The following is a 253,931-nucleotide window of genomic DNA, read 5'->3' as shown; positions in this document are numbered from 1 at the left end:
AGCACAGAAAGCTTACATTGTGTGATTCTTTTGCATCTCTTGTGCTTTCTGATACAGAGAGTGATACAACTATGTCTGATTCTGACTAGATAACCAACTGTGCCAACCATGTGTTAATGAAATCATATCTCATATTATATTTTCATACCATTTTTGCCACTGCTTAAGTTTATACATGTCAAGTCTCAATAAAGTTTCATAGCATGATTACAATAGATCCTGTCAAGTTTTCTATTCGATACAGGGGAGACGATTTGGCAAACAATTTACTATGCAAAGAGAGCGTTGCGTACACAGCTAAACTGCTCAGAGACTGAGAAGCATTGATTTATATTAGTACTTGATATCACTTCTAGCTTGAAGTGATCTGTGTTTATTATACTTTTGCCAAGGCTAAGACAAAATGTCAGATTGTCTGTAAAAAAATAAGGAAGCCAGAACTATGATTTAGGTATTGTTGCAAAAAAGTCTACAAAATATAAAACACTCAGTTTTTGTTCAACTGATTGACTTGGCTAACGAGGCAGAGCACTGAAGCATAGGAGTTTAAAACAATGGAATATAAAACTATGATTTAGGTGTTGTGGTAAATCACCTGTACAAAATATATATCGCTCAGTTATTGTAAAACTGATTGACTATTTGAAACAATGGCATATATAACTACGATTTAGGTATTGTGGTAAAAAAGTCTACAAAATATATATATTACTCAGTTTCTGTTAAGATGATTGTCTTGGCTGGGCACTGAAGCATGAGTATTTTAAACAGTAGAATACAAAAATATATAACTATGAGTACCTGGTTCTACTTAAGGAAAACATCCTTGCACATAAAGCTATAACTGGCTGTTAACCACTGCTTGAAGTTGTACATGTCTAACCTCAATAGAAGATCATGGCTTGATTTGAGCAGTTTAGAACTAAAAAGTGTTCTACCAGGAGTCTGGATAAAAAGTTGATGATTTGCTAATTGCCTGCACAATTTGACTACATCTTCATGATAAAGTTCACTGTTCATTCTATGGGCTGACCTAGCAGACCTGATAGCAAATTGGTTATAAAAGTTGTCTAGTATTAGTTGAAGTTTATCTTGTGAGAATGACAGGTGGTCTAGTACTTTGCTCTCTGGCTCATTTGAAGTTAGAGTGAAATGCTCTTTGAAAAGCCGATTTCTATGTTCGAAATCCAGGTCCATCCCCATATTGTTGCTTATCCCCCCTGATTGTTAACAAATGCACCATATATGACCATCTCTTTCATTCGCTGAGATAAAAATATTTGTACTTGGGCTACATGCTCAAAGCAGGCTTTGGCATAATGTACCTTTCCTGATACCCATAAGGAAAGGTAGTATATCATCATCCTCATCATCAGTAGTGTGACCATGTCGCCATTTGCTGTCTTTATACTCCAGTCCAAGGCTCGCTTGATGAGGAGGAACTTGAGCAAGGCCATGGCGGAATTATATACAGCATCTGGATTCTCGTCTTGCTCCAAGGTGAAATGCTATGAAACAGATAAAAAATTGTCAAAGTTGGTGGGAATATAATCCTTCATTCGTATCATGACCAGTCTTTCTCGTTTACAATGGTGTTATAAAATTTAACCTTAATAACTAAGTAGCTAAAAGTTAGAGTTTAAAGTTAAACTTTTTGATAACCCTTTTAGGATGGACAGAAGAAAATTTTATTGCATGCGTTAATTAAGGCAACGTCTAAATCAGACATACCTCAGGGTGTTTATCCTGTATATGAGTTCTTAGTATGTTATGGTTTTTGTAACCTCTACCTTGGCAAACAGGGCATCGATTTGAGAGTAGCTCAGGCAGTTCTTTACTGTTGAAGATCAAGTCACACACCTCTATACCAGCTTTGTCCACTGAAATAAAAAAACACAGTAAAATGCTTGCTTTGCCAGTGAGAGACAAATGCATTATTTTAATATTATTTTACAAAAGCCTATAATATACACGTAATTACATCAACAGTCCTACTATATCGCAACAATAGAACTACCAAAAGATTACAGCAGATATATATGTAAAAAAACCGAATAGGCGGCCACCAGCTTTTTTCATGGTTCAATCAGAGCTATTGGTTCACAATTAACCAATGGGTCGCCAACACTTACCATCTTTCTGACTACAACCATTTCTGAGGTCTTTCAATTTGAACAGCTCCACTAGGAAGCTATCTAGCACTTTGTCGAGGAAAAGGTTTGTAGCGTAATAGTTCTTCCTTATCTCTGCGGGTTGAGGTACCTGCTTAGCATTCAGAATCACTCTCAAGGCATAAAGGGCTCCGGTATCTCTTCCACTGGTCTCATCATAAAAAAGATCAAATATCAGCTACAAAGTAGATTCAAATTCTACAATCATACCAATGTCTATATTTTATAAGGTTCCATAAACCAACTTGAGCAGCATACACAATACGAAAGCATGAAGAAAAGTCATTCAATTTTGAAAATACGAAGGTGTGAATAAAATAAGTTATGTCGCAGGAGTAAGTGAATTATTATACGCCTGACACCATTCCATCTAGAAATGGAATGAACCGATACATGGTACAAAAGGTAAGTCCTAGTCAGAAACATTCAGAGCCTTTTTCGTTACCTTGTAGGTTCCAACGTCACCTTGATATGGTATCTACAATATGAGTGTTTCTAGGCATAAAACATTGAATATTGCAACACATAGATACACCCAGATGGTGGTTCAAAATCAGCAGCCTCACCTAAATGACAAAAAATTCAGAGTTCAACAAACACACATACCTTTGTTTCTTCCGGAGCTACGTATTGGGTACAGTATGTTAGGATATCATGCATATCTCCAGTCTTCGATTCATTTTTCAGGATGACTCCGGCATGTAGCTTAGAAAAGAAATAATGAGAATTACAGATAAGTGTCAAACATAATGAGAAATCATAGGCTATGTATGAGGCTGAGATTCAAGCTCTTCAACTTGAACGCAACTTCAAGTTAGAAAGCTTAGACTGTAAAAGTCAGTAATTGATTGAAAGCATTAAATGGATCAAAAAGAAAATTTGGTCTAGTACAGGGGTAGCCTAAACAAAAAGATTGATAAAATAGATACCTTCTGTGATTTAGATGACATTTCACTAGAATACTTGTTTGGGTAAGATGGAGTTGCCGTTGTCAAGTCATTCTGGCGCCACGAGGCAAGAATCTGTGATGTCATCAAGTTCTTGAACTGTTCTTTCTCAGAATCGCTCAGAAGAAACTGGCTGTAATCTAAATCATCTTTATGGGGAACATTAGGAAGAGCCGGGCCAAGATGCATGACTAAAAATCTTAGTTTATATATCATATTGTTATACATGTGGCAATCGAAGCCGCTAATGCCACCAGCTTCATGGCGAACCTTGGCCCTCACATCTAAGTTGTCATCGCAATGAGAGACCGGTATCCCTTTCCACGCCTCAATGAGACTTTTTGATTCACTAGCACAACATCCAAGATTTTAGTCATTCTGGTGTAACTCACACAGTCGTATAGTTTACTCATTCTGTTAATTTGACTTTTTGTTGTGCCAGAGGTTGGAAGGCTCAAGCCTACCATCTTGGCATACGCTGACAGATGAAGGCAGCTCATATGGGATATTTTACTAATCACATATATTATTGATGTAGCTTTCTCTTGACTCAGCTTGCCTTTCTTTGTTAATGCTGTTGTCAGAATGAAATGGAGTGCTGGTGTTCTGAAATAAAAATCAAAATAACAATGACATTTGCATCTCAACTTATGTATGGCTTGCATCAGATATACATATCAGGCCTTGCATGTTGTTGGTTGTAGGAAGCAATGGTTGATGCTGATTGACCTCTCGTTATGCTCACTTATACCTTTATATCTATACAGCAAGCGACACATGACTCCCAAGCAACGAATGGACTGATATTGTATATAAAGTCTTACCTTAACTTAAAATCGTCTTCCATATCTGCTATACCTATAGTGTCCAGTTTGGTGTTCGATGTACGAAGTATAGAGGGGTTCTTTGTACTGGCAAGCAACTCCAACTCTTCTTTGATTTGTCTATAACAATGAAGATTCAAACCTTCAACATGAATTCACATAGATACATATAAATATGAATGTGATTTTCCCTTGGTTGACCTTAAAGTTTGCTTTAACATAATAGCTATAGCAGGAAAATACAGCCAAATCTTTTGAAGTACAATTGCAATAGCTTTTACCAAAATATAGGCCCACCTCATATCATATTCCACAAATTATCAGAACAGGTCACTCAAATGTCCTTCTGTATTATAAAGGCATCAGGCAAGGAAACCTTGATTTGTGCAACAGAAACTTACTTAGCTGTGTTGGTCAGACAATCACAGCAACTTGTCTCATCATCATTCTGCTTCTGATCAAGCACCAACTCTGGTTCTATCAACACAATCCCATCATGATTCTCAGAAGTTATGACTAGGCAAGAGAGCGGTTCATTATCAGAATATTCAAGTCTTCTTTGAGTAGTAAGCTTGGCTTGATTTAGCTGTATGCCCAAAAATATCTATAAAACAACCATATCAATGAACATTGAATGTGTAAATGAAGACCTTAATCAATAAAAATGAATTGAATGAATACAGTTGAACCAAGGATGTTCAACTAACTAGTAGACATTCTTGGTTGAACAAAAGAGTTAACTCTATGGTTAAGCTATCAAACATTGGTTAATCGTTACATTGTAAAACATAAGCAAAGACAGTTGCTGGTTTGAATCATCCAAGCATTTATTTTATAAACATAACAATAATATGGTCATATTCTTTCTCCAACATTGTATGTACAAAGTAACACCTGAAACTATACTTGCAGATAAAGATTGATTTGAATTATTTTAAATGGTTGGCGAGGTTTAAATTAACAAACCCTCTGCTGTATATAGTGTCTGGAAAAACAGCCTTAACGCCATAGATCAAACTGCCATCAGTAAAGCGGTTCATAAGTGCCTTTTTAATTACGTGCAACCACAGCTTGTACTTCCTGTTCTTTGCAACCTCGACATTCTCGTAAACCCATGCCTGCAATGAGTGTGACATGTTAACAAAATAATTTCTGAGTAAAACAACAAACTCTTCAGAGAAGTTTTTTCTACACCATACAAAAAGTAATGCTATCTGTTAGAATATTATAGCGCCGGATTAATCTGTGTCATAAAAGAGACACCACCATCTTAAAACTTACAATTAAAAAAGCTCCATTATGCACCAACAATGAAAAGTCCCAGCTTGCTGTGTTGTGTCATCCACTGAATAAGAAAGTAAGGAGATAGTGAGAGTGGGACAAAATACAAAGCATGCAAGGGTAGGAACATATGTCAACTGTTGATTTAAGACAAGTTATTTTAACGTGTACATGGTTTATTGAGGAAGTATGCCTAATCAATCGTAGGTAGATAGCAAGATGGAATACAAACTAGCCTGGGCATGGCAATGCCATTCTCAGGCTAACAAAACCACACATATGGCTAGGTAGCATCATCTTGATAGAAGAAAAAAGGAGAATTGTTAATTGGAGATAGAAGACATAAAAAGAAATCCAGATATGTCTTTACCTGTATATCATTCTGGACAACCTTGCTATGAGCACCGTTTGGTTTAACACATCTTACTGTTTTTTTAGTGGGAGTGTAACCTGTGGGTGACTGACAGATATCTAGTAATTGCTTACTAATCTCATACACAAAGAAAGACAAGACCTAGAAACAAATAAGAGGACAATGTTGTTGTATTACTACTTAATACAGTTACCGATCACATACAAGTGATTGCTGTTATACGGATTTTATTTGCCAAGAAATAAATAATGGGAACTAATGACAAGTATTCATTGCTGTTCAAATTTGTGATAACATGTTTTGTTTACACATCCGCTGGTTGTGTTGATTAAAGAACTCATAATTATAATGTGACTTCCATTCCATTATTATTATTATAATTAGTTATTATAACTATATCAAATTTATGTTTGATCTTAGCTTCATCTTTGTCACTGAAACCTGCCACTGGATACTTTGATGTTATAGTAATTAATACTATGATCATATAAACATTAATATTTAATTATATTATGTAAAAACTCATGTTCATGATGTGAATGATTGATTATCATCATATTTAATTTAATTAACATCTTGATCGAGTGAAAACATGAAAAATTATATCAATAATTAAATAAATTCATGTCGTTTGCTATGTTTGTATTGTTATTGGGAAAAGATTTCATTAAATTGATTTAATTTTTTATTATAATTTAATCAGAACATAATTTTTAAAAACACTATAGTTCCGAGATTGATTTATTATCCAAACAACATTTCATAATTAACTACCAGCATTTGCTTGCTGCCAATCCAGATTAAAATATTACACAGCAGTAATTATTTTTTTATAATAAATATCAATCATAATACTCGTGCGTACCACGAGTAAAATAAAACAGAGATTACTTTTACTAGATAACCTTTCTTTTACTAGCAACATGAGATCCATTTTTGTTGTTCTATTGCTATTCGTTTGCTATGTTTGTATTGTTATTGTGAACCAATTTTATTTGATAGATTTAATTTTTTATTATAATTAAATCAAAACAATTAATTAAGCATATGAAATAATATAACTCCCATGATTGATTTATTATGCAACCAACATTTCATACTTAATAACCAGCGTTTGTTTGCTGCCAATTCAGATTAAAAATAATACATAGTACTCGCATAGATCATAAATAAAACAAAACTTCGATTATTAGATCAGCTGTTCTTTATGAGAATTGTGCGTTCTATGTTGTTCTCTTGCCACTTTCTGCCATTTCCGAGAATGCCTCTTAGAGATAGACCATCACATGATACTCCTTGGGAAATAACGATTGTGGTATTAGCGACTTCAGAAGTCGACTTTTAGAGTTGTATTCCCGCGTGTTGCTATGTGTCCCAGGCTCTCTCTCAATTCTACGAGAGCCATGCACAGGCTACTGTTCAACTAGCTAATAGCATAGCCGATCAAGTAGCCAATTACATTCAAGTACCAGAGCTATCCCGGCACCACATGACGTGAAGTGATTGTTGTCCGTTACTGCTTAAATCAGCGAGGTCGGAGTAATGCCTAGACTTCTACGAGTGTTAAAGGTTGACTTGCAACAAAATTCACATTACAGTTATTTGGTATCATAAGATTCACCATGTCTTACTCTGTTGTGTTGTAGGTGCAAAATATATGGAAATGTGATTACAAGCTCTTAAAAGCTCAAAAACGAACAGTTAATCGCAGCTGCAAGAGACCGCCGTAGTTTGGATTCGCTTTCCAAAACGGCTCAAATGGTACGTAGTTGTTACAGGATGGTTTCTGTCTACACTTTCATGCAACCTCATTCGTCGAAATATTTTCACAAATATACTTCACGTATTCAATAAATCCATGTCTATTGTTTTTACGCGTCTGTTTTATCGTCATTGTAATGCTGTCACTTTTAGCATTGATATCTTGTAACTTACCATAAAAATCATTAAACTTTTTAACCTTACCTCGAAGGAGTATATATCATTGTCTGATAATCATGACGAGCCTGTTGGTTACCTGTGATAATCGAAAAGAGCTGCGAAAATTATTTGCGAAATATTGGGTCACGTGATCAGATTACGACTTGACGATTGAATAATGCCGAAAGAAAACTGTAAACTAGCGATCATCTATATTTGCTACGGGGTCTTCGGTAAAACCCGAAGTGTTTGTCATAAACTAGTGCTACGATAAGTTTTACATTAAGCTTTTTATTGACCTTTCAATTCACGTGAGAACATATGTGGCAAGACGATAACCAAACTGGAATGACTACGTCAGATAAAGAAACAGATTCCAATCTACGGCGGCTTTTCGTTTTTGAGCTTTCAAGTGCTGGTAATTATATTTCTACGTATTTGACACCTACAACACAACAGAGTAAGACATGGTGAATCTTTTGATACCAAATAACTGTAATGTGAATTTTGTTGCAAGTCAACCTTTAAACATAACATGGAGTCTGTTTGTCACTGATTTTCTTACGAAGCAGACATGGCAAAATGTAAGTCAGCTTTTCAGATATTCCTTAGTAATTTATTGATAGTATTTACTTTTATTTAACAACCTCGCTCTATCTAGGTTTCAATCAGTTATGAAAAGTCTGTGCTAGATCAAGTCATTATCGTGGAAAGGTCTGGGGCAGATCGAATCATTGAACAACTCACTAAATACTTGGGTTCATTAGTTGTTGCAATACTCTACAGGCATCTACCTTTCATTGTGGTCTAACTTCAAGCCCACTTCAAGAAGGCCTACTATGTTGGAGTGACTCAGTTTGAAAACAACAGCTATGTTGTTCTGCTATCAACCACTTAAAGGCAGTATCTAGAACGTGAAATGTTATTCATCATTTTATTTCATCATTTTATTTCATTTATTTTATCATTTATTCATCATATTTATCTTAAACATTTTATGTTTTCATTCTATGGTTATAGATATTATATGTAAATAAAGTGTTTTAGTGACTTAATGCGTGTATATGGTCTTGTTGCTGATGTGGCTTGCTACCTGTATGTCCCGTTGTGTGTATCATATTGTAAAGGCCTGGCTCCGGTAGCTGAGCCAGCTTTACCACATTAACAGGTGGACGTAGCCCAAACTCTGGGTGCCCCTTATCTGGGCCTGCCTGACACGCCCGACGGGTCAGGCCAGTCCGCGACAAGTACCCAGCAGTCAGGCCTACTCCGAAACCAACACAGCTGCCTTCTGTGTCTCTATAGTTGACTAGTTTAGGTCTACTAGCAGCTCGCTCTAGGGACTGATCTCTTCAGGTCTAGCTAAAGCGTAGACCAATCCCTAGCTCTCTAGATCCACCCTGGCCGTTCTGTCTGATGTTAGATCGAAGCCTGCTTTCTGCAACCTTTAAGCCACCCAGGCAGGCATCAAAACAATCAGTCCTTTTGAGTAGAGTTTATTCTGTTTATTACTATAGTCTTGAATATATGCGTACAACAACATACAATTATATCAAGCCGCCAGTGCAACTCGTGCACTGGCTTATATAGTGGCATTGGCATATTGGCTGTTCTACTTATGCTCATAAAAGGAATGTATAACTGTATTACATAAGGGTACACGGATTACATAAGTGTACGCATGCATATTTGATAAAAGGGTATATAAAGATTACATAATGCAGGCAAGCTTATGCAGGCTAGCCGGCTATTCTAGGAGAGTCTATCATCCCACGACCAAACAAGAGTGAAACGATTGATTGGGAGAATTATGATAAATGCACATGTGCACACAACTCCCGAAAAATTATCCGTTAACGGCCGTCACCAAACCCTTGCAACGAAATCCTATCAACAAATTTAACTACTTTTCAGTAAAGTCGTTTAAGTATAATAATGATACAAAACGCATATAAACCTATTTCAATATGTTACCAAGCCTTTGAAAGGTTGACGCAAATTCCTGAAACTAACCCATCTGATCGGATTATACATAATTAAACAGATTTATTATGACGAAAATCGTCACAAAACGCTTGAAAAGCTTCGTTTAATAAAAGTTAAGACCGGAAATTGAAACGCCGAGCGACAGAGAATAGAACGATAAAGTCTTGCCACAAAACGCTGGAACACCTTGGTTTATTAATAGTTTCGACCGACTTACGAAACGCCAATAAAGCCGTGCGACAGATAGTAGAAGTGTTTACTGTGTACTGTTTGAGGCGTAGACCGATTTACAGGTACGAAAATGTGGTACACAGTTTATCAGCCTACGTTTTTGTCCAATTACCGAAGGTTTTTCAAATTATCTAGAACATCAGCCAGATTTCTTTACATCTTATCTACAAGGTAGGGCGTTACTACAACGCCCTTTCATGACAAGAATATTTCTTTATTTCACTCCAGTTTGCATAAAACTTCCAGACGCTTAAATGCCAACGCTTGCTCTCTCTTACATATCGCTGTCAAAACCATTCTACATTCATCACAACACAACCAACTTTCAAACTGTATATTACACATCAGTTTGCCGTTTAACGTTTAATATTGCATTTCAGAGATATAATAAACATATTTCTTTATTGTTGGCATTGTTGTTGTTAGTTAAATTACGTACAGTAGGTTAGGTCTACGGCTTGAATTAATGTTTATTTTATTATTGTAAAACATAAGTTTGCGATCGTTAAATATTTATTTTATTAATATTTATTTCTGTTACATATCGCTGTCAAAACCGTTCTACATTCAACACAACCAACTTTCAAACTGTATATTACAATATATTTTACTTTTAACATTGCATTTCAGATATATAATAAACATATTTGATTATTGCTGTTGTTAGTTTAATTACTTACAGTAATTTAGGTCTACAGCTTGAATTAATATTTATTTTAACCAACAAACAACTTTCAAATTGTATATTACACGGCAGCTTGCCATTTACTTTTAATATTGCATTTCAATATAATAAGAGATATAATAAACATATATCATTGCTGTTGTTATTTAAATTACGTACAGTAGTTTAGGTCTACAGCTTGAATTAATATTTATTTTATTATTATAAAACATAAGTTTTAGATAGTTAATTATTTATTTTATTAATATTTATTTCTGTTACATTTCTGTTATTTCTGTTGCGCCTTTTTAGAGTCATGCTCCCTCAAATTTATTTTATATCATCTCAAACAAGTCTCATTTACATTATACTCTGTCAATTCCTGCTGAGAACTACTTTTTCGACAACTAACAGTACCCTTTCTTTTTTCCATTTCTACTTTGGTCGTGGGCTGTATGACAGTGGAATTTCTAGTTGATAAATATATGCGTGTACAATATCTCAGTCCTCCACAATATGTATATATTCTGGTCTTACTCCATTCTTTGTCAGTGTCTTGATATCTCCAAGCAACGGCATATTGTATGTATATCCATTGGTCTGACTCCATTCCCTGTCGGTATCTTGTTTTAGTGAAATTTCCATGTAACATCGTCTAGCTTGAACTACTGTTCAGGAATGGCTTAGTTTGAAAACAGCAGCTCTGTTGTTCTGCAATCAACTACCTGAAGGCAGTGTCTAAAGTTTGGTATGTAATTTATCCTTTTGTATGGGCAACAATGATAATTTTTGCTACATGACTCTGAGTTTGCTATGAAATGACTATCATGTCAACATATCATTTTCAGCAACATGTATGCTTATATTAAGTGTTTTAATGACTTAGAAGCCATCAGTTATGTTACATAATAATAGTTTGTAGACTTTGACATCCTTTGTGTAAGGGTATCATCGGTCTATGCAGTGCAAATCATTAGCATATCTGGAACAACACGTTCGCATAAAGTTTGTTGCAAAACCAAGTTGAGTCAGTGAAGCCATCAATAATTTTATCAGTATGCCAGTATTGTGCTACTGATCAGTAGCAAGTCTGGGTGATGGTATTTGGCACTGACAAGTTTAAATTGTAAGGCTAAGAATACTCCGAAGATAGAGACTTGTATATCAAACATCCACTTTTCAAAGTATCTATGACTATATTTATTAGAAGGGAGTAAAAGCTGACAATTTTTGATATAATTTTTATTAGCTAAAGCAAATATGACAATATCCTTTGTGTACTTACAGTAGCTCTATAGGGTTGTGGCTTCTAGTTAACGGTTCATTTCTGTAGGCAGTTTTCTTCTGAAACTGTACTGGCCATAGTCACAGGCCTCGCAATGAATCTAAAGCCTGGTTTCCATATGACAGCGCAAGGCACGCAACAAGGCGCACGACGTCGTGCGTAGGCCAGCTGTGATATGGAAACGTAAACACACGACGATCGGGCGACGGGCGTACGCTGATCGCAAGAATCTAACAGAGTGGATCCTTGCGATGGGTGCACGCAATAATGTATCCCACAATGCCCCGATAGACCTTTTCAACCTATCCCACAATTCAAATGGAGGGCTGTGTTCCGAAGAATTTGGTCTTTCGTACGAAAGAGTAAGCCTGGTTTTCATTTGACAGCGCAGTTTCGTGATGGAGGCCTGTTTTTCCGAAGAAATATGTCTCTATTATGAAAAAGTAAGGAAATTACCTACCCTGTCCAATGCAAGCATGGCGCCTACTCGCGATAGGGAAACATTGCATCGCGGCCCAAGAAATGCATTGCGCACGATCACTGGGCTGCGCACGATCATTGCGCTGTCATATGGAAACCAGGCTTAAGAGTTGTTTACGTTCTCTCAACTTTCAACCGTCTTCACTGCTTACTTACTACCTCTTTGAGTGAAGTGAATGGGCTCTAGACTCCTTGCTGAAAGTTCTGCTGTTTTAACTGTTTGAGGGTTGTGTGTGTCACTGGTGGCTTGAGTACTGTACTTTTCGAACTATAAAACGCACCCCTATATAAGCCGCATCTGCTTTATTTTCCAAAAAACGATAATAAAACAATACATAGGCCGCACATTTGTATAGGCCGCAGAACTCAGGATGGTGCTTTTTAAATGGCAGCGACTTTGCTGTTTAAAACGGAACAGTGCCTAGCGGCACTGTTTCGTATTAACCGACGCTTTTTAATTTAGTGCCTAACGGAACAGTACCGTTAGGCATTGTTTCGTTTTTTTTACCGCACTAACCGGAGAATCTGGTTAATGCGCCCTAGCGGTGAAAGAAAAAGCCACAGAATAGTCGAACCCTTATATAAGCCGCATGGCTCAAATCATCAGAAAAAAATAGCGGCTAATAGTCCGAAAAGTACGATATCTTTCTTTTTGCTGTTTTACTTTACACCTGTTAATCTGATGCATGCGTTATTTTCCATGTTTTCAATTTGTCTTGCTCATATAGCTGTCATTTTTAAATACAAACTAGCATTGACTAGATTTTGACTCTTTACAGCAAAACTTATTAAAAAGTTTGTTTTAAAAGTCTTGATGCCTGCTGATGAAACTGCTTGCAGTCTGTTGTCGGGCTCTAATGCTTTTGCTTGCATAATAGGTAAAGTCTTGCAATAAAATCTACTAAAAGGCAGTAACTTAATCCTTTGAAGCTTGATGGCTGGTATTCCAGCATTGCTTAGGTCATGTCAGAAACTCTAACGGCCATGACACGGACATTTACATGGCTCTGTTTACAAATGCGGTTTTTAAGTAACAACTTAGACCGATCAAATATATTCTTCCTCAGAGCTTTAAACCCAAAATTTACACTTCAGGTTGGATTTTTTTCATATATCTTTATCTACTTCTTTCGTTATAGTAACAATTTTTACTAGAATAATGTCATGGAAAAAAAATGATACAACTCATTTGTTAAAGGTTATGGACGACTGTGATTCAGATGAGTAATTATATGACACTGACTATAACTTTCTGGATTATTTTGAGCTTTGAAACAATGATGTGTGCTCAATGGAAATGATGCTGTTGTAAACATTTTTACAAGTTTTTAAATCGCACCACTTTCTATGATTTTGGACAAAAAACTATGAAACACTTTTCCTATTTTGTGACATTAACTAATGTTTCACCAAATATCACTGTATTCTGAGCCCATTGAAATATTTTTAATAAAAGTTTTAAAACTTCCAATCATTGAACTAATTGTCCAGAGATACTCACACACATTGACAAAGACAGCCAGGGTTCAAAGGGTTAAATTACTATTAGCACTACCATTATAAACACAGTTTTACAATACTCATTGACCTATGGCCCTACCAATTACGTACACAACTTGCTAGAAATGGTTTTGTGCATTTTGTTCTCAAGCTATTGCCTAGGTATGTTCCTTTTACTTACCGATATTCGGGTTTACAAAAATTACATATAATTTTATTAGAATTATATCAAGCAAAAATGTGATTTGTACAATACAATATCCTTAATCAAACAATGTTCTGAATGTAACTGACATATATTATAACTAACGTTATAAACATTGTTCTCGCTTGCGGTTGATTGATGATTTCGCATAGATTGAATGCAGCAGCAATTCAGTAAGTTGTAAATCTTGCCCGCTCCTGCAATGTTGATGATAATGGTCTTAATTATTCTTCTTTCGTATTTACTGTACTTTAGTTTTTTGTTCTGATAACTGCAGGCATATACTGTTCTATTCATGTGCTGTACTGATGATTGCTAGTGATGCTCATTTAGTTATCTTACAAGCTGTTTGCCATACATAAGTTTTCATCTTTTATTGGTGATGTTATATATTGTGGAGGACCGGGACATGCCTGCGTACTAATTACTGCACTCACATATATATCCACACTGTCGTTTGATCGAACCTTTCGAACTTCCCTTATTGCATGTTTGAACTGCCTTTTTATTATTATATAACTGTATCACTGAACTGCCCTTGTATTACTGAACTGCCTTTTCATTATATAACTGAACTGCCCTTGTATTACTGAACTGCCTTTTATTATATAACTGAACTGCCCTTGTATTACTGAACTGCCTTTTTGTTACATAACCATCATGTTGTATCTGGCAATTCCTTTGTGCTATAAATAGATTAGTAGGCGGAGTTAAACGATAGGCGCTGGCTATATAAGCCAGCGCGGTAGGCAGGCAGAGGTGTGCTTGATTTCACTCATACTTGTGCATACTTGTATTAAAGATATCGATAATAAACTGCTATATACTCATACGAACTGCTTCTATTGACGCCTGCCTGGTTGGCTCACCGATTGTATAAGCAGACTCAGTGCAACCAACAGACGGAACTGCCAGGGTGACTCTAAGAAGGCTAGGAGGCGATCCACGGCCTTGTCTAGACTCGATCAGGTGTGCCATGGCACTAGAGATCCAGTCTTAAGACCAGCCATTAGTGGATCCAGACTAGCCTGGGATAGAGATCTAGAGGCAGGCCGGGGGTTTGGTTTCAGAGCAAGCCTGACTACTAGATTCTTGTCTTGGACTGACTTGACCGCCACCGGCAGGTCAATCAGGCCTCGGACAAGGTCAGCCAGTAGCCCAGGTTGCGACTCCCTTGTTAGGACGTAAAGCTGACTCAGCTACCGGAGTCAGATCCTTTACACTGGTGGCAGCGGTGGGATTTGCTTAACCCACAACAGGACGACTAACAAGGACTAAAAAGACGACGCAGGTATGACCAGACGGACTCGCAGCGCAGAAAGACCGGAAGCTCTCCGAACGGAGGGACTAGGAGGTCTAGAGCGACTGACAGGTGTCTTGGAAAGACTGCTCGTCAACCAGAGAACACAGGGACCCCCTGCACCAAGAGAAACATTCAGAGCCCCAGAATATGACGGGAATAGCGATGTAGAGGCCTTCATCAGACAGTTCAACGATGTAGCCGTTGCAAATGACTGGGGGCCAGGGTCCGCGCTGTTACACATCCGAGAGAGACTGCGAGGGCAGGCTAAGGACTGTGGACACGGGCAGACCATACACGGCGTATTTAACAACCTCCGGGCCAGGTTTGGACTGACACCCAAGGAAGCCAGAGCCAAACTGCAGGGCCTAAAAAAGGACCAGCAAGCAACGCTATTTGAGCACGCCACCCAGATAGAGAAGCTGACCGACATTGCGTTTGGGGAAATGTCAGATCGCCTAAAAGAGGAGATGGCCGTAGACACGTTCTGTAGTACGCTGGGCAATGTGTATTTGCAGCGACATCTGCTAGCGGTGCCTACTCCTACGTTGGAGGCAGCCGTAAGAGCAGGGAACGAGTACTTACAGGTTCGACCTAGTATGGCGTCTCACCAAGCCCAACCCTTCAGGTCGGACGTCAGGGCAGTCCAGCCAGACGAGACAGGACAGGGCGAGGGAGAACAGGGCCCCGAAGAGCCGATTGTGGTGGCTAGGACTACCCCGAATACCCTCGAGCTGCTGTTGACCTCGGTGACGGACCTAGCCAAAGAAGTGGCCAAGTTAAAATTGTATATCCATCGACCGCAGTCTATTACAGAAAGCGGGACGAAGAAAAAGGAAATGGCGAGATGCTGGGGGTGCAACCAGGAAGGCCACCCGAGGAGAAGTTGTCCGCGGAGGCAGGCAAATCAGAGGACATCCTATAGGCAGGACCAGGGAAACGCCTACGGCCCGCAGCAGTAGGTCTACCTGCTGGCTGCACAAGGGCACCCGGACACGAAAAACACAGACAACGTAACAATACAAGTCAAAGGGAATCTGGAGTTGGTCCGGAGGGTTGGCAGCATCCGACTAAAACGGCGGCACCAGTCAAGAGACCCCCGGTAGAAACGATTCCCGTCTACAACCCGTACCAAAGTCTATGGGAACTGGACGAGGAGGAAGAGGGACGCGAGGTGAGCCCCCGGGACTCACCGCGGGCGGCCAAACAGGCGCAGCGGCAGTACCTCCACCAGATCCAGAGACTGGACGAAAAACGAAGAGTTTATGAACGTACCAGAGAACCAGAAAGGCCAGGGCGGAAGGGAGGTCCCACTAGGGCCGAGCACCCTGAGCGATCTGGACAGCAAGGGTCGGGACAGAGAGCAGATTCAGGGGTAACTGAAGCTCTCGAGAGACCAACGCTGTACAGTTCAGGAAGAAGGGAGCTTGCGACCCAGATGGAACCCCGCCGTAAGCCTAGACAGGTTAGGTCAGAGAGAGATGGCCCCACCGGCGCTGATCCGTTCAGGAGATCCGTATCAACCGGATCGGGATGGAATGAGGACACAGCAATGGCGGAGCATCTCCAGAGACCGGAGTACCATAGACCCAGAGACGAAAAGGGCTGGGATGAAGCCGAACCCCCGAGACGGGGGCCGACCCGAGGCGGCCATCTCCAAGGAGGGAATCTAGGCCAACCCACGAGTCCGGTGTCGGGTCCGACAGGCCGGTACGGGGAGAGCACAAGGCCAGCTACTCCCGAGGAAAGCCTGGAGGACCAGCTCGAAAAGAGTCCACCACCGGATAGGCCTAGGGGACGTCCGAGGGGGAAAAAATCGGAAGAGATGCTCGATACCGCCACAACGGGGGAAGGGTTGCCAAGAGTTGGAGCTCTGGAAAAACCCCATAGGTCGAGCTACTTCCTACCGGGGAAGGTAGAGAGGCAAGACCTCCTGTTCCTCATAGACACCGGCTGCAACACTAACCTACTCTCCAAAAAGGTGTTCGACAGAATGCCGGAGCGAGTGAGGGTGCAGTTAGAAGAGAATGACCGGTATGGACTCATGGCAGATGGTAGCAAGCTCCGGTTTTATGGACTGATAAGGCTAACCGGAAGGATCAGGGACGTGGCTATAGAGGAGAACTTTCTCGTAAGCCAGATCAGCGAAGACGCTATTCTGGGTATGCCTTTCCTGATCTCCCACAAGTGTCAGATTGAATTCGGCCGACCCGTCATTTCCCTAGGGAATAGGCAACTTACTTGCACCGACAAATACGGGAGGATAATGGTGTCCAACGTTCACGCCTGGAAGAAAGTTACTATCCCTCCCTTGTCAGAGGTAAGAGTAACGGGGAAGATCTCCGCCAGAAATTACGTGCCGATGGGCTTGATAGAGGGCTCTGATCCACATCTACCCGTGGCATGCAGCCTGAACAGGCCTGGAGAGGGTGGTGATGTCACCATACGATGCCTGAACCCCGGACGTCAACCGATAGAGTTGGGCGCCGGACACGTCATTGGCTCATACACGGCTGTAGAAGAAGAGGACATACAGACGGATCTCTGGTCTGGGCCGGAACACGGGAGCCTCGACGAATCAGGAGTGGGGTGTGCCACTGTAAGGACGGGGGAAGCCGTTCCGGGTCACCTGGTTGAGCTATATCAGCAGGCCCTCCCAGGATGCCGGCACGAAGGAGAAAAGCAGAGCCTGGCCCATCTTCTGACCAGGTACCAGGACGTGTTTAGCAAGTATGATGGCGACGTAGGAAGGACCGACCGAATCGCCCACAGCATACCCCTGATGGAGGGTGCCAGGCCGGTCAGACAACCCCCCCACCGGTTGGGACCTCTCAAGGAGGCAGAAGCGGACAGACAAGTACAGGAACTACTGGAAAAGGGTTTGATCGAGCCTGCCAATGGGGCGTGGAGTTCCCCAGTCGTCATGGTAAAGAAGAAGGATGGCGGATGGAGATTTTGTATTGATTATCGACAGCTGAATGCGGTCACCCAACAGGATGCGTACCCCATCCCTAGGATTGATGAAAGCCTGGACGCCCTGGCAGGAAGCCGATTTTTTAGTACGTTGGATCTGACCAGTGGATACTGGCAAGTACCGCTAGATCCGGACGCTCAAGAGAAATCCGCCTTTGCCACGAGAAGCGGGTTGTGGAAGTGGAGGGTGCTGCCCTTCGGATTGACGTCAGCACCCGCCACCTTCCAAAGACTGATGGAGTCTGTACTTCACGGGCTCCATTGGAAAACCCTCTTGCTATACTTGGATGATATCATCGTAATTGCTCCAGACTTCGAGACCCATTTGGCCCGTTTGGGAGAGGTCTTCCAGAGACTCGCCGCCGCGCAGCTGAAACTGAAGCCCTCTAAATGTGAGCTCCTCCAAAGGAAAGTGAGGTACCTTGGCCATGTGGTGAGCCCGGAGGGAGTGTCCACGGACCCGGAAAAGGTAAAGGCAGTGGCCGAATGGCAGACCCCTTGAAATATAAAGGAACTGCAGGCCTTCCTGGGGACCACGGGGTACTACCGACAGTACCTGCGAGATTACGCCACTATTGCCAAGCCACTCACGATCTTGACTAGCAAAGGGAAGCCTTGGAGGTGGGGAGCGGAAGAGCAGCAGGCATTCGAGACCCTCCGACAAGGCCTGATCTCGGCACCGGTGCTGGGGTACCCCAACCCAAAGAGTCAATATACTCTGGACACCGATGCCAGTAATGTGGGAGTGGGGGCCGTCCTGTCCCAGAACCAGGGGGGCAGGGAGACCGTAGTGGCATACTACAGCAAGACCCTCAGCCCAGCCGAACAAAATTACTGTGTGACGCGCCGAGAGCTCCTGGCAGTAGTAAAAGCCGTTAAGCACTTCCGGCCCTACCTGTATGGTCAACAGTTTGTGCTCCGCACGGATCATGCCTCCCTGAGATGGCTGTGTAGGAGGAGGGAGCCGTCGGCTCAAGTAGCTCGGTGGCTGGAGATTTTATCAGAATTCTCGTACCTACTGGAACACCGAGCAGGGGTCAAGCACGGGAATGCCGACGGCCTGAGTCGACAGGTCTGCCCAAACGACTGTCGACAGTGTATCCGAATAGAAGAGCGAGACGGGGGCCCTAGCAAACAGGCATTGCTGGAAGGAGAGTCCGACACCGTGGCCGCAATTAAACTACCAGGAGACCGAAATTTTCGACAGCTGGTACAGAGCCAAATGGAAGGGACACAAGCTGTGGCCAGGATGTACTGGGCAGTAAAAAATGATCAGGAGCTACCAGAGGAGGAGCTGACTCTAGGGAGTAACGAGCTCCGGGTCTTACACAAGAGACGGGAGGCTCTGAGGTTATCCCCAAACGGCGTCCTGGAGGTCAGACTAACGACGGACGGCCACCCCAGATGGTGTACCCTATGTCCTCGGGCGGACCGGAGCCGGGTAATGTGGGACACGCACAGGCTTGCCCACGCGGGGGTTCACAAGACGGTAAAAAGGTTACTACTCAATTGGTATTGGCCGGGACTGAATGCCGACGTGAGACGACTCGTCAAGACGTGTGAGATCTGTCAAGTGGCAAAAACCGGCGGGAATCACGCAACTAGGAGCAGACACCGATTGTACGCCGGGCGACCATGGCAGAAGCTAGCGGTCGACCTGGTGGGACCAATGCCAGTGACTAACCGAGGGAACAAGTGGATCCTAGTGATTAGCGACCATTTCTCCAGATGGCAGGATGCAATAGCGATCCCGGAGGCAACTGCCCCGGTGGTAGCCACAACCCTGGACGAAAGGGTGTTCTGTTATTTTGGCCTACCCGAGGAATTACACTCCGACCAAGGGGCTCAATTTGAGTCTAAACTCATGGGAGAATTATGTAGTCTATGGAACGTAGACAAAACACGGACTACGCCATACCACAACCAGGGGAATGGCATTGTAGAAAGAAACAATCGGAGCTTGGGAGATTCCTTGAGAGCCTTGCTCCTGCGCCGTGGGCCTACAGAATGGGACTTGTTGCTGCCACAGATAATGAGGGCTTTCCGGGGCACTCCCCACTCCGCCACGGGAGAAACCGCGAATTACATGATGATGGGCAGGGAACTGCGATTGCCAGACCAGCTCTCAGACCCCGTTACAGTCACTGGCCAGGCGGTACAGCCCTACGTACTGGAACTGGCCAGCCGGCTGGAGGAAACGTATGAAATTCTCCGAGACCGCCAAATGAAGATCCGGGTGGAGGATGACGAAGAGCCCCCATCGTTTGGGACCGGTGACTTGGTGCTGCTGGTCAACAAGAGACGTAGACGTGGAGAAAACCCCAAGTTACAGCCCAAATATGTAGGACCCTATACAGTCACTAGGTGTAATCCCAACCATACGTACCAAGTAGAGAGACAAGGACAAATCTCAGTACAGAACGAAGAGAGATTAAAACCATACTACGCGTGTCCAGAGGCCGATGGGCGGGCCCCGGCCACTAAGGAACCCTCCAGGAGGCCAAACATGAGGGGTGCCACTGGACGAAGAGAGAGGAGGCTGGAAGAGTTAGGGGAGATACTGCCCGCAGTAGAGTACACTGGAAGGGAGCCTCCCCCGTTAACACGGCAGGAGAGGATGGAACCTCCCCCGGATATGGACAGTGACACGTTCAGGAGACGACTTCTGGAGGTCCTGGCCAGAGAAAGAGAGTCTGCCTCGGGCAGTCACGATCCCAACGGAGGGGTTAGGGAGGCAACAGAGCAAACCGGTATAACCAACGCGGAACCAGAGGAACCAAGTCTCGGGCCTTGTTCCGAAACCCCGGTGGAGCCCCCCGGACAAGAGTTGACGGAAGGAGAGACAGATAATACCACAGTCGATGAGGCCTCCGACTCCGGGGTCACCGAACAAAGGGATCCGCCCCAACCCGAAGTTCCTACACCAGCACCAGCTGAAGAAGAGGTGCGAATAAACACAGAACCCAGGAGAACAGAAAATGGTATGGGAGAAAGACGAGACGGGAGACCACGGCGAATGGCGGGCCCTCCTATCAGATACGGCGAGACTGTGTGCCACCAAATCGACCCTGAAGAAGAAGGACCGGAAGCCAGAGAAAGACAGGCCGAACTCAGGGAACGGTATCAGTCTACCAAAGCTATGGTGGAACAACTGGAGACCTTGATAGAGAGGGAAGGTCTGAGGACGAACTTAGAACTGATGTCTCAATATACAATTCTAAAAGAGTCGGTTGCCGAACTAGAAGAAATGATGGCCGCAAGCCGCCACGGAGGAGGGCAACCAGATACAGTCATACCTGGCCGAAATATCCCGGGAAAGGGGACAGAGACGGAGGCAGACGAAGAAAACCAAACAGGAGAAGAACCATCCGGCAATGAAGGCCTTCGACAGCCGACTCCGAACGATAGAACAATTCAGGAACGAGAGCACGGTAGGACCGGAAAGCGGCCATCTTATGAAACTGAGACAGCCTCCAGTCACTTCAACCGTTGCGCACTAACGAAGAACCAGCTCTCTCCACAAACCTATATCACGAATATGAGACCAACTCCAGATGAAACCAACGCCATCGGGGATCCAGAACTGCAGGTATTATTAACAGAATTGGACGAGATCTTGGAAGGAACTGAGATAACGGCAGGGAACCAAGACGTCGATCAGGTAAAACTACCTGGGAATAATATAACCAAGGAAAATATCGCACCCATTGCCTATAAGGGAGCGAGGCCAGTAGAACCGGCGATAACCACTACCAGGATGGTGCAAATGATAGGGTACAGGGCGCCCCAGGACAAAGCCAAGCCAAAACAGGCCAGGCAAACTTCTGAGGGCCAGAGTTCCCAAGTCAGGAGCAGAGGTAAACCACTCCAGGGTGGCCCTCCGCTAGAGACTAGCCAGAGGCACCGACTGAATACTCAACCGCGACCAGGACCAATACCGACGTTATATCCGGATGGCCGAGGAATGCCGGGTAGAAGCTCAGAGGTTGAGAACACAAGCGCGGCGTTTCCACTGAGTTCACTTAATTGTTCACCCCTGGCCGAACAATTGGGGGGGAGAGTGTGGAGGACCGGGACATGCCTGTGTACTAATTACTGCACTCACATATATATCCACACTGTCGTTTGATCGAACCTTTCGAACTTCCCTTATTGCATGTTTGAACTGCCTTTTTATTATTATATAACTGTATCACTGAACTGCCCTTGTATTACTGAACTGCCTTTTCATTATATAACTGAACTGCCCTTGTATTACTGAACTGCCTTTTATTATATAACTGAACTGCCCTTGTATTACTGAACTGCCTTTTTGTTACATAACCATCATGTTGTATCTGGCAATTCCTTTGTGCTATAAATAGATTAGTAGGCGGAGTTAAACGATAGGCGCTGGCTATATAAGCCAGCGCGGTAGGCAGGCAGAGGTGTGCTTGATTTCACTCATACTTGTGCATACTTGTATTAAAGATATCGATAATAAACTGCTATATACTCATACGAACTGCTTCTATTGACGCCTGCCTGGTTGGCTCACCGATTGTATAAGCAGACTCAGTGCAACCAACAGACGGAACTGCCAGGGTGACTCTAAGAAGGCTAGGAGGCGATCCACGGCCTTGTCTAGACTCGATCAGGTGTGCCATGGCACTAGAGATCCAGTCTTAAGACCAGCCATTAGTGGATCCAGACTAGCCTGGGATAGAGATCTAGAGGCAGGCCGGGGGTTTGGTTTCAGAGCAAGCCTGACTACTAGATTCTTGTCTTGGACTGACTTGACCGCCGCCGGCAGGTCAATCAGGCCTCGGACAAGGTCAGCCAGTAGCCCAGGTTGCGACTCCCTTGTTAGGACGTAAAGCTGACTCAGCTACCGGAGTCAGATCCTTTACAATATTATACTGATAGCTTGTGTTTGACCACGATATGCTATCTGATATATTATACTGTTAGCTTGCGTTTGACCATGATATGCTATCTTATATATTATACTGTTAGCTTGTGTTTGGCCACGTATGGTATGTTATATATTATACTGTTAGCTTGAGTTGGACAACGATATGCTATCTGATATATTAGGACCTATACTGTTAGTGTGTGTTTGACCACAGTATGCTATCTTATATATATTATACTGTTAGCTTGTGTTTGACTACCGTATGCTATCTTATATATTATACTGTTAGCTTGTGTTTGACCACGGTATTCTATCTTATATATTATACTGTTAGCTTGTGTTTGACCACGTATGCTATCTTATACATTAAACTGTTAGCTTGTGTTTGACCATGTATGGTAATCGTGTTTTTAACTTAGTAGTCGATGAGATATTTTTCAGTCATCGAGAGTTTAAAATCTGTCTAACATAATCTGTAACAGCTTTATATGTGTGTAAAAGTCTTTCAGGTTTTTCACGTCTATTTATCTACATTCCAGCACTAATAATTCTTAGAATTAATTGAGCTTTGACATTGCTTGTGGTATGTAGACATCTAAAAGGTGAAACAGTAAATACCATTGGCATTCTTATAAAGCAACATTGAGGGGCGGTTTCCAAACTGAGCAAATGGTGTTCCATCAAGTTTTTTATCTTTTGCAGTAGCATTGACCAAACGTCTGATGTAGCATCTAAGGAGGAGAACGGTGTATTCCCAGCCATGTTATAATTGATTCCTTCATTCAAAGGTGCGCCATTAGGTGTACTTCTCGAACTTTATTTAGAGCTCTGTATTCCGCAACCAGTCTGCTTTCTTTGCCATTCTTCTTTTGTACAAACAAGGGAAGTGGTCACCAAATCGAATTATCTTTTAACAATTTTTCCTGGAGATTTTAAATGTTGACTTGCAACAAAATTCACATTACAGTTATTTGGTATCAAAACATTCACCATGTCTTACTTTGTTATGTTGTAGGTGCCAAATATGTGGAAATGTGATTACAAGCTCTTAAAAGCTCACAAACAAAAAGCCGCAGTAGATTGGAATCTCTTTATTTCTCTGACGTAGTCATGACGGTTTGGTTATTCTCTTGTCATGTGATGTTCTCACGTGAATTGAAAGGCCAATGAAAAGCTCAATATAAACTTATCGTAGCACTAGTTTATGACAAACACTTCGGGTTTTACCGAAGACCCCGTATCAAATATAGATGCTCGTTACTTTACAGTCTTGTTTTGGCTTGGTCTAATCGTCAAGTCGTAATCTGATCATGTGACCCAATACTTCGCAAATAATTTTTGCAGCACTTTTCGATTATCACAGGCGACCAACATGCTCATCATGATTATCAGACAATGATATGTACTCCTTCGAGCTAAGGTTAAAAAGTTTAATGAATTTTCATGGTAAGTTATAAGATATCAATGCTAAAAGTGACAGCATTACAATGACGATAAAATAGACGCGTAAGAACAATAGACCTGGTTTTATTGAATGCGTGAAGTATATTTGTGAAAATATTTTGACGAATGAGGTTGCATGAAAGTGTAAGCAGAAACCATATGATATACCTTTTGATATCAAATAACTGTAATGTGAATTTTGTTGCAAGTCAACCTTTAAGTATATGTGAAACCAGCTTCAACCTGTTCTGCCTACAGTACAACCTTTAACCTTTGCAACATTTTTGAAAAATGTACTAAATTTTATTCAAGATTTTGATTAAAAAAACTTCACATATGCTCTAAAAACGCCTAACATTTATTGAATAAAATGTTAAGAAGATTGTTCTTGTTTTTGGCCGATTGATAATTTTATTTGGATTGACTGCTGCGAACGTTCAGTAAGTTGTAAATGTTGTTTGCTCCTGCAGGGTTGATAATGATCATAATTATTTTTGCTTGGTAGCCTACTTTTTGGTTCTTAATATGTTTGTTCTGATAACTGATTGAGTATGCTGTTCTATCCATGCACGGAATTGATTGAAATAGATTGTTCCAAGTAATAATCATATAATTAGCTTTAGTGCTGTTTACGATTCAAAACCTTTTTTTTAGATTGGTCAGACAACTCCTGTGTTTTGCGTATGTCTGTGGATCACTACTTGACTTGTAAAAAAATGTGCATTTGCATTGTCATTTTTGTCATGGGTTTTTTAGCTTTGTTTGTTTTACGTTATGCTGGATAGTATTTGCTTCATTGTCATTATGGTTTCATGTGACGTTGATAAGACAACTCTTAAGCTTGATTTATGTGCTAAATGTTTTCCTTGGTTTTCAAAATAGATTTTTTGCACATTCATTGTCAATTTTATTTGTTTTTTTCTTCTAGTTATATGACATACTGGTAGCGGCTGCTGCGCTAATGTTCTGCCGTTTTCTCTTTAATGTTAGTGTATAACCAGAGTTTGCTAATCGTGTTACTAGCTTCTCGGTAAATGAGTTATTTGTCAATCATTGAGGATATCGGAAATTTTATCGGCATTCTTCTAAAAAGATATTGTGAGTTGTTTAAGTGAGTGAGTTAGTAGAGTAGATGCCGTTTTATTCAGTTTCTTCAATTTGTAGTGCATAAAAGTCAGATGCAGCATCTAAGGAGGAAAACATAACATTCCCAGCCGTACGATAACTGATCTCTCCAATCAATGGTAAGTCTTTAGGTAATTTTTGAGCTGCATTCAGAGCTGTGTAATCTCAAACCTGTCTGACATTCTTTCTATTTTTCTATTTATATTTTTCTATCTATTCCATTTTTTTCATTTCTTCGATTTGGTACAAAAAGGGAAGGTGAATGCAATTAAGTAAAATTACTCAACTTCTCCTGCTTCTAATGGCTCTCGTATTGATTTTTAGCTTTTTTGTATAGAATTAGTTTGCTAAAATATGGTTGCATAAACAATTGGTTCTTAATGCCGTTGAATATAGCTTCATTGCTTTTAATCTTTTCATGGACTCCAATCCTCAACTCCAAAAGAAAAACATTTCTGTTTGGCATTATTAGTGATTAATTCACTGCGTTTCCATGACGCGCATAATTCGCAAATTTGAGCCAATCCGTAAGTTATCCGCGTCATGGAAACGGCATAAATCCGCAAGCTAAGCGAGTTTTGCGCTCAGCAAAACTTTATCGAATCGATCGCGCATGCGAATCATGGAAACGTCACTTGCGATTAATGCACATTAGATTATCGTTGGCTATTACATTAAAAACATTTTCACCCTTCAGTCGTTTTTTTTACATTTCAGCAGTCTCAATGCGCCAATGTTCCGAACGATCGCTGCTAAGCTAAGCGTGACAAGACTGCTTAGCTATTTATAGAGTCATTAATTAGGCTAATACTTGACCTATGGGGTCAGGTATTAGTGTTAAATCCGCATCGCCAGGTGTTCATTGAAACGCTAGATTGCTAAGTAACTCAACTTGCGGATCGTTCGAATTATTTGAAACATGCGATTTATGGGAGTCATGGAAACATAGTGAATGTTGGTCTACTATGTATGGATATATATAGTTCATGGTGTATTCAATGACATTGTTAACTCTTCAGTTCTACCATTTTTCTCATAGGCTCTAAGCACATATACAAATAGAATATAAAATCATATATAGTATATATATTATTTTATATACTGTATTATGTGTATAATAAATTATACATACAGTTCATCTTCATCTCCATTATCTTTCATAACCAGTATTAGCTTGTTATGCTGAGTGACCTTTCCTTGTGTTTTTGTGTCAACTTCACCATCTTTTTCATGGCTTCATGAATCATTTTTGCTACTACTCTGCTACTACCTCTGCTACTATGACTTCATGATGGAAGATCTCTGCTACTATTCTAATAAATAGTTGAGCATTTAGCTTAAACTCTTGCGCATTCATGTTCATCACGTCAACTTCTATACCAAGAATCATTCTTCCCATCAAGCAGAAAGTTGAAAATCTGAATGGAAGGTTACTGTTGGTTGTCTTAGCTATTGTAATGTTAAAATTCTTGCTTCCAATGGTTGAAGGTTGACTTGCAACAAAATTCACATTACAGTTATTTGGTATCAAAAGATTCAGCATGTCTTACTCTGTTGTTTTGTTAGTGCCAAATATGTGGAAATGTGATTACAAGCTGTTAAAAGCTCAAAAACAAAAAGGCCGTAGATTAGAATCTGTTTATTTTTCTGACGTAGTCATGACAGTTTGGTTATTGTCTTGTCACGTGATGTTCTCACGTAAATAGAAAGGTCAATAAAAAGCTTAATATAGGCTTACCGTAGCAGTAGTTTACGACAAACACTTCGGGTTTTACCGAAGACCCTGTATCAAGTATAGATGCTCGCTACATTACAGTTCCCTTTTGGCATTATTCAATCGTCTAGTCGTAATCTGATCACGTGACCCAATACTTCACACATAATTTTGCAGCACTTTTCGATTATCACAGGTAACCAACAGGCTCGTCATGATTATCAGACAATTATATGTACTCCTTCGAGGTAAGGTTAAAAAATTAACTGATATTTTATGGTAAGTTATAAAATATCACTGCTAAAAGTGACAGCATTACAATGATGATAAAACAAACGCGTAAGAACAATAGACATGGTTTTATTGAATGCATGAAGTATATTGGTGAAAATATTTCGAAGAATAAGGTTGCATGAAAGTGTAAACAGAAATCATCTACCACAACTGCGTCACATTTGAGCCGTTTTGAAAAGAGAATCCAAACTACGGCGGTCTCGTGTGGCTGCGATTAACTGTTCGTTTTTTGAGCTTTTAAAAGCTTGTAATCACATTTCCATATATTTTGCACCTACAACATAACAGAGTAAGACATGGTGAATCTTATGATACCAAATAACTGTAATGTGAATTTTTTTGCAAGTCAACCTTTAACTTTATTTACACTGCTTGCTCCCTCAAGTAGCACTAGACTTCATCATATAACTATACCCATTGCATACTTTTATTGGATATTCAATCATCTTTGCCATTTGATTAATGTTGCGCATAGTACTTCCTGTATCTAGAAAAATGGTTATGCAGATTTCATTCAATTTTGTTTTCGATCAATGGCACATGATATCTCCAAGTTGATTCCAGCAAATCTTTGAAGACGTGTGCTGTCATGATGGTTTGCCATTTGTACAATGCATAGCAAGTGTCACTTGAAACAAGTTGGTAGTTGTCAGTTTGCATCTGTCATTTGCCAAATAATCTTGAATGAGTCACAATCTTTGTTTGGGTAACCTTACAGTGGTGCACAGTGCTTTTGTATTGGACAAGGTTGGGTTTGCCGAGGTGCAAAGTCAAGTCATATGGTTCATGGGTGGCCGTAGCATCAGGTAGTATGCGTGTTAATATGATAGGCAATCTAAAATTAGCAACCGTGCGCACAGAATGGCCTACCATTGGAGCTTGAGCAACACCATGGTTAATAGTCAACAGACAGCTAAGGTCAGAACCTTTGACCTTGTTGCAGTAGTTTTACCGCTGGAATGCTTATGTTGACCTCTGGTGTACGTGACTAAGATGAGGTGTCATGTCACTCATGCCTATTGATGCGCCTACATTGCTAGTGCTTCCTTCATATACACTCCTACTTGCCTGCTGTTTGGGGTGAGCTACAGCTACTCTATCTTATCTTAATGTATCTAGTTAACCAAATGATATTATGTCATACGATTTTTCGATTTCACCTCAGCGTTTATAACTGGATTATTCTGCACAACCTCTCTACTAAAACTGTCTAAAACGCAGTACTCAATGGCAACTGCTTCCTGAGTCACCGTCTCTATACTTTCTATAGCCACAGAAGTCTCACTTACCTATGCAACTGTCTCAGAAACCAGAGACGCAGCTAGCTCTTCAACCATTGCTACCTTTGAATTACTGAACGATAGAGGTAATATTCTTACTTATAGTGCCTGTTGCACGTTGCATACTTAAATATGGGTGACTGCTTTTAGCTATGGTATTTTCCACCCAATATATTGTTATGTTGTCATATATAACTGTGCAGTTTTCACATACCTTATGTAATGTTAGAATTTGGTTAATAGGGCGTGTACCTGGGGTGTTGGTACAACTATCAAGGCATGTTGAAGGCATATGTAACCTGAGGTTTGAAGCTAGCTAGCTGAGGCTCAGGAGCCGGAGGTTGTGTGACATCTGTTGCATGCCTTTATTCACTATGTTTCCATGACTCCATGTGTGTTGTTTTAGGTGATTTGACTGCCAGAACTTTTTCAGATTAAAATTGGCAAAACCTAATCGCGGTTAAAACGCTCAGAAGACATTTTTTCTTCTGAGTGTTTTACTCGATCAATTTTGCCAATTTTAATCTTAAAACATCTTGTCAGTCACATCACCTAAAACTGCAAACAAATCTCAGCCCAATAGAAAAATATCTATTCTTTCTGATAATTTTTAAAACTGGACGTAAGTAAACATTTATGACCAATGCAATAAAGCATGCTTTACATCTGATCAGTTGTTTCATTTAAAAAACTTATCGAGTGTAGTCTGTGACAAGGTATTTTTATGACAAAGATCAACAGTGTGACTTATTGTAGAAATAGATTTTAAACAGTTATTATAGTCCTTAAAAACTTGTTAGCCTTTTCTAACAAAATTGGCCCATCAATAGGTACGCCTTCACTACGCACTTGTCTAAACCAAGTCAATAATTCACCATCCAAATCATCGTGCGACGTTGAACGATCTCTTAGCCTTGATGAATTTTGGTCATATAACGATCTTATTCTTTCTTTTTGTTTAATCCTTGTTGACACTGTACGTTTTGGAAGATTTTCTCTTTTTGATAATGCTAATAGCTTTTGTACTGCTTCGATTTCCTCGAGTACTTTAAGTTTGTCAGAAGGTTTCCACGCTTTTCTTTGCTTGCGTGATGCCATCGTAAAGCGGATGTCTGTTGTAGCGGACGCCAAGCCACGAGCCTATTTGTGACATTTTATCTTTATGTATCCGCATATAATCACTGTTACAGTATGTATTTTGCATGCTGTGTCTATCTTTAATAAATTTTTACCGCTAATACCTTCTAACGTTTATAGCTTGGCCGTAACTAAGCGAACGTCTTAGCGACCCTATTAATCATTTTTATACGATTTCTTTTTCGGTTCCATTATACGGTACGGGGGAAATTATACGTACACTATATGCGTATAAAAAGCGCTTTCGTTAAGAAAGCAGGGTAGTCTCAGCTGCGCGACTAATGGAAACTCCTTCGAAATAAATTTAACGAAAACCACGTTTATAAATTCGGCAAAAAACGGTTCGAGTTAACGATGCCGAGGTCGAGTTATATAAAGCCATTTATCATTGCGTGGTAACGGACCAAGCAAATCCATTCGAGTTAACCATGTGTTCGATATATCCGAGGGCGAGTTATCCATGTTTCACTGTATATAATAAAAGTCTAAAAACTTCGGATCGCTGGACAGATTGCCCAGGGTTACTAACACTCAAACGTCCAGGGTTCAAAGGGTTAACAGGCGGGGTTATTAAACAGTGTTTAGAACGCGGGCGCAATAGACCGAGTTTTTGTCCACTTTACTCGGCGGGTCCATGTAACAAAACCTGAACTCGCTAGTCAAAACCCAGCACTAATTTATGCCATTTCCATGATGCACTTAACTTGCGGATTGGCTCAAATGTGTGCATTAATAGCTTCACTGAAACATTCGCTATGTTTCCATGATGCGCAGTACTGCGATGCAGCCCCCTCCGAAGTCGAGGGGATTGTACGTTTACATGCTGCGCAGTGGTTTTCAGCAAATTAGCCAGAGAAGAAAAATTGTATAAATCAAATCGCCTGATGGAGAAATAGAATCAATCATGGATACCGAACGTCAGAAACAGTCTTTTTATGCTTGTCGTCATTATACTTTCATTTGTAATACACAATCACAAAGTTTTACAAACCATAACACAATTTTTACAAAGTAATATATTTTTAATAAGTATTTTTAAGTAATATATTATTTAAACGTTACTTTAGGACTTGCCACCTATTTTTCAAAAAGTGTTGGCATCGATAACAAAGTCTAGGAAAGTTCTCACCTCATCCTCGTGGGTGCCTCATGCCAGTGCATCATCCTCGTAAATAATTAAATTTAAGTGAAAGAAGATCGTAAAAATAGAAACAAAAACAAGATTAGCGGGATAACCTTTGTACTAGTTTATGGCCCTCGATGAATCTGTCTCCACAGCAAGAGAGCTGTGCGCAGCCACTGAGCAGTTGCTGTTTCCTTGCTGTGAATTTGCACTGGTTCCGCAGTGATTCCAGTGCGAAGACGCCGATTCCATGATTCGGAGAGAGCGCAACTCCGAAGTACTGTGCCTCATGGAAACGTAGTGATAGTGAATATAGATAGTATGATAGTTTTGACATCTATCCGACAGCTTGACACTATAACGTCATGGCTGGATGATAGATTTGAAGGAGTTTGGTTTGACATTGGTATGTTGCAATATTCGTTCTGCTCGTATAGCTTCATGACCAGTCAATGCGTAGATACACTTATCTCACAATCTCTATCTCTCTCTGCCATGTTCTGTGAAAACGTAGATAGATGATCATAGTTCTCACACTCTTCTTACAGCAATGGATTTTTTTGACAAGTTTTAATAGTGGAATGCCATTGCCTTCTGTTGGGTGTTCTTATTGAAACCCATCTTTTGCTAGCTGGCCATTGACTTGCATAAAGGTGCGTTTACACTGGCCGACACCGACACCGATTAGGTGCCAATACCCCCCTTGCTAGCTGATAATAAACAAGTTAGCCCAAGTTGACTAAATTTTACAATTATTATTAAAGAACATTACAGCCCTAATGATCATGATCCAGTGTTCCAGCCACAAAACCTCTTCTGCTCCAATATAGTTAATCACTGAAACAAAATGACTTTGGTTATCCTCTTATCAACATTATCTCATCCTGCTCGAATAGGTTGTTTTTCTCTTTGTCTTTTAACTTTTGAAAAATACCTCGTAGACATTTAATTTATTTCTCTCATATCCTAACAGTGACGACAGTTCTTTCAGGATGATTACACTCCCTGCCGCTAAACAAATATTTAAATGATTGGTACACGGCAAATGATGTTGAGCTGTTGAGCAACGAGACTGGCCAGCTCAGAGCCCTGACCTCAACCCGATTAAGATCATTTGGTAACAAATTAGTGATCATTTAGTCAAGGAAAGGACAAGCACAAAAATTCAACTCATTGAGGGAGTCATCAAAGCCTGGAACTACACAGTGACCACGAAACAAATGGAAAAGCATGCCAAAACGATTTGACCTAGTTATCAAAGCAAACAGAGGCTCTATCAAATACTAACACTTTAAACACTCCAAATAGCTTTTTTCAAGGCCACTAAACCATACCAAGATTCATAACGTCCACATTTTTACAAACTCTAAGATTAGCAAACTTTGGCGTAACCTATTATTCAGTTTCCGCTTTTATCCACCCCATGCAGATATTCTAGCCTAAAGGTTTTTGCCTAAACTTTCCTTTGTGATAGAAAAAAACAATTAATAGCCTACTTATCAGTGAAAAGTTCATAAAATTCTGGTTCTGATGATATATAGTTTTGACAACTTTAAGGCAATAATGGAGCCACAACTCAAACTTAGAAGTCAAAATCACTCAATTTTTTGTGTTTCAGACTTTTGTCAAGCACTGCAGGAGTGTCTACTGTAGTAGTGCCATATTAACCTATATTTAGTAATTGCTTACAGTTACCAGTATGCTCAATCTGGAAAACTAAGCACGAAGTTCAGTCATGCCTGCAAACATTTGATTGGTCAAACTGGTATCCTCCAATGAAATAACTTTTGGAAGCCATTTTGTTCCGTAAGGTCAGCACCTCCACTAGTTGATATTGAAGTTTGTGAACTTACAAAGCTAATCAGCTCATTTGTGTGATTCTCTTAAAATCTAAGAGGAGCTCAAGAAACAAAAATTTTGCTTAAAAGTAGCTGCTTATGAAGATCCATGCGTGAGGTCAGCCATTGTTTTTCATCGAACTGCATATCACTGGCAACCTAAGTTACTAAGCTATCTACCTATCTGTAAATATACAATTTTTTAAAAATGAAGCTGATTTACTTGTTTGGGTTGTGTCATGTGTGCTTTAATCTTTAGTGGTTTTCAGAAGAACTTGGTTCTATTATTTAAGGTGAACTCGGATGCTGTGTTATGTCACCCTTTCTATTCCTTCACACGGCTTGAGAGCTAATTCTTGGTTTGTGCTGATAGCAGGACTTGTTTATAGTCTGGTTAACACTGGCTGGTTGCTTATAGACAATATCACTGCAATCTCATCTACCCTAGTGGTAGTGAGAAATGGCTATTTGTGGGCTGACAAAAATTACCTTAAACTCTCCTGTATAACTAACCAACACCTGTGAACCTAATTCTTTTTTAATAGTTTGAGATGAAGCTTATACATTCAGTCTTAAAATGATACCTGTAAACTTCTCACTACGTCCAAAGTTAAGGTGCTGTCATTTTTGCATAAATTAGTTTTGTGTTAAGGTACTAAGTTTTGTGTTTCGTGCAATAAAAAGGTATAAATATAACTATAAAAAAATTATGTAAATCGTTAATGAATAAATAAAAATAAATGATACAATTTGATTTAACTATAGAAATGTGCAAATGCTACAATGATTTATTCTACAAAAAGACGCTAAGACATATCCAGTACTCGTAATGATGTAATGACATCATTAGTGATGGCCACTGTCAGGCGACATTGCCAGCAATGGATACTATTTGTTGGATTGCTTTTCGTTACTAAAAAAACTGGTTAAACCCGTTAAACAAAAACTTCATTTGGTAGTTTCCAAAACTAAGTTTATAACTATAAATTTAATTGCGGTGTCTTTTTTTGCCCTTCTCAATGACATAGATTACACAATGCGCTTGCTTATTTGGTACTTGTTTATAGGGAAATAATTTGCTGAAGATGTAACTCATTCCCCTCAAAAAACAACTTTTCAACTTTGGGGTGCAGCTGAAAATGGTGACGGCTTATACATAGTGACTTAAAGTAAATAACTATTGACTGCCTCGTTGTACCTGATAAATGCTCTAAGCCTCTTCCTGGTTGAATAAATGGGCACACCTAAGCCAAGTTGTGGCTTATCTTATATATAAGACCATAATGGCAGTCTCATATCTGTCTCATTCTCAATGCTCAAACCACAAGCTTGTGACTGATTGATAGGTGATCAATCAGTCACAAGAATCACAATCAATCAATCAATCTGATCTTAAGAGGAGATCTCCTCTCATGTCACAATTGACAGAAGTTTTAATTCCTGCCAAACACGTTAATACTCTAATTGTGATATGTTAGCTCTTTAGCTAAATTTTGACATAATTTTTCACCTTACTGTAATTTGTTCTCCAATCAGAGTAACATAGGAATATTTATTCTATGATTTATTTAGGTAAATGTAAATTTAGCAACTCTATCAATATTGTAAACCTACAATTGACACACATTGACAAACCACTCATAATCATCTGCTTTGCAAATTTTTATCATTCCCTTGGAGTCTTGGAGTTGAAGCATGGTATGGTATATTGTTGTTCTCATGTCTAATTGGTGTGCCTAAATACCTGTATCAAAACAGTGCACTCATGTTTTCATGCTAGCACGATTAGAGTCTGTTTCTAACATTCCTTAAAAAAATCCAACTACTGTAACTACTGAAGCAATCGAACTACTGTAACAGTATATACTAAATTTAATAAACTATGTATTTTCAGATCACGCCATCTACCCAACAGAAGTCCTTCATCAAGTTTACTTTAATTGACTAAATCCATCTGTAGAGGTAAGTTTAGTCACATGTATAGTAAGAACAACTTGGTTTGACATACTGACGCTTTGTAGATTCCGTAAACAAAACTGGTGTGCAATGATATAGAAAGGTCAGGCTTTCTTTGTCCATCTAGTCAATGTACATGTAGCTGGATTATCGCAGTTGTTTTCTCAAGTCTTCATCTAATTATAATACCTTACCTGGTTTATGTGCTGATCAATCACCTGCACCATCCTATCAAGAAATGTGACTAGCCAAGATTCAAAGGTACATTTGATGTATTAGTGATGGCAGAAGTTTTTGTTACATAAATATAGAAGTAACCTAGATTGCAACAATAATTAGGTTCATTTGATATCTAGACTCGTCACGGTTATCTAGTCTTTGATAGTAAAAAGCGGCTGTTTGAAAGTTATGTAGACTTTTCCAATATTCTCTGCTTCATTGTATTTAATAAATATGTGCTAACCAAGCCTTGCACCATTTTGTTAAGGAATGTGACTAGCAAATATTCAAAGTTATACTTGACTGGTTAGTGATGCTATCGTGTTTGGCACATAAATACATAAATTACCTAGGATACCAAATTATTCATGCTCATTTTTCATCTAGACTCGTCATGGTTATGTAGACTCGTCATGGTTCCCTGAACTCCTCATATTTATATAGACTCTTGATAGTGTTTTCAGATTAATCTATAATGAAACTTACAATCTTTTCTAAATACTTTAACGTGTTTTGATGAACAATAAGAATATCCTATAGGAGCACCATATGACGTAATTGCTATGGCATTGCTATGGCATTGCTATGGCAGCAGCCATTGCTATGGCATACTGTAACACTTTTGTAATTTCAAAGCTTTACAGACTTTTCTTCAGAACTTTGAAAGCGATATCATCAAAATAATAAATAATGGCATCCAACTAAGACATTTGTGCTCAAAATAGTTTCTTGCTTAATTCGGTCTGAAACTATGATGTATAAAAACTGGCTTAGCAAAAATTCGGAGGCTGAAGGCAGTAATGCCGCGTCACCGAGAAGAGACTGCCAAATAAAGGCAAAATTAGCATCGCTTCATCCGTAAAAAAGGTAAATTCATCTTTTCATAATTCTGACCGGTCCATAAAAATGCAGCATATTTGAATATTCAAATGTTGCCTTTAATCACTATAAAATAAAGCTCAGAAAATACAGCACTACGACGTTCAAATAGGAATCTTCCAGTATATATCAGGTTGCTAAAAGTTCTACGAATTTAGAATTTCGAAGTTTGTAACATAGCCCAATTATTGAATCATCTAGATTATATCATTTCTGTATTATATATGTATATAACAATGTGTAATGTGATTTTATAGTCACCCAATCTGTTGTGTGACTCAATTTCATCGTAAAGTTTTTGTCGAGTGATTGTTAAGAGGGGTATGTTTGGATTGAGCGCCTGCATACTCATTTGTTGATGACAATAACAGTAACCTGGCAGAAGAGTTGCCAGCAAAAAGCGTTAATACCTATACTTAACCGTGAATCTCAACAACAGAGAAATATTTTGTATGTGTAATCTTGGCATTTTGGAAAAAAATTAGTTTTTTACATGTAGTTGTTATAATTTATGATATAACTCTACTTTGAGGTTGTTTTTATCGGTGAAAGCCAAACTTGTTCCAACGCAACACACTAGGCTTGAGTAGTACAATATCATGCCATATGATGCCATTTATGCCAATTTGCGCAGATCAACGTGATGCCAAGTGATAAAGATAGACTTGCTCAATCAGCGTTTTATCTCACACAATATGCAGTTTGATTGGTTGTTTTACCCCAGAATGCACTGTTTTAGCTGCAGACTTTCCCGTGACGATGTTTCCCAATTTCTAAGAGCAACATTTCACTACAGTGCACCCTCGAGATACGATTACCCTGATATACGATTTTTTCACCTTACGAAGTCAAACATGGTGATATCTTTACCTCGCTATACGATTTTTATTTCACCATACGAATTTGAGAAAAGTTTCACCCGAGTTAAAATTTGGCCGTCGGTGTGCTCATAACACACGTCGAAATAAAAAGGACACCGAAATATAGTTTGCCGAAAACATTCTTAGAACGTTTAGAAGAGACACGATGATCGACTTCTCTCATGTCCGCGTGGAAAATTTTGTGTAAAATACACAAGCGAGAGCAAATATTCATTTGTAGCATTATTATAGCTTTTACTATAAACTTTTAAGTCAGCATACGTATATAACTACAAGCATCTACATTTACTTAGTTATCTATGGAGTCTGAGACCGATACAAACGTTACAAAACGAAGGAAAAAGGATTTCTATGTCAACAAAATTGGATGTCGTAAATAAGAAGAAGGGACACGTATTATTAACATTGTCAAGGAATATGATCGCAACCAATCAGCATTTGCAATTATTATTAAAACAAGAACTTCATTAAAGCAAGCACAAAAACGAGCTTCCGACTGAAGATTTGAATGAGCTAGATCATGCACGCGATCAGCATTCAAAAGGAGCAACCATTTAGTAAGGGCGAGGATGTAGAAGATACAGAAAACCCCACATTTGCAGAAATATTTCAAGTGTTTAATTTGCTGATGTGGACTGGTACATTAAAACAATGCATGTATAATATATATTATTTTTCTCTTGTGTGGCATGTTTTTCATATTTTATTTGTTTCATTTTGATTTTATGTTTTATTTTCTTGTTTAACTATGTTTTTGCATATGGGCTTGTTATCTTCTACGTGAATACAATTCATCGTATGTATGTATGTATGTAACTCATATAACTAGCTACTCAAGATAGTTGACGCATCCACATTACTTTCTGAAACTTGCTAAAGCCCTGTCCCCTCCTAAGGTATAAATATGTACAAACTTTGTATGTATGGTTGCATTGATTCTTGTGCACATTTCATACAAGACAAACTACTGTACTACATTCTCTGGATCCTTTTAACAAGCGCCAGCTAGCAATTTCCTGCATTGCACCATCAATTTTTTCATAGAAAAAGTAGAAAAATTGGACAGGAATGGACAACTTCTTTTAGCCTGCTAAAAAATTCCAATTCATTACGTTTTAAATTTATTTTCAAGTGTACAGCACCATAATTAGCATTGATACGTTTTTGCCTCCTCTCTGCTTTACTCACTACGTGTACCAGCTAAAGCCACGTTACTCCAAAGGTATGTACGTCCTGTATAGAAAATAAAATTTTATTTTTCTTTTCGGCAGCCATTAAATAGTCAAGTGTGCGAGAGGCCGCTTTCTATAACTGCATCGCTCGGCCTTATTAATTTAGGTTGAAAAAGGTTTCAACCAGATAGGCTAAAGTTTATAGTGAAAGTGAAGATAGGAACTGCTGAAGGATAAAATTTCGTGATAAAAAGTTGATACATACTAAAACTTAGTTTTAAGTGTAGGTTTAGCAAGCTAAACTTACTTGAAGTGAATTCAAAGTTTATGTTACGCGTACCTTTTGAAGGCAAGAACTCCTTACCGTACGTACTGCATTTGGTACACACATTTTAATTTTGCGTTTTATTGCAGATCATAACCATTAAAATACACTAAATACAATACAGTTACTGTAGGTAACTATAATTACTAAAGTTAACATACTATTTTGTTACTAATTGTCAATATGTACACATTTTTATAAAAAAAATTGATGATTTTTACCAGAGGTGTTTGCATTGTATAATTACAATGGTCTCTATACCCCTACATACGATTTTTTCACCATACGATGCCAACCCTGGAACGAATTAACATCGTATCTCGAGGGTGCACTGTATTTCATTACGATTAAAACATCAAATGAACAATGAACAGCTCATAGGTTTATTAAGAGCACAATCAGCCCAGTATGACACAGCACACAATAATTAAAATATATTCAGTCGAACAACGTTGTAGCCACCTTGCATCAATTTAAAAAGGTTTAAGGCTTGCAACCAGCATTGTTTTTTTTGTAGAAGGAAATTTTTGAAAGAGATCGCAACCTAACAAAACCAGAAGTTGTTTACATCGTTGTCTAGAAAGCACTATAGTTACTTCTATTTATTAAAAACTCTGAAGAAAGTGGTTATACATAATTTTATTGGCTGTTTGCGAGCATGCTTGCTTCACATTTTGGTGGTAAATTGACTAAGTGTGTTTGGGCACACTTAGTCAATTCATTTTATATATATCGCTGAACATCAAAAAGTTCAGCGATATATATCTGCGCTATAAATTGCCTGCAATAATATCACTCGCTGGAGTTTGCCATGCATTGTCTGACTCTATTAATGGAGTTCTAGGCTTTGCAACAGAAAGTTTTTTTGTTCACTATCCATTCTAGCTCTTAAGCATAAGTTCATAGATATCACCAAGATATCACACTTACTCATCAAATGAGTAACCAAACCTTTTAACAGCAAAACTGCTTAAATTATAAATTTAAAGCCCAAAATATCAAGCAGGTAATTCAAGAAAAGTAGACAATTAGAATGTAGACAATTAGAAAGAATGCCAATTAAAATGAGTAAAGCTTGTGGAAAAATACAGTTATTTTTTTCAATGATCACGCGAGATGCTCATATCTTTCTTTGACTGCAATAACATTTTTGTTATCATACTTGCATTAAACTTGTCCAACACTTTTGGCATTGGTAGAAAGCTACCTGTGCATTCACAACACAGACTTGCGATCTCTAAACTGTTTATTGCGTTATTATAAAATAACACACTTGTGATAGTGAACAATTCATTGGTATGTCATGGAATTATAATGTTCCTGCAACACAATGAAATATTCCAATATCTGCGCGTTAGAGTACCAGCCCTTTAAGAACATACGCTAATGTGACATTTGAGCAATTCCTTCTCATAACCAGACTTATTTGACCCCAATTTTTACAATGAAGCTTTTTTTACATTTGAAAGGTCTTTACACACCCAAAACCTTTTGCTATGAGTGGTTTACATTGCGCAGTCATTTAAAAAAAATTTGATCCAGATTTTAGGTTTAACCATTGTTTGTGTCTGACATGACTAATATTTTTACAAGTTTTTAAAATCACACAAAACTTTAAAATTTAATCTTAATAACTGTGAATAAAATTTTTTTTTTATACTGACATTTTCTGTGTGTTGTCAGACTTCTTTTTACTAGTGTTCTACCAAACATCATTGTGTTATGAACACACTTCGTTATATTTAACAACATTTTATAAACTTCTGATCATTGGACTGATTGCCCAGGATTACTGACACACGTTGACAAAGATGGCCAGTTTTCAAAGGTTAATAATTATTAGTGGTCAGTAAATGCTATGACACATATCGGGAATCCCTAATACCTGCTGCACCAGCTATATCAGCCAGCATCTGCCATTGCTAGAATACATACGCGAGTTGCAACTTTAGAGGACATAATTATTTGTTTGTTTCATTTTACATTAAATCACAACACTACAAAACAAAAAAAAGTAAGGTGCAATGGGCCCCCATATGCGCAGTAGCATGGCTATTTGAGATGTTGAGCCCGAGTTATTTAGATAATAATTCATTTAGGTAATTGTAAATTTAGCAACTCCATAAGTAATGTAAACCTTCAATTGGCAAGCATTAACAAACCTATCATACACATCTGATTTTTAAGTTTTTATCACTCCCTTGGAGTCTTGGAATTAAAGCATTGTATATTATTTTTCTCATGTCAGATTGTTGTGCTTATAGGCCTGCATCAACATAGTCACTCATGTTTTTTCATGTAAGCACGATAAGTGTTTGTTTATAACATTTACTAAAGCAATTCAAACACTGTAACTATGTATGCTAAATTTGATAAACTATGTATTTTCAGATCACTCCATCTAAACAACAAAAGTCTTACATCAAGTTTACTTTGATTGACTAAATCACATGTGTCAAACTCATGACTGCGGGCCACATCCGGCCCACCGTGTAATCAGATAATTTTACCCGCAAAATCATTTTACATTATTGTTATCCGTGGCCCGTCGATATGAAGCGCTGATGACATAATTCTGCACAGAACTACAGTTCCCATAATGCAACGCTTCAGCTGTCTTGCTGCGTACTTCTCTGGTCAATTTAACTCGAAACAAAAACTGCCACGAAGAGCTTTCATCGTTATTTCATGGGTAAATCAGACATGCTGATTCCGACTTTGTACTCAAATGAAAGATTGGTTCACTAACTTTCATAGTCATTTTTGTCTTTGAAGGCTTTTTACAGCGTTTCAATACCAGTGTCCCAAATGACACAACATTTCCCATCCATAAATATGTGACGTCGCCTAGTTTTTTAGGAACGAAAGTCGGGGATGTTTAGTCTGATCTAGAATTATAGAGATGGGTGTCTTAAAACCCATTGTTCTCGAAATTCAGCCTTCAAAATGATCGCAGTCTTTTCTGAAAAGTAGATAAGCTATTAAACATTGCTTGCAGGGTTGACTTGGTTTAAACTAATGGTTGAAACTGAGCGGTTTAAACCAGACGAAAAAACCGGTTTCATGGTGTTTTCATTGTTTTTTTGGTAAAAAATGTAACATTTTAAGCTCTTAGTGGTTCCTGTGTGGTAGAAATGCAATTCTATGTAATTATCAGCTGTGAAAGTTTATTTAGGACACAGTAGTAAAGTGATGGCAGAACTCAAGTTGAAACTACATAAATTCCTAGCACAACCATGAATTAGTGAATTTAATTTTCAATTGCTTTTATCAAGTGATATGATGATGTTAATGATGAACTATAAAAAAAACATGTGGAATGTAATAATCCCATCATCATTTCTAACAATGAATGAAAAATTTTTTAAGTCTGTGAGAAAGGATTGCTTACAATTAGAAATTAAAAGAATAAAATCCTTTTGAGCAAAAGCTTTAAGTTTGCAAACTAATATTTCATTTATTGGGCACAAGCCAAAGTAGTTGGATTGTTAGAATTCAGTTTATTAAGTTTTTTGTTTTTTGAAAAGTTAAATTTGTGCCTCAAACTTCCAACATGCCTCGCAAACAGGATCCTGTTTGGCAGTTTTGCGCACAAACTACAAAAGGCAAAGGTTTTACGGCAAAATTTAATAGGTGTGCTGTCGTAACGCAAGTTCACGCAGATAGGCTTAAAACTCACGTAGCAAAATGTCAAGCTGACAACACCAATTTAGACAGTGATGCTAGTATTCAGGTGATAGAAGTTGCGTCATCTGCCACTGCTCCAAACACTGACAAAACTCTGCATTATGCCCTGATTTCCTCTACTACACAACTAATCACTGGGATTAGAAATCCTACTTATACATTAAGCTGTATGTAATATATTCACTTTATGTGATAATATTTCTGCTCTGTATTTTTTCAATCTTGTTTGACTCAAGATTCATTCTGAAATTTTCATGTTTTCTCTTTTTCCCATAATAACTCCCTCCCTAAGTACTATCTTTAACAGATGATTCCACATATGTATGTTCAATACTCAATCATGCAGCTATAATAAGTGATGTCAATTAGAGTTAAAATGGCAAAGCCTTATTCAAATTATAAAAAACGGTTTAAACCATAAAAACCGGCTCAACCCAAAAAACATGTTTTCTCGCTTTTTCATAAAAACCATGGTTTTTCCAACCCTGATTGCTTTTAGCTTGTTACAGGATGTTTAATAGGCTGAACGCCGATAAAATGAGCTCAAAAAAGCGCACATTTATCACAAGCTAGCATTGCTATTGAGGTCAGCTGTAAGCTAGGTTACGCCACAAAATTAACGATATACGCTATATAGCCAAGGCCTTCAAAATGACATCATTTTAGAGGAAAAATGCATAATAATCTCAAAACTGTTTGCAATTTTTTATTGAGGCAATAAATATGAAAAAATAGTGTAACCATAGTGATCAGCGTGGTTGATTTGCTATTTGAAATTTCTACTTAGGAGATTGTGGCAGTTACCGTTGAAGTTTGTTTTAGAATGATATTTCTGTTTGTTTTGATTCTGTGGTCTGTTCCTGTACTTAACCAAAATATAAAATATATTATGTTATAAGACCTTTTTAAACATATGTAAATACAACGAAGGCTAAATGGTGAATTTAACCAACTGAATCAAATACTACTCTGCAAAAGCCTCAAAGTTTCATCATCTGTGTTCAAATTAACTAGCCACACTATTTCAGGTCTCATCATTCTTGAATCTTTTTCATAATTATCTGAGTTAGGTGCACCAGCTGGCTGCAGCTCACTATTTTTGACCACTTTTTGGAAAACTTTAACAATTAATCTTGGTTATACCTTTGCCCACACATTCACAATCCTCTAGACTATGGTGCCATAACTTTTACTTGCACTCGGCTGGATATAGTTTAAACTGAGCTTCATAAGCATGTCACTTCATAAGCATGTCACTTCATAAGCATGTCACTTTATAAGCATGTCACTTCATAAGCATGTCACTTCATAAGCATGTCACTTCATAAGCATGTCACTTCATAAGCATGTCACTTCATAAGCATGTCACTTCATAAGCATGTCACTTCATAAGCATGTCACTTCATAAGCATGTCACTTCATAAGCATGTCACTTCATAAGCATGTCACTTCATAAGCATGTCACTTCATAAGCATGTCACTTCATAAGCATGTCACTTCATAAGCATGTCACTTCATAAGCATGTCACTTCATAAGCATGTCACTTCATAAGCATGTCACTTCATAAGCATGTCTCTTCATAAGCATGTCACTTCATAAGCATGTCACTTTACCAATGCTTAAGTGGCTTCTGAGAGCCATAACTAACAATTATCATCGTGCCATTATTATCCATAATTATATTATATTACACTATATTATCCGTAATTAACAAGATGTGCAACTGTTTCACTTATTAAATTGAGGTAAATCAGTGCTGTGGTGTATCAACCATTGCTACTGCTTTGTAAATATTTACTCAGATTAAAAAAATTCAACATGAACAGTTTGAGATAGCCATTCAGAGTAGATCTCCTGCCTTATAGCAGTTGACAAAACTTTTAATTCCTGCCAAACACATTAATATTCTAATTGTGATATGTTAGCCTTTTAGTTAAATTTTGACATAACCATTCCCCTTACTATAAATAATTGTTCTCCAACAGAGTAATATAGGAGCAATTTTTATGATTTATTTAGGTAATTGTAAATTTAGCAACTCAACCAGTATTGTAAACTTAAAATTGGCACGCAATGACAGACCAGTCATACTCACACCCTCTTTTCAAGTTTTTATCATTCTTTTGGAGTTAGAGCTTTGTATATTGTTGTTCTCATGTCAAATTGGTGTGCTTCAAGACCTGCACCAACACAGCGCACTCATGTTTTTATGTAAGCATGATAAGTGTTTGTTTATAACACTCATTGAATCAATCCAAATACTGTAATTATGTATGCTAAATTCGATGAACTACATGTATGTTTTTCAGGTCACTCCATCTAGCCAACAAAAGTCCTATGTCAAGTTTACTTTGATTGACTAACTCCATCTGTAAAGGTAAGTGTAGTCACATGCACATTAGAAATAAACATGGTTTGACATACTGAAGCTTTGTAGATTCCGTGAACAAAGACTCATGGGCAATGATACACTGTAGGTGCTCCTACAAGACAAATTTTCCATTGTAAGAATGTTTACGTCATAGGGAATTTACGTTAAAAAAACAAATAAGTACATGTAAATTGCCTAATCCATTCCAAGACTTTTCCAAACACACCGCTTTGGCCATGCAAAAAGAAAAATCTTTAATTAACTATTTAAATTTTTGGCTGTACCGTATTTTTGGCAGTTGTGTTGGTTTGCATCGACAACTTTCATTTTATGATCAATCTCCCTGGTTTTAAAGACCATGATTGCAGTAATTTTACAACAAGTTGATGGGAACTGCACATTTTCGACGTTCATGTACAATGATTTACCTTTTTTTCTAAACAGCAAAATATATTGTGCAAAGTTAGACTGATAACAAATATTTTTTTACATTTAAAATAAGGCAAAACAACAAAATATTTTCACTATAATGTGCAGTTTGACCTGTTCCATCACCTCTCTGTAACCAAGGGTCAAGGTTAGAATAAAATCTAACCTTTGATGATATTCAAACTCGTGTTCAGATTGTTAGCTGACGCTGTGACACCAATTGATCGCTTTTGTATTTATGAACAATTGCGCAGCTGTATGTAGAACTAGAATGTAGCGAAAGTCATATATGAAAGATATAATGCGACACGCCTAGCGTTTTTTCTTCTGCAAAGGCGGCGAGATAAACTAACATTCAAATCAAATTGGAAAACTCACCCGGCTTTTTTGGTGAAACTGAATTCTAAGAACTCTAGCTAAGCAGCTAAATTACTGAGTTACCTATATGTGAATATGCAATTTTTGGAAATCAACTGCCTTCGTTCATCATTCTGGTAGTTGCCTATATGCTGCAATCGTAAGTAGTTGTTAGAAGAAACTGCTATGATGTAAGGTAGAGTAAGATGCTGTGTTATGTCATCCTTTCTATTATTTCATGCCTCTCTAACATCAGGCCATTGTTTAGGCTGTTGTGGAACTACTGATATAGTTGGTTATAAATAATTTCACTGCATTCTTATCTAGAAACTTGGTAGTATTAACGTACGGCCACACGTACTAGTTTTTTTGATGGTTCTGACCGACATCATTAAATAAACAAAAAACACAGAATTATTCGGCAAAAATTGACAGAATTATCTTAGCTCTGCATGCCTACCAAAATTATGGGTGAAACACTTTTAATTGGCTAAACAAATTATTAGCGAGCGCGATTTTAGCAGTTTTTGTAATTGGTATAGTCCAAGACACGTGTTATGCCATACAATAGAAGTAGAAGTGCAATTCAACATAGTACACACGATGCAACCGCTTACATTGCGTTATTGTTGGTTAGCGAGCGCGATTCTAGCAGCTTCTGCAATTTATATAGTTTGAGGCACACAACACGACACACAAGAAAAAAATGACGGCAATTTGCCATAGCAAATACGATGCAACTGACTTGAATGCGCTAAAGATGACAACTATTTCTTTGACGAAACTTTTGCTGCTAAATAGGAAATTGTTATTATTAAAAAAGAAATGACTTGTAGCCATGGTGTCCGAACGATCAAAACAACAATAGCGCAATCTAAGCAGTTGCATTGTATGTATTATGTTGAATTGCACTGGTACTTTTATTATGTGTCGTGATACGTGTCTTGGAGTATAGCAATTGCAAAAGCTGCTGAAATCGCGCTCGCTAACAATTTGTTTAGCCAAATAAAAGCCTTTTGTCAATGATTTCAGTGGAGATGCACAGCTCAGGTAAATCTGTAAGTTTTGGCTGAATAATTCTCTGTTTTTCGTTCATTTCGTGATTTTGGTCAAAGCCAACGAAAAAATAGTTACGTTTGGTTGTATCTATAAAGGGCTGCTTGAGAGTTAAGTAAAATCAATAAGGAATTCAAACTGATTAATGGTCTAAGTTTTTCTATAGCTGAAACTATTGGTTTGCTCAAACTGAATTGAGGACGGTCTCATTTGTAGTAATGTGAAGGCAGTCTTATGACTGTGCAATTTTATTCTCAATGCTCGAATAAAAGGCCATTATTTTATTTATTGGTATCAATGCTTGATTTCTTTTTGCTTAGTTAACATAGACGTTTGCTTGTACATTTCTATCTTGTTTGTGCTAATGGTATAACACAATGATAGTCTATGACCCTATAGAGCATGTTACCAGTAATGCAGTTTAAAACTGAATAACTAGTAGAAATGTCAAACAATTTTTCTAGTAAGTCTATGAGCTTTAACGTTGTGAATGCTGTCAGTTGTTCAACATTTGTAATTGCTATTTATCATAACCATATAAGTTAGTATTAGGACTAGTAGGTATTCACTCTTGTGCTTTTGTTCTGGTTGGCTAGATGATTGTTAGCAAACAAGTATTGTAACTAACTAACAAGTTACCAAAGCAATGCAATTTGATTTACAATAAATATGTGGTCGGCCACAAACTACATGTAGGTAACACCAAAATTCAAAATTCTATTCAAGCTAGCTGTGTTTCTCCAATAATGAGAGTTGCCTGCCACTTGCTATCAGCCTTGCACATTGCCCATGGATAATTTGAGTAAGCCTATTAATAAGAGCTAGTTTCTCTGTGATGTTATGCCATCACCTTGCGTAGTAACGGAAAGAAAGACGTAGCCTATTTGCTCCCATATAGGACATACATCGCTTAGCAAATCTATTGATCTCTGTGGTCAAAGTGGTACGGTGTTGTACTGGCAAATGGGAAGGTCTGAGATCATATCATCTTTGGTACGGATTCTTTATTCCAATATTTCAATAGCTACTGCTTACCACTCAAGTATATTAAGCAATAATGATAATGCATCCACACAATAATCTTACTAATTACACTTTCAATAATTTTCCAACCAGCAAGTATGATTGGAAAATTTTATTAAATGAACTTTAATGAAATTTCAAGAAAAAATAAGCCCCTTCATTTTGGTCGGGTAGAAAAATGGCATCTCTAAACCTAGCTTTCTATACCGCTATAATTTCTTTATAAGTCAAACATAGATAATTGTTTACAAAACTATTTACTCCTATTATTTTGTTGTCAGCTTCTAAGCATTGAAGGAGGCATAAACTAAAATTGTTACACATACTTTTTATATTGTGCAAAGGAACTCACATGTAATGGCTTTTTTACTCAAAAATTGACTACAAATTGAAAAATAAAATTCAATACTACAGAATTCATAATAATTAGGGAGTTGATAACGATTTACATGATGAATGTCTTTGTGCTTGCAGTAAACAAAAACTAACACTATTCAGGGCTATGGCCAGCAAAGTGCCTGACTCAAGTTCCTCTGATGACTCAGATGGCACAGAAAATGAATTTCTAGGTAATGTGCTTTGGAAGACATCATATTGACCTTGATTAATGCTCAGTTGTCGATGGGAAATCATCCGTTATTAATTAACAACTTTAGAAAGAAGTGCTTACCTCTACCGACTGAGAATGGACAGCAACTATCTCCATTTAGCTAGAGCTCTAGAAGTTTAAAAGAATCGATATCTTCAATAGATTAAGTGTTGTTCATAAATCATAAGCTAGCCAAATCATTTAACTATTAAAGAAGCAATTATTGATACCCAAAATGATGCATCTATGATAAAGCATGAAAATAGCTCAAGTATGAAGTGACGGTTGAACTTGAGAGAACTTTTCATTGAGTTGATTACTGCAAAATTAATAAAGTGAGGTCCTGAGAGAAAAAAACTCGGTCTTTCCATTGTTCAAGGTCTGTTGGAAGATTTTGGTAACTTTTTAAGTTTAATTTTCTCCCTCAGACTATAGTGAGATTTGACTAATACCAAGCGCACAAACATATACTACTTAAAAAATTTCATCCAGTCATTTAGCATAGATTCAATAGAACATTTCCAGCTTTTGTTTCATTTGTATTTTGAGTCAGTCAACATTTTTAACCAAAAGCTAAACTGTTGTTTTTTGCATTATATGTGAATATTTCACTGCTAAATGCGATGTGAACAACATGCCAAAAGTAGTTTTGATTTGCTTAAAATAGAGCGTGACAATTTATGAGCATATTACCTATATTTGGTTATTTTTAGATAAACTTGCAACTGGAATATTTTGTTTCTTAAAATTAAAATATCGTATAACGATTCAATTGTTCTATCAATCTGATATTGTTTAAGCACAAGGCAGACGCAGCCCAAATTTCGAGCTAGGTCTAGCCCAAAGTATTAATACTTTACTTTGGGCATAGCCAGGCTAGACCAATGTCAGTTTTGTGTCATGATCCTTTTTAAAACTAACTATGTATCTTTTACTATGTATTGCATAACCATTCTGAAGGAATACTGGCTATGAAGCAAATAACAAAAAGTAATTTGTTTTATGGTAGTTGTTATTGAACTCTTTTACGGCAGAACTTTTTTCTTGTTTATGAGGAAATCATTTATGTCGGCATTCATGCTGTATAAAAAAGTTGCTATAAATTGTATATGGTGACGTGACTTATTTTTTATAATCTTCTAGAATCTCTTTGCTCAAGCGTAGTTCGAACTTCTACTACCATACTTTTTGGACTATAAACCGCACCCCTATATAAGCCGCATCTGCTTTATTTTCCAAAAAACGATGATAAAACAACACATAGGCCGCACCTTTGTATAGGCCGCAGAACTCAGGAAGGTGCTTTTTAACGCGGCAGCAACTTTTCTGTTTAAAACGGAGCAGTGCCTAACGACACTGTTTCGTATTAACCGACGCTTTTTAACCTGTCTAACGGAACAGTACCGTTAGGAATGATTTCGTATCTTCTTTCACTGCTAAAGGCGCACTAACCAGAGATTCTGGTTAATGCGCCCTAGCGGTAAAAGAAAAAGCCACAGAATAGCCGCACTCTTCTATAAAGCCGCATGGCTCAAATCGTCAGAAAAAAGTAGCGGCTAATAGTCTGAAAAGTACTGTAATTACACCAACGCAAAAATTTGATTGTTTTTAAAAATTGACTTCTTAGCTCAACTTTAACTTTTAATCGATATTAGAAACCACTGCTGCCTTCAATCTCTGTTTAGTTCTAGAGGACACAAAAATACTCTATTCATGAAACTTGAATTGACAATTATTTTATCTTTTCTACAGTACAAGTACTTGAGACACTCTCAATCGATGATGACCAGAGTGGGGTTGCTCCTTTTGAAGAACTCTTGCATGACTGTATGATTGAAAGTAAGTAGCAATGTTTAATAGCTTGATTTAGTTTGAGGCAAATTATATGTTTTACATCATTTTGCTATCTCTATGGTAACAATGGAGGTATTAGTGGCTTTGATTATCAAAGTATTGCTAAGCTGCCTTTATATGTACAAGGAACAGCATCAATCGATAGTTTATATTGAAGACAATAAGAAATTCTGTAAGGTTTAGAAATAGTAGACAACCTATTAAAGCTTTAGGCCTAAACACCATTTGAGAGTAGTGTTCTTAGTTTGAATGTTTTGAATACTCGGTAGCCATAAGTAACCAAACAATACTGCCAAACAACTAACTTGAGTGATGTTTGTAGTTAATGGTTATGATAAAATTGACCAAGTGTTTTTATATAAACTTCTGAGAAAGAATGATAGTTTGAATCATAAAGTTGATAGTTTGAGTTTGAATCAATTTTTTGAATAGAAGAATGTTTAATGATTTACAGAGCAATCTGTCTAATTGAAAACAAAAAATCATCTATCAAGAAGCCTCTGCTTATATGTAATTAATTTTGTAAACCAATATGTAGGTAGAATATTTGGTAAGCAGAGACTGATTTTATCATATAATTGCTTCAACTGTTCCGATCCTCTACAAAACTAGGATAAAACATTTATATAAATTATAAATTATAAAAACTGTTTGTAAAGATTAAAACGCGAAATATATACATGTTAAAATTATAGTTTCACAGAATATTTGGGAAAATTCTTCTTGAAAAGAACTGAAATAGCTAAAAGACTTTGAATGGTTTGCTTGTTTGCTCACCGTGGTCATTGACCAACTATATGAAACCAAGAAACTTACAGAACATTGGAGAATTGCAATTACCAGAAAAAAGTGTTGAATTATTGTCTTGGATTTGTTTTGGTCTAAAAGAAATAGATTTGAGCACGTTTTCAGAAAAAACATTTTTACATTAACACATGCTAAATATACATCAGTTCGCTAAAACATAGTTTTCCTACAGTATGTGATACAGGGTAGCTCTATACTAAAAATGATCACAGATAAACCACTTGCAGTTTACTGACCTTTGTACGCAAAAGGTCAAAAAGCAACTAAGTGAGGCTCGTTCGAAGTTGTACTCGAGGGTAACAAGCAAGCCAAAGAACAATACAAAGTGGTCAAAGTATGAAAGGCTTTCTCCCTTTTGTATCAATAAATATCTTAAACAAGTTAAAGCAAAGTTTCTTCCAAAATACATTTTCCCACAACTAAACACGAGCAAAGCGATTGTTTGGGAGCTTTATGATAAATGTATATGTGCACACAACTCACGAAAATTATTCATGAACGGCCTTCCCAAACCCTTGTGCCCAAATCTCATCAACAAATTTAGCCATTTTTCTATGAAGTCGTTTAAGTATAATAACGATACAAAACACATATAAACCTATTTAAATATGTTACCAAGTCTATGAAATTTGTAGACAATATCCTAAAACTAACCCATCTGATTGGATTATACATAAATAGACAGATTAATTTGGCCTAAAATCGCCATTAAAACTTGAAAAATCTTTTTTAATCAAAATTAAGACCGGCCAACAAAACGTTGATAAGGCCGTGCGACAGAGACTAGAACCATCAAGTCGTGCGCATTTCACAAGAGAAAAACATGCACATTTCACCCGTCTATGGCATTGTCCAATTGCTGAAGGTTTCTGTAATTAACGTAGAAGTACTGAAAAGTAATCATTTCTTTTTTGCCGATTTCAAAGTAACTGACATTTTGGACACTTATAATGAGTACTTTGGTATTCCAAATGATGTCCAAAGCACTAAAAGTGAAGGAAATGACGATGATATTTTTCTAATGATTCTTATAAGATTATTACAATATTTAACTATAAGAATAATTGTTCGATTTTATAAGATTATTATAAGATTTAATTATAAGAATAATCATTCGAGTTTACAAGATCGAAGTATATAGTGATCGATGTTGCGCAATATGTTACTGTTATTATTTTTCTAAAGATTTCGTTGATGATGCTACGGCTGTGCCCAATTTCGCGGTACTGCCAAACCATTTTTAATATCTGCCAAATAAAGTTATAGGCCTACACTTTCTTCTAGATATACAGCTATTTCAATGACAACCAACTAAAATCTGTTTAGATTTTTAAATTCACCATAACTTTTTGAACGAAAATTCAAAAATTTAGATAAATATCACAACTTCTTGATATTGGTTGCTATGACGTTTTGAAATGTGAACAAAGTTGTCCATTGGTTTTCGTTTCTCAAACTTTAACACTAGTTTTTTTCGAACTATGTTTTCGCACTAATGGTAAACATACATTCAGTTTATTGACCGTAAAATGTGCTGTAATTAAGCTGGAATCAAATTTTTTTTGCAAAATAACTGAGAATTTGCTCCTTCTGCTAGTGTAGATAACTCTAAATCTCACACACCCAACTTAACCATGGTTTCTGTGATCATAACACGTTTCTTCACTTTGGTTACCGATCGCTGTCAAAACCATTCTGCATTCAACACAACCAACTTTCAAACTGTATATATTACACAGCAGCTTGCCAATTTACTTCTAATATTGCATTTCTCCTATTGCAGAGGAAAGATACAAACATATAATATTTTCCTTTCATTATTGCTGTTTGTTGTTCATAATGACGCTGACACCCAGTACCTTACAGCTACCATTGCAGCTACTATTGCAGTTATCCTATTGCACTGCAGTGCCATTTGACTGCTAATATTGCATTTCTCAGCCAGCAGTACCCTTTCTTTTTTTCAATATCACTTTGGTCATGGGCTGTATGACAGGTGGATTTTTAGTGTAATTTCAAAACTTCTTATGGAAAGTCTTTTGTAAGTAGAGATACTATAATATGACAACAATTATATCATTAGCTAGGTTCATTTTTCATACAATTCTGTTTATTGATTTAGTTGGTTTATCACAAAAAGAGGTATAAACATGACAGAGCCTATGCTTTCTGCTACCATAGATACAGGAGTGACTAGTTATTGTTCATCAGAGTAATTTACTATTGAAATGAGTTATAAGGTTTGTGTTTATTTGCTCGAGCTGTAGTCTATGTATGTCTACGATAGGCAAGTATGATTGCTGTTTTATGGTAGTATGTCATCACCTACATGCCGTAAACGGTTTATTTAAACACCATGGGGCGCTATTTATTTTATTCTTTGGCATTATCAATGATTTGAATTGTTTGATTTTTCAGTACAAACTCTTCAATGGTTTTTGGGTTTACCTAAATACTGAATTGATATTTCTCCATGTTTTTATTAAAGTTCCGTCCTTCAATTTAGTGAGTTTTTTTCTGTTGCAGCATAAGCTTTCTAGCATATGTGAATTGGGATCATCTACCGCATGGCATAGCCTTGGATACTACAAAAACTTTATTTCATTGCCATGGTGCTCTATTTTTTGACTCTTTCTTTTATGCGTCACTTTATTAGAGGTGACGATAAAATAAAAGGTAGAATTCTATTTTTCAAACATTTTACCAGAATTTTGAGAAGATAAATTTAACCCTTTCATGGGCAAATCGAAGGTTGCTTATATTTTGCGCTCACTTTCAAGCATTGCGACATCAGCTCTGTTAGACTAAAAACAGTTACTACTTTACCTCAAACTTGTCAACGATTCCTAAATAAATATTCATTGAGAAGCCATTACCTCTCTCTACTAGTTGAAATTTATTGCTTGCAAATATATGGAGCTTACATAATTTTTATTTTCGCCTAAATTTAATCAGTCAACGATATGTTTCCTACAGTATGCAGCCAAAACTGTTTTTTATGTACAATAGAATGACTAATTTTAAATTGAGTTTAGGTTACTGCAAATATGTTATCAAATAATATTCTATAAAGCTGCTAATTTATAAGTTTTACATTAGTAATCTGTCCAATGCTGCAAATATATATCCAAAAAGTGCATGAGCATGCCATAATTAAAATACATGTAGAAACAGACGTTAAAATCTTTGAAACTAACGTTATTGCATCATTTGCATAATTCAATTTTTTATTGAAGAAAGGTAATAAAACTTTTCATGCTTAGCCTTTATTACATGCGTTTACATGCCTTTTTTACATAAGTTCTGTGTTACGACCATCTTCAGCTTCAAATAATCCTAAATGAATTTAAATAAAGATAGGTTTGTTTGCTTCATTGAATTATTGCTGTTAAAAATTGCATTCTATAAAGCTAAATCAATAGTGTGTTCGCAATTAACATTTTAACCATAGCAGTTAATCTGTGATTAGCTGCTATTATTTTACTTTTAATAATCTCATAACAATATCAATTTACTTTTTCATTTAATTCAGCCTTTCTACAGAGAAGTAATGCTTATGAAAATGACATTCATTTAATAAACAAATCTGTAATACCTCAATAAATATTTCAGAGGACAATTCTTAAAATCATGAAATGAAATATGTAAGTTGTTTCAGCTGTTGGTTTAGATTGTTTTTCATGGTAACTAAAACTGAGAGATATTCAGTTTAATTTAATTTGATGGCTAAAATGAGGTAACTGAAGCCTTGTTAAACATCTGCAAAAACACATAACTAGACCATGTCTATCAGATGTATTATAAACCAGTTGTTATGGTACAAAACATTGAAGGGCTACTCTTTATGCCAGCTCCAAACGTTTAAAATGCTATATCAGGTTTTTTTAAAGCTAAAGCATATTTATTTGATTCAATTGTAGCTGGCAATAACATATGACTTAAAGGTTGACTTGCAATAAAATTCACATTACAGTTATTTGGTATCAAAAGATTCGCCATGTCTTACTCTGTTGTGGTGTAGGTGCCAAATATGTGGGAATGTGATTACAAGCTCTTAAAAGCTCAAAAACGAAGAGAACATCGCAGCCACACGAGACCGCCGTAGTTTGAATTCGTTTTCCAAAACGGCTAAAATGTGACGTATGTGTGCGAGATAGTTTATGTTTACACTTTCATGCATCTTTATTCGTCGAAATATTTTCACAAATATACTTAACGCTTGCAATAAAAACCATGTCTACTGTTCTTACGCGTCTATTTTATTGGCATCGTAATGCTGCAACTTTGAGCACTGATATCTCAAAACCTAGCATAAAAATATATTTAATTTTTTAAGCTTAGCTTGAACGATTGCATATCATCCTCTGATAAACATGATGAGCCTTTTGGTCCGCTATGATGGTCGAAAAATGTTGTAGAAATTGTTCGCGCCATATGGCGGGAATTGTAAGTCACATGATCAGATAATGTTAGTTTCAGTTCAAAGTTTGATCTATCGCAAATAGCGGACACGCTTTCTCGTATTAATTTTGTTAATTTCAATTCATCATAATGTCTAACATGCCACATTGTGTTTGTGCAGCTGCCAAGCTGAGAAGCACCTTTTTTCTTGGCCAAGAGCAAAGAAAAGACCAGACCTTCACCCGGCGTGGAGCAACAGGGTGAAGCTGGATGTGACAAACTTTATTTATTCGCCTGCTTACTCTTACCTTTGTTTTCACCATTTCAAAGACGACATGTTTTCTAACTTGTTTGCATACTCCACATGTCACCAAAGCACGTGAGTAATTTATTTTATGAACTACTTGTATTAGTAGTAGTAACTCGGGTTATTTTTTAGTATTCTCCTAATACTACTGTATTAATCTACATGTATATTTAATATTACAATATTAATGTCATTTAATTGTAATATGATATTATTAGTATTTTATCTTTTTATACACGTGTATTATTCTTATTATAGTAACACAACTAATTCATACTGCATATCTATCTGTAAAACGTAATATATTAATTTATAATTGATAAAATTATGTTATAAGTTTCACGATTAAATTCGCCAAATTTCTTTACCCCACTCACTTATAGATATGTTATATAAAATAGTTATTGCCATTTTCTGGTATCATCGTTAATAGCATATTAATATTATTAGATGATTATTATTAGTATTAGATGATGAAAAGTTTATGCCAACCACTGAAGACTGGGAAGAGTTTTAGCGCTATGTTGGCCAGCGTCAAACGCTCTCCAATTACATGTAAGATAGAGCTCAACTTAACCAAACTTGACAAAATATAAAGAATATCCATAGAGTTATTACTCACATTTTTATGTTTACAATATCATGGATTCTGATAAGGTTTTGTAAAATCTGTGTCATGATTGCATGGCTATATATTTATTCATTTTCTGATCAAGCAAATATGATATAATAACAGGAAATGATGTTGTACAAATCTTATTGCAAGTCAACTATTGTGTTGTGATTTCAGACGCGAATCCTGCTTCAAAGAGGAGAAAATAACAATAAGTGTGACAGCACTCCAGCGACTATTTTACTGTCCCGCCTGCGCCCTCCCCTGCTCATTCACGATGGTGCGAGAAAGTGGATGGGTAGAGTTCAAGGTTTCATGTGCCTCCTGTCACCAATCGTACACTTGGGAAACAACTGCCAGGGTGAACAGAGCTCACGTCATCAACCCCCTGCTGGCAGCTACATCACTCTTTTCTGGCGGATGCCTTACGCAGAACCCCTGTTTTCTGTCGCTCCTGAACATCGCGATACCAAGCCACAGCATTTGCCTCTACCAACAAAGAGAATACTTACATGGTGTGAGTGTTAATATTTACCCATAAACTTGGAAAATGTGAGTAAAAGCTTGGCACACTAATTGAATCATGACATTTAGAAACAATTTTTTTCTTAAAATGAAAATATGTCATCCTTCAAGCGAAATATATTATAATTTAAAATGCTGATTCTTCATCATAATATAGCACAAAAAGGGGAAGAGGATTCTACATTCTTATACTAATGATAATGATACAAATTAATCTTGTATAATGAAGTTTTACAATATTTTACAGTGTATTGCTGAGTAGTATACCCTGCATAACGAGGGATTGATGGCAGCAATCGATTGGGAGCTTGATTTAGCAGGTGATGGTAGATGCGATAGTCCGGGGCATTGCGCACTATACGGGGCCTACACTATGATGGATCAGAGCTGCGGTTTAATAGTCAGCAGCCATCTTGTCGAGGTAAAACTTTGACAGTTTTTACTTCACAGCCTGACAAAAACCCAAATTTTTTAGTAGTTATCAATACATAAACATGAAGTTGCTGATCTAGCTAAATAATTCATTCAAATAATGTGAACGTGATTGTTGGTTGTAACTTTCTTTACTTTGCAGTCAACGGAGACCACCAGCTTTAACGCCATGGCGCTGGAAGGCTTCAAGCGATGCCAGTCCGATCTAATTTTCCACAGCCTGAGAGTGAGGTCCATTACAACGGATGTTGTTACAAAGGTTGTGTGCATACCGCAAGCTTGTGTTTTGGCTTATGCCGCAAATTGGTCGCAGTGAGCGACGGCCTCTATCTGCCTGCTTGGTGTCTAAGATTCGGGCTCTTTTCCCACCAACAAATGATGAAGAAGAGTTTGCAGACTTGCAAACAAGATTTGCGGCATAAGCCAAAACAGAAGATTGCGGTATGCACACAACCTTTTCCGAGCATTTGGCGATGGCTCTCCAAATGGGAATAGATTATCTACCAAAACAATTATTGTAAAACAATAATTGCTGATCATCAAAATAATCTCGATCTTTATATAATAAAATCATAAAACTAATACACTCTCTACTATAGTAAGTGTACAAGCCAAATATAACAGTTCTCCTTGTGGTCCACGAGTTCAGAATATGTGTGTTCAACCAATGCATTAAATGTGTAACACAAGAATTGTAGATCATGCTTGACACATTAGCATAGCTTTGGTGTTGTTGGCATTAAATGAAAATCCAACTCACTATGATATCACAAGTAATTATTCCACCGCAACTCAAGGGGTGCAGGCGCCACAAGTTCGTCCACACCAGGATGCATACACAGGCATTCATGCTCCCGCGGTCATGGAGACGATGCGCAAACTCAGCATCATGGCAGCACAAAAATTCAGGAAGAGATGGCATGTCTTGACAGTGCTTGCAGACACACCACTCTGTAGCCGGTGGTATTAGCTCCTAAAGAAATGAACAGATATGTCTATGCAACCATAGCTAATACATCAAGTCGATGTTATCCAACAGTATATTGGTGCAGCACTAGATTTAAATATTAAAATTGTTAATGTTGTCATTCGAGAAAAATCTGTAATTATTTTTTCGCAATATGAAGCGATAATTATCATCATTAAAATCATATATATAATAATATTCGTTCTATTACTCTCTAGCTAAAACTATTAGGTACTACTAGCTAGCTTGGCACATAAGAGTTGGTTAGTGGCAGTGCTTACTTGCTGGGAGGTTTGATTCTGTTGAGGGTCTTCTTCAGATAGAGCATCAGACTCGAAACGCCAGTGTCTTAACTCTTCAGAATTTGATTTATGATCGCAACTCGGACATGTACACGTACGTTGAATTGTAGGACGGAATGGCCAAGCTGAAACTGTAAAGTAGCGAGCATCTATATTTGATACGGGTCTTAGGTAAAACCCGAAGTGTGTGTCATGAACTATTGCTACGATAAGTTTTATATTGAGCTTTTTATTGGCCTTTCAATTCACGCAAGAACATCACGTGACAAGACAATAACCAAACTCCGCGGATACGTCATCGAAATCAAGAGATTCCAATCTACGGCGGCTTTTCGTTTTTGAGCTTTTAAGAGCTTGTAATCACATTTCCACATATTTGGCACTTACCACACAACAGAGTAAGACATGGCGAATCTTTTCATACCAAATAGCTGTAATGTGAATTTTGTTGCAAGTCAACTTTTAAACAAGATCTTCCTTAAAAAATTTGCCCATAAGCTTTTGGTAGGTAAGCTGCTTGCAGTTGAGCCATGAATTGCGAATTTAAATTTTTCCAGATACTGCAATCATATCTCCAATAATTTGCCTAATTAAAATTAATTTATTGTGTATCAATCACTCTAGCACTTTGAAACAACACTAAAACACAGCAAAGCTGTACTATAACAAGGGTCTTAAGCATCTGTTCATCCGCTAGCAGTCACACTGCAAGTGTTCGAGAAAATATAGGATGGCATAAGAATCAAACCAAGATACAATGTACTTTGATTACCATTTAAGTGGCTATCCGCACTACACACCATTTTTCAAAACTTAAGATTACTTGTACACATAGTTGTTACGTATGATAATCTGTTGGAACGCACAACATTTCAAAATCTCTTGTCAAAGGCTTTTTAGACTGGTCTCTTGAGTTTGTCTGAAGTCAAAGAGGAAGGAAAGGCAATTGACGTGCAACAGAAATCATTTTACAAAATTGTGCTTGAGATATGTAGTTATTTGATAATAAAAAACAATAATATAAATATTATTTGATAATAACAACCACACATAAAATACTGCATAATTAGGTTTAATTGTTGCGAGAAACCTGTTCAAGCTGCCAACTGTATTGAACCACTTATTATTGCAAATTGCACCATGGAGATTGATTCAAGAAAGCTGCTATAACTCACCTCCAACTTGGTGTAGATTCATCAATAAATATCAACTGGGAAAATGAAAAAATTTCTAGAAGTAAACTGTTCTATTGTTTGCAATCAACTAAAAATATTTGGCTGTCTGTGCTCCCAATGCTTTACACTTCCAGCTTGTGTTTCATCATTTTAAGTTTTAAAGCAAACTTATATTTTGAAACTATAAATAACAATGTTGAACAAAGGTTCATTGCACCCATTGACATTTCTGCAGCAGTTTGAAACCATAACTAGCTTTTTATATGCTACAAATTGTACATCATGTGCCTCAATCTCTCAAAAGCTTTTTTTAAATAACCGCAATGATGCCATGAAGATGTGCGTTATAAATCTGCCAATTCGTAGGTTGTGCAATGCATAAATTAAAAATAACATTTTTACATATGCAAATACCAGAATTAGGACTTGCAAACAGTATTTTCCTTGTTTGCTTGACAAGTTGCAAGCTGAATGTCGTTTTCATTTTGACTTACATCTTATACTCTTCTGACTGTTCACTACCTTCTACAGTGTTTTTAAGCCCAACTATTTTCCGCACTGCTGAACTAATCCATATTAGTTCTAAACACCTTGTACCACGCATAACAGCAGAAGGATTACTTTTGCTTGAAGATAAAAATTTAAGCAGTATGTGCATCTCACACTGGCACTTTTTGCACAATATTTATCTTCAATAAATAGTACAGACTCAATCATAATTACTCAAACAAATAATAAGTTGTTATCACACAAATTTACAAAAAATGAAATGATTTTATATAAAGTCTATGCAGTTTATATATTATAAAGGATACAAAGTTTTGACAGTAGGTAGATTGTGCTCAACCTTATAAACCGGTGCCCCATTTTACCCTTTAACCTTGTAAAAAAACATACTTTTTCATAAAAAAGGAGGTAATCAAATTTTTCGTCTTTTCTAAACCTTATTAATTTTTTATTATTTAAATCATTTCTGCTCGTAACATTTTGGATTTAATCATTGACTTCAGATAAACATGTAGATGCTAGAGTCTTCTAGGGGCTAGTTTAACTTAGCTCAATTAAGCTAACAAAAAATATAAAAATAACAATGATAATCCAGTTTAAACATAGCTATGTTGTATTATATATACAATATTTTGGTAAATTTCATTATTGTATTAGCTCACTGACGTAGGAGCTATCATAATTAATGTTAGGTAAACATAACAAATTTAGTTAGCTAGTTACTTGAGACACTGCATGAGCTTGTATTACAAAGTAATAGGGTCAATTATCTTCTGCAATCAGTACTAGCAAATTTCACATTTATTTCAAATGACAGCGTGTTCATTATTTATCTTAGATGTTGTAATATCTTAGAAAAGGTTTGTACTAAGATTTTCAACAACAAAATAGAATTAAAAATTTTCAAGTTTTTAATTTGGTTACTAACCGTTCCTTTTTGTTTTGTAGAACACGATTCGATTAATCTTGTGAGCAATATACAAACAGATGAAGAGAATCCAGCTCCTTGCATTAACAACTCTTTTAAAGAGCTGCGTTCGGTAGAAGGTAAGGATAGGTACTTTTAATTGTATTTTTTCGTCAGTTTTTTGTAACAATATTGCTTACCTCATCCTTTATATGCCTCCGCATATAAAAATTGTCAATTGCTGCCAGTGTTAGAGTGTCAGCCTACCAATCTGAATGCGGTATCAGGGAGTTTTTCTGAAAAATCACATTTTATTGAAATCTGTAACCCTGACAACAGATAAACAGATGAACAGACAAGCACTGCTCTTATCATACAGTTGATTGTTTTCTTCTTTCTTTCAGATATACGTTGTATTGGTATTTTCCTTTGTAGCCTAGATTTTCTAGATTGAAAAAATGTATAAAATTAGAGTTGCACTTACATTAAAGATGTCCCCTCTCCTTAACTTGTCATAAAATTACCATAGTCTTGAAGCCATAAATGAGTTAAACTAATAGGAAAAAAATTGTTGACACCAACTTTTTATACCATTGATTACCACACTCAATTTTTAAATTTAATAAGTTGACTGTACAATTACACGTAGCAAACATGAATAGTACCAACAAATGGTTTTACAACATTTTAAAATATATTGAGAAATTATCAAAAAGCATCAACTGTTTGTTTGACTGTAAGTTAACTGTAAACACGTTACCAGTTACCTGTATCTTGTCTGCATTAATCCAAAGAACTGCGAAAACGCTTTCTTTTTCTTTTTGGGGAAATTTTCTGTGTGTTGCTTGGTTGTTTTCTAGTGTCTTAATAAATATTATGGTATTATGAGCATATTTAGATATAATTAATAGGAGTTCAAAAACTCACCACCAGTGAAAAAATTGCCTGGGGACACTGTCACACATTGACATGGGCGACCAGTGTTTAAAGGGTTAAGCACTCTGTCATGAAAATGCTAATCGATGTATGAATATAAATACAGGCATCGTAAGCAACATGGTAATAGTGATCTGTACAAACATGAGTTATTATACACAAAATATTAGTGTTAGTCATAAATGAGTAAAATAGATTAATTTAATATAACTGAAAAAGATGAAAAATCGGGAAAAAAAAGTTACTGTCCATCCCCAAGCTAAAAATACCCTTTGATGTTTGTAGATAACAACATACAAGCAACATATGAAATCCTCCCTGACGATGAGCCCTGCTTTGCACTCCAAGAGCCACCTTCAGAGTGTGTTGAATCTTTGAAACTGTATGTTATCATCACTGATGTTAGCTAAAGGTTTTCTGCCTCTTTATAAACATGAATTTCTAAAAGGGAATTTTTAGCACTTTTTAGTGCTGTTCCTTGATGTTTTATTCAATCAGCTGTGAGAACTAAATCACCGAAGTATTATGAATCATGTTATTTGGATATACCAAAAATATGTAAACATTGGTTAAAATAAAGTCCTATGAAAACTAAATTATCGGAAAAATTTTTTAAAGAAAAATGTGAAGAATACACAAAAACGGAGAACAACACTTAAATAAAAATTGAAGCTTTAAATATATTGTATTTATAAGTAGTGAAACAGTATCTATTTTAACCCTTCTACTGCCAACCATGTACAAATTTAGCTATCGGCCTAGTGCCAGCCAATTTACCGAAAATTGCCGATATTGTTTCATGATATGTATACAACATTTTTTCAATTTCAAACGCTATCTAGAAAATTTTTGTTATATATTTTATTTCGCCAACATTTTAACCGACACTGCTAAGCAAAATAATCAATGTATCTATACATTACGCAATGATAAAGCTATGTGAGACTATGATCGATACAAAGCTAAAAGATCCTTCACACTGCTCCTTACTCTTACAAAACTATTACTTTTACAAATATCAGAGTCAGTGCTGCTATTTTAATTATCTGTTTAATCACTAAAATTTGAAAATAAATCAGCTATCATGTTATTACCATAAGTAAGTCTCTAGTTTCTAACTGGCGAGGTACTTACCAAAATTTACACAAAAACTGTTCAGTTTTAGGTTAGAAATTCGCAAACAAAAATTTAAAATTGTTTCGTTGTTTTATGCTAATTTCATAGATAAATCTCTGGACAACACTATCAATATCATAAAAGTCTTGATGATAGTGAGTTATGTTTTCAACTATTAATGAAATTAAGTTACTACGCAGTTGCTGGGAAAGTTGCAAAAATGCGCCTACGGCGTTAGACCTCAAAAAACGCATAAATGTGTTTATGGCATCGAAAGGTTTACATTCTAATCATCACTAAAGTGTCAATCCTGAGCATTGAATTTTTTTATGATATACTATAAAGCACCAACACTAAAAAGTCTGTTTTAGAATTATTGCCAAACACGAGGTCAAGGATCTGTTAGTAATATATGCGCCTAACAGAATTGTCTATATCTGCGGAGAAATTACTGCAAGAGTCATTGAGGAGATTAAAGAACTTTTTTCAAGATACGAGTTTGAAATCAAAACAAAAAACGTAGTATGTGCTGGCGGAATCCAACACATATCATTGCTAGCTCGCTTCCAGAAGATTTTTGCAGACTTTCAAAAACGGGTCGTTCAAAAAGAAACTGAATCTGAACTAATAGTAACAGCTAAAGAGAAACAACATGATGGGAGTCAGCTTGAAGCAATGTACGCTATTGTACCAGCACACCTTCTACACAGTAGCACTAATGAAAGCAATCAACCCCTAGCTTCGATAAACCTCGTTGAACCAACCTCTCAGCAGTTCATCTACACCTTTGTTGAAGATGAGACTCAACCTTGCAACCTACAGGCTACTCCCATCTTCAAGTACAGAATCACAACAGAAGTCCAAAGTGATGAACAAGGCCGCTCGCATATGAATGATATCGCAGCTCTGAAGTTCGAGCAGAACCCAAAACAACCCCTTAATTTTGCTGTGAAGCCACTGCCTATTCCAAAGCAATCCTACATCAACTTTCTTGCTCGTAGGCAATCTGTAGTGATGATTGGAGGTCATTTGGGACGAATCGTTCCTTTGCCCATAAATATCGGAAACGATTGCTGGGCTCTTGGGCTTCACATTGCCTTTGTCATCCCTTCTACAGAGTCCAGCCAAGTGCAGAGGTTTGTGACTAGAATTGAAATAATTAAATAAAAATTGTTGTTTTACTTACAGCATCTTTGAAACATTCTGACTTGCCTACAGTTAAAACTCTTGCTACAAACTGGTCATACTCCTAATTAAACTACAGAATGAAGTATTGCTATATCAGAGCAGGGCGTAGCAATTTTTGTAGCTAGTAGTATTTTTGTGAGTACTAGCTGCTTTTATTGGATGCACAAAACTTTACCCAAAACTTACGAGATGCATTTTCAAACCTAACAAAGTATATTGCCATTTCTATTGAAAATAGTATATGGCAGAACTGCCACTCTGATTTAATGTCCACAGTGCTTTTCATTGTGCTTTTTTTTCTGAAAAGTTAATTTAATGCCTACCATGAGAGATTAAACAACTGACATTATAATATTGAGCACTAATTGAAAATCATCAGATTCATTTAGAATATAGATGGTGAAATTTAAGATATTTGCGCCTGACTGAAAACAGAATTCTTGGCTGTCGCTCAAAATGGGAATAAAACTATTGATGGGGTGTTAGTTAATGCATCACGTATATTTCTTATACATATATTTATAACATCCACCCAGATAAAGACTATGATCCCTTACAGCAACAATAATAACTGAATACAGTTGAAACCGCTGTCGAGCTGCTCTGTACTTGCTTGATGCCTTTTTTCAGGTGCTCTCAGAAGCACATTATAAAACTGCAATTTTTTATGTCTGTTTCATCTGCTAAGAATGGCAAGTCAGTTTTTGTGCGAAAGCTCATTTTTTCTGCATTTGAAAGTATTTATTAGAATTTTTATTGCAACAGTATTGCCTGTTTGTTTTCTTAGTTAGTACTCTAGATAGTCATAAATTCTTCTGATAGCTGGTTTACAAATGCAAGCTCATGACTAAAGATCTACTTGTTGTTAGATTATTAGGTACGTACAAACCTGAATTGCTTGCATCGAGATAACTTATAACTATAACTTTAATTAAATATACTAATGCATTGATCTGAGTTCTAGACAGTAACCTTATGTCTTTTTAAAAACTAGTTTCAAGCTCACTTAATTTATTTATTTGAGAGTCAATAAGTCAATTTGTAAAAACTACTAATTTAAATTAATTTTCTAGTAAAAACTTGGTAAACGTTATAACCCTACCATCGGATGATAATTTTATTTTTTGGTCAAAGATATACCAGCACTCATCAATACATTGTTTTACAGAGTAATACCCAGATCAATTAGGCAATGTGTTTTAGGCAGTTTTTATAATTTGAAAGTTAGGATTTCTGACTAGTTAAAAGTATAATGAGCCTCCTTAGATAACAACAGAGGTGATTCAAAAAAATTCATGACCTTTTCAAAAGGGCAGGCTATACCAAAGCGATCATATAGACTGGGTCAACATACAAACACACAGCCTCATACTCATGCATAAACACACACATGCAACTGAGATGCCACCTCTCATCTACTGATACTCGTGATCGCACTCTTCTTGTGGTCGTACAACCATGGTCATATTTGTACTTCTACTTGTGGTTTTTCCTACATTTGTTGACGCATTCAAATATAAGCGCTGATTAGTGTATCAAGTATCATTTCTATTTTAAGGTTTGAAAAAGGTGACTGTGGAAAAATTTTACACATTCAAGACAAAGAAGGTCATTGGATGCCAATCGCTATGTTGGTAGGGAAATATACAGTAGAAATACCAGAATATGGATCAAGCATTTACGTTGCTATCATTTTGAGTGAAGCGCTGAATGAAATCGAGAAAGACTTTGAAGACATCATCTCTGATATCCAGCTTCATCCAACATCATCTCTCTATTCTGGTATAGAGAAAGTTCTTATCAACTTTTTTGCACCGTGTCACATGGCAAATAGAGCCATAAATGTTATAGTGGTAAATGTTATAGTTATGTTAGTTAATCTAAAAATAGTACTTCACGTGTCAAATATTGCTTTTAGTGTTAGTTCGCTGCAATGTAATAAACAGGGCTCTGCGTGTCAAGTAATGCTTTCAATGTCACAACCTACCGTAGGTGTTTATTAATGTACCCAATGGCAGGTGCAGTCCTGCATAATAATATGATATTATATAGTATGAAATAATATAATATGATGTAATATAATAATGTTGTCACATTTTATAGCAGTTTTTGATGACTAGATAAGTAACTATTGCGACTTTGCAGGCATAGGTGGTAAATTTGAACAATTAAGAATTTGTTCTTCCAATGTAATACCATGTTTTTATGTAATTTATAAAAGGAAAGAATAAATTAATTTGTATTTAGTTATTTTAAGTGGGATAATTTGATTTGATATGCGAGAGAATTGACATAAACGCTTATATATGGTGGTGTATACGACTATAAATACTGCCCTGTTATAAAATTTTGACAGTTTTTACCAGATGTTGGCATTGTATAATTACTGTGGTTTTCATTCACCTACATACGATTTTTCCACCCTACATTTCCAACCCTTGAATGGATCAAAATCGTATTTTGAGGGTGCACTGTATATACATACAAACATACATACGTACATACGTACATACGTACATACGTACATACGTACATACGCACATACATACATACGTACATACGTACATACGTACATACGTACATACATACATACATACATACATACATACATACATACATACATACATAGATACATAGATATGTATGTACATATGTATATACATACATATGTATATACATATGTACATATGTATGTAAATAGGTATAAATGTATGCACATATATACGAATACGTATGTACAGATGTATATGCATGCATATGTCTAAACGTGGGTACATATGTATGTATATATGCACATAAGTATATGCGAATGTATGTATAGACATATGTACGTATATGCACATATGTATGTACAATTGTATATACATACATATGTGTGTAAATATGTACATACATAAGTATATGTACGTACATATACAATTGGTCATATTTACAAGTATGTATGTACATACTTACATACATTATGTATGTACATACTTACATACATAAGTCTGTATGTATGAAAGGACGCATGCACATATTTACGTATGTACGTACATATACATTCGTACATACAAACAAATATTACATACATGTGTATATGCACGTACATAAGCATGCGAAAGCACATAGGTATACCTACAAACGGACATATGCTTAGGTTAGGACGTATGTATACCTATGTACCTACATATGTATACATTTGTACATTGATATGTATACATACATATGTACATACATATAAATACATACACAGATGTACATAAATTATACATACATATCTATGTAAATACATACGTACATCCAAAAAAGCATGTATTTGCATAAGTATTTGTGCATATGTACATAAGTATACATACGCATAAACACATACATATGTATACATACATACATGTGTATGCATTTATACATACATGTGCATACATAAATAGCAATATACACAAACAAATGTACCTAAAACATATTTATACATCCATACATAAACACGTATACATCCTACATATACATATGCATATGCATATACATATGTGAGTAAGTACAGTGAAACTCGGATAACTCGCCCTCGGATAGCTCGAACACATGGTTAAGTCAAAGTTTTGTTTGATCCGTTCCCACGCAATGATAAATTGCTTAAGATAACTCAACCTTAACTTCGTTAACTCGAACAGTTTTTTGCCCAATGGCTACCGAGACGGTTTTTATCGCTTTAGAATATCACTTTATTCCAAGCCTTAGAGATAAACATTAACTTTTAGTAGTTCTTAGGCATCATTATTACCACTATCGGCAAAATATTTTCATTAACGACTTTTCTAAAGGTTTGCAAAAAAATCAAATTTTACCAAACATCCGCTTGGGAAAAGCCCTCCGCAAGCAAGGAGAAGCGAGGTAACCTTCAGATAAACTTAAAGAAAAATCGGCAAAACTGGCTTTTTTTAAAACGCTCAAAAGAAATATATGTCTTTTTTTCTGAGCGTTTCCACCGCGATCAGGTTTAGTCTATTTTAATCTGAAAACGTCCTGGCAGTCACATCACCTAAAACCAACATTATCAAGTAATAGGAAAATATTTATACTTTCTGATAAAAATTGTTAAAACATTAAATGAGAGACCCCTTAACCTGCAACAAGCAAACAATGATTTTGATTTATATATAGTTTGTAAATGTACTGATGATTACATGCACTTGTGACAGTGTTCTCATAACTTGAACGCTCTGATAACTCAAACACTTTCTCTCGGACCCGTGAAGTTCGAGTTAGCCAAGTTTCACTGCATATGTATGTACGACTACTTACACATATATACATACACCACATACATACACCTATGTATGTTTTTATACATACATATGTATATAAATGCCTATATACATAGACATACTTACATATGAACATGCATACAGATGTATACAGTTGTACATTCATATACATATGTACAAGCGGATGCATATGTGTTAATATACATGTATACGTATGTGCACATTTATGCATACAAGTACATACACAAGTTTACATATGTACATATGTATAGTTATGTACATATGTATAAATGCGTACATATGTTCACATATGTATGTATGTATACATAAGTATGTGCGTATACAAATGCACATGGATACATGGGTCTACATACATAATGCGTGTGTACATACATATTCGTAAGTACATACATATACATACATATGCATGCTTACATATGTATGCATACAAAAATATGTAGATGAGCGTACATATGTATATGTAGGTGCATATGTATATCTACATACAAACATATTCGAAAATGCATACGTATAGGTACGTACATACGTATACATAAGTACATACGTATATGTACATACATATGTGTATATATATACATGTATGTAGATATACATGTATATGTATACTTTTGTATACATACACATACATTTGTATACAAATATATATATAAGTATACATACGTACCCATACGTACCCATACATATACATGCGTACCCATACATATACATTTGTACACATAAGTATACATAAATAAACATATGTATACAGACATATACATACATCTACATGTGTGTAAAAATGTGTACATATGATGCAAAATATATATAATTACCTACATTCAAGCATATATATACATGCATACACAAGTGTACATGTGTACATACATACAGTCATACTGTTCATAAACTTACATGCACACAAACACACTTACATATAAACATGCATTAATACATACATATATGTATGTGTATGTACATATATATGTATAGTTGCACACATGCATTCATCTGTATATATGCATGCACCAAACATACATATGTGTACATGCATGCAAATATGATCATACATGCATACATACTTACATGCATACCTACGTGTACATACATACATACATACATGTATGTATATGTATGTATACATGTACATGTATATATATATATATATATTTATAAATATATATATAAATACATAAATATATATATATAAATATATATATATATAAAAAAATTGTTTCCTCACCCCGGATACCCCGTATGGGTGGTAAATTCTGCTCTAACTCGGGTCTCCTACCAGAGACCTGGGAGTTTGAGCACTCGTCTCAAGATCTTAGCTGTTCCCAATAGCGCACGTTTCTGCAACTCACCTGAGTTGATTGTTGTTGGTATTTGGGCAAGCCACATTTTATGCGCCGGTGTTATTGCGCCCGGTGTTATTGTTATATATATATTTATATATATATATATATATATATATAAATATATATATATATTTATATATATATATATATATATATATATATATATATATATATATGTATATATATATATATGTGGGCATCCAAGCCTACATCCATATCTATACATGCATGCATACATAAATGGGTCGCGGTCACAGAAACCATGATTAAGTCGCAAATCACGAAGTTGAGTTATCCGACTTTGAAGTTGCACCAACTGAATTAATAATATTTGTAATGATTTTTGTAAAACATGCATCTGGGTCAATCAAAGAGTGATGTTTGTGAATCTGAAGTCAGTTTAACCAATAGAAGTCTTTAACCATTGGAAAAACCCCATTAAAACTGTTGCTATGTTAAACAGGATGTACTGAAAAATGGCATCCTATAAATATAATCGTTTCTTTTTTGCCGATTTTAAAGATAACTCTGAAATTATGGACACTTATAATGAGTACTTTGGTATTTCAACTGATGTCAAAAGCAGTGAAAGCAAAGGGAATTACGATGATATTTTCCTAACGATTCTTACAAGATTATTACAATATTTAATTATAACAATAGTTATTCGATTTTATAAGATTATTATCAGATTTAATTATAAGAATAATTATTCGAATTTACAAGATCGAAGTATATTGTGACCAATGGTGTGCAATATGTTACTGTTGTTATTTTTCTAATGATTTTGTTGATGATTTGGCTGTGCCCGATATCGCGGAACTGCCAAGCCGTTTTTAATATCTGCAAAATTAAGTAATTTATATTTATTATCTAATATAGATAACTCAAAATCTTACAATCCCGATTTAACCATGGTTTCTGTGATTATGACCCAAATATGCATACTTGCATGCATACATACATATATATTTCCCCAAATTTTTGTTTGTGCATGTGTGGGTATTTCTTTATGTACATCTATAGCTAGGAAAATATTGAATTACCTGCTCACTGTTTGCTGTATTTTAATCCCTCGCGATTACAACTTGATGGAATTTTTCAGCTAGAAGTAGATGGTCTAAGTGCTTTCAAATGCTTCATTTTTCAAACATTCTGCCGAGGTTTTTGCAAAGTGCAACATTACCATATTTTATTTTCACCTCTAATAAAGCGCTTCTCTAGGTGAAGTGATGAAAAATAAATATTTTACTGTGTTTATGCATATGTATAAGTGTGTGTAAGTTTGTGCAAGTGTGTGTGCCTGTGTGCTTGTGTGTGCCTACATATGTGCATGCATGGGTGTGTGTGCACGTGTATGCATATGTGTTTATGTTTAAGAAGTGTATGCATATCTATATGTGTGTGTGTGTGTTTATGTGTGTACGCATACGCATGTGTGCATGCAAACGTATACGTGAGTATGTATATGTGTAAAAACATGTGTATACATACATGTATACATATATGTATACATTCATGTATACATATGTTACACGATCTATACAATAAAACTAAATATATTTGGTGCACAGCGTCACTATACATATGGTTTATTAGGTTTGGCATCGATAATTTCTTTTTGTATAGATGATGAAACTGAGCAGAGTTCTGAGAAATACCTTTGCATATCAAGTGAGGAAGAGTTCAAACATAACAAGAAAAGGTACATAATTGTCTAAAATATTTACAATGGATTCATTAAAAATACAATCATAAGAATATTTGCTAAACACAGTTTGCATGAGCTAATTCACAAAAAGGCTTTTCTGAATATGCAGGTGCATGTTTAGTAGTAAAAGGGTCTATTATACATACCCTTGCTTACAAGAACTAATCGTGTGGTTCTTTTGAATGAAAGATCCTTATGAGTTACTCTAGGAACGTTATTTAAATGAGTCAATATTAATATTGCACGACATTAAGATTGATGAACCTGCAATCATTAGTCAGACCATCTGTTACAGGTTTACTTCACTGATCAACCTAAAGGAGTTGGAGGTCAAGGACACCAACTTGGCTAGCGGTGATGTTAAAGCTCTAGAAAGACTTACATCATTGAAGAAGCTTACGCTACACAGATGTAAATTTCCCAAAATCAGGTCGGTTTGCAACCAACGAAACAATGGACAGTCAGTTGATTGATTGGCAGTAAGTTGGATGGTTTAAGCAAGTGATTTAGAAATACGCTATTAAAATTACAACCTCGTTATTACTGTGGTATAAAGAATTAATTTTCTACGAATTTAAAGCTATTTGTTTGTTCAAACTGTTGAAGTTAGAATGTGAAAATGAAACAATAGGCAGTCGATCAGTTTAAGCAAATAAGTTTAGGAAGTATTGTTAAAACAACTAGTCACAGATTGTCGGTGTCTACTCAGATGGGCGCCATTTTTTAAAGTAATTTTTAACTTTTTCGCTACGAAAATATTTTTAATGGCTCTCATCTAATGTTAATTCTGTCACTAGACCGTTATAACAACCTTATTACCTTTACAAAACTATTAATTGCTAATCAATAGGTAATGGATTTTCCAAACACGTTGCCACAATAACTCTGGTTAATATACTGTATGTCGAAACAAAACAGAACAGTCTGTCAGTTTTCTTTGTTAACTTTAATGCAAAAATAAACAGTTCTAGCTTTTTGAATATCTGTAAGCTGATCTACAAATGTAAAAACCAAGGATATAGCTATATCAGTTATCGTAAAGGTCATTTTATCAGTTATTTTCAATCAGATGAAAGTTTTTCTACATGAATTACTTTGGACTGATTGTGTAATGTTCTGCCAGAAATAATGTGCTAACCTAAGACTGTTTCTTATAGATTTGGTTTACTAACAAATCTGGAAAAGTTGGTTGTCATTCAAAAACTGGATTCTGATGCTCTTGTTGACATTGGCAAATCGAAGTCATTGGAAAAGCTCACCTTGAGTTTTGGTACCCTTACAAAATTTCAATTCGGGTCAGTATGTGTATAAACTTGATGAAGTTTTTGTATAAGCTACTTGATACAGCTACAAAAACGTTGCAATCCAATTTTGTGTTGTTCAACTTTAAAGCTCAAACTCACCACATATAATTTTGTTTCTTCCGCTACTTGATTATACGTTTGGTGAATAGTGCTGATTACACAATATCCCATAGCCAAATCCGCTGAAGAAAAATTGGAGAAAACATACAAAAATGTATGAAGTGCCAAAATAGTTTGTTTACAAAACACTTTACTGGGTTTTCATTAATTTTTGTAAAAATTAAATTCATGAGCATCATGAACCCTAATGGCTGGCATTCAGACACTGCATAAAGTGTGTCAGAAACCCTAACGGCTGGATTAGCGTCATTCACACGGCATTAATTACAAAAGCTGCTTCTAAGTAATAGCTTGAGCCAAACAAATAAATTCTTGCATAGGGCATTAGACCAGAAATTTCACTGTCAGTTTTAACCATTTTCAAATATCTCTATCTGCTTCCTTTGTTATGATAACCATTTTTGTTGCAACGAAACCATGAAAAATTGATACACCTCATTTGTTGGTAGGTCATGAAGGATTGTGGTCTAAATGAAGAATTATATAATACTAATGAAAAGTTTTCAGCTTCTTTTAGTCATAACATTATGCGCTCTATATATTTGATACTACTGTAAATGTTTATACTAGTTTTTAAAATCGTGAAAATTTTTACGGTTTTAGCCAAAATAACTGTGAAAAATGTTTCATTATGTTTGGTGACATTTGCTGTCAAACCTCTTTATTAGTGTTTTATCAAGTATCTTTGTATTATGAGCACTCTTTAGCTATAATTATTGAGATTTTAAAGAAATTTTGAATTGTTAGACGAATTGCCCATGGTTGCTGACACACTTTTTTAAGGACAGCCAAGGTTCAAAGGGTTCAACACAAAGATATTTGCAGCTTTCACATTATTCACCTTTTATCAATATTTTGCTTTTATAGGTCCGACTGATTTTTCACGAAATTATGGTTCTGCTATGTAATTTGCTTCTTTTATCAGGTGCCATTCAGTTTTCATGATGTACAGTAGGGCCTCCCACAGCGTAAATAATCTGTTTTAGGAGCGTTAAGTTATAGTGACTTTATGTTATAAAACTGGTGAAATATATGTAAAATGCCCATTCCAATCCAAGATTTGTCTAAACTCACCATTTTGGCCTTAAAAAAAACATGACTCAAATTTTTCAATTTATGATTGCACCATTTCGGCAAATTTATTGGTTTGCAATCATCTTTTTCTGACCAATCTCACTGATTTATAGACAGTAGGTGCGTAAATTCAGAATAAATTGACAGTTAGCACAATTTTTTAATGCTCACTTACAAAGATTTTTTTTTTTAAACAGCTGTCTTTTCTACTAAGTAAAACTAATAAAACATATTTTATATATCTACAGAAAAGCATCAAACTAAATAATTTAAACATAAGAAGTGGAACTACCCGTGCTGGGGTTCTCCTTTGTATCTGTAAAGACGGCTCACAATTTAAAGAAATGGAACCTGTTGACTATACTCTAACTCGGGAGATTTACATTGACGGATTGACGCCGCAACGCCTGCACCAATCAATCTTCTTTAAATATTTAGAAGCAAATGCGCAACTATTAAATCTATGTTTTATCAACATGTCTGACCTTATCTAATAATGAACTAGAATGCCATGAAATTTGTGTATATCATAGAGATAACGCTATATGCACGTCACTTTTTTTCTTGCAAAACCGGTAAAATACATTGTAAATTAATATTCAAATCCAATTTTAAATCTCGCTTGACTTCACATGTGATGTTATTTTAGATATATTACATAGTACAAAGCAAAAACTTCACATAAATTATTTGTTATTTGGAGTTTACATTATATGAGGTGTAGGTTAGAGGAGCGTCTACTAGATCTGAATTTACCCTTTTTTATTGAGTTTGCACTCTACATGACTCTCATTGAACATACAATTGTTAAGTGCATAATATAAAAAAACAAGAAAACTGAACTGTCTGGTCTCACATTCTAGCAATTTTGACAACAATCAAGTAATTTATCGCATTAGATGAACATTACCACATTGTGATACATTTATGATAGTTCAGATTGAGCAAAAGGTTAACAGGTTTCAAAATATTAATGAAATATTTATTTTTAAAACCTGTTTGTAGAACTCAAATCGACAGCTTTTTCTTTAAAGCATAATGATTCATGCGCCTCTCAGATATTTTTTGTCCTGAAAAAGCTTTAATAACAAACCTGGCTACTACCAGGTTTTCAGCCAAATTCTTGTACTAGCGTTCGATAGTGAGGTTTGAACTACTGACCTAACCATTTTGTGTTTGAGTATACTAACTACTTTACCATGTTCCCTAATAATTTTATTCTTTTATAACATCCGTAAACTTTTAAAACTGTCCTATATCTTTATATTTATAACTAATTTTATATCGATTTAATGCAACAAACTTATATTTGAGAACAGATTACAATTCATTCTTATAGTACATGCAGAAACATACTTTAAACATTTTGAAACAAAAATATTTGGATCGGCCGCGTTCTATTTGCTGCATATGTGATGGATTAAACATTTTCAGGCTATTCAATACCTTTCGCAACAACTTTTGAGTTCTACTCTTTTACTCCTTAGCCAAACTAGTTGATAAAAGCATTTAAAGAGTTTTTTAGCAGGGCAAAAATTATAGGTTTGCGTTTTGCACAAATAATGATAAACTCCTAAAAGTAGTCATTCATTGTAAATATAAACTTTTTTTCACCTTCGTTGGAGTATTAAAACTGTGTTGAACCAGAAACTATTATTAGTCTGATACAATTGTCAATTGTTTTTATGATGATTCATTCAAGATTTTAACAAGACAAAAAACAAACAACTTTTACGTTGGAAATTAGAATTCGATACAAACATGAAGCAATATGCAATGAAAGAGTTACATAATTGTTATTGATGTGACATAATTATTATCGCAATGATTTTGCGGAGACTTTTCTACTGATCATTTGATATCGTGGGCTCGTAACCATCCGAAAATGTCAAATTTGCGGTCAAATGGAGGTTACGTTCAAATAAAGGGGGCATTCAGTTAGAAGGGTTAGGTAACTAAATTCTAATTGTACCTAGTTATACTTAGACTATTTCTCACTACCTCTGCTATAATTGCTGCATCTTGCAGAATCTTCATTTGCAGAATAATAAATAACAGAATACATTGCAATATTCTTTTTGGAATATATGCCACAAGATGTAAAAATTGACTCTAGATGCGACGGTCTGACTCATTTTGATTATTCTTACCCGTCTCTTACAGACTTGCTTCACTGCCAAATTTGAAAGAACTGAGCATATACGACAGCAACATTGATTCAATTAGTCCTTTTGCCATTGAAAGTCTTGACTCACTAGAACAACTTTTCTTGCGTAATTGCAATTTCACCAAATCGCCACTCAGGTAGGTTTGAGATAGTATTACATTTCTTTCTCAACTTTTGCTAGCTCAGCTTTGAGTTTTTAAAATTTGAAACTTCAGAATATGAAATTAGTTTGCTGGATTAATAATTAAATGTTTTGCTTAAGTTTCTAGTATTAAAGTATTGTGGTTGATGCTAGACCATGACTTTTTATTCTTAGAAGCACTCAAATATATCTTGCATGTTGGGTCTGCTCTTTCTATTGAATATTGTATCGTTAAAAAATTCTTTGTTTATATTCTATTGCTATTATGTTTTGCCTTCATATATATTGTATTGCTAATGTATCATTAAAACCATGCCAATGCAGTAGCGACTTCATTTAAATTTATTGCTAGTCGGTTTTTCTTACTCGATTCCATTATCCGGAACGGGTAAAAATAATGTATATAAAGGAAGCGTGGTCGATAATGACTATTGGGTTTTCCTTCATAAATAAAACAAATAAAAAGTCATAGTTATTCTCTCTTTTTAAGCAAAATTCTAGATTATGTCAAAGTAAAGGCCGGCAATATCCTTTACAGTATTGTGGTGGATTTTACCGTGCCACTTTCACTGTTTCCCACAAGCCGAGTAATCACAGAGATCGAGTTGTTATCTGAGAATACAATGTATATTTACATGATAAATATAGTAGTATTAATATAACAACGTCATGCATACATAAATATTACACAGTATAAGGATAAAGTGTCTCTCGTATGAAGGCAGCTGCTCTACTTGGCCTGCTTCTCCATCGCGTCTGTTCTTTTATCTGCTTCGTTCTTGTTGACTCCGCCAATTTGTAGTCTTGCTTCCCGTCGCATGTTTGGTGGCTACGTGACCCGCGTTACTCCTGCCTTATTTTCGGCCCAGCCTCCGGGCAAAGGGGGGAGGCCCAACCCGGCCTGTCACTGGTCATCACGCTGGCACCAGCTCTGCTCGCGATGCGTTTCCCTCACACTCTCCCCCCAGGACTGGCCATGGGGGCCATCCGACCGACGCCGGAGGGAGAGAGCATTTTAGTCCAGAGCCGGTGCTGTCTAGCCTTTTCTTCTCACTGGAAAATCATATCCTCCAGGAACAGGGCATCCTGGCCTCAATGTCGGGCACCCCTAACGAGTCCTTGAGCCCAGATGGCCATCAGATGCCGACGGCTACCATTCTCTTGTAACTGGTCGCAGTGGCCTTCTTCCAGTCGCCGGAGCTTCTCCTCAAACCACTCTCTCAACAGGTTTCAAAGTCGGAGCAGTACGTGCTTCCAGTAGCCCGTTCTGCAGCCGAAGGAATGAGCAAATGCGGTGTAGCTGCCGCAGTTCGAATCCCCCCAATTCCAATTGCTCGGGAGTAATATCCGTCGCCTGCTGCATAGAGAGGTACATGGAGGCCACTGGTCCATGTCCAGCAGCCTGCATGCGGGCGAACTTTCCTTTGGCGGTTTTTCTGGTGCTTATCCGAGCCGCCCACATAGTCCCGGGGTGGCCTCGGTTTTGCCTCTAGCTGGACCTCGATGCCTCTAGGGGCAGCAGCGGGCTCAAACAACCGGCCATTTCACGCGCGGTCCCGCCGACTCCCGAGTCAAGACTCGGGTTCTTTCCTGGTTGGTTTTTTCAGGGCCAACTCCCTGTGGGTCGGTCCTCCACCCCGTAACGCAATCAGCTCGCACTGTCGACAATTTTTTGCAGGTCTGTCAGCTGAGCCCTTCTGCGTTGCCGTGTTGGAGGCCGGCCCTGTGTTTCAGGGTAAACTGGAATTTGGCAAAGATCTCCAACTATCTGGCCACCTGGTTGGAAGGCTCTTGGATGGATGCGTGATCTGTATAGAGGAGGAACTGGTGCCCATAGAGGTAAGGCGAGTAGTGCTTTACGGCCCGCATCACCGTGAGCAGTTTCCTTCAAGTCACACAGAAATTCCGCTCCGCCAGGTTCAGTGTCTTTTGAAATATGCGATGACTCGCTCAACTCCCTGTTGTACCTGAGTCAACACTGCACCGACTCCGCATTTACTAGCGTCCGTGTCCAGTATATACGGCTACGTTGGGTCTGGGTAACTCAGTACGGGAGCTGAGGACAGCCCCTCCTTCAGCTTGTTGAAGGCCTCGTGCTCCTTTTTGCCCCAAGACAGGCCTCTCCCTTGCTGGTGAGTCGGTTCAACGAGCGGGCTGTATAAGCCAAGTCGGGCATGTACTACTGGTAGTACCCCACGGTACCCAAGAAGCCTAGTAGCTTGCGGAGACCCCTGTGATTCGGCCATTGCCAGGCTGCGGGGTTTTTTCTTGGTCGGTGGCTACCCCTTATTTGCTGACTGCATGTTCCAAGTAACAAACTCGTGGCTGCAGGAGCTCACACTTGGAAGGCTTGAGCTTTAGTCCACCTCCTTTCAAGCGATGCAATACCTCTTCCAGCCATTGCAAGTGGGTAGCAAATTCCGGGGCGACGACGATGATGTCATCCAGCTATAGCAAGAGTGTCTTTCAATGCAGCCCAAGCCGGACTCACTCCAAAAGACGCTGGAATGTGGCCGGCGCCGAGATCAGACCAAATGGCAGCACCTTTTGTTTTCAGAGCCCAGATCGGGTTGTGAAGACGGACTTTTCCTGCGCGTCTGCGTCCAGGAGTACCTGCCAATACCCGCTCACCAGGCCGAGTGTGCTAAAATAACGGCTACCGGAAAGGGCATCGAGGCTTTCATCGATCTGGGGAAGGGGGTAGGCATCCTGTGTAGCCACAGCGTTAAGTAGCCGGTAGTCGACACAGAACCGCCATTTCCCGTCTTTTTTCAGACTAATACTACTAGTCTAGGAGCAGAGTAACTCAATCGTGAGTTGTTATTACTTCACTCAACTTATGCAATATGATGCGTGCAAAAGATTTTTCAATATTCATATTTGGCCTGTTTGCACGTTGCATTACGTAATGTCATTACTTATATACTTTCATGTTTAAATTACATACTAATCAAATGGCGGAGGCGTAATAAGCAAGTCGATCACTGTTGCCATTGTGACAAGGAATTTCACAGACTATGATTGGATAATTGGAACAAAACGTCATAATCCGCCAGAATGCTTAGTAATAGCGGCCCAAACTAGCCGCATGAGCTGCGTGCACTGCGTGCCTGAGCTACTAACCTCAAGTGATTTAGCAGTCCTATCACCTCAACAGATAAAATCAGTAACTGAACGTGTTGACCATTATAAGTTCAACCATTTGGAACCATTTATAGCTATTGCTAGGGAAGAAAAACTAATTATTTTCATGATCAAGCTGAAGACCTCGTTCATTCACCACGATAGCCATTAATTCATTGTCAATGAATATCAATAACGATGTTCATATTAATAAAATTATTCAATCACTATTGACTGATAATAAACTCTAAGCAACTAACAGATGTCATCACGGACCAGATTTTAGATGTGATGTGGTTAAATATTCCATTGTATCTTATTGTTTTGTTCATTTGAATTTGATGATCCGGTCTCCTACTAATCACGCCGCCCTGATCCCAGAAATCATGGCTGGAGTAAAGACAGTGATGAGAATTTTGTGCATTAATTTAGTGATGGACACAGAGCTATTCCCAGGCAGTTTGTCCATTAGACTAGTTGCTGATGCAAAAAGAGTAGATGTAAAAGCTGATGATGATGCAAAACTGCATTTTTAGTTTGCTTAAGTCTATGTGGCTGTGTAAACTGCAGCAAGAAATGAATGAAGAGGTTGAAGATGGTAATCCTATAGACAGTGATGATGATCTTTAAGATTATATTTAATACTTTTATTAAATACTTTGTGATATGCTTTCTAGAATAGATTGAGAGTTTTCGATGTATCATAATAAACAGACGGTTTACCTCAGTAAACATGCTATATAATAAACATACAATGTTTCAAAATACACATACAAAGTCCTATGATATTAATTAACTGTCCATAAAGTTAGTTGTCATCGAACATACTGCACCAACATTGTTTCAGCACGCTACCCGTACAACATTACTAAAGTTGAAGCAAGAAATTTTACATAAAAATGTCAGTTAAATAAAATAACATGTAGATATACCAACGAAAAGTACTAAGAGAAGAATAATAAATACTTTATGCTTGTCACGTGTCGCCCAGCAATATAATAATTTCATTTAAAATATTAAACATTAAATTTGTTAATTAGTCTGCGTCACAACCAGTGTACCCAATGAGGAATCCAGTATAGCCTGTCAATCAGTAGTTGTACAAGTCCCATTGTAAAGAGTATGAAGAGGGCTCCTGACAGACCAGTGGATAAGATGATGACAAGAAAAGTCTGTCATATTGAGTCTCTGGGGGCTGACTACAAAGTAAAGAATCACATCCATTACAGACAATGAGTTTAAAATACAAAATTTATGTATGTTTATGGTGCAATATTTATCCATCATAACCTAGCAGAAAAAGCGATCTATCAAATCATGTAGGTATAAATTTAAAACCTAAAAAATGAGAAGAGGTACAGGACTGATTTTGATGGGTAGGCAATGTGCATAGCTCTACGTGAAAGGAATAAATGTACACCTTTCAGCTCTTGCCACAACAATATTTAGTTAACTCAAACATCGCATACTTCTGAAAGGTAATAATTTATATGTGAGCACTATAATTATACAATATAACTCAATAGATTAAAATACAATAAAATATGTAGTGATATATTATATTGCCCAACATAATGCAAAACATAAATCCTATGAAACAATTTAATGCAACACAGTTCAATACAACATAATACAGTTATTATAATACAATACACCAGAATATAATGTAAGAACACAGTAATACAGTATAAGTTCTGCATCACATTAAAACATGACGACTTTAATAGGTTTGCTACGGACCTATCTGACCGTTTGTAGATGGGGCTGTACATCTCATAAAAACTTTAGGGTTTATAGTCCGAACCCCGACTTGTTTGAAACTCGACGAATTTGTATATCGACAACGGTTGGTCCAATCTCGACAGCAGTTTTACTATTTTACCATCTACTATTTTCATAGTAAATGAGCGGTTTATTGTTTTATACGTGATTATAAGGGATTTATAGTTGAGTCCTTTTATTATGCAGCCATCATTATCAGGATACAATCAAGCAAAAAAAGAAGAAGAAATAGAATTGTGGGTAAAATATAAGTTGAATAATAATAAAGACGAGCAGACAACTCTAAAACATAATCCAACATTATCTAAACTACCATGATATAATAATATTTGAACACGGTTTAAATGTAAAAGATTTCTTTGCACAAAAATATCTTGTGATCCATTTGATGCAGGACTCCCCAGCTTATGTAGGCCTAAGAATATTTTGCCCAACCTAAATATAGAACGAAAGCTAAAACAAGTAACAATCATAAATTTGGTTGACTTAGGCGAGCAAATTGTTTTATTTGACCTCTAAACTTCAGTGAGTAGCTTTGATTTTTATTTTTTGAAGTGAAGACTCAACTGCAAAAAAACATTTTTTATTTGTTGAAGATTAAATTATTGTAAAACTGCATCAGCCTTTGTCGATGTTCGGACCAACCTTTGTCTAGATTCGGACCAACCTCTGTCAAGATTGAAACTTGTCTAGGTTTGGACTTGTCGATGTTGGGACTGTTTCCCATTTAATATTCAATGAATTAATGGCTATTGGTGAATGAATGAGGTCTTCAGTTTGATCATGAAAATAACTAGAAGTTCCACTGTCATACAGCTAACGACCAAAGTGATATTGGAAAAAAGAAAGAGTACTGATGATTGAAAAATGCAATATTAGCAGTAAAATGGCACTGCAGTGCAATAGGATAACTGCAATGGTAGCTGTAATGTACTTGGTGTGGGTGTTATTATATACAACAAACAGCAATAATGAAAGGAAAATATTATATGTTCATATTTCTCCCCCAGCAGTAGGAGAAATGCAATATTGGCCAATATTAGAAGTAAAATGCACTGATATTATTAGAAGAACCAATATTCTTAATATAGTAATAGTATAAAACCAATGCACAATTTTGTTTACATTTCAAAACACCATAGCTAACAATATCAAGAAGTGATATTAATATAGATTTTTAGAAAACCTATTTAAAAAAGTATTTGGTCATGACAAACAGCAATAATGAAAGGAAAAGATTATATGTCTATATCTCTCCCGCTGCAATAGGAGAAATGCAATTATAGAAGTGAAATGCACTGATATTATTAGAATAATCAATATTATTAATATAGTAATACAGTAATAATAAAAAACAAATGAACAATTTTGTTTACATTTAAAAATGTCATAGCTAACAATAACAATAAGTATCAAAAAGAATATCCAAACTTAGTAATAGTAATACAGTAATAATAGAAAACCAATGCACAATTTTGCAGCGATCTTTAACAGAAAGCAAGTATGAGCATTCACGTGTCTGAAAGTTTTCTGCTAACTGAAGCAAAATAAAAAAGGTTCTCGTCATAAAAGGGCGTTGTAGTTCAGCCCTAGCTTGTACATAGGTTGTAAAGAACTTTGGCTAACGTTTTAAATAATGAAGCCTTTGGTGATTAGACAAAAAACATAAGCTGATAAACTGTGTACCACAATTTTGTACCTATAAATCGGCCAACGCCTCAAACGGTCTACGTTTATTACAGAAACCTTCGAATAAATTTGATTACAAGTAAACAATGCCATAGACTGGTGAAATGTGCACGTTATTTTTTTGTGAAATGCGCACAACTTGATCGTTATATTCTCTGTCGACCGCCATTTCAATCCGGTCTTAACTTTTATTAAACTAAACGGGCCGTCACACTGGCACCGGCTCTGCTCGCGATGCGTTTCCCTCACAGTATTGCCTTAAAGCCTAAAAAGGAAATTTTGGTCAGTCTCATTTAGTTTCAGTTGTTGTAGTGTTTTAAAATGATATATTGTTTCCAATCAGTTTCACACTCTGTTAGTAGAATCAAGCAGTGTTTTCTTAACCACCTATGCTACTACTAATGTTACTAATAATTGTTTTGAAAAAAGATTCAGCTGGAAGATATTTATGAAGTTTTTTTCAACATTAGTTATTTTGTCATCTGCCTTGTTAAAATGAGCAATTTTCCAAAAAAATCTAACTATTTTGTAAAATTATGTTTTGGTTGACTAACTTAACAACTCCTGTAAAAAAGCCTATCACTATTGTGGCAAACTAGATTTGCAAATGTTCACCAGTAAAACTGTTGCTTGGTAATTATAATGATTGCGGATTATATTTATTCTGTAACAAAGGTTGATTTACTGTAACTTGAGAACATTTCGGAATTTATATTTGATCTTCATCTGGAGATCAACAACACTTAAACCTAATTATAGTTTCAAATGTATTCCCATGACAACATCAACGACCCACATGAAGTTTATCTTAATTTCATCTTTAACTTAATATTCCTTATATTAAACAAAGTGTCTCTCTTTTGCTCACAAAAAACTTTCTTTTTTATCTGACCTGTAAAACCTAGCTAGCCAAAGTTCATGATAGCAAGCTTTTCTACTGCCACATGTTACTACTGATGAAACTTGGAATTGAGTAAAAAATCTAATATTGCATAGGATGTTGGATCAGAAATTTTGCTTTCTATTTTAACTGTTTTCAAATAGCTTTATTCACTTATTTTGTATAGTAGCAATTTTTCTTTGAACAGTATTGTGGACCATTCGAAAAAACTCGTTTTTATGCAGATTATGGATGATTGTGATGCAAATGAAACATTATATAATACTAACTACAGTTTTCCAGTTTATTTAGAGTTATGAAATGACGATGAACAAGGGCTCAAAAAATGTGATGCTACTGTAAACAATTTTACGAGTGTTCAAAGTCATACAACTTTTTTATTGTTTCAGTTTAAATACCTGTAAAACACTTTTACTGTTTTTTGTGCGCTGTTAGATTTTTATGATGGTAAAAAATGGTATGAATTTTATTTAAATTTTAGTAGGCATCATAATAAGTTTAATTAGTTTTAAATGATAGCCGCTTTAATAATCAGTGAATAATAAAAATAATTCTGGATGCTGAAGATGACATATTTAATATGACACTATGCAGAAGCTGGGGCCAACTAATTCTGTGATACAAGTATTAGGATGTGTATTATTTACCTTTCCATAAAGTTTTAAGACAATGTAAGAATTATGTCAGTGTTTGCAAATTAGAAAAAAAAAAAAAATGATTGCATCATCCGCCACTTGAATTCAGAAAATATTATGTTCCTACAGTAACAAACTGTAAGAAATTTTAACATTTTTATAAAAAGTGAAAGAATGACATCAAAATCATTTTTAGCATTGTTATCAAGTATCATTTGATTTAAAGTCTTTAGGCTAATAAAACACAAATAGCTTTCCTCGCAGGTTCTTCAATTCAAACGTAGCCATAGGAGTTCAAAACACAATGCGAATGGTTTGAACAACCAAAAATATGTTGATGAGTTTTCATTACACATTCAATAGTCAATAAAGGTGTGGAAGGCCTCGATATATATTGTACACAATTTTTCATGTATGTTTGTATTCTGTTCACCTATCAGTTTATAGTGATAATGCTTTAAGATTTGAAAACTCGCTGCACACCAGTTTTGAACTCATTACCTAAAGTTATGCAGATTGTAATTTATGTAATACACCATATCGTCCTTTTGAACGTATAATAAGATAAATGGGACACATATTTATTACACAAGCCAATCTTAATGGCTTAGTGCACAAAATGCTGCTGGCGTTGTGCATGAAATAATGCAAGAAGAAAAATATGGGCCAATATATGAAAAAATGTAAAGATATATGCTTCATATTATACAGCTAACAAAACTATTGATATTAGTATATATCTGTAACAAACACTGCAGCTGATACAGTGTGAATTTTACAAAAATAAATGCAGTACACAGGAATAAACAAAACACAATCCTTTAAAAGTTATACTGATTAATCTTGCATACACTGTTTAAAATTATATTTCCTGCGCATAAAAACCTTTTTTTTACCCATGCGATGCTAAATGTAGGTATCCGCATGGTGTTAAATAAAACAAAAATCTTAAAACATTTGTTAAGCAGATGGTGGTTGTACTATTTCACTTGGAAAATAGTAAACTAGTGTTTAATATAACTTATAAAAAATGAAGAAATGCTAAAACATGTAGTGGAAATATTTTGGAGTAATTCACTAATATTTTATAACTATACAATTACATGCAATTACCATATATTTATGCAATTGTGAGAAGTCTTTACTCATGGCCAGCTCGACATTTTCCAACTGATGATAGCAAAGTTGAGCAAACATCTCATTCCTTCTCAAAAGAGGTTTTTCACATCCAACTTTTGTAGTTTAACAGTATGTTAAAGCTTTGCAATGAGAGTGTTTAGAAGATAACCAATAAAGAAACGTTACAGCATAAAAACTAACTTAGCTCTGATTTTACATCAACTAATTTGCATTTAGTTTATCGGTTAACATTTTGTTAGCTGCAGAATCTACCTTTGTGTCTCAACTTGCTGACACATTAGCAATAAAGTATATGTTCATCAATTAGATTTTTTTTATTGATATACTTTATATTGCTGTATATTTTCAATGCTTGCTATAATATAAATATTGGCTTCCGCTGTATAAGTAGCTGAAGTAGGTATGGTTAGACTTTTTAACTGCTGAAAAAAAACATATATCATTGTAGCCTTGTAAATGTATTGGTTTTGCTATGCTACATTCAACTTAAAATGCTGAGTTCAACTCAGTTTAATTTGAATTTTAGTCGAAGAACAATAATCATCTTCAAATATCTGTTACAGAATTGCTTCGTTACCCAAGCTGAAAAAGCTAGATCTCTACGCTAGTAAAATGGATTTAGACAGTTCTGTTGTGTTTGAAAATCTGGTTTCATTAGAAAAACTCGACATGCATTGTTGCGACCTAACCAAATTGCCACTCAGGTAAGTGTGAAATATTATCACAAAACACTTTTTCAAGGCATTTTCTTTTTATATAAAACTGCATATACATTTTTGTTTGTATCTCCTTTGCTTAAATGCATGCCTCCAAGTGTTGAAATGTAAGACTGATGGATATAAACTTAATCAAAGTTAATTTTAATCACATATCTCTGTCACGGCTTTACTTCTTGAAAGTTTACCCTGTTACCGCAGAGATACTAGCTAAAGTCCCGGTTTTGAATGGGTATATTAGCAATTTTTTTGCATATATAATTTATTTTTAATCAACATAACCAATATTTACCACTCTAACTTTAAAATGAAGCTATTTGTAGACTACTGTCTGCCTGGTAAATACATGATTTAAGTATTTGAAAAATTGAGGCTTAGCTAAAACAGATTACTGAAAATATTTTTTTACCTACATGGAATATCTTACAGATTCTCTGAATATTAAAAATAGCTGATAAACTGTGACGAATAATGCAGCTGCCTTAGACTAAGTTTCTTTACTCAATAAACTTGAACATATGTGAGTAACCTAGCTAGTAACTAGGTAGCTAATTAAAACTGTGTCGGTTTAATGCCAGCTAAATCTAGCTAAAATCTAAGCTAAAATGCAGCTAAAATCCTAAGCAAAAATATTGCACCTCGCAGGAGTCAAACCTGTACATTCTGTTTCATAGTTGTAAAGCCAATAAACCATGCAGCCACCTTGTCACACTTTAGACTACTTGTGCATTATTATGATTACACATCATGATTTTGCACTGCATACTAATGCTGCAAACGCTGTGCAAGCACCAGTGGACTGCAAGTTAAAATCTTGTGTATTTGGACCAATCAATATTCACTGGACATGTGACAAACACAAACACCTTAAAACACATAAATTACATAATTTTTTAATTATATATTTGAATACTTCAGAGTCTTGGCTTTCGAATGAGCCTATATTCAATACAAAAAGAATAATAGAACTATGAAAAACGGGGTGTCAAAAGTACGCCCTGCAAAAAAAAACACTTGGTTCAGGTACTCAAAATGTTGCATCATAATTCTCATTTAGCCTTAGGTCGTCAATCACTTTCGCTGCCATTGAGGCTGCGTTTTTCTGTGACAATCGATGCTGTTAAACCCGGAGAGCGCTAATAATAAACTAAGATTTTAGATAATCAACAATGCCCGCGATCGTGCTAACACCCGACCAATACAAACACATGTTCTAGGTTAATTAATTATGCTTCAATAAATGTACTGTCGTTGACAAAGGTAATGAAATAACATCGATTAAATTATGACCTGCGGTTGCGTGGCCCTAGGACTAAATGTCAATTGCACTTTTGCGAGATCACGCAATGCTTGAAATTAATCAGTCTCAGTCGTCACCCTTAACATCGCATTTAAAATTAAGAGGTAGTGCATAATATCTTTGGGAAAATATAGTATAGTTCTTGGAGTCTGAGGTACTTATCATAGAAATAATATGTACATAGAGAACTAATGCACTGATTCCTTTGTCGTCTTAATTTGTTCTCTGGAGTTGTCCTACCTTCGCCTGCCACTAGCGTCATTACCCTAGGACACTTATATTTCGCTAGTATTTAGTTTCGTGAGTAGCATACAGAGTAAAATTTCGCTGGAACTTAATTTCGCAGCTCTGATGAATGCGAAAATATAGTGATGTGAAAATAAATGCAGTGGAACAAACATTAGATTCCTCAGGTCCAGTTCGCTGGTACGAAATATTTTTCAATTTGGGACTACCGTACTGTTTGGACTATAAACCGCACCTCTATATAAGCTACATGTGCTTTATTTTCCAAAAACGATAATAAAACAATACATAAGCCGCACCTTACTATAGGCCGCAGAACTAAGGACTGTGCTTTTTAATGCCATTTAAAACGGAACAGTGCAGAACGGCACAGTTTCGTATTATTCGACGCTTTTTAACTTAGTGCCTAATGGGACAGTACCGTGAGGCATTGTTTCGTATTTTCTTTCACAGCTAAAAGTGCACTAATTGGAGATTCCCGTTAGTGCGCCCTAACGGTGAAAGAAAAAGCCACAAAATAAGCCACAGTGATTAGCCGCACCCTTGTAGGCCTACCTATAAGCCTGATATGAAAGAATTCGGTATAAATTAGTTATCCGTAACTGAAATTGTACGTTATTTAAATTCTTTTCATACCACAATATTTAACAGCTCGCTGAGCATGCGAGAGAAAGATAGCCGTTGGCTGTTATTATTATTACATAATATTATTAAGCAGAGCTTAATAATATTACGGTGTGAACCTTATAGCTATTACATTGTTAATAGAAATACGACTAATTAATTATGAAAATATGTTATAATAGTAATTTACCGTTTTATCAGTGATCGCCCACTGCAGACTGGTCACTCCTTCTTGGATGTCCACAGCCTGCCGTGACCAGGCACGGATTTTGATAGTAAGATATAAGACGATCACCGTCTCGTGGAAGCGGCCTTCACCGGTCGAGAGTCCATCCCAAAAAGAAAGAAGGATAGTTCGAATCTTCCGGTTAGATGTTGTATCTGAAGACCAACGAGTGCAAGGACTGTGACAGGGGGAGGTTATCAGCACTGCCCCTATTAAGAGAAATAACTCACGCTATACCAATGTGACGTATGCCAGCTACGCAATATTATTGGTCGTACTAATCGTGCCAAATACACTATAGCGAATGCCAACGTGGATTACAAGATGGCGGATCCAAACCATAATGCAATTTCCTACGCAGTTCCGACTTAGATAATGCAAAGGTCGAATTTCCCAGCAATGAGGAGACAACTCTTTTTCGGTAAGCAGAAACTGACAAAACGAGATATAACATTCTCCCTGATTTTAAGAATTCACAGTCCTCTGTGAAGATACACAGAACAGTGGGAGGAAAAATAGCATCTCCCTTTATTCAAGTGGTGACCCATGATGGAAATATGGTTAGGTGTTAATAGACCACACAAGTTATTTTAAGACACAATGGATAATGTTTAGATGAAAACTTACCAATGGGTGGTTAAAGAAAAATTATACCACCTATTGTCTTTAGGTTTAAAAGGGGCAACTCCAGTCGTGAGATAGAAGTATATACACCAATGACTAGAGTTCTCTATCTTCGACTTCTCTCTTTGGCCTAACTATACCTGCTGATAGGAAGTAGCAGATGATTAAGTATGCTCTTAGGTTCGTATGTGATATACGGGACACACACATTGATTATTATGTCATACAGTAGTATACATGTAAATACTTGTGAACACCGCAAATGTTACGTATAGGAGACATCACAATGCGAGTACACTCGCAGCGTAACAAGGAGATTATAGCAGTGTCTCATTCAGTTTGTAGGTATACAGTTAATACCCATGGATTAGATAATAGGAACATGCAGATCAGCACGTAAGCCATAAAGAGAATATTTGAACGTAATAGTTCAATGTTAATAAGTTTACAACGTAAGCACGTAAGCCATAAAGAGAATATTTGAACGTAATAGTTCAATGTTAATAAAAAGTTTACAACGCTAAATAAGATTTTTTTTTTTTTTTGCATTCTGGTTATATATGAACGAATGTAAGCATCTCTATGATATACATAGACGTATGAGTAAACTACTGACATCGACCGGACAATATAATCGACTGTCCGCAGTCGACAGGAAGAACATATAACAAGACTAGGAAGTATATACAAAGTTTGGGTCCCTCTTCTTGTTAGGGCGGCGACGTAGGGTATACCTATTATCGTCTCTCGACGCTGTAGAAGAGGAACTATGTGGACTGTTCGCTTTATTTGATTTTGCGACAGTAGCAAAGTGATCCGAAGCATTGTGGTCACTCCGTTTTGTATGGTCACTTGATTGTGCCTGTAAAGTACTGTGACATGAAGGTTGGTCGTCCGATGAGCTATCATCGAGATTGGAGTGATTTGTGTCATAACGACCACTTACAGATGGGGATTTATGAAAAGAAACCTCACTCTCATCTTCAGAAGTATCTTGTACATCAAATTCAACGTTTATATCACTGCTATCACCACGCACAAGAGGTCCACGATAAAGTTTGAGATTATTTATGTGTACCCGCATGGGAGAGTGATCTGGATCGTCGAATAGTTGGATGTCTGCATTTGTATCTGAAACCCATTTGATGATATAGACGCCGGTCCATCTCTGGATTAGCTTAGACGTTCGGTTTTTGTATCCGCGTCTATTGTAGTATAGGACGGCATCGCCTACTTTTAGGTTAGATGGGTGGGTATTTCGGTCATAGTACTTTTTCTGTTTATGTTTTCCCTGGCTGATGTGTTCTCTAGCCAGATCCCATACTTGGTTCATTCGATTGTGTAGCTCTTCAGCATATGAACCTTCAGTTTGTTCCTTTTGTATGCGAGGTTTAGTGAGGTCAAAAGGTAAACGCAGTTCTCTGCACATCAGGAGAAGGCTTGGAGATGCGTTGATAACAGTGTGTCGGGAGCTATTGTGAGCTAGCTGACAAAAAGGAACAAACTTATCCCAATCACGATGGTTATCGGCTACAACATGGGATAACATATTGGCTATACTGCGGTTGTAAACCTCGACTTGCCCATTAGTTTGAGGGTGGTAAGGTGATGTAAATCGGTGATCAACGTTCAACAAATCGTTGATTTGTTTAACTACATCACTAAGAAAGTTCTTAGCACGATCACTGATGAGGGTTTCACTACACCCGTAACGACAAAAGATTTTGTCTATATAACATTGTGCAACCGTAGCAGCCGTTTGATCTTTAGTGGGGATCATCTCGCACCACTTTGTGAAATGATCCGTGAACATCAGGATATGTTTCATACCCGATTCAGACTCGACGTATGGGCCTTGAAAATCCAAAGAGAGAACTTGGAAAGGATAGGAAGCCATTTGGTTTTTCAAGGGAACTCTCATCGGAGTTTTAGGGTTCTTACGACGCTGGCAAGACCCACATTGTGCAATATGTTCGGTGACTTCTTTAGTCATATGAGGAAACCAGTATTGATCTTTTAGTTTCAACAAGGTTTTCGTAACACCAGGGTGTAATGACATGAGAGATTCATGGGCAGAGTATAGCAGAGCTTTTCTCTGGCTACTTGGGATGGCAAGAAGTAACTTTGAGTTTTGATCTCTATAGAGAACACCGTTAACAATTCGAAAGTTTTCACTGTCTTTTCTTACTTGACTTTGGTTGCGTTTAGACATGTCCGCTGGAAACTTTCCTTTCTCTAGGAATAACTTTATCGGGCCTAGGTAGTAATCTCGACTTTGAGCTACACTCATCTCGCTCTCAACAGGGTCTGGAGAATCAGAGTGAATAGTAGCAACCAGTTCAGCTCTGGAAAGAGCGTCAGCAACATGATTATGTCTTCCAGGGGTGTGTATAATCTCGTAGTCATAGTCTGCAAGTTGTACGGCCCAACGAGCTAGCCGTGGAGACAGCTCTGATTTTCTTAGAACATACGTACACGCTTTGTTGTCAGTTCTAATTAGGAACTTTGTGTTTAGCAAATAATGTCTGAAATGCCTTACACAAGAGAGGATAGCAAATAATTCCTGTTCACAAGAGTCCCATTTCCTTTCGGCTTTGTTTAAAGCTTTTGAGAAGAAAGCGATTGGATGGTCTTTGCCATCTTCTCGTATTTGAGATAGAACACCACCGACGGCCATAGCTGACGCATCAGTAGTAAGGATGAACTGACGAGAGAAATCAGGAAAGACTAGGACAGGAGCAGAGGTTATGTGGGACTTTAATTCAGCAGTGGCGCGTTGGCACTCCTCGTCCCAATGGAAAACAATGTCTTTATTAGTAAGTTTGATCAAAGGGGCAGCAATTTTGCTAAATCCCTTGATGAAACTCCTATAAAATCCGAACAGACCCAAGAGTCTGCGAACACCAGTCTTGTCCTTAGGAGCAGGGAAGTCCACAATTTTTTTGACATTATGTGGAGCCACTGCCATACCGTCTTGGGAGATTACATGTCCAAGATACAAAACCTCTTTCTGACAAAAGAAGCTCTTGGATAGACGATATTTCAATCCCGCAAACCTCAGACGAGTAAAGACCGTTCTCAATAATTGAAGGTGTGACGGAAAGTCCTTCGACGTCATCAACCAGTCGTCAAGATATACACAGCTACTACCATTACTGATGAGGTCGGCCATAATGGCAAGAGACAGGCGGGCAAATGTGGAAGGAGAACCCGAAGCACCTTGCGGCATGACTTTCCATTTGTAAGGACCCCAAGGGGTTATAAAACCAGATTTTTCCTGGGAAGACTCATGTAGAGCTACCTGAAAGAAACCGGAGCAAAGATCGATAGTACTGAAATATTTCTTACCATGCATTATTTCAGCAGCATTATCGATAGAAGAAAGAGCCATAGAGTGTTTTACAGTTACAGCGTTCAATTTGCGATAATCAACGCAGAAACGCCAGGTGTTATCTTTCTTTTTCACTAGAACAATGGGAGAAGACCACTCCCCAGTACCAACAGTGATTAACCCTTGCCTTTGAATTTCGTCAAGCTGAGCTTTGACCTCAGCACGAAGACCAACAGGGATGTTGTAAGGTCTACTCCTTACTGGGACAGTTCCAGGTACGGTCTCAATGACATGTTGTACAATTTTAGTTCTGCCCAATTCAGATATATTTTCACCGACAATATCTTTGAATTCATCAAGTAGATCAGATAGTTTAGCTTTTTGGTTGTCAGTCAGCATCGTATTACGTAGATCCACACGCTCACTAGGTTTAATACTCTTCACATTTACTGTATTCCCCTTTGTAGGAATCTTGATCTTAGTGGTCATAAGATTATCATCCTCATCTAGAGGTTCGATAGTGCCAACAATCGAATTCACACTAATTTCTTGTATTTCTTTACTCACATTTATAATGGGTATACGAACTTTAGTGCCAGAAACACGATCTACACATTTCCCAACCAACAAATGCTTAGAAACATGACGATTGTCACCTTCGAAAAGGCATTGATGACCGTCAAGACATGGAGTTGAAACATTAGCCACAACTGCGACTTCAGATAGAGGAGGGATCTGAACCGCGTTAAGGACTGAAACAGAATCAAATTGATTACGAGTGCCCATAGGTAGGACGGTACTATTGAATTTGAAAGTGCAATTGTTGAAGTTATAGGTCACATCACCTAACCTTTTTAAGAAATCGGTACCCAATATCACTTCTTGGGTGATATTAGAAGTCACGAACAATCTTTGATTGAAAGATTGTGAACCAACAGAGACCTTCACAGTGGTTTCACCGAGAATTTTCAAGGATTCACTGGTGACGCTAGTGGCATTCAATTTTGAAGCAGTAAGTTTCAAACGAAGCGCCTTAGCGATATCACTATGAAGTAAAGATACAGAAGCACCAGCATCAGCAAGGGAGATGCATTCTCGACCATTGAGGATAACTGGTATGAGGGCTTGACATTGGGTAGATTTCCGATGATTACCAATCATATTGATCTTTGGTAAGGGATTAGGTGACTGACCGAATTGTCATTCGGTACTCTTCCTGTAGAAAGAAGGCCAATTGAATGGGCGCCAAGAAGCATCATTGGTCTGCTCATCACATTGTTCCAATTCAGCTTCGGCAAGGTTGGGGTAGATAGGTTGGTACGCAGGAGGACGGATGTACGTAGCCGTTGAAGTAGTTGGAAGAGTCCTGAGATGACATGTCTCAGATGTTGATGTTAAAGGGGGAAGGTATGATTGACCAGTAGTGGCTGGACAATTGGGTTCTATTGGCACTATTTGCTGAGGAGTTAAAGGAGAGACAGCCGTCTCTGCGACTTCATCCTCAGAATCAGTGGAAAAATCTGCATCATTACGCTCAACGTCTACATTAGCTACAAGCTGTCCATTAACAAGACGAGGTATATTGACTCGAAAGTTCGGACAACAATGCTTTCTCAATGTGTACAATATGAAACCTATGGCCACTATCGAAACAATGATATTACAGAAGAAAGACCATAATTCATAACCGGAAGCAACGTGTCCACCAAACAGGAAGGCAAATAAGGAATTACCAAGCAGGGATTCCTTTGACTCGATAACATTATGTTCTAAAGTATGATGTGGTGAACTTTGTACGCCCATAGCTTCCAGAACTTGTCTTTGGCGATCTAAAGTTGCTAACAAGGTATTTAGACTCTGGTGGTTACTTAATTCATGCCAATTTAAACGATGAGCAGTGCTATAAACAGTTTCATGGATTTTAATAGGCTGTATACCTAATTGAATGTCAGGGAGACGAAGTCTAGAAACATTAGTCAAAGCAGAAAGATCACCAGTTCGTGAATAGCGTAACGTACTACCATTTAGTCTAAGGATCACTCTATCTATGTAGGAACAGTCAACAGTATAGGTATCTTTGTGGACAACGTTTTCTATAGGATCTAGATATCCAATTCTCTTTGAACCGCCCATGCTTACTTCGATGGGAATGAACTGCGTACAGTTGTTTTCCGACATTGGAAGAATGCGGTAAAGATCAGGAGGTAATTCGGTACAAGGATAAATTTCTAGAATACCAGGTCCACTTGAAGCTATTATGTATGGGTTTTGTAGCATGTACCCGGCACCTCCACCAAAATGATATGAAAGAATTCGGTATAAATTAGTTATCCGTAACTGAAATTGTACGTTATTTAAATTCTTTTCATACCACAATATTTAACAGCTCGCTGAGCATGCGAGAGAAAGATAGCCGTTGGCTGTTATTATTATTACATAATATTATTAAGCAGAGCTTAATAATATTACGGTGTGAACCTTATAGCTATTACATTGTTAATAGAAATACGACTAATTAATTATGAAAATATGTTATAATAGTAATTTACCGTTTTATCAGTGATCGCCCACTGCAGACTGGTCACTCCTTCTTGGATGTCCACAGCCTGCCGTGACCAGGCACGGATTTTGATAGTAAGATATAAGACGATCACCGTCTCGTGGAAGCGGCCTTCACCGGTCGAGAGTCCATCCCAAAAAGAAAGAAGGATAGTTCGAATCTTCCGGTTAGATGTTGTATCTGAAGACCAACGAGTGCAAGGACTGTGACAGGGGGAGGTTATCAGCACTGCCCCTATTAAGAGAAATAACTCACGCTATACCAATGTGACGTATGCCAGCTACGCAATATTATTGGTCGTACTAATCGTGCCAAATACACTATAGCGAATGCCAACGTGGATTACAAGATGGCGGATCCAAACCATAATGCAATTTCCTACGCAGTTCCGACTTAGATAATGCAAAGGTCGAATTTCCCAGCAATGAGGAGACAACTCTTTTTCGGTAAGCAGAAACTGACAAAACGAGATATAACAAGCCGCATAGCTCAAATCATCAGAAAAAAGTAGCTGCTAGTTGTCCGAAAAGTACGGTAGTTTGTATTTGTGAACAGCAGGTAGAAATGTGTAGGCTAGATCAATAATGTAATTTGATCGCTTGCTGCCATTTGTTTCCTAGACTATCAATGACGTCAAAGCCGCAGTGACTGATTGGTACCAATATTAGAATTCATTTATAGCACGCGGTGCCGCGGTGGCCATGGCACCGGGTTGTTATTGCTTTTGGTTGGAAATAAAATTTAACACAACAATAATTATTATTTAATTTTATGACTTTTCCTACCAGACTGTCATCCTCATCAGTTACAAATTCAATGACTAAACTAATATCATCATCTTCTTCATTGGTCTAGGCTTTTCAAAAAAAATTTATTATCTTAATTTGTTTTGCCAAGCTGCTCAGTCGGTGTATTAGCTATAATGAGTTTAGCAAAACTTGCCCAATGAGCCAACCACACACGAAAATTGCCTGCATTTCTAATATGACAATTTTATTGTGAATATCAATGAAGAAAGCCATTTATTTTCGCTCGTTCGTTATGATAGTTTAGTTTCGCTCATGAAATTTTCGCGAGAGGCTGTTGCCGCGAAAACGCGAAAGTTAGATGCCGCGAATACATAAGTGTCCTAGGGTATCGTCACTTTCGTAGTTGATAAATAAACGGTAAGAGCACACAACAACGAATATGAGAATTTTGACGTCACAATTTTCGAGACTATGCCAGTAAACTTTTTCGCGGTAGAGCTCTGGGGAAATCCTATAAACACCAACCAATATCTGTCTCACCATGGCAAACAATAGCTCATTCGAAAGCCAAGACTCTGATGTATTGAAATATACAATCAAAATATTATGTAATTTATGTGCTTTAGTTTATCTATGTATGTAAATCTCACTGTTTGTCATTTGTCTGTTGGTCTGGCGTTTGTACGTCGAATAATAGTGATAAAGTTCCTGGAAGAAAAATTTGCTGAATTTCTGCTGAATTTGAACTCAGAACCTCTGGTCAGCAAAGAAGCATGATAAATCCCTAGTCCATGAGACTACATTGCTACATTATGTCATACTTATTAGATTGGTTACAATATGAATACTAAAAATGCTTGGGGAAACACTATTGGTTATTGCTGGCACTTTTGAAAATCATGATGGTGTGACAGATCATTACGCGTAACCTAACAAATATCAATCCTGTCAACCCTGACCACCGTTACTTTGGCATCTACATTGCTATGTTTACAAATGATTATTTCTGTAAACCAATGGATTTAACTCTTGCATAGGGTGATAGACCGGAAATTTTATTCCATGTATACCTGTTTTCAAATATCTTTATGTACTTATTTCGTTACATTAGCAATTTTAATTGAACACTGTTTCAAAAAAATTTGATACAAATCATTATTTTTATTGGTGTCTGATCGATGATTGTCATGAAGATGAAAAATTATGTGATACTAACTATAATTTTTCTGATGATTTTGAATCAAAAACGATTGGTGCATTAATGCATTAGTACCCATAAATATAATGCGAATACAAAGACTTAGAATTTTCTAAAATTGAACAAATTCGATCATTTTAGCACGAAGAACTGTGAACATGTTTTTTTGTTTGACACATTTCCTGATTTGGAACTTTTGTTTACTTGTGTTTTACCACACACCTTTGACTTATGAACATAGAACTGATTTGATGAACGTTAAAAACTCCTAACATTTGACAAATTGCCCAGGGATGCTCAGACAAATTGACAAAGTCCGCTAAGGTTCAAAGGATGAAGCTGGTTGGAGGCCAGGTGGTTATTATAATAAATATTTAGAATATAATGAGTTACAAGCTTAAATTAACCAAATTCATTGGGCAAGTATTTTGTTATTCGGAAAACACTGGGCATTTGCCTGGTATGCCCGATGACTGATATATAGGTATATACATAAGTTATATTAGAAAGTGGTTACTTTAAAAATTGTTTACTCTCTAAAGTTTCATGATTTTTACCCTTCATAAGGTAAAACTAAATAATGTTATACTAGCTACATATATGTATAGGAAATATATATACATACTAGCTAGATATATGTAGATATATATAGAACAAACAAAAATTTTTAGTAGCTGTATGTATATATATTTACTAGTAATACTAGTAAATATACATACTAGCGGGATACATATATATATATAGATACATATACAGTGAAACTTGGATAACTCAAACTTCAAGGGACCGAGCAAAAGTGTACGAATTATCAGAGTGTTCAAGTTATCAGAGCACTGTCACAAGTCCATGTATTTACTTATTTATTAGTAGATACATGAACATATACAAACTATAATATAAATCAAAAGCACAAATGGCTTGTTTCAAATTAAATGCTTCTAATGTAAAGTTTAAAACGTTTTTATCAAAAAGTATAGATATTTTTCTATCACTTGAGATTGGTTTGTTGTTTGAGGTGATGTTATAGCCAGGACGTTTTTTATATTGACATTGGCAAAACTTGATCGTTGCTGAAATGCTCCAAAGAAAAGACATCTTTTTCTTTTGAGCGTTTAACCCACGATCAATTTTGCTGATTTTTCTTGAAGTTTATGCAGAGATTACCTTACTTTACCTGGCATTCGGTAAGAGCAACACTCCGAGGCAGTTAAATTAAAAGTTTTACGAGGTTTTACGGTACATTGTATATCACTAACGTTTTTTGAATGGATACTTATTGAATGTACACATGTATTCTGTGTTTAGTTCAAACGATGAATAGTTTTTTTACCTAAGACAACGTATACGTTTAATTACAATAACTTTTAAGACGTTTTAAACATTCAACATTCCGACGTTGATTCAACACGGAATCAACGTCGGAAAACTATTCATCACGGGCTAGCCGGGTCACGCACTCAAGGATTTTTGCCACGCAAATACAAAACAAAAACAACATGTTGTTTTTGTTTTGTATGTGCGTGGCGAAAATCCTTGCACCCATGACCTGGCTAGCCCGTGCTATTCATCGTATAGCAGTATAAATCAAATTTCACCAAACCTTTAGAAAAGTCGTTGACAAAAATATTTTGCCGGTGGAGGTAGTAACGATGCTTATGAATTACGAAAAGTTGAGGTTTACCTCTATGGCTTGGAATAAAGTGATTTTCTAAAGCGATAGCAACCGTTTCGGTAGCTATGGGCAAAAAACAGTTCGAATTAGCAGTGTCGAGTTCGAGTTATATAGAGCCATCTATCATTGCGTGGGAACGGACCAAGCAAATCCAGTCGAGTTAACCATGTGTTCGCTATATCCGAGGGCGAGTTATCCATGTTTCACTGTATATATATATATATATATATATAAACAAAAATTAATAGTAGCTGTATGTATATATATATATATATATATATATATTTACTAGTAATACTAGTATATATACATAATAGCGGGATACATATACCTGTATATAAAAATATATAAATACATATATATATGTAAATATATATGTATATATATATATACATATATATATGTATAAATAAATACATATATAAATGCTTATATTGGTATATTTATATATATATGAATATATATATATATAAATATATATATACCTACATACATATCTACATATCTACATACCTACATACATACCTACATACTTACCTACCTACATATATACCTACATAGATACCTACATACCTACATACCATACATACATACCTACATACAAACCTAAATACATACCTATATACATACCTACATAGCTATATGCCTACATACCTACATACCTACATACCTACATACCTACTTACATACCTACCTACATATCTACCAACATACATACATACATACATACATACATACATACATACATACATACATACATACATACATACATACATACATACATACATACATACATACATACCTACATACCAACATACATACCTACCTAGATACCTACATACATACATAAATACATACATACATACATACACACATACATACATACCTACATACAAACTTGCATACATACATACCTACATACATACCTACATGCATACATACATACGTACACACATACGTACATACGTACATACGTATGTACATACGTACGTACATACGTATGTACATACGTACATACATATGTACGTACATACGTACCTACATACGTAAGTACATACGTATGTACATACGTACGTACATACGTACGTACATATGTACGTACATGCGTACATACATACGTACGTGCATATGTACGTACATACATACGTACATACGTACGTACATATGTACGTACGTACATACATATGTACATATGTACGTACATACATACGTACATATGTACGTACATACGTACATACATACATACATACATATGTACGTACATACATATGTACATACGTATGTACATACGTACATATGTACATACATACATACGTACATATGTACGTATGTACGTACGTACATCTGTTCGTACGTACCTACTTACGTACATATGTACATACGTACATACATACATACGTACATACGTGCGCACATACGTACATACATATGTACGTATGTACATACATACATACATACATACGTACGTACATACATACATACATATATACATACGTACATACATACATACGTATGTACTTATATATAGCAAATATATATTTACAGACTTGCTCTAATATGCAAAAGATAACGTTGATTCCAGAGTCTGACCAGATTGTGAACTAATGTGTAGTAGGTTGTAATAATATTGGTCAACCTTACATTAAACATTTTAATGTGATAAACAAAAGTTTTAATTGTCCCTTGGTTTGTCTGACAAAAAATGTATAACACCACAATACACTTTGTTTTATGATTCGATAGATGTCTTCGTTTGGCATGTGATATATTTTTTACTCTGTTTTCTTGATACTAAAAAGACTGGTATTTGCGATGAAAACCTTTTTGTGATGCTACATCATATCATTTTGGTGAATATACACCTCTTCAAATTTTTTCCAAAACCTTACAAATTTGCGATGTGTACATATATTTGAATGTGGTTAAACAGCCTTGCCTAAGCCAAAATACAATAATGGAAATATGGCATCAATTGCATCGAGTGGATACGCAGTGAATTAATTAAACGCAAATTGCGGTAAATACATACAAACATCAATGATTTTGCATTTATAATGGCAAATAATTTGTAGAGACACTTCCTATCAAACTCTGAAAGTGATCTTTGGCCGAAAGTACACCCTAGCCTTGTGGTTTTTTGTAAAAAATGCACAAAATTTATGTACAAAACTTTCTACACCATTTTTTAGCTTTAACTTTAATGTCATGCCGTTATACTTTTTCCCCGCAACTGCCTTGAAGGATGTGTTTAGAGTTTTTACTTCAATAAGTGATAACAAATTATACAAGTGACCAACTATTAATGAAAATGGTGACAAGACAATTGATAATGTAACACTCAAACAAAATTGGTTGTGATGTACCGTTACCGCACCAATATAAACCATTTTGTTCTTTAAACCGGTTTTGCTACTATATTATTTTGGCTGTTGCCATATTATTCTCTCTGAGATACATGTATTTAGAGTTGATGATCAGTTGGTTTCTCTTTATTATGATATTTAACCAACACATATGTTTTTTCTCTAAAGCATTGTGCCTGTTAAAGTGTTGTCTTCCCCCAATAATACAGTTCCTTAACTGCTGACACTCCTTTCACTATTTAATAGATTTCTTTAATTAAGTATGTACAATGTATCATGATCTCAGAAACCATCGTCAAGTCGGATGTGTATGATTTACAGTTATCCACACGAGCAGAAGGAAAAAATTCTCAGTTATTTTGCAGAAAGATTTTGATTTTAACTTAAAGACAGCAGATTTTATGGTCAATAAATTGAATGCATGTTCACCATATGTGCTAAAACAAAGTTCCGAGCAAACTGATGTAAAAGTTTGAAAAACGAAAACCAATGCACAACTTTCTTTACATTTCAAAACGTCATTGCAACCCATATTAGGGAATTATGATATTTATCTAGATTTCTGTATTTACATACAAAAAGCTATGCTGAATTCAAATATCTATACATATTTTAGCTGACTGTCATGACAATAGCTCTATATCTATCATAAAATGTCCTACTTATTCCTAATTTTGGCATATTTTAAAAACGGCTTGGCAGTATTGTCGATTTTGAACAGCCATGATAGTATCACTTTCAGAATCTTTAGAAAAATAATAACAGTAAAATATTACACACCATCAAAAACTATAAGCTCAATCTTATAAAATCAAAAAAATAATCTTATAATTGAGTTTTATAGTAATATTTAAAAATTTAAAAAAATTGAACTATCAGCTTGTAATTAAGTCTTACAAAAATCTTGAAAAACATAACAGTAATAGTAACATATCACACATAATCAAAAAATGTAAACTTCAATCTTGTGAGATCGAATAATTAATTTTATTATTAAATCTTATAATGACTTTGTAAAAGCGAATAATTATTCTATTAGTTAAATCTTATAATAATTTTAAAACAGTCTTTAGAAAAATATCAGCATTCTCTTTACTGTCACTGTTTTTTAATTCAATTAGAATACTAGAGTATTCATCAAAAGTTTCTAAAATGTCCGAGTTATCTTAAAAATCGTTAAAAATAATTGATTGCTTGCACCACACACCATTTTTCAGAACTTTCTGTTTAGCGTAGCAATGGTTCTAAAGGGTCTTTTTAAAGGATTGAGACTTATTACTTAGGCTTTACTGACTTCAGATTTAAAAAATATCACTCTTTTGTTGGTGTAGATGTGTGTGTTGCAAAAACGTTACTAATTTTATAAATTCAGATAGCGCAGCTCTAAAGACGGATAACTCAATTTCGTGATTTGTGACTTAACCATGGTTTTTGAGATTGCAACCTACATATCTTAAAGAAGCTTACAGTTTTTTGATAACCGAATGTAATGTTATCTCTCCTCTTTAATGTTTTCGAGATGATTAACTCAGTTTTAAACCTTGACTTTAAACAAATTCATGAATTCTACTTGATTATTAAAGAATCAGTATTTATTATATTTCTAACATCAAAAACCGAGTGAGAAATTTCCTGTGACATGTTGGCATTGATTATCTGTGCATAGGTAAGTGGTTTTATATCTCAACTCTACAAATTGTTAAGCAGCTGTATTCACTAAAGTGTGCACAGAGAACTTTATGCTAGATGTCCTAAATATAAAATAACCTCTACAGGTTTTTCTTTTGTTATGACCACTGGCCGATATCAACCTATTTAGGAATAATAATATCTGTATGTTAGCCAGTTTTTAAACATGTACATGCCATTGTATGCAAACATAAAAGGGAGTTGTAATTTTTGTATATCTTTTATATAGTACTCAACATCTTGGCTATTAGTTTGTTTTGGTCTTTAAAAATGTGATTAGATCAAAAAGGTCAATTTGATAAAATTAAGACCAATAAAAGGTGAAAACTTTAGTTACAATTTAATGTCATTTTTGTCTTTGTAGACTAACCCTGTTCAGAGATATATGCCTTTGAATAAGGCCATTTTTTAAAAAGACCAGATTAAAGCAGGTGGTTCATTAGTGATGCAACAAGTGATACATCTGAAAAAAGTCCACGAGCAAAAAATATAAGATTTCTTTATTAGCCAATCATCAGCACAAAATTTAAATATAGGTCATATTCAAAATTATCGCTCGTAAAATAGGTTGTCTGTGATTTTAAAGATCCTGGTTATTAGAGATCCTACTCCATTACTAGTTAATCATTGGCATTGGCTAGTAGTAGATTCTACTAGCTACATGCATCAATATTGATATTTAAAATACATCGTTAATTTACTTAATTACTTCACCGACATGTTTTATTGACGAACAACAGAATTTTAAAAATTGTGAATGTTACTCAAAGTTGTCTGAGCGTCAGGTGATTGAAGATTGGGTCAGACTGGTTAGGGTTAGAGCTGCCAGGTGTCAACAGGGTTATGCTGCAGGAAAAAATAGGAGAATGGAGGTAAATTTATCTTTAACTATGAGTATTCTTCGCATATATTCTAAGCTAACAGTAATAATTTTATTACTCATGAATACATATACTAATAAGTAAAATTATAACTTTTTCGTTCAATCATAGTTTCACAACTTTATCGTTTCATCTAGCAATAATATTTGCTTAAAATTTTCTTAGGTATCTCTTGCTAGAAATTTAGATTTATAATTAGAATTTTGCTTCATCTCTCACTTGTAGAAATTGAGAAACATCGATTGATCGATGCCCATCTTAAACTCTCAGAAACAAAGCTTCGAAGTGCGGGTGTTGCGTATTTATGCTTTTGTTAAACATTTATTCGTTTTGAAAATTACACTTGCAATCTATCTAACTCTCAAAATGAAAGCTTTCAGTAGATACGCATTAGAACGACATATATATTAATGACATTTGTTTTATTGTTACAGGATGTTCATGTGGCTCACGAGGGGAGCAGTCGTGTCGGTCTTGAAACTGCCATAAATGGGAAAGAAAGACACGAGTGTGTGCTGCATACACCATAAAATGTTTTGCTTGAGTTTGCTACAGTAGATTAATTGGTCCTATTACCCTACAGGATGAATTTATTCGAGGAGTTATATTTCGCGAAAATTGCCATTTGATGCAAATTCGCGGACTAATTTATTTGCGACTGAAAACTGTCACTCTCTATGAAGATTTAACTCTATTACGTCTAGCAATACAGCTAACCCTACGCATGCGCACATTGCGCGTTTCGTTTTCTATTTAGCTTACCACTACCCGTACGGGTCGACCGTGCAAAGCTATAATTTTTTTGCTGCGTTCAGAAGTTTTCACGAATATTAATAGATTTGGAGGCCTTTGATGAACCAACAATTTGTGGTAAGTAATGAGTTTTTCACATTTACTAAAATAGTTGAATTTTACTTTAGTTCTTCGGTAAAACGCAATATTTATTTTTTTCATCCCTACCGCTTCATTATTTGTTTTAGTGTGCGAGAGAGATTTTTCATCGTACACAGAAGCACAATGATTGCAAGGGTGGTAGATGTCATTCTTAGAAGATCACCAATCATTCAGGGAGCTCTTGAACTTGCGGTAGAAATGACCGCAGCTGCTAATAAGGAGAATATATCTGTTTTAAAAAAGAAACAAAAACGCCTTTACAAGCACAAATCTTTGTCCAGCCGGCAGAACTTTGCAATAGTAAGCCACGAAAAGAGTTCTGGTGATAACTTCCTTACCAGTCATGTAGTAGTGAAAGAATCGCTGTTAACATCTACCCAAGACAGTGACAGCGACAGAGCTGCTATGACCAAAATAACTAGTCAGACAGCACCATTACACGCTAGTATTCCCTAATCAGGAGTATCAGCTTAATTTTATTGCTAGACAACCGCCATATGGACTAAACTGTTTATATTTACTCCATTCATCGTTTGTAAAATTTTATTTGTATTTGAAATATTTTAAATGTACACTCAAGTTTGTAATAAATTATAATATATCTATACATGAAATAAAATACTGTGTATAATTTAATCATGTTTGCCCCAGCGATATCAAAGAGTTGTTGTCGATGAAGGCGGTCTAGGTTGACTGGTTGCCTCTCTGCCAATATTCCTACCTTGATGAATATTACTACTTGTCTCTAGTTTTCGTAATCAGAGTAGGTTGTTTCATTCTCAATCTGCAGTGAACACAAAAAAAGTAAAATATTAATAAGCGTTGCGGAAGTACAAAAACAATAGCTGAAGTATTTAATGAAAGCGATCAGTTTTCAAACAAAAGAATCAACTAATGCAGTTAATTATAGAAAAACTTATCTGCACTGCAAATCAATTACATACCATAATTTCCAGATCAGAATCATGATAGTCCTCAACTTTGGTATTAGAGATTGATGGAGTTGACTTCAATGTAAAAAGACTGGGAGAGAATGTTTTGCGATGAAGAAGCCATGCCGAATAACTTGTAAAAATCGTGAAAAATTTTGTAAAGTTTGATGCAATGGCAATAAAACTCGAAGCTCGGTGATGATTTTAAATAAGTTTTGGAACTCGGCTACGCTTAGTACTTCTGCCTAGCGGCTATTTTTGCAATGACGCCGTTCTGCATATCTTGTGACAACCTTAAATAATTTTTTAAATAATTGTGATGTATTGGCAATGGTGTTAGCTCAAAGCCCAGGCAATGATTTTAAAAATGTTTGGAACTCAACTACGTTTAGTATTTATATTAAAAACTAGCCTAGTGACTAGTTTTTAAATTAATCCAGTAGTTATTCTCCCTTGTGATTAAAAATAGACCTAATTATTCACGGAATTTAATAATTCGTGGAAATGACTGTTCATGAAATCGCGAATTTTTTCAACCAACGAATATTTTCATCCTGTAGGGTATACAAAAAGAAACTATGCAAATCGACACGACTTGGATGGATGGTTTAAGAAAAAAATTATGCTGCAACAAAAGGTTTTTAGTTTTGGGAAAATTATACAATAAAATAATATTGTTGAAGACAATACAAAACATGATTTGCAGAACATATTAAATACATCATAACCCTGTTGCCATCTGTGGTGAAATCTTCTCTGATGGATGGATTTATGAAGTGCCATCCGATTTGTATTGCCAGGTAGTTTTGCATAGCTCGACTCAATTCCAACGAACCAAATATTAGGTTCAAAAAAGTTTATGCTCCACCCTACTAAGTGGAAACAGCTGAGTCCACAAACCGCCAACCAGGTGCGATATAATGCCTTTGGTAATAATTTGGCAAAATAATTTGGTTAATATATTTCAAAAAAATTGACTGCGTTCACTATTTTGGTCAACTCATAAAACCATTTTTTTTGTACTTACATTAACTAATCAAATGTGACCAGCAGTTTTTTTCTACAAATTGATAATTATACTGGATGATAATGACTAGATAACATTGACTATACATGACTTTATGGGATGCAGTTGGTTTTGATATATATGGAAACATATTATTTTCAAATATGGCGGCCTGCTATATTTTGTTTAAGAGCTAGTCTCTGGTGTAGGTAGTAACTGAGAACTTAGCTGATACAAAGGCCGCGATGCAATAAGTTAACTAGAAAACCTAATTGCCGTATACGGGCAATATCGTAGTCGGTACTCAGATATTTACACAGCAATTAGGGAAAGCTAATATGACACGTTTTTAATTTCCCTTATTTGACGCATTTGAGACATTAATAACAATGTATATGTAGCTGAATTTAAAACTTTTTTCTAGCCAACATGAGCAAATGCAAGACCAAATTTATGCCAACAGATCCGTGTAGGACTAAACTTATATCGCAATAGCTGAGGTGAATACGAAAGATAGAAACCAGTTGTATCACTCGTTGCATCATTTTGGTCAAGTCTGGGCATGTTTTTTTGGCGTGAGCATTTTTATTGCAATCAATTTTTTTGGATTTTATTCTTCAAATATCTTGACAATGAGATTGCCTAACACAACAAACAACATATCAACTGATAGACAAAGAAAAAAATACCTTCTTTTAAAATCAACTCAAATTTGACGCAACAATAATTATCTTTAATCATAAGCCCAAATATTCAGACATCGTACTAAAGTGTAAGTCCATTATCTGATTTGAAATACTGAGATTGACAAATAAACTAAAAAACAATTAAGACAACTTCAATTTATCTACATATTGTAAGCTTAGAAAGTAGTTCCGACTCAAGTTTAACGCAACCACATCTTTAAGACCAAACACTCATGCTATCAACCATCAATACTTCAGATTTTAATCTCCAAACCTTTGCGCTCATCTTACAATCTTTGACAGTTTACTGTTTACTTTTCACCTAATTAATATGCTGCATGAAACCATAAATTGTTTTGCTATACTACAACTAGCACAGCTAGTTTACTTTAAATGTTTGTTACAGAATTATTGCATTGCCCAAGTTGAATGAACTGGACTTCTCTTACAGTAAAATGGATACTACGAGGCCTATTGTCATGAAAAATCTGGTTTCATTAGAAAAACTTGAATTACATGATTGCGATTTAACTAAATCGGTGCTCAGGTGAGTGTAAAATGTTCAGGAAAAACGTTTTTTTAAGTATTGTGTTATTCATGAAAGTTTTTCAAATAAATTATATACCTTTCTTTTCAGCTCTGATTTTTGAAATTTTTGTGAACTAGTTTTTGTGCTGTAAAAATTGTATTGTAGTTGATTTGAATTTATTTTTATAAATTAACCACCTGTTTCACAACTGATTAACTTTTTTACCAGATAAAATAGAGGTTGAAAAACAATTTGCTGTGCAATATTTTATTCAAATTTGAAAAATATTTGTAGTTGGAACTAATAAGTACAATTTGCATCAATTTACCAAGCATTATGCTGTTAGTGTATGTTGGTGCTCATAGCTTTAAAAAGATGGTTTGTTTGTGTTTCACTAGTAACTACAGTATTTGTTTAACTTGACTGCAAACTCTAATTTTTTTGCTAAGCCAGTGTCATGATTTAACATAGTTTTTGTACTTTGCAAAGAATGTGCCAGAAATTGTGATACTTTTTTGTTTGCTAGTTATATGTAAACTGTTTTTTATTTGGTTAAGTATTTGTCAAATTATTTTTAAATATTATCATGTACATGTAGTTCTAATAAAAAATAAGCGCAATGAATTCTTGAAGTAAATATTTTGTATTTTAATTACCAATTTGATTTCATTGTCTCAAAAAGCTATAGTGATTGTAAAGTGGTGAAACAGCTCACATCTGCTGAAAATATATTAGGGTATACTAACAAAATAGTTGACGGTTTGATACTTCCTTGAGGCATGCAATGATAATAGATCAATTAAAAATGGGTCGGAAGTTGTAGAACTTGTTTTAGTCATTAACCTTTTTATATTTCTCAAACTGGTGTTATTGTCGAATTATCTAACTCTTTGCTTCAATAAAAATTATTATTTTATGTCAAGTTTTATCAACTAAAATAAACTGCATTTCATACTATGAAACATACTTGCTACTTTATGATGAAGCATGATAGAGCAAAATTGTAGTAAATTTTCATGCCAAATTTTTCAGCAAGAATTTTATAGGCACAAAACACTTAATGGTATGCCAAATTAATTAGCTAATATTTAAATTAAATTTTATATGTTAATACAACCAAAATTAGAAGAGGAAAGAAAACGTTGCCTAATATTTTAAACCAACATTTTGGTTATCAATGGCACATGATAGAATGATCTACTTATACTTAGCTGTCTACTTAATAATATCAACTAACACTTTTTGCGAATAATAAGCTATTTCTTACTCTGCCAGCTTAATTGGACTTACAAATTTCTATAAGAAAAAAATAACATTTTAATCATCTGTTGATGAAGAATAGCATCGACTAATCTCTCCTGTTTCTCAGTTCTAGGCAAAGCATCAAAAAATTGAACTTCTTTGTAATAGAAACTACATTTTTAGTTATGAGCTTTAAACTCTTAGCTTATAAACTCAAACCTTTTTGTAAAGATCTGGAGATGCTAATATAATTCATGTGCTTGTACTGGTTGTTCTACGTGTTGCTTATTCGTCGGGTATGTTATATACCTACATTACTAAACTCCATACAGGACAAATAATAATGTGACAAAGGTTAAGAATAGCTTGACTATGTCAGCAAAGCACTAGGCGTGACTAGTCAAGCTAGTCACACCTAGCTTCATTTTTCACTTCAGACAGGAAGTGAAACTGGTTGCTGTCCGTATCAAAGTTTGTTTTCTAACTCAAAAGCTTAGTTTTTTCTTTAAAATTCTGAAAGCAACACCATATAAATAATTAGTAGCTGTATCAGACTAATAGTAGTTCCCAGTTTAACGCCGTCTTGATACTTTGACATGTATGAAAAACAGTTTACAATTACAATGGAATTCGTACGACTATTTTCAGACAACATGTATAACATGTGCTTATCCCGCATGCAGCTCAAAGTTTATCCTAATTTTTACCAAAAGTTTTGCTCAGCTAAAAATATTGTTTGATTAGCGTCAAACTAGGCTTGACTGAGGCGAAGAATCAAAAAGAAAACTTAATGCTAAATATTTTTGCTAATAAATGGAAAACTGTTATAATTAAAAGTTCCATGCGGATAAAAATCAAATTCCTTGTTAAAAACAGTATTCAGCTTTTTTAGTAGAAAATCTATTTAATTGCCGGCCTCAGTCAGCTCATTGCTAGCACTTTCCTATTTAGCGGTTGCCACTTTACATTAATACTTTAGGTCGGTAGTAACAGAACATTTTGCTATACATCTCCAAATGAAAGCCGCTTCAAGTAGACATAATGCAATAAAGCACCATTGAGACAAAAAATACAATAAACAATGCAGTACAATGCATTAAACTGTACCAACTATTTCATTTTTTCATTTTAAAACAATAAAATAAATTTTAAACATAGGTTGCCATTATTGTGTGAAACTAAAAAAACGTGGGAAGCAGACCAACTCTTGATATAGCACAGATGTTGTAATTTAAGCAACCAAGTGGCATAGATTACTGTGCTTCCAATTACATTACTGTGTATCAAACTGGTGATATAATAGCTGCGTTGAATGTTCAATCAGCGTAATATACTCTTGCAAAGTTGATTTTTTGCTGCATCGAAGAAATTACTTATGACCATGTGTTACAGATTTGATTCACTTCCCAGTTTGAAATATTTGAATGCCAGTCATAGTGAGCTGGATCCCAATTTTCTTGATGACATAGGCAAGCTTGCTTCACTAGCGAATCTCAACATGAGTTTTTGCAAACTGCCGAAACATCTAAATAGGTAAGTCTGTATAGGCTCATTTTATTAAAGGGAAAATTTTTATTAGCCCGGTTTTACATTGATAAAACTTTGTTTATATAGAGATACATTGCGTGACAAAATCAATTCAGTGGCACCTTTACTTAAAGTATCATAGTTTTTGAACTATTAGCCGCAACTTTTTTCTGATGTTTTGAGCCATGCGGCTTATTTAGAGACTGCGACTAATCTGTGGATTTTTTTCACTGCTAGGCACATTAACTGGAACCTCTGGTTAGTGCACCTGTAGCGCTGAAAAAAATTAAAACAATGCCTAACGGTACTGTTCCATTAGGTATTTGGTTAAAAAGCGTCAGTTAATACGAAACAGTGCTCAACGACATTGTTTTGTTTTGACCAGCTAAGTTGTTGCTGTGTTAAAAAGCACTGCCATGAGTTCTGTAACCTATACAAAAGGTGAGGCTGAAAAACCGTTTTATCATCGTTTTTTTTAATAAATCAGATGCGGCTTATGTAGGGGTGCGGCTAATACTCCGAACACTACGACACACTTGCAACTAATATGTCTAGGAAAATTGTATATAATGCAGTTGTTCCAATAGTAGAAATACTCATACTTTACACATTCCTTGATTAATCCGAAACAACTGAAAATTTCGGCAGCAAACAACATAAAAAGACGCATCAAAACCTGGCCAAATGAATATCAAATTAAGGTTGCTGCATTTTTACTTAAAATGATATCTTTACCTGTCACATATACTATTAGCTTATAATAGCTTTCAGTTTGTTGGTTTGTTTGTTTTATATTGTGATGATCATTGCTTGATCATAGCAACAATGCCGACACTTACTCGCCTTGAAGTGAGTAAACAAATTATATTTATGTAAAAATATATATTTTAGTATATTTATAGATATTGATAGATATATGGTATATATAAATGTATGTAAACATATATTATATATATTATGTATACTAAAAATTATTAACATTTTTCATATATATACATGTATATATATATATTTGAAAAAATATTGCGAAAAAAGTAAACTTTTAGTATTTGCGCTACAAATTTGTTTCGTGCGAAGCTCTCATCAGACGCAATTGTACTGATAAGTACAATTGCGTCTGATGAGTGCTTCGCACAAAACAAATTTGTAGCGCAAATACTAAAAGTTTACTTTTTTCGAAATAATTTTTCAAATATTTCATACTCCACTATTATCTTTTAGGTTTCTAGTGTAGAGTTCTCTTTTTATATGCTTTTGCACTTGCTTTTAGTTTATATATATATATATATATATATATATATATATATATATATATATATATATATACACACTATATATTATCCATCAATTATCTTTTAGGTTTTTAGGGTAAAGTTCTCTTTTTATACGTTTTGCACCTGGTTTTAGTTACTATATATATTTCTATTTATATATATAAAAAACTGTTTCCTCACCCCGGTGAACCCGTATGGGTGTTAACTTCTGCTCTAACTCAGGTCTCCTACCAGAAACCTGGAAGTTGGAGCACTCGCCTCAAGATCTTAGCTGTTCCCAATTGCGCGCTTTTTTCAACTCACCTGACTTGATTGCTGTCGGTATCAAGATACATTATATGCGTCAATGCTATTACACCCAGTGCCCAAATGACTACTGGAAATACAGTTGGTCTTGCATTCCAGCATTTTTCAATCTCTTCTCTAAGGAGGAGCTATTTCTCTACCTTTTCTTTTTCTTTGCTGGATATATTGTAGTCATTGGGTACTGGTATGTCTATTATAGTAGCCCACTTGTTCTCATTGTCCACCACCAATATATCTGGTTGGGTTGCTAGGACATGCTTGTCAGTCCGGATGTAGAAGTCCCAGAGGAGCTTCCCACCAGTTTTACGGTTTATTAAGGTCATACTCATCACACAGAAATATTATATATATATGAATATATGAATATATATATAAATATATATACATGTATATAAAAAAAAAATTGTTTCCTCACCCCGGATACCCCGTATGGGTGGTAAATTCTGCTCTAACTCGGGTCTCCTACCAGAGACCTGGGAGTTTGAGCACTCCCTCAAACTACCAGGTCACTCAAATATATATATATATACATGTATATATATATAAATATATGTATATATGTATATATATATATATATATATATATATATATATATATATATATATATATATATGAATATATGTATATATGTATAGATTAGCTTGAATAATTATTTGGCAATATAACATAGACTAGATATTACATGATATTACCAAACTTCTATATTTAAGCCTTTTTGTCTAAATTTCATCTTTTATAGTTATATATAAACTAGCTGTACTAACTGGTGTTGTCTGAGTAATAAAATAAATCTTTGGACAAAAAACTGATTTGTATTCAACATATAAATGTATTTGCCGTTCTAACTTTCTAAGTACATATGATGAGAAAGGTTTTTGTGTAGTTGAAATAAATTAAGGGAGAAAATGAAAAAAACTGCAATGGTTATCAAACTTTGTCAGACTACTGTAACTTTCAAATCTCATAACTTGAAAGAAGTGTTTTGTTGAATTAGTCCAACATGAAAAATAAAATCGTAAAGGTGTTTAAATGTAAATGTGAAATCATTAGCAAGCAATGGCTAAATATAGTTGGTTATTGCTGACTAAAATAAAAAATGATTTGCTATACAATTACATGATTTTAGTTTTTTTCAGTGTTGACATTCAAAAATTGGCAAGAAAAAATATCGAGGGCTATAAACGTACATAGGGTGGTATAGCAACCCGTGGTAATTACCTATTTTCATCACCTTCTGGAAAAAATCATAAAAGTCCTCTTCATTAAAAATTGTAGTAAAACACTATGCTAACTTTAGTAGCCATAGGTGTCTACAATGACTTTAGTTCATTTTGTTGCTATGACCTGCAAAATAATATAACATTACAATGTACTATCTAGAAAGGTTTTTTTCTTTAAGACCGTTGTGTAACAAAAATGTCAAATTTAATATAAATGAATTTAGTTTACTAATCACATACTTTTAAGAAGCTTTAGTAATTATTTTTAAAAACTTTGAACTTTCAACTAAATTTTCATCATTTGTCTGAGTTATCGGTTTTCACCATAATGGATAACTCGTCTGGGCAAAAGTCTCTTAATAGCACACAATTCATACAAAAACGCCAAAGTTTAAGTTTGAGATCAAATACTGTTGATATCACGGGCCGTAACAGACTAGCCCTAATGAAAATAAGACATAGAGATATTGTGTTGCATAGACTTAAATCCCAAAATAGTTTTTATACATGATCAATATTTCTTAACAAGAGCATAGTAACCCGTTGGGAAAGGCTCAACTAATAACTATGGCTTAAAAATTACATCAACGAACACACGAATACACACACAAACTTTAAGAAACATAAATTTATGTAAAATATATATGTTAAATGACTCTTGAACTAATTTAAAACACTTAATATATATTATATCAAATAAAATTTGAATGTTGCTCTTACCTTCTGGATTCATTGCTTAAGGAGGTGTTTTATTTAATTCTGTAGCAAAAGAGATTTTAACGCAGGAAATAAAAATAATTCTTAATTAATTTCAATTACCTTTTGAATGGCTTTTAATGATCCACCACTTTGGCAATGAATTTTCACTCCTAAATTTTTCCCCTATTCCTAGGTGTAACGATTTTAAAATATCGACGACTCCAATAATAATAGTAATAATAATAATATATTGCTAGTAAAGTATCCACCTCCTCACGGTACTGCCATGCTGTCAAATGACCATCTGGAGATACATGTAATGTTGTTTTATCTAAGCACTTAATTCTATATAGTTGCACAGTTTCAGCAAAGTCTGTTCATGTTTTCATATTATTTTTACAAGTGTAGGTTTGTGATTACCCCTCCTGTAGTGATTTTGCGTGATGGTAGCCTTGTTTGCATAAAGTATCTTATTGAAATAATCACACAGATAGGAAAATATGTAGTTTTGTGTCTCTACAAAGTAATAGGTATAATAGTATCACATTTCAAACTACTTATAGTTGATAAAACAAACCTGAATTATCTAATCTAAGTACGGTATTGCTATTAAAAATAAACTTTCTAACATTGTCCCATTGCATCTCAATTTAGCACTGGATAACTTATTTTCAATGCTTTTACATAAGTTTGGGAAAATTCCTGCCACTCCTCAGTGGGAAAGAAAAACCTTTTGTCTAGTGGCTATAAGCAATAAAAATTGAATGAATGATATTTAACCCTGTTGCAACTTGCTACATGCGGCTGCAGAGCGTCCAAATTAGCGGCCTGATTATTGGCAAAATTTTGATTTCAGATTTCTGTCAGAAAACAGCTATAACTTATCTCCAACATGTCATAGAGCTATAAATAAATATGCTTTAGAAAGTCAAAAACCGGCTTTTTTTGCTAGCTGACATATATTGTTTGCAGATAGCATACCAATATCGTATCATCTGTTACAGTTTGTTTGACAGTGAATTTTATTTTTAAATATGCTAAATTTAAATTTTCATTATCAGATTTTATAAATATGTAAGAGAGTTCGAATAATCTCATTGCAGTGACTACCATGTTTGGTAGTTTGCAGCAAAATTGCTTTTTGTTTAACATATAAGTTGAATTATGAAATTCAATTCATTGAAAGCACAGGATAACTATTTTTGTTATCAATTGATTTTTCGCAAGTTTGAGTAGGATGCATAAAGTCAGTAATCTGCCAAATGTTACAAATAAACACACGGAAACTTGTGAAGCACACAGCCGGTAGTTATAATGCTGGTGAAAACTAAAAGTGAAAAACTGAACCTGAAAAACTGAAGCTGAAAAACTGAAGCTGAAATATTTGTTTAAATAAATTTATTTAGTATCTTTACATTCTTGGGTTCCGGTACCAGCTACAATATCAATGTTGTTTTTACTCTCACTACAGACTTGTTTTGCTGAAAAATCTGAAAGAATTGGATGTCAATTGCTGTAAACTGGATTCTGAGTTTTTTGTTGGCCTTGAAATGCTGGTGTCACTAGAGGAGTTGAACATGAGGTGCTGTGATGTGACAAAACCTCCATTCAGGTTAGTCAAAAGATGAACTCTGTGCAATAGTTGGAACAGTTTCAGAATGTTAGAAACATTTTTACATTTGGATTCATTGCAGGACTATATTAATATTTTGCTTTATAGTTGCAAACAAGTTTCTTAACATCCAAGGTTGTTGAAAAGTAGATTGTATAAGAATTCATAATAATTTATTACCCGCTTTAACACTTTTTGCAGCATAATTGTCTATATTGTAGTGAGAGTCTTATCCAAGAAAACCAAACCTGTGCTTGCAGTTTGGGTTTACTTAGTGATACACTATTTTAAAATTTGTTGGTTTTTTTTTTGAGATCTGTACTTTAGCCACTAAATGTTGGTTTGAATTATTAGAATTGAGTCTGTAGTAATTTTTCAAGCCTAGAATTTGTGCTTAGCGCATAGGCATACATCTGGCCAACAGTTTCTCTTTTTATTCTTTAATAAGTATGTATTCTAAATGGCTGCATGTAAAAGTTTTTATCTAATTAAAAATTGTTTAGATGCTAATTAATTAGATGCTATCAACTAATTGAGAAGTGGTGACCATAAATAAAAGCCCGAAGAGATTGTGAAAAAATTTAAACGGACAGGAGATGAAATGAAGTTATACGAAAACAATAGACAGAATGCAACTGGCTAACCGACTTAAGCAAACAATTTTTGAACGCAATGATTTTAGTGTACACATGTATAATTAGTATGGTTGGTTTGCCTCACCCTTTACTAATATATCCTCGTTGCATTAAATATACTGCTATCATATAACTTATAAATTTGCAGATTTGTAGCACGCCATGTTTTATCATCATTGCCATTATCTAAACTCAGATTTTGTTAGATCAAGACTCATACATGTAATGTCTCTACTATTAATAAAAAATGCATATTTTGGCTGCAAACCTTAACAGACATTAATTAGCGAGTGCAATGTGTTTTTGTGCAGCATTGTTAAATATAGTAAAAAAAATGAAATATATAAAAATGAAAACACTTTCAAATATATAATAATGAATTAGAAGATTGACATCACTATAAATTGCAGCACAAGCTATAAATTGTTTGCGGGGTAACTGCAAGCAATAAGTATCAACTGATATAGAAGTTTTTTGCGTTTTGACATGTTTTTATTTAAAAATCTAAAAAAAAGAAAAATAAAGGTATGGCAGCTTTTTTGCATCAATGTCAAAAGTTAAACTTGAGCTACCAATTAGGTCGGTACAATAGGCAGATTCATGCTGGATGTAATCAGTAGTAAACCGGCTAAGGACAGCTAAATACATGTAGCTTTACCACTCCACAAATTTATATTGACACATTTGGTGAGCATTCATTTTATTAATTTTCATTTAATATTAGTTATATAATTATTTGGGTAATGTATTTTATATTGGCTCATTATTAGAACAGTGGTCATTAGATGTCGTCTAGCTGAGTCAACTGCTGTAAATCAGGCAACAGTGCAATATGCATGTATTTACTTGGTGTAATCGTTACAAAATAGTTTTTATTGAAACTCTTTGCAAGTATTCAGCATAACGTTTTTGAGCCAAGACGACAATTTTATTTTTCCAGCAAACTTATGAAATATTGTTAGCAGTTGTCTTAAAGCCATCATCAACATTAGACCATTAGAACATTACATCAACATGATGTACTTAGACCTGATTAAATAATGTTAGTAATCATCTGGCTACCTATGACCATGTTATCAAAATATAATCACTGATCAATCTGAGAGAGTTAGGTATCAGCTTAAATAAATTGTATTCTGATGATCTTATTGGCATGGAAAAACTGATGTCATTAAAAAAGCTCAACTTGTGGTCTTGTAAACTGACGAAACCTCTCTTCAGGTCAGTCTAGATCTAAATTCAGAGCAATGTTTTTATATGAATTCACACTGAAAGATATATATATATATTTATATATACATATGTATATATAAATATGTATATATATACATATTTATATATAAACACATATTTATATATAAATTTCTGAGCATGTAGTTCATTTGTTTCAATTATAGCTATTAAAAATTGTAGTCAAAATTCCATACCCAAGAATATTTGATCTCGAAACCCCCCATTTGCCAAACATTTTGCAAATTTGCAATGAAAATACAATACAGTAGCTAAACGAGATTGATAAATTAATTGGGTGATATATTGCTATGTGGCTGAAAATGTGCTACCACTCGCTGTGACTGCGCAATATAAATTTATACTAGCTCTCCTGTGAGGGCAAGTAGCTAGTTTTTATTAGTAAGCTTACTTGAATTAGTCGTTTGCAATAATTATAAGCTGTCGTAGTATCCATGCAGGGCCAGGCATTCCACTAGTATATATATTACACATGCAAACTAATATATGCAATACAACAATATATATATAGTATTTTATATATAATACATACATGTAGATATATAAGAAAACAATTACATATAAATATATATAAATACATATATAAAAACATATATGAAAAAAAATGTATATACATATATAAATACATATATATATATATATATATAAATACATATAGATATATATAAATACATATATATATGTATATGTAAATATATATATATATATATATATATATATATATAAATACATATAGATATATATAAATACATATATATATGTATATGTAAATATATATATATATATAAATACATATAGATATATATAAATACATATATATAAGTATATGTAAATATATATATATATATATATAAAAAAAATTGTTTCCTCACCCCGGATACCCCGTATGGGTGGTAAATTCTGCTCTAACTCGGGTCTCCTACCAGAGACCTGGGAGTTTGAGCACTCGTCTCAAGATCTTAGCTGTTCCCAATAGCGCACTTTTCTGCAACTCACCTGAGTTGATTGTTGTTGGTATTTGGGCAAGCCACATTTTATGCGCCGGTGTTATTGCGCCCAGTGCCCCAATGACTACTGGGATTACGGTTGTTCTTACATTCCAGCATTTTTCAATTTCTTCTCCAAGAGGGAGATATTTTTCTACCTTTTCTTTTTCTTTGCTGGCTATATTGTAGTCATTGGGTACTGCTATATCTAATATAGTAGCCCTCTTGTTCTCCTTGTCTACCACCACTATATCTGGTTGGTTTGCTAGGACATGCTTGTCAGTTTGGATGTAGAAGTCCCAGAGGATCTTAGCGCGGTCATTTTCATTGACCTTACCAGGAGCTTCCCACCAGTGTTGTGGTTTATTAAGGCCATACTCATCACATAGACTTCTATACACAATACCTGCGACATGATTATGCCGCTCAGTGTATGCGTTCCCTGCTAGCTGTCTGCATCCACTGATGATGTGTTGGATGGTCTCAGGGGCATCTTTGCACAGTCTGCATCTAGGATCGTCTCTAGTGTGATAGATTTTCGTTTGGAGTTGCCTTGTTGGGAGCACTTGCTCTTGGGCTGCCATGATTAGCGACTCTGTATTGGCCGTTAGGTTTCCTTTGTTCAGCCACATATATGTCTGGTGAAGATCGCCAACCTTAGATATTTGTTGGTGGTAAGCACCATGAAGAGGTTTCGTATGCCAGTCAATTTCCTCATCATCAGGGCATAGGTCCGTTGTGAGAGCAGCCGATTGAAATTCAGCTAGCAAATTATCTGAGATGGCCATGGAGGCTGCATATGCTTTGATGCTTCGCTCCTCCTCTTTCACTGTCTGCTGTACACTTTTGAGTCCCCTACCGCCATCTTTCCTATCAAGATACAATCTAATAGTATCAGATTTTGGGTGGAGTGCTCCATGCATGGTCAGCAGTTTACGAGTTGCTATATCTGTTTCTTTGATGGCTTCCTCAGTCCACTTAATTATGCCTGCTGGATATCTTATTACTGGCAGTGCGTAGGTATTTATTGCCATGATTTGGTTCTTGGCATTGAGCTGGCTCCGTAAGACCTGCCGAAGGCGTTTCTTGTATTCGGTAATGGCTTTGTGACGTACCTCGGCTTCGTGGTTGATGTTGCTTTGCATAATCCCCAAGTATTTGTACCCTTCTTCTATATCTTTGATGGTACCATTTGGCATTCTTAGGCCATCTGTGAGCATAGAATGGCCTTTCTTAAGAATTAGCCTTCCACATTTCTCAATACCGAAGGTCATTCCGATGTCCTTGCTGTATACCTGAGTGAGGTGTATTAGCGAATCAATGTCCCTTTCTTTGTTAGCGTACAGCTTGATGTCATCCATGTAGAAGAGGTGGTTTATCTTGGTGCCACTCTTAAACTGGTACCCATATTGAGTCTCCTCCAGCATATTGCTTAGAGGGTTTAGGCATATGCAGAAGAGCAGCGGTGATAAGGAGTCACCTTGATAGATGCCTCGCTTAATTTGTACACTCGCCAGCTTTTTGCCATTAGCCTCCAGTTCCGTCTTCCATTTGGTCATTGACATCTTGATGAATGCCACAAGAGCAGGGTGAACATTGTACATACTGAGGCACTCAAGTATCCAACTATGGGGAATTGAGTCATAGGCCTTTCTGTAGTCAATCCAAGCCATGGCAAGATTGGTTTGCCTTCTTCTGCTGTCTTGACAGACCGTCCGATCCACCAGTAACTGATGTTTAGCTCCTCGGGTGTTGCGCCCAATTCCTTTCTGAGCACTGGTCATATAGTGACTCATGTGCTTTTCCAGTTTGTCTGCAACTATTCCTGAGAGCAGTTTCCAAGTGGTGGGCAAGCACGTTATATATATATATATATATATATATATATATATATATATATATATATATATATATATATATATATATATATATATATATATATATATATATATATATATATATATATATATATATATATATATATATATATATATATATATATATATATACATATTTATATAGTATATGTATATATATATATATATATATATACATATTTATATATGTATATGTATATATATAGATATATATGTATATGTATAACTATATATATATAGATATAGTAACTAAAATCTTGTGCAAAAGCATATAAAATGAGAAACCCGAACTAACAATCTAAAAGATAATTAGTGGAGTATAGAATAATAGAAAAATTTTGAGAGTAAAGTAAATTTTTAGTAAAAGTGCTACAAATCTGTTTCGGACAATTCACTTTTTAGGCGCGGTTTGACTCAAATGAAAAACGGTACCGAAATGATAGAAATGGGCTCAATGTTTAAATCACGTGATTTAGTGTTAAGTGTAACTAAGAAAATAACTCCTAGCATTATTTTCTTAAGATCGTTGATAGAATTTTTTTTATTATATATATATTTATGTATTCAAATATATAAATGCATAAATATATATAGACACATATATAGGTATTACTATATTAATATATATATATATATATATATATATATATATATATATATATATGTATTTATATTTATGTTTTATATATAAACTGTATATGTATATATATATATTTGCGTATCTACATTTGTATATATACCAATATATATCTATCAGTATGAAAAATGTTCATATAGACATATATGTATATATACTTGAGTACAAATATTTATATACACAAATATATGTGTATATATACATATATATATGTGTATATACCGAGAAACCTGTAATTTATGCCACCTCATTCTGAAATCCAACACTATTTGTGTCATGATCACAGAAACCATGGTTAAGTCGAGATTATAGTACATGTATTTAAAGTTAATTAGACTAGCAGAAGGATAAAATTCTCACAGTTATTTTGCAAAAAGAACTTTGATTCTAGCTTAATTACAACAGATTTTATGGTCAAAAAACTGAATGCATGTTTATCATTAGTGCAAAAACATAGTTCCGAGAAAACTGGTGTTAAAGTTTGAGAAATGAAGAGCAATGCACAATTTTTTTTACATTTCAAAACGTCATGGCAACCAATATCAAGAAGTTGTGACTTTTATCTAGATTTCTGTATTTTTACCAAAAAAATACGCTGAATTTAAAAATCTAAACAGATTTTAGCTGGTTGTCAAAGAAATAGCTGTATATTTATTAGAAAATGTATTACTTAATTTTGCAGATATTCAAAACGGCTTGGCAATATCGCGATAATGGGAACAGCCAAATCATCCCCGAAGTTTAGAAAAATAACAACAGTAACATATTGCACACCATAGTTCACTATATGCTTCGATCTTGTAAATTGGAATAGTTATTCTTTTAATTAAATTTGATAATATTCTTATAATATTGAATAATTATTCTTACAATTAACTATTGTAATAATTTTGCAAGAATGGTTAGGAAAATAGCATCACAATTCCCTTTACTTTCACTGCTTTTGACATCAGTAGGAATTCTAACGTACTCATATAAGTGTCCAACATGTCAAAGTTATCTTTAAAATCTTTAAAAAATAAACGGCTATATTTATCGGACGCCATTTTTCAGTACTTCCTGTTTCGCATAGCAACATTTCTAAGGTTTTTTTTCCGAGGGTTAAAGACTTGTATTGGTTAAACTGACTTCAGATTCAGAAAGATCACTATTTGATGGGTCCAGATGCCCGTGTTACAAAAACGCTACCAATATTATAAATTCAGTTAGTGCAACTTTAAAGTCAGATAACTCAACTTCGTGATTCGCGACTTGACCTTGGTTTCTGTGACTGCGACCCATTAGACCACCACTTAGAGATAAAAAATAAAAAAAATAAAGTGCCACTTTCTAAGTGAACCATTTGTCCGCTATTTTGTTAATCTTTCATTTTTATCAACCTATAATATCTAGTGATCAGTAAAAAAGTGTTCACAAAATTGTATTAAAAATGAATCATTTACAACAACAACTATTTCTCTCATTGTTCAACTCTGAGGTTGTTTCCCATTAAAGCTCTGAAAGAAACACTATGGAAATCATTGATAACTGTCTTTGGCTGATAGTAGCTCCCTGCTGAACGCAGTCTTGATACTTTTAGTACATTTGTATAAAAGACGGTTTACATTTGCGATGGTAGATGAATGACTAGTTTTTTTGCCAGTGGTTACATTTAGTGAGCAAAAAGTTTATTCATTGCCTCTGTGCTAAATACAACTTGTCAAAGTATTGATCTGCTAAAAATTCATTTATATGCCAATATTCACCAGTTAACTAGTTCTGAAAAAATATTTGTGATCAGAAGACATTGCGGAAGGTATTTGACAACCAGAAGATGTTCGTTCGATCAAAAGCAACAAACAGAACGCAGTATTCGAGCAAATGATGCAGCTATTTTAATTATGATAATTTTTGGTTTCTGCATGTTTTATAAGTATGGTTTATTTATGCATCATGGTCATAACTATATTTTTGTAGCATTTGACACTTTATCAATATGTAACTTGAAAATTTGCAGATTTATAGCTTATTTTTATAGCATCGTTGCGGTAATCTGGTCTTACAATTCATCGGCGCTGGTAATTCATTTTCTATTGCACATAAAAAGCTAGTTTTAGCTGCGAACTGTAACAAACATATCAATAAGTGCGTTTAGTTTTAATGTAACATTGTTAAGTAAAAATATAAAATTAAAATGTGTTCTCGAATTAAGATTGAAATAAAAATTTTAAAATTCAACAAACATTAAAGCTTGACACGGGCTGTAATACCATCACAGGTTAATTGTAAGCCATAAATGTAAGCTGTCAAAAATATCTTTTGGTTTCTTTAGGCATATTGATTGAAAGATTTTTGAAAAATTGTTGGTAAGTTAGCAGATGTATTTAATTCAAAAATGTTAAGATCGCCCAACTGAAAAAAGAAGGCAAAATACGTAGGTAAAATTCGCTTTGCCCTTGAAGGGCTGAAGGTAATTTTTTCAAAATTCAGACAAGTTCATTGAAAAATACAACGCCAGCTTCTACTTGAACACCATGTCCAATTGACGGCCAGCTAAAGGAAGAGTTGAAAAATGAAGCGCCATTACGTTCCATTAGAGGTTTTACAGTATGTGTAAGACATGTTGCTATTTACCGGAAACCAATTGAATGAAGCTTTTTTGACCCTGCAATTTTATGTAGCGTATTTATTACAATCTACCATCACATACAAACAAAGAGATAATTCGCAGTGATTTTCACAAGAATATGTGTATTTGCATTAAGCTGATTTTAATTGCCACGCGGGATTTTTGTTGTAATAGAGATTTGTCCACTCATATACAGACGTTGCTGTAACAAGGTAAAATTGCCTAACTATTTAGAGTCAGTACTACTCAAATTGTGTTCTACAGCTTTATAATGTTTAAATAGTAATAAGGTGAGACTTTCAGTTAAATTTTACAATGCATACAACCATGTTTACTGAAGATTATTCTTTATATTTTTCTGCCAATTCAGTGCCTATTAACCTTGTGGCTGCAAACTTCAGCAAACATATCAATAAGTGCAATGAGCTTTAATGTGAAACTGTTAAATAAAAATATAAAATAAAAATATGTTCTTAAATTTAGATTGAAATAAAAATTTTAAAATTCAACAAGTTGCAAAGCTTGACTCAGGCTATAATATAATCGCAGGTTAATTGCAAGCCAAAGATATAAGCTCTCAAAATATCTTTTGGTTTCTCTAGGCGTATTGATTAAAGTATTTTAAAAAAATTATTGGTAAGTGAGCCGAGGTATTTCATTTAAAAGTTTTAAGATTGCCCAACCGGAAAAAGAGGGCAAAATATGTAGGCAAAATTTGATTTACCCTTGAAAGGCTGAAATTAATTTTTCAAAATTCTGACAAATCCTTTGAAAAATAAAACTTCAGCTTCTACTCGAACACCACGTCTAATTGATGGCCACTATAAAGGAAGAGTTGAAAAAATGGAACGCCATTACGTTCAATCAGAGGTTTTACAGTATATATAAAACATGTTACTATTTACTGGAGACCAATTGAATGAAGCTGTTCCTTTTTTAACCTCAAATTTTATGTAGTGTATATATTACAATCTACCATCATATACTAACAAATAGATATTTTGCAGTGTTTTTCACAGAAAATATGTGTGCTTGTGTCAAGATGTTTTAACTGCCACGTAGAATTGTGGTTGCACTGGAGATTTGTTCACTCATATTCAGACGTTGCTGTAACAAGGTAAAATTGGCTAACTATTTAGAGTCAGTACTACTCAAATTATGTTCTACAGTTTCATATTGTTTAAATAGTAATAACCTGAAACTTTCAGTTAAATTTCACAATGTAAACAAGTGTACTGCAAAATTTTCTTTATATTTTTCTGCAAATTCAGTGCCTATTAACCTTGTGACAGTTTCATTTTGCATTAACAAACCCACAGACCATTAATAAAGGAGAATCGTAAAGTTTGAGACTAGTTTTCTCATGTATAACCTAGGGTTTTCGGTCACTTAATATTTTTGTTAGTCGTTGATTGCTGCTAATCAACAACTAATCACAATTGATGCTTTTTTCATATGTTAATCATTCGGTGACAGCTAAACTTGTTTTTTTGAAGAGTCAATATTTGGTAATATAATGTAACTGTGTTGGGAAATTGTTTTATAAATTGTTTGAGTGATTTTTGCTGTTTTATGTAATCCGATAAAGCATGGAAACAATCTTATGTGATTTACTATTTTGGTCCACAATGATTGCTATTAAGGCTTGTTACCTTTTATTGGAAACCAATCATATCAAGCGGTTTAATGATAAAATACATGTATATGATGAGCATCTGCATTGCATTCTTTTTATCAATAATTAGTCAAAAAGTGGCTTTGGTTGAATGCTTTTTCAATCAAATTCGAAATAAAAACAAGAATGTTTGATTTCTATGATAATCTTTGGTGAGATTTGTTTGTAATCTATGACACACTCTTTTATTTAAATACAGCAATAACTTACCTTCATTTAAAATCAATTCATATATTTGTTTTTCCACTTTTATAGTTCGTTTGAGTTTGCTAATATTTTTGTTTTCATTGACGATGCATGATCTTTTGACGATGCATACAATTTACATAAATAAAATAACTTTTTTCTCAAGTTTTTCACAAATTTTCTGAGAACGTGTTCAGAAACGACAATGTATTTCTGGATATTTTGAGGAAGGGTAGATTTGGGATTTTTTTTCCGAAATTTGTATTTTTTTCAGAGTAGCCCCAATCATAATACAGTTATGGAAAAATAAGCAAAAATGGTTCACACTAACTTTTAATTCTGAACTTCCACTGTTTGAAAACATTATAATTTTGTTTTTCACAGTGAAAGTGTGAGATAATATTAGAAAAATTAAACCATCTGTCACTTTTTATTAATTCTTTTATTGATATAAAAAAGTAAACTTTAATGACTTGTAAATAACATAAGAAGCTAACTAAACATATTATGATAAGAAAATAATAGTTTTAGGTTGTCACTATGAAGAAAATTAAGTGTATGCTCTGAATTTTTAGATCTACCACTAAAGGAGGTGTTTTACTTGTTTTTTAAATAGAATTACTAGCAACTTGATGAAGATAATTTTTTTTGGATTTTAATATTGTTTTGCTTCCCTTCTACATGTCAAAAGAGTTTGCATTGACACCGTTTTTTCACATAAGTTCCATATAAAGTTCCACAACAACATGTCGCAACTGTGTGCAACTATAAATTAAATTAACTTCAAATATACATGTAAGTCCAAATTCGACCATAATATCCTTATCAAAGTATGAATATCATTCGATTGTAACTAAAAATCAGCAAATGCCCTATTGATGAATTTTCATAGATCTCTCAAACGTTTTTTTGCAACATACGTACTCAACTAAAAATTCAGCTTGAAAATCCACAATCATGCACAAAAAATCAGTGTTTAGCTTTTTTATAAAATTGTTTGTATTAACAAGCTATTTTTAACTGCCACGCATGACTGTGGTCATAATAAAAAAAATTTGTCGCATGGCTGTAGCTAAGTGAAAAATCTTTTTGTGTGAATTATTTGATGTACTAATATGCTTTGCAAGCTAACAATTGGTATGCCGTTTGACCTTAAAGATAGTAAAGAAACGCTTCCACAAAGGGGCTGGAATATAAATTAGAATTACTATAAATCAGTAATTAACTTGCAGTTTATTAAAATATTTCAGTTTCTTCATTGGATATTAAAGGAAAATTGTTATAGTATTAATGAAAATTAGAAACACAATGAAACACAACTAATAAGTTCTGGTTATTTTTAGTCTTAAACTAAGTTTGGCTGCAAAATATTCTACTCCTACAAAATATTAATGTATATGCAAATGGCTTCAATGCTTTCCTTTTTTCATGGCGTTTTAAGATATATACAAGGTATTTTGGTATACAGTGGGCGCTTTTACATTGTAAGTGATTCACTCCAAGAACTTTTACGTTAAAGGCATTTCACGTTATAAGAGCCGTAAAATTTATGTAAATACTTTAAACGGTTCCAAAATCTTTTCAAACTCACCACTACGGGCATATGCAAAATAAATTTTTATTTAAATTTTAATGTGTATATATAAATATTTGATCTATTTTTCTATTTGTGGCCTTTACCGAAACTGCAGCATTATTAGCTAGTATCAAGGACTTTTTTTCTTGTTATGATCAATCTCACTGGTTTAATGGACCACGATTACATAAAATTTACAACAAGTGGATGAGAACACACATCTTCGAAGTCTATTTGCAATTATTTGCTGATTTTTTCTAAACAGCTAAGTAAAACCAATAACAAACATTTCACGTCTAAAAAAAGTAAAACGACAAACTATTTTGCAGACAGATGATACTACCTGTTCATATGTATCCTGGAGATTATTTTAGGATAAAAAAAAACTTTACATGATGATCCAACTTGTGACATACAGACTGGTGGATTGATGCTGTAACCCCTGCAACAATCAGTCGCTTTTGTTTTTATTAACAATAGCGCAGCTACCCTTCTCTCTGTTTTGTCGACACATTTAAACTTCTAACAATGAACTAGGTTGTTGCCAAAGTTGTATATATAATAAATGTAACGCTGTATGCACGTCAATTTCTGTTTTGCAGATGCAGTAAGACAGATTCACGTTGAAATCGAGTTCGAGAACTTGCCCAATTTTTCACTTCATGCTTCATGGAACTTTTTACCTAGTAGGAAGCAAAAACTTTACATGAATTCTCGACTTTATCTAGAATTTATATTACATTAAGATCACAGTAAATCATAGGAGCCTCCGCTATAATTTAATTATTTTCTTTCAATGTATAAATGTATGCAGTAAGGATGGTTGGTTAGGCATATTAAAAGGAACATGCCTAACCATTTTTCATGTAAAACTAAATCACCTAATTTGTATTCTATCATTGTAATTTTATGATGCATGATACAAAGTGATTACTGCCTTCGAAAGGGTTATTACCCATAGTATGTATGGTTTATCTTTTGACCTGCTGAATTAACTTGCAGAATATTTTGTGTTCCCATAGAAATATATTTTTTTAACATGTAATTATTAACTTTGAAAACAACTTTAGATGTCGCTGATTTGTTTGAGACTTTCTGTTACAGAATTGCTTCACTGCCCAAACTTAAGAGGTTGGACTTTTCTCACAGCAAAATGGATTCTACTGGTCCTGTTGTAATTGAAAATTTAGATTTACTAGAGGAACTAGACATCCGTGGTTGGAAACTTGCCAACTCAACACTCAGGTACGACTAAAATAATATACAAACACTTTTTTCAGGGCATTGCTTTTTGTTGATGAACATTTTCATAAAAAAAAACTTTTTCTTTGCATTCTTTACCAGAAATAACCTGGAAATGTGTAAAAATAAAAATGTGTAGGTAAGCGGAAGCTAATTACATAAAGCTGTTTTTTTGGATCTTCAAATTTTTATGGATTTTAAAATATAACTGTGTTATATTTTAATTATTGAAAAGAAAAAAAATTAATTTGTATTATCTTTATTGTATTTTTAAAAATTGTGAATGTTAGAATGTACGTTTGCATTGCAATTATTTTGAAATTAATAAAAGGTGATGGTAGTAATTGCTAGTATTCCTTAATTTGATGTGTCTAGTTTAACGCATAACATTCTTTAAGTTTACTGTCCTGTCAACTTTGACTGTTAAATTTGATTTCAATCAAGTTGTACAAAAGTCAGCCACTCATCTTTAAGAAATGTCCAAAAAAATTAGTCACACTGGTCTTTGATGGCTACTAAAATTGGTTTTTAAAGTTCCGTCACACTCAGTCTCAGTTAAACTTGCTGCATTTCATGAAACCTAAAATAGTAAGCAAATAGTTTTCAAAAAATTTTGGATTTTTTTATTTTATATTTATTCTCCTCTTGCATAATGTACCCTAATAATTCTGTGTCTCATCGACAAATTGATAATTAATATATTATTTTTACTTTATTGTTTCAGTTTTTGGCATAGCATTTTTATATTACTCGATATAAAGTAATATTTGCCTTCCAATATGTGATTACCTAAATTATGTATGGTTAGACTGTTAACATCTAGAACGGAAACGTAAAACTCAGATTATTATAGAAATATGTGTCATCTTGCAACAGTAATCATAAACGTTAGGATTTAAATCCGTTGGATTGTACAGGACCTTCTGTTTCTGAATTGCTTCACTGTCCAACCTTAAAGAGCTAGACTATGCTGAATGTACCATAGATTCTGCTAGTTCTGTTGTCATTGAAAGTTTGGATTCACTCGAGAAACTTGACATGCGTTCTTGCAAGGTGACCAAATCATTGCTCAGGTAGGAGGAAACAAGAACCGAACACGTCATAACTTACTATAGTTAACATTCATATGACTCAACTTATGCATATTTTATTATTTCTGTATCTAACATTTCTATAAAATTGTTATAGGATTTTATTTTGAATGTCTACAATGCCCAATATTGAACGTACACATAAGTTAATGTTTAACGGTCGTAAAGTTTGATGTCCTATTAACATTGTTGGTTAGATTTGAATCCAATGAAGCTGGCTAAGAGTCAGCAACTCATAGCTAAAAAGTGTTCAAAAAGATTTCACGTATTTTTTTGATGGCTAATGAAAATTATAGCGAAAGCTCCTTGATGGATACAGCACATCATAGGAGCCTTCGCTATAATGTAATTATTTTATTTCAATGTTTGAATGTATGCAGTGAATATGGTTGGTTAGGCATATCAAACAGAACATGCCTGACCATTTTTTATGTAAAACCAAATCACCAAAAAATTTGTATTGTAATTAAAATATCTGCTTTCACATGTAAGAATTAGCATTGAAGTTGGCTTTCTTTTTACTGGAACTTTGTAAACCATATTTTGCAAAAGTATTTCACTACCCAAATTGGGAGAGTCAGACTTATCCTCCAATCAAATGGTTTCGACATTATAGTTGATAATCTGTATTCACTAGAAAAACTTGACATCCGTGGCTGCAACCTTACTAACTCACCACTCAGGTACTACAGTACTAAAATAAAGTTTGATGAGATTTATCTATATGTCAGGACAATGTACCACAAGTTTAAGTTAGTTTGGAGAAAAATTGTTTATTATTCGGTCTAACAAATTTAAATTTTGCGTAGCCATAAGTAGCAATTTTTCATTGATACTGTGCAGCAACTGGGCCAACTAATTCTATAGTACATAATTACGATGTTTCTTTATTGTGCAGTCAGGCTTAAAGACTGCGTAAACGTTATATTACTTGTTGGAAACTTGAATAAAAACCATCAGTTACATGGTGATAGACTGTGACTCTGCTGAATTTATTTTCATGCAGAAATGTCAATTGGGATAACGAAATGAACAAGTGATGTCTCGGTAATATGCTTTGAACATTTTTGATGACTTTCATACACATCAAAATAATAAAGCAGAGCAGCAAAATGTTTGTGTTAACAAAGAAATATAAATTACGTTTTTTTTAAAGTAAATTTTAAATAAACTCTTTTTATCATTTTCACAGTCAGCAAAACTAATAATTTTAATAAAAATTTGAATGCTCGTAGAATGGTAAATAATTTATTTATATCTTTAATGAGGCTGAATTGAGTAATTAGCTATACAATTTATAATTTTCGGTTGAAATTATCATATAACTCTGTGAATTAATAGTTTTGTACTTTTAGAAAGTTGTAATCAACTTGTGCTTGACAACCTTTTACATTCACATCAAGTATTGCTGGGCAGCTACACTTTACTTTAAAACAAATTCAGGTTTTTGTTTTACACAGATTACAGTTTTCTTAATTTGTTAAAGTTATTAGAAGAGAAAAACTTTATGTGTAATTAATCAGTTATAGTTACAGCTTTAGTTATATTTTTAGTATTTATAGTATAAATATGTAGTTATAATTACTAAATTTTGATTGGTCAAAACTTAGTTTTCAATTAAATTAAACTTCTTTCCAATTATTTGTCCCAGTGTCTGCTTTCTGTAAAATCTGCATTTATGCTACCGTTTATCTGTAAAATCTGCATTTATGCTACCGTTTATCTGTAAAATCTGCATTTATGCTACTGTTTATCTGTAAAATCTGGATTTATGCTACTCTGTCTCTGGTACTTCACAACTATACAATAATGTTTTTGTTACTTCCTTCATTCAGTTTTTATCATTGTAATTTTATGATGCATGATACAAAGTAATTATTGCCTTCTAAAGGTTTATTACCCATAGTATGTATGGTTAAACTTTTGACCTGCCGAACTAACTTGCAGAATATATGTTGTGTTCTCATAGAAATATATTTTTCAACATATAATTATAACTTTGAAAACAAATTTAGACGCCGTTGATTTGTTTGAGACTTTCTGTTACAGAATTGTTTCACTGCCCAAGCTTAAGAGGTTGGACCTTTCTTGCAGCAAAATGGATTTTGCTGGTCCTGTTGTCATTGAAAATTTAGTTTCACTAGAGAAACTAGACATCCGTGGTTGCAAATTTGCCAACTTAACACTCAGGTACAACTTAAATAATATGCAAACACATTTTTCAGGGCATTGTTTTTTCTTGATGAACATTTTCATAAAAAAAACACTTTTTTTTTGCATTCTTTACCAGAAATAACCTGGAAATGTGTAAAAATGAAAATGTATAGGTAAGTGGAAGCTAATTACATGAAGCGGTTTTTTGGATCTTCAAATTTTTATCGATTTTGAAAATATAACTGTGTTATTTTTGAGTTATTGAAAAAAAAAAATTTAATTTGTATTAACTTTATTGTAATTTTAAAAATTGTGAATGATAGACTGTACGTTTGCATTGCAATCATTTTGAAATTAATAAAAGGTGATGGTAGTAATTGCTAGTGTTCCTTAATTTTATGTGTCTAGTTTAACACATAACATTCTTCAAGTTTACTGTCCTGTCAACTTTGATTGTTAAATTTGATTTTATTCAATTTGTATAAAAGTCAGCAACTCATCTCTGAGAAATGGTTAAAAAATTAGTCACACTGGTCTTTGATGGCTACTAAAAATTGGTTTTCAAAGGTTCCCCACACTCACTCTCAGTTAAACTTGCTGCATTTCATGAAACCTAAAACAGTTAGCAAATAGTTTTCAGAAAATTTGGGAAATTTTTATTTTTTATTTTTTCTCCTCTTGCATAATCTAGCCTTCTGATACTGTGTCTCATTGACAAATTGATAATTAATATATTATTTTTACTTTATTGTTTAAGTTTTTGGCATAACATTTTCATATTACTCAATTTAAAGTAATATTTGCCTTCCAATATGTGATTACCTCAAGTATGTATAGTTAGACTGTTAACATCTTGAACAGAAACATAAAACTCAGATTATTATAGAAATATATGTGTCATCTTGCAACAATAATATTAAACGGTAGGATTTGAATCCGTTGGATTGTACAGGACCTTCTGTTTTAGAATTGCTTCACTGTCTAACCTTGAAGAGCTGGACTTTGCTGACTGTACCATAGATTCTGCTAGTTCTGTTGTCATTGAAAGTTTGGATTCACTCGAGAAACTTGACATGCGTTTTTGCAAGCTGACCAAATCATCGCTCAGGTAAGAGGCAACAAGAACCCAAAGTGTCATAACTTACTATAGTTAACATTCATATGACTCAACTTATGCATATTTTATTATTTCTGTATCTCACATTTCTATTAGATTGTTATAGGATTTTATTTTGAATGTCTACAATGCCCAATATTGAACATACACATAAGGTAATGTTTAACGGGCGTAAAGTTTGATGTCCTATCAACATTGTTGGTTAGATTTGAATCCAATGAAGCTGGCTAAGAGTCAGCAACGCATAGCTGAAAAATGTCCAAAAAGATTTCACGTATTTTTTTGATGGTTAATGAAAATTATAGCGAAAGCTCCTTGATGGATACAGCACATCATGGGAGCCTTCGCTATAATGTAATTATTTTCTTTCAATGTTTGAATGTATGCAGTGAGTATGGTTGGTTAGACATATTGAACAGAACATGCCTGACCATTTTTCATGTAAAACTAAATCACCAAAAAATTTGTATTGTAATTAAAATATTTGCTTTCACATGTAAGAATTAGCATTGAAGTTGGCTTTATTTTTACTGTAATTTTGTAAACCATATTCTGCAAAAGTATTTCACTACCCAAATTGGGAGAGTCAAACTTATCCTCCAATCATATGATTTCAACAAGCCTTATTATGGTTGATAATCTGTATTCACTAGAAAAACTTGACATCTGTGGCTGCAACCTTACCAACCCATCACTCAGGTACTACAATACTAAGATAAATTTTGATGAGATTTATCTATATTTCAGGACAATGTACCACAAGTTTAAGTTAGTTTGAAAAAAAATTGTTTAGTATTTGGTCTAACAAATTTAAATTTTGCGGAGCCATAAGAAGCAATTTTTCATTGATACTGTGCAGCAACTAGGCCAACTACAGTAGTTCTATAGTAAATAATTACAATGTTGCTTTATTGTGCAGACTTTATTGTGCAGTGCTTTATTGGCTTAAAGACTGTGTAAACATTCTATTACTTGTTGGAAACTTGAATAAAAACCATCAGTTACGTGGTGAACGACTTTGACTTTGCTGAATTTCTTTTCATGTAGAAATGTGAATTAGGACAACAAAATGAACAAGCGATGTCTCGGTAATATGCTTAAACATTTTTGTTGTCTTTCATACACATCAAAATAATAAAACAGAGCAGCAAAATGTTTGTGGTAATGAAAAAATATGAATTTTTTTTTTAAAGTAAATTTTAAATCGACGGAACTCTTTTTATCATTTTTACAGTCAGCAAAACTAAAATTTTTAATAAAAACTCTGAATGCTTGTACAACGGTAAATAATTTATTTATATCTTTAATGAGGCTGAATTGAGTAATTTGATATAAAATTCATAATTTTTGGTTTTATAATAGTTTTGTACTTTTAGAAAGTTGCAATCAACTTGTGTTTGCCAACCTTTACTTTCACATATCAAGTATTGATGGGCAGCTACACTTTAATTTAAAACAAATTCAGGTTTTTGTTTTACACAGTTTACAGTTTGTCTTCATTTGTTAGTTATTAGAGGAAAATTTTTTTAAGCATAGTTAATTAATTATAGTTACAGCTTTAGTTATATTTTTAGTATTTATAGTATAAATATGTAGTTATAATTACTAAATTTTGATTGGTTAAAACTTAGTTTTCAATTAAATTAAACTTCTTTCCATCTATTTGTCCCCGCGTCTGCTTTCTGCAAAATCTGCATTTATGCTACTGTTTATCTGCAAAATCTGCATTTATGCTACCGTGTCTCTAGTACTTTACAACTGTAAAAAAATGTTTTTGTTACGTCATTCATTCAGTTTTTATCAGTGTAATTTTATGATGCTTGATACAAAGTGATTATTGCCTTCCAAAGGTTTATCACCCATCGAATGTACGGTTAAACTTTTGACCTGCCGAACTAACTTGCAGGATATGTTCCCATAGAATTATCTTTTTTCAACATGTAATTATTAACTTTAAAAACAACCTTAGACACCGCTGATTTGTTTGAGACTTTCTGTTACAGAATTGCTTCACTGCCCAAGCTTAAGAGGTTGGACTTTTTTTGCAGCGAAATGGATTTTACTGGTCCTGTTGTCATTGAAAATTTAGCTTTTGAAAATTAATAAAAGGTGATGGTAGTAATCGCTAGTATTCCTTAATTTTATGTGTCTAGTTTAACGCATAAGGCCCTTTAAGTTTACTGCCCTCTCAACTTTGATTGTTAAATTTGATTTTAATCAAGTTGTGTAAAACTCAGCAAATCATCTCTGAGATATGGCCAAAAAACTAGTCACATTTGTGACTAGTTTGTATTGATGGCTTGATGTATGATAGCTACTAAAAGATTTATTTTCAAAATTTTTACTACAGTCAGTCTTTGTTAAAATTGAAACAATATTATTTCATAAAACCCATGAAAGTTGGCAAATGGTTGTTATAAAGTTTAAAATCTGTCACTTTAATATAAACCAGAATTTCGGGCTATCTAACTTTTATATCGGTTTAAAAATGTGGTAGCGTCAAATTTGAGTTGATTTTGAAAAAAAGTAATTTTATTGTCGGTCAAATGATATGTGGTTTGTTGTGTTAGGTGATCTCATTGTCAATATATTTGACAAATAAATTCGATAAAAATTGACCACGGTAAAATTGCTCATGCCAAAAACATGCCCAAACTTGCCCAAAATGATGTACCGCATGATAAAACCGGTCTCTATCTCTCATATTTACATCGGCTATTGCGATAAAAGTCTCGTCCTACGCGGTTCTATTGGCATATATTTTATCTTGTATTTGCTCAAGTTGGCTAGAATAACATTTTTAATCCAGCTACAGATACATTATTATGAATGTCTCAAATGCCTCAAGTAAGAGAAAATATAAACTTGTCATATTAGCTTCATCTAAATGCTGTGTAAACATTTTATTACCGACTACCAATTCTACTAGTCTACAGTAGTTATGTAAATCAAGTTAAGTGGAACAAGGTTAATTATCGGCACAGTTCCGTCGCTACCACAGCAAAAACTAGTTACTAGGTAAAATATATGGCGGATTAGAGTGCACAGAGTTTGCAAGTTGATGAACCGAGTCATATTTACAAACTTGAGTTTGTAAAAATAAGGTGCAATATACTGGTATTACAGTAGCATAACCGCAGATCTAGGTATATTAACATTGGTACACTTACATGCACTTGCTAGCTAATAAAAATTAAACTATTTATTTACTGTAAATCTCGAACTTATTGCTTTTACCAGGAACTCGAGTTTACCACGCACGGGTTATAAACTGATTTGAAAAACTTGGCTTCTGCTAACCGGGTAACATCTTTTTTCCCTGTTTGTAAATATAAGGTGCAATATACTGGTATTACGGTAACATAACCATAGATCTAGTTATATTAACAATGACACACTGACCGGCACTCATTACCTAACGGAAATTAAACTATGTATGTACTGTGAAACTTGAACATGTTCAACAACTCGAGTTGAGAACCTGGAACAGGGGGCACCAAGGCTCCATAAAAGTAAGCAAGCTGCGTCTTTAAAAAGAATGTGGCAAAACCAGCTCCATCTCTAAAAGTCATGTACATTTTATAGTCAACGTTATCGAGTCATTATTGGTATCAATATGTAGAAAAAAATTCACTGGTCACATTTGGTTAGTTAATTCAAGTACTAAACAAATGGTCGAGCTGTGCAAAAGTACCTGGGATACAACTCTGATTACACTTCATAAATCCATCTATCAGACAAAATTTTAGCACAGGTGTCAACGGGGCTATGATGTCTTTGTTGTTCTACAAAACATGTTTTGCATCATCTTCAACAATATTAATTTATGATTCGATTTTTACCAGCAAACAATTTTCATCTTGGCATAAAGATATTCTTAAAAATTTCCATCCAAGCCGTGGCCACTTGCATAGTTTCTGCTCTTATAATAGGACAAATTCATCTACTGCAGAAAACTCAAACAAAAAATCATTGTTTATGCAGCACACATTCAAGTCTCTCTTTCTCATTTATGGCAGTTTCTATACTGACAAAGCATCTTTGCTGGTGAGATCACATAGACATCTTGTAACAAATAAAACAAGTGCAATAAACATATGTTATTCATAGATACGTCATTCTAACGTGTATCTACTGAAAGCTTTTAAATTGGGAGCTAGATATATTGCGAGTTCAATTTTAAAAATAAATGTTTAACAAAAGCATGAATACGCCAAACCAATAATTCAAAGCTTTGGTTCTGGAAGTTAAAGATGTGCATTGATCAATCGCTTTTCCTCACTTTCTACAAGTGAGAAGTAAACATCTAAAGTCTAATCATATTTCTAATTTACTAGCTAAAGCTTCGAAAGAAAATTTGAAGCAATTAGAGCTAGGTGAATGGATAAAAAATTATAAAACGATGATTGGTGATAGCAATAAGTTATAATTCTATTTATTAGTAAATGTATTGATGAGTACTAAAATATTACCTTTAGTATATTCATCAGTCTAAGCCATTGTATTGTTAGATGCTATGGATTAAAAAGAAGCCGTCAACAACTCATTGTGAATTCGTATCTCACACGCGCGCACAAGAGTTTACATTATAGCCTCAAACAGAGAAATATAATTTGAATGTAAACACATCAGTATATCTATAATGGGAGATTCAAAATAAAAGATAAATTCACCTCTATTATCTTATCTTCCTCTGTACCATAACGATGCTGACGCCTGCCAGCTCTAACTATACGCTGTCTGTCCCAAACTTTAACCACCTGATGCTCAAAAACTCGGACTCACCTTTGCAGGAACTGGAAGCATTTTTACAATTATGTTGTTTGTCAATCAAACGTGTCGATCGAGTAATTCATTAAAGTAACGATGTTGATTAATTTAGTAAATATCGATGTCGACACGATCTTATAATAGAGTAAAATTCTAACTTTGAGATCACCGACAACGCGTTTCACAAGTGATACCATTTATTATGATATATCTAAAAATTTTGTGTTAATGATTGGCTAATCGAAGCAGTCTTATATTTATTGCTTGTGGACTCTTTTCATATGTATCACTTGTTACGTCACAAATGAAGCACTTGCCGGAATGTGAGCTTTTTAAAAGATGGCCTCATTTAAACGCATATATCTCTGATCAGGTTTAGTCTAAAAATACAAAAATGACATCAAATTGTAGCTGGTGTTTTAACTTTTTATTAGTCTTAATTTCATTAAACCGACTTTTTTGACGCAACCAAATCGCTAAAGAACCATCAACACCTTTAGTTGTATGTCAGTCGCTGATCCCTGTTTTTTTAATTAGTTTAAACTGTTTAAATAGTAATACTTTTTCTATAGTTATTCTCTGAAAAACTTTTGAGTCGGTTTTTGTAATTAGGATAGCCGATTAAGTTAGTAAGGCAAGTTATTAATAATTAAATACCTTGAAGTCTCTTAATAAGGATGGTTTTTGAAAGTTTCAAGTTGTGTTAGAACCAGAAGGTACTTGTGGATAAATAAATAGTGATTAAACAGGTATTAAATAATCTTTTTAATAGTCTGGAAAACGATGTGATGTTTTCAAAAACCAAAAAAAAAAAAATTAATCTATTGTGTTGCAAAGCTGTGACAAACTAATTTTGTTCAAAAAAGTTAAGAAAACACAATTTACTTTTTCATATAAATTAGGTTTTTGAAAGTTCTAAAGCTTTGTTCTCATGGTTAGAAATAATGTGGTATTTGCTTGCTTGCATAGATATCATATTTTAAAATTATATCGAATTCATTTTTTCACACTTTTGTCAACCGACTGTGGTAAAAAATAATTGCAATCCTTTATTTTGAGGTATTCAGATGGTTTTTGGTAACTTGGTCCGCAATCAGAGTAAATTCAGTTTATTCCAGCAGCCAAAAATATAATATAATATGATTCTAATTTCACATTGAGTAGCTAGGAAGGGGCAATATTTCTTTTGGTTTTAGTAAAGCCTTTAAATGAACGGAAAAAACCTATTCTCAAACAGACGGTTGCAGTGTCATTTAATTTGGAAGATAGTACAATAGAGTTTTTTTGGAAATTACAACAATGCTTGTATGCTGAAACATCAGTTTGAGACAGTAATTCAGTCATCTTAACATTTTCAACGCCAATTGCGTGTTTATGCAAAATCTATGGTCGACTACCGTACGCGCTTTTTTGCAAATTTCCTAGCAATTAAGTAGTAAGTTAATTTCATTATTTGTTGGCAACATAACCAATAATATTTAGGAATTTTATATTATTGACAGTGTTGCCCAAATATTTATCATTAAATTTAGCTTAACCCCTTTCAGCCCTAATTATTTTCCAGTTGAGTGCCCCCCTTGGCCTAATTAATTTTTCACACTCAATATTTAATAAAGTGAGGTGTGTTAGATTTAGCATAAATGAAGCTGCGTTCAAGATAAATGAAAATAGTTTTTTGTAACTTGTTGGTAACATTTTTAGCTACACTTTGATATTAATATATACACATTAGGTTAATCTATGTAGGATGTTATTGATAAGATTCAAATCGATACTTTTTTTGGAAATCGAAAAGTCAAAGTTTGGGTGCTACTACCAGTCAGCTTGTTGGTTGATAACACTTCAGTAACATATTAGGATGACAAGAAAATGTGTTATCATCAAGTTGCAAAAAAAAACTTGAAGTTCTAACCAATAGAACTGAAGTTATGAGCCTATACGCAACATTATGGCATAATGCAGTTTCCGTTCCATTGTTCAATCAATTGGTATATAAGGTCTATATATCATATTTACATTCTATAAGGACAACATTTATTGCAGCTATGATAATAAACACGAGATGCAAACAACTGGAGTACAAAACTAATATAATTTATCGTTATTATCAACTAAAATTGTGAAAAGATTTGTCAACTAAAATTTTTTTCTTTGAAGAATTTAAGTTATAACAATTTAGTAATTCTGACGTAGTGCAATTGAAACCTACCTTGTGCTGCTAATAAATGGTCATGTTGTTGTTGTAGATCGCTGTCACTGCTAAATTCTTCACCTGAACTAATTATTACTTTAGATTGTAAGATTTAGCCTTCGTCTTTCGGCAAAATCATTCAATATGGCGACCTCCAGAGTTGAAGTTTGAAATCTATCACGGGATTTGCCTAGTAAAATGCTCTTATCCAACCACATTTCTGGTATCAAAACAATCATCAGACTGTTATCTTTCAAAATAAAGCTATAAAAAAACGATAAACACAAAAGGAGTATCAATAAAGTTACTCAGAAAGTGTCCCGAAAGTGTTGGCTTCAGGCCCAAGTGTGAACAACTTCTCCCGAAATAGTTGGCATCAGGGGTGAAAGGGTTAAACTCGCGACACAATTTTAACCCTTTCTTTCGGAATTTCCAGATCAAGAACAAAAAAATTTAGTTTCTGATGTTCAAACTATTTAGTGCAATTATTGGTTTCAAAATTACCTCCCCAGTTGAAACACAAAAAGCTACCCATGTTGAGGACATTATAGCCAACTCAAAATCAGATTTTAATGATTACACAGATAAGAAAGTGGCAGCACTGAATCTGATGGTGGTTGTGAAATTAATAGTTTTTCAAGAGTCCCAAACATGGTATAAGATTGTTTTTACTTTGTGGCAATTGCAGCTTCACATAGCTTGAGCAATGCACCAAACATAATGTACATTAGATACGTCAACCTTTTTGCATATTAATGTTTGGTGCCATGTTGGCAAAATAAAATATGTAATAAAATTTTCCAAATACATTTTAAAATAGAAGAAATTGTATACTAATCTTAAAGGAAAATCGGAAATTTTCAGTAAAATGGCTGGCAGTAGGTCGATGCTAAACTTGTACATAGATAGCAGTTAAAGCTTTAAATCACTTAAGTAATACTTCACCCAGATTATCATAAAGAGTATGAACACGTCCAACCTTGCACGCCTATAGCCAACATTAGTTTATCCGAGTTACTCTAAATGGTTTTAGATTTATATGTGTCAATTTTCCTGCTTTTCAAAAAGATCTACTTAAACATTTTCAAATCTCCAAGGATCGAAACTCTCCTTACCATTGTGTCTGAAAATCTTACAGTTTCATGTCATATTTTGAAAAGCTTATTTTTAGACGATTATATTAAACATCTACCTACGACCAGCTCGACTAAATTTTTTTGTCATCATAAACAAGTCAGTGGTAATATTACCAACAAAGTCGTAAATACTACTGCCATTAGAAAGGTAATAACATGACCAAAAGAAAAACATTACAAATAGTGCTAAATTACAAATGATTATACTTTTTAGAAAATTAGATTAAATTACTCAACATATTTTTGTTATGACTTCTTCCTTTGCATAAAGTAACTCTGTGGTTCTTGCTGTTTTGAAGTTTCTCTTTTTGCATAATCTACCATTGTGCTTCTGTGCTTATTGGCAATTAATACATATTTTTTGTTACGTTATTGGTTCAGTTTTTGGCATTGCAATTCTGTATTACTCGAAATAAGGTAATATTTGCCTTCCATTATGTGATTACCTACAGTATGTATGGTTAGACTGTTAACATCTAGAACGGAAACGTAAAACTCAGATTATTATAGAAATATATGCGTCATCTTGCAACAGTAATCATAAACGGTAGGATTTGAATCCATTGGATTGTACAGGACCTTCTGTTTCAGAATTGCTTCACTGTCCAACCTTGAAGAGCTGGACATTGCTAACTGTACCATAGATTCTGCTAGTTCTGTTGTCATTGAAAGTTTGGATTCACTCGAGAAACTTGCCATGCGTTCTTGCAAGCTGATCAAATCATTGCTCAGGTAGGAGGAAACAAGAACCCAAAGCGTCATAACTTACTATAGTTAACATTCATATGACTCAACTTATGCAAAGTAATCTTTATTGTAATTTTAAAATTTGTGAATGATAGACTGTACGTTTGCATTGCAATCATTTTGAAATTAATAAAAAGTGATGGTGGTAATTGCTAGTGTTCCTTAATTTTATGTGTCTCGTTTAACGCATAACGTTCTTTAAGTTTACTGCCCTGTCAACTTTGACTGTTAAATTTGATTTTAATCGAGTTGTATATAAGTCAGCAAATCATCTCTGAGAAATGGTTAAAAAATTAGTCACACATGTTTTTGATGGCTACTAAAAATTGGTTTTCAAAGTTTCCACTACAGTCAGTCTTTGTTAAAATTGAAACAATATTATTTCATAAAACCCATGAAAGTTGGCAAATGGGTGTTATAAAGTTTAAGAACTGTCACTTTAATATAAACCAGAATTTCCGGCTATCTAATTTTTATATCGGTTTAAAGATGTGGCAGCATCAAATTTGAGTCTTTTTTAAAAAGAGAGTAATTTTTTTGTCGGTCAAATGATATGTAGTTTGTTGTGTTAGGCGATCTCATTGTTAAGATATTTGAAGAATAAAATCCAAAAAAATTGACCACGGTAAAATTGCTCATGCCAAAAACATGCCCAAACTTGCCCAAAATGATGTACCGCATGATAAAACCGGTCTCTATCTCTCATATTTACATCGGCTATTTCGATAAAAGTCTAGTCCTACGCGGTTCTATTGGCATATATTTTATCTTGTATTTGCTCATGTTGGCTGGAATAAAATTTTTAATCCAGCTACAGATACATTATTACCATTGTCTCAAATGCCTCAAATAAGGGAAATTAAAAGCTTGTCATATTAGCTTCATCTAAATGCTGTGTAAACATCTTAGTACCAGCTACCAATTCTACCGGTCTACGGTAATTATGTGAATCAAACTACATGTAAGTAGAACAAGGTTTTTTATCTGCACAGTTCCGTCGCTACCACAGCAAAAACTAGTTACTAGGAAAATCATATGGCGGATTAGAGTGCACAGAGTTTTCAACCCAAGTTGATGAACCGAGTCATATTTACAAACTCGAGTTTGTAAAAATAAGGATGCAATATACTAGTATTACGGTAGCATAACCGTAGATCTGAGTATCTTAACATTGGTACACCGACAAGCACCTGCTAGCTAATAAAAATTAAACTATGTATGTACTGTAAATCTCGAACTTATTGCTTTTACCAGAAACTCGAGTTAACCACGCAAGGGTTATAGACCGATTTGACAAACTTGGCTTCTGCAAACCGGGTAACATCTTTTTTCCCTGTTTGTAAATATAAGGTGCAATATACTGGTATTACGGTAGCATAACCATAGATCTAGTTATATTAACAATGACACACTGACAGGCACCCTTTACCTAACAGAAATTAAACTATGTATGTACTGTAAAACTTCAACATGTTCAACAACTCAAGTTGAGAAAATGGAACACGGGGCACCAAAGCTCCATAAAAATAAGCAAGCTGTGTCTTTAAAAAAAAATGTGGCGAAACCAGCTGCATCCCTAAAAGTCATGTACATCGTATAGTCAACGTCATCGAGTCATTATTTTGTAGAAAAAAGTTCACTGGTCACATTTGATTAGTTAATTCAATTACTAAACAAATGGTCAATCTTTGCAAAATTGCCGGGTATGCAACTCTGATTACACTTCATAAATCCATCTACCAGACAAAATTTTAGCACAGGTGTCAACGGGGCTATGATGTCTTTGTTGTTCTACAAAACATGTTTTGCATCATCTTCAACAATATTAATTTATTATAAAATTTTTACCAGCAATCAATTTTCATCTTGGCATAAAGATATTCTTAAAAATTTCCATCCAAGCCGTGGCCACTTGCATAGTTTCTGCTCTTATAATAGGACAAATTCATCTACTGCAGTAAACTCAAACAAAAATCATGGTTTATGCAGCACACATTCAAGTCTCTCTTTCTCATTTATGTCAGTTTTTATACTGACAAAGCCCCTTTGCTGGTGGGATCACATAGACATCCTGTAATAAAGAAAACAAGTGCAATAGATATATTTTATTTATAGATACGTCATTCTAACATGTTTAATAAAAGCATAAATACGCCAAACCAATAACTCGAAGCTTTGGTTCTGGAAGTTAAAGATGTGCATTGATCAATCGCTTTTCCTCACTTTCCAGAAGTGAAAAGTGAACATCTAAAGTCTAATCATATTTATAATTTACTAGCTAAAGCTTCGAAAGAAAATTTGAAGCAATTATAGCTAGGTGAACGGATAAAAAATTATAAAACGATGATTGGTGATAGCAAAAAGTTATAATTCTATTAATTAGTAAATGTATTGATGAGTACTAAAACTATGACCTTTAGTATATTCATCAATCTAAGCCATTGTATTGTTAGATGCTATGGATTAAAAAGAAGCCGTCAACAACTCATTGTGAATTCATATCTCACACGCGCGCACAGGAGTTTACATTATAGCCTCAAACAGAGAAATATAATTTGAATGTAAATACATCAGTATATCTATAAAGGGAGATTCACAATAAAAGATAAATTTACCGCCATTATCTTATCTTCCTCTGTACCATAACGATGCTGACGCCTGCCAGCTCTAACTATACGCTGTCTGTCCCAAACTTTAACCACCTGATGCTCAAAAAAATCGGACTCACCTTCGCAGGAACTGGAAGCATTTTTACAATTATGTTGTTTGTCAATCAAACGTGTCGATCGAGTAATTCATTAAAGTAACGATGTTGATTAATTTAGTGAATATCGATGTCGACGCGATCTTATAATAGAGTAAAATTCTAACTTTGAGATCACCGACAACGCGTTTCACAAGTGATAACATTTATTGTGATATATCTAAAAAAATTGTGTTAATGATTGGCTAATCGAAGCGGTCTTATATTTATTGTTTGTGGACTCTTTTCATATGTATCACTCGTTACGTCATGAATAAAGCACTTGCCGGAAACTGAGCTTTTAAAAGATGGCCTCATTTAAACGCATATATCTCTGATCAGGTTTAGTCTAAAAATACAAAAATGACATCAAATTGTAGCTGGTTTTTTAACTTTTTATTGGTTTTAATTTCATTAAATCGTACTTTTTGACGCAACCACATCGTTAAAGAACCGTTAACACCTTTAGTTGTATGTCAGTCAATGATCCCTGTTTTTGTTATTAGTTTAAACGGTTTAAATAGTAATACTTTTTCTATAGTTACTCTCTGAAAAACTTTTGAGTCGGTTTTTGTAATTAGGATAGCCGATTAAATTACTAAGGCAAGTTGTTAATAATTAAAGACTCTTAATAAGGATAGTTTTTGAAAGCTTAAAAGTTGTGTTAAAACCAGAAGGTAGTTGTGGATAAATAAATCGTGATTAAACAGGGATTAAATAAATTTTTTAATAGTCTGCAAAGCGATGTGATATTTTAAAAAACCGAAAAAAAATTATTATGTTGTGTAGCAAAGCTGTGACAAACTAATTTTGCTTGAAAAAGTTAAAAAACACAATTTACTTTATCATGTAAATTAGGTTTTCGAAAGTTCTAAAGCTTTGTTCTCATGGTTGGAAACAATGTGGTATTTACTTGCTTGCATAGATATCATATTTGAAAATTATATCGAGTTCATTTCTTTGCACTGTTATCAACTGACTGTGGTAAAAAATAATTGCATTCCTTTATGTTGAGGTATTCAGATGGTTTTTGGTAATTTGGTCCAAGCCGCAATCAAGGTATATTCAGTTTATTACAGCAGCCACAAATATAATATATTACGATTCGAATTTCACATTGAGTAGCTAAGAAGGGGCAACTTTTTCTTTTTAGTAAAGCCTTTAAATGAACGGAAAAACCTATTCTCAAGCAGATGGTGGCAGTGTCATTTTATTTGGAAGATAGTGAAATAGTGTTTTTTGGAAATTACAGCAATGCTTGTATGCTGAAACATCAGTTTGAGACAGTAATTCAGTCATCTTAACCTTTTCAATGCCAACTGCGTGTTTATGCGAAATCTATAGTCGACTGTGGTACGCGTTTTTTTGCAAATTCCCAGCGATTACGTAGTAACTTTATTTCATTATTTGTTGGCAACATAACCAATAGTATTTTGGAATATTATGTTATTGACTGCGTTGCCCGAAAATTTATCATTAAAATTAGCCTAAATTCGCGACAGTATTTTAATCCTTTCTTTTGGAACTTCCAACTCAAGAACAAAAAAATTTAGTTTCTGATGTTCAAACTATTTAGTGCAATTATTGGTTTCACAATTACCTCCCGTGTTGAAACACGAAAAGCTACCCATGTTGAGGACATTATAGCCAACTCAAAATCAGATTTTAGTGATTACACAGATAAGAAAGTGGCAGCTCTGGATCTGATGGTGGTGGTGAATGTAATAGTTTTGCAAGAGTCACGAACATTGTATAAGATTGTTTTCACTTCGTGGCAATTGTAGCTTCACATAGCTTGAGCAATGCATCAAACATAATGTACAATAGATATGTCAACTTTTTTGCATATCAATGTTTGGTGTCATGTTGGCAAAATAAGATACATAATAAAGTTTTCCAAATATATTTTAAAACAAGAATAAATTGTATACTAATCTTGAAAGAAAATCGGAAATTTTCAGTAAAATAGCTGGCAGTAGGTGGATGCTAAATTTTTACATGGATGGCAGTTAAAGCATTAAATCACTTATATAATACTTCACCAACATGATCATGAAAAGTATTAAAAATGTTTAACCTTGCACGCCTATAATAGCCAACCTTAGTTTATCTGAGTTACAGTAATAGGTTTTAGATTTATATTTTGTGAATTTATATATGTGTCAATTTTCTTGCTTTTTCAAAAAGATCTACTTGAAATTTTTCAAATCTCCTCTTCTATCTTCTCACAATTGTGTTTAAAAATCTTACAGTTTTATGTCATATATTGAAAAACCTATTTTTAGACGATTATATTAAACATCTACCTACCAACACCTCAATTAAATATTTTTCTCACCATAAACAAGTTAGTGGTAATATTACCAACAAAGTCGTAAATATTAATGTCATTTGAAAGGTAATAACATGACCAAAAAAACATTACAAATAATGCCAGCTACTAGTGAATCTACTTTTGACAAAGTTAGATTAAATTACTTAACACCTTTTTTGTTATGACTTCATCCCTTGCATAAAGTACCTCTGTGGTTCTTGCTGTTTTGGCATTTCTCTTTTTGCATAATCTACTCTTCTGTTTCTGTGCTTATGGGCAAATTGGCAATTAATATATATTTTTGTTACTTCATTGGTTCAGTTTTTGGCATAGCATTCCCGTATTACTCGAAGACCCAAATTCCATCTCATCATAATTGCTTAGATACATATTCAATGAACAAAGTTAAAATACTAAATATACGTTATATCAAATTAAATTTTAATTATAGCTCTTGCCTTCTGGAACTGTATGTTAAGCATTTTATGACTGGTGACTCCAGTAATAAAACTACTATATTGCTAGTAAAATATCAACCGCTTTGTAAAACTAGTATCAACTGCCGCCAAGCGGCTAGCTAGAGATGATTTTATTTTATTCAAGCATCTAATTCTATTTTAACCTATATCTATAGCAATTGCTTCTGTAGCGAATAGGCGTTTGAAGCTATCAGATGAAGGAATTTTCCATCAATTTTAGTTAATTTTCGATTAGCTTCCAATGTTCTACATTTTTTAAAATGATTTTGTACTCATATATTTTTTCTTTTTTTTTTGGTATTTCAGAAATCACTGGTGACTTCAACAATAATACTTTATTGCTAGTAAATCATAAACTGCTTTATAATGCACTGCAGCCAAGTGGTTAGCTAGACACGATGTTATTTTGTTTAATTCAAGCATCTAATTCTATTTGTACAGATTTAGTAGTATTTTCCTGTTTTTATGTTTGTCTTACAATTATACTTTAGTGATTACTACTCTTGCGGTCATTTTCAGCGACTGTAGTCTCTTTTGTACAAAGTATTTTATGGGATGTGATCACACCAATGTAAAATTAGTTAGTTTTGTCTCTATAAAGTAGAATGTATACTAGTGTAACATTTCAAATTATTTTTAGTTGGTAAAGCAAACTCGAATCACTTAAACTGAATACTTGATTTTTTAGATAGAAATTATCTAATATTTTCGCATAGCATTATTGTTTGAACATTGTATAAATTATTTTTAATGTCTTTACATGTTTTAAAGAACATTGCTACAAGTCTTCAGCAATATAGAAAGACCTTTTTGTCCAGTGACTATTGGTAACAAAAAATGCAATGCACCCAAATTATAGTGAGCTACTTAAAGGCACAATTTGGATATGAGATTGCTGTCAGAATACAGCAATGTTTTATCTCCAACTTGTCATAGAGACTTAAATAAATTTGCTGTGGAAAGTTGAGAAACAAATTTTTCTACAAGCTAACATCTTCTGTTTGCAGATAGCTTATCAGGATCTTATTGTATGTTACAGTTTTAGCAGGGAATATTATTCTTCGATATAATAAATTTGATTGCATTTTAGATTTTATAAATGTATAATAGTGTTAGATAAATTATCTAACATTAATTCACATGTTTGGTAGTTTGCAGCAAAATTTATTTTCATTCGACATAAAAATTGAACTTTGAAATTGAATTAATTGGAAGCACCGGTCAGATAAAGTCATACAGTTATCAAACAATATTTTGCAAATTTGTAGGATGCACGAATATACTGTAATAATCTGTCAAAAGACAAATATAAACACACGCAAATGATGGAGACATACAAATGATGAAGATAATGCTGGCAGAAACTGAAAAGGAAAAAGACCGAAGCTGAAACGATCATTCAAATAAAAAAGTTGTAGCATTTTTAGATTCTAGCCTTCCAGTACAAGCTGCAGTGTCAATTTTGTTTTCATGTTTACTACAGATTTGCTTCACTGACCACTCTGAAAGATTTGGACGTCAGTGGCAGTAAACTGAACTTGGAGATTTTTTCTGGCATTGGCACACTGGTGTCACTAGAGAAGCTGAAAATGAGGTCTTGTGAGCTGACAATACTTCCATTCAGGTTAGTTTTAAAATAATTCTTGTGCAATGCATTAGAACAGTTTTAGTCTGTTAGAAACTTGTTTATATGAACTACATGTATGTGGCAAACTATGTGGATGAATCGTGTGAATACATCTACATTTTGCTATTTAATTCCAAGTTAATTTACTAACTTCAAGGGCTATTAAAATTATTTAATAAAAGTGGTTGTGAGATTTTCAACTTTCATATTGCATAATAATTCATAATAATTTTTTACTTCTTTTAACAGTTTCTTCAGCATGACTGTATAGTAGTACAAAACTGTTGGTAGCAAACCAAACTTCTGCAGACGGTTTGGCTTTACTTAGTGATAGACTTGTTGTACATTAATTTATTTTTGAATTGGTATGTTAACAGCTAATTATTAGTTTGAGTAATCAAAATGTCACTGCAGAACTATTCCATGGCTATACTCTGTACTTAGCACAGATGTGTTAAACTAGCTAAAAGTTTCTCTCTCACGCAAAAAGTTTGCATTCTGGTGACATATAAAATCTTTGCTCCACTTAAAAGTTCTTTAAACGCTAATATCAATCAGTTCAGCGGTGATAACAAAAAGTAAGTAGATAACAAAAGGTATGGGTGATGTACTGAATTGGTTTAGAGAAATAAAAGAAAAACCACAGCAAGCATTTATTACTTTTGACGGTTGTGATTTTACCCTTCAACAACAGAGGCACTGTTAAAAAAACTTGAGCCTTTGCAAGCAACATAACATAAATCACAGAAGACGAAAAAACAATAACTACATGCAAAGAAATTGCTTGTATTTCACAACGACACGGCTTGGTCAAAGAAGGACTCTAATAAATTGTTTGACAGGACTATGGGTAACTATGACAAAGCAGACACTTGTGAATTAGTAGGGTCTAACTTACTGACTCAAATACCCAAGGAATTGACTTGTAGTATTGGACAATACAGAGATGACGGATTTGCGGTTTGCAAGGGTACTCCACAAGCTATAGAGAGAACAAAAAAACTAATATGCAACATATTTAATAAGAACAACTTAAAAATTACTATTGAGGCAAACAAACGATCAGTAAACTTTCTTGATGTAACTTTAAATCTACAAGATGGTAGCTTCAAGCCTTTCCAAAAGCCAGGTACCACAATACTATATGTGCACGAACAAAGCAACCATCCACCTTCCATTTTGAAAAGCTTACCCGACAATATAAACAAACGATTAAACGCACTTTCATTAAATGAGCAACAATTTAACAGCACAGTGCAACCATACCAAGTAGCACTCCACAAGAGTGGAATCAACAGCAAACTACAAAATGACAGTAACATGAACACATCCAAAAAACTTAACAGACAAAAAAAATTACATGGTACAACCTCCATTCAGCGTCCATGTTGCAACCAATATCGGACAACAATTCTTCAGCATAGTTACGACATGCTTTTCAAAGAAACACCCACATTAAGCAATGTTTAAAAGACAAAGCTTGAAACTGAGCTACTCAGTAATTCCAAACATGAAAACAATCATTGATGCGAGCAACAAAACCCTCACTAAAACCACTACACAACAAAAAGAAGACAACGAAAAAAGTTGCAACTGCAGACAAAAGAACAATTGCTCTTTGGAAAGAAAATGCAGAGCCAAAAATGTGATATACCAAGCAACAGTAAACAACCATACAAACAACCACATAAAAATCTACATAGGACTTTGCTCAACAGAATTTAAAACTAGATACAGCAATCATAAAACCTCATTTAACACAAAAACAAACAACCCCACACAGAACTGAGCAAGCAAATTTGTAAGTTGAAAGACAGCACCTCAACATACAACATAACATGGAAAATATTAGCCCAAGCACAACCATATACAAACAAAACAAAACGCTGCAAACTATGTTTACTAAAACAATACTTCATAATATGCAAACCACACTTAAGCACAATGAATAAAAGAAATGAATTGACTTCGAATTGCAGACATGCTAGGAGTTATCTTCTTGATTAGATTTTACACTAAATCACATGATTAATACAGAGAACACATTTCTAGCTTTTCGGCAAATTCGGTAAAGCTTTTCATTTTAGTACAACCGCGTCTGATGAGTGCATCATGCAAAACAAATTAGTAGTGGAATGATTAAAAGTTTACGTTCTTCGTAATAATTTTTCAAATATTTCATACTTCACTAATTATCTTTCAAGTTTTTAGTGTAGAGTTCTCTTTTTATATGTTTTTTCACCTGCTTTTAGTTACTATATATATATATATATATACTGATATTTATATGTATATATATACATATGTATATATATGTATGTATATATATATATATACATATATACATATATGTATACATATATATATATATATATATATATATATATATATATATATATATATATATATATATATATATATATATATATACATGTATATATATATGTATACATATATGTATATATGTATACATATATATACATATATATATACATGTATATATATGTATATATGTAACTAACTACACTGTTGGAATATGCTAGTGTGGTGTGGAATGTTATCCACTGAGAACAGAGCTTAGGGCTGAGCTAAGCTGAGCCGGGCTGTGCTCAGTCAAGCAAAATAATGAGGTCAGAGTTCAGCTAAGCCAAACCAGAGCCGTGCCAAGTCAAGACTGAGCCGAGCCGTGCCAGGTCCAGCCAAGTAGAATGGAGGCAGAGCTTACTAGCTATAAAAGCTCGAACATTTGTGTAGAAGAGCAGAGCTGTTCTGGGCCTGTTCATTGCCTGTTACTTGATTATTCTTCTAAAACTTATGAACTAAGCAGAAATATATGTATAAACTCACGCACAGAGTCATGTACTAGTGGAGGAAAAATGAAGGTCGCGCAAAACCTATACACTGGTGGCAGCAGTGAAATTGCTGACGATCCCAAGAACTCCACCACAGAACTCGCATCAGGATCACTGGACACTGGGAGGATTACTGGATTCTGGATGAACTGGGCTGTCAGAAAAACGGCGACACTGCTCCTACTGGAAGTACTTCCAGACAACAGGAAGAAACCCATAGAAAGCTGTGGAAAGCCCTTAGGTATCGGATCCAGTAGATACACTGCTCCAGAAGCAGAAACCTACTAAATGATCCAACAGGACTTACCTGAAGATGCAGCATGCTCCTACTAAAAGAACTTCTTATGGGAAGAAACCCAGAGAGAGCTGCAGAAAGCCCTGCAGTATTGGACCCAGTTGATGTACTGCTTCGGGAGCAGAAACTTACTAAAGGTTCCGACAGGACTTGTCTGAAGAGGCAGCGAGCTCCTACCGGAAGAGCTTCCTACAGGAAGAAATCCGAAAACGAACCGACAGCCACGGACACAGTAAAGGCAATGCTCTGGGAAAAGAGCAGAAACCTACTGAAAGCCCGACATGGCCGATAAGAGAACAAGAATTGCTGACCCGGGACCCGACCGACTAGTCAAGCCACTAGAGCGGGTACTACTGATGCCAAGAGCTCAGGAGCCAGCACCACGCTTTAGAACTCCCCAGTTCACTGAAAAAGGAGATATGGAGTACTTCATTACTTGCTTCACAGAGGTATCCGACGTCAACCAGTGGATGGAAAGAGCAACCCTATTGCACCTCAGGGCAGCACTGGGCGAAAAGGCTGAGGACTGCGGACGGGCCAACGACCAGGAGGCCATTTTAAATGCCCTCCAGGCAAGATTCGGGCTATTCACCAAGCAGGTGCTAAACCAGCTCAACGCCCTTAGGTGAAAGGAAAGGACGACACTTCAGGAGCATGCTATGGAGGTCCAGAGGTTGGTACACATTGCGTACGAGGACCTGCTGAATTGACACCAAAATAGTATGGCTATGGAGACTTTCTGCAGCTCACTAAGGAACCCAGCCCTGCGGCGAAATCTGTCGGCCAAACATATGCCCACGCTGGCTGATGCTGTAGGGGCAATGAATGATTACCTCAGCCGACCTCACTTCACTAGCTATTTCCTCCCAGGAAGAGTGGAAGGGCAGCCCATCAAGTGTGTGTTAGACACAGTATGCACCACAAATCTGATCAATAAGCGGGTCTTTGACTGATTGCCAGGAGCCGTACAGGAACAACCCCCGGGAAAGACCCCACAAGTCGGAGAGGACGATCCCTTACTGTGTGACGCCGATCTGACTAAAATCAATGTAGTTTTGGCTCACCTTGAGGAACTGTTCCAGGCAGCCCAGCCGAACTGTGAAGGTAAGGGACAAACGTCAAGGTTGACAACCTTGCTGCGTCGGTATGCCATCGTGTGTTGTACGGCTGATGATGAAATGGGAAGGACGTCGGAGGTGGAACATTCTATTTCACTTAAGGAGGGCACTTGGCAAATCCGACAACACTTTCACAGACTCGAACCGGAGAAGGAGGAAGAGGCCGAGAAGCAGGTCCTGGATCTGCTCAAACGAGGACTTATCGAGCCAGTCGGAGGAGCTTGGAGCTCCCCTGTGGTGTTAGTCTGGAAGAAGGACGGGAATGGGCAATTCTGCATTGACTACCGCCGTCTCAACGTCGTCACGGAGCAGGATGCCTACACACTACCCAGGATTGACGACAACCTGGACGCCCGGTCCGGCAGTCGCTATTTCAGCACGCTCGACCTGGTAAGCAAATTTTAGCAGGTACCCTTGGATGCAGATACGCAGGAGAAGTCAGCTTTCTCGACACAGTCCAGACTGTAAAAATGGAAAGTGTTGCCTTTTGGACTGACTTCCGCTCCGGCCACCTTCCGCAGACACATGGAATGCGTTCTACACAGCCTCTACTGGAGAACGCTGCTGCTATATCTCGATGATATTATCATCATCGCCTCGGATGTCGATATGCATCTACATCGGCTGGAGGAGGTCTTCCAGAGACTCAACAAGGCCAGACTAAAGCTGAAGCCCTCTAAGTGCAAGCTATTGCAACCCCAGGTCCGCTACCTGGTTCACATAGTAAGCCAGGACAGCGTCTCTACAGACCCCGACAAGGTGGAGGCAGCAGCAAAGTGGCCGAGTCCACGCAGAGTGAGGGAACTCGAAGGATTCCTCAAGACGGTCGACTACTACCGACAATATATCCCGGAGTTCGCCGCTATAGCACACCCCTTGCACCGACTGACTGCGAAGAGAGAGCTCTGAAAATAGGCGGAGAAAGAACAAGCCGCTTTCAATACGCTGAAGAGAGCATCAGCACCACCCTGATCTTGGGCTATCCGGATCCTCGGAGGCGGTACATTCTGGTCATGGATGCCAGCAGATGTGGAGTGGGGACCGTGCTGTCTCAAGTACAGGAAAGCTGCTAGAGTCACCGCCTACTACAGCAATACCCTCACCCCCTTGGAACGCAATTACTGCGTCACTCGACGGGAGCTACTGGTGGCAGTGAAGCCGGTCAAACACTTTCGGCCGAATCTGTACGCCCATGAGTTTCTACTACGGACAGACCATGCGTCGCTCCGGTGGCTACGCAGGAGGAGGGAACCCTCAAACCAAGTAGGCATTAATCTAGGCACAGTTCCGCTACATCCTGGAGCTCCAATCAGGGACTCGCCACGAGAATGCAGATGGATTGAGCAGGCAAACCTGCGAGGACTGCTGGCAATGCGCAAGCATTGAACAGAGGGACAGGGGCCCCTCACGAAAGGAGCTGACAAGGGAACAAGGGTCGTTAGCCGTGTGGTTACCGACCAGTTGCCTGGATGGGACTTCCGCCCTTGAGAGATTGGGATCGACCCTGGGCAACGTCGCATACCCCGGGGGCCGGCCGGCAACCTGCACAGGACTTCTGCCCCAACAGGAGCAGGATTGAACCAGGATGCTGGAGGTTCCCCCGAAGGGCTATCAAGCCCGCCAGGAGTGACAAGACCAAAAGGCGAACTATTAAGGGCACAGGCTATCGGACAAGGACCAGTTGCCATCATGTACTGTGCCATCGCTACAAGAGAGTAGGGTCCAGCAGAACACATGGAGGACGGGAGCAGAGAGCTGGACATTCTTCATCATATGCGAGGCTCTCTGTGCATACAACAGGATGGCCTGCTGGAAGTACGCAGGCAGTGCAGGGCCACCCCGGATGGTGCGCCATCTGCCCCCGGCCATGCGGAAAACCACTGTGTGGCAAACGCACACCCTGGCTCACTCTAGGGTGGGAAGAACGATAGGTTGTCTTTAACTGACGTTGTACTGACCTGGACTGACGTCCACAGTCAGACGGCTCATCAAGAATTGCAAGGTGTGCCAGGCCGCAAAGCATGGAGGGATGAAGGCGACCAGAAGATAAAGGAGGATTTACGCAGGACTCCCCTGGTAGAAGGTTGCCATGGATCTGGTTGAGCCATTTCCTGTCATCCCAAGGGGAACAAGTGGGCGCTGTTTCTCGCCGACTACTTCACCCGGTAGCAGGACGCCTCGGCACTACCTGATGCTGCGGCACCGGTGATCGCCAATGCACTGGATGAGCGGGTCTTCTCCTACCTTGGATTGCTTGAGCAGATCCACACAGACAAGGGAGCGCAGTTCGAGAGCCAACTGACTCCGTATCATCCACAGGCAAATAGATTTGTGGAGCAGAATAACCTGGGACTCAGAGATTCCTTGAGGGCGCTGCTCCTGGCTCGGGGACCTAATGCTCCCCAGCTGAGTAGGGCATACAGAGGCACCCCCTACTCTGCTACTTGAGAAATGGCCAACATGCTCATGTTGGGATGGGAGCTGAGGTTGCCAGACCAGCTGAAAAGCCACCCTCCACCCACCGAGTTCTTTCCTGCCCACGAGCATGCTCTGAAGGTGCAGCGGAGACTGCAGACAGTGCACGAGGCACTACAGCGATGCCAGATGGAGGTGCGGCAAGAAGACAGGGAAGAGCCATCGCTGTACGCTCCAGGCAACTGAGTATGGCTCACGAACAACTGCTGGAGACGGGGAGAAAATTCCAAGGTGCAGGATAAGTTTGTAGGACTATACCAGGTCCTGAAGGCCTGGGGAAACCACACATATCTGGTGGAACGGCATGGCCAGTCTTTCATCCAGAGCGAAGGAAGGCTAAAACCCTATCATACTTGCCAAGAGAGGTTGGGACAGGCCCCAGCCACTCTGGAGCCAAGGAGGGGTCCAAACATGAAGAGAGCTCAACACAGCAGGTCGAAGAACAGGCAGGAAGTGGCCAGAGTAGACCCTGTGCCGATAATGCCGCTCCCTCCAACTGAGATAAGTTGCTGCTGGAGGCTGCTGAAAAGCAAGGACAGGAGGTAACTCCGGGAGAAAACTTGGCAGGACCGGAGGAAGGAGAATACCAGGGACGGCAAGGACGCTCGCCAAGTTCGGTAGAAGCCAATCTGGACCCACTAGAATCGGGAGAATCGAACTCAAACCTGGAGGAGACCGGAACCGCTCCGACACTGGAGACTTCATCGAAACCTGTCCATCACAACCCAAGGCTGGCCCGGACTACTGGAAGGCCGGACCGGTTTTGGGAACGGGGTGTGCTACTCGATGGAGTCACTGGCAAACGACCCAGAGGTGGGACAAAAAGACAACCAGGTAGTTCTCACGGCCGCTACCAGGGCCTTTCTGTTGGAGCACTCCCTCACAATGGACTTCCTCAGTTTGTTGGAGAACTTGGATGACGCATGTGATGCATTTTTGCCAGAGGTTTTGGCTTCGTTCACCAGGAGCTTGAAAGAAGCTGAGGAAGCCCTAAGTGTACTGAAGCCAGGCGGTGTGGCAGCAGACCAGGGAGATCGGGTGTGGGAGAAGGTGGCCACCGAGGCCGGCATGAGCTGCTCCAAGGCAGCTGCCTCAGACACGGATGTAGAGGACTCGGACAGAACCCTGACAGGAGAAGCGGAGGTCTGCCATGCGGCTACTGTAGGCTCTCTCCCAAGGTCTAGATTGGAGACCATGATCCCCAATGGGGAGAGTGTTGTGGAATGAGGTCCACTGAGAGCTGAGTTAAGGCGGCCAAGTTGTGTTCAGTCAGGCGTGTTAATGAGGTCAGAGTTCAGTCAAGCCAAGCCAGAGCCATGCTGGGTCCAGCCAAGTACAACGAAGCTTATTAGCTATATAACCTCAAACATTTGTGTAGAAGAGCAGAGCTGTTCTGGGCCTGTTCATTGTCTGTTACTTGATTTTTTCTTGTACACCTTGATGAACTAAGCAAGAATATATGTATTACACTCATGCACGAGTCTTGTACTAGTGGAGGAAAGTGAAGGTCGCACAAACCTTTACAATATATATACAATATATATACATATCTATATATATATATATACCTACATGTACATATATATATATATATCTATATATATCTATATATATATATGCATGTATATATAGCTATAAATTTGCTTCGTACAATAGACAGTTTTTTGCTTGATGTGTTCGGTAGTAAATGAGCACAGCAAAAAGTTTTTGTTGCAGCAATTATAGTATAGTGCTCGTAGCTTTCTTTAAAGTATCATCAACATGAGATACTTAGATCTGATTGAACAATGTTAGTTGTACTGTGGTTAACCATGACCATGTTTTCCAGCTTTGAATCACTGATCAATCTAAGAGAGTTGGATATCAGCTTAAATAAGCTGGATTCTGATTGTCTTGTTGGCATTGAGAGACTGGTGTCATTAGAGAAGCTGGATTTGCATTCTTGTGACGTGAACAAATTTCCATTCAGGTCAGTATCTATATACATCCAATTGATCAGTTGTCTTAACAATAGCATCAACAAGAGATACTTGAACAATGTTAGTAATACTGTGGTTAACCATGACCATGTTTTCCAGCTTTGAATCGCTGATCTTTCTGAGAGTGGTGGATATCAGCCTAAATAAACTGGATTCTCTTGATGGCATGGACAAACTGACGTCATTGGAAACACTCAACTTGAGCTCTTGTAACCTGACAAAACCTCCTTTTGGGTCAGTTCATATCTAAATTCAGAGCATTATTTTGGTATGAATTTACACTGGCAGATGTATACAGTATCTATTAACACAGAACATCAATTTGCATAAGTTTACACCGATAGAATTCAGCTACATCTATATATATATTCTCTCAAATTATGTCGTTGTCTGTTGCTCTGTCTGCATTCCGGCTATAGCTATTAAAATCTTAGAAATAAAATTCCGAATTTTAAGAGACTTGAACTCATGAAAAATCTAACTAAAAGTTTTATATCTATACGCTCTACCACTGAGACATACCAGTCGTAACTTGCTAATTATTTCGGCAATGCGTCTTCGCGTTGCTATGCCCCTGTTAATAAATATTTTGGGATCTAACTATACGCAACACGATGCTTCCTCATCTTTTTTTCGTTAGAGCAAATGTGTTCCGCCCCTCAGGACTAATTTATCTTAAACTCACAGTTTGGCAATTTGTGTAGTGATTATATAATGTGTGTTATTAAAATATATACGTCACTGAAATTGTATATACAGTATATATATTACTGAAATTGCCATGGCAAGTTGTCGGTAACCATTAACCAGTTTATCCGGTATCCGTTACAGTAAAAACGATTATAGTAAACTATTTTAATAAAACTTTTGTTGAAAGTTTGAAATTTACTAGAGTACATGCTAAAACGTTCTTCAAGTATGTGTTTAGTAAACTAAGGTCATTTACGTTACAGCCAGCATTTATGGCACACGTCTGTCACGAAGATAAGAACTTTCCACACAGTAGATTGTAAAGCTATATTATCATACAGATCATAACCAAAAATTTCAAAAAAACGTTGTGGGTACCTATAGTTACATAGTATTGTTACATACTGTAGTTTAACATATTATTTTGGTACTACTTTTAATGGTGACGATTTTTACCAGGAGGTGATCACATTAATTAATCACTGTGGGTTTTTATCATACGACTCTACATGTATGCACGTCTATAGCCTACAGTATGTTCGCATGCCAGCACAGAAACGAACTTAAGTCATAATTGTACACCAAATAATTTTTGATTGTAGTCATAGCAAAATAGACCCATTTAGGCCATTACTTGCTATTAATTCTACATTTACACGCTTAATGTCTTTATTTTTCCATCTAATCTATTTCAACAAAGCATTTCTGACAAATTATGAAGTTTTAAACTTAAAGTTGTTTTAAAACTTTTAGTTTTTTTTAATTTTCTCTCTCAAGTTATTTCAACTACACTTGTCTCATGATATGTAGTTTTAAAGTACGAATGGAAAATGTTGTTATATGTTGCATACAAATTAATTTCTGTCTAAAGACTTTTTTATTACCCGCGCAACGTCGGGTATATATATATATATATATACATATATATATATATATATATATATATATATCTATATACATGTATGTAGATATATATATACATGTATATATAGAGTATAAATCTATGCGACATATAGCTACTTCTATGTAGCGAGTTCTATATAATTTATATATTGCTTCAAGTTTGTGTATTTGTCCGTCGTTGTACAATGTATATTTCCATCTATTGCTATTGGAATCTTGAAAATAAAGTTCCGCAATCTGATGGATGTGAACTTACGCAGATTGCTACCGTCAGTTTTTGAACCACGAGCTCTTCCACTAAGCTACGGAAGGAATATAGATCAAAGATATTGTCAAATGCCATATAGCATATATCACACTGACTTACGTATTATTTGATTTTCTATTAATTCTATCACCTCCATGATACGCAAGGTTTTTTGTTTTCTCGTGAACTTTTCGTATATGTATATATTTATATATACATATATACATATACATATATGTATATATGTATATATATAATAATATATGTATATATTATTATATCTATATATATACATGTATGTACATATATATATATATATATATATATATACATATATATATATATATATATATATATATATATATATATATATATATAAGAAACAGATATAGCAACTCGTAAACTGCTGACCATGCATGGAGCACTCCACCCAAAATCTGATACTACTAGATTGTATCTTGATAGGAAAGATGGCGGTAGGGGACTCAAAAGTGTACAGCAGGCAGTGAAAGAGGAGGAGCAACGCATCAAAGCATATGCAGCCTCCATGGCCATCTCAGATAAGTTGCTAGTTGAATTTCAATCGGCTGCTCTTACAACGGACCTACGCCCTGATGATGAGGAAATTGACTGGCACACAAAACCTTTTCATGGTGCTTACCACCAACAAATATCTAAGGTTGGCGGTCTTCACCAGACATATATGTGGCTGAACAAAGGAAACCTAACAGCCAATACAGAGTCGTTAATCATGGCAGCCCAGGAGCAAGTGCTCCCAACAAGGCAACTCGAAACGAAAATCTATCACACTAGAGACGATCCTAGATGCAGACTGTGCAAAGATGCACCTGAAACCATCCAGCACATCATTAGTGGATGCAAGCAGCTAGCAGGAAACGCATACACTGGGCGGCATAATCATGTCGCAGGTGTTGTGTATGGAAGTCTATGTGATGAGTATGGCCTTAATAAACCACAACACTGGTGGGAAGCTCCTGGTAAGGTCAATGAAAATGACCGCGCTAAGATCCTCTGGGACTTCTACACTCAAACTGACAAGCATGTCCTAGCAAACCAACCAGATATAGTGGTGGTAGACAAGGAGAACAAGAGGGCTACTATAATAGATATAGCAGTACCCAATGACTACAATATAGCCAGCAAAGAAAAAGAAAAGGTAGAGAAATATCTCCCTCTTGGAGAAGAAATTGAAAAATGCTGGAATGTAAGAACAACCGTAATCCCAGTAGTCATTGGGGCACTGGGCGCAAAAACACCGGTATCCGGGGTGAGGAAACAATTTTATATATATATATATGTATGTATACATATATATGTACATATATTCACATATATATATACAAAATTGTTTCCTCGCCCCGGTTAACCCGTATGGGTGGTAATTTCTGCTCTAACTCGGGTCTCCTACCAGAGACCTGGGAGTTTGAGCACTCGCCTCAAGATCTTAGCTGTTCCCAATAGCGCACTTTTCTGTAACTCACCTGAGTTGATTGTTGTTGGTATTTGGGCAAGCCACATTTTATGCGCCGGTGTTATTGCGCCCAGTGCCCCAATGACTACTGGTATTACGGCTGTTCTTACATTCAAGCATTTTTCAATTTCTTCTCCAAGAGGGAGATATTTCTCTACCTTTTCTTTTTCTTTGCTGGCTATATTGTAGTCATTGAGTACTGCTATATTTATTATAGTAGTCCTCTTGTTCTCCTTGTCTAACACCACTATATCTAGTTGGTTTGCTAGGACATGCTTGTCAGTTTGGATGTAGAAGTCCCAGAGGATCTTAGCGCGGTCATTTTCATTGACCTTACCAGGAGCTTCCCACCAGTGTTGTGGTTTATTAAGGCCATACTCATCACATAGACTTCCATACACAACACCTGCGACATGATTATGCCGCCCGGTGTATGCGTTTCCTGCTAGCTGCTTGCATCCACTAATGATGTGCTGGATGGTTTCAGGTGCATCTTTGCACAGTCTGTATCTAGGATCGTCTCTAGTGTGATAGAATTTTGTTTGGAGTTGCCTTGTTGGGAGCACTTGCTCCTGGGCTGCCATGACTAGCGACTCTGTATTGGCTGTTAGGTTTCCTCTGCCAGCCACATATATGTCTGGTGTAGATCGCCAACCTTAGACATTTGTTGGTGGTAAGCACCATGAAAAGCTTTGGTGTGCCAATCAATTTCCTCATCATCAGGGCGCAGCTCCATTGTAAGAGCAGTCGATTGAAATTCAGCTAGCAACTTATCTGAAGTGGCCATCGAGGCTGCATACGCTTTGATGCTCTGCTCCTCCTCTTTCACCGTCTGCTGTACACTTCTGAGTCCCCTCCTATTTAGTAGTATCAGATTTTGCGTGAAATGCTCCTTGCATGATCAGCAGTTTACCAGTTGCTATACAGACGGTTCCCTACTTACGAACATTTGAGTTACGAACAACGGTACATACGAACGTATGTACCGTTGTTCGTAACTCGAATAACTTTTGAATTATTTGTTTGAACTTTGTTTGAACTTTACATATGTATTGTAAAGGGATTTGCCGGCCTTTACTTGGCATGATCTCTACTAATAAGTAAAGAGAAGAGAGTGCGTGTAGTTTCATTAAGCTTTTAATTAGCGAAGGAAATTTCACTAGCCGAGGAGCGTACGGCTACCTGCTCTGCTCAACTAAATGAGCACACTCATTTATATACAATAATATCAACCGTTCCGGCTAACGGCAAACGGTAAGAACACCGGCTAACAAGGTCAATAAATAGGACCGCTAGCGCGTTGTTATGACAACAATATAAGTGACGATAAGTGATAGTGTTATGACGGTATATCAGATATAACAATAGCATAACGAGTGAAACAACGATATAATAAACGGACAACACATACAAAAAATAAGACAACAATGATAAGTGATAGGATAACGATTGAAACAACAATATAATAAAAAGGACAAGACATACAATAAATAAGAAATGCAGTGTCATGGCCCGGCGTCCACCAAAGTATTATCTCCATTTTATTAAATTTCTTTTTCAGTACAAACAAGTACAGATTACTTATACAAGCCTTAAACATACTTATATAAACCTTCAATATACTTATATAGGCCTTGAACATAAATAATAAACGAAATATAGCACTGAAGCAACTTACGAACAAATTCACCTTACGAACAATCTTTCGGAATGTAACTCGTTCGTAGGTTGGGAACCGTCTGTAACTGTTTCCTTGATGGCTTCCTCAGTCCACTTTATTATGCCTGATGATATCTTATTACTGGCAGTGCATAGGTATTTATTGCCATGACTTGGTTATTGGCATTGAGCTGGCTCTGTAGGACCTGCCGAAGGCGTTTCTTGTATTCGGTAATGGCTTTGCGACGTACCTCGGCTTCATGGTTTATGTTGCTCTGCATAATCCCCAACTACTTGTACCCTTCTTCTTTATCTTTGATGGTACCATTTGGCATTCTTAGGCCATCTGTGAGCATAAAATGGTCTTTCTTAAGAATTCGCATTTCACATTTCTCAATTACGAAGATCATTCCAATGTCCTTGCTGTATACCTGTGTGAGGTGTATTAGCGAATCAATGTTCCTTTCTTGGTTAGCGTACAGCTTGATGTCATCCATGTAGAAGAGGTGGTTTATCTTTGTGCCACTCCTAAACTGGTACCCATATTGAGTCTCCTCCAGCATATTGCTTAAATGGTTTAGGCATATGCAGAAGAGCAGTGGTGATAAGGAGTCACCTTGATAGATGCCTCGCTTAATTTTTACACTCGCCAGCTTTTTGCCATTAGCCTCCAGTTCCGTCTTTGACATTTTGATGAATGCTACAAGAGCAGGGTGAACATTGTACATACTGAGGCACTCAAGTATCCAACTATGGAGAATTGAGTCATAGGCCTTTTTGTAGTCAATCCAAGCCATGGCAAGATTGGTTTGCTTTTTCCTACTGTCTTGACAGACCGTCCGATCCACCAGTAACTGATGTTTGGCTCCTCTGGTGTTGCGCCCAATTTCTTTCTGAGCACTGGTCATATAGTGACTCATGTGCTCTTCCAGTTTGTCTGCAACTATTCCTGAGAGCAGTTTCCAGGTGGTGGGCAAGCACGTTATTGGTCGATAATTATTGGGAATCGGCCCCTGCTTTGGATCTTTTATCAGAAGTACAGTTCGTCCTTTGGTCAGCCATTCTGGATGGTCACCTTGTTCTATTAGACATTCCATCTGCTTAGCCATTCTTGTGTGAAGTGATGTCAATTTGTTTATCCAGAAGGCTTGAATCATGTCATGGCCAGGTGCTGCCCAGTTCTTCATACACTGCACTCTGCACTTGATGTCCACTTCGCTGATGGTGAGTCCTTGTCGAGCCACAGTGTGTTGATGGCTCTCTTTAAGCCTATTCTACCAGTTTGCAGAGGTCTTATGATTAGTCTCTTCCTCCCAGATGTCCTTCCAGAACTTTGAAGTGCTAGATCAGGGAGGCTCTGACATTGGCATCTGCAGTTCAGCTTTGATCAACTATATATCAACTATAGACCAACTATAGTGCCAAGTTATTGTCTTCTAACAGCTTCTTAGGTATGGCCTTGCTAACTCTTTGTAGTGAACAGTTTGTTCATTACGAAGAGTTTGTTCGTAATGAAGCTGGAAGCAGGAACAGTTTGTTCCTGCTTCCATAATCATTAGCAGCTGGCGTCTTGTTGATGATATTTTCCACAAGCTCTTTCACCCTTGGATCACGGTCTAAGTGCATGTCTTCTTCAACCTGTGAGTCAACACCCGATTGTGTATGTGTGACAGTGTGCGTTGATATGCACTCCTCATTGGTCGAAGTTACCTCGGTGAACTGTTCCCTAATTTCATCTACCTCAAGCTCCGAAATGAGGTGCTGCTTGATTATGTTACCCCTTTGAGCTAAGTTGCTTAGCGGTTAGCACCAATTCAGGGCGCATGTTTATCCACAGTTGACGCATCCTTCCCATGTAGCTCCACTTTTGAGGTTCACTCATAAAGTAGCACTGCATGAGGTCCGTGTTATCTGTCCAAATCCATTTCATCCGTTTTGAACCAGTAGCCCATTTTCACTGCCTTGTCCTGGTTCAGTTACAGGCAGCGCCCACCTTGTTTGACCGGGCGACGTCCGAGCCGGCATGTCTTTGGTTATTGCACTCATCATAGAGGTTGTAGACATTATACAAGCAAGGGTCTTGTCTGAGGACCACCAAAAAAGTGCAGTTGTTGGGATTTGAACCGAGGACCTAATGATCACTGTCCCGATACCTTACCAACTGCACTATCTGTCCTGTTATATATATATATATCTATATCTATATATATATTTCTCAAAGTATGTCCATATGTCTGTCTGCTTTCTGGCTATAGCTATTGTTAGAGTAACTGTAGCTGGACAACAATGCTAACGCAATGCCATGGATTGCTGTCATTAGAAGCCTAGCAGCTTACTAGAATTCTCCATTGGCAATGTGCTAATAGCTTGAAAGTTACAGTTGTTTGACAAAGTTTTAAAACCTTTACAGTTGTTTTTACTTTTCTCCTAATTTATTTCAACTAGACAAAACACTTCTCTCATGATATGTAGTTTGAAAGTTAGAATGGTAAATGTTATTATATGTCAACTACAAATCAATTTTCTGACTTTTTTATTACCCGGGTAGCACAGCTAGTATATATATATATATATATATATATATATATATATATATATATATATATATATATATATATATATATATATATATATATATATACATATATATATACACATATATATGTGTATATATATACACATATATGTATATATATATATATATACACATATATGTATACAAATATATGTACACAAATATATATATAATATTCCAGTGCCTCTCAATAACTTTGAGTAATATAAATAGACTATTGTCTCCTCACGTCCTCAATTCTAGAGTCAGTAAAGTTTAATAATTTTTGAAGTGATCCTGAAACTTGCGTAATCTTTTGCCCAAAATTGTTGTTCTTAAAAACTGCTCGAATCGATAATTTTTCAAAAAGGAGGAATTCGTAGCTCTGGGTTTGCTTGTCTTTTATGCTATCACATCCCAACTAGTATTTCTACTGCTGTATCTCCGCTGGTATTACAATGAAGAACATAAACATTTTTCTATTATTTTTAAAAAGTTATTTACGATTATGCAATGTTTCAAATTTTTTTGTATCAATGTCAAAATCTGCCTTAACATTTAAATGGCTGCTGCTGACAGTAACAAGAATATGTCATCAAAACACAACATTAACTAAATATAACTCGTAGTCAACCATTTCCAAAGGTTTATTTCATCTGCCATATTTGTTATTGATGTTGTATTTATTACCTACAAGAAAAACCATTTTCAACTCAAGTCATGTGCTACAAATAGGAGTGATCATATTAATTAATTTTGGGAATCTTATCTGATTACCTCGTTTTGACTTGTTTTCTTGTAGACCATATTGTGTCATATTTCCTTGTTTGTAAATCTTTTGTAAATCATCTGCTTTTAGATATTCATCAAATATTTCATTTAATTGGCAAAGCAGATAACAATTTACTGCATGAACCTTCTATACTCCAGGGTCATTTGTCTGCATGTCATAGTTGTAAAATATATGTACAGATCTCTGCATTTCTGACCAAAGTCAGCGAAAGCCTTTCTCACCTTTCTCAACATGATTGGCGTATTTGACTGACAAAAGGTTCAAATATAGCAGCAAAGTTTCTTTAGTCTTATTTTACAACATAATAAATATGTATTTATTATATTACACACATATTTATACAATATAAACATAATAAAATAGAGTTGATTCTTAAAAAGATCACCTATATCGTCCTAGTTTTAGCTGTTCTGTACTGCATTCTAAAGTAACAATACTCTTATGGTGAATTTTGTACTTTTGAACAGAAGCTGACAAGTCTGTTAGATCAATTTTAGATAAACATATGTGTATTATGTAGATGTTATTGGTGATGTATTATGTATATGTATATATCTATATGTATATTTTATTGGTGATTGAAACAAAGCTTTCATACCAAAAGTATATTTTAAAATAATTCAAAATATTTCTTTCTCTAAATTTCTAAATAGAAAGTTATTTCTAATTATTCCTTTTGGTACCCACTAGTTTGCTGTCTGAAAGAAGTGGTAAGTGGTGTACAGGGTATCTGTTTGTTGTTGTGTCAGTAAGCATAACACATAACGTAAGTAACGCATAACACTATGCGTTTACCATTTTTATCATGGAAATGCAAAAGGAACCAAAAAGTTGAAAAATTAAGTGTTGCTATTTTTCATGACATTGGAACCAGTTTGCTTAAGTGTATACCGAACATGTCTTCAAGCAAGTGAGCAATTAACATGAGGTAGCAATAAAAATACTATGCTTCATTGTGATCAAATCTTTACAATCTTCTTAATAGAAAAGCTGAAAATTATTAGAAACATGTAGTACTAGTATTAGAAAGATAAATGCAACTTTATTAAGCGACGTGCAAACTTTGCAATGATTATGATGAAGAACACTGGATATTTTGGTCAGATGCAGGTACTTCTGTAGTAAGCTCTTATTGCTACATTGATGTGCTTTAGTAAAGATTTATTCCTAATTTTGTTCCTATTTCTATAGTCTTGTTTCAAGAGTCCTCTATATGCAATAGACTTTCAAAAAATTCTTTTGCTGTTATCATACATCAGAACTATGACTTATTTTATAAATATCAGATTATTTTTCCAAGTTATTACTATAATCAGGATGCTTTGAAATTTAATACAAGTCTTTGACAACTGTTTGTAAACACCTCCAACTTTCTTCAGTTGTGGAAGCTTCGTTCCACATGGTTTCTCCCTTTTTGTAAAGAATTTATGAAGCGTAAAATGCTTACTCATTTCCAAGCGTTTCCGGAGCTTTGCTAGCTGCAATGCGCATGTTTCCAGTTTAGTCGAGAACCAAATTTACGTTCAAGCTCCGAGGCAAACGAATATCAAAATTTGTTGTGAAAAACCTAAGGCTAAAAAAATTAGCACACTCATGCTGTATATTTGATATGAAAACATTGCTGATCGCAATGGCGTTCTAGCTCAGTGGTTGACCATTGTCGCCAAAGTCGTCGTGAGTTCAAATCCATTAGATGGTGGAAAATCAAGATTTTAAGATCTATAGACGGAAAACCGACAGACATAAAATATACGACGACACACGGACATACTTTGAGAACTATATATAGATTTATATATATACACAGTTATATATATATATTTATATATATACACACATATAAATATATACACACAAACACATATATATATACACATGAATATAAAAAAATGGTTTATTTACCTCGGTTAACCCATATGGATGGTAACTTCTGCTCTAACTTGGGTCTTCTACCAGAAACCTCGGAGTTTGAGCACTCGCCTCAAGATCTTAGCTGTTCCCAATAGCGCACTTTTTTAACTCACTTCAGATGTTTGCTGTCAGTATCTGGGCAAGCTACATTTTATGCAGCGGTGTTATTGCGCCCAGTGCCCCAATGACTACTGGAATTGCTGTTATTCTTTAATCCCAGCATGTTTCAATCTCTTCTCCAAGAGGGAGACATCTCTCTACCTTTTTTTTCTTTGATGACTATATTGTCGCCATTGGGTACTGCTATATATATATTATAATTTCTTCCTTGTTCCCCTTGTCCACCACCACAATATCTGGTTGGCTGGCTAGAAAATGCTTGTCAGTCCGGATGTAGAAGTCCCAAAGGGTTTTAGCGCAATCATTTTCATTGCCCTTACCAAGAAGAGCTTCCCACCAGTTTTGTGGTTTATTAAGGCCATACTCATCACATAGACTTCTATACACAACACCTGCAACATGAATATTCGACTCAGTGTATGCCTTTCCTGCTAGCTGCTTGCATCCACTGATGATGTGTTGGATGGTCTCAGGTGCATCTTTGCACACTCTGCATATAGGATCGTCTCTAATGTGATAGATTTTTGTTTGGAGTTGCTTTGTTAGATACATTTGCTCCTCGGCTGCCATGAGTAGTGACTCTGTATTGGCCATTGGTTTCCTTTATTTAGCCACATATATGTATGGTGGAGATCGCCAACCTTTGATATTGATCGGTGGCAAGCACCATGAAGAGGTTTTATGTGCCAGTCAAGTCCCTCATCATGACTGCGAAGCTTCATCGTCAGAATATCCGAATGAAATTCAGCCATCAACTGACCTGAGGTGGCCATGGAGGCTGAATAGGCTTTAATGCTTTGTTCTTTTTCTTTCACTGAAAGAAAAAGAACAAAGCATTAAAGCCTTATATATATATATATTAACATGCATCATACTTAGAACTAAAATCAGAGTGCTCAACATAGAATGGAGCGGTGTAAACTAGGAAATTAAATAGTTCACTTATATTTTTTCAGCTGCTGACGGTTTCTTGCTAATGCATTCCTCAGGCTGTAAACTTTAACTCTTTTTTGAAAGTTTACAGCCTGAGGAATGCACTAGAAAGAAACTGTCAGTCGCTGAAAAAAAGATAAGTGAACAATTTAATTTTCTAATTTATATATATATGTATATATATATATATTTGTTAACTTAAAGCAGATGAAAAAAACATCTAAAAGTAGAACACAAGACTTGAAACTTAAAAGATAGTTAGTAAGTATAGATTAATGATAAAAAATATTGAGAAAAAAGAGAGTTTTCAGAATTAACTAAAATGAACGACAGATTAACAGCACAGTGAGCCATACCGAGAAGCAGATTTGTAGCGCTTTTACTTAAAATTTACTTTTTTCTTAATATTTTTGTATTATATATATTGATATATTTTATTTACTTATTTGTATAACATTTGATAGTGTGCTTATCTTTGTCAGCTACTCTCAGTTTCTTGCTTATGCAATCATCAGGCTGTAGATCTCAACTCAACAAGTTCAGTTGAAACAAAAGATGCATCAATAACACTTTTTCCCGTTCGTGTTTATACTATTATTGTATAAAAGTGAATGAGTATAGTAAATTTAAAGTATAAAATAATACAATTGTTAATTTATTCGATAATATTTCCCACTAGTTATTAATTAGGTTTGTTCATTTATTGTAATAATAAGTTGCTTTAGCTTTCTGTTGAAGACTTTCGTCATTGACCAAGCTGAAAACCTTGAAACTATCAACAAATCCCTTAGAGTCGGATACTCTTGATGAAATAGCCAAGCTTGAGTCACTAGAGTATCTTGACTTGTCTTACTGCCAGCTGATTAAATTACCAAGCAGGTTAGTCTAAAAACTTAGCGTCGGGCACATATTCAGTGAAATGTGCTTGGTTGTCTGAGTTATTCAAATCTATTTAGAAAATGAAATCTTTATCAGTTTAATCTCTACAGCAATAGTTTCGTTTATCAAAAAACACATTTGTCAGTGAAGAACCACTGTGGTAGACGACTTCCTGGTTGTGAGGAGAAACAGGTTGAAATTTGTTCAAGGGAAATGTTTGCGTTGCATTACCAATGAGCTTTGTATGTTTTTAATACAATTAGTTTTAGCTGAATAATCAAAATTTTCTGTAAAACATCGTCATAATAACTTTGTGAGTAAAAATATGTGGTGTTTATGTACATTTTTAGCGATTGAAACCTATGACTAAAAGTGCGCACTGCAAAGGGTTTAGTTTTGGAACCACGCTGTCATCAGACCATCAATCTAAGCCACTCCTGTACAATACCTAAGCTAAGAATGAGTGATATCACATTCATTACAGTGGTTAAAACACTAATGTCAAAAGTTTTTGGTATCATTAACTAACGAATTGGAAATTTTTTGTCACATAGCTATTATTAAGCCATATGCAAACCCAGCACTTGTTTTAGTAAACATAAGCTTACCTTTACTGGCTTACCAGGAACCTTACTCAAATTCATTTGGTTATTATTTTATTTTCTGTGCAATGCCAGAGATCCCGCATTGCACAGATAATATATACATGCATAAAACAATATATAATATACTATAATATATATAATAGTATATAGTTATGAAAGTTTTTCAATCAACCATGTAAACTTTTCATATGCCCGAGTGACTCATCAACGTTTCATTGCCATGAACTACATCTACACATCAATATGTGACTTGCCCGAGTCAGCGACAGCACTCAAAAATAGCATATTCTGCTAACTTGTTCATTATCTATAAAAATTCAACACAAATAATTTATAAAAAATAGACAAATATTTAGTGACCTAACATTTATTTTATGATATTTCCCCAAATAATCAAAATGCTTTTTAAAAGCTTTAGGTCTGTGCAGTCGTCAGTAAACCAACTTGAATTAACAAGCAACTCATTGTTTTTTCTAGAGGATAAAACAATTTGAAAATGAAATGCATAACCAATAAAAAATATAATGATTGCAAAAATGCTAGTTTACTATATAGCTAGTTTTTTTATACCAGTTTTAATGATTAAACTAGCTCACAGGTCTATCCAAAAGGATGGTCAAAATGAAGTAGTGAGGTTGAACATAACAGGACTACACTAAGTGTGCATAAAACATTTATTTATTGTACTGAGAGACTAAAAAATCTTAAAACTATTTAGCTCAGTTAAAACATCTTTGAATAATATCTCTAGGAGCTCAGAAATTTTCTAACACATACCTAAATCAAAATTCGGGATTCTGATTTTCCACAGAATGTTGATACTAACGGCATTAATGTTGTTCTGCCCAATGAACAGTGTGAATTATAGGTGAAATTAGCATCACTTTGCTCGTAAAACCATTAGATTTAATTTATTTGAAAATCTGACAAATTAGCCAAAAGATAAATTTTTTCTATATTTTAAACGTCATTTCTAATACAACACCACTATAAGGAAAGGTTTGAAAGCACAGCCCTAAATGTTTCGAATAAAGGCTTTGCGGTATCCACACTATCAGTAGCCTAAATATTTAAAGCTAACACTACAAAATATTTCATGTTAATCTTCATCTGAGTTTTCTCAACCTAATTTGTTTCCAAATTCTTACAGGCATCAGTGTAGATAGGGAATAATTATATTGGGAAACTGATTAAAAATAAAAAACTAAGACTTTATTACTTTGAAATACACAACATTTATCCTAAAAATGATGTTGTCTTTGATTTTCATGACATTATAATACCCATAAACAAATGCACAGTTCAATTCACAAATGTTTTTTTTTCAAATTAAGTATAGACTGCTAAATACAAAGAATTGAAAGGCAAGTTTGCTCACAGGGGTGTCTGGAATTTTTTTTATCAACAGCTTACCCATCAGTTAAGTTTTCTTGTTAAACAACAACCTAAAAAAAATTCTTTCAACTCTTTTTAGCAATCATGGCTCTTTGTGTTTGCACTTTCTTGAATATTTCACTGCAAAGATAACTGTCAGCGTTTTCAGTTCTCTATTGTAACTTAAAATTGTAGTTTTGATGCTATAGTATAACGATGCCTGTACATGTGTTGTCTGAGAGATTTAATGATTTTTAGCATTGGTATAATTTGTTGTTGAGTCACCACGCGTAAAACTAAATAAGTAATAAGCCATATTCTCTGTTTTTCTTGGTCAGCCACAACTTTATTTACTCAAATCGCATAAAAAGGAAGTTGAGCATTTTATGTGATCTAGGAAAGTGGGGAGCATGAAACCTTCTCTTACTTTTCTATTTAATTTCTGCAATGCGTTACAAGGAAAACTTGTGGGCTGCTGCTGATTTCTATGTATGAAATACTTGAATTACATGTAAGATTGCCAATGTTACATCTTCTGATTTTTAGCAGATTTTGTGATTACTTTTGATATCACGTTGGCCATACCATGACAACTATGAAGAAATTTGAATTAGCCATCAACAATAGTTTTGTCTACTCACATAGACCAGGCTGATATTGGTGTATAAGCTGATTTCCATAAGCAAGTGTTACACGTCAACCACTGCTAGCTAAACATTTGAAAAATGGAAAACTTTAAATTTACATTTGTTCCTCTTTCCTACCATCACATCCCAACTATTATCTTCACTACGATATCCATGCGTGAAACACAATTCATGCACATTTCTTTTGCTCCCTGCTTTAACAAAACTAGTTATGACTGTGAGCATAAAAATAATGACTGTAAATATGCCACCTTAACTTATAGCAAATCTTATGATATCCAGTTTTACTGGTTGAACCAGCTCCTTGAACTTGCTTAAAGGAATAGTATAAGTAAACTAGTGAGGTAATGCATACCAGGACTAAAGTGTCGATGAAACATTTGTTTGTAGTTTTGAAAAGCTGAAGGAACTGAGACAATTCTTTTTTCATCTGAGTGAAAACGACTTTGAAGAGTATCCCTCAGTGCTCAAAAGTTTGCCAATATAATTTACACAGACAACAAATAAATAATATAATGGCTGTAAGCATGCTAGTATGACTGATAGCAAGTCTTCTGGTATCCAGTTTTACTGGTTATAACAGCTCATAAAATTTGCTAAAAGGGATAGTCTAAGAAAAGTAGTGAGGGGATGCATACCAGGACTAAACTAAGTCTCGTTGAAACATTTGTTTGTAGTTTTGAAAAGCTGAAGGAACTGAGACAATTCTTTTTTCATCTGAGTGAAAACGACTTTGAAGAGTATCCCTCAGTGCTCAAAAGTTTGCCAATATAATTTACACAGACAACAAATAAATAATATAATGGCTGTAAGCATGCTAGTATGACTGATAGCAAGTCTTCTGGTATCCAGTTTTACTGGTTATAACAGCTCATAAAATTTGCTAAAAGGGATAGTCTAAGAAAAGTAGTGAGGGGATGCATACCAGGACTAAACTAAGTGTCGATGAAACATTTGTTGTAGTTTCGAAAGGCTGAAGAACCTGAGACGACTTCAGTTGAAAGGTAACCGATTTGAAAAGTATCCCTCAGTGCTCAAGAGTTTGCCAAGATATACTTCTATTGACATCAGTGTTTTTGGCTTCTAAAAGACCGGCATCACCAGAGGTATTGCTTAGCTTAATTATACACCACTTCTAGCTAATCCATCAAACAAAGTTGTTACACATTGTAAATGCACTACAACAATAGGGTGCGTAATGCAGTAATTTTGCAGTGCATTACATATTTTTAATGCACGATATTCATTTACTGATCATGCAAATGTGCTCCGAGTGCAATTTTTACTGCTATCTACCGCGCTTTCACTTCTATGATACCTGAAACTCAACAAATCATGCATATTGTGAATGTGCAATAATCAACCATTGAACCTACAGGTTTACTGCGACTGTGCGTTGGTAAAAAGTTTATGATGTAGAGCAACTGTCACTCCTTGTTTTTAAATCATTTTTGCTGGAATTTTCCGGTTACTGCACAATGCTCTAAGTTTTTACCACAACAGATGTTGATTGAAAAATTAAAAAAATCTATTACACACAGCTTCAGCTTTGACTGCATCCGATACTTACCATCAACTAATCTAACTAATCACAAATGTCTAGTCTCAGCATAATGAGTGTACTAGTAATGTTTCATGTTACATGAGTTGGCTGGCCTCCTGGTTTGTTTGAGACATTTTTGCTGCAGAAAAAGCTTAAATGCCTTCACTACCTTCACTTGCTCACTTTGTTCATACTGCTACATAATCTATACAATGGCCTGCCTTTGCACTTGTACAAAAATTTGGATAACGGACGACGAATTTAGCAGATCAACTCCAAACTGGCAATAATAATAAAATACTAGCGTTAGGTAATTGGGCCATCATTTTGCTGAAAATTGAACCAATTAGATTGCCTTTGACTCAGAATTCACAGCACAATATCATACTTTTCAGATTTTTAAAATTTTAGTTTATGACGTATAAAAAGATAAACTGTAAATGACGGCCTAAACATCTTTCTCAAATGATAGTCATCAGCAGTGGGGGTAAAATATTTTTGATTATTATATGCTATTTGAAATTACTATAATATACATTTATCTTAACGAGTAGAGGTTGGCACTTTGGTCAAACCGCAGAAGCAACTGCGTTTTCCTTTTGGATCTGGCTTCTCTATACAGAAAACAATATGAACAAAAACATCAATGTTGCATTGATTTTTTTTCGCATACAGAAACTTTATGCTTTTGCAGCAAAAATACTGTGGGTATGACGACAATTGTTTTTGGCATTACTGACTGTAATTCTGCAAAAAGAGGTGAAAGTTAATTATATGTATGCTATGTTTATCTTAGAGCTAATTCTATGCAAACATATAGTGGAGACTCAGATATCATTCTTTGTTTGTGATCTGCAGTTAATCATGGATTCAGCTTAAATAAAGTTTTAATGTGACACCTAAAAGTCAATTCAGTTTTCCGCACTTGAAATTTGCTTTTTTAAATATTTGAAATCTATATAAATATAGATTTCAAATATTTTGAAACCCTAAATCCACTCTACTGCGCATAAATTTAAATGAAAGGGTCGGGCGGGCGTAAAGATGAAATGAGTACCATGTAATAACTAAATTAACTTTGTTTGGCTACAATTACAATAAAACATGATTTGGTAAGGATAAAATTGCTACGAACTGAGAAAAGAGAATAGAAATTCTCAATGTGTTCGAATAATAATAGCAATTCTTGCATTGAAGTATGTGTCTGTAGGAAGAAAAATGCTGTTTCATACTCTCTACCCCTTTCTCCACCTCTCTTCTCTCTTTCCCCTCTCTCTCTTTCGCTCCCCTCTCTTTTTCCCCTATTTTGCTCCCCTCTCTCCCCTTTCTCCCTCTCCTCTTTTTTTCTCCTATCTCTCTCCCTTCTCTCTCCCTTATCTCTCTCCCCTTTTCTCTTTTCTGTTTCCTTTTTTCCCTCTCTCTTCATCTCTCTCCTTCACTTTCTCTCTCTCTCTCTCTCTCTCTCTCTCTCTTTCCTTCTCTGTCTTTCTCTTTCGCTCTCTCTCTCCCTCTCTTTCCCTCTCTCTCTCTCTCTCTCCCTCTCTCTCCTTCTCCCTCCCTGTCTCCCTCCCTTTCTTTCTCTCTCTCTCTCCATGCTTTCTCAACCTTTTTCTCCCACCTCTCTCCCTCTCTCTCTCCCTGCTTTCTTAACTATCTTTCCCCCCTACCTCTTTCTCCCCCTCTCTTTCTCCCTCTCTTTCCCACTCTCTCCCCCTATCTGAACTCTCTCCCCTTATCTCAACTCTCTTTCCCCCCTTTCTCAACTCTCTCTCCTTCATATCTCAACTCTCTTCTCTTTATCTCTCCCTTCTTTCTTTCTCTCCCTTTTCTCTTTCCCTTTTTTATCGCCATCTTTCCTCCTTTTTCTTCTTCTTTCTCCCCTCTTACCATCCTGTTTCCCCCTTCTCCCCCCTCTTTTCCCGTTCTGGCTCCCCTGTTTCCCCCCTTGCCCCCTCTTTTTCCCTCTTATTCCCCCTCTTTCATCTCTCTTTCTTCTCTCTCTTCCCCCCTTTTTCCCTCTCTTTCCGTAAGTTCAAGTTCATCATAAATTGAGGAAATTTATTTTCCAAGATTTTAATAGCCATAGCCGAACATACTGAAGGATGACAAATAACAAAATCAGACGGCGGATGACAAACTTCCAGAACTGTATGTATATACACATGGCGTACATATATATATATATATATAATTTTTTCCTCACCCCGGATACCCCGTATGGGTGGTAAATTCTGCTCTAACTTGGGTCTCCTACCAGAGACCTGGGAGCACTTGCCTCAAGATCTTAGCTGTTCCCAATTGCGCACATTTCTGCAACTCACCTGAGTTGATTGTTGTTGGTATTTGGGCAAGCCACATTTTATGCGCCGGTGTTATTGCGCCCAGTGCCCCAATGACTACTGGGATTACAGTTGTTCTTACATTCCAGCATTTTTCAATTTCTTCTCCAAGAGGGAGATATTTCTCTACCTTTTCTTTTTCTTTGCTGGCTATATTGTAGTCATTGTGTACTGCTATATCTATTATAGTAGCCCTCTTGTTCTCCTTGTCTACCACCACTATATCTGGTTGGTTTGCTAGGACATGCTTGTCAGTTTGGGTGTAGAAGTCCCAGAGGATCTTAGCACAGTCATTTTCATTCACCTTACCAGGAGCTTCCCACCAGTGTTGTGGTTTATTAAGGCCATACTCATCACATAGACTTCTATACACAATACCTGCGACATGATTATGCCGCTCAGTGTATCCGTTCCCTGCTAGCTGCCTGCATCCACTGATGATGTGTTGGATGGTCTCAGGTGCATCTTTGCACAGTCTGCATCTAGGATCGTCTCTGGTGTGATAGATTTTCATTCGGAGTTGCCTTGTTGGGAGCACTTGCTCCTGGGCTGCCATGATTAGCGACTCTGTATTGGCCGTTAGGTTTCCTTTGTTCAGCCACATATATGTCTGGTGAAGATCGCCAACCTTAGATATTTGTTGGTGGTAAGCACCATTAAGAGGTTTCGTGTGCCAGTCAATTTCATCATCATCAGGACGTAGGTCCGTTGTAAGAGCAGCCGATTGAAATTCAGCTAGCAACTTATCTGAGATGGCCATGGAGGCTGCATATGCTTTGATGCTTTGCTCCTCCTCTTTCACTGTCTGCTGTACACTTTTGAATCCCCTACCGCCATCTTTCCTATCAAGATACAATCTGGTAGTATCAGATTTTGGGTGGAGTGCTCCATGCATGGTCAGCAGTTTACGAGTTGTTATATCTGTTTCTTTGATGGCTTCCTCAGTCCACTTTATTATGCCTGCTGGATATCTTATTACTGGCAGTGGGTAGGTTTTTATTGCCATGATTTGGTTCTTGACATTGAGCTGGCTCCGTAAGACCTGCCGAAGCCGTTTCTTGTATTCGGTAATGGCTTTGCGACGTACCTCGGCTTCGTGGTTGATGTTGCTTTGCATAATCCCCAAGTACTTGTATCCTTCTTCTATATCTTTGATGGTACCATTTGGCATTCTTAGGCCATCTGTGAGAATAGAATGGCCTTTCTTAAGAATTAGCCTTCCACATTTCTCAATACCGAAGGTCATTCGATGTCCTTGCTGTATACCTGAGTGAGTTGTATTAGCGAATCAATTTCCCTTTCTTTGTTAGCGTACAGCTTGATGCCATCCATGTAGAAGAGGTGATTTATCTTGGTGCCACTTTTAAACTTGTACCCATATTGAGTCTTCTCCTGCATATAGCTTAGAGGGTTTAGGCATATGCAGAAGAGCAGCGGTGATAATGAGTCACCTTGATAGATGCCTCGCTTAATTTGTACACTCGCCAGTTATTTGCCATTAGCCTCCAGTTCCGTCTTCCATTTGGTCATTGACATCTTGATGAATGCCACAAGAGCAGGGTGAACATTGTACATACTGTGGCACTCAAGTATCCAACTATGGAGAATTGAGTCATAGGCCTTTTTGCAGTCAATCCAAGCCATGGCAAGATTGGTTTGCCTTCTCCTGCTGTCTTGACAGACCGTCCGATCCATCAGTAACTGATGTTTAGCTCCTCGGGTGTTGCGCCCAATTCCTTTTTGAGCACTGGTCATATAGTGACTCATGTGCTCTTCCAGTTTGTCTGCAACTATTCCTGAGAGCAGTTTCCAGGTGGTGGGCAAGCACGTTATTGGTCGATAGTTTTTGGGAATCGGCCCCTGCTTTGGATCTTTTATCAGAAGTACAGTTCGTCCTTTGGTCAGCCATTCTGGATGGTCACCTTGTTCTATTAGGCATTCCTTCTGGTTAGCCATTCTAGCGTGAAGTGATGTCAATTTCTTTAACCAGAAGGCTTGAATCATGTCATGGCCAGGGGCTGCCCGGTTTTTTCATACGCTGCACTCTGCACTTGATGTCCTCTTTGCTGATGGTGAGTCCTTGCTGAGCCACAGTGTGTTGATGGTTCTCTTTAAGCCTCTTCAGCCAATTTGCAGTGGTGTTATGAGTAGTCTCTTTTTCCCAGAAGTCCTTCCAGAACTTTGAAGTGCTAGATCGGGGAGGCTCAGACATTGGCCTCTGCAGTTCACCTTTGAACTGGGAATACACTCTAGATGGATTATTGATGAACAGTTTGTTCCTTCTCTTGTGATCCCGCTCTTTGGTGTACCGCTTCAGTCGTGCTGAGTGTGCTACTAGCTGCTGTTTGGCAGATTCTAGAGCTTCTATTGTGGCTTCCCTTTTTGGACGCTCCAAACTGTAGTTAGATCTCTCACTGAGCCTATTAACTATCTTGCGCAAGTCATTGATCTTATTTTGTAGCCTCAGCTGCCAGGATGGAATGGCTTGAAGCCTTGTTGGCATTGGCTTAATATCCATCTCCTCCAAGATGACGGTTGCTGTACTGTAGATTAAGGCATTAGTCTCACTGATTGATCCAGTTGAGACCGACTCCAGTGCCATGTTAATGTCTTCTAACAGCTTCTTAGGTATGGCCTTGCTAACTCTTCGTAGTGGTACCCTACTTCCATAATCATTAGCAGCTGACATCTTGTTGGTGATATTTTCCGCAAGCTCTCTCACCCTTGGGTCAAGGTCCAAGTGCATGTCTTCTTCAACCCGTGAGTCAACACATGATCGTGTATGCGTGACAGTGTGTGTTGATATGCACTCCTCGTTGGTCGAGGTTACTTGGGTGAACTGTTCCCTAATTTCATCTACCTCAAGTTCTGATATGAGGCGCCGCTTGATTATGTTACTCCTCTAAGCTACAAGTTGCTTAGCGGTTAGTGGCAATTCAGGACGCATGTTTATCCACAGTTGCCGCATCCTTCCCATATAGCCCCACTTTTGAGGTTCACTCATAAAGTAGCACTGCATGAGGTCTGTGTTATCAGTCCGAGTCCATTTCATCCGTTTTGAACCAGTAGCCCATCCTTCACTGCCTTGTCCTGGTTCAGCTACAGGCTACTCGGACCTTGTTTGACCGGGCGACGTCCGAGCCGGCATGGCTTATTGCACTCATCATAGAGGTTGTAGCCGCTATACAAGCAAGGGTCTTGTCCAAGGACTACCAGAAAAGTGCAGTTGTTGGGGTTTGAACCGAGGACCTAATGATCACGGTCCCAATACCTTACCAACTGCGCTATCTGTCCTATATATATATATATATGTAGGCTATATATATATATATAAACAAAACAGTATATATATATGTATATATATATACATATATATACATATATATATATTTAAATTTATGTGTATATATTTATATGTATATATATATGTACATGCTGTATATTTAAGTTTATATATTCCAATAAGAAGGATCATATCAATAAAAAAACCCTTGTTGCTTGTGTGTGCTTGTGTGTTTCTGCATGCTTGCTTGGGCGTGCATCTGTGAATGTGTAGCTGTTTGCATCTGTGTGCGAACGCATGTGCAAACCTGTGTATACGTAAATATATATGTATATATGTAAATATATAAATGTATATACTCATGATATATACAGTACTGTTTTGGCTATTGATGCCTCATCAGTGCATTTCTAAGTATCCCTGTAAAATCAATCAAATAAGTTATTGCACCCGTCGTTCAACCAGAAATTTTACTTCCATTTTTATCAGTTATCCAATAGCTTTATCTACTTTTCTCGTTACAATAACAAATTTTGTTAGAAAGACATCGCGAGAAACTTGATGCGATTAGTTTGTTGGTAGGTCATAGATGATTGTGATGATGAGTTTTGTGATACTAACTATGATTTTCCAGATTACTGTGAGTCATGGAATGATGATAAACGTTTGCTGGATAGATATGGTAATACTGCAAATAATTTTTCCAAGTTTTAAAACTATCTGAATATTTATAGTTTTAGCCCGAACAGTGGTGAAATACTGTTTTGTTCTGTTTGATGACATTTGCTGTTACCAAAATTTGTACCAGTGTTTTACCAAATAGCATTGTATTATGAGCACATTTAGATATATTTACAGTGTATCCCCACATTAATACCATTTAGAAAGCGGTATGAATAATATGGCTTGTCCAGTGGTATGAGAGTGGTCATTTTAAAACCACTCATGCAGTGGTATGAATTAGCACCACTCGTGGTCTGATATTAGCTAATACCACAGTATGAGTGGTAAGAAATAACTATTTGCCTTTTGGACAAATACTATATAATTATAAAATGCAATACATAATATTTTAATATGTCATTACAGTATTATTTGTTTTCTGTTCCGTAAACTTTCTAACACTCGTGCTAATTTTGTGTAAAATATGCTGTGTTACCATGAAATGACAAGCCTATTAAATTGCTCTAGCTACAGAATATCCATGGTGGCTGTCAAGTCAGTACGGGTTTGGTTTGGGTTTTAATTGCTACCACTCCACAAGTGGTACTTAACTAATACCACTGCTTGAGCGGTTTTAAACAATGCTATAATTATGTTGCTGGGTTCTCGATATTTTATAATAAAACATCAAGATAAATACCTCTGCATGAGTGATGCTAATAAAACCACATCATCAGTGGTACTGATAATACCTGCTAATAAGTGGTATTAGTGGTGCCATCTAAACCACTCATTTAGTGATACTAAGATGCGGGATTACCTCATTTACCAGAACTTTTAAAACTTTGAATCGTTGGGCAAACTGCCCAGGGTTACTGACACACACATTGACTAAAACTAAAGGCCAGGGCTCAAAGGGTTAAGCCCAATAAAATTTGGAGATAAAATAACAATATTATGCATAGAAGTGCATGAAATTCTTACCATCAACACAAGCGGCAGCAACCAATTGAGGTGTAAAATAGGGTTGATGGTTGAAGGTAGTTGAGCTCATTTTTGTGATACTTCATAAAATAACCTAATATTTTAATGTACCTCATGTATATCCGCTATCTGCCCTATCTCTGCTATCTGATCTAATGTAGGTCAGATAGCTTTTGTTTACTATGCACATACATGTAGTTGAAAACTTTTAATTTTACACTGAAATTAAGGATATTTTTTGTATTTATTTTCTTTTTTTTTATTAACTTGTACCCACTGCCATACTTTGTAAATCTTTTTTAATTGGAAGAGAAAGATCAAATGATTTTGTTCTTGTAAACAACCTTTTGCATACTGCGCCTCCAAGGAGTCTCCTCTGTAACTGGTTCATATATCAAATGTGCGCCATATCGCAAGGCAAAATTTTTTACTCATGCCCAGGTTGCGATGCCCCTGTTTAGATTATTTTTGCCTCTCTGTATGGAACATTAGGTCTTTTTGTACTTGCCATATGAGTTTGATTTCTTTTTACGCTTTTCTACCATATGGCATCAACAAAAGAAGTTCTCACAAATTATTGTCTCTCAAGCACACACGTATTTGAAGGTATCACTGTATATATACCTAAATATTTCTCAAAGTTTGTCTCCGTCAGTTTGTCTGGCAATAGTTATTAAAATCTTAGATTGGCTGTTAAAATCTCCCATTCTGCTGGATTTGAACTCATGATTATTGCAACAACAAGCTTGCAATAATCTTATATAAATGCAATTAAAATACAGCACTGCAAAATTTAATAAGATGAGAGTTAAAGTCCAATTTATAAACAATTTTATCACCATTATTTTCATATTACGAAGCAATAATTGTTAGATAAAACTGCTAACACTAAACGTGTCATATATATGATGGAAAAAAACTGTATGGCTAAAATACCTATAGCATCATCGATAAGTAGGATTGCAAGCAAAGCTATTATGCACAATGGATAATAAAATAATAAGATATCGCTTAACAATTCAAGTGTTTGAAAGTTAAATTTTGAAATTTCTCACAAGGGGTTGCTAGTGTGTCTACATGTTGAATCACGTTCACACATTTTGTTTAAAGCAAAAGTTTTAGGTCTACATTTAATGTTGAATTTCTCCCATAGACATACACTATGTTACATCTACCAGTAGTTTTATTATACAATTTTTTGCCCTTCTTACTATGCTCCACTTAATGTTATAATTTTTATGTTTGGTTATCTCTATCTATACCTATCTATATATCTATCTATATCTCTATCTATCTCTCTCTATCTATCTCTCTTTTTATCTCCCTCTTTCTATCTCTCTCTACTTATCTCTATCTATCTCTATCTATCTCTATCTATCTGGATCTATCTTTCTCTATCTGTCTCTCTATCTCTCTATCTCCCTATCGTTCTCTCTTTATATATCTTTCTCTCTCTATTTCTCTTACTGTCTCTGTCTATTACACTCTATCTTTACCTAGCTTTCTATATATCTCTGTATATTTCTATTTCTTTCCCTATCTCTCCCTATCCTTATCTATCTCTCTATCTTTATTTTTTATGTATATCTATCTTTATCCCTCTTTTTCTCCCTCTATCTTTCCCTTTATCTTTGTTTCTATCTCTAGCTGTCTCTTTCTTTCTATGTCTCTCTATATCTCTTTATTTCTCAATCTCTTTATTTATCTCTCTATAGTTTTTTATCTGTCTGTATCCGTCTTTATTTCTCTCTCTCTCTCTTTTTATCTCTCCGTCTGTCTCAATTTCTCTCTATCTGTCTCTATCTCTCCTTTTCTCTGTCCATCTCTTATTCTCTGTTCCTTTCTCTATTTTTCTATTTATCTCTCTATTTATCGCTCTATCTCTCTCTATCTCTCAATTTATCTATTTCTCTGTAACTTTCTTTATATCTATCTGTCTTTATCTCTTTTTCTATATATCTCTATGTCCCTCAATGTTTTTATCTCTAGATTTATCTTTCTATCTCTGTATTTTTCTCTCTATCTCTATCTGTTTTTTTATCTCTATCTCTCTATATCTCTCTATCTGTCAGTTTATTTTTCTTGATAACTCTGTATTTTTCTAACTTTCCATTTCTCTCTCTACCTCCCTTTCTCTCTCTATCTCTTTCTCTATTTCTCTCTACCATTATCTATCTCTCTCTAAGTCTTTCTCTATTTTCCTCCCTATCTTTCTCTATTTCTTCATCTCTCTCTATCTAATGTATGTACTTTTCTTTCTCTCACTTTTTGTATATGTCTCTCTATCTCTCTCTTTACCTCTCTGTTTAGATCTGCCTATCTCTCTTGGTCTCTCTCTAGCTCTCCCTATTTCTATTCTTCTCTTTATCGCTCTATATCTATGGTTATGTCTTTAATTCTCTCTATATCTTCCTATACTTCTCTATGGCTCTATCTATCTCTCTCAATTTTCGTCTATCTAGCAATATGTCTCTCTATCCCTCCCTATTTCTTTTTCTCTTTCCATCTATATTTATCTCTCAACTTCTCTCTGTCTCTCTATCTGTCTCTCTTTATCTCTTTATCTTTCAGTCTCCCTCAATTTCTCTCACTATCTCCATCTTTCTATTCCTTTCCATTTCTTTATCTCTCCCTTTATCTCTTTCAGTATATATATATATATACATATATATGTATATATACATATATATATATAGATATATATATATATATATATATATATATATATATATATATATATATATATGTAGGCTATATATATATAAGAGTAAATATATATATAAGAATAACTATATATAAGAGTAAATATATATATATATATAAGAATAACTATATATACGAGTAAATATGTATATAAGGATAAACATATAAGAATAAACATTATATATATAAACTATATTAAGAACTGAAAACTTTTAAAACATTTTACAACTTAAAGTTTCATGGTTGCTACCATTCATCAGGTAAAATTAAAATGAACTGAAGCTCATATGACAGTACGTAAAAACACCTCGAGTAGCTTAACGATAAAGGCCAGCTACATATACGGTAATACAACAATTTAATTGGTTCATGTCACAGCATTGCAAATTAAGTGCTTATTTGAATGTCTGCACTTTGACACAAGCTCGTTTCTTGAGTTTAAGCTTACAAGCTCAGGTTTGTATAGAATGAAGTATTTCTCCCAAATACATAAATTACAGCGTTTACTGGTCTTATTGTAACTACTCGCTTTTTTCAATACTCTCCACTTGATGTCGTACTGGATGGATCGATCTTTAAGCTGCCATATATAATTACTTAGTTCTGTTGAAGTTCGTTTTGATGGATTGTTGAAGCTGCTACGATGGTTGTAATATTTTTTCTTGAATGAGCCCTCTGTCAAGCCAACATATGTCTGCTTGGTAGCATTAGGTACGTTGGTCATAACTGTAGCCTGATAGATGACAGAACTGGACAAACATGCATTTGGCAGTGGACATGTACTTCTATCTCGACAGTTGCATGTTGCCTATGGCTTTTCGTTTGATAGCTGCGCTTTGTTGTTATTTGTAATAATCTGTCCAATATTTTTCATGCAGCTATAGCTAAGTTTTAAATTGTTTCTATTAAATATCGAATAAAGTTTGTGATCTTTGGGAAATTCTTCACTCAGAGTTCTGAAGAAAAGCTTTCCTATATTGGTGGCAACATTTTTAGAGAAAGGGGGGTTATACCGAAGTATATTTCTCCTACGTTTGTTTCTGGTGTTATGCGATGTTGTATTCGAAATGTTGTATTGCTTTTTGCTAATAGATGGAATTTGCTGACTTCTTCATTGTAAATTGGCTTGTTTGTGACGTTTATAGCTGATTTATATTTTGCCATCAGGTTTTTAGAATTCATTCAACTGCTAAAATATGTAACAGTATATATATATATATATATTTATATTTATATATATATTTATATATATTAACTAAAAGCAGGTGCGAAAACATATAAAAAGAAAAGTCTACACTAAAAACTTAAAAGATAATTAGTGGAGTATGCAATATTTAAAATAATATTACGAAAAAAGTAAACTTTTAGTAACTGCGCTACAAATTTGTTTCGTGCGATGCACTCATCAGACGTGATTGATCAGTGCATCACACGAAACAAATTTGTAGCGCAATTAATAAAAGTTCACTTTCTTCGTAATGTTTTTTCAAATATATATACATGTATTTATTATTTTAGAGTTTCTAACTATCTTCACTCTGTAAGATTGGTCTAAAATTAATTTATATGTCAATTTTGACAGTTTTTTTAATGTTGCTCTTGTCATTCATTACCCTTTATAAACTGTAAAGATTTTCCTGAATTCTTGCTACTTTAGAACAAATGTATGAAGAAGAAGTACCTGCTAATCCAACTGATGAAGAGATGAAAGGGTAAAGCACTGCTTCTCCTGAAGTCACAGAACTTATTCATTCTGCCCACTCATATCATTACGCGTTATTAACCAATCACATGAAGCCTGTTAGTAATCTAGTAGTGAAATAACATCTTTAGTATAGTTGTTCCAGGGTAAAATATGGTGACTACTCAAACTTTCTTATGTTATTCTATAACTCATATTTCATTGTTGTTTAGAAATACTCTTATTCAAACATGCTTTTTGTGGTTTGCTTCAAATGTGTTGCTTATAAGTGATGATCTTGAGTAATATAATTTGTTGCTAATTTTCATACGCTTTTAAAAATCATAAACACTAATCAAAATTCATCAATTTTTTTTTACAGTCTGTGCTCACCTGAAGAATTGTTTTGCTTTGCGATGAAACAGGCAATGCACTTTAAATAATTTAAAGGGGTTCTCAACGTATAAATTAGAAATACGTCAAATTTTACTAAGTGTTACATGGATTTAGTAAGGCTATAGAAACTATCTCCTAGAGTAATGAAGGTTGGAATTATTCCACTAGGTTGGATGATGCTGCTGAAAGGTTGTGGTAGTTTTACTAAGTAAAATAATGAAGCAACAATGAAACTTGTTAATACGTAACATGTCTTTGCATAAGAACAGAAACCAATTTCTCAAAACTTATTAAATTGTACTAAAATATTTTGTGTAATGTGTAAAAGCTTTTATGTTGTTGAATTAAATCAACTAGCAGAGAGATAGAAATTGGAGGAAAGAAATCAAGTTGCAAAAATTGATACAAAATTTAATTTACAATAGACGAAACCCTATTTGAATCAAATATTTACCAAATAAAAATCTTAGATATAAATAACTCGCAGACATCCTTGTTTGCATCTACAATTAATACCACGTACCAACTGACAGATGATTGCTAAAAAAATCATATGCTGGTTTTTTTGTAAAACGATGGCCTTACTAAATTATGAAAATACTGTAGACTATTGGATATAAACCTATCTTGCATGTAAGCCAACCTTAAAAAAGCAGCAGTAAAATGAAGAATTTTATGGGAGAATTTACACACAAGCTGGCCAAGAAAGCTGTGAGTGACTGTACCATTTATCATGACAATATGTTGCATGATATTATGCATGCTGTATCATCAGCTGTGTAATGCTGATTGACTCAGCGTATGAGTATGTCCAAGAGCTGCTTGGTATTGCTTCTGTAGGCTTTGCACAATATGTTTATGATTACTGATTGGTTCCTTAATTAGCCTATCACATCAACTGTACTTATACAAAATAAAACAATCATTTATTTGTGTTGGGTCCATAAGAAGCATTTTTACAGTCCAAGCTGAGCTCCATCTTATTTTGAAGAAACTTCATCTTTTGTTGCAATTTCTCTCTCGCGAATATCAGCCGTGACAAACGCGCTACAGCTAATGGGGTTTTACCAATTGTGGATGAATGATCTTCTGAAATTGTTTATTGAGCAATGGTTCTAGTGACCGTAATTAGTTATTTTTAGTGGTAATAGTAATTCTGCAAACAATAATAATATTGCCATCTTATCTGCCTCAGAACAGTCTCAACTTGGTACTAGTGGTTGTAGCAAAAAGGTCAAAATACTAATGATAACAAGCAATCTAACATGACCAGCTTGCATTCCGTCGTAGTTGTTGAGGTTAAGTTAGCATAATTTCATTTAATTTTAGTGCAATTAGAATTATGCACACGTCTTTGGCACATTAGGCATAAGCTGGAGCTTGTTGCTTGGTATACTATTTGCATTCTAAACTCGGCTTATGTCCTAGATTCTACACTACTTTCATTTTAAAAGATTTGTTTTGAATTGTTTGTTTTATTTCATCAAAGAGAACAACCATAACAGTGAGAAATGAGAAAAAGTAGGTTCAATGATGACTCACCAGTCGCGTAGCTAGTCCCGGTGCTGGGCCTTGCATATAAATTAGTTAAAAGACTTTGATGAAACAACACAGCGATCGCTTAAGTTAATCAAAGAGCTGTTGTTTGAGACTTGACTGGAAATCATTAAAATTGCTTTTTGATTGAACTTGACAAGAGTTTCAAACACATAAAACATGTTCCATCTAAGACCCAATGCTGAGGAGAAAGATGAAAGGGATTGAGCTATCAAAGAAGGGTCTGCATTATATGTAGTAAATGGAGAAGGGTTTTTAAAGCATGAAATGCTTATAAAAAGTACAAAAATTGTAGATTGTTTTACTGGGTGGAATGCTAGATTTTTCAAATAATGAAACCAACGGAACTTTCACAATTTTTCGTAGCTCATTTTAGACTTAATTTTCCTTGGCTCAAATGAATCAAGGAGGTGATGCTTGGGACTTGACATAAAATGATTCAAATTGCTTGTTTGTCGTAGGTTAGTTGACAAAAAGTTTCAAACACCTAAAAGATGTTCAGCCTTTAACTTGATGCTGAGAAAGATAATGAAAATGGTAAAGACATCAATGAAGGATTTGTGTTTCATGTAGACAATGAACTAGTGTTTATTAAAAAAAAAGTTAGGAAGCAATGCAGCCCCTGTAAAGCAGATGAACAGTAGAATTTTTTATTTTGAAATAATGAAACTGATGGAAATGTTGCTTTTATAAATGTGAATCGAAGTAAACGCTTTTATATTGCAGACATTTTGTTTAGATTTGTTTTGTTTGCACTACCCCAAGTTTCTAAACAGTAGTTTAACTTAGTGTCAGTTGATTTATTATAAAGCAACAAATTGAAAACTATGACAAGCAATAAATATGACACATTTTCATGTGCTAGTTAGATTATTTCAAACTAAGATTAATCAAGATGGTAAACATTTTAATTGAGTTTGTTAATCAACATGTATAGTGTAATCAACATCTATAGTCTCAAATGTTTAAAAAAATCAATGAAAACTCCTAGTATAAGCCTATATAAACAGTTGTTCAAAGCATCATATGTGTTGCTTGTAAACTGAACAGGAGCTAGCCAAGCTCATCAACTTTTCTAAAACCCATATTCATTAGAGTACATGATTTTTAGTGCTAATGTAGTGTTGGATTTGATTGTCAAGAAACCGATTGAAAACCGTTCAATAATAAAAAAACAAAAAACAAAACAGGTATTGGTTGAAAACCTATCTAACCAAGAAGTATACCACTATTTTGGTAAATGGGTAATATGTTCGCATATCTAAATAGAATAAAAAAATATTTGTTTAATACATATATTAAATATATATGTTAATATCTTTATTGGGTAAACTAAATATTTATTAATTATTAGTTTGAGAAAAGTTCTCCGATCACAGTGACTTTCTGTTTAAAGGGATTGGAAATCCAACTTTGCTAGTGGTTTCAAAAGAAAAATATCACTGTTTTACACATGAGAATTGCTGAGCTGACAGAAATCGGTCATCGTTTCTTTTTCAGACAATGTGAGAATGTTTTCGGGTGCACAACATATCGAGGTATTTCAAATTTTAATACATGCAATAAGTACAGCTACAGCCAAGTTTTACCTCAAGCAAAAATTTTGTTGAATTCGTGTGGTGAATTAGGATTAATTTGCTGAGGCTAAAAAATCATTGTTTCACATTATAAGGTGAAAAAATCGTACATCGTAATCGTGTCCTGATGATGCACTGTAGAATTTGCTACACAGGCAGCTGCATAATATTTACACTAACCTCATTAACAAGAAACTTGAAAAATCATAGAGTAGAAACGCTGAAAGCGTGTAAAAAGCTATAACAAGTAATATATTCAATTTTCGAAAAGGAAAATTCTGATAGTGAGGCTAAATGCTTAGAATAAGTCCATTTGAATTCTTTGTTAGTTTTTAATACTGGTTATATAGTACTAATAATATAGTGCGAGTACTAATTTTTGCAGGCCTGTCTGATTAAGTTATCTGCGTTGCTGTGTTCTAATCATGCGAGGTGTTTCAGTATGTATTCGAACTCGGCTAGCGCCTGTAGCCAACGTGCTACCTGGTTTAAGGGCTCCTCCCAGCGGCACAGCCATTGCAAAAAAGGCATGGTCCGTACAAAGCTGAAACTCCTGTCCGTGTAGGTACGGGGGCAAGTGTTTTACCACTTAGACCACTGCCAACAGTTCTTTGCGTGTCACACAGTAATTAAGCTCGGAGGGAGTGCGTGGTTTGCTATAATAAGCAATCATTCGTTCCTGGCCGCCTTGCTTATGTGACAGCACAGCTCTCACGCCGCGCCTGCTGGCATCTGTGTCCAGGATATAGGTATTTCCCAGATCCTGATACACCAGCACGGGCGCTGTAGTGAGACTGTGGCACAGGCTGTCAAACACTGCCTGCTCCTTGCCCGATCATCGCCAGGGCTCTTTTTTCCCACCAGCCAGTGAGGAGGCTTGGCAATGGTGACAAACCTTGAGATGTACTGCCGGTAGTACCCGACAGTACTCAGGAAGCCTTGCAGTTCCCAGGCTCCATACGGGGTTGACCACGCTCAACCACCTCCACTTTGACTGGGTTCCTGGCAACCCCTTCGCCACTTACCATGTGGCCCAGGTTTCGCAATAGGGACTGTAGCAGTTCACACTTTGTCAGCTTGAGCTTCAGTCCGGCTTGCTGTAGCTGCTGAAACATTTCTTCCAGTCTTTGGAGATAGGTCTCAAAACTTGGTGCGATAAAAATATGACAGTAATGCCTGCTAATGTAGCCCGTGCAACACTTCCTCCATCAATTGCTGAAAGGTGGCTGGGACAGAAGTCAGTCCAAAATGAAGGACTCTCCATTTTCACAATTCCGAGTGAGGGATGAGAGCTGATTTTTCTTTGGCACGACTCGTCGGTTGGTACGTCATGGGTAATTTTGTTGCAAATGAAGAAATATAAGATACCAACTATTATTTTCTAGAATATTTTTAGTCACGAAATGATGATAAACGCACGCTCATAGATATGATACTATTGTAAAGATTGTTACAAGCTTTTGAAGGTGTATAATTTTTTATAGTTTCAGCCCAAAAAACTGTGAACCTCTTTTTTTCTGTTTAGTGATATTTGCTGTATGTCTTCAGACTGATTCACTAGTATTTTGCTAAATATCCCGGTATTGTGAGCATACTTAGATATGTTTAATACAAGTTTTAAAACTTTTGATTGTTGGAAAACCTGTTTAGGGATAATGACACGCATTAGCAAGGACAGCCAGGGTGCAGATATTGAAATACTATTAGCACTGACATAATAAAATGGTTTTATTATGCTCCTTAGCCTTTGGCGTTACTAACTACATAAATAACTCATTGGAAATATTTTTCCACATTTTATTGTCCAGCTATCGCTTAAGTATGCTCCTGTCATGTTTCAAAATTTAGATTTTATGAAAGATTATGTCAAACGAGTCTATTATTTGTACAATACAATGATCCTAACAAAGTAATGCTTTAAATGTAGTTAACATAATTGAATCAAATATTATAAACATTGTTCTTGCTTGTGGTTGGTTGCTAGTTCCATATAGATTGAATGCAGTAACGGTTCAGTAAGTTGTGAATACTTCCGGCTCCTGCAATGCTAGCCATATTGGTCAGAGTTATTCTTGTTTCATAGTTGATGTTAATAATTGTTTTGTTTTGATGGATCCAGGCTCAAGTTGTTCTATTCATCTGCAGTAAGGTTGATTGTTAGTAATACTCATTTCGCTAGTCTTTGAGCTATTTGCCATACAGAAGTATTTATCTTATGCTAATTATATTTTACATTATACTGCTAGACTGGAGTTTTTCCAATTTTTTTAGAGTGGGGGGCCATTACGAAAAGTCAAGCCTAAGCTGGGGGCCACACATAGTTGCTATGTACATGTATATCAGAAAAAACTGAATTACCATAATTTTATATATTGAAAAACATGATTCCATCCATCTCATGAAATTATCATTCTCTTCAGTCAATATACTTATTTTATTTACGTGTAAAAACAAAAACTAATTACCTCAATATGTTGGCTTTAACTACATGTAATTACAAAATCACAAATCCGTCAAAATATTGGCTTTAAATACATATACATGTAATTACCAAAGATCTCATGTGAAATTTATGTGCAGTGTCTTAGTTGAAAAGATATTGTGGGGCTAAGTTTTTACTGATAATAGTACTGAGCATACTGATATCAGTGAGCCACTTGGTACTGCTTCTCTCGTACAATTCTGTCTATGTCAAGTTTAATGTCTAAAAATGAAATCCTGAGCTGCTGAGCTAGATGCTCATTGGTCAGTCTGGTGCGATATTTGCTTTTGGTATGCTTCATGTGACTGAAGAACTGCTCACATAAGTAGGTTGAGCCAAATGGGCTAACCATTCGAAGGGCATGTTTATGTAGAGTTGTATATGTGCCAGCTAGAAAAAAAGTCATGATAAAACTCTATTAGTTCATGACTGAGGTGTTGTTGTTTTGAAACGTAGGTTAGACTGCAAGTCAACGAGTTCCATTTGTGACTTGCCTGCTACACTTCTAGGGTTGACAAAAAATGGATCGTCAAATATCTTTGTCTTCTTTTCAGTTTCTGAAAACTGAAAAAATCTTTTTTGCAAATTCAGCTTATAGATCGGACACAAAGTGCTCACAGTTGACCTACACCTATTACCCACTCTGCTGACTCTCTGACAGAGTTTTGAAGTGAGCATAATTCTCCTTTCAGAGTTGCTGCTCCCACAGCTCAAGCTTTGTCCTGAATGCAGTGATGTACATAACTCTAAAGTTGAAATAATTATGTACTGTTTTTTTCTCTGTAGCTAAAGGTTTACTATAGCTGTCGTTTGCTCTATGATATCAGCTAGAATTGTCAAATCAGTGATCCAGTATTGATCTTAGAACTGATCACACTTACAACCCTTGTTCATCATGAATAAATCAATCTCCGGTAGCAGACTGTAAAACCTTCATAGTGTTTTAGCACTGCTGAGCCACCTGACTTTACAGTAATATGCTACATATTTGTACTCACATTCTATCTTTTAAAGCATAATTTTAAATTGTCCATGGTTCAATGCTCGTGATCGAATAAAGTTAACAGTGGATACAACCAGACCCGTAACATGATCCAACTTCAGAGTTTGCCTTGCTTAAGTTTTCTTGATGTATGACACAATAGTTCACTATAAGAGAAACATCCCTGCAGTGAAAGCTGAGCAAAATGCATATTAGTTCAGTTTTTTCCTTGCCATTGCATGTGCTCCATCAGTACAAATACAATATATTTTCGTTTGCGGTAGGCTGAACTCAGCAAGTTCTTTTAATGGATTCTTATAGACATATTTTCCAGTTGTGTCATGAAGGCTACTCATTGTTAGAAAAACTCCAGTAATGTTGAACTCATTATCAAAGCCTGTATCATAATTGCAAGCTGAGAAGTGTCAGAAAGTTCTGTGCTCTCATCTATTGCTACGCTGAAATAAACAGACTTCTTAGTATGGGCTTCCATTGTACGCTCAATGTCCTTACTCAGATTTTCCACTCTTCTTGCAATGGCATTTTTTGACGGAGCAACACTTTCTAAATTGCTTTTTTATCAGGGCAGAATTTGTCTACACTCACAAACACTATTAGTGCCTAAAAATAATAAAGCTAGGTTAAAATAAATGTAATTGATAGTTAGTAAAATATAATAACAATGACAATGACAAACCCAACAAATTTTTGTTGAAATTTTTAATTTAGTTTTAGATATATCAGGCTATGCAACGATTTATAACTTGCCTGGGTCTTTAAAGTCTACAAATCCACACTTATAATTGTTTTATGCAACTCCTATCTCACATTAATTTAAAAGAATGCTTACCTCTATTAATAGCTTGCTGGATGGATGCTAGCTCAATACGTATTGCTCAGTTACAATTATGGCCACACGCAATAAGGTTGACCGCGAGAGAAAAGTGTTTAAAAGCAGTAGGAAATTGCAATAATTTATCAAATTCCATCTGATAATTAATCTCTCCAGTCAAAAGTGCGTCATGAGGTGTATTCTCTGAAGTTTGTTTATAAGTCTGACTCCTTTTCCATTAATGTTTACTACAAACAAGAAAGGTGATTACCAGATCAAAATATATTTTGATTATTTGTGAAGGTTGTATTTGTGAAATTGGCTTTAGTCTGTTCTGCCTACAGCACAACCTTAAACCTTGTGCTTACGACTTTGTGCTTCTGATCTGTCAAATTAGGTATCCAAAACATGTATTATTGCAGCTTCATAGGAAAAATGTATTAGAATGGCGGCTGACATAAACAATGTTATTTCACTTTGCGCATTGGATATTAGCTGGCATTGAAATTGTCTATCATACCTCTATGTTTTGCTACATACTCCCCCTTTTGTTGCAGTGTAGAGCTTGCATCATGAGTGTTTTTTTTTTCAAAGCTGTTTTATATCTTTCTGGCATCAAAATCATTTCTAAAACCAAAATATGACAATATTGGGATAAATTGACGTAGTATTTTGATATCTTTATCTTTAGGTTGTGTTAAAATAAAATGATCCTAGTCACAATGCATTAGTGAAAACATTGTCATTATCGAGAACAATGCTGCTGTGCATGAGGTTAGTAATGTAGTTGTCTAACCTTTATGATCACGTTTAATGAACAAGGAATTTTACCCAAAAAGCCATTTCCACAATGATTTACTCATCACCACCATATTTAAAAAGCAAAATTTGGCCCAGAAATTGCTAGTTTATACGTTTAAAAGGAAATAACATCTATAGAGTTTGCCTGTTCAATCATTTTTGTTTAAACATAAAGTTAATGTATAATTGACTAGTATTAATTAAAAATAAATTTGCTTTGCTAACTCACATAGAAACTAATTTTGTTCAGAAAATTTAATTCAAAAAACGTTTATCTTTCTTGAAATAAAATTTTAGGAGTTTAGATTAGCAAACTTATCTTATAATGCACTAAAAATTCAAAAAAATTTGCAATTTAGAAAAATACACTAAATTTACACAATATTTTGATTTGGAAACAAATCACCTATGCTCTAAAATTTAGAGCATAGGTGATTTGTGATATTTACATGTAGAGTCTAAATATACCCGAAATATATTGAATAGAATGTGGTGAAAATTTTTCTTGTTTGTGGGTGATTGATGATTTTATGTAGATTGACTAATGTAAAAGTTGAGTAAGTTATAAAAGCTGTTTGCACCAGATGGTTTGCTAAAAAAATTCAAAATTATTCTTGTTTTGGACTTGAGTATAGTTGGTAATAATGATCATACTTATTCTAGGCTAGTACTTACCGTTCTTAAGATGTTTCTTTTTATAACTGAAAAAACGTGTTCTTTTCTGCATCTATAGAACTTGGCTAAATTTGAAAATTGCTCTCAAACCTCATTTATTTCACGTTTAATTAGCTGTTTACTAGTCAACATTTTTCATGTTATCTTTGTCCGATCACTCCAATTCTTTATGCATGTGTCACGTGAGAAAAATAATAAATAAATAATATGTAACAGATAAAATAATATATTATATTTAAATTATATAAATATATTTTTGTTGTTGATATAATGTATTTCTAAATTACTCGTAGTGTGGTGCAAAGCTACAGCTTTGTCACTGGAGAAAATTTAATAATATTTTACAATTATATATTTAATTATTTAAACGAAATAAAAGTTTCAAAATTTAATAAAATGTAACTTATAAATGCAATCGTGTTTTTGTGTGGTTCTATATAATGTTGTGTAAGGTAGCACTCCTGACTGATTTTCTCACGTAAAAAATAAATTTTTCGAACTGGCAAAGTGGCTCTTCCTGCCAGGCAAAGAAATGTTCTCTACTGTATATCAATCAACTGTCAAATAAATCCTGCGAATTTGTGTATGATCTGTTACCGTATTTGCAATTCTGACACAAGTTGTCTTCTCCTGAATATTTTATACCTATCTGCCAGTTCAGTAGTTGTCTTGCCTGGCTTGGGCACCAATGTATGTTCCTCTGTAGAATGAGTGTTATCGACTGTTGTTTTATCAGTATATAGCCTCTCTCGGGCGTCAATTTAAAATGCTGGTTGCAAACTCAAATATCATTGTCGTATCAATAATAGATTAGCCTATCTCAGGCTTCGATATAAAGTATTTTTATCAATAGCAAGCCTCACTTGGGCATAAACGAATAAAGAAAATCGTTCAAATAGTTCGTAATATAATAAATGGATATCTCGTCAAAATGAGTGATAAAAAATGTGTCCTCAAAAACGTACAAGTATTATCGTAGTATTCAGCCAAATGGCTTTATCTCCTCGAAGTAAAACATTAGTAAAAGGGGTATAAAATTTCATACACTTGGCCTCCCTGGCTCGCTTTCTCTGGTCTGTCTGGTGTGGCCTCTCTCTGGCCTGTCCTCTCTGATTTAATCACTCTGAGAGGCTCCTTATATATAAGTTGTCTGAGAATAACAACTTCTAATTGGCTTCTAGTCAGCATTTTGCAAACTTTGTGCAATCGCTGACTGTGCATATCGCAACAGATCAGCTGTGGTGGAGCGGGTGAGCTCATTTTTCTGGAAAGCCCATGATGTTTGAAAAACTTAGTTAATTTTCTGAATGTGGAATTTATAAAAGTGTCTCTATCTCTTTTGTTTTTAGCTTTAAAAATCTAGAAAAATTCTGGAGTATGTATTTTGCTCCATTCTTTTTATTACTATAACTGTCATATTTTAAAAAATTTTATTTTAGCTGTGAAAATTCTTAAAGCTTATTTTTTTAAGGCTCTGCTTGCTGCTAGAAGCCAGCATCTTGGGAAATTCCATGATTAAATGGAATCCCAAGGAGACATAGTTAAAAGGACTGTTTTTCATGAGTTTGATAGTTTCTGAGGACGGCTTTGACATTGCCAGTGTATAATAAAACAAAAATTAGCGCAAAACATAAAATTTACAACTAATATAAAGTAAAAGCATAAAATATAAAGATTAAAGTGTAAGCTCAAGTCATGCAGTTATTGTTTATGTAACATACTCAATCTTTTCATTGTAGCTCGGGGATGTACGCATGGAGGCTCTCTTCTTCTCTGTACAGGTTCTATATAGGATTGGATGGCTGCTCAGCTCTCACGTCTCTCCTTCCAATGCTTATACAATATTTTGATGTGTTATGTTGAATCTGAATAAGTATATAAATAAATGTATGTATTACGGCGAGATACAGTGATTTGTGGTTTTTCTGTCTAGTTAGCATCTGACATCCTTTGAGGTCGTTTGTGTGTTGTGTTAAGATGAATAGGTCATTAAATTTCCTTTCTGCTTGTATTGTTGTAATCATAGGTCATAGTAGTTTCTGGTTTCCTTGGCAAAATAGGTTCTCTTGGTTTTCTTCCAGAACTGATATCTGACACATGTCTGAGGCTCAGTCCTTGACTAGCAAAAAAAGGTTTTGCAATAGCATTGTCACTTTTGCCGTGTTCTTTTTTGTTTTTATTTGTTTTTTTTTAAAAGTTTTTCAGCCCATATTGGTCAGACAACTCCTAAGCATGATTTATATGCGAAATTATTTCTTTGACATTGAAATTAAATTTTCCGCATATTCTTTTCAATTTTATTATGTTTTTTAAAGTTATTTATTATGCTGGCGGTAACTGCTGCACTAGTGCACTGTTTTTTTTCCAGTAATTTTAGTGGGGTGTGTGAATAATGAGAGTTTGCTAATTCTGTTCCTGGCTTAACAGTTGATAAAATATTTGTTGGTCATTGAAAATTTAACATCTATCTAGAATTGTCTGTACTATTTTTATATGTTTGTGAAATTCATTCAGACTTGCAACAATTCAGTTTTCCGCATAGCACCGATTGTTTTTTAAGAAGTATTTATGCTTGGACAATTTTTATGATCCGTAGTTACACACAAGGTGAAACACACAAAATTATTAGCATTCTTCTAAAGAATAAATTGTGAGTTGTTTTACACAAAATATATATTGTTTCATTCATAGTTTCTCTATTTTGCAGCGCATAAAAGTCAGATGTAATGTAAAGGCAAAGAACATTACATTTTATGGAATGTTATAACTGATCTCTCCAATCTATGGTAAGTCATTAGGTGCATTTTTGAACCATATTTATAGCTTTGAAATCGACAGCCAGTTTGACTTCAATTCTGCTCTGCTAATGCCATTCTTCTATTTTTCTATCCATTCAATTATTTTTCATTTTTTCTACTTGACATGAAAAGGAATATGAATATATGTATTTGTGTGTGTCTGTATGTATGCACGCACATATGTGTATGTTCATATGCATGGAAATATGCATTTATTTATGTATGTGTGTACATGTGTATACACATGTATACAACAAACATATGTTTATTTGCATACATGAAAGCATGCACACATGCTCAAAGGTCTGCAAGTACTTACACTTGTGCATATATGTACATATGTATGTACATATGTAAACATATTTTTATGCACTTAAACACATACATATGTATTTACATATGCGCTACATATGTATGTACACATATATGTTTGCATGTACATGCATATGTACATGCAAATATTTGTTTAGATGCAAACATAAGTACATATGTATGTACATATGCTCATACATGTACATGCATACATTTTTGTATGTATCAAGGCATGCAAACGTCTATGTATGCATATGTGTATGGTTGCATATGCAGGTGCCAATATATGTGTATATATGCACAGAATTCTGAGAGTATTCATACATATATTAATGTATACATACATATACAAGTGTATGTATGTGTTCATGTGTGCATGTATACACGTATTCATGTTTCTATATCCATGCATGTTAACATGTCTTTGTTGCAACTACATTTTCATGAATGTACTTTTGTATGTATCTATATGAATGCATCTTTGCTAAATATATTTCTGTTTATGTATACATATGCATGTGCTTAAGTATATGCATGTCTGCACGTAACTATATAAATGCAAGTATGAGTATGTACGCATGTTGGTAGGAATGTTTGTATGCACCTACTTACATGTTTGTTCAAATGCATGTACAAAATCGTGGGTCTATTGTCTGCATGCTTACATGTATTTATGTGTATTATAATGCAATACTTGCTATATGTACAAACATAATTATGATGAACATATGTATTAACGTATTCACTTGTGTTTGTACATATAAATGTGTTATGGATCTTTATAACTATGTATGAACATATGTGACATGATAAAGGTGTGTGTATGCTTGTTTGTATATGTGTACGTATACAGAAATATACACACATACACAATAAACACACTGTACATATATACATGCACTAATGTATGCATAAATGTGCGAATGGATGAATGAAAATATAAATGAACGTACCTATTTTGCATGTATGCAACCTGTGTGTGTCTGTTTTTGTGTGTATGTGCAAATGAAGACAAGTATATTTATAAATATATATACATGTTTCTTACAGTTTGTTGTCGTATGCGCAGTTTTAGGATTGATTGTCCAGCTATGGATCTCAAAATCTTGGAATAAATGTTCTGTACCAAAGGAGACTCAATCTCAGACCCTGCCGTTCACCAGTCTGATGCCGTACCCACTAGACTACAGAAATTGAATTGCTAGCTTGCCAATATAAGTCATTATATGATAGCAAATACCTAACTGCTTTGCATATAACATGGGTAATAGCATAACGTCACGAGAAGCTGTTCGCTCACATTATTAAACTGGCTAATAGCAAGCAACTCTCACTACTTCTCATTGTTTATAAGACAAAACACTTTTCTCATGCTATGTAGTTTGAAGGTTAGAATGGTAAATATTGTTATATGCTAAGTACAAATCAATTTTCTGTCCAAAGACTTCTATTACCCAGCCAAGGCCGGGTGGCACGGCTAGTATATATATATATAAAAAAAAATTGTTTCCTCACCCGGGATACCCCGTATGGGTATATATATATATGTATATATATATATATATATATATGTATATATATACAATATATATATATATATATATGTATATATATACATATACATGTATATATATATATGCATATATTTATGTAGCATGACTATATATATATATATATATATAGTCATGCTACAGACAGTAATGTTTCGGACAGTAATGTTTATATATATATATATATACATATATATATATATATATATATATATGTATATATACATATACATGTATATATATATATATATATATATATGCATATATTTATGTAGCATGACTATATATATATATATATATATATATATATATAGTCATGCTACAGACAGTAATGTTTCGGACAGTAATGTTTATATATATATACATATATATATATATATATATATATATATATATATATATGTATATATATATATATATATATATATATATATATATATATATATATATATATATATATATATATATACTAGCTGTGCCACCTGGCCTTGGCTGGGTAATTACAAGTCTTTGGACAGAAAATTGATAGTTGATAGATTGATAGAAAAAATACTAGCTGTACAACCCGTTGTTGCCCGGGTAAGAAAAAGATTATTTTGACAGAAAATTTGTTTGTATTTAGCATATAACAACATTTGCCATTCCAACTTTTTAACTACATATCAAGAGATAAGTGTTTTGTTTAGTTGAAATAAATTAAGAGAGAATATAACAACATCTGTAAAAGTTATCGAACCTTGTCAAACAATTGTAATTTTTAAACTTGATATCATGAGGAAATGCTTTGTGCATGTCAAATAAAAAAAAAATAAAATAAAATAAAACCGATCCAAACAAGTTAAATCTAAAGATGAAATTGTGCATATTGTAATCATCAAACAGATATTTTTGCTTTGTGTGCGTATGTCTAAAATTAGACCAAATAAAAAAATGTTTCTTTACTTTGACTTTTTTTGCGGTTTTGTTGGATGGTATAACCAAATAATTTGTAGTTTGTTATTTTGTGTAAAAAAAACTGATTTTAGATACAGTTAATTGACAGACAAAATCTCATATCAGAAAATAATTATGGCCGTATCTCAAAATATTCTTGTAGTCGACCAGGGTAGTGTTGAACTGCTTGTGGTTTCAGTTTTACGGGCTACCTGCCAACTCGTTTGACTACTACACTTTCTCTTTGTAATCATTTTTACAATTTTTCTCGAAAACTGTTTCCTGTCTGTGTATGTTTTATTGTGGTGTAGATAGTTTTGGATTGGCAATGTTTCATCAGTCGAAATTTGTACCAAATATTTTGAAGAAACATAACAATCGCAATCAAACTATAACAAGTAGTAATTGGTCACATTTTGGCTATCTGCTTTGGCTATCTGCTATCTGCTATAGCACATTGCTCATGGTCTAGTTTGCGACATTCATATACTACAATCTATTGTGTGATCTCAGTGCTTTAGCTATTATGTAATCATCTCCCAGTAAGTGTTTAATTGTGGTTGCTGACTGTTCAATCATTAGCTCAGTGGATCATACACACTAGTAGTACCATATGGTAGACAGACATACAAACATTGAAATTTACATATACGGTGTAGGTTTGTGAAAAAACAGTCGCACTCTGGGTTGATATCATAGCTGACCATTGTTTTGTTAACCAAGTTTAACACTACTTATATTTGGGCTTCATTGAGTGTATCGATAAAAATCCATGCATTTTATTAAGGTTTTGTTCATTTATTTTTATGGTGTTATCCTGTAACAGCATAAGGTTTCAGATATAAAGTTGTAATTAGTGCTTCTTTTTGTTTGTCGCACATCATTGAAGATCTATTTGAATGACTTTGTATATTGGTTACTCCTTTTTTCCACAAATATGCTTACTGTTTACTATCGATGTATATGTCTTGTATCTTTGAAGGCACACAGGTGGTACGTTCTGTGTAACTCAGTTGAGTTTGAATGACATTACCTCATCAGGTAAGTCTAATATTGGTAAGATTTAGGAGCATGTGCATCTTGGCGTAACATGAAATGATTCAGCAGCAATCATAACGTACATATTCCCTTAGTACTTGTCTTCATTGCTATAATATTACAAACTGTGACTGGTCCGCCGTAAATGGATATGATAATATTTCCCAAATGCATAAGAAAAATGTTTAAAGTTAGGCGGTTTAACTCTCAGTTGATTGTCTTTCTAGTTGTTGAAAGTGGTTTATGCTGAATGATGGATTGATAAGTTTTATATTTTTTGTAGCATTGTGGTTATATTTATCATGGGTGCAGTTTACGTTTTACATTGCTTCCCGCCTCGTCATGCTGTAAATCCTTGAGCTTAGATTGCCATCATGTTTGTGTTTGCTTATCTTGAAAAGAAGTGCAAACTCTCTCCAACCCTGTCACCTGGCTAAAAGCCTTTGTGTGCATTTTGCAGGCGGTTTCTTTCGTGATTGAATACTTTGCAATGAAGTCTAAACAATCTCTGAGCTGGGTGAATAATACTAAGTTTAACTTTGTAACTCAAATTGCAGACTATTACCTGAATGAGCAATATCTTTGATCTGCTTTCTTTCGCTCTTTAAATGATGTTCTGCGCAACCATTTTTGCAGTTGTCTCTTGCTGGGGAGTTTGTTATGTTTTATGCACATCAAAAAGTTTTCATAAATTTTGCCATTTTGGTTATTTGTATAGATTTTCTTGTGGTAGATACCACTTTGCACTTTGAAGTTGCCTATCCTTGTTTTTGTTTGTATATCACCTTTTTCTGTTAGCTTTAGATCAGTAGGCCTTGCATATCCCAGTTACTATTGTATTTTTTTTTCTGCTTTGTTATTTTAGATTCCTGTAGAAATAGCCCTTTTTTGTAAAGTATAATCCTTTTCGTATTTAATGTCTCTCTTCTCTCTGTAATGTTAGTTTAATTTATAGGCACCTGCTGTGTAATATTAGAAGGCACTTTCATTATTGTTTCCTCTGTCTCATCTATTTTGAGGTAAAAATTTCTTGTACAGTGTTCACCCTTTCTGTCCCTTATCCTTCTGCATATATAGCTCTCTTTCTTCATCAGAACTTTTTTCATCAATTATGATTAGCTGCTCATTTGAAGATTTAAGAAAGCGTTTCTCGGCCTCTTTGTAGTCCTGTGGTCTTGCTCAGTTTTTGCAGTGTAGCTGGCCAAATGTGTTGTTGTTAACCGTTTCTGAATTGTAAACTGTGTTAGATCATGGTTTTTAGCTTGTAGCTCCTTATTACTAATAGTATCATGTGTTAGTTTATATGATCAGTTAGGGTGCTCGGCGGGCTTCTCTGCTGCACTTAAGGCTTCAGCGCAATTTCCCAGTTTAGATGGCTGTGCTCGCATCGCTTTTCCTCTACATTGCCCATCATTATGACCGGCTTCTCTTGTAGGTGCTTCTGCGCAAGGCACTACTGATACTGTCATTATGAAGGTCAAAGGATTTGGATCGCTGCACTCATTTCAGTTTTGGCCTCAGTTATAAAACAATACTATTGCAGCTGACAATCATCTGCAACATTGGTGATCTATATTTTTGGCAGCTGGAAAGCTCTATCCTGCTTTGATTCATTTTTCTAATGCATGTGCACTACCATGACACTTTGCATTGCATTAATTTTTTGCTGGCTGGATCTGTTCTTTTTTTTCTATTTGCTGTGGTGAGTTTTCTGCAGCTGTACAATGCACCCCGAGTTACAATTCTCCTGATATACGATTTATTTGCCTTATGATGTTAAACTTAATGTTTTTCGCCGGCAATACAACATCTTTTTTCGCTATGCGACATAAACCATTGTTTTTCTCAAAATTTAATTTTGGCAGCCGTTGTGCTGAATACATCAAACTAACAAAGATGCTGAGATGCTTTTTGCCAAAACGTCTTCCACAAAAAAGAGATAGATGCCTCTCCCCCTATTTTCCCCTTCTCCTCTTTTTTCCCTCTCACATCATTTCCTCCTCTCTCCACTCCCTCCCCTCCTTCCCTTCCTATCCTACCCTTTTCTCCCTTCCCTCTTCCCCCTTTGCCCCTCCTTCCCCTACTTCTCATCCTTTCCTCTTCCCCTTCCTCTGCCCCCTCCTTCCCCTCCCCACTCCTCCCCTCCTCTCCCTTCCACTCTCCTCCTCTCTCCTCTCCCATCTTTCCCTCCTCTCTTTCCTTCCACCTTCCCCTCATCCCACTTCCTCCCCCTCTTCCCCTTTTGCTAGACTGGTCACCAATACTCAAGCCAAGTACTGACACAATACTAATTTCTGCCAACCACTTAAAGTTTCACACATTTTTCCATTTTAAATCTTCATCCATTTCACTATCAGGTGAGTAACCAGGATTATTCCCATTAAATCCTCAAACTAGTGGCCCGTGACATAATTTATGTTCTTAAATTTATATCTTCTGCATGAAAATAGCAAAATACTACAGAGCATAGTATAATACCGCATGACCTACTTGCGAGGTAGAAAGCTTCACTTCTGTTGTCATACTGCTGTAGCACAGTTAGCTCAACTTTTGTCTTTGGCTTCATTGGCTTGCCGCCGAACTTACGACATCTGGGCAAACTAAGGAGCAGTGAGTAGATGGTCGACTTTCAGTATCTGATTGATATTCAATGCAAGTTCATTCATATTATTCTTTGATCACTTGTCAGAAATTTACTCGTGCTAAAGCAATCAATAGATGTTGTAGCAACTGTTGCAGCTTTTCTTTGGTTGCTACGGTTTTACACCATCTGAAGAAATGGTCAAGCTACACCAACACGTGTGTGTCCCTACCAAACATAATTGCAACGAATATCACTGAATTGCTAGTGATATTCTTTGCAAATAGGTTTGGCACGGCTCAAAAGTTGTACATACATATACCAGAAAGCAGCTCCATACAAGGGTAGACTGACACAGGCCTTGCATAAGTTTTTACAGTTGTGTTTGAATTCTGTAGGGTGCAGCGGGCAGTAATAGTAAGATGTTGTACCATTATTTAGCTCAACATTTTTAGAGTACTTACTACAAAATTTGTTCCTATCAGGAAATGGCTAGGTTAGTAGTTATAGATTTTATAGGGGCAAGGTTTTGAAAATTTTTATCATAATTTTTCATCATCTCATGCAATATATTCTCTCACAGCATAGTCACTCAACTTAACATTGGGCACCGTGTTAACAATTTCTTAAGGAAGGAGTCCTTGATCAGGCAGTGCACTGACTACTCTCAGTTTTAATATATTTGGTGATGAAGTTCAGGTGTACTTTCAGTGGTTTTAATAATTTTAAAACCAGCACAAGTTTTAAATTATTGCTTACAAAATTTCCCTCAAAATATAGGCCATTTATGTATGCGGGGGTCTGGTAAAACTCCCTTCTTTCAGCAAAATGTAGAAAATCGGATGAATGTACAAGTGCTAGAGCTACCACATATAGCTGATCATATGTGTTACAAGTCAAATGGTCCTTTGATACAATAGACACAGCCACTAAGAATGTAATGGTCTTTACTGAGCTGAAACTAATTTTCATTGGTCAATGTATTTGTCAGCGTAATACATTATTAAGCGTTCAAAAGATGCCTATAACTGAAAGCCATTCGCCGAAATTGACAAACTTTTTAAAGCTGGCTATCAACCACGCTACTTCAAGCTTCAAGTAGTACAACTGGTGCAAGTGGTATGAATGGCACTCATGTGTGAGTGTGTGTATGTTTGTATTGATTTGCCCATCTGTTGTTCAGTGGTTAGTTTTGTTGTAGTGATGACTTATGCCTGCTGAATTATGCTTTCGGTGCATTGCTCGGCTTAACACAGCATCTACTTGAAAAGGTGCCAAATTTACTGTTAGTTGACTAGTTTATGGTGGTATTAAGAGAGAGAGTTTAGATATCATTAGCTGCATGTCTTGTGCAGATGTATTTTGAAATTAAACTTTTGAAAAAAAGGATTTTCTCATCGGAAAAGAAAACATTAATATGATGGCTATCTTAAATCGAAAATAACAGCAAGTATTTTTTGGGTAAAATTCAGATGCTAGTTGCATTTTTACAACTATGGAAAATTTGATGTGTAATATTCCAAAGGGTTCTGCTGTGATCTTTACTGATCAACTCCAAAAAATTTTCTTGTTTTGAGACAAACTACTATATTTGTGCTAACTTATTGAGAGCAGTTGGCACATATACACAACTGTTTGCATTGCGGTTTCTTTGTGCTCTGCTTTGTTTGGCTTTAATGGCATCAATATATATGATAAAGTTGCCCATTCTCCCTGTATTCGGTTGCTCTTATTAGAGCTGCTAATGCTAGACCAGTTTTTTTCTTGGCTGGGCCAGTTTCATTTCCTCTTTCCTAAGTTTAGCCTAGCAATTTCCTTTCGACTCGTTGGTGCTGAGCCGGCCCCTTGCCGGACAATTAGGGAAGAAATGAGCTAAGCTGGCAGGCGTTCGGCTGAGCAGGGGACCAACCAGGATGCAAAAGTAAAGTTCTTCACAATATCATGAAAATTTAAGAGACATCAGTTCAACAACGCGAAAACACCATGGATGCTCTTAAACTTATCTATGTGCAGAGTGTTGTTGGAGACTGACTCTCACTTCTTGGTTTTTGCTACTTGGCTGACTGGTTCTGGCTCGCTGCCATTTTGTATTGAAAAGAGGGGTGATTATCACTTAGGACAGTAGTGGTTTTTGTAGTCTTTAAGACAAGACAGAGTATCGGGTGATGTGAGTAGAGCTTTGAGGAGAAATTGACTTTGTAGGAAAAAGGTTTCATTCGGAAATAGTAAAATTGAGTTAAAATTTTACTGTTGCTACCATTCTATACGGCTATAGATGAAGGCTCTTTATGGGTGGATTTCAGCAATAAGGTATGCTCAAAGGGCATTTTTAGGCATACAAATGTGTAGTAACTTGCCTTAGCTGACTAGTTTGTGGCGGTAGCTGTTAGTTCTGAGTTATTGTTGTTAAATATGTGAGCTGCATGTCTTGTGCTGAAATGTTTAAGAATGATCTTCTAGTCTTTTTCGGTAGCTGAGCTCTTTTGCAAGAAGATGAAGGGAATAGAAGGGTAGATAGATGATACGATATCAATGTTCTGTAGATAAAATAGTAATGATAGTGGTAAAGTTGAAGTGAATAGCTTCTAATGCCAACACTGTTACTGCGACAGTTGAAACCAAATTACCAGCTGTTTGGCGTCCTGTTTTTCCTTTTAGATATTTATAGGCTAACCCTTTAGTGGGCAAGTTTATTTTTAGTTTCCTCTCCTGTGTGCAAAATTATTTCAATGAAATAATTATGTTTTGTGCTTGATATTTCACACCTAACTTAAAAGATGTCGGCTTGATCTTTATCAGCAATACATATAAAAGTATTTAGCTAGATAAGTTATTATGTTGGCCAACATTGTTGGGACTCTATTGGCTGCGTAGGAAATTAAGCAGACTTATGTAACATGTAGTTAAAGTTTGTTTTTTGGTAAGTGGAATTTAGAGAAAAGATTATGACTGAAAAAGACAACCATATTCTTTGTTAAAATATATTGTTTATGATACTGCTTTACTCAGATAAACCTACAACAGTTGCTCAAATACATTCACATTTGCAACTACACACAGTCATTAAAAAATTAATACTTTAGTTATAAGACTTACCTACCACATCAGAATGAAACATGAACAAATTAACTATTTATGTTTCTTCAGTCAAGCGCAAGAAATTTTACCAAATTTGTCATAGGAAAAAAGTTCTCGAAATATTAAGTTTTGCTCAATACAACTCATACAAAAATGTGAGCTCAACTTACTAATTTTTGTTGCGGTAGAAAAAATTTGTGTATACAGTAAGCAACAGTATTTCTTTCCACATGAAGGCTAGCAGTGAACTTATTTTCTATGCAGATCTTTTGCAGCAGTTTTACAATGGCTGAATCATTTCCTAACTGAGCAACCTGCTTGCAGTGATAAGATTAAAATCATACCGTTGACTACTGAACACTCCCACTAACAAAACTCCAACAATGGTATACATGTACATGACATTGGCAGATACATGATTTGGTAAACAAAATACTAAAATTTTAATTAGATTTAGACATTTCCTTTTTTAACTGCTAATTTGTGAACGAAATCTCAATTTTTTATTGAAGAAATGCATTTGCTTTGTGGTTGATGATTCATTCAATTCACCATTGAATGATGGAGTAAGTGAGCTTAATATTTTCTCACCTTAGTTTCTTTACATGTTATGCTATTTCTTGCAGCTTGAGAAACACTTGATTGATGTGTTGGCTCACTATTTGTATGAATCAACAATAAGAGTTGTTGTGATGACTTGAATTACCAAATATCCTTGCATATAAGCTGATTTTGCAAACTTTGAAAAAAGAAGTACGAAATTAGGGAATTTATAGAAATTCACATATAAGCCAACCCTATAAATCGTAACATGTCATTTGTACCTACTAATGCAAAAATTTGGGTAGAAGAAGCGACATTTGCAGGCTTAGTTTTCAAAGTTTCATATTCATGAGTAGTTTTATAATTTGCCTATTGTGCCTCCATTTAATCTAAAAGAAACCATGGACTGCTTGCATTGAGCCAATATAAAACATGTTGGCTTATCCTACAGAGCTTAGTTTTGTTTTTAAAAACTATTTTTTCTGCGCCATGATTAGAAACTTTACATTTATTTAGATTTTACAAATAGTAGATCAATGAACATCTGATGAGTATCTATTGGGCATTAGCAGTAGTGACCATTAGTGTTTATGTTTAATCATTTATACCCTGGCCGTCCTTGCCAGGGTGTGTTATTATCCCTCAGCGATTTGACCAGCGGTGAGAAGTTTGAAGTTTACTTAACATATTTAAATATGCTCATATTGTAATGGTAATTAGTAAAGCACCAGTAAAATGTCGAGCAACTCTCAACAAATGGGAAAAAAGTGTTTATTCGACGGCCTCAAACTATAATAATTAGTACGATTTTAGAGACAACTAAAAATCTTAAAATTAGTATCGTAATCATCATACGTTCATTTTCGTTTTATGAGACAAAAGTATCTGAAAAATTATAGTTACTATAATATAATTTTTCATCGTCATCACAGTTATCCATGAAATATAAAAATGTGTCAAATCGAATTAGTTAGCGATATCGCCCCACATAAAATGTTGCTATGACAAATGAAGTACATGAAGATCTTTGAAAACAGTTCAAAATGTAAGTACAATGTCTGGTCTAACACCCTGTGCAATAATTAATTTGATCAACTACTTAGAAAAAATGTTATAAAGTGAATGGTGCATTGCGGCTGTAAAGGTTTTTGACACACCTTAAATGATGAGGTAATGCTGAATGTTAGGTTTCTAATGTAATGTTAATGCTAAAGGCTATTAAACCGCTACAATAATATTGCTAACTCATGTTAGTCCAAACATGCTCAACTTTTTTACCATGTTAGTACATTTCAACCTGGGCCAAAAAGTGCTTAAAACTCATACTGTAACACACATGTATTCGTGGCCTTTTTATTATATCAAATGCAATACAATTTTGTGCAAAATAATTCGTTCAAATGTTATGACAATGTTTTCTCCAGTGTCAAATGTTAATCTTAATCAAATACTTGATTGTTTCATTAAAAAAATACTGTTAGCAAACTAGTTGGTGTTGGAGTTGACTATTATTAAAGAATCATGGTGTAAAACATTAGTTCTATGTAATGGATGAATCAAACATTTCTGTGGTAAAATCTTTCTCGTGGCATGTGATGTACATAAAACGCTAGCGATCATGCGTTTGCTCAACCCTGACTGTGATTGCAGTCATAGTTAAGCTGGACAGAAAAAGCTACATGCACCAGTGTTGCAGTATCATCCTTTTAATGACTCTTCACGTGTGACTTTTATTTGCATATAGGCCTTCACTACTGTACAAAACAAATTGCTAGTAAAAAGCTATCACATCCATGCTGAGTGTTGTTCAAGTTGTACGTACTGAAAATAAGACAGCATAATGTCATTGTGTTTGCTTTCAATCAAAGTTACGCTTGTATAAAACCAACCTTTACGTTTGGTAAAAAAGTTACATTCAAAATATGGGTTATAAGCGGAGAGGTTTGATAGTTTCCTATGGACCTCACAGTCTCTATATAATTAGTGCTCTATAACTCATGAAAACAATTTCTTTTCATTTGTAAGGCTTATAAGATGTGAAAATCAATTGTGATGAATCATGTAATGCGTGATAACAACCTTGTTAGATGATAGAATTAATTTAAGTAGAGACATGAAGTGTTCACTGCCACTACTCGTGTTGAAAGCAGACTCTTTCTGATTGATGTTAGAAACAGACTAAAGGTACGGCCACACGTGCCGACTTTTTTGTTTGTTCTAACGGAAATCGCAAACAGAACGAAAAACAGAATTCTCTGACCAAAATTCACAAAATTGGTAAAGCCGTGCATGTACACCAAAATCATTGAACAAAAGCTTTTAATTTTCTAAACAAACCATCAGCGAGCACGATTCTAGCAGATTCTGCAATGTATATAAATAATATGATGCACATAACGTGACAGACAAAAAAATACTAACACATTTCACCATAGTAAATACGATGCAACAGACTTTATTGTGCTTAAGATAGCAACTATTTTTACAAAAGAACTCTTACTGCAAAAATGCTATTATTAAAAAAGAAATGACTTTTAGCCATAGTGTCCAAACAATAAAAAACCAACAACAGCGCAATTTAAGCAGTTGCATCGTATGCACTATGCTGAGCTCTACTAAAATTTCCATTGTGCGTCATAGTACGTGTCTTGGACTATACCAATTGTGAAAGCTGCTAAAATCGTGTTAACTGATAATTTGTAAAGCCAATTAAAAGTGTTTCATCAATGATTGTGGTTTGCATAAACAGCTCTGAAAATTTTGTGATTTTCCGCGAAATAATTCTGTCTTTTTCATTCATTTTGAGATTTTGGTTAGAGCCAATGAAAAAATCAGCACCTAAAGGAGTCAAGTAGTTTTGATGCAAGCAAAGAACTTTATATTAAAATGTTCAAGACTTGTGACTACAGATATGATTAGCTGATTCACCAAATTGCTCATAAAGTAGTTAAAACTTGGTGTATTTCTACTCATGATTACTTTGCTATTTACTCCTTACCTGCTAAAAGGCGATAGGCCACTGGAATATAAATTACTGGGCTAAACAGGTGCTAAAAGGTGTAAACTATCATATAATTTTTTTACCACTTTTTCACACAATGATGGTGTGTGACACCCAAAAACAGTAGATGCTCCTCCAACAAAAATAATCTGCTGTTAGAAAATTTACTTTATAGGGGATTTCGCCATACTAATTGTAAAATACAAGTAAATTGAGTAACCTGTTCTAAGATCTTGCAAAACTTTCTCCTTTAGGCCTTCCCAGAAAAAAAAACTTGTAAAAGAAATTTTTTTATTTGAAGATTAAAAAGTAGCTTTATTATCAATGGTTTGCATTGACAAAGTTTTACTTTTCTCAATTTTATTCAGTTTATGGTTCATAATAACTGCAATTTTACAAAACGTCATAGGAACACGCACATTCAATAGCATTTTGCATTGGTTCTTTTTACTTTTCTAGACAGTTTGTTCTATTTTGCAGAAAAGACATTATGTAAAACCTTTGGCAATTCTTAAAGTAAAACAAAAAAATGGCTTCACTATACATATTAGAAATGGTGTTTCGCTGTCCTTCACCAGGGTTTGACGTTACGGTAAAATAGCTTTTGATGAAACTAAAACTGTTGACATTAACTTGGTATATCAACTCTCAGACACCTGCTCAAATATATCACTTTTAAGTGCTTTTAAATAATTGCACGGCTATTTATTTTCTGTGCCTGGTCAATTTACCTGATGATCTCTAATGACTAACTAGATTGCCAGGGTACAATATCGTCTTATGCGCATGCTGTTTTTTTCTTCTATTGCAGCAAAAGCTATCGATATTCTTAGGGTTAACTCCGATACTCTCGTGGTTCTGATCGAATTTAAGAATTTGCACCAATTAAAAACTTTACGGTATATATAGTTCTTTATGTTGCACAGAGCAAAAACTTTACATAAATTTGTTATGGTATGTGAAATTCACGTAATTAGAGGTATACGTTATATAAGTGCCTACTAATCTATTAATATGCAACTTTTTAAATGAAGTGTATTTACTTGTTTGGGGTGTATCCCATATGCCTTAATTTTTATTAGTTTTTTAAGAACATGGTTCTATGATTTAAGGTGAACTTGGATGTTGTTTATGTCATATTTTCTATTTCTTCATGTTGTTCTAACGCAAAGTCTGTGTTTGTGCTGATAGCAGGGCTCTTTTATACTCTGGATGAAATTGGCATGGTGGATTATAAATAATATCATTGCAAGTTCATTTAGAGTAGTGGTAGTAAGAAGTTCTAATTGTGAGCTGAGTTAATTTACCTAAAACTCTTGTTTATAAGCCGCACCTGTTGTTAGCCTGAGTTTTTTGAATTTTCAATTGTTTGATATGCAACTTATACATGCAGTTGCAAATTGCTAGCTCTAAACTACTCACTACGTCCAACGTTAATGTACTGTCACATTGGAAGTTTGGGGTTACATACATGTATAATAAAAAATATAAATATAACCATAAAAGAATAATGCAAATTATTAATAAATTTGAATAAAATTTGAATAATAAAATGAACACAATTCAAATTAACTATGAAACTGTAACAATGCTAAAATAGTTCATTCAACAAAAATTTGCTAAAACATATTTAGTACTTCTACTGATTTAACAAGTTGGCTAACGATGGCTATTCTCAGGTAAAAAACAGTAATATTTTTCCTTTAAACCAGTAGTAAAGTTAGAGTTGTGTTTCCTTCAAACAGGACGTCAGTGATGAGGCATCTTTTCTTAACCTGCTAACAAAAACCCACCTATTAAGAATTAACCAGAGCATTTTTGAAAACAACATCTTGTGGAATTAGCATTAAAAACTTTAATCAGGTTGGTTAAAACGGCTAGTAAAAACGAAGATATACAATAATTGACACAGAAACTAGTTGATAAAAGTTCCGTCATAAAAAATTGAAATTCTAAAATAGTTCAAAATACATACTAAAACTTAGCTTTAAGTGCGTGAGCTTAGTACTATAAGCTAAACTTATTTGAAATGAATTTGAAGTTTATGTTATGCTTACGGCTGTCTTGAATGTAACAACTCTATACGGTGCATTGTAATGCACATAACACATTGGAACAATACATTTTAATGCTGATCATAACCAATAAATACACTGAATATACTAAAATTCCTGTGGGTAACTATAGTTACTAAGGTTAACATACTATTTTCTTACTCATTTTTAATATGTACATCACTTATATAAAATTTAGAAAAGTTTTACCAAGGGATTAAGCATTATATAATTACAGTAGTTTTTATAACAACTGCATACATTTTTTTCCATATGATCCCAACCCGGGAGAGGATTATAATCGTGCTATGAAAGTGCACTGTATTGGTTTATTGGGGAGTAATATGCTCAAGATTTAAAATATTCCCCTAAAAAACCTTTAAAATTTGAGATGCAGTTTATAAATAGTGGCAGCATATAAATTATGACCTAAAGTTAATAACTATTGACTGCCTCGTTGTACCTGATGAATGTGCTAAAGATGTAGTTGCGTCAAATTTAAGTTAATCTTAAAAGAAAGCATTTTTTTTTCTCTATCAGTTGATATGTTGTTTGTTGTGTTACGCAATCGCATTGCCAAGATACTTGAAGATTAAAACCGAAAAAATCTGATCGCCGTAAAAACGCTCAGGCCACCAAAACGTGCCCAGACTTGCCCAAAATGATGTCACCCGTTTGGCAACCTGTCTCTATCTCTCGTATTCACATCGGGTATTTGCGATAAAAGTCTAGTCTTACGCGGCTCTATTGGCATATATCTTATTTTGTATTTGCTCATGTTGGTTAGAATAAAAATTTAAATCCTGCTACAGATGCATTATTATGAATGTTTCAAAGGCCTCAAATAACGAAAATTGAAAATTTGTTCTACTCACTTTCTCCAAATGTTGTGTAAACATTTGGGTACCGACTACCAATTCTACCGGTCTACGGTAATTCTGTCAAGTCACTTTTGTAGAACGCGGTCTTTGTATCAGCACAGTTCTGCAGCTACCCATACAAACGATATACAGCCTCCCATAAGCCCCGCCCACATTATGTCGCCTATTACCTATTGCCTACGTACTAATTTCTTACTAGTAGTATTCTTACCGAATACTAAATAAGTGAAATAAGCAAGCCACCTCTTTGAAAAGAATATAGACAGGGATAGAGTTTTAAGGATGAGAAGTCTGCTGCAAACTGGATTTGAACTCACATTCTCCAGTTCTGCGGACACCCATATACCATATCCGATTCACTACAATATTCTGCAAATCATGTTTTGCATTATCTTCAACAATATTATTTTATTATATAATTTTTACAAGCAAAAATATTTTCACCTCGGCATAAAGCTTTTATTAAAAATATTCATCAAGTCGTGGCCACTCACATAGTATTAGCTGATACAATAAGACAAATTCATCTACTGCAACAAACTCAAACAAAACATCATGGCTTATCCAGCACGCATTCAAGTTTCGCTTTCTCCTTTATGGTAGTTTCCACACTGACAAAGCTTCTTTGGCTGGTGGGACGACATAAACATTCTGTAATCAGTAAAACAAGTAAATGTAAACAAAGTAGATGCAATAAATATGTCATTCATAGATATGTCATTCTAAAGCGTATCTATTGACAGCTTCCAAATTGGGAGTTAAATAGATTGCGAGTGTAATTTTAAAAACGAATAAACATTTAATAAAGGCACAAGTACGCCAAGCCAACGATTCGAAGCTTTGGTTCTGGAAATTAAAGAGTTGCAATGATCAATCGATTTTACCCACTTCCTACGTGTGAAAATAATTTGTAATCATGACTCTAATTTACCAAAGAAAATTCGAGAAAAATATTATAGCTAGGTAAAACGGCAGATAAGCTATGAAACGATGATTGGAGATAGCAAAGAATTATCATTTTATTAATTAGTATATGTATTTATGACTATAAAAAATATTACATTTACTCAAGTATAGAAGACTCTAAGTTAATTTATCTCCATTCTGTCTTCTTCTGAAGCAAAATGCTGCTGAGGCCTGTCAGCTTTGGCCATAGGCTGTCTACTCTAATCTTTTACTAAAAGTTGCTCAGATAACTCTGAGTAGCGGTCGCTCGAACTTGAAGCCATTTTAAAACTATGTATAGCTTAGTAATTGTTGAAACGCGTTGAATCTGTAACGCGTAATGAGAATGAATTCTCTAATTAGGAGAATCTTTGAGATCACAGACAACGCGTTTTACGAGTGATAACATTTATTACGGCCTATATAAAAATTTCGCACGCATGATTGGCTAACGGATCGACCTCATATTTATTGCTCGTGGTTTTGTTTCAGATACCTTGCTTGTGACGTCACGAAATAGGCACCCGCTGGAACGAGAGCTTTTTAAAAGAGGGCCTCATTCAAACACATATATCTCTGGACAGGGTTGGTCTACAAAGACAAAAATGGCATCAAATTGTAGCTGATGTTTTAGCCTTTTATGGATCTTAATTGACTTTTTTGACGCAACTACATCTTTAAGCCTTTTCACGGCTGAATAAGTTGGCACACTTGAGACAAGTTGTAGCTGATCCTATTTGTATGACCGTAATGTCAGTCTCAGATTCGTCAAGTTCCTAATGCACAAACCACAAGCTTGTGACTGATTACGCCTGGTTTCCAAATGACAGTGCAAGGCGCGCAACAAGGCGCACAGCGTCGTGCATAGGCCGGCTGTGATATGGAAACGTCAACGCACGACGATCGCGCGATGCGCGTTTGCTGATCGCAAGGATCCAACCGAATAGATCATTGCGACGAATGCGCCCAATGATATATCCCACAATACATTGCTCGACCTTTTCAACCTATCCCACAATTCAAACCAAGGGCTGCTTTCCGAAAAAATTGGTCTCCCGTACGAAAGAGTAAGCCCGGTTTTCATATGACAGCGCAATATCGCAACGGAGGACTGGTTTTTCTGAAGAATTCGGTCTCTCCTTCGAAAAAGTAAGGAAATTACCTACCCTGTCCAATGCAATCATGGCATCTACGCGTGATATGGAAACACTGCATCGCAGCGCAAGAAATGCATTGCGTACGATCACTGGACCGCGCCATATCATAGCGCTGTCATATGGAAACCAGGCTTTAATTGGCTATGACAGCTCCTGTATATACAGCTCAACAAGTCACATATTAAACATTTAATTTGATATTCAAATTCACATTTGATAACATCTGTAATTATGAAAATTGTGAGTGTGCTTTGTACGCAAACTTTTGACTAATGTAGCTACATTATTATTTATAGTCTTTTGTTTTCATCATAGCTACCCTCTTACTATAGTTAAACAAAACCAAATAAATGGTATTTGTCTAAAATGCTGACAGAGTTCATTTAGTTCTAACTAATTATCATAGTTATAATGAACTAAATTTAGCCGCACCACACAGTGCACCGTAACATAGGAATCAATATTGATTCTGTGGTCTGTTCCGGTACGCAATAAAAATAGATCTTGCATCATATTAAAAGAACTTTTTAAAACATGCGTAAAAACAACCAAGGCTAAACTGTGAACTTAATCAACTTTACTAAATAAAATATTCCCTATTCCCCAAAACCCTCGAGGTTTCATTATGCATATTCCAATTAACCAGCTGCCGCTATTACAGTGCTCATTATTCCGGAATCTTCTTCATCATTATTCAAGTTAAACTTACCAGCTGGTTGCAGCTCACCACTTTTGCCTACTTTCTTGGAAATACTAAAAATAGAGCTTGGTTATCCCTTAGCCCACACATTCACAATTCATCAGCTTATGGTGCCATAACTTTTACTTGCACCTGCTACGTGTAGTTTAAACTGAGCCTTATAAGTATGTTGCTTTACCGATGCTTTAGTAGTTTCTTAGAAACATAAATAACAATTAGCAGCCCACCTCTGCTGCATAGTTAACAAGGGGTTTCTGGTTTCAGCAATCATTTTCACTTACTAATTGATGTAAAATAGTGTGATGTGTATCAACCATTTCTTTGTAAATATTTGCTCAGATCACAAATAATTTATCACGAGCAGTTGGAGACAGCCCTTCAGGGAAGATCTCCTTTCTTGTGGCAATTGATTCAAATTTTAATTCCTGCCAAATCCATTAACACTTTAATTGTGATATTTTAGCTTTTTTGCTAAATTTTGACATAACCTTTCACCTTATTCTACATAGTTCTCCAAAAAGAGTAAAATAAGAGTATTTCTTATATGATTTGCTTAGGTAATTGTAAAATCAGCAAATCTATAAATATTGTAAACCTGAAAATAACTTTTCATTTTTTTATCACTCCCTTGGAATTAGAGCTTTGCATATTGTTGTTCTCTTGTCAAATTTGTGTACCTAAAGGCCTGCATCAAACGGCGCACTCATCTTTTCATGATTGCACCATTAGTAGTTTCTCAGACCCATAAATAACAATTAGCTGCCCAACTCTGCTCATAGTTAACAAGGATTTCCTGGTTTCAGCAATCATTTTCACATATTATGTTAAATGTCCACAGCAAGCTTTTAAGTTACTGTAGGTAACTATATTTATTAATATTAACATACTACTTGGTTACTAAGTTTTAATATGTGCAGTATTTGTATGAAAGTTAGATTATTTTTACCAAGATATGTTCTCATTATATAATTACTATGGTTTCTATACGATTTCACCGATTTAACGACCTTTGGAAGATTTTTTTACTACACGATGCCAACCTAGAAATGGATTAAACACATATTCTGTGGGTGGCCTGTGCTCTTGTTTGTTTTATCTAAAAATAATGGCTCTTTGTTTTCAATATTTCCTATAGCAATTTAAATACTGTAACTATGCTAAGTTTGATAAACTATGTGTTTTTAGATCACTCCATCTAGCCAACAAAAATCTTACATCAAGCTTACTTTGATTAGCCAAGTATATAGGCAAAGGTGAGTATAGTCACATGCACAATAAGTACAAAATTGGTTTAATATACTTGCAGATTGTGTACATAAAACTCATGAGCAGTGATATAGAATTGACTCTTTTCCCAAGGTCAGCCAGGCAAGGTAGTTGGTTTATTGTTATTTTCTCGAGTCGGCATTCATATACATGTATACCCTACACTGTTTATGTGCGAACCAATTCCTTGTGCTAATTTGTTAAGGAATGTGACTAGCAAATATTCAAAATTACGCTTGATTGATTAGGGGTGCTATCAGTGCTTGTCACATAAATACAGAAGTTACCTAGGATATGAAATTAATCCTGCACAACTTTTGATCTTGGCTTGTTATGATTAGCTAGACTCGTGATAGTAAAAATGGTTGCTTTGAAGTTAATTGGGCTACTATTTTTTTATTGTACCTAATAATTGCTCTACGCCATCCCATGGCTAAAAAGATTAATTTACTCAAACCAAGTAGAGGCCAATCCAGCTTGTAATGCTATAATAGTGACAGCCTCGGACCTGTCTCATTATTATTTATTCTCACAAGGATTTGTGTACTAGAAATAAAGTTGGCTTTCTATCTCTTGGGTCAGCTTAGGCATTTGCTTGGCAGAATCGAATACATTATTTGGCTTCTCTGAGAGAAGTTTTGTTTAGCAAGAATCATGTTCTTGCTGATCCGATGACTGAGAAATGTTCCTTCTTTTTGTTAAATGTACACCTCTCCTTGTTAAATGTGATTCAAGCTTAATCTAGACATTGAAGCAATTGTACCATTTTTTCTTGAAATGAGAACCCAAAGAATCTGTTTCTCAAAATACATGTATTAGCAATCAGTCAAGGTATGCACAATCTGCCTGACAATATAATTTGAATTTCCTTCTGCAAAAATTCTGGTGCAGAATCTATTCCTAAGGGAATACATTTGCGGATCTATTTTTCACAAGGTGTGATGATCATTTAAGTCTGTGCTCCAGATTCCATTTGCTGATGCATTTTATCCTCGCTAGATGATTTTAATTTGTTTTAGTGTTGGAATTTTTGATCAAAAATGTTGAAGAGAATGGTATAGAAACCCTTAGTAAGTATTTAATCGAAACCCCCTCTGGTAAAACATGTCCAATTTCTATATATATAAGGTACATATTGAAACAGGTAACAAAAAAGAATGGCAATTTTACTAACTATAGTTACCAACAGTAACTTTAGGGTATTTAAAAGCTAAACAATATACTATGTGCAGTATGTACCATGTGAGCTCTGACCTTTGGAACAGACGTACAACATAAACATTAAATTTAAAATCATTGTTTTTAGCTCACAAAACACATCCTTAAAGCTGAGTTTCAATATGTAGCATACTAAACTAAACTTCAACTTTGTCATTGTCTCAAATTTTATCACCTATCTGTTACCATTTCCTTTTTTACTCTAATTTGCAACAAAAGATGCTGCACTGAGAGAGCTGGCACTGCATCTTTTTCAGGAATTGTGATATGAATTTTGGAAAATATCACACTGACGTTTTTGTTGTTTGTACAACTTAGCACACCAAATGTTTCTTTTTAATTTCAAGATAAATTTATATTGATGTTCTCTGGCTGAGAAATGCCTTATGGTGAGCTTGAAGAAACCTACTATAGTAGGAACAAATAAACTTTGTGTTCTATATTGCAAGGCATGAAATCCATCCAACAGGGACATCGTAGCCCGAGGGCGTACTGTAACTTCTATTGACATAATGTAATTGGTATAATGACGAAAATCCATAGGAGTTTCAAAACTTGTAAAGCTAATTACACTAGTATCATATTTATAACTCTCACATTCATCATTATTTCACGACTCAAAATAACCTAGAAAGTTATATAAAGTATCACAAAGTCCTTCATGCCCTTCACAACCATCCCTGACCTACCAACAAAAGAACCACATTGATTTTTTCCAAGATGTTCTTCCACTAAAAGTTGTTATTATACCTAAGAAAGTAGATGAAGATAATTGAAAACAGTTTAAACTGGAACTGAAAATTCTGATCTAAAGCTCTGTTCAATAATTAGTTTCATAGACTTACACTGTTACTAAGAAACACCATTTGTAAACAGACTCATATGGAAATCAGTATTCTTGTTGTTTAAGTTAAGGCTAAAGTTCAATTAAGGTTACCATCAATTAAGGTTGAAAGAGTTGAAGAATAGTTGTTAGTGTATAACATATAATGCTTACTGTAGAAGCTCTATTTAGACATCACTTTTATTTAATAGCAACTTTTATCTGAACGCCACAACTTATAAAATGACACTAAAATAGAAGTGTTGATGCATAGACCGCCACCATATAATCAAATGCTACCTTTAGATAACCTCTGCATTGACATCATTAAATTTTTAAAAACTAATAATAGAAAGTGATAAGTAGAAAAGTTCATATATTGGTATTAAAAGCTACTCAGTTATGACAATAAAAATTCTTTTTGTTTTTGCTGTCTCGGTTGCCATAGGTTCAGTTATGGTGTGCTCAATAAGTTAGGTCATCCCAATCTACAAAACTGAACTTTGATTTGAAGTCAATAAGGTCAAATTCTAGCTCATTGTCTTCAGATTTGCTTATAATAAGATTTACAATCTTAACTGAAGACTTTAAAGCAATATGATGAGCAATGTTCATATTTCTTGGGAGAAGCATACCATGTTATAGCAACCGATGTAATGGCCTATGAAACTTCTTTTCTACTGCCACAGTTTCATGGTCTCTTCTTTAAAACTTTAAAAGGTTACCATCAACATGGTTAATATTTGTAATTAGCTAACACGTCTTTACTCAAAATAGTTCTTTGTTTAGATTCGTAAGACACTATGGTGTACACAAAATGGCTGATCAAAGACTCTGAGGCCTACGACAGGTCTCTCCGGCTGGAGGAGAGCACAATATAAAGGTGAAATTAGCATCAATCAGCCTTCACAAAGGATAAATTAATGATTATAAAATCTTATGGCTTATTCAAAAAATTGAGAGCAAACTTTTATTGAATGTTGTCTCTATCGAATCACCAGTACAGTGTAAGGCTGAAAAAATACAGCGCTATGACGTTAAAATAGATTTTGTAGTATTTTGTAGGTTGCTAGGAATGTTACGGAAGTGGGATACAAAAGTTTGTGCAATAGCACCATTTTTGTATAGTCTAGATCACAGGTGTCAAACACATGGCCCGCGGGCCACATGTGGCCCGCCACCTCATTTTATGTGGCCCGCGAGGGCTTAATTACTCATTCACACGAGACTCATTCCCCCGTATTTATAACGTTGCTAGGCACACCAACACGAGTTATCTTGCCTCTGAAATTTATCTAGTCCTTGTGTTGTTATTTTTACATTACATAAGAATAATTTTGATTAGTCAGAAATTTTTTTTCTGGCCAATCAAACAAACGTACATATATATCTCAACGATCTCTCTGGCAAAAGTTATAACTGAATTACTACGCCCATTACGACATCTAACTGAACCCCAAATCATCGCTGTCGCTTTAAAATTTATAGTTCGCGATCAATTTTTTTCAACTCCAGAAGTAAATATGCAGATTCAGAAGGGGTAAGACAGTGAAAGACTGCATAAATCAAGTTGAAACATTATTTTTAATGTTTCAAAGTTTTTACTAACTTTTAATTTTGTCAATTTGAATCGTTACACTCGAATTAAAATGAACTTTTTAGGCTGTCAACCGTGGTCAGACAAAAGTTATCATTCAATCTCGATAGCTGAAGTCTGAAAAGTCAAGAACAGAGTTACTGAACATAATGTTATTGTTTGAAACATGTTTATGACAGTTTATTTGAGTTATATTGGGATGTAGATTTGCTATGCTTTGAAAATAATACTCGCGAGGAAAAATTCGAAATTATAGTGTCGTGATTTTCATGTTCATGACTAACTGTACATGTATAAATAATATTCATAACTTTGTATTGTATGTAATAAATTACTAATTTTAGTCAAACACTGTATATTTTGTAATTTCTTTGGTGCAAGTCTAACTTTGTTTCAGCAACTAGCAAATAATTTTTTGATTTTTTGCTGCTTACATATTGATTTTGTGTTGCTGTTGTTGCAATTATTTAGTGTTTGCAGATTTAATGTGTGTATGCCAACAAATTCATGTTCTTAGCAGCTCACAATTTTTGATTTTACTGAAGGTATGCCCATGGTGATGGGTATTGTGTAACTTTACTGATTTTTTTTTCGAAAACAAGTGTTCTGCATGTTTTGCTGTGCAACTGTTCTGTTTGCAACGTTAGGCAATAAAGTCAGAGTTATTTAATACCAAAGACTAGTTTAAGTTAATTTATATTAATCGATTACATTTCATTACAATTATAAGTTACATCTGGCCCTTTTAGGACAGCCATTACGCTGATGTGGCCCTCGGTGAAAATGAGTTTGACACCCCTGGTCTAGATTACAAAGTCAGTGTATAAAATATGTGTAAAACATCTGAACATAACATGCTGTATAACAATGTGTCACACCTTGTTATAAACAGAGAATAAAATCTGTGATGCATTTTCTTCATAAAGTTTTTGTTGAGGTTTTGTTAAGAGGTGTTTGGTTGTATTGAACGCTAGTGTTCTCAATTATTGATGGTGATTACAGTAAACTGGTAGAACAGAAACCAGGAAAGGAGTGTTAATAAGTATACTCAAATATGGATCTCAACCACGGATAAACTGTTTCTAAGTAATCTATACTATCGTGTCAAGTTAGGTTATTACGAGTAGTTGCTGAAATTTACGATATAAATCTACCTTGAAACTGTTCTTTATTGCAGAAAGCCAAATTTGGTTAGGAGCAAACACACTAGGCTTAAGTAGTATGATATTGTGCACTGGTAGAGTTGATGCGTAGCAATATTGCCAGACTTGCTCAATCAGAGATTTATCCCACACAATGTGTATTTCGATTGGTTGTTTTAACCCATTATTCACTTTTCGACATTTAATTTTCTCATGTTGACGGCCACAAATTTTCAACAACAAAATTTTACTATTTTTTACAGTAATACATTATTAAATAAGCACTGAACAGTTCATAGATTTAATAAGGGCAAACCTAGTCCTGTACTATAAAGCACACGCGAATAAATAAGCTATCCAGTTTAAAAACAAAATTGTAGCCACTTTGTATGCATTCAAAAAGATTTAATGCTAAAAGCCACAATTGTTTTCATGTCTTCTTTTAGTGTGAAATTTGTGAAATTGACAGTGTTGAGCAAAACCATAAGATGTTTACACCGTTGCCTGGAAGGTGCAACATTTGCCAATAATTTTGTAGTTAACTCCGGAGAAGTTTGTTATACACTATGTTTTGGGCTATTTACAAGCTTGCTTGCATTAAAGATTGCTGGTGAACTGCCTAATTGTGTTTGGGCACACACCAGAAAGTGCAGCCATATCTCTGCCCTTCTCACGAGGCCTGCGATAAAATCAACCCTGTGTTTTTGCTAGAGCTGCACAATGATTATAAAAATTAATCGCGGTTAATAACTGCTCTGAACCAGTTAATCTTCGATTAATCTTAGAATTAATTTAGCAAAAACCTGCATATTCAAAAACAAATAATACAGCTACATATAGATTAATTATATTTTAGACAATTGTTAGCAGTAGTACATGTTATGTACAATGTACATAAGTTACAATGTAATAATTATTCTGAATATGAAAACTGTCTATGAAAGCCTATAATTAAGTCAGCCAAGAATTGAGGCAGCACAGTTTATTCACATTATCTGAATAAAGAGATGCCTTCTTCCTACATACAATATTGCCAGCTTTAGAGAATAGCTGCTCACAGGCGACAGTAGTGCCGGTAGCCAGTAGTATTAGTTTCTGTCTGCGACAGCTGGTGGTGATTTCTGCACGGTAGGAGGAGAATTAGTTAAAATATATCCTAATGATGATGTGCTGTGGTGGTAAGCAAATTATTTCTGGCATATACTGCACTTCCCTTTCTTGTTTACGCTTCCAACAACTTATAGAAATGCGCTACCTAGGGTGGAAGACATTTTTCTGCTTTCGTGTTCCTATAAAGTGTCAATCTTATATTACTAATATTCTGAAGCTGAAATATGATTGTGATTTTTTTGAAAAATGAAAAAACATGTATAATTTACTTTTAAGAAAGTTTTTAAAAATAAACAAAAATAAACTGTAAGATACGTATTAAATAATACTGAAATCACTTTTGTTGCTATTACATAGAAACATGTTCAAACAACTAACAACATGTCTGCTTACAGCTAGATCGGCATGGCGCTGGTGCATTGTATTGTATAAACAAATTTAATGTTAGCGACTCAATGTGTTTTCATAGTTGAGTGCAAAATAATTGTGGTTTAATTTGTTGGTAAGAAGGGGTTGCTTGTCATAATATTTGTTTGTTAATAAATTAAATGCTAGTAACCTGCTACGATAACGGTATGGTACTAAATAGTACTGTAACAAAGGAAAAGAACCACATCATGATCATCACCTCGGTTGTATTTTGATTGAAGATTAATTGGCCCAACTCAGTTAATCGTTTATTTGTATAGACAGCGTTAATCGTTTAATTAACGCGATCATTGTGCAGCTCTAGTTTTTGCCATTCAGTGTTATACTTTATTAGCAGAGTTTTAGGTTGTATGACAAAAAAGATTTTTGGTTCCCTACTCATTCCAGGTTTTAGCATAATACGTTTATAATGATTGCAGCAGAATACCGCCCTTCACATGCATATCTCACATGTTCATCACCTCATTGTGAGATAATGCATGTGTGATGGTAAACAGGTTATTGCAATGTCATGAAAAAATAACGTTCATGGAACACAATGGAATATTTCAATACCCGCATGTTGTAGTACTAATCCTGAAAGAATGTAACTGCTGTAACATTTGAGCATTTTCAACCCATAACCAAAGCTAATTAATTTAGCTGGTTTACAATGAAGTTTTATTTTACAACTGAAACGTCTGAAAACCTAAATATTTTGCTATGAATGGTTTGCATCGTACAGTTCAAGGAAATAAAAACAATGTACGCCAAACTATTTTTGCTGCAAACTTTACACTTAACCATTGTTTGCATTTGAAATGTTGGCCTAAAATAGATTGCTCAATATGTTTGCATGTCATTTATATGGCATGAATTATTTGTAAAATTTGTTTTAGCTATGGCAAGCAAAGTACCTGACTCAGACTCATCTGATGACTCTGAGAACACCGGGGAGAATTTGTTACGTATGATCTATTTTATAGCATTTTTGGTTTTGATTTAAAACATCTTTGTATCTAACTATATCAACAAAAAACTGTGAAACTGAGTTTGCATCCAGACAAATCTGATGCAAAACACTCAAAACAAGAAAATCAGACTGTAGCCATACATAATTAATAATCAACACTGTGGTTCTTTCTCGTTTTTAGGAGTTGATAAGTTAGCAATTAAATGAATATTTATGTCAAGCCTCATTTAAGACTCAGTATAAGATCTACATTTAAAAGAAAACCATAAGAAAACAATTTTTAAAACTAAATTTTTGCATGTGTAAACTTTAATTTATTATCTACTTATTTAATTTATTGGACATCTTTTTACAGCTAATCTTCAGCTGACACACTCTATAAATAGAAGCAAGAATGAGAAACATGAACCTTCACAAGAGGCTCAGCCTGAAAGCAAGTAGCAATGTTTAGCCACTGTGGGTAGTCTGCATCAGTGTAACGATTAGATTACCTAGCTGTCATAAAGGCTATAACATTACCTGGCTACCTCTATTATACTTACTATAAAACTTCTATTTGAACTCTACCTTGATTTTAATACCCATTTTAATAACATGGCACTCTAGGATAAGAGTTGAATGAAACAATGTCACGCCTGCTACGGAATGCAACCTCTATTTGACAGCTACTTAAAGATATTGTTTGATTTTTACAAATCAAGAAAAGTCACAGTAACTTACAACTTTGTAATATTTTCTTGTATGTTCTGAAGTTTGAGATATAATTTTGCGAAGTAGGAAACTGTTAATCTTGAAAATTAGACTAAACCCTCTAAAGCCATAAAATTTAAATATTATATGGCAATTTTGTCAAATGTGTGACCGGGCATTTGACAGCAAGATTGTAAGGTAGAAATCTTTGTTAAACTAGAGGTACACATAAATTATGCTTCAGCATTATAATAAAACAATTCACCAAATTGGAAATATATTCTATTAAGGCAAATGCATATTTAATAATAAATACCAAGCCATTTGTTCAGGGAAGTAATTCTAGCTTCTCAAATTTTTAATCCAAAACGTTACGGCTTATGAAACAACAAGTGACGGTAGCAAACTTTGTGGTTTTTATTAAAATTACTACCTCGTTTTACTTGAATGTCAATTCTTCATTAGAATCATTATGATAGGTTAGCATGCTCGTGCATATAGATTTGTGCAGAATAATGGAAACAGTTGAATGCTGGTGGATGGATTAGTTATATGCAAAATTCTAACAAACCTGTCTTTATAAATGCTAAAGTATAGCCTTCCAGTCTACTGTACAATCAGTGGTGAATCAATGTAAGCATTATTATTCTGCTGTTAGAAGAGGGGCACAAATTATATAAAAATTGCACTGCTTACTATTTCTTGCTTAGGTCTAGCTACTATATGAGCTATACTATTTCTTAGCTTTTTGATTAGATTTTACAGACCTAGCAAATGCAGAAGCAGCTATTATACTGCTTCTCTTATAAAAACTGATCATTTGTAAAATATTTACTCCTCGATGAGACAAAGCATGATTTACAATAAACCTAAGTTTTCAGTCGGTAACATTTTGAGCAAACTATCACATACCAGTGTGCTAAAAGAAGTGAATCAAAACTCTATTTGGACAATAATCAAGCAAGCAAACATAGAAGTTTGCATGAAAGATTCAAATTATAATTGTCTTATCGCATCTGTGATGCTTAAATGTGTTGATATTAAACACTCCAATTTGTGTACGTAAAATTAAAATGTACTCCATTTTGTTTCATACTAGAGCATAATCTCTTTTAAGTTTAATCAAACACATACCGTCAGAGTTTAACTGTTCTCATTTAATCTGCTTAATAATGCAAACATCCTTTTTTTTCTCTCAGCATGCCAAGCTATGACAACTTTACACACATGCACAACTCGTGGAGAGGACAACCCATTGGTAAAAACTTCAATAGGACTTCACGAAAGCGCTATTAAAGGTAATATGACCATTGGTCACAAAAGCGTAATTCGTCATTGATTTCAATTTCGTCATTCAATGGTCATCATTTGTCACTGTTATTTTGTGATGAATACTTTCATGAATGTAAATGTAGGATAGTAAAAAGTTACTGGCACTTGTTTATATATATATTCAAGATGGCAGTGCTTGACTTCTTCTATACAACTTTACACTTGCACAAATCCATTTATTGATGTTATAACATAAAATTGTCTCTAAATCATGACGTACAGCGATATAGTTATATATGTACCAGATCTTAATCTTTGACACACTGCACTTCTGATTCTGTCCTACTCTAAAATTGGTGCTTTTTATGTATCATAAACATGGCAGATGCTGACTGATATAGTTGATGCAGCAGATATTATGGATTCCAAATATGAGTTATAGCACTTACTGACCATTAATTAACCTTATGAACACTGGCCGGCCATGTCAATGTGTGTCAGTAACTCTGGACAATTGGTAGTGTGACAAATTGAAACTTTTTAAAGTTTTATTGAAGATATCTAAATATACTAATAGAACAACGGTATTTGGCAAAACATAATTAGAAAGCTCGGCAACCTACAGCAAACTTTACCAAATAGAAAACAAAGTGTTCCACCGTTGTTCAGACTAAAACCATAAACCTTTGTATAATTTTAAAAACTTTAACAGTTTTTACAGTAGCATCATATCCATCGAGCACGTGTTCATCGCCGCTTCATGATTCAAAAGAAACTGAAAAATTAAGTTAGTATCATATAATTGTTCATTTGCATCACAACTATCTATGACATACCAACAAACGAGTCAGATCAACTTTTTTGCAATATTATTCTGTTAAAATTGTTATTACAACAAAGGAAGTAGATTAAAATATTAAAAAAACGGTTACGAATGTAAGTGAAATTTCTGGTCTAACACACTGTGCAAGAATGAATTTCATTGGTTCACACTGTTACTTAGAAGCAGCAATTGTAAACAGAGCCATGTGAATGTTGGTATTCCAGCTTTCAGAGTTTCTGACATGCCCTATGTAATGCCAGTATTCTGGTTGTCAGGGTTTAAAGGGTTAACAGACAGGAACTGCAATTGAAAATCAAAATATGACTAACTAAAATCCTTTACAGCGGTTATAAAACTTTGCTAAACCAAAACCAGCAGTTGATACATAAATATATTAAAATATTTAGACACTATTGTAGTATTACTGCAACCAATACATAGTTCACAAATACATTATAGCCGTAGTGTTTGGTACTGGCTACTTTTAGAGAATTTAGTTTCAAAGCTATTCAAGACATGGCCTGAGCTTACATTACGTAGTGATGTGGTATAACCTGTTGCGAAAATTCATTACCAAATTTCACATTTATTTTAAATGAATCAATGCTCATCTACTATATAAACGGCAATCGTTGTCTGTCTATCTGTCCGCTTTATAGAGTACCGCACTTTTCGGACTATTAGCCGCTACTTTTTTTGATGGTTTGTGAGCCATGCGGCTTATATAAGGGCGCGGCTATTCTGTGGTTTTTTCTTTCATCGCTAGGGCGCATTAACGGAAATATTCGGTTAGTACACGCCTCTATTATAACACGTAAACTACTATTCATCGTATGGGTGGACGATAAATACTACGCTAATAATATCGTATCTTTTGGAGTTGTCTTCTAGATATATCAAGTTTTCGATAACTCCCAAATATGAGTAGTATAACAAGATTATAGAGCGGTCTTTTCTTTTTCGATTCGGTCGTACAAACCAAACTTAATTAATATGAGTAAGTAGTAAAACTAAATTAGTAGTAAATATTAGTGGTGAATTAAATAAAATTTATTACTTATTAAATAAATTAATGAGTAGTAAATTACATATAATTAATATTTACTGCTAATGTGTACCAGGAAGGTCACGTGAACATTTGTTTCTTGCAACCACTGGAAAAACGCTGTTCTCTATATAGTAGATAGCTGAAATTGAACATAAGGCGGAGTCTATATATTCTGAACAATAGAATGTTGCGGAGGTTGACTCACAACATTCATAGGAAGAGAAACCGTCAATAACATTGATTTATGGGCTGTAACCACGTCAACATGAACTAAGCTAAAGTTAGAAAGCGGAGGTAGTCTAGAATATTGTTATTCTACCAAACGACATCGTCAGTCTAACTCAACATCTTTTTTACCTTTGCATCTCAGGCTAGAACTTCCAGGTTTAAGGGAAGATCTAATAAGATTGTTACACGCTGGCAGAGCGTCTCTAACTAACCTGAGGTGGGAGATTCGGAGGACAAAAAGGTATTATTTTGAAGTCCGGATTTCCAACGTGGTGGACGCATTGGGATCAACATCAACTCAAGAACGTTATTTAAATTATAGGAAACCTGAGCTCAAGGTACTTTGAATTATTACATTGATTGCATTCATCAGTAACGTGATTGATTGAGATAGCTACACTAAGTTAGATATAGTGTTGTTATAGCATTGCCTTAGTTATAAAAGCAGTAAAAGGAGTTATAACAATATCGTAGATTTTGCCATGTTAACAAAACACTGCTATTCAAAAAATTCATTGTATCTATACTCAGTGCATTGATAAAGCAATGTGAGACTACGAAGCGATCCCCTACAATGTTGCTTATTCTTACAAAACCAATACTTTCACCACCATCAGAGTCAGTGCTGCTATTGCTATTTTATTGCTATTTGCTATTTCTATGTAATCACAAAAATCTGAAATGGCTATAATGTCATTAACGTGAGTAATTGTTTGTTTTAAACTGTAATTAAACTGTTTGTTTTTAAGTTGGAAATTCTCAACCAAAATATTAAAATTAAATTTTAGGCTAATTTTATAGAGAAATCTTTGGACAACACTGTCACTACTATAAAAGTCCTAAAGATTGTTGGTTATGTGATCAACGAATAATAAAATTCAGTTACTAGCAATTGCTGGGAAAGTCGCAAATATGCGTCTATGGCGGTCAACCATAGAAAACGCATGAGTCTACTTCAGTGAAAGGGTTAAAAACGTTGGATTTGCCACTGTTTGTGATAGTAAACATGTACATTTCCTTCCGCAACTAAGTTACTTTTACTTATTTTTCCAGCTACGAGTACCACAGCTACAACAGAACTTGCACGGGTACTGTTACTGCGTTTCACCTACTAAATTTCTACATCGAAAAGGTTAGTAGGCCTACATCTTATTCAATGTTGTATTGCCTATGAATTGCCACAGTTCCACTGCATAACCTTTTCACTTGCGTCCACGTAAAAATTTAGCTATTGGCCTACTGCCAGCCATTTTGCCGATATTGCTTCATGATATTTTTTCAATTTGAAACTCCATCTATAACGTTTGTTTTGGTTATATAGTAGATTTTGCCAACATGTTAACAAGCACTGCTATGCAAAAAATTCATTGTATCTATACTTTGTGCATTTTGATTATCTGTGTAATCACAAAAATCTGAAATGGCTATTGTATCATCAACATAAGTAGTTATTTGTTTTTTAACTCGGACGCATTTAATGAACTCGCACAAAAAATCTTCGTTTTTAAGTTGGAAATTCTCAAACGAAAAACTAAAATTAAATTTTAGGCTAATTTTATAGAGAAATCTTTGGACAAAACTGTCACTACTATAAAAGTCTTAAAGATCATTGGTTATGTTATCAATGAATAATACAATTCAGTTGCTAGCAATTGCTGGGAAAGTGGCAAAGATGTGTTTACGGCAGTCGACCATGGAAAGCGCATGAATGACTCTACTTCAGTGAAAGGGTTGAAAACGTTGGATTTGCCACTGTTTGTGATAGTAAACATGTTCATTTCAATCCGCAGCTGAGTTACTTTCACTTTTTTTCCAGCTACAAGTACTACAGATCTACAGCTACTACAGAACTTGCATGGGCACTCCGAGCGTTGCGATAGGCGACGGTGAGAAGAAAGCGAGCAGTGTATATTACAAAAAAAGCACACCATCTCATTCAATTTTAGAAATGCTTGAAGCAGTGCAATGCTTTCCAAAAAGCCTACTGCCCAAACACAAGAACAGATTGATTCTCGTAGAGAAAAAGACTGAATTCGCAAAGCAGCAGCTAGACGAGCAGAAACTGCAGAGCAAACGCAGCTACACCCACAACGAAGCGGAACTGCTACTGCATCTGCTAGAAGTGCAGAAACTGCAGAACAAACACAGCTACGCTTACAACGAAACAGAATAGCAGCTGCTAGAAGAGCAGAAACCGCTGAACAAACACAGGTACATCAAGAGCAGGCCAGAATAGATGCTGCAGCCGCTAGAAGTGCAGAGACTACTGAACCGACCCAGCAGCAACTCAAACGGCTCAGAGCAGCCGCTACATCGGCCAGACGTGCAGAAACCTCCAAGCAGATGCAGCGGCAACAAGAACATAATACACTAGCTACAACAGCTGCTCGGTGAGCTAAATTTTCTGAGCAGATGAAACGGCGACAACAGCGAGATGCACTAACTACAACAGCTGCTACCAGGCGCCGTGTATAGACAGAAAACTACACTTGACTACAGTCCTGCAACATAGTATAGGGCCGAATTTTTCTATGGGACGAATGTCCAAAAATGCTCCAGATGTAATGCCTTACGTTGAAAAGGCGAGAGGCCATATATGTAGTTTATATAGTAGATTTTATTGATAATAAATTTTATCAACACGACCACATTACTGCTGCAAAGTTTGTATATACAATGTCAAAACACAGGCTATAGACGAAGAACTGGTGAGTCATGATTAGTGTTTCAAGCATGTAGAAGTCTCAATTCAATAAATGCTGGTAATAGCTAAGCAGTGCAATAGGAAAATATTTTCTAGAATTTCCTAAAATATGTAAAACTCTTCAATACTGCTAGTTTGAAGAATGTCAGTTTGCCTATCAATGTCAATTTCGTTATCAGTTCTGTGTACAAAATTAGGACAATTCTGATTTGAGTGTTTCGAGACTGATGCATTGTAGACTAGCTGTAAAACACATTGCTTATTTCCATTGGTCTCTTTAACATTATTGACATGTAGGACTGCATATGTGTATGCAGTCAGATCAGCACACAAATTTCAGTAGATTGCATAGTTGGAGTTGTTTTACAGTATGAAAGACAACTCTCAATAAAACTATTGCTTTATGTAAATTTGTTCCCAAACACGGGTAATGCAGCTAGTTAACTATATTGGATGTTACCATATCTTTACAGAGCCTTATGCTTTATTTTTAACAGTAAAACGAAATATCCTATTTAAAGTACTCAATTTGGTTTCTAATCATCACTATGAATTTTGCAGAATATCATTCACATAAACTCGTGAGCAATATACAAATGGAAGACAAAGTTTCTGCACCTTGCATTAACAACACATTTGAAGACGTTAGTTTGGTTGAAGGTGAGGAATAGGTAATTGTATTTATTTGTAGAATATTTTATGCAAGAATATTTCGTAGCTCATATTTCTCATGTCTCTATTTGCCAATAAAAACTATTCCTCCGCATTTGTTGTTTATTGGCTAAGTAGTTCATTAATCAATGTGACGGGAAACACAGCAGCAAGTAATGTTTTGGTAGTTGTCTTAAAACTGTTTCTTACAATACAGTTTCATTAATATAGTTGTGTCAGTGATGTGGAATGGAAGCAGAATATTTCAATCAAAGTACTGATTGTGAAAAAGAGATATCGGTTCAGGCTAAAACTTCCCTTTTCTGTTTGCAGATACCATCATACGAGCAAGATATGAAAATCTCTTTGAAGATCAACTTTGTTTTCAACTCCAAGAGGTCTCTTTACAGTGCTTTGAAGATCTGAAACAGTATGTTTTGCTCAGTGATGTTGGTTTAACAGTTGTAGCTTGCTATTATCTAGATTTTAAAAGAATATAGTGTGTTTAAGAGGCTCTATAACCAATACATAAAGTTTGTTTAATAACATTTTAATCATGTCTGTTAGATTAACATTAAAATATGTAACCATTGCTTGAAAAAGAATCCTAAGTAAACAAAAATTTTATGAAGGATGTTTAAAGCAAATGACATGTATCACAAACTGTATACCATACATGACGGTGATTTGAAGCTTTGTGCATTTTGCTTTAATAGGAAGTAGGGAGACAACATCTACTCCGTGTTCGATTTATTTCTTCATGGTTAAAACTGAATATTGAATTAGTTTTCATGGTATATTGACAAAATTTAAAACCTTGGAGGTTTGTTTTAGAATAAAGGTTCGACATGGTATCCGACATATGTTTGTTTCTTCCGCACCTGGTCAAATCGTCTATGTCTGTGGAGAGGATATCGAAAGAGTCCGCTGTGAGATTCAAAATGTCTTTTCAGGATACGGACTTGATATCAGAATAAAAAACCTTGTACTTTTTCAAGGAATTCCATATGTATCATGGCTGGCTCGTTTTCAAAAGATTTTTGTGGACTCTCAAAGCGGTGTTGTTCAAAAAGAAGCTGAATGTGAACTAATTGCAACAGCTCAAGAGAAACTACCCGATGGAAATCAGCTTGAACTAAAGTACGCTATTGTCCCAGCACACCTGCTGCAAAGCGGCATAGATGAAAGCAATCAACCACCAGTTTCAATAAACCTTGTTGAACCTGCCTCTCAGCAATTCATCTACACCTTTGTTGAAGATGAGACTCAACCTTGCAAACTCCAGGCTACTCCATTTGTCAAGTACAGAATCACAACAGAAATCCAAAGTGATGAACAAAGTCACTCCCATATGAATGACATTGCTTTTCTGAAGTTTGAGCAGAACCCAAAACAAGCCCTGAATGCTGCTGTGGAGCCACTGCCTATTCCAAATCAATCCTATATCAACTTTCTCGCTCGTAGGCAATCTGTAGTGATGGTTGGAGGTCATGTTGGACGAATTGTTCCATCGCCAAATGTTATGGGAAATGGCTGTTTGGTTTTGGGGCTTCACCTTGCCTTTGTGATTCCTTCTTCAGAATCCAACCAAACGCAGAGGTCTGTTAATGGAGATGAAATGATATTTGCATAAAACGAATATCAATTTATTTATGTAAATGTTAGGTTTATTGATTGTCATTTCACAATTTGGTACCAAGTTTATAGCGGCAAAAAGATCTTATGTAATGAAAAAAAAACGTGAAAAATTGAAATAGTTTCTGCAATTAGTTCTGAAATTTAGTGACCAATTGTAATACTTGACTTGACTTGCACGAAAGAAAGGCTTTAAATTTAATGAAATTCTTAGCAATTTAATGTTTAAAAAATTCCAATTTTTACATTCATAATTTAGCCATCAGCTTCAGCTTTTTCAAACATTTTAATGGCAAAACTTCAGTTTTCTTACTAAAAAACTTGACAAGCCCAAAGTTCTTAGTATTCCAAAAGTTTCACAAAATTTCCTTCATATTCATAATTTTCCCACTTTATTATTCAGTCACATGTGAGCGGATCTGTACAAAAAACAACTTCTGCTGAATAACAAAGCTATGGCACATTTTATATAAGTTTGTTTAGCCACTATCAACTTGGTGTAAAAATTCTGTAGACACTATAGACGGTAATCCTGATATATCAGAGCATCGTGTTGCTAAGTAACCAACTATATAGTAGGATTTTTGTAACTACTAGCTGCAATTGTTAGACATAATGATCATCATCAATAACTGATGAGATTAATTTATAGAGCTAAGAAGATAGGCAGTCTATAGAAGAAAATGACCGTATACCGCGAAGGCGCCATACCAATTTAATCTTAACATTGGTTTCCTCACTGTTTAATTTTCTATAAAAGATAAATGGCCCCATGAGTAGCTGTGGTAAAACAACTGATGTTATAAAATTGTGTATTAATAATAAGTTTTACCCAGCTGGGAGCTAAATTATTAGCTGTCCTTCACAAATGCCTAACACTAACATGCATGCAAAAGTTTTTCAATAATGTTTCATATCTAATGCAATGATCTTCAACAAAAACCTTTGATCTTCGACATCCATACCTGATATTTTTTTAGATAAACACAAAATTACTTTCAAATCAAATAACATTCTTTTGCATTTGAAAATATCCAGTTATTAGCATGGTAATCGCAGTAGCCATGTTTGTGTATTTATTCTGTTAGTATTTAGGACACTCGCTTGCCCTTGATATTTTCTTTAAATGTTAGCTCATTGATCAGGACCTGCTAGATGTAATTTTTTATATGAAAATACACACAGATAAATCTGGAAAGGTTGAAAACAGTTAGGTAACATTTTCATATGTATTTTTGGAATATATAGGTTGATATTTTCGATTAGTTAAATACAAGAAAAGGTATTAACGACCTTCTGTAGTTAAAAATATAAGTTGTCAACAAATCATAACAGCTTCAAGAAAACGGGGTTTCAAGAGGAAACCTTTGTTTAATGCACACATGAGGCACTAGATCACTTTTTACTACTCTACACTACATTAGTATATCATATTTCACTTCTATTTAAAGGTTTGAAGAAGGTGACAGTGGAAAGGTTTTACACATTCAATACAAAGACGGTCATTGGATACCAATCGCTATGTTGGTAGGCAAATATACAGTAGAAATACCAGAGTATGGATCAAGCATTTACATTGCTATTATTCTGAGTGAAGCACTGAATGAGATAGAGAGAGACTTTGATGACATCTTCTCTGATATCCAGCTTCATCCAGCATCATCGCTCTATTCTGGTTTGAGAAAAGTTCTTTCCAATTTTTCGTACCATTCCACATGTCAAATGTTGCTCTAAATGTTAATTACTGCGTTATGTGGTAAATACTGTCAGGTGTGTCAAGGATTGCTTTGAACATCACAATGTGCTTTGTGTGTCTTTTAATACACTCAGGGGTAGATTCTGCAGTTTCAAACAGATTCCTTGTTCAACACATTTATGTACATCGGGTTTTGTTGCTGGTTAAGTACTACTTATGTCACAATGGTGCCTTAGCTGTGTGAAGTGTTACACGTCTGTGTCAACTTCTCCTATTAACTAGCAGCTGACTGATATAATGATCATTAACTTATAATTTAATACTTAGTTAACAATAAATAAGTTGAATCAGTCATTAAGAAAACCTGACAAGAAAATAAGAACGTCAATGAAATGATTTATTAAACTACTGTTGACTTACTATATAAGACAAAGGGCTTCCAGTTTCCGGTCAAACACTAACGTTTGTGTTACCTATTTATACAAAAATAGTTTGTTGTAAAATGAATAAACACTGTTAAAAATTTATGCAGAGCAAAACAAATTACATTTCTAAACTGAACCGTGATAAAAGACAGCTTTACTGTTTCTGTGACGTTTGTGTAATAATTTTGTTCAGTTTGTTCACTCTTTTAGCTTGGTGATCTTTATGAGTTTTTAATGTAGTTTATGGCTATAGGCAATCATGTTTTGTTACCCTCTTATGACTTAACATCATATTTACAATAAAACAATACTTAGTGCACAACATCACTGTATATATAGTTGCATTGCATAAGTTTGGCATAAATAATTATTGTTGTATAGGTGAAGGGACGGAGCTGACTTCTGAAGAAAAGCTTAGCATATCAAGTGCAGCAGAGTTAAGATATAACAAGGAAAGGTAACAAATAACAGTAAAAAAATTTTTTAACGCAATGGCACTCTATTTTCAATTCTTTTCTCTTAGTAACGTTTTATCAGAGGAGACGTTCAACTCAAGGGTGGCATTGAACTTTTCAGGTAGCTTGTCAAAAAATTAGTAAGCCAAATTTATCCATTTTCTGGGCAGAGAAAATGCCGACTATATTTTACACTGAACTTCGAGAGGAGCGACAATAACTCTCCTGGGTCTACTATAAATTAGCTCAAAATTGTTGTAGATCTCTGAAGCTGCAAAAAATCCTTCAGCTGATATTTTTTAGGCAATCATCTTATGTTGATGTTATGGCCTGCAGTGCAATTTGTGGGAGCTTTCAATTATCTATTTATTTCTCAAATTGAAAACATGTTCTTATTTTATAACTATATGTAACAATGCGGCATTAAAGTTTATTGTACTCATTAATATATTTGCAGCATTTTGCAGCCAAAACCGTCTGTTCAGGTTCAACTAGCACTTTCAATTAACGCTCGAAACTAAAAGTATTTGCATCATTTGCTTGACAGATTGTGTTCTGACCGTTGATTTCATATGAAATCATTGTATCTTCCTGCTGCCTATTACTTTTCAAAGTGTCTGCTGACCTTAACTGTTTATTTGCACTGCTGAACTAGTCGATATTAAGGTCCAACCAATTTTTTAGCAGAGCTAAACTTTTACGCACCGCTTTTAGAGCACATTTGTGCAAAAGTAATAATTAACTTTCAGCACAAGTTACAGTTAAATTAGTGGTACAGTTTCCATTGTCATTTTAAACCGCTTTTTTCATACATCAAAATATCAAGACCACATTAAACAAGGAACTATTTTTAGTCTGAGGCAGTTATTACTTATTTTTATGAAAATGGTTTCAAAGCATTAAAGAAAACGTCCAAGCTTTTGAGTTAAAAAACAGACTTTGATACAAACAGCAACCAACCACAAAATAATCAGGTGTTATTGATGTAACCGAGTCATTATCCAAACTATTTTGTATACACTTTTACCGATCCCATCCTATTGTGGGTTTGTAATGATCAAAGAAAGTCAAAGCGCCGGTCAAAAAAGGTGGTGCTTAAGTAAAGGGTGACACTCTAATTTTCAACACTTTTTCTTATAGTGCCAGTCAAATTTAGGCAGCATTCAAATAAAGACGGTGTTCAAATAGTCGTTCTCCGGGGTGTAAGATGTTTCTTGAGACTGTCATTACCCACTAAAATGTTAAGACTACGTGGAAGAAGGTGGTTTTCATGTTAAGCTGATTTATTGTTAAAGGTAGACCTGCAACAAAAGTCATATTACAGTTATTTGGTATCAAAAGGTTCTTCGTGTCTTATTCTGCGGTGTTGTTGGTGCAAAATATGTGGAAATGTGATTACAAGCTTTTAAAAACTCGAAAAACGAACCGTGAATCGCAGCCAAAACAAAAACGCCGTAGGTTGTGATCTCTCTCCAAAACGGCTCAAATGGGACGTAGTTGAACACGACGTGCTTCTGTTTACACTTTCATGCAACCTCATTCGGCGAAATATTTTCACAAATATAGTTCACACAATCAATAAAATCGAGTCTATTGTCCTTACACATATATTTCATCGTCATTGTAATGTTGTTACTTTGAGCACTGATATCTCAAAACCTAGCCTAAAAACAAGTTTAATTTTTAACCTTAGCTTGAAAGGGTGCATTTCACCCTCTGGTAATAATGAGGAGCCTGCTGGTCCTCTGTGATAATCAAAAAATGCTGCAGAAATTATTTGCTCAATTTGGCAGGAAGTATGGGTCACATGATCAGATTACAACTAGATGATTAGACCAAGCTGAAACGAAACTGTACAGTAGCGAGCATCTATATTTGATAAGGGCTTTCCGGTAGAACCGAAGTGTTTGTCATAAGCTATTGCTATGATATGTTTTATATTGAGCCTTTTATTGACATTTCACTTCACATGATAACATCACGTATCAAAACAATAACCATGTCGAGTTGAGTACGTCATAGAAATAAAGAGATTCTCAGCCACAGTGTTTTTGTGATTGCTGCGATTATCTGATTGCTTTTGAGATTTCAACAGCTTGTAATCACATTTCTACCTATTTTGCACCTACAACACAGCAAAGTAAGACAAGAGAAACCTTTTGATAAGTAATAAATGTAACATGAATTTTGTTGCAAAGCAACCTTTATTTCCAGGCTGAATCATGAAAAGCAAGTAAAACGGTATAAAATTTTCTTCTGTTACAGTATTTGTTATACCCTTGTGTGTGAGAAATTTTTGAAAAGTTTATTTTAATAAAAACTGCTTATTATAATTTTGTTTTATTTACTTGTTCTGAAAACTCAAATGTCTGCATGCATATCAGCATGGCAGTAGATGATTCCATTACCCTGAACTGAATTAGCACAGATGATTGCCGTGTTGAAATTAGAGATCATCATTTATCTGCATATCTAATGAACTGAGCTATTCTTTTCTGTTTGCACTGAGCTCATCTTCACGTCACATTCTCTCTTTTTTAAAGATCATCACATCTTAATAAATCAGAGTCGTAAATGGTCAACTGTAGATTAGTGCCATAGCTCAGGAAAGTAATGTTTGTGATGTATGGTTGTTGCTATTACATTACACAGCATCATTGCCTTATTCACAGTTTTGGATCTTGTTAGCAACTTTCCTCATCATTTAGGAACGTGGCGAACATAGGAAAATAATGAAGAGAGAATATGTTGGTTGTAATACTCCACATGCGCAGAAGATTTTGCAACAATAACTTATGCAACATTTGAGGCTATTTTTTAAGATATTCACTATTTAGAAATTTTTTTGTAATCTTATTTTTGAAAATAACTACAATCGAAACACAAATGCCTGTTACAGATTTGCGTCATTTACCAATCTTAAAGAATTAAAAATCGAAGATACCAGATTGGATAGCAGTGATTTTAAAGCCTTAGAGAAACTTACATCATTAGAGAGGCTCAGACTACGAAGATGTAAATTCCCAAGAATCAGGTCAGTCAGTGAAAATGAAACATTAAGCAGTCAATTGGCTTATGCAAATTATTGCAGAAAGTTTTATCAAATTATTTGTTTCACAGCTAACATTGATTAAAGATTTTTTTTTCTTTCAAATTATGTTTTCAATTCTCACTTTTAAAAATATGGATATTAGTTTTCAAACTCATTTATTATTTATTTATTAGTTTTTAGAACTTCAAACTCTTCTTCACAGTTTTATTTTAAAATACTACCACTTTAGACTGTTATTTGAAGACTGTCCACACCAGCATAGAATATCATGCAAATTTTTGTTAAAGCGTGTACAATGCTTTTCTTAAAGCTTTTTTGACTTTTTACCGTTTATTATTAAAAATTGTGTGCAACCGCATCAAAGGTTATGTTCCAAAAACTCAAAAGAGTTAGTTGAAGGCTTGAAATTCAAGGTGCAATCGATTTGTTACATTGTTAATCATTTTCTTATCATAAACTAAAGTCCATAGTAAATATTATAATAAACGATAAATGTAAAATACACTTTTGGTGACTTTTCACTAATTTTTGTATTAATTTCGCAATATCAAGCATTTAAGAAATGCAAAGGATGCTGAACTAAAAGGTAGAGCAGGCATTGTATCTCTTCCATGCATTGTGGGAGGGATTTAGCTGATTAGAAATATTTACTTCTTTGCCATTCGGAGGTATTCAGCACACCGACTGCCAAATTTGAATTTTAGGAGAAATTTTGGTTGATATTTTAAGGTGAAAAAATGGATCATTAAGGGGTCGACAAACTATTAGGTTTCACATTGTAAGATTAAATGAACGAATAATAAGGGTATCACAAAAGATTTTTTGATTATGCAAATATAAACTGGCTGATTCTCAAAAGCCATTTTATTGTGAAAGTTTGGAGATTATATAGGAGGGATGATCCCATTAACTTATTTTTATAAGCTTTTTCAGCATTTGTCAAACATAAAATAGATAATAATTTACTAATATGAAATAACCAAATCTATTATTCTAAAACTTCACGTTAACTCTTTTGCTACCAAATTTATTTTTAGCTTAGCCAGAACGTATTTTTTTTATTCACACAAATGTTGACATAACGTCACTAATTTTGTGATAACTTGAGAAAGAACGAAGATATCAGTTTAGTTTAGTGAACCGGTTTTGAAAAAACAGAAACTTGATTAGGAAACTGAAAAAGATCTTAAAGTAAATTCATTTAAAAATGGTAAATTTTTACAAACTTGACCACCAATATTTTGCCAGCAATTTCAATAGTCGTATTTTGACTGTCACCTTAATATTTGGTTACCATTACTATTTTCACATGAAATACATGCACTAGAAGAGTCAGAATCACTTGATATATAGTTACTGAAGTGCCAATGGCTAAGAATGTTAGAAGCTTCTACAGCTTAAACGATCGCGGTATTCTTTTTTGCCTGTCATTTTTCTGTGGTGACCTTTCTGTTTGATAATCAGTGAGCCGTTAGTGAGAGGCCTAATGATTAGTCTATATCGTTAACAAAAAGTTTGTTTTTATGGAGACCAAATCTTATTGGTCTGTCTGAAGCGAAAGCTGAGTAATCATAGATAAACTAACGTCCTGTCTAAAAAGCGATGTATCGGCTTCCGGCGACAAATAGAAGGTAACCCGAGCAGATACATCGACTTGCGGTAGCGGAAGAGTTAATATAAAAGAAAATAAAAATATTTTCCAAGTGTCTAGAACTGTTACGGAAAAAAAGTCATTTATTCTTTTCTGCAATGAAAAGTTACTAGCCGGTTGATGGAGATTATTTTACCCTGAATTTTAATTACTGTAAAACCTCTATTTGAACGCCACCTTTATCCGAACGTTGCCTTGTTCTGAACGCCACCTTTACTAACTCGCTACTTTAAGACGAGGGTAAATACATGTAAATACAGTCCCATCCTTAAATTAACGACACTACTACTTGACTTCTCTGAGCTTTATGAACCCATAATTGAAAGTAACCAATAGAAAAGTGCATTACAAAATTTGATGATTCTAATGATAAAAATCTCACTCAAATGTATACATTGCATATTTACATCAATATTCTGAGGAGTAGCTGCTAATAAATTGTACCGAACTCCTGCATGACTGACTAATCTATCTTAATTTTTTTATTACCTTTTCCTTTACAACAATGTGTTAGGAGAATTTAAATAAAATATCTTTACAGGATTTACCCTGCCCTGATTGAATAACTATAGCAATTTTATGGTTACCTATGACTGTTTGCTACAGCTTTGATTCACTGACCAAGCTGAAAGAATTGGAAATCAGCAGAAATAAATTGAATTCTAGTTCACTTGTGGATATGGAAAAGCTGAAGTCATTAGAAAAGCTGGACTTGCACTCTTGTGGCTTGCCAGAACTTCCATATAGGTCAGTTTCTATATAACCTCCGTTGATCGACTTGTTAGGGTTTTTTGCTGATGGATGTTTGCTTGCTTATTGGCGAGATTTTTTCTTATGAAAAACTTGCATACAATTTGTTGAACTTTTTTGGAAGTTTTATCATCGCTCAAAATTTATAGTATGTTATTATATAACATTATATATATATCTAAGACATCAAAACCTTAAGATACGCAAATTGCTTCATGATATATTTACACTTTTGTGATATCTTACCGAGATGCAATAGTATGCGGTAAAAGACCACATTATGGTCATAAGATGCTCAAGAACAGGTACGATAGCCCAGCATAATGTGACATTTTATGGCTCGAGATTGACAGGAATATATTAAACTACTTTGGCGTTTTGCATCCTTTCATATTTCACAGTTTTTTTTCCAAGTAATATTGTAATACAAGAAATTCCTCTGTCATACAGCCCATGACTAAATTGATATTGAGAAAAATAAAGGGTACTGCTGGTTGAGAAATTCAATATTAACAATCAAATGGCACTGCAGTGAAATAGGAAAACTGCAATGGTAGCTGCAATGGTAGCTGTAATGTACTGGGTGTTAATATGTACAACAAACAGCAATAATGAAAGGAAAATAATATATGTTTTTATCTTTCCCCTGCAATAGGAGAAATGCAATATTAGAAGTGAAATGGCAAGCTGGTGTAATATACACAGTTTGAAAGTTGGTTGTATTGAATGTAGAATGGTTTTGACAGTGATCTGTAACAGAAAGCAAGCATTACCATTCACATGCGTCTGGAAGTTTTTTGCAAACTGGAGCGAAGTGAAAAAATTGGTCATGATCACAAAAACCATGGTTAAGTCGGTTGTGTAAGATTTAGAGTAATCTACACTATGAGAAGTAAAACATTCTCAGTTATTTTGCAAAAAAAAATATTTCAGTTTAATTACAGAAAATTCTATGCTCAATAAACTGAATGCATGTTTACCATTACTGCGAAAACATAGTTCTGAGAAAACTGGCATTAAAGTTTGAGAAATGAAAACCAATGCACAATTTTGTTTACATTTCAAAATGTCAAAGCAACCATTATCAAAAAATTGTGATAGTTATCTAGATTTTTGTATTTATATCTAAAGAATTATGCTGAAGTTAAAAATCTAAACAGATTTTTGTTGGTTGTCGTAGAAATAGCTGTATATCTAAAAGAAAATGTAGGCCTTTTACTTAATTTTGCAGATATTAAAAATGGCTTAGCAGTAGGCCTACCGCAATATTGAGCACAGCTCTAGTATCATCAACAATATCCTTAGAAAACTAATAACAGTAACATATTGCACACCATCTGTCACTATATACTTCGATCTTATAAATTCGAATGATTATTCTTATAATTAATTTTTATAATAATCTTATAAAATCCAATAACTATTCTTATAATTAAATATTGTAATAATCTTATAAAAATCGTTAAAAAATATCATCGTCATTTCCTTTACTTTCACTGCTTTGGACATCAGTTGGAATATCAAAGTACTCGTTACAAGTGTTCAAAACGTCAGAGTTATCTTTAAAATTGGCAAAAAAGAAACGATTACTTTTCAGTACTTTTAAGTTACTTACAGAAACCTTCAGCAGTTGGACAATGCCATAAACTGCTGAAATGTGCATGTTTTTTTCGTGAAGCGCGCATGACTCTACTATCTGTCGCACGGCTTTGTCGGCGTTTTGTTGGCGGGTCTTAAATTTGTTTAAAAAAGACTTGTCAGGTTTTAATGGCGATTTTAGGCCAAATTTATCTGTTTTGTTATGTATAGTCCAATCAGATGAGTAAGTTTTAGGATATTGTCTACACTTTTCAAAGACTTGGTAACATATTTAAACAGGTTTATATGTGTTTTGTATCGTTATTATACTTAAACGACTCCACACAAAAATGGTTATATTTTTTGATGAGATTTTGGTACAAGGGTTTGGGTACGGCCATAGATAAATAATTTTCGGGAGTTGTGTGTACAGAGGCATTTTTCATCAAGCTCCCTAACACATGCTTCGCTCGTGTTTGTTGCGGGAATACATACGACACCACAGACTGTTTCTTTGCATTTTTTTGTTTTCCAACCATTACCCAAATACAATAATCTATGATTTTCAATAATATTTATCTTTTAAATTTGTGTGGTGTTTTTCTTGAAGGCCTACTTAAAATGGTATATATTATTAGGCGCAATAACGTATGATACCAGGTAGCCTACATACTTATTGTGGTACTTAATTCTTAAACCGCTATAGGTAAAAATAAAATCGTTCAATAGATGTGTAGATATTAACACCATAAGTGTATTGAAGGTAAGAACTCACAACAATACACTCTGCACCTAGTACATTACATATAAAGATGATACATATTATTGGAGATCATAAAACACTAAATAAACTAAATACGCTACGGTCACCATAGCTAACCATTACTACTAAGCTCAACATAAGATAATGGGCAATGAGAATATTCTGCAAGAACATTGTAAGATATGTAATAGCGTGGCGGATTTTATCGTGCCACTTTCACAGTTACCCATAAGTCGAGTAAATCACGAAGACCGAGTTGTTATCTGAGCACACAATGTATATTTACATGATAAACATATTTGTATTAATACAACAAGGTCCAGCATGCATACTTAAATAATAAACAGTATGAGAATATAGTGTCTATCGTATGCAGAGAGCTGCGCTGCTCTGCCTGCCTTTCCAATCGTCCTTTCTTTTATCTTCTTCGCTCTTTGTTGGCTCCGCCCTCTTGCGGTTTTGGTTCCCGCCCTAGCATTTTGTGGCTACATGACCCGCATCAATCCTATCCTTATTGCCTGCCTAACCTTCGGGCAAAAGGGGGAGGCCTGGTCGGGCCTGTCAATCGACTGTCACGCTGGCACCGGCTCTACTTGCGATGCTCTTCTTTCACACTCTCCTCCTTAGGACTGGCCACTGAGGCCATCCTACCGACGCCGGAGGAAGAGAATATCTGGGCCCAGAGCCAGTGCTGTCGAGCCTCTTCCACCCACAGGGAGACTGTGTCCTCCAAGAACAGTAGCTGCTCTGCCTGCTTCCGAGCCAACTCTGACTGGCTTTTTTTTCACCGCCTATTGTTTTTTGCTGTATGATTTCCTCTGCTTGCCTTCTGGCCAGCTCCAGTTTGAGCTGGCAGTCCCTCTCTTGCCTTTTTGCGCAGCCCCTTTCATGTTTTGATCGCGTCGCGGCTCGAGTGTAGCTGGTGCTTGGCCTAGCTTTTCCTTGCAGGCATAGTAAGGTTTAAGCCAGCCCTCATTTTGGATAGAGGACTGGCCCTGTCTCCCAATCAATGCCCAGGCCTTTATGATTTTAAAAGGGTCCACGTATTTGGCCAGTCATTTAAGGTCTTCTCCCTTTCGCCGGCGCTTGTTCAGAAGCCACACCCACTCTCCTGGCGCGTATAGTGGTGGCTCTTCTTTGTCCTCCTGTCTCACTGTCGTTGGGCCTCCCTCAATATCTTGTGAGCTGCTTCTAACCTCTTCTGCGTCTCCTGTACATACTGGTAGGAAGACCACTCTTCGAGCGGAAGCGGGCAGATTTCCAACAGGTCAGGGAGGCATAACTCTTGGCCGAACATCAGCAGGTTTGCTGTTTTGCTCGTAACAGAGTGTGGCGTACCCTTGTTGGCCCGCATCAGCAGGGGCAGCAGTCTGTCCCACTCCTCCTGTCCTCGTGTTATCAGAGTTATTATGAGTCTCCAAGCTGCCGGTTGTTTGTTTCCGCAATGCCGTTAGCCTGAGGGTAGTACGGTGTGGTGCGCGTTTTTTTCTACTCGCCATATCAGGCACAGTTCTTTCATCAGTTGGCTCTTGAACTGTGTCCCTTAATCTGTATGTATTTGCTTCAACAAGCCCATGTAGCAAAATACTTGCTCGTCCAGCACATTGGCAACTACAGGAGCCGTGGCATCCGGGAGGGCCAGTGTGTCTTGCCACCGAGTGAAATAGTCTGTTAGCACCAGGATCCACTGGTTCCCTCTTGGTGTCTCCGGCATCGGTCTAACCAGGTCCACTGCCACCTTTTGCCAGGGGTGACCTGCGTACAACCTCTGTCGGCTACCTGCTCCCTTGTGTTGCTACTGTGCTTAGCCCCCTTGCAGACCTCACAGCACCTGACCTTTCTTCTCATCATGACCGTCATACCAGGCCAATACCAGGTCAGTCGGAGCCTGCTGACAGTTTTTCTCATCCCAGAGTGGGCCAGGGTGGGAGTCTGCCAAACGGCAGTTTCTCGGACCGAGTGAGGTGGGAGGCAGACCGAGCACCACCTTGGCTGGCTGTGTGGAGCAGTACGTGCCTCCAGTACCCCGTTCTGCAGCCGGAAGAATGGGCCAATGCGGTGTAGCTGCTGCAGCTCGAATCTGTTCAATTCCACATGCTCGGGGGTGAATTCTGTTGCCTGCTGCGTAGAGAGGTACATGGAGGCTACTGGTCCACGTCCAGCGGCCTGCATGCGTGCCAAGTCTCCTGTGGCGGTTTCCCTAGTGCTCATCCGAGCTGTCCCACAAAGTCCCGGGGTGGCTTCGGCCAGCCACGTGCTGTACAATAACGTAATGGTAAATTAAGTGTAATAACATAATATAACGGCAAGTGGTGGATAAGTTTACATTAGTATTGACTTTTAGCAATCAATTACCTCAGCAACTTTTCTTTGCATGGCTAAAATTTCCAATAATTTTTATTTCCCAGATATTACATTTCTGTGACTCTTCTATTCCATGAACTGAACTGAACAATAACTTTATCAAACATTGTACAATTTTCCATAACAAAAGGCTTATTATTAAGTTAGTGAAACTGGTTTTACTTAGTTTCTGAGCTGTAATTTAGGGGTAATTATGGACAAGTTTTTTCCTGGAATTTCACCATGCACCATGTCCATTCAGGCACAAAAAAAACACCTGCGCATAATGCGTGCTTTTGATTTTTTCAATTAAAGTTGTTTCAAATAAATTTTCAGTTTTTATTTCAATTCGTCTTGTCCTTATTTAGATGGTGTACCACCGGAATGAGAGATTGTATTTCAGTTTACATTACAGAGTCTGTAAAAAATATGTAAGTACTAGGACCCACACACCGTTGCACATGTCTCCATAATCAAAATTTATTTTGTTACACTATAACAGTTTTGAATAAAAGATAATCTATCTGATAAACTGATCATCCATCTTTAATTATCATTAAAACCTTTGGAGTCTTTGGGCTTTCCCAATTTCCTAATTCCAAACGCCCAACTTCATGTACCTGTAATGATTAAACAGTTTTAATTGTTCATACTGTTATTGCTTGCATACATTATTAGTCTTGATATGGACATGTATGGTACATGTACTGTGTTGACATCTTGTGACAGTGATCTTCATTGATTCAGCAGTGCATATTTTAAATATTACAAAAGATTAAGAAGGTGTTTGGGGGCAGCATAACAAGTTTCTGGGACCACATGCAACTCCAGGGCCACCAGTTGCACAGCACTGACTTAGTATGTCATCTTGGTAAATATTTTTTGATTTAAATTATGCTGGTCTTGTTGTGTAGCAATATTGTGGATACTTAGAGCTGCTTTTAGTTGCCTTCAACTGCCTGGTACAGCTCAACAATTATTAAACATCAAGTTTGAAGCTTTCATTCATAGCTAAATAAAGACTCCCTTATTAATTAATGCTCTTCAGCTTTCTATTGGTCAAAAATTTATATAAATACTCAAATCTTTTCTCTTTGTTTAGGATTGATGATGCATGCAACTAATTTTGAATGAAATATTATTTTTTTTAAATTTCTAAATTTGGGCACCATTAAATTTTGGACATTAAAGTCATTAATAAAATCCTTAAACTTTAACAAGTGAGCATAACCAAGCTTTAGATCTTTGACCTGTCCCATATAAACTCTGATTTACTACTACATGGTATTATCAGTTGTCAGTAGGGGTACACAATTCCCAAAAAAAGTCTGACGAAGGTCAAATGAATGATTGGCTGGGACATTTTCTTAAGTTAGGATATTTTTTAAGTTTTGAATCAAGTCATACTTGAATAATTTCATGTGATAAACAGTAAAGCTTAGGTGATGGGATTTATGAAAACTTTTGTATGGCAGCTGTATTAATAAATAGCTCATGACTGTGGAATGCATTTTTAATCAGATGGTTTGCCTGCTCTTTGATCTATAAAACTTCATATTTAAAAATATGTTTGGAGGCTGTGCCATAAGATTTTTATATGTTTAAAACAAAAATTGTATATTTTCTTAGTGAAAGCAGCTCTTTGATTTTTCAAATCACAAGCATAATATATTAATACTAATAAAGATTTAATTGGCTCGAATGAAACTAACTGAAACAGATGCAGACAATCCTACCATTTAGTACAAAACAAAGAAATTTTCACATGATAAACTTTTTATGTCGCAAGTCAAGTAAGTAGTATCACTGTTACAACTGATGCAAATATTCACAATTTAGCACTGAATTGGATTTCCATAAGAATTTACAATATTTACTAACTTTTAATGCATTATTAATGTAACAAAACTGTGTTGTATCAGTTTTCATTAACAGTTTCTACTTGTCCTTTCATGAATCAACCAATTTCATAGCTTGACGAGTAACATTAATAAAGACTTTATCTAAATGATGAAACCAGGTAATTTCGTTATGCTCTACTTACGCTCATAGTTAGTTATAAATATAAAAATAAATATTCAGAAGTTTATATATTGTATTTTTTGTGATACTTAAATGACATTATTTTTGAAAGATCTAAAATGAATATAAACTGATGAGAGAGCTCACAACTGCTGACATTCAGTGTGAGAATAATATAACAAAAACATCATATTTTATGTTTTAACCAAGATAAGCATGACTAACTGAACGCTTTGAAATTTTTAAATGGTATTTTAATCAGCAGATTCCCTTTTATTTTTGTGACCAAAAGTTTAAATGGTAGGTATAACCATAATTGATAAATAAGTCATATTATGTTACAGCTTCATTAATAAATAGCTTGTGACTGTGAAATGCTTTTTTAAACAGATGATTGGGAAGCTCTTTGATCAATAAAATTTAATTTAAAAAAAAAGGTTTTGAGGCTGCGTCATGAGATTTTATTTTTTTATAACAAATTGTTTATTTTACATTAAAACCTGATCTTTGATGTGTCAAATCATGAGCGTAGTGTATTAATAATAATAAAGAACTTGTGGAACTAACTGAAAACATATACAGCCATGCCTACCATTTAGCACAAAACGCAAAAGCATGTTTCACATAATAAACTATCTTTTAAGTAAGTAGGGATATTGCTACAACTAATGAAAGCATTCACAATATAGCATTGGATTAGATCTCCATAATAATTTACAATAGTTAATAACTTCACTGAATTATTAAGGTAATATAACTTTGTTATATCAGCTTTCATTCACAGTTTTTACTTGTTTTTTATGAATGAACTGATTTCATAGCTTGTTGGGTAAAGTTAATAAAGTACTTCTTCTAGTTAATGAAATCAGGTAACTGCGTTATACCTAAGTTAAGCTTAGCTCATAAATATTTTTACTTATGATAAAAACATGTATCTGAAGTTTTTATGTTGTTATTTATCTGACACTTTAATTACAAGGCAATCAGAGCAATCTAAAATGAATATAAACTGATGAGTTGGCTCATAACTGCTGACCATTAGTGTGAGAATCACATGAAAACAACATGATAATTCATATTGTAACCAAGATACGTATGACTTACTGACTCTTTTAGAGATTTCTGAAAAGTGTTATAATCAGCAGTTTTGCTTTTGTTTTTCATGACTAAAATGTAAATGGTAGGTATAACCATATTTGGTAAGTATGTCATATTGTGTTACAGATTTGATTCACTGACCTATATATCATAGTTGAACATCAGATGCAATGACATTTCTTCTTCTACACTTCACACACTGACAAGTTGATGTTGCCTAAAATTATAAACAAACAGAAAACTTTCTTCTTATAGAATAATACCGGCAAAATTGTTGTTATTTACGACTATTTGTCAGGGATTCACTCACCAATCTAAAAGAGTTGAATGTCAGATAGTTACATGTATTACTCTGACCTGATTGACTACTGTTAGAGGTATTATGGTTCCATTTGCCTGTTTGTTACAGTTTTGATTCACTGACTAATCTGAAAGAGCTGGATATTAGCTCGAATGATCTGGATTCTGATTCACTTGTTGGTATGGGAAAACTGGTGTTATTAGAGAAGCTCGACTTGAGTTCTTGTCACTTGAATAAACTTCCATTTAGGTCAGTAACTATATACCCTCAATCAAAAAACCTAGCAAAGTTCCATGCAAAATATTTTTGCCAAATTTTATTGAACATAAAATGCACTTAGTAGTAAACTAAAGTTAACTACTTGTGCGCTATTTTCCTATTACCCTAAATATAATTGTACAAATACAAGTTATTATATTGCTGCCTTTAAATATAATTTATGATTCTCTGGTATCATAATAGATGTTTATTATAAATAGAGGTGAGTTTTAGCGCTGATAGTTTTGGTTCTTTAATCACCAAGTGGAAAACTAAATGAGTAATTAATTCACAGGAGCTAATTTACAAATTAAATTTCAAAAGAAATATGACAAAGTTTCTATGAATGATTGACTGTCACTGTTTTCGAGTTAAGATATTTCTTGAGTTTGGAGTGAAGTCTTACTTGATTATATTATAAACAGTAATGCTTAGTTGATGAAAGGTAAGAAACAACTTAATTGCAGCTGTATTAATAAACACATTGTGACTGTGAAATGCATTTTTACAGATATTTGGTCAGCTCTTCGATCTATAAATTTCAATTTTTAAAAATAGGTCGGGAGGCTGCGACATAAGTTTTTATTTGTTAGAAACAATTTTTTTATTTTCCAGTAAACCCTCTCTGTGATGTCTCAGATCACAAGTATTATATATTAATGTTAATGATTAATTAGCTCAAGTGAAGTTAACTAAAAACAGATGCAGACATTCTTAACATTTAGCACAAAACATGAAGTACGTTTCATATAATAAACTTTCTTTCAAGTAAGAAGCGTTATTATTACAACTAATCAAAACATTCATTGTATATCACTGAATTAAATTCCCATAATAATTTACAATACAAGTTTTTAATGCATTTTAAGGTAATGAAACATTGTTATATCAGCTTTCAAAACCAATTTTTACTTGCTTTTTCATGAATCAACTGACTTCATAGCTTGTAGAGTAACATTTATAAAGTACTTATTTTAGCTGATGAAATCATGCAACTGTTTTATGCTTTACTTGCTCTCAGCACATAATTATGTTGTTTATGATACAAATACGCATGTAAAAGGTTATATTTTGTATTTTATCTGAAACTTGAATTACATTATTTTAAAAAGATCTGAACTGAATATAAGCTGATGAGACAGCTAACATCTGCTGACCTTTAGTATGAGAATTTGACTGTTTGTTACAGATTTGATTCACTTACCAATCTAAGAGAGTTGAATGTCATATAGTTACATTTATTACTATGACCTGTTTGACTACTTTTACAGATATTATGGTTCTCTATGTCTGTTTGTTGCAGCTTTGATTCACTGACCAATCTGAAAGAACTGGATATCAGCAGGAATAAACTGGACTCTGATTCGCTTGTCGATATGGAAAAGTTGGTGTTGTTAGAGAAGCTCAACTTGAGTTATTGTTTCTTGAAGAAGTTTCAAATTAGGTCAGTATTAATGTACAGTCAATAGATTAACCTGGCAAAGTTCTATGCTAATTATTTTAGTCAAAGTTTAATGAACATAAGACACAATTAGTAACAAGCTAAAATTAACTATTTGTTTGCTATTGCTTCCATTACCTTGAACATAATAGCACAAATAAAGGTCATTACTTTGTTGCCTCTGGATATCAGTTCTGATTCTCTTGTGTCATGATAGATGTTTATTGTAAACAGTGGTGAGTCTACAGCGCTGATAATTTTTGTTCTTGAGTCACCAATCGTGAAACTAAATGAGTAATTAATTCACAGAAACTATTTTAGAAATTGAATTCCAAATGAAATATGACAAAGGTCAATGAATGATTGACTGCTACTGTTTTCAAGTTAGGTTATTTCTTAAATTTTGAGTCAAGTCATACTTGAATATGTGATAAGCAGTAATGCTTAGGTGATGAGAGCTGAGAAACAAATTTTTATGGCAGCTGTAGAAATAAATAGTTCGTGACTGCGAAACGCATTTTTAATCAGTTGGTTTGTCTGCTCTTTGACCTATAAAATTTCACATAATTAACTTTTTACATAATACATTTTCTATTTCCCCAGTCAAGTAAGTATTGTCATTGTTACAACTAATGAGCACATTGTTACTATAGCGATGAATTAAATTTCCATAATATTTTACAATACGCACTAAATTTCAAAGCATTATTAAGGTAATAAAACTTTGTTTATCAGCTTTCATTAACGGTTTCTATTTGTTTTTTATTTATTAATCAACTGATTTCATATCTTGTTGAGTAACATCAATGAAGTACTTTGTTTAGTTGATAAAATCAGGTAATCGTGTCATGCTTTAGTACACAAAGCTCATAATTAGTTTGAATTATGATAGAATTATGCATTTTGAAATTTATGTTATCTATTTTAACTAAAAATTTAATTTTATTATTTCAGAAAATCTAAAATAAATATAAACTGATCAGGCAATTCCCAACAGCTGACTTCCAGTGTAAAAATAACATTATAACAACATTATACTTCATGTTTTAACCAAGATGAGCATGACCTACTGACAGTTTTAAAAATATGTAAAAGGTGTTATGATCAGCAGATTCACTTTTATTTTTCGCTACCAGAAGTTTAAATTGCAGATATAGCCATATGTGATACATACATCATATTATATTACAGATTTGATTCACTGATCAATATATTAGAGTTGAATATCAATTGCAATAAACTGTTTCTTTCTACCCTTACACACTGACTAGTGGGTGTCACCTAAAGATATAACCAACATATAATACTTTCTTCTTTTTGAATATACCAGCAATTTTGTGGATATTTACAACTTTTTGTTACAGATTCGCTTCACTTACCAGTCTAAGAGAGTTGAACATCAGTTGGAATAAACTGCGTTCTGATTTACTTGTTGGTATGGAAAAGCTGGTGTCATTAGAAAAGCTCAGCTTGAGTTCTTGCGACCTTAAAAAACTTCCATTCAAGTCAGTATCTACGTAAACTCAATCGAACAATCTTGCGAGGTTTGATGCTAATTATTTGAGCTGAACTTAAATGAACATAAAATGTAATCTGTACAAACCATAATTAACTATTTGTGTGCTATTTCTCTATCACCCTAACGATAATAGTACAAAAGCATCTCATTATATAGTTCTAAATATACTTTTTGATGCTCTTGTATCATGATGCAGGTTTATTGTAAAAATTGTGAGTTTTCAGCATTGATAATTTTTGTTCTTGAGTCACCAAATTGAAATTAAATGAGTAGTTAGCATTAAGAAGATTATTCTTAAAACCAGTGTTCAAAAAAATTTACTGATAAATCAACGCTTGATAATAACTCTCAAACAAGTAATAGCTCTTTACATTGCAACATATTTTTATTTATTTAAAACAAGTTTTGCAAGTCTACTAGAAAACTACTACAAAACTAGTCGACTAGTTTTGTAGTAGTTTTTAGTAGACTAGTAGTCTACTAGTTTTGTAGTCTTGTAGTTTTGGTATGACTATAAAGCAGTTTGCTGTAATATATGCAGAGGATAACATCAAAAAGTAGCCATTGCAGCAGGAGGCGGAACCAAAATACTATAATTCATTGCGCAAAATTTGCTCACTGTATTGAAAAAGAATGAAAAAAAAACATGAAGCAACTGTAATAGTATTTGAAAAATTGAAGCAGTTTTTTCCAAGTAAAGTATAACCATTGAAATGATTATATTGGAAACCTCTGAATTTTTGGTCTGGGGAGGTAGTTCTGTAAGGAGCTCTTATTAATTGCTTTAGTAAAGTTTCAATGCGTATTGTTTTATGCACTTAAAAATAAACTGGTAAAAGTTGTTGATATGGGCTTTGTGTTCCAAAGACTTGTTCTACTTCTATGGTAAA

At 35.1% G+C, this 253,931-nt stretch overlaps 2 protein-coding genes across 2 annotated transcripts; both read left to right on the top strand.

Annotated features, from left to right (window-relative positions):
- Window positions 1-47,846: 47,846 nt before the first annotated feature.
- LOC137398754 (uncharacterized) lies at window positions 47,847-145,870 on the top strand. Its single transcript, XM_068084939.1, has 23 exons — window positions 47,847-47,913; window positions 49,686-49,772; window positions 55,177-55,255; window positions 56,093-56,213; window positions 57,015-57,184; window positions 60,679-60,683; window positions 60,772-60,870; window positions 61,952-62,048; window positions 63,154-63,918; window positions 65,529-65,752; window positions 71,199-71,274; window positions 71,576-71,710; window positions 72,438-72,575; window positions 75,942-76,082; window positions 85,921-86,061; window positions 107,461-107,601; window positions 110,218-110,358; window positions 115,324-115,464; window positions 128,000-128,140; window positions 131,278-131,418; window positions 132,350-132,490; window positions 141,188-141,328; window positions 145,663-145,870. Exons 1-23 carry the CDS (start codon window positions 47,847-47,849, stop codon window positions 145,868-145,870), a joined length of 3,540 nt encoding a protein of 1,179 aa, XP_067941040.1.
- Window positions 103,522-253,043, top strand: LOC137398753 (putative adenylate cyclase regulatory protein). The gene is made up of 9 exons (XM_068084938.1): window positions 103,522-103,527; window positions 103,971-104,044; window positions 107,461-107,601; window positions 110,218-110,358; window positions 115,324-115,464; window positions 128,000-128,140; window positions 132,350-132,490; window positions 141,188-141,328; window positions 252,887-253,043. The coding sequence occupies exons 1-9, from the start codon at window positions 103,522-103,524 to the stop codon at window positions 253,041-253,043; spliced, it is 1,083 nt and encodes a 360-aa protein (XP_067941039.1).
- Window positions 253,044-253,931: the final 888 nt, after the last annotated feature.

The sequence above is a fragment of the Watersipora subatra genome, chromosome 6 (assembly GCF_963576615.1).
Source record: "Watersipora subatra chromosome 6, tzWatSuba1.1, whole genome shotgun sequence".
NCBI lineage: Eukaryota > Metazoa > Bryozoa > Gymnolaemata > Cheilostomatida > Watersiporidae > Watersipora > Watersipora subatra.
The sequence above is the reverse complement of the archived record's forward strand: the minus strand, read 5'-3'. Positions and strand labels throughout refer to the sequence as shown.

Coding starts and splice junctions, on each gene's coding strand:
- LOC137398754 (XM_068084939.1), top strand. CDS start 47,847: ATGGCCAGCAAAGTGCCTGACTCAAGTTCCTCTGATGACTCAGATGGC. Junction 63,919..65,528: donor GAGTCCAGCCAAGTGCAGAG/GTTTGTGACTAG, acceptor TTCTATTTTAAG/GTTTGAAAAAGGTGACTGTG. Junction 65,753..71,198: donor AACATCATCTCTCTATTCTG/GTATAGAGAAAG, acceptor CTTTTTGTATAG/ATGATGAAACTGAGCAGAGT.
- LOC137398753 (XM_068084938.1), top strand. Junction 107,602..110,217: donor TTAACTAAATCGGTGCTCAG/GTGAGTGTAAAA, acceptor CATGTGTTACAG/ATTTGATTCACTTCCCAGTT. Junction 128,141..132,349: donor CTTGCCAACTCAACACTCAG/GTACGACTAAAA, acceptor CTTCTGTTTTAG/AATTGCTTCACTGTCTAACC.